The sequence below is a fragment of the Paramisgurnus dabryanus genome, chromosome 14 (genome assembly GCF_030506205.2).
Source record: "Paramisgurnus dabryanus chromosome 14, PD_genome_1.1, whole genome shotgun sequence".
In the NCBI taxonomy this organism is placed as follows: Eukaryota; Metazoa; Chordata; class Actinopteri; order Cypriniformes; family Cobitidae; genus Paramisgurnus; species Paramisgurnus dabryanus.
The window spans coordinates 19,239,817-19,481,137 of NC_133350.1; the positions used below are offsets into that span (position 1 = coordinate 19,239,817).

Sequence of the window (241,321 nt, forward strand, 5' to 3'; positions counted from 1 at the left end):
TAAAATACTTTTTTTCATGATTGCAAAGAATTTATATACTCATTCCCCATATGCAGAGCTTTGCTCATTATGAAGTTTACTTTGTAAAGCTCTTAAAGTCTATCCTCCGGTTTCCCAGACAAGGCTTAAGGCTAGTCCTAGTCTAAAACACATGTTTGAGCTGTCTCAACTGAAAATAACTTGCACTTACAGATGTTCACATATGCCAGTGCCATTGATTTTGTCTCAAGATACACACTAGTAATGTCTTTTTCTAAGGCATGGTTATAAATGATACTTAAACATCTTAATTTAGCTAATCCTTGTCTAAAACCAGACCTATATGACTTGCATTTCCCAGACTAAGCTCTAAAAAATTCTGGGTTATTTCCAACCCATGGTGGGGTCAAAAAGGAGCAAACCCAGCCTGTTGGGTTGTAATTTAACCTTGTTTCAATCCAAAATGGTGGGTTGTCTGAACCTATTATTGGGTCAAATAAAAACAATTTCTTGTTAATTTAACCTAAGGGCTGGGCTTAAATAACCCAGCATTATTTTGAGTGTCCACAATGTTTCATTATAAAGCAGATGATTTGACATATTTAAAAGAACAGCTGAAAACACGAGTTTCCGAAATACATATGATCCAGTTGAAGTAATGCAAAGTATGATAATTTGTTTAGCAAGATGACCACAATCAAAAAATGCTGGGTTATATTCAACCCAGCGTTGGGTCAAAAAGGGACAAACGTCAGCCTGTTGGGTTATACCCAGAAAATGTTTATATATTTCACCCAACAGTAGATTACAATAATCCAGAATTTTGGGATGAAACAACCCATCTTAGGCTAAATTACAACAAAACAGGTTGGGTTTGTCCCTTTTGGACTCACAATGCTGTAAATTAAATTACAGTAATTTGCTTTGTGTGCCTTATATAGAATTACAGTGCAATGCTGTAAATCAAAATACAGTAATTTGCTTTGTATGCTGTGTAATGAGCAGGGTTATTATCGTAAACGAAAACTATCACGAAAACTGAAACTATTAGTGAAAAAACATTTTCGTTAACTGAAATAAAATAAAAACGAAGGGTTCTAAAAAAAACTAAAACTAAACTATAACTATAATGTGGACCTGTAAAACTAACTAAAACTAACTAAAATTTAGGAAAACAAAACTTGCGTTTTCGTTTTTTAAATGTTATTGGATCAGCAGTTGAACACGGAGTCACTCATATTACCGGATCATAAGCAAATGAGCAGACGTTGCTGAATCATTAATGACCAATAGGTGGCAGTCTATTAGAACTCCTGACCTGCACAGCAGCGTCACGTGATGTGTATGACGCTGTCAGGGCACTGGATCCCTGCCCCCGAGCCAACAGTTCGGTTCAGAAAACATCATCTTGTTGCTAACGGCTAGTTTAGTAAGACAATTTGTTTCTGCTGGCAAACCATTACAATGACTGAAAAAGGCTTAATTATCTCTACACGGAAGCATTAAAACGTTAAATATGGCTGAAAACGCTAACACCAACCACTTGCTTGGCAGTGTTAGCTGACGCTTTTTGGTTGCTATGATACAGAATGTCCGCTTAACTAATCTGAAACTATTATATGCCTTTGCGGATAATCAACAAATAATATTATATATTAACATTTAGTCAACAAATAAGCATTTTATGTTAGTACAGCGATCTCTTCTGGCACAGAAATGGACACTCATAGGCAGAACATTAAACTTTGCATTGATTTTCAGTTGTTGTGCACAGACATAAGTTTGTACAAGTAAGATGTGCTGAAATAAATTTACTGTGCTGTAATAAACATATGCATGATTGTTTCAATGCAATGCTGGGTTGTTTTAACTCATGTTTGTGTTAACAACCCAGCATATGATTATTTATAACCAAACATGTATATTTATACATGTATATTATATTTACCCAAATAACACAACAGAATTTAGAGTGTTGGTTGGTGTGGTATTTGTCCCGGGCCGGCCTTTGATTGATAGTACTAAATAAACAAAACTTTTTTTAAATACTCTTATTCTCATCGTATTTTCAACATTTCCAGATTTGGCAAGGTGTATGTACACAACCATGATATTATGCTAAAGACTAAAACTATACTAAAACTAAATAAAAACTAAAATAATGATTTTTGAAAAATAGAAACGAAATCAAAACTATTTATGCACCACTAAAAATAACTAAAACTAAACTGAAATAAAATAACACATTACAAAACGAAATAAAAATAAAAACTAATATTTTTTTAAAAACTATAATAACCCTGGTAATGAGTTACAGTGCAATGCTGCAAATTAAAATACAGTAATTTGCTTTGTGTGCCGTGTATTGCGTTACTGTGCAATGCTGTAAATTAAAATACAGTTAATTGCTTTGTATGCTGTGTATTGCGTTACTGTGCATTGTGTACAATGCTGTAAATTAAAATACAGTCATTTGCTTTGTGTGCCGTGGCTTGAGTTATAGTGCATTGCTGTAAATTGAATTACAGTCATTTGCTTTGTGTGCCGTGTATTGAGTTACAGTGCAATGTTGTAAATTAAAATACAGTTAATTGCTTTGTGTGCTGTGTATTGCGTTACTGTGCAATGCTTTAAATTAAAATACAGTAATTTGCTTTGTGTGCCGTGTTTTAAGTTACAGTGCAATGCTGTAAATTAAAATAAAGTAATTTGCTTTTTGTGCTGTGCATTGCATTACTGTGCATTGTGTACAATGCTGTAAAATAAAATACAGTGATTTGCTTTGTGTGCCGTATATTGAATTACAGTGCATTGCTTTAAATTAAAATACAGTAATTTGCTTTGTGTGCCATGTATTGAGTTGCAGTTCAATGCTACAAAGTAAAATACAGTATTTTGCTTTGTGTGCCATATAATGAATTGCAGTGCATTGCTGTAAATTACAATACAGTAATTTGCTTTGTGTGCCGTATATTGAAATACAGTGCAATGCTGTAAATTAAAATACAGTCATTTGCTTTACAGTGCAATGTTGTAAATCAAAATATAGTTACTTGCTGGAAACCAGTGTGCTGCTAGTACTGTATTGTAACAATACAGGGAAATTGTTAAGTGTGGGTTTAAAAAACAACCCCAGTCACTGATAAGTCACTGTTGTTAAGATCTCATCATAAGCCCATTTACATGGCCAGATATGACACACTTTATCCTCTGAGCCATTTCTGATTAAAGCAGGATGATCATCTGATCATCATCTGATCTCCATCACTTTGAATCTGAAGGCGCTCCCATGAGCCGAACATAATGTGAGATTGCTTTAAACATTAAGCTATTCAATTCGCAGAAAAGATCACAAAAATAATCATGCCCGTTGTTCGCCCGTCCTAATGCAGAGATAAGACGGTTGTGGGTGGGCTTAAAACAACTGTAATGGAAATTTATTCTTTATGCATTTATATTATTTTTGTATTCTTCATTGTATGATTTATGTCAGTCATGACATTTTAATCTGCGTGGGGTGAAGTCTAGGACAGGAAGTCTAGCTCGATAGAGCTCGGGATAGGAAGTATGGCAAGGTGCAAGTGTGGTTTTTGTTTGTGTGATGATGTGCTTAAAGAACCTATGTATCGTCTGCCTGGATACAAGTAGAGTAAATATAACCACCCAGAAGTGTCTAAACTACACCTAATAAGGAGTTGTTTTGATCGAATAGCATGGGGGGGGGTGGTACAAACTCAATGTCAGTATATAATGAAGGAAGGATTTGAGATTCTTCACTTCTTCACATATCGTTTCACTGTCGTTATGTGTTGAGTCCTTGTACAAGTAAATAAATCATCTCTGATGGACAGATCCTGGTATTCGTATTATTTTTCCACGACAATTTGGCGACGAGGATGGCATCCCAATAACCCGAGGAAAGGGTCAACGGTTTGATCAACTCACCATAGATAGGAGAGGTGACCCAAACCCCCAGCTGAAGGGACGTGGGCGTTGACTCTGATCCGAAGGTGACGGGATCCAGACGAACCAGTGGAGATAATACGGTAAATAAAAATACCAATTATTACAGTAAAGTGACGTAAACAGTTTGAGAGCGGGTCTCTCCTGAAATTGAAGAGTGGGTCTCTTCCGAAATTACAGTAAAGTGACGTAAACAGTTTGAGAGCGGGTCTCTCCTGAAATTGAAGAGTGGGTCTCTTCCGAAATTACAGTAAAGTGACGTAAACAGTTTGAGAGCGGGTCTCTCCTGAAATTGAAGAGTGGGTCTCTTCCGAAATTACAGTAAAGTGACGTAAACAGTTTGAGAGCGGGTCTCTCCTGAAATTGAAGAGTGGGTCTCTTCCGAAATTACAGTAAAGTGACGTAAACAGTTTGAGAGTGGGTCTCTCCTGAAATTGAAGAGTGGGTCTCTTCTAAAATTACTTACGGAATTGTATCCGCCTGTAGATAATGGAAAACACGGGAAGTAGCGCTCCCCGTCCGAAATGGAACACGGAAAGTGGATTGTCCGTCGGAGATGAAACCGGTTTAATAAGAACTTATGGGAGAGGATGGATAGAAACCATACCTCTGATACAAAAATATGGGGAAATAAGTTTTAGTGTAACTAAAAATAAAGAGCTCAGAGACAAAATAATACAGAAAGATCATTCTAAGAATAAAGGTAGATTGTTAACAGTAATGGATATGTTCATTAGAGAATCTGAGGAAAGATTGAATAAGCAGTATTTTAAAATAATGCCTTATAGTGACTCTTCTTCTTTTTCCTCCTGTGATGTATGTGACCTGAGTGGACCTGGCAATGTGGGTCGCACTTCCAGTCTCCTGTACACCCAAACCCTCTCCGAAAACAATCAATTACCTCAGAAGCCGACATCACCCCCATACGATGAACATAAAAATGGAGCAGTCGGAGGAGCCCCGTGCTGCCAACTACACCAATACCCCCTGCCTATCTCTATGACCACGCTGTGGCTGCACTGGACTCCTACGTGCAAACAACAAGATGGAGAGACTGTGAGTAATTTCCTGGCAAGATTAGAAAAAGACTTTGAGAGACATTCTGGCATAACTGCAAAAATGCCCAATAATGAACCCCACCCAGCGTACAGTATGCACTTACCAATGTACTTCATGAGAAATCTAGATATTGAACTGTCTGAACCTATCAAAGCTACCCTGGACGGGGAGAAAATGGCCACATTGGAGGAAGTGGTGAGACATGCGGAACACCACGAGAAGAGACTTAAACAAGAACGCCTCAAAAAGAACAGGGAGGCACAAGATATGAATTTCACCATGATGCAATGCACCCTTAACGATCGACAACAACAGGATCGTAACTCCGGTTTTCCAACACTTAACCCGCAGGGGAGAGGCGGCCACAGAGGAAGGGGCAGGGGTAAAGGCAGAGGACGGGGACGAGGGAACGGCCGGTGGAATCAACGCGGATGTTTCAACTGTGATTCAATGGATCATTGGAAAGATCAATGCCCCGAACTAAAAGTTCAAAAACCTCATGCAGACTGAAATGTGCTAAATAGCGGGGAGGGGGCCGGTGGAGAGGAGACTGAAGTAGGTTCTTTTATGCTCTGTCGCAATGAAGAATGCTTGGCCGGGGTAAGAAGTATTTTTCCTACTTTACTCTGTGATACTAAATAATCTTTCGCAAGAAAACCATTTGAAAGTTTACAATATGTTTTATTGTCTATCTCAGGCAAAAAGATTCTTTTTATTGTAGATTCAGGGGCCCCCACTTCAATATTGCTGATTATATGCCCAAATCTGTACAGATGATAAAAAAAAAAATGAAAAATGTTCCCTCAGTGCCGCAGGGCATGTTGTTAAAGAAACTTTTTCTCAACCTTTACAAGGTATATATGAACATAATCAAACTTCTTTTTTTTACCTCTTTTCTAATTAGCAGAACTTGCCCATATAACTTGCTCGGTAGAGACATCATGTGTAAACTGCACATGACGGTATGGTGTGATGAAGTGACTGGGTTGAATGTGACTCTGTGTAAGGAAGTGTGCCTCAGTGTGTTTGTGGGGGAGAGGCCTGAGAGTGATGCTGGTTTGAAAACACACTAATGTACACGCCCATCCTCAGATTTTATGTCACCAGAAGATTTGCACTGCACAGCTCATGTCACCTGGGAAATCGAAGCAGATTACCAAGCGGCGTGGGCACAGCAGTCTGGTGATCAGTTGACCACAAATTGGTTGTACTGGAATGGGGCCTGGGCTGCATTGAGTGTGATGCTTCCTAAATGTGCTTCTATGTTGTATGATGTTGCAAATGCTGGTCCTTACATATCACTGGCCAAAGCTACTGATATGAAAGGGAGTATGTGGGCCCTATAGTAAGTGCATGCACAAATGCCGCAAATTGGCATATGTAAAATGATGACATGTCTTATTTTCCATCCTTAGGTGTGCGGAGAACCGCATACCAGAGCTATTCTCTGCGAAAGCGCAGGGAATAGCAGCGCAGCGACAGTTGGCAGCACACATGGGGTGGATCGGTCCACGATGCCACTCCATCAGTGGGCCACAGATAAGTATAATGTGGGTCTCATTAAATCACGTGCGTCCGTAAAGATCACACCAAAGAGTGATTTTCGCCAGTGAAAACCATAAGATCCTCTCAAAAAAGAAGCAGAGGACTGTATCAAACCTGTTTTTGATTCGTTGTTCGCAAAAGGAATTATTATTCCATGCTCGTAGTAACCGGAAAATACACCAATATTTCCGGTAAAGAAAATTAGAGGAAAAGTTGAGCCCACTTAGGGGAGATTTGTACAAGATCTACAGGCAGTAAATGCGGCTGTAGAAGCAAGGGCTCCGAACGTGCCCAACCCTTATACCATCCTGTTACAAATATCACAGAGCACCGCATTTTACATGACCGTGGACATTTCCAATGTGTTTTATTCAGTGCCAGTACCTCTGGACAGCCAGTTTCGGGTGGCGTTAATGTTCGCCAGCCGCAGATTCATGTTCACTAACCTTTGCCGGGGCTATCGTGAGTACTATAATATACCACTAAGCCCTGGCAAAAAGCCTGTCCACCCTAAACCTCCCAGATGGGTTGACTTTGCTACAATATGTTGGTAAAGGTAAAGCTCAGAACACAATCTGTAAAATCAAAAAGTATACCTTACTATGAAAATGCTGTTTACTTATTTTTAATTAAAATGTTGAGTTTGCTTAAAATAGCTACTTGTTGTTTATAAGTTAAAACGTAAAGTTCACACAACTGAACCAATTTAAGTAAAATGACACAAAATAGCCAAAATGTTCTATTGAGCATGCGCATTCGAGGGCAATTCCCTTCCTCCACACCTGTTTCTATTTTTTTTTATTTCTATGAGTATTTTCCTGGAGGGCGTGGAACTGTATGTAGATCATCCTTTCAATTCCATGTTAAAAAAGTGGTTTGGTAAATGGAGTGTGTAGATTTCATCTGTGTTGTTGTCAATAGGTGTAATGATTGCTATTTCGAATTGGTGTGGATGTTGTTGCATACCATTTATTAAGAGGTCTCATCGAGAAAACAATTGATAAAGGTATGACTAAAATGATGTACCAACGGGTCGAACAGGAGGAAATTGAGAATAAAATTGAGGAGCAAAATGAGGATGATAGTTGTGGGAGGGCTCTGCAAATGAGGAGGTGCTAGTGGAACCTCGCCCCTCACACGACCCTCTACGGCTAAAGATGGGCTGCCTGGGTTGAAGAGGATCTGCATGCTTACACAATTTTACACATACACATATAGGAATGTAATTAACTATGTTTAGCTCACTAGTGATTTGCATAACATACTCACAGTGAGATTGCTCAAATGCTGATTCATGATATAGAAATGTTTACACTGGCCAGCCTGTAAGCTTTGGTGTGTTGATGTTTCATTTTATCTTTAATGTTGTTTTTTAGAAATCTATGTTTTTTTGATGTGTGGTTTGTCACTTGTGTTATTGCATTAATAATGTGTTGAAAACCTAAGGCAAGCTCACAAGGGATGAGTAAATTGCTACTTTAAAAATGTTGTTTTAAAGTGCATTAACAATCTGATAACAACCAAGGTGATCGCTTTTTATGGTAATTATGACTGTAAATTAGAGGAAGAGGATCAAATGGGGAAGGAGGAGTTTGAACTGGTCGAGTTCCTTAAAGTATTACAATCAATGTTTAAACGAAGGGCTTCTGAGGGCAGCGTAAAAGCCTGCAGGGAAGTCTGGATAAAAATGTCATTTGGACATTGGGGTGGAATTGTAATGGAAATTTATTCTTTATGCATTTATATTATTTTTGTATTCTTCATTGTATGATTTATGTCAGTCATGACATTTTAATCTGCGTGGGGTGAAGTCTAGGACAGGAAGTCTAGCTCGATAGAGCTCGGGATAGGAAGTATGGCAAGGTGCAAGTGTGGTTTTTGTTTGTGTGATGATGTGCTTAAAGAACCTATGTATCGTCTGCCTGGATACAAGTAGAGTAAATATAACCACCCAGAAGTGTCTAAACTACACCTAATAAGGAGTTGTTTTGATCGAATAGCATGGGGGGGGGTGGTACAAACTCAATGTCAGTATATAATGAAGGAAGGATTTGAGATTCTTCACTTCTTCACATATCGTTTCACTGTCGTTATGTGTTGAGTCCTTGTACAAGTAAATAAATCATCTCTGATGGACAGATCCTGGTATTCGTATTATTTTTCCACGACACAACCTAAGAGGCTTTAAATTGTCCTTGTTCAAGTGATATGACATCTACCTGTTTACTTAGAGGGTTTACTTGGTGATGCAAGCCGGTATGAAATCCCCCGACACAAGCGGTTACGTCTCCGAGTCTGAGAACAGTCGGCTGTAGTCTGGGTGTGAGTCTTGTCATCACACAATGGCATCTGTTCAGCTAGGCAGGGTGAAACTACGCACGCTGTGGACTGTGAATTGAAACGTTTAAATCTAAAACGACGTTGACACACAAACGTAATATTGTGCCGGTTTCTCCGTGTCTCTGTGTTTGCAATTTCTCTTTTTCATTTGCCCAACACAATCGTTCGGAGGTCACACGCTGTGCTTGAAGTCGGGGCGCGTCTCCAAACTCCTCTCCCACGCAGATACGAGTGTGAACCTAGGGCCAGTTCTTGTTGCGACGGTCAATTGGAGAATCTTTTATTTGGATACACTTATCATTCCTATTTCCTAACCTGATTGAGGCTTAAAAGCCAAAGCAGCTCAGATCGTGCCTGAATAAATCTCCTTGCCTATTAATCTGTCACCGGGTCCTCTCCCTCTCAAAATTGTTGCATTGAAGCAGGATTTATGAGGAAATTAAATGTATGATATCCGAGTCTCCTTGTACGGCACACGGAAACGAAACATTTCTTTCCTTCTCTGTTGATTATGCTGGAATCAGAGCGAGTGTGCCACCTCGGAGAAAGCGTACATTCCCACAATTAGGTCACAGCGGCAGGCCACAGGAACATATTCTAACAGCGGGCTTGTCTCATTTGTCTTTCCCTGCCCTGTGCCCCTGCGACGAGGAACAGACCAAATTGTATCGGTGGGTTTGGATCGGAAAGAGTAAAGAGATGAAAAGGCAATTTCCATCTAGTTAAAGCTTTTCCATTCCTTTCTCTTGCTCTGAGTGCTGCTTTATTGCCCATAGTCAGTGCTCCAGGGGGTTAAATGAAACACTTCACCTTAGTTAAACTTAACAATGTTTCAATGGGCACTACATACAATACAATTCAACAAGATGACTGTGTAGTCATATTACAGAAACATCATCAGTGGGCAACATTTCTTTATGTAATAAATGTAATTTTCAAATGCATAAACAAAATATAAACATTATGCATTATTTAACAATATTGATATCTACGTTAATAATTTCCTTACAACATTAGGTGTAGTGTTCCTTTTTAAAACAGGCATTAAAAACCTTGGTTGTTATCAAGATTTGTTTTTAAGCAAGCTATGATATAGTTATTCCATCTTCATTTAATTTGTCACTGTATTATTATCTAATCCCTTGTATTATATGTATTGTCTGGAAGACCAGACAGATTTGTTTTGAAAATCTTATATGAAAAATGTTAATCTGGTTCAAAAGATCTGCCCTAGGACTGCTCCATGTCATCTTTGGTCAGTCAAATCTCCTTCTGTCCCTGAACACATGCACTGAAGATGAGCTATGACTTAATCCCAAAATGTTAATCTCAGACTTTTCCTTTCCCATTTTTGTTGTTACAGTTAAACATTTGTTTGTTGTTATAAAATACTTTATTTACTGCATTCAAAAATGACCAGTGTTGTGGTGTAAAAACCCTGATCCTAAAATAATTTATTTACCAGTATTGACATTTACCAGGGTATATTTGCCTTGACCATAACCTTGTGACCTATTATTATTATACTTATTAAAGAACAATAAAGATACTGAGTTAAAGTTATTTTATTTTTGTAAGCCTGATTCTCGCATTTCCACTGTGTACATAAGGCAGACGCAATATGAATCCACCAGTTACTTTCCACAAAATCAAAAGCTTTCGGTTAAGACTGCTGACAACTGGGACATGCAGCTACTTTACAGGGGAACAGAAAGCGCAATAAACACAAAACAACAGTGTCAATGATGGAAACTGGAAAGCATTTCAAGAGTATTCAGTTAGAACGATTGGAAAAGTTTTGTTTTAAAAAAAAGACTAAAAATAAGTGTACAAATCAAATACCTTCTCGCTATTTTCTCCCAAATACAGAATAAATAATTTCAAAAATATTTTTAAATTATGAATGGCTTAAAAACATAGAAAACTGTTGACGTCAAAGTATATCATAAATAAGATATCACTGTAAAAAATGTGCAGCATTTTTGTTAAAAAACTTTAACTTATAAAGTCAAGTTAAAATTGTTTAACTTCATTTTTTAAGTTATGTTAACTTTCACAAGCCAAAACTTAAAATAGTAGGTTGAATTGACTTGCAAAACCAAGTTGATTTAACATGCTGCATTTTTTTACAGTGTGGGAATATATTGCATCTCAAAATTACACCTAAAAACATATCACCGTTCCTATAACCCGTTAAAAAAGTGTCTTAAGTCATTTTGGGTGAAAAACACATATTTTAGATTATTGAGTTATTGTGGAAGTTTTATCATTTGAACAGGTTAGTACAACCATGTCAATTGGTTTACACTTGAAACAAGTAATAGGTCTGTTATGTACCAATAATGTATTTACAATACGTTTAAGAAGCGGCAAACAGATTTGCATTAAACAGGGACACAACAAGCTTTTTTCCTTACCATCTCACACGACATCATTTACAAATGATACTCCATATTGCTTAAAAACATTTAAAAATGAATCAAACATGTTTAAGGAACATCAAATAAAATTAATTTGAATTCTTTCAACAAAAATGTAGGTTATTTTTAATACTCATCTTAATTGAGTAGATATATTTGTTTTATAATTGTTCATTCAAGTTGGTCCCTTGTTTGTTAGAAACATGACGTTAACAACATCCAGACATGTACAAGTGATGAACAGAAGTGTACATGCATCAATATAGGCCAAGATAAACATGGCTGACTGAATTGTTCACACCTAACAGTCCTGGGCAGGAGCTAGTCGTCTTCATCGCTATCTTTCATAGATATTCCTTGCATCCCTCCTTCTCGTACAGATGCTGTAGCCTCTTCAAGAATCAGCCGGTTTCTTACTGTATCATACATCTTGCTGTTCAGGGTGGAGTCCAACACGCCTTGTAGTCGGAAATCACGATACTTTTTCTGCAAGAGCAAATGGTAACATTGTAACAGTTATAGAAAGATAAAGTGGACAGTATTTTCTTTCATTACATTGGATTATTATTTTATACACACAAAAAAATGTTGATCAGTGTTGATGTTATTATTAACCCCACTGTAAAGTTATTTTAAGATTTGACCTGTGATAGGTTGACTTAAACTATAAAATGAGTTGAAATTGTTTAACTTAATTTGTTAAGTTTAAGTAACAAAAATATATGTTGATTTGACAAAAATTATGCATTTTTAAAAAGTGCATGCTGGGTAAATATTGGACAGAACAATGTAAAAAAAATGCAGCATGAGAGTAAAACATCTTGATTTTGCAAGTCAATTCTACCTACTATTTTAAGTTTTGATCTGTGATAAGTTGACATAACTTAACAAATTAGGTTAAACAATCTCAACATGTTTGTATAGGTTAAAGTAACATAAAAATATATGTTGATTCAGACTGATCTCACGGAAAGTCGTGTTATAGTCACAAAAAATGTAATTCATTTATTTGTGTCCATGCCACAAAATTCTGCTTTTTTGTACAAATGTCTTTTTTGTGTCAATTACATTTTTTCATGTCATTTTATGTATTGTTTCTCATAGTTTTTTCCTATTTTCTTAACATTGTTGCTTGGGGTTACAATCACTCTGTTACATTTTTCGACATCCTAACCCTAACCCGCAACTCTAACCCCAACTCCAGGTGAGAATAGTTTTAAAAGTTGAAGAAAAACATGTAAAAACCATACATAAAAGTACATCCTAACCCAAACCCCAAATCTAACCCCAAGCGACAATGATTTAAAAATAGGAAGACAAAATGAGAAAACAATAAATAAAATGACACGAAAAATAAATTTTTGTAAGTGACACGAAAAAAATATTCGTGCTCAAGGCATGAACTAAGCTGAATTCAAATTTTTGTGACTATAACACGACTTGAGATCATGTTGGTTGATTTGACCCAATGTTATTTTAAAGCCAGCATGTGTTCTGTCCAATATTTATCCAGCATGGGTTAAAAATACTCAGCCATTTTTAGAGTGCACTTTTTAGAAATACTTTGGTGAACCAACACTTTGCATTACATCAATTAAGGTATTTAGGATTGCAAACTATTAGATTTGTTTAAAATGCTATAATCTAACATAAAACTAACATAAAATGATATTTAGCATAACATTTCATAGTTACACAAAGAAAGTATTACAAGAAACAAAAATGTCAATCAATAATTTTTCTTTAATTTATTGGAAATTAGTTTTCTTAAGTTTAAAGTTTTAACTCAATAGCACAGATCAACATACACTCTAAAAATGGCTAGGGTATTTTTTGACCCATTTTGTGTAAATATTGGACAGAACACACCGCTGGGTTAATTTTGACCCAATGCTGGGTTGTTTTAACCCAACTGTTGTAACTCATATTTGCATAACAACAACCCAACATTGGGTCAATTTTAACCACGCATTGGGTAATTTTTAACCCAGCATGTGTTTTGTCCAATATTTACCCAACAAAAAAATAAAAACCCAGCCATTTTTAGAATGTATGATACTTTTTTGTTAAACTTCCTGAATGCGCAATCAAATGCCTTTTTTAAATCTATACATTTGTTTGAATTTTCATGTTTACTTCTAATGTGTAAAGCATTATTACATGAAACTCTGGAATGCTTGATTCCAGCATCTCAAACGGCCTGTTTTATTGCGTACATAAACCATTTTATAGACTTATATAGTCACTTGCATAAGGATCTGTTAGTCTTAGAAAAAAAACATTGTGACTGCTTATACCTTCTGCCTGGTATCACTAATAAATCATATTTATGCTGGATCCCAAAATAATAAATTCTAGTTCCTGCCTTCAAATTTGTCAAACATAAAAAAACACTCCGTAAGATCCGCATTCACCATATCTGCATACACCATATGAACACCAAAAAAAAAGTGTAATGCATACTACGAAATCCTGTTGATCTTTCTGAAAAACTGAGCAAAGCGGGGGCTGGAGAGGATGACTTTAACCTGACTGCTCTGATCCCTGATTGGTTGGAATGTATGTGCATTTTATAGCTCGTGTTTACATGCAGATTCAGTGCTACAATTTTATGCTCAACATTCGGGTGACGTTGAATCTATAGCAGTCCATCTACTGTAATTGACATTCATTCATCTTTTCATCATCCATCAAGCTTTAGAGTTGATGCTTTAGTTTTTACCTTTACAACTCTGATGAGAATTTTCAGCTGATACACATGCAACTGCAGGTCCATACGGTCTGTTAGCCAGGTGCCCAAGAGATTCATTGTGCTGGTGTACCATTGCTGAAACACAAATAAATTGTTCTCCAGCAAAGACAGACACACATATATATGCTGCAACACACAAAGACTTGTGAACACACAACACAAAGCACATGTGTGTAGGTAGTACTTTTATATCAATTAAGATATCAGATTATTTAAAAAATCTTCAAAATCTCCAGTAACCTGGACTAATACAACTACTACACCAGCTAATACGCAAAAAAATTAATTTATATTTTCCATAGACTTTTGGATTATCGCAAAATAATAAGCTCTGTGTTTAACAAAAGTTTATGACACGTTTTGTCCAACAAATTAAACATCACTGATGAATTCACATATCAGTCCCTCCAGAAAAACGTGATTATGCGATCGCATGAAGTCCGGATATTTATGCGGGGGGCGCTTTTTTTAAATTACGCCGCACTTTCTCAGCATGAATTGAAGATTTTCGTGTGAAAAATATGCGGGGCTTGCATGATGTCATAATCCCCGCATTTTCGTAGGAAAAATTTTAGCAGAAAGTTGAAAAATTTAGCATTTACGTCACACAAGCGCAGCCATGTCCCTGTTGCCATGGGAACATTATGAAGTGACGTTATTATGTGACGTGAACACCATTGAAAAGCTGCAAAAAGTTTCATTGCATAAAATTGCCTAAATATCCCGCATATTCCATCGCATTTTTTAAGAAAACTTGCCGCAAGATCAAGGATTTTTGCCTGCAACAATCACAAAAAAAGTTCGCGTTTTTCTGTAAAGACTGAAATATTATGAATTTTGAAATCTAAAATAGTTTACTAAAAATATAAAAAGCTAAATTTTGACTTCAAAATTCATAAACGTTGTGTTCATCTGTGAAGACTAACATGTTGGACAAAACTTGTAAGTGTCATAAAGTTTTGTTAAATACAGATCTTATTTTTTGCAGTAATAATAAAAAAGTCTATGGGAAAAAAATGGCGTCCCACTAACTTCCTAGGGGCTTGGCCTACAAAAATACGTCATCCCTGCGGGACCCCATATCAAAGAAGAGTCAAGTGTAAGTCTTCCACAATTTTTTGTTTTTAGAGTTTGCTTTTACAAATTTTTGTCTTTTAATTTAGCATTAGGTTCTGATGGGTAAACCAGTCTAGCTTTTAAAGGAATATGATGGCAGAAAAATACTTAGACAAACGGCTATAAGAGCAAAATGGTGACATTTGAATAGGGGCCGTTAATAAGTCTTCCCACATACTTTTGCCTCGGAGGAAGACCTCCTGTCACAGGCTTGATCCTCACCCAAACCTCTCCCTGTCTCCACAGCTCCACCCAGGAACAGCTAATTGACAGTTTCAGATCCCATCAGCTGTCTCCTGTTCTGCTTTTGGACATTGATCATGAGAGATGTTGCCCATGTTATGCCAGCCACAATTCTGCCCTTAGCCTAGGTTCAGCCTTTACTTCGAACCGCTGCACTTTCTGTCACATTGAGAGAGTTACATCCATCATTCCCAGCGGAGACGTTGTCTTTACTACAGTCACAATGAGCTAGCTAATGTAACCGTGGCTTTGGGTCTTTTAGTCGTCTTCTCTTCTCTCTCAGTGTCTACATTTTGTTCTTCATTCCCACTCATTGAACTCAAAGCACCTCCTAAATTGCCAGTGCACTTTGCTTCTGGGCTGCAGATGATGGGCCGTGGGGAGGATCTGGGTTTAAGTCTAATTGATTAGTTATGATTGAGCTGGGCTGATGGTAATCCGAGCTGACTGAGTCTCAGCGGTATAGAAGTTGAGCATATCGAGCCGGAGACGCAGGAGAAACTGCAGAGCACTTGACAGTAACAATATGAGGTCTCATCTATGCAATCATCCAACTAAATATGTGAATATGTTTTCGTAGACAAGAAGTATGTCCTTATGAAAATGATAGATTTAAGTCAACATTGGGGCATTTTGAACCTGTTTTATTTTGAGGGAGCACCAGTAGGGGTCTTGAATAAGTAAACTTGTTTTGCATGAGGACCTAGAATCAAAACCTGCTCTATTGTAGAGTACTGTGCAAAAGTATACATGGACCATATTTATTTTTCAGTTTTTTTAAAGGGGACATTTCACAATACTTTTTTAAGTTGTTTTAATTGTTGCAAAGCAGCTTTACATGAGTAGATGTAGAGGAGAACACAGAAAATCAATAGATAATAAAAAAAGTAGAATATAGCGGCTAAGGTTAAACCGTACAAGCGAGCGTATTAATAATGTAACGTATACAGTAAAGTGCTAAGTTAAGCCAAAGTTGGCTGACTCTCCCTGGGACGAAAAACCCCCTAGGAGAAAACCCGGTGGGAAAAACTCCTAGAAGGACGAAACTACAATGATTGTATGTCTTAAAAGAAATAAATCTTATTTTTCTAATGTATTTTAACATTAATGTGAAAACCTCAATGACGTATGCGGTCGAGCAATGCGACTTCCGAAAAACGCACCCGAAATCCTGGCCGGGACATATCCGGTGAAACTGGCACGAATGGCCACCCTATTTAAGATACAAACAGAAAATACAGGAAATATGTACACAAAATTAAAAAATAATACACATTTCTGGCAAGTCAGTATTTAGTGACCTCTCGTGGCACTAAGCACATTGTGAACTTTTTGGGGGAGACTGAAGTCCTGAAATCAATAGAAATAGGCTTTCATTTCATTTAGGTTTAATAGCAGTTTCCTGGTATTGCTCAAATATAAAAGGGCACTCTCACAAAAGAAGAGCTTATTTTTTTCTGCCTTTTTAATAATAAATTACAAATTTCCTGTATTTCCTGGTTGTGCTTTAATAAAGAGACTGAGAAATCATTAAATATGGTCAGTATACCATTGCAAAAACAACACATCTAAGGGCGTGCTAAAGCCCTGGGTATATACGGTTTCTTCGGAAGCACACCTGTTGTTGCGGTTATGCGCACCGAAGTGAACTTCCAGTCTGTATGTATTTATCGGTCTGGCTAGCGGCTAAACTGATCTCTGAAACAAATACCTTGTCGAAAATAAAATGTTTTGGTTTGCTACAGATAAGGACCTGTAGCTTACTAAATACATAAATTTTACCTATGCCTTCAATATGCTGTAAGCATCAAAATCGCTATTTTAACAACACTAAGAAGGCTCAACACAACATGATATTTTGCTCGAAGTATCGCCTGTGTCTCTACACGTGAACTCGAGCATTGAGAACATTGTTTGTGAACACAGAGTTTACTAAAAAGAAGGTTTTGAACAACTGACTTTGGATGATTTGGCGTCCGCTCGCCGCCTTCTTCCCAGTCAAGATGTATCGATCTCCAATTGCGACATAAGGAGGGAGGAGAGTAAAGATTGATATCTCCTAAAGCATAGTTCCATAAAAATGCACGGATAATTCGTTGTTTTGTCGCAAGTGAAAAACAATATTGACCTTCTAGTTGAAAAAGAAGCCTCATATGAGATTCATTCATTCGCATTCGGAAATCGATTATTTACGTCTGGCAGAGATGACGAGCGGACCCCATAACAGCCAAAGTCAGTTGTACAAAACCTTTACACTCCGTGTACACAAACAATGTTCTCAATGCTGGCGTTCATGTGTAGAGATCCAGGTGATACTTCGAGCAAAGTTTCATGTTGTGTCGCGCCTTCTTATGTTGTAAAATAGTGGTAGTTCGGTTGCAGCGAACAGCGGCTAGAAGAACGCATCAGGGATCGAGTAGGCATCACACCCTAACCAAGATATATTTTTTAAAGTAGCGTTTATTTTCATGACAGTCGAGATGCGACATGTTGTCTTTCGTAGCCCTTAACTGTATCCGTAAGAATCATAGACAGTAAAAGATAAGAAATCCGTAAATCATAGCAAGCTAGCCAATGCTTGTCAATAGCCTACTGGTACTCGGTAGGTCCTCAAGATGGCGGCATGACGTAAAAGGTCACGTGACTGAAATCCATCTATAGTCTGTCCGCGAGCGTACGCACACAGTCGAACGCTCAGCCTTGCAAAGCATAGTATATATAACTAATACATATGCGCTAATGTTCGAAGCATGCGAATTGTGAAAAATTGCAATACCTCTTGTGGCCTATACGTACAATGTATGTGTGGTTTCAAACATTCTATCAGTGTGCTTACGATTCGCACGCACTCTTTTGATGACGAAAATTGCATCCCTCGCGTATGCTCAAAACATGTACTATACTTCAACCTTAAGACATCTTTTTAATGGTCACTGAATTCTCAAAATCTCATTTGTTGCATTTAAAATCTACTTGGCTTGTGTGACTGGGCATGTGGTCAGAGCTGTTTGTGTTCTCTCCCTTGTCAAAAGCCTCAAGTAGTAAACATTACATAACTCACTGAGTCAGTCATACCACAAGGATGTTAAAGTCTGAAGCTCAATCTGTTGAAGTGGTACGCTAATAAATCTACGATGGTAAGGTTCAAACGGTGGCATGGGTTTATCACGCGTTTGATCTGGTAAGTGGTTCACTCTTGGAGTGAATCAGATCTGGGTGATGCTCTGTGAGGGCTGGTGCTCTGTGCCTGTGAAAGATCGGGCAGCCGGGCCGTGATGGACCCCTACAGGGAGGCCAGACCTGGAGCAACTGCTCTCTCTCTCACACTCATGTCCAACATTTGTTCCTATCATCATTTCCTATTTCCTATGAACTTTCATTGACACCCTTGATTATCTAACTCATCAATTCATTAATGCAAAGCTGTGGCTATATATACTGTATGTATATATTTTTTTGTCTTGGCTCCAATGCATCACACTCTTGCTTCCATTAACACAAATATAGACTCATACTGAAGACGAAGAACCACTGAACAACCACTAAGACTATCTGTTTATGTAATGATTGCTTTTAGAAACACTTAACTGGATGATTCTATAAATAAACTTTATAGACCTGAATGTAAGCATGAAATTTTCCAAATCAAATTCTAGAGACTTGTCCACTTGGTCCGTGTCCTGTCTGGTCTTGGTTGTGAAATGAACAGTGCTGGCAGTGGGACATTGTTCTGCTGTCATCTGAGAAACAGAAGATTCGTCCCAGAGCGCATTATGTACCATGGCGCTTTTTGGATATTGAGCAGCGGGAAGCTGGCAATAGCTGCTAGCCAAAACAGGAGTATCGTGACTCTGAATGCATAATGAAAGAAGCGGATATGGCAAAGAAAAAAATATCTGTGATCATCTAACGAGTTCCATCTGATATTGGAAAGCACAAGCGCCGTACATGTCTGCATGTGTGTGTGTGTGTGTGTTGGACGTGTGTTACCATTACCGATAAGACACACATGAACATCTGCAGGGTCTCCACACCTCTAGCGGGGAGCGCTGAAAGGCTGGGCGACCTCCTGCCCCCTGCCACACCACGCGCATGCACACACGCGAAAAAGCCGAGCTCCTAAGCTCGTGTTCACACTCTCGTCTTTGACATGTTACAGGAAGCCATAGCGCCTAGCAGGGGGGCAACAAACAGAATTCAGTGTAAGGTTGCACATCCATCCACCCCCGTCGCAGACGCGCACACTCGCGATTTTCTTTTATCAAATCTTAAAACACCTGAAGGCTAGCGGCTCCTGCGCGAGATCGGGTAGAAAGAACGAGCCGGCGAGGGCCGGGCTCGCAAAAAACACACTCTTACAAAAGGAGGAATGCTGAGGAGGGGCGGGGGTCTCTGTGGGGTGTACGGGGGGATTACAAGCAACCTGTGACTCTGCCTCTTTATGCCCTTGCTGGTGGTAGAGGCTTTATATATGTGTGTGTGTGTGTGTGTGTGTGTGAGCAGGCCCGCTCTCTGAGGCCTAGGCTGATTGAGAAGCGCTCCTGCTGGGACCCAGCTGTGTCTGCAATTAGCAGTAGGGATGGAATGATGATGGCTTCTAGCGCTGATGTTAATGCAAAGCGACAGGCTTGTAGAGATGAAAACAGTAAGAAAGAAAGAAAGAGAAAGAGAGAGAGGGGGGCTGTTGCACTTTAACTTCATTGCTTACAATTTTTCAAAAATCGACTCTGGGTTTCTAAAAGGTTCTTCATTGGGCTGTTTGGTTTCATAAGGAACCTTAATTAAACATACGCAGAATCTATTATACAAAATCCAGTTTTTCAAGGTGTTTGCACATAAATGTGTTGGCAGCAGTGGTGGCCGGTGACTTCTTTTTTCCAGGGTGCACGATGTGAAGTTCGTGTGAAGAACATGTATGTAGCCCGTCATGTGTGTGGTTCGTAATTTCAAAATATGTGTTCAGCGCGTCAAGTTAACCTTGTGAATGTGAATCATGTGTCTTGTCAAAATAAATGCCTGCTGCAGACGCGCCTAAAGGGTTTATTATAAAAGAGACGCTTGCATTTGCCAGATCGCATAATCTCATGTGTAATCAGAGTTTACTGTTAAGGAAGTTTCTTGCTTGTATTTTGTGAACGTGAGCGTCTCTTTTATCATAAACGGTTTTGACGCGTGTGCAGCAGGCACTTATTTTGACAAGACACGTGATGCACATGGTTCACATGATGCAACAAACACATATTTTGAATTTGCGCCCCTCGGAAGAGCCGTCACGAGCCGCCACAGGTTGGAATTTTGTGAATACCACCAATGAAAATGAAATTTCTCTTAACAATGTGATGTCACACTGCTGAAGCCCCGCCCACGGCCGCCAAGTGACAGTGCTGTATTAACTTATTTTCTGTTCTCAGACGTCGTCCGATATTTTCTCTGCACTTTTCCATGACATCATATCGATTTTATCCAAAAGCGCTTACTGTCTTTCGGTTAGAAAGCGGGAACCAGTAGCTAATTTGCATATAAAGGTACACACACATATATATATATATATATACCACATGTGGGAGTGCTGCACACTACACCATCGGCTCTGACCAATCGGATCTGTTTCTTAAGGGGAAAATCATTACTCTCAAAAACTCCTAGCCAAAGTGACAACAACTGAATGTACACATCTAAAAAAACCTAAATAATTAGAAAAAAATCAATAATGAACAAACCATAATACTGGATTACTAAACAATTATCAACCATTATGACCCATCCTTCTCTCTGCTCTCATTCTACTTAGACAAAACACACCAAACAAAAATGACAAAAATCCATGAGCGAGCAAATGAGTAGATCTAGGATCGAACATCCAAACCTTTCTCGCTCTTCTCAAGGCCAGGGCATCTGTTGGTCTTTGTCTGTGGTTAATAGAGCCGTCTGTGGGCTCTCTCTCAGGCCAGCAGGTTGTAGGGCACTCGTCCCTCTCATCGGCCAGGCCGGTGAATCAGGCCCCTTGCCGGGCCAGAGAGGGAGGCCCCGGGGGCCGAGGAGTCTTTAAATCTGACTACAAGACATTATGCACTTAGGACAAAAGCCTGGGGTAATCCTACCTGCTTGCTGTTCACGGCTGCCATTGGCCTGTTATTGTTTGCCTCATCCCTCCTAAGAGGAGGTCCATTGATGACTGAACTCAATTACCATGGTAACTCACACCGGTGACCCCGAGCCTCCCGGCGCTCGCTATCTCTCCGCCACGGGACCCCGCGACCTTGCGGAAAAACTTTATGTAGGAAATACATGACCCAAAACGCGAGCCTTCAACGCGCTGCTGTGTCGGCACTCTCTTTTCGGTCTCTTTATTTCAAGAAATAGGTGTTCTGAATAGCAGGATTGAAAATAAAAGTTTCAGCCTCGGCAAGTGAATAGGCTTCAAACTGGTTGCGATTGTGTTGTGGATACAAAAAGAACCCCGCTCAGGATTTACACGCCTCACTGAAACCTTAAGTGGAACAAGCCCTCACTGTTTCTGTGTAAGCTCTGCTACACTTTAAAGTATCTCTAATGTTTTTTTGCGCCAAACATGGATCTCAAAGCATCATTATGTGTAGCTATTTCGGACAGGGTAAAAACGATCAAATTCCACCGATCCAAATCGGTCAAATGTTAGCTTAATTAAATTCACGCATATTTGAATGGGGCTAAGAATGCATTTCTGCCATTGAAACCAAGTGCTTGTGTGTGTCTGTCAGCTAAACTACCAACAGTGTCCAAACAAGGCCCTTCTTTAGAAAAACACGCAGAAGGAGCTTGTCGAGATGAACTAAACGGCGGGAATTACAGCCTGTGATCGTGTCATTGAGTAAACACACAATGAAGAAAAAGAGGTGAGGGATAAAAAGGAGAGAGAAAGAGAGAGACAGAGCGAGCGAGAGAGAGAGGCAAAAAAGAGTTTGGTCCCAGGGCAAAGTGAGCCATTCTGCTCACAAAGGAACGCTTAGGGGAGGATTGAGCCAAGCGGGAATGAGGAGCATAACACTTGTGGGGTTCGCCCTCAATGGGGGGAACGAAATGGAATAAACCAGCGAGCACTTCAGAGCCCCGCAGTGCACCTGAATGGTTAGGGGGAGGGCGGGGGGCCGCGGGGGGAGCACAGAAGGTGAATGGGCTGCTTTTTGGGACCAATTTGTTTCTTTTCACCCTTTTCCTCTGCCTCTGTGCTGACAGATGTACAAAGGCGGACCCGCGCTGAGCCTCTCGTATACATGAACCCGCTAGCAGATGTCACTTTTGTCAGACAAGTTAATCAAACAAATGCCACCATACCTCACTTGTATGTCACGGAGAGAGCCAGAAAGGGGGAGAGAGCCAATAGAGCGCTAATAGAACCAGTTAAGACCCACAACACTCAAAATACACCTCTACGGCTCAATTTGCTGCACATTTACTTTTCGAAAATCTGTAGCCGTTAGCGTGGGTTTATTCAAATGAGCCCCGGCTCGCTGTTCGACTACGCGAGCGACAAAGAAAGCACCTCGGTCTCCATAATTATAAGAAACCTGAAACTCTAACATCTGCCCTGCATTCTGAAAACCCCTTTAACATTTCTTGAACACTATCTGTGAAAGGACCTGTTGGGTTTCTTTTAGTTAACACTGACCTACTAGTGTTCAGATTATTCATCTAAAGCTCCTTCTATTCAATTGGTTTGCTTCTAAAATAAAAGGATTAACTGGGGAGAAAAACAATAAGCGCGCATCCACCTCCTATAATCGCATATTTAAATGCAATCATAGGTTTGAATAAAATAAATAAATAAAATACACATTTTTGTTTGTTATTGATCTTTTTTTTAGAATTAAGAAACAAACATATTTTCAAAACGATGTTGATGTGATAAAGACATTTAGAGTTAATTGGATAAAAAAATTGTTTACGTCTTTTCCAGCTGTTTGTTTTAAACACACGTTTGTAGGTCACTGTTTTCTTCGTTTAAAAAAACAATGGTGATAAGCAAGAAAAAATATATAAAAATTGACAGAAAAATTAATTACGTCTTTTCCAGCAGTTTGTCTTAAACGCACGTTTGTAGGTCACTGTTTTCTTCATTTAAAAAAACAATGGTAATAAACAAAAAATATATATAAGAATTTAAACAAAAATTTATTACATCTTTTCCAGCTGTTTGTCTTAAACGCACTTTTGTAGGTCACTGTTTTCTTCGTTTCAAAAAACGACGGTAATAAACCAGAAAAAAATATATAAAAATTGAAACAAAAATTTGTTTACGTCTTTTCCAGCTGTTTGTCTTAAACGCATTTTTGTAGGTCACTGTTTTCTTTTTTCAAAAAACAACGGTAATAAACAAGAAATTTTATAAAATCTATAAAAATTGAAACAAAAATTTGTTTACGTCCTTTCCAGCTGTTTGTCTTAAACGCACTTTTGAAGGTTACTGTTTTTTTTTTTCGTTTCAAAAACGATGGTAATAAACAAGAAAAAAATATATAAAAATTGAAACAAAGAATTTGTCTTTTCCAGCTGTTTGTCTTAAACGCACTTTTGTAGGTCACTGTTTTTTCGTTTCAAAAAACAACGGTAATAAACAAGAAAAAATATATAAAAATTGAAACAAAAATTTGTCTTTTCCAGCTGTTTGTCTTAAACGCACTTTTGTAGGTCACTGTTTTTTTCGTTTCAAAAAACAACGGTAATAAACAAGAAAAAAATATATAAAAATTGAAACAAAAATTTGTTTACGTCTTTTACAGCTGTTTGTCTTAAACGCACTTTTGTAGGTCACTGTTTTCTTCATTTCAAAAAACAACGGTAATAAACAATAAAAAAATATAAAAATTGAAACAAAAATTTGTTAACGTCTTTTCCAGGCGTTTGTCTTACACGCACTTTTGTAGGTCACTCTTTTCTTCATTTCAAAAAACAACGGTAATAAACAAGATTTTTTTTAAATCTATAAAATTTTTTTAAAAATTTGTTTACGTCTTTTCCAGATGTTTGTCTTAAATGCACTTTTGTAGGTCACTGTTTTCTTCATTTCAAAAAACGACGGTAATAAACAATAAAAAAATATAAAAATTGAAACAAAAATTTGTCAACGTCTTTTCCAGCCGTTTGTCTTAAACATACTTTTGTAGGTCACTGTTTTCTTCATTTCAAAAAACAACGGTAATAAACAATAAAAAAATATAAAAATTGAAACAAAAATTTGTTAACGTCTTTTCCAGCCGTTTGTCTTAAACATACTTTTGTAGGTCACTGTTTTCTTTTTTCAAAAAACAACGGTAATAAACAAGAAATTTTATAAAATCTATAAAAATTGAAACAAAAATTTGTTTACGTCCTTTCCAGCTGTTTGTCTTAAACGCACTTTTGAAGGTTACTGTTTTTTTTTTCGTTTCAAAAACGATGGTAATAAACAAGAAAAAATATATAAAAATTGAAACAAAGAATTTGTCTTTTCCAGCTGTTTGTCTTAAACGCACTTTTGTAGGTCACTGTTTTTTTCGTTTCAAAAAACAACAGTAATAAACAATAAAAAAATATACAAATTGAAACAAAAATGTGTTAACGTCTTTTCCAGCTGTTTGTCTTACACGCACTTTTGTAGGTCACTATTTTCTGCATTTCAAAAAACAACGGTAATAAACAAGATTTTTTTTAAATCTATAAAAAATTTAAAACATTTGTTTACGTCTTTTCCAGCTGTTTTTCTTAAACGCACTTTTGTAGGTCACTGTTTTCTTCGTTTCAAAAAACAACGGTAATAAAATTTTTTTTTTTTTATCTATAAAAATTGAAAAAAAAAATTGTTTACGTCTTTTCCAGATGTTTGTCTTAAACGCACTTTTGTAGGTCACGGTTTTCTTCGTTTCTAAAAACAACGGTAATAAACAAAAAATACATATAAAAATTGAAACAAAAATGTGTTACGTCTTTTCCAGCTGTTTGTCTTAAACGCACTTTTGTAGGTCACTGTTTTCTTCTTTTCAAAAAACAACAATTATAAACAAGAAAAAAAAATATATAAATTGAAACAAAAATTTGTTTATGTCTTTTCCAGCTGTTTCTCTTAAACGCACGTTTGTAGTTCATTGTTTTTTTTTTTTTTTTTTTAAAACAACTGTAATAAACCTGAAAAATATTCCGATTTGTTTTGGTTTTCTTTTTGTTCGAGTAGCCTAAATGAATCACAAAGTTAGTTTCTGTAAGCTACAGAATGCACAGCATTAACTCTGTGTGCTTGTTCAAGTTGATTAAACTGTTCACTTGGGTCTGCCAAAGTGTCCCAGACAGTGAAGTGGTATTGCAGGTCTGTGAAAAGCAACACAATCTAAACCCGCTTCATTTTCCAGTATCTCTACCCGTCGCTGTGACCAGCAGCGCCGATTAAATCGCATTAGCCGTCGTCATAAAGTGCAATCCCGTCGATCTGATAACTGCCAAGGTCAACAGAAATACTTCAAATCAATCACCGTGGGTAGGCCGCAATCTCCACTAGAAGCAGATTAAGTGTATAATTGACCCGTGTAATCTGCCGAGCGTCGGCATGCATGGACACGCACATGCTGGAGAGCCAGGACAGTATCAGTGAAGCGCTGGATTTGGAGATGGCATTTTTTAATCAATGATCTATGCGCTCCGCCCAAATCTGACAGATGAGCTCTCACGTTAAGCACAGCTGCCTTAATCCCGCTCTCCTCAGCTTTTATTTCAAGAACCGGCAGACTGGCGAGAGAAATAAATTAATTTTCTCCCCCTCCCGTCTTTATCGTCCAACACGCTGAACCCAAACTTGATTCGTTCACTGACATGCAATTTGCCTCTTAGACTTCCTAAAAAGCCAGAAAACTCGATGGGAGGGTTTGAAATTTAGAAGCACAGCATATGCTAATCTCCAAATATTGAGTTTTTTTATAACTTATAATTTATTTGTATAGATCTAGTATTTTCAAATTGGCGCCATTTCCTAATTTTATCAATTGCCGAATAAAAAAAATAGCAACACTTTAAAATGATTATTATATTACACTTCATCTTTTTATACATACATTTTAGATTAAGAATTCATCAGTTGTTCTGTTTTCATTTTTGATATCTTTGCCCATATGGTGAGTATTATGAAACACTGTTATGAAAGCCATATTTTGAATGAGTCAAACAGCAAGTATAATCTTCTTACTCTGGCCAGTGTGTCATCTCTGTTTGTGAGAAACCAGCATCCTTGACCCCAATTAACCCTAGCTTAGCGTGGGCCACATATACTTCAATATGACAACTAGGCAAAAAGCACTAAGCAATTATACTACACCCACCAAACAGATCATTTCAAAGAGGATTACTTAAAACAATCGAAAAATGAAAAGAGTGTAAAAGAGGGAGGAGGCCATCAAGAATGTTCCAATTACTGGAGCCAAAAAAAACTAGAAAACAAGTGAAAATAACATTTTGGCTTATTCAAATACTGGGCAATGAGAGGAATTAGAAACTACAATATAAATAACAGATGAGGAATCAGAACCTTGAGACAAGAGTGTGACAAGCATTATTATATGCCATTAAAAAATAGTCGCATTTATGATTCTCTGTATATGTAACCCTGTCTGTAAAATCCAGGCCAAAGTCTTAATCTAATTTGAAAGAAAAACACCACAGTTTTTCAATATTTTACTATGTTCTTACTTCAACTTAGATGAATTAATACATACCTATCTTTTTTCAATGCGTGCACTTTTAATCTTTGTACAGCGTGTCGTGAATGTGTTAGCATTTAGCCTAGCCCCATTCATTCCTTAGGATCCACACAAGGATGAATTTGGAAACCAAACAAACACTTTTTCTCTTTTTAAAGACTGTCACATGAGTAGTTACACGAGTAAGTATGGTGGCACAAATAAAAACTACAACTATATTGTATGGCGGAAGATCACTTAGTTTGCAGCACTTCGACCTCGGGCACAGTAATATTGAAGGAAGTTTGAGCGAGAGGGCGAGTAGTCAGGACAGGAGTGATGATGTTACTGCAAACTAATGGCACTTTTCCATTGCATAGTACCCCACGGTTTGGTTTAGTTTGGGTCAGCTTACTTTTGGGAGCTTTTCCACTGGGTGCAGTACGTAGTTCTCCATACTTTTTTTGGTACCTGCTCGGTTGGGGTTCCAAGCGACCGAGCTGATACCAAACATGACGTAAAAACACTGTAGATCACTGATTGGTCTGAGAGAATCTCACTACCAGCGTCATTGCTATAATGTAAAAGATTAGCTTTACCTTCATGCTAGCCTGCGCTGTCTTGAGCAAACATGTTGTCATCTGCTCTGCTAGAAGTTTCCAAACTCCCTTTTAGCGATGAAAAAAATCCACAGGTTGTGAATCAGGGACACCATAACAGTTTTTTCCAGACTTCCAGTTTGTGGCGGAACATTCGCGACGAGCACGTCAGCATTATATATGCTTATATGCAACTTCAATGAAGCTCAGAAGAGCGCCGTCGACTGACGCCACGGGTGTTTGAACAGAAACTGTCATGTGAGACAGAGGTAGTGATAAACGCGATGTATAAACATCTATTTGTGGTGGCCAATTTTAATTTTGTGGCGAGCTGAGAAATAAATAAATGTATGGGAATGTACAAGACGTTCTCACTTGTATGATGTCACAGCAGAAGGCAGCGTAAATATAATGACACGCCTATTATCCCTCCCTCTGCGAAGTGTTACTAAACTCGATGGAAAAGCTAACCACGCCAAGTGAGGTGAGCTGACCCGACCCAAACTAAACTAAACCGTGGGGTACTATGCAATGAAAAAGCGTCATAAGTGCTCTTGCGCCATACAATTTAGTTCTCATTTTTTATCCGCTTAAAATATTGCCACATTTTATTTTGTGCCACCATACTTACTTGTGTAACTACTCATGTAAGAGTCTTTAAATAGGGAAAACATGGAAGTGTTTGGTGTCTTCTAAATTCATCCTTGTTTGGATCCTAAGGAATGAATGGGGCTATGCTAAATGCTTACACATTAACAACGCGCTGTACAAAGATTAAGTGCCCAGATTAAAAAAGATAGGTATGTATTAATTCGTCTAAGTTGATGTAAGAACATAGTAAAATATTGAAAAACAGTGGTGTTTTCCTTTAAGATTTGAAGCATCTAAGTCATTGATTTAAAGGGATTGTTCACCCAAACATAAAAAATTATTCCATCATTTTCTAACTGTCATGTTATTACAAACCTGTATAAATGTATCTGTTCTGATGAACTTGAAGAAAGATATTTTGAGGAATGTTTGCCCAATTCACATTCACAAAAGACATGTATAATTTTTATTTTTGCATGAACTATCCCTTTAACATTAATTTCAATCTTTGACATGACCTTCCTCATTCAATATTAAAGATATCAAGGTTATATTTTCACAGAATGTTCTTTACATTATATACGGTAAAATTACATAAAAATGACTTTAGCTGGGTTTTCACAGACAGGGTCACATTTGTATAATATAGTATTTTACTATTTGTGCTATTTTAAATCAAAAGAAATGGATAACGTAAACAAATACTGGGAATAAATGTGAGCTGCTGTTCTTTTAAACCCATTTAATTGCTTTATAATTCATGTTCTGTGTGTCATTTTGATAAGAAAAGGCCAAGTGCCGTTTCAAATAGAGAGAGTATAATGGGTTTAAAACTACAGCACATGGTATTATGGCTCATTGTGAAGCATGTTAAGACATCTTTAACAAGTGAAATGATAAAGTAAGAAGAAAACTTTGAGCAGGTTGCCCCCGATAAAGAGTGCCGCTATTTGAATGGCTGTTTAGCATAACACTAAGGACCAACGTTGAGTGCATGTGTGCGTGTCAGACAGAGAGAGAAAGAAAGAAAGAGAGAGGGCGTGCATGTGTGTATGCATGCACACATGTTGTATTTTTCAACTGCGCTCTACGGAGGCCCGGCCACTTCAGTGGATAGAGTGGGGAGCTGTGTGCCATGCGTGCCCATCTGGGGTTGACGGCGGTGGGGTGGGAGCAGTGAGAGGTTGGGGAGGTGAAGAGCTGGCTGGTTGTGCGGATGGATGTGTGTAAGTGCATGTAGGAGCGAAGTCTCTGAGGACATGGGCCATGCTAGTAGATGTACAGAGGAAGATTATTTGACTGTGAATCACGGCACTTGGCATAATGTGACAAAGAGCAACTTGAGAGGAAGGATAAGTTTCATTTTGGTTCGGGCACGGAGAGAGAGAGAAAGAGGGGCAAGAAAGAAGGTGGAAAGGGAAAATTAAGAAAGGAAAATGGAGAAATGACATGAGAAGGATGAGAAAGACAGGACATGTTATTTTCTCCTGTTTGCATTGAAGTAAACAAAAGCAAATGCACAGAACAGCTAAAAAAGCGTCAGCATCTCATTCCGAGCAAATAAAGGAGGAAAAGGAGAACAGATCTTTTCAGACACCCTCGAAGAGGGGAGAAAGATAGTTAGGCAATGCAAAGTCTAAGGGAAAAAAGCAGAATAAAGCAATATAGTTATAATGTAGCTTTCTATTGGAGAAAAACTCACATACAGGTACCAGAGATCATATGTTTAAAGCATCTCACAGTAAGACAACTGATCCTGTGTCAGCATTTACTCTCTTTAATGGCAAGGTATAAAAGTCAAAACTGAATCAAGATCAGGACTCTTACTTGACTTTACACATATGACACGACGAGCCATATTCAAAAAGCATCTCAGAATAGGAACGCCTTTTTAGATCTGGTTTTCCTGACCGCCGTCGAAACGAACAGACAGGAAACCTGATTCCAGATCAGCACTCCCATTCCGGCTTTCTTTCTGAATATAAACACACAAGTCTTCAGCCACACAATGCAAACAGACCTTTCCCACAACACACACTTAACAAACTTTTCTACAGACGGCACAAAGGATTATAACCAACATGATGGCTCTGGCCATCCCTTAAGACAGTGTTCTCTCTGCTGTGTCCCTCCCCTTCACTGTTTCTTATTCAACCCCTCTTTCTTTCCTTCAGTGTTTTCCTCATTCTTTTCTATAAGCCTTTATTACAATAAGCTCAAGGTTTGGAGGGCTTCTCTCAATTTGGATCTCCTTAGTGGGAGATTTGCTACGGAAATAGGGCAGTTGGGTTTGTAGCGCCCCCGCCCTGACCATCAGCTAAAATGAAAACGGCAATAAACTTCATAATATGTGCTTTAGTATCTCTAATTTCTATTCTACATTTCTTTTGATATTAATAAAATAATATTTTAATAAATTAAAGTTGCTTACTACACATTTATACCAATGGTCCAAAATTAATATTCAGCAAAATTTCACTTTTATTTAGAAAGTAAATAAAAGTTAATTTATGTTAAATTAAATGTTTAAAAATAAATGTACTTTCAAAATTCCATTTCAGGGGCAAAAAGCCGCTTATATTTATACCTAACATACCCGGGTGATTCTCGCGAAATTACACTTTATGAGGTGTCATGAAACATTTTGATAAAAAAGTAAATGCAAATTAAGAGTATCAAAATAAGAAGCATGCAGTTACAAACATCTTTTCATGTACTATTTTGCACATGATATCAAATTAGATCATACAAACCAATTTTGTTGTTTTGTCCCACATTTAAGGTGTGCATGTCTGGATTTGAGTTCTTTGACATGGAATTATTTTTAATTAAAAAATCTAAAAAATAAAAGCTTCAGTGCATGTTACTTAACATTTACAGTAAAGAAACATGTGGTATTTGGTGATCATTGGTAAATGTAAAGACAATAATAAGGAATATAAATGTGTCCAAGACCAATTTTCTCATCCTCCACAACAATTTTAAATCATTGTTTAAGCCCTCAAGGAACTAACATTTTTAAAAAATTATTATTGGAAGGGACATAATTGACTGTGACACTCAAGATGGCTACCAGGTAAGCAGTTCTTATTTATTTTCTCCAGATAAAAGTTTAAATTTTGTTTGTCGTAGTACCTAGACAACATTTTAGTTCTCATTACCAAAACATGAGTTTGTAAATGCAAATATTTAATGTAATATCATGTTGTGGTAATGATACTTTTTGATAATGATACTCTAAAAAATTAAAAAATTCTAGAGGAAATATTTTTTAAATCCTCTAAAAGTTATGCTTATAGTAAGATCAGACATTAATCTTATATGTGCCAAAAAGTATGCTTCAAGGGATTTTAAAAAATTCTGTTGCTGGACACCTTCTAAGTCTGGATTTCGTGAGAATCACCCACCCATGTCTGTTTGGGCATTTGTATATTCTCCTTCCCTAGTCCTTGTATAGTTTACCTTGCATGTGGTTTTAACTGCTTTTAGCTAAGATCTGCATGTCCCTTTGTATGAGAACACATCTTAAGATAATCCTCCTCCTCAATTTTGCATACGCCGTTAGAAATGACAAGCAGGGCAAAGTGGAAATTACAGCCAGAACACTCAGGAACACACATAGCATTGCAAACCAGAGAGGAAAGGGTTAAGCCAGAATAGAAGTGCGAGAGTAATAGAGAGTAAGGGATTAAAAGATCGAGACAAAGAAAGAGGAAAAAGAGAAATTAAATATCCAAGAAAGAGAAAATAAGAAGCAAGTCTCAAAATGTGACTTATCCCTCCTAGCTGACTGTTATGTCACATTTTGGAGGGCCACCCCCTTCACAGAGGGAGAAGACAAACAATTACTTACATCAAATAACCTTTCTATATACATCTCCTCATTGACCTTATCCCTCAAGACATCCTGAGAATGGCGAACGAATGTCACATAGCTGTCTGCAACATCCATCCCAGGTTTCTGCAGATGGAAAGAGAGAGAGAGTATTAGTTATAAAAATATTCTGCAGACAGTATTTCTGTTTCAAAACATTATAAAAATATTATTATGTTTACTATTAGGTTGATACTTTTTGATATATAAAACTAGTAATAAACACTATTGTCACATTATCCATCATTTCATTTTTCAATGCATGTACTGATTTGGGATGTTATTCATCATGATATATACAGTACATAATGCTACCCATTTTACACCACAAGCAAAAGCAGAATAAGAAACCCCTAATGTATTAATAGTACAATGAGGCAGCATGTAGCAGGGGCACAGCAGAAACCGTCTTTTTTATGTTCCTGTATAGCGCAGTGGTAAAGCATTGCATTAGCAGCGCAAAAGGTCATGGGTTTGAACACATGGAACATATTAACTGATAAAATGTATATCTTGCACCGTAAGTCGCTTTGGATAAAAGCATCTGCCAAATGCAAACATTTTACTTAATATATTAGGGTATAAAATTTAATATTTTGGGGTATAATAATTTTGCAATGATGAGATGTAATGGGACATAATTTTTAATTTAAACCACCAGGATTAATTGTAATTTATTACCCTATTCAGGCATTTAGGGAAAATAATGTACCCATTTATGATATAAAACACAGCATACAAAACATTCACAAGTTTTTTCAAAAAGAACTTAAAATACTCAGAGTGTACCAAGGTCAAACGATTGATTTCTATGAAAAGTCGCAAAAGTGATCACAATCTGCTGATTTTTCCCTTTTTAAATCATTGTCGCTTGGGGTTGGGGTACGACTTTGGGTTTGGGTTATGTACTTTTATGTATTGGTTTTTCTTCCACTTTTAAAACTATTCTCGCCTGGAATTGGGGTTTGGGTTAGAATGTCAAAAAATGTAACAGAAAGTGATTCTAACCCCAACCCCAAGTGACAATGGTAAGAAAATAAAAAACAATGAGAAAACAATACATAAAATTACACGCAAAAGAAAGTTGTGCCACGGACATCGAAAACTATTTATAGAAATTTGTGCGAGTGACACGAAAAATACATTGTAATATATTAATAATTAATAAATTAATACTTTTTTTGTGACTATAAAACAACTTTCCGTGAGATGAGTTGTAAATTTCAAATCTAGTGTATTTGTCATGCTTGATACTATGAAATACTCGAAATGATCGTATGGCTTCGATTCTTAAAGTTTGCTAAGTAAATGGTTTGTAATACTTTTATACTGTTGTTTTTTATTCAATTTATGCAATCAATATGTGACTGAACTTTTACTTACGTTACGTTTTATATGGTTGAGAAGTGGTTGGGTTTAGGGTAAGGGTGGGGTTAGATGCTCCAAAATATCTTTAAATCCATAAATGCTTATGAAACTGTTTCTACATTTACATATTCATAAAATAAAATGTGTGTAATCTGAAGTATAAGACAAAAACCTTAAAACGTAACCACAGGTTGCATAAGCTACTGGCGCTAGAGGACACTAATCCCTTAACACGTTACTTTACGCCGTAATAAGGTGTTTGCACAAACAAACTATAAGGTTGTTATTTTTGGAGGACAGTCTCCACACTAAATACTGACTGATGCCTGAAGAAGACATGTAGTTCTAAAAATTGTTTTGTTTTTAATTTTGTATACATATTTCCTGTATTTTCTGTTTGTATTTAATAAAAAGAGTGAAAAATTTATATGGATGGACATTAAAACTTTGCTAAAACAACAAACCTGGTGGTGGTTGTGGCCTAAGACTTTTGCATATGTAAATATAAATTAATTAATTATACAATTTAATAATTATATAAAATTATTAACATAATCTTGTGCATCATCTTAATATTAATAGAATAACAGTGAGGTAAATTACACACATAGTATTTAATAAAAAATGTTTATGAATTGTTATGAATTAACAGATTAATTCATATGCTATTTTAGGATGTAAAATAATTATGACGGCTTCTTTTAAAACAGCTTTAAAATGCTGCCTCTATAGGCAACTGACTAGGTTTTGAAACAGAATTATGTTCTCAAAACACTGTCAAATTAAAAGTATTTATTGTCATACTAATCTAACACTCAGGATAATTGTTTTTCTTTTCACATTTTAAAATAGCAAGCTGCTGTCATATCAATCATCAGCTTTCTAGTATAGTTTAGCAAATGACATTTCACCTGGCACATGTCAAAGCAGACTAAAAGTGTTTCCTTATTTTCTAAGATCAAAATACGAGGTGTGTAAAATGAGCTGTCACTCTTCGGTCTAAAGTGAACAGACATGGGCAGAGGAACAATGCAAAGAAAACAACGAGTAAAACGTGAACCCAGAACCAATCATTTGGGGTGTTTTGCCCCCCTGCTCGGCCTCAATGGAGAATTAAACACATCCTGTGCCAGCGGGCATCTGAGGGTCATCTGAATTGGTAATTGTCAGACACTGTAAATTGAACTTATTTCACACGTCTATGTTTCTTTCAGAGGGTGCAAATGAGCAAGTTTTGCAGACGTAATTTTATTTTGTGTATTAGTCAAACAATAACCATGGAAACACAAAATCTCTGACCCAAGGAGCATAGACAGAGAGAGAGAGAGAAAGCAGGAGAGAGAGAGATGCTTCCGGCATTCATTGACAGAGTTTTAATTTAAAAAGCCTCACGCTGCAACCAAATGTGTTGGCAGTTAAAGGAAACTCTGTGATGCTGAATGCAACATGCAATGAGTTGGACCCTGTGGCATCCTCACAACGTGCTTTTGTTGCACAACACACACATTGCACTGTCTGCTGCGGGGGGAGAGCTTCACAGAGCCCAATACACAGCTCTATCCCACACACATATGAATGGCCACTTTGGGGCTAGCAGATGACCATCTGCACAGCAGGCCACTGCAATTATTAACCTTATCTTAAAACTATGAATATGCAATCAAAACAAAGTGTAAAACACTATTGGTGAATAATTAAACTAATATGCAGTAGAGAATAAAAAATAAACACTGTATACAACATACTGTCACTCTAAACAAACTAATATACTTTATAAAGAGCTCAGATGCAAAAGCTACTAAATGACACCTCCATCCAAAATGAGATCATAATATGAATTGAATTATCTTAGAACGTATTATATTCATCAAATACTTTTGCTTCAAATCTACTTAATTTTGGCCTCAGGCCATTCAGAAATACCCATTTGTTGGCAGAATCCACTAAACGCACACAGATTTTGAAGTCCTCTAAGTGCACCGCAAAAGATTTGGATTAACAATGGCACCCTGTAAAAAATACTTTGCTGCTGTTAAATCAACTCAGATTTACAAGTCATGTCAACTTACTATTATTTATCTTGACAAGAGATGAGTTTCAACTTTTTTCAACTATATTTTATAAATTAAAAGAACTCACCTGTAGTTATAACAACTAATCTCAAGATAAATAATAGAAAGTTAAAATGACTTGTAAATCTAAGTTGATTCAATAAAATTTTTTAAGGCAGTATTTTTTACAGTGCAAGCAAACTTCAAGGTGTAAAAATTGTATTACCTGGTTAAAGGTGGTTTACCGAATATATTAGGATATTGACTGAATTTTGAGCATTTAACTTCATTCAAAAACGACAGTGAAGAGTGATTGATGAAGACTTTTTGTGGAAATTTTGTACTTAGAGGATTTTGCAGTGATTTAAAGTGATATTTGGGAAGATACAGTATTTTTGTTACTGACGAAAAACCTTGCATTGCCATTAAAGTGAAATTATGGAACAAAAATATGAGAACCTGATAAAAAATGTCAGACACACTTAGGCTATGTTTACATTAATGCATTTATCATTTAAAACGCGTTACTTTTGCTACGTTTACGCCTTTCATCTACACTACACCACCGTTTTTGACCCTCATAAACGGATTCGTTCGCAAACGCTGCAGACCCTGTTTTAGTTTGAGAACTCAGACGTTGCTCTGAGTGTAAATGAACGTAGACGGAGTCTTATGTAAACGAACAGCTGATGTTAATGTGACAGCGCATCATTTTCAAAGTAAAAATTATTTTATTCAGGTAAATGGAGGTTTGCAACAGAGGTTTTGCCAAAAATAGTAAACATCTACCAACCAGCTATTATAAACGCTATATCGGATTGTTTTAACATGTATCCTTATAGATAATGTCTGTTTTATATTTATGTTTGAGTATTGTTGAGTTTGAATATTGTTGTAATTTTGTTTATGTTTTGTTTAAATTTAGTTAGCTTATTACGAAAGATAGACTGTAATTTCAAACGCCATAGGGCGTTGTAAAGGCCAATATGAAGGGAGAATTGTAATGGGTCAGACATTATTTTCGAGTTTAATTTAAGTTTTGTTTGCTACTTCAAAATGTATTTCGTTTCATATAATTTGTCTCTTAATTTTAATCGATGTTTTGTTGATAAGTTTTGTGAATATAAATTAATAAAAACAATAAACTCAACGTCATTAATATATAATGCTCGTTTAGCCACTTGTGCTTTTAGCTATTTCTGTGTTGCTAGCGGAGGACGTGCACGGACCTCGCACACTTTTAAAAATTAATGCAATAAGCATTTCTGTAGGCTACAGCTATACTTCACCTCTTATGTTTGATTGAAGTTTGCATTTTCTGAAATGTATTTTTGCTTCAAGTTCGTTTAGTACTGTTCACTTGAATGCTTTCTTTTTAAATCATAAAGACCTTTCAGTTTAGTTATAAAATCAAAATTAACTTATAAATCATATTGTAGGGGGGGAACTAGAACAGTATAAGACTTTCCCAAAGACATTTTTATAGGTTCAAAAATAATGTCTGTTGTAGTTGCCAGCAAAAGACCCAGGTATGATTTTTTGTCAATATCGCACACCCCTAGGCTGCATAAAAGCGCAAAGGTAAGCTATTATTAGAGTAATAAGTTATTTTACACTTTTATGCGCATGCCCAGTTACATGATTGGTCATGTTTCATGGGTTTATGGTGGTGTATAGTGTGGATGAAGATTCTTTTTAAAATGCCAGTATAAACGAGGATCGTTTTCACTTTAAAATGCCGTTTTAAAACGCAAATGCTCTAATGTAAACAGGGCCTTAGAGGGTTTTGCATCTGAGCTCTTCATATAAACTTATAAATGTACTAATAAACAAGTAACTGTTTGATACAAAAAGATAATAGTGCCACTTACAGGTACATCCACATATTTTGAAGCAGCTTTTACCTACAAATAAAATAAATATTTGAAGGCAAAATACAGGTTTAATATCACACTACAATGACAATAAAATTATCCGTATCAAAATACAACTCTCTATTAATTCACTGTAAAAAGAAAGATATTATCGTAAAAAAAATGCAGCATGAAGTTAAAACGACTTGTTGTTGCAAGTCAAATCAACCTACTTTTTAAAGTTTTGACCTGTGATAAGTTGACAAAACTTAATTTCTTAAAAAATGCTGCATTTTTTTTACAGTGTATGTATCTTTACACATGATTATGTGACCTCTTATTTTAACAAAAATGTTAACATTTGCAGTCATCTTGCCATCAAGATAAACTGAGAGCTTCACTGGAAGCTTGACTGTATTTCAGTTATTGTGTGAAACAAAATGAAAGAAGAATTTTTTTCTTACTGTAAATGACAGAAAGGAGGAAAACAGCGTGCCCTCATCGTAACGTGACAATTTGGCCAGAACGCTCTCCAGTATAACAACAAACTGTAAAACACAGCAAACAAACCAATAACCAAACAATAAAAACATTTTACTAAATGCTTGTGAAATAAACGTAACTGCGCAAACAGAAAAGTAGCATGTTTGCCGTGAAGAATGCTTGTATTTATCAATTTCACCACACGAGATGTGAAAACGCATGGAGATTGCAATTACATTACAATTTACATTATTATTTACAAAACCAATGTCTGATTTTACTTTTTGAATACAATTACATGCAGATATAAAGTCGCAAATTAGGAATATGACGTTCTGGACGTGCTACCTTTGCCACAAGTAAAGTAATCATTTCTTTCACCGTCTCCTCGATGAGATTGTCAATTTGCGAGTGATATTGTCTCTGTAAAATAGAAACATAATCAGTAAGAACGACAGCAACGTTTCTCTCATCTGTTTGGGGGTTTTCACCTAGGATAAACTGAAATCTCTTTGTCTCTCCGTTCAGCTCATAAAGGACGCCAGGGTAATTAATTCAGTTCTGATCATTACCTGTCTCAAGATGCTACGGATATGAGATCTCTCACTTCTGGCACATGTATATTCAGGAGCAGCTATCACATATGGTAATATAATCAAAACAATTTAAGTGTCGGAGGACTGAGGAAAACTGCTAGGATTGTTAATTATACCTTTGGGACATGAAGGTGAGAATTCAATTGAATTGTTAGCCACACTTACCCATTCTTTAACAAACTTTCACAAGATTGAGATAAGGGATGAAAAGAAAGATACACCAGAGGTGACAGTAACAATTAGAGAGCAAAAGAGAGAAAAAAAGAAAATGTTTCATTCCAGAACAGAGTCAAGGAAAATTAAAATTCAGAAACAATGGAAAATTGCCATGGCCGTGAATCATACATAATATATTAATGCATATAAAATGGTAAATTTGCAATTATATACAATGTGTATATTATGCTTAAAAATACAGCTTCGTTTATACAAATTGTATATATTTTACATATGATGAATTCATGCATTTTCAAAGATATTACAGAATAATGAATTTCCTAAAAAAACTACAATGTAGTTCAGCAGATATGGAAGTGTTTTTACTGGATATTGCGAAAGAGTTTGTATTTGCATTGATGAGAAAGTGACAGAAGAAAAGTAGTGTGTGAGCGAAATAAAAGATCCAGGTGAGAACAAAAAGAGAAATTTGTTTTTTACCTCTTGGCTAAGCTCCATGGCACATAGTTTGGCAGACTGGGCTTTGGCGTCCACCATGACATTGAACATGGTGCATATAGACTGAGGGACACGGAAGTCTGTGGTACGAGGGCTCTTTTGTAACTTCACTTCAAAAGCTGCTCTTGTCCTGACAAAAACAGGAAGATAAAACTCAGTGTTTCTGTTGGCCAGGACTATTTCACCAATTTTTGTTTTTACGATGATAGAAACTCAGAAATATCAGACAGTACTCATGTAGACACCAGTCAATAAATATATAAATGCAGCCAAAACTAAAAAAGCCAAAAGTTGAATACACAAATTCCTGCGGTTTTCACTATTTCCATTATAAAAACTCTGTGGATTGCAGTGCATTATTTGTTAAGCCAGATCATCTTCTGAATCAGCAAATTACCATGACATTACTTACTACAGTTACTCAAAACACTTAAAATCAAGTCTTGCTACAGCAATCCTCTTCACTCACAGCAAGCACACAAAGACTTTTTCATGCTTCAAGAGCAACCAGAGGAATGATGCTAAGCTACAAGACGTCCTGCTTGACCTTTAAACAGTAGAAGGATTACAGACTGAAAGTCTGCTAGCCCTTTACTTGCAATAAAAATGGAAAGGCCAACAAATATGTCAAAGAAGCCTTTATTGTTTGAATATATACCACATGACTTGTTTTAATGTTTTTTTTTTTTTTGTAGATTTTTATATGAAAATAGCAAACTGATCTCACGACAAGTCGTGTTATAATCACAAAAAATGTAATACATTTATTTGTGTCCATGGCACGAAATTCAGCTTTTTTTCGTGCCTTGAGCATGAATGTCTTTTTTGTGTCAGTCGCACAAATTTCTCTAAATAGTTTTTCGTGTTGGTGGCACGACTTTCTTTTTCATGTCATTTTATGTATTGTTTTTTATGTATTGTATTCTCATACAGTGTTTTCTCATATAGTTTTTTCTCATATAGTTTTTTCCTATTTTCTTACCATTGTCGCTTGGAATTCACTTGGAAGCAGAAGAAAAACATGTAACCAATGCATAAAAGTACAACCCAAACACCAAATCTAACCCAAACCCAAGCGACAATGATTTAAAAACAGGAAAAAAATTAGAAAACATTACATAAATGACACGAAAAGAAAGTCGTGACATGGACACAAAAAATATTTTTATAAATTTGTGCTGAAGGCACAAAAAAAAGCTGAATTTCGTGCCATGGACACAAATTAATAAAATTTTTTGTGACTATAACACAGTGAGATCATCTTCAGGATTTGGATCTCACATCTTCTGTGAGATCATGTTGGAAAATAGAGAAAATGTTAAATGCTTTCCCATTTGTAAGCATCTTTGGATAAAATAATTTTCTAAATGAAGAATCCTATATTTTAGGTACTGGTTAGGTTATAACCAGTGTTTTATTATTCCTAATTCAATGAAAACTTTTATTAAAGCTTTGTCTTGAAGTTTTTCTTTACAAATCATAAAAGCTCACACAACGTGCATTCATTTAGTGCAAGATGTCACACTGCAGAGAGCTTTTAAAGGGACATTCCACTTTTTTTGAAAATAGTATATTACGCACTGCCCGAAGATAGTCCACTGCTATTGAAAGTAACCAAGTAGTCCATACTTTCGGGCAGTGCGTAATATCACTACACCTGCTGCAGCCGTGTTACATCAGCAAAGTCCTTGATTATTACTCAAGAATGAGAGTTTAGTTCCTAGCCATATCTGCCTTGAAATCACAACTTTTAATTTTCTGTCAGTCTTAGTACACAATGTAACTACAGACGAGTCAAGTTTTAAATAGGAAGAATATTGAAACTCTTTGGTTATTTTTTAGTGCGATGCTAATGGTCTAATCAGATTCAATGGATTGTGCTAAGCTATGGTACCGCCAGACCGTGATATCAGCTGAATGGATTTCAAAACGGTAAAAAATCTAATCTTTAACTCTAGGAGAGCAGGAAAAAGTGGAATGTCCCTTTAATATGTAAAAGGGGTTAAAAGTAGTCATTTATATCACTATTTTAAAACTGCTTAAAGTGATGCAAAGTTTCCTAAACAAAGTGCAGTAACAGAAAAAAAACTACCGTGGATGCTTAATTTTCTGGAAAAAAATGCCATTGTGTTTGTTGCAGTTGCCATATGGATGATCAATCCACAGCTCACCTTTTCACACAGGACTCAATCATGTCACTAGACATGAGTTTGAGTCGAGTCTCCAGGTGCTTTGCGAACTCTTCTTCAGGCCAGTGCAGGTCTTTGATAAACGTCTGAAGAGCATCCAGCTTCCAGAACAAATCTTCTGAAGTCCCTGAACCATTACTGCCAACACCACAACACGTGCAGACGAAACAGAGAGAGAGGGATGTACAGTAAGTTATTAAAGTCTATAGAGCACCAGGAGGCGGAGTTCCAGAAGAGGTCAGGAAATAGAAAGGTCAAGAGGTTGGGAAAGGGATGGGAATGTCAAAGGAAACAAAACCTGGTTTAACTTCCACATTCCAGGATGAGGTTTGATTTAGTTATTCTTAAAACTTTTCGAATATTGTTGACTCAGCACAGAGTAGAAGAAAAGCCTTGGTGGCTTTAAACAGACCGTACTGACAATTGATCCTTAAAGGTCACGTTCTTTCTGATCCCATTTTTTAAACACTATTTAGTGTGTAATGTTGCTGTTAGAGCATAAATAATACCTGTAAAATGATTAAGCTCAAAGTTCATTGTTAGGTGATATATTTTCTGTAACAGAATTGACCTTTCAAAGCCTACAGGGAACAGCCGGTTTGGAATACAGCCCTCTACTTCCTGTTGTAATGATGTCAGTAGAACAGTTTTTAACTAAACTCCGCCCACAGGAATACGTCAGTCACCAGCTAAGCTCAAACGGCTCTGCTAAGCTAAGCTGCTTTCGAATCACAACACACTAAACAAACTACACAATCAGAACTCGATACGCATTTCTGAAGGAGGTGAGGGATATTCACACTCCTTTTAAAAGTACCAATAATGTCCATTGAGAACCCTGCATTGGTTTCTACTACTACATATTAGAGCAACACTGGTTATTGAGTCACACTGTAGTTTAGGAAAACATGAAAGGACAAAGTGGGGCTGGGAGGATCTCAGTATTCCCATCTACTGAACTCTATATATAAGACAGGGTACAGAAAGAGTTGCTAGTCTAGGCCCAGCAAATGAAGCACAATGTTTGACTAAACATCTGCATCTTACTCTATTCTAATAAATAAAGGTAAAGGATGAAGATGTTGGAAAGATACAAGACTTTATCAGCTGATAAGGTTTAAATCATGACATGTATATATGATATGAAATCTAATGATAAGATGAGGTTGTGCATAATTTTAATGTTAAATTATACCATTTTTGCAGAACCTATTGGTTGAATGCCAAACTATGCAAAAGACGGCAATCTCAACCAATGGCAATCTGGCAAACTTTCCCTTCAATGAAATTAAAGGGATAGTTCGGCCAAAAATGATATTAAACTCATGATTTACTCACCCCCAAGCTGTCCGAGTTGCATATGTCCATCGTTTTTCAGACAAACACATTTTCGGATATTTTAGAAAATGTTTTAGATCTTTCAGTTGATTAAATGTAATGTTACGGGGTCCACGACCTTCAAGTCCAAAAAAGTGCATCCATCCTTCACAAATTAAATCCAAACGGCTCCAGGATGATAAACAAAGGTCTTCTGAGGGTAATCCACGCGGTGTTGTTGTAGAAATATCCATATTTAAAACTTTATTAACGTAAATAACTACCTTCCGGTAGCACCGCCATCTTAGTCGCGTCCGCATTCAGGATGAGAGCTTACGCAGCCTATGGAGGCTACTCTGCTGCTGCTCTGTGCCCCCGCCCTCCGAATTTGTCATACGTCACTAAGAAAAGAGCGTACACTACGCTAATACTCTCTTCTGAATACAGAGGAGTCTAAGATGGCGGCGCTACCGAAGGTATTTATTTACGTTAATAAAGTTTTAAATATGGATATTTCTACAACAACACCGCGCGGATTACCCTCAGAAGACCTTTGTTTATCATCCTGGAGCCGTTTGGATTTAATTTGTGAAGGATGGACGGACTTTCTTTTGACTTGAAGGTCGTGGACCCCGTAACATTACATTTAATCAACTGAACGATGGACATATGCAACTCGGACAGCTTGGGGGTGAGTAAATCATGGGTTTAATATCATTTTTGGCCAAACTATCCCTTTAAAGCCCATATGCTCATCTATAGCTATAAGTATTTGTATCTTTCAAACCTCCAACATGCTTGGGATTAAAAAAATTAGCATGCTGTGGCCTTAGCAGTGACATACATGAAATGTAATATAAATGTGTGTGAAGAAATCGAGGTCTAGGGATTTGGCAACCTTTGGTGTTTACCTGCCACCTCACACCTTAGACATGAAAAGTCTACACAAAGTGTCACTCAGCATGTGTAATTATGTGTGTGTGCACATGTTTTTTAACACATGCCGTGCTGAAGGTGTCTCTCTATCGCCAGGAGTTGTAATATGCTAAGATTTATAGATACAGTAAATTTTAATTATCAACTAAGCATAAGCCAAAAAATTCCTTGGCTCACCTCTGTCAACTTCTCAAATAACAAATGTTTAATTTATAATTAGTACGTTTTTTATTTTCCACAACTATAAAGTACAGTTGTTCATATGCAACTACGATTGTAATTCGGTGTGCAAACTGCTTCTATACAGACACAGTAAATAAATAAAAGCAGATATAGAAAAATTTGTGAACTACTTATAAAAATTGGCCACTTTTTGTGAAGCATCTGTTTATTTATGGCACACTGTCAAGACATCTGTTTGTGTTTGTTGTCCTTGATATGCATTACGGCACGTGATAACAGATGGGGTTAAACTGTAAATCTGTTTACAAACTGTATGCACTTAATTTGGAATGAATCCGAATTTGGGTAAATGTTAATGTACCACAATATGAACATGCTAAGGCCATTCATGCACAAATTAAAATCCAGCACAGACTCAGTACACACTCTGTATCGGATAAACCCGGGATCCAGTTGGGAGTGGAAAAGCTAAGCATTTGCATTGGTGGCAGATTAACTGACACTGGTAGATTTGGTACTTTAGGCATTTGTAGATTTGGTAGGTTGACACTGGGCAGATTACTTGTTAAACTCCTGTGGAAAGGACAAAAACACAGGAAAGAAAAAAATGATGATGCTCAGAACAAAGCAAAGAGTGATGGATGCAAAAACAGCATTAATGTATGTAAGTATGAGGAATTAATTCAGAGATAATGTTGTTGTAGAGATGCGATCCTTCAGAAAATAAATGTGCAAATGAGAAGAAAACAAATGCAAGCTCTTTATCTGTAGTTCTTAAAGTCACACTTTGTCTTATGTGGCTTGCTTTCATAGGATGTTCAATCAAATGGATTTTGATGGAAGTGAAAATGTTTACAAGAGTTCAACAAGCATGAACAGAGATGAATTTAAAGATAGTTAAGAAAGCAGACCGCAAAAACATATCCAATAGGGATATTAATATATAATGGCAATATTTCCTACAAGTGACTACACAAAATCATGGGGTTGATCATACATACTGATAAAATGTATCGCTTGAATGCACTTCGTATATAACGTCTGCCAAATGCATAAACATAAATCAATTACAACATCCCTTGCACAACCAACATTTGAAATGAAATGAAATGAAATAAACAAGTTTTCTTACTTGACAGGTTCCCAAGACTCTCGTTCAAATCCTCTGTGTATGGACTGAGCTATGGAGGACTCCATAAGGTCCACGTACCTCACTACCAGAGGAGCAAAAAGGTCTTGCAGATGCTTGTGGAATTTCCCATTACATAGATTATCTGCAAAAAGACAACAGTGAATGAATGTCGACGATTCTGTAGTAACAGAAAAAATGTGTGGCTGATGTATGAAAGTGGCCAGAAATAACAGTGTGATGACTAAGCGACGAAATCTCACTCTGGTCTCTGTACTCAAATTCGATCGTAGAGACACTGTAGATTTCATGTTCGTTTGCTTTCCCTGATTGCTCCCTTCCAATTAGCCACTTGAGCGGCAGTGGTTGCACACTTAGCAGTGTCTGTCCGCGAGCGAGTGGCCGGGATGTGGTGGTCTCCCGGGGTCCTCTGTTTTAGACCTCATTAGCAACATGAACGGCTTCTGTTTTAGCGCCTGTCTGGCTATTTCATGCCTAACTCAGCGCTACAGGCACAAGACGATATTGACCTTTCATGTTCAGCGTCCTGTTACACAGATGTAGCGCATGCTTGAGGCTGTAGTTTATTTGTATTTGTTAAGCCGGGGGTGATGGTACATCTATGTGTTGTAGGGAGGAGTAATATGTGTGTGTGTAGTTGTGAAGGCCAAGCTAGTATATCAGTGAGCTTTCTCACTTCAGCACCATGGACAGCGTCCCATTGACTTCAGTTCATTAAAGATGTGACAAGGCCTTAAGCAAACTCTTTACATTCAGTGTGCTGGTTTGACTCCATGCTGTTTTGATCGCTTGACCCCTAAATATTCTATATGGTGTGTTAGGGTCCTGCTTTGTTAAAACATAGGGGAGAGCAGGGCACAACCTAACGCTTTTTGGTTTTGGCTCAATCATTTAAAAAAAAATATTTGAGTTTGATTAATTATATTTTTACACAAGCAACACACATCTGTGCTACGAATGAACATTTGAAGTTTGTTTCTATTACCATTCTTGGACAATTACACCGAACATGACAGAAGTGCAAATGTTACAACTTACCCCATAGGTGGGGTTAATTGTAACAGGCAGGGGGTTAGTTGTAACAATTAATTAAGTTTGCAGGCAAATATTTTAATACTATTTTGTATATATAGTTGAAGTGGATATTGTTTATATATCTGTCTATAATAGACAGGTATCCACACTGTATTCATTCATACAGCCCTTTTTTAACAATAGTTTAAATATAAATGGATACAAATGTCTAAATATGTAAGAAAAAGCAGCACAATTATGACAACATTTTTTTTATATGTGACCCAGTCTGTAATAACCATACTACAGTTACAAAATTAAATTAGATAATGAGCATCAAAGTCTGATTTTAGATATTTATTTCATTATGATTTCAATCTTTGACGTGACCTTATTCAATCATTATTAAAGATATGAACAAAAATACATTTATTTTGTTGGCAGCCAGCAATCATTCATGTGTAGCCTATTTAAAACAACAGCAAGAATTACGCTAACGTTAGCGGTTTTCATATCGTAAGTGCTGAGGGGTTAGTTGTAACACAGCGTTACAATTAACCCCGCAGGGTAAAAATATTTTCAAGCCCACTAAAAAAGTTGCTAAGAGCTGCAGACATATTTGAAAACAATGCTATGTTTTAGTCAACAAGACACTGATTAATATGACATAGCATTGGATTTGGTATCTTACACACCCAACTAAGAAACCGAAAAAAACATATGATGAAAAAATGTACTTACAAGCCACCAAAACACTCGTTCATCAATAACTCTCTGGAAAAACATTATACATTTCCAATAATTTGCGGGAGATCGTTTTTTGGCAGCGTGAAAAAATACCGGAAAACCAAAACGCTCAACTTTGTGCAACAATGTAAGCAGTCTGTGTTACAACTAACCCCTACAGTATTGCATAATTGCGTAATGGTTATGGGTTCACACACATACTGACAAAATGTATAGCTTGTAATGCACTGTATGTCACTTAAAATAAGGTTGACTAAATCAAGATATGTAGTATGAATCGCAATTACCAGGTGTTGGTGCTGATGATTGTAATATTAACAATATTAAAAGTCAAAAATATATACAGTATCTATATCTAGATTTTGCTTCACTTTAGTATCCTTCACATGTTGCTCATATAGAGCGTAAAATATAAAACAACATAAGCAGTTCAAAACAGACAAGATAACTGTAAAATACTCACAGTCTGTGCGCAGATAGTCATTGAGGAGTTGAAAGAGCGGGAAGCTGTCCCAGCTGTCTGGAGGTTGGACCTCTAGTGCTGCATCCATGTCCACAGCATAGAGGGAGAGGAACGTCTCGGCATGTTCAACCATCAGATCTGACCACCATGCAAATGCCTGATCCAGAAATAGAAAATATCAAAAGCTGAATTAGTCATTTGATAAAAAATATGCTTTGAGGGTTAGCATTTGTAGTATTTCATGACATGGCAGTCCACAGATCTATTAAAGGCTTCTGTGTTGGTTTGTAAAAGTTAGCACCTTATTAACATCACACTGTGGTCTCTGTGGACCCTGAACAGCTTTAAGATCTGTAAATCAGCGCATAAAAGTCACTTTTTTATAAGTACTGTATCTGTGGAGTGTCATGAGTTGATTTCATGCAGTGAAACTCCCATGCCACTAACTCTTAAAGCAAATAGATTTAATTAAAAACATACTGTACACGCAGAACACATTCTTTTATATACAGTATGTGTATTTTTATTTCAATTCCCAGATGTGAATGTTTCCGTAAGTCCATGCAGAGGAATCAAAACAATTCCCAGCATGCAGCAGCAGCATTGAATAGCAGCACAAGCTTTTTAATGACCAAATTATGATAAATACTCAAACTTTGTATGAATACTGCTGATCCAACTGCTCTGCTGTGTGTGTAGCACATCTGGCATATGATCCAGCAAAACATGTTGGACGAATGAAAAGTAAATGTAGATCATGGATTCCTCTCCCTAAAAGGCATGCTGTTGTCACCAGTTTTACTACCTCGAAATAGCTTTCCCAAAGCACAGAGAAGTGCAATTGTAAAAAGGTTTAACTATATAGTTAAAGTTGGTTAGTGAAGCTAGCAGACCCAACCAAGCTGAAGGACATAGGAGAGTTTAGAGTTTTTGGAGTTGTGCAAGGTTGAAAATGAGACCAGTCTCATTTTCAGTGAGGTTTGTGGGGTCCTCCTTGTGCTTGTGAAAACACAAGCTACTTGCTCAACGCTCCATCGGGATAGCTGACCAGGGGAAGGATGGGGGGTCCAGGCAGAGATGGGTCGACGGGGAGAGAAACTGGGAGGAAGGAATGGAAATCCCTTTATCCATAGTGCAGGGGCTTTGTGACATGCACATGGAGGGGGGCTCTAGTGTCTACATACCTCTTTACCCTGTCCAACGTTTTTCCAGTCGTCAAACAAGTAGTAAAAAACAGTGATAGTTATTACATCTGTATTTTATATAATATCATTAACATGATGGCTTCACAATTGAACTTATTTATAGGCAACTGGACACAAGAATACAGTCATGAGTATAAACAAAAATGACTGACAGTGAATCTTGATCAAAACGATGAAAATAAATAAATGATCCAGATAATTTGTATCAATTTCAGCTTTCAAACTCTGTGAAATTGCCCCTGATCATGGGATCAAAAATAACACATCCATTTATAACCTATGGCCAGGTTTAGTTTATGCATGTACATCTTGTACATGTTTACATTTTTTAACATGCAATTTCAGAGATGATCCATGGATGGACTTTGCAAATATCTCACAAACTGCCTCGTGCATATCAATCTGGGTCAATGGTTTTGCATGTGCTGAATGCTTTAGTAAACCTGGCCATAGGAGTGTAAATAAATATATAAAAAAATAGGATTTTCCAAGAATACCTAATTCTGTCAATTGACTATAAAGGCTAAAAAACTGGAACATACTCATGCTGTATGATAATCATTTCAGTTTAGCCAATTCTGAAGTTAAATAGTCAAAATCCATTCTTCCCCACAAACAAACATCCCAGCCGAATTTCAGAGCTGAATTTCAGAACATCCTTCAAATTCAATTTAACTTCAGAACGAACCAAAGTGAAACTGAATCCTCAAACCCTGCAGGTGCCTGACTCTTATGCCCATGTAACGGCTCTTCCAGAGCAGGCCAGATCATAAAACTGGCATGCAAGAGCAGGGTAAGGCACTGATGAAGGATAAATAGTGCAAATACTGTACCGCCTGACCTCCTGTTCTTGGCCCTGTAGCCTGTGAAGAACACGATTTAAAAACACAGAACACATATTCTACTGTGGTGTGTATAGTAAAAGGATGAGAGCTTTCATTGTGTGTTCTGGTACAGCCTGACGCTAGTAACATCATGGGTTTGAATCACAGGGAACAGATTAACTAATCTAATAAATCTTGTAATGCACTAAATAAAAATACCTGCTATATGCATGATGGCAAACTAATAAAATAGCACCAACTGGCCAACTACCAGTAATGTAAATCATCATAAAATTGCAATTATATCATGCATTCTATACACTCTATTTTCTTTTTTGGTGTTTTTCCTTACGTCTTTTTTTGTTTTAAAACAAAAAAGCATTTAATGTGAAGCTGCTTTGCAACAATGCAAATTGTAAAAAAGCACTATAGAAATAAACTTGAACTGAGATTTTGCTTGTTTTAAAGAATATGTGTACATCACATTAATGGTGGTCTAAGGCCACCACCACCACCAGACTTCTTGTTTCAGAAGTTTTAATGTCTATCCATATTTATTTTTCAAAGAAATTACAGTAAATATGTACAAAAAATGACATTTCCAGGACTACATGACTACTTTAGGCATCGTCTGTGTTTAGTGTGACCTCTCTTGGCACTAAACACATCTTGAGAGTTTTTAAGCAGAATGAAGTAAAAATACTAATTTCTTTAAAATTAGAAATTAAGATTTAATTTTATTTAGGTTTAAGAGATCCTGCAGTTTCCTGTTATTGCTCAAGTGGAAGGGCAGTTAATCCTAAAAACTTGACACATCAGTTTAAATTTTTAAACAGTTTTAAATACTATATACTGTACACATTTCGGTAGCACTTTATTTTACAGTACGTGTACTTACCGTGTACATATATGGTAAATAAGTTGTAGTAACTGACAAATGTGTGGTTATTACTTCTAGGTATCTAAATGGTAATTCATTGGTATCATTACTGTACTTACCAGTGGTACACATTTGGTAGTTATTATGTAACTCTAGATAAGTACTGGGTAATAACAGATCCATACTGGATCTATCTGCAGCTTTTGACACGGTCAATCACCGCATCCTCCTGTCGACTCTCATGTCTATGGGTGTCACTGACACAGCGCTTCTATGGTTCAAGTCGTACCTCTCTGATATGTCATTTCGGGTATCCTGGAGAGGTGGCGTCTCCGAACCCCAACGTCTTGATACCGGGGTCCCTCAAGGCTCTGTGCTTGGACCGCTGCTCTTTTCGATATACATGACATCCCTGGGCTCTGTCATTCGGAAACATGGCTTTTCCTACCACTGCTATGCAGACGACACTCAACTCCACTTGTCGTTCCACCCTGATGATTCTACGGTTTCTGCCCGCATCTCGGCATGCCTGAGGGACATCTCACTCTGGATGAAGGATCACCATCTCCAGCTTAACCTTGCGAAGACAGAACTGCTTGTCATATCATCTGAACCAAAGATTCAGCACAACTTTTCCATTCAGCTAGGTTCCTCGACCATCACGCCTTCCAAGACGGCCAAAAACCTGGGAGTGGTCATTGATGATCGGCTTAGCTTCACGGAGCATGTTGCCAGCACCGCTCGCTCTTGTAGATTCATCCTCTACAATATTAGGAAAATTAGACCTTTCCTAGATGAGCATGCTACGCAGGTCCTGGTCCAAGCTCTTGTCCTGTCCAGGCTGGACTACTGCAATGCGCTACTGGCAGGACTTCCAGCCTGCACGACCAAACCCCTACAGATGATTCAGAACGCAGCGGCAAGAGTGGTCTTCAATGAGCCAAAGAGGGCGCACGTCACTCCTCTCTTTGTCAAGTTACACTGGCTTCCTATAGCAGCCCGCATCAAATTTAAGGCTCTGCTCCTGGCCTTTAAAACCATCACTGGGTCAGCACCCCCTTACCTTCGCTTGCTTATAGAGCCTTATGTACCCTCTCGATCACTGCGCTCTGCCACCGAGCGAAGACTTGTGGTACCATCTCAAAAAGGGAAGAAAACACTAACGCGTACCTTCTCAGGAACTGTCCCACAACTGTGGAATGATCTGCCGGTCGTGACACGATCAGCTGACACTGTAGCTGTCTTTAAGACTCGGCTAAAAACCCATCTCTTCCATCATTACCTAACTTCCTAATTACAGATTTACTATCTTTATTTAGTTACCTTCTCTTTATCTCTTTCTCTATTTACCTTCCTCTTTATCTAAAAAAAAAAAAAAAAAATAGTAACATACCCTTGGCTATGTATATTGTGTTGGACTTGATGAGACTATTTCCAGTGCACTTATGTATTGCTGTTCTTATGTTGCCATAATTGCTTCTATTGTTTACCTCACTTGTAAGTCGCTTTGGACAAAAGCGTCTGCTAAATGACTAAATGTAAATGTAAATGTACTTATAGTGTAGGTATACTGTAACTAATGAGAAACATTACAGTACTTACAAATAAATGTACAATATAAGTATTTAGTATTTACAGGCAATTTGTAAGTACAGTAATGTTTGATATTAGTTATCATATATGTACACTATAAATACTTGTCATTGACCCTAACTTGCCTGTAAATACCAAATACTTTTATTGTACATTTATTTGTAAGTACAGTAATGTTTGATATTAGTTATCATATATGTACACTATAAATACTTGTCATTAACCCTAACTTGCCTGTAAATACCAAATACTTATATTGTACATTTATTTGTAAGTACAGTAGTGTTTGATATTAGTTATCATATATGTACACTATAACTACCTGTCATTAACCCTAACTTGCCTGTAAATACTAAATACTTATATTGTACATTTATTTGTAAGTACATTAATGTTTGATATTAGTTATCATATATGTACACTATAACTACCTGTCATTAACCCTAACTTGCCTGTAAATACTAAATACTTATATTGTACATTTATTTGTAAGTACATTAATGTTTGATATTAGTTATCATATATGTACACTATAAATACCTGTCATTAACCCTAACTTGCCTGTAAATACTAAATAGTTTTTTTTTTATTTATTTGTAAGTACAGTAATGTTTCTCATTAGTTACAGTATACCTACATTATAAGTATGTATCTGTTATTACCCAGTCCTTATCTAGAGTTACATAATAACTACCAATAATGTACCACTGGTAAGTACAGTAATGATACCAGTTAATAACCATATAGATACCTAAAAGTAAGTACCACACATTTGTCGGTAAGTACAACTTATTTACCATATATGTTCAAGGTAAGTACACGTACCGTAAAATAAAGTGCTACCCACATTTCCTGTGTTTCCTGGATGTTTTCTATTAAAGGGACTGAGAAACAATTATATATGATCACTATAACATTGCAAAAACAACAAATCTAATTCTGACATGGTGGCCTAAGACTTGTGCACCGTACAATACAGTATAAATAGCCATATTGATTGTTTTTCAGATAATAAAATTAATAACATTTAAGGTCTTTCATTTTATACTGTGCATATGTGTTTAGCACTTATATCTGGCACACTCACCTCTGCGTGATGTTCTTCATTCTGCTGGAGAACCTCTATGACCAGCTCAGCCAGCCGCAGTGTATCCTCCAGCTTTTTGGCAGGTGTGACCATGCGGCCTACATTTTCTAATGCACAAAGATGAAACTATTAATATGGACATATAGAAAAGCATTGCATTAAGACATGGTTTTTTATGTAATTCTATACCGCATCTGATTTTTTTAACTTAACATCCATCTCTGATTTAATGCTATTCGTAATGCTATTTCTAATTAGAAGCTAAATTTGCTTTATAAATACTTTTCTAGAGAATATAACTTCAATCACATATCTGGTATAAAAGCTTAATATTTTAGATAAAAAAAAAATTATTACAGAGCTGGTAAGGGATGGGTAAAGTTAAAGGACTGATTTCTAAATCTTATTAAATTTTAATTTCATAAATGTAATCCCTGGCTAAAAAAAATGACTTAATGAACCAGAAATCAGCTTCTGCATATATCAACTCTCCTGTCGTTGTTAACAACTTAATGAGAATTAACATAGTCTTCACACTCTGTCAACACTTGCTTCTGTAGACAAGAACCATAATGAGTCAATAAAGAGCAATGCAAATATGAGTCAAACCAACTGAGGATAAGAGAGGATTAAAAAACAACAACAACAACAGCAACAAAGATGTTACAGTCATCATGCATAATGTTCAGCACATGCAGGAATCTGTTTAATATCCTTTCCTATTTCACTCAATCGCTACGTAAACATGTCATGCATAAACATTGTCTTCTTCGTGTATAAGATTTAATCTCTTTATATTAGACAAGAAGCATCACCTTCGTAAATTATGAAGAGCATGACAGGAAGGACCTCTATAAAACAATCTATTAAGTATACACTGTTGTGGAAAATGGAGATGTGTTCTCTTATTTTAGTGTGATGTAATGTACACATGTGAGTTGAATGGTTAATGGTTCTTACTGTTGGCTGCAGATTTGCGATATTCAGAAAATTGCTTGGTTGCAGTTAACCAAACAGCTGTCAAAGAATAGTTGGCACACTACCAGTGTAGTCTTCCAGCCATTGTTTGGCCGTGGTAAATGTGGCACTTTGATGCTTTGTGATGAATGTCAAAACAATTAACATCCTTGTAAAGACTAGCACCCTCCCCTTCAGTCAACAGTGCTTCCATCACTATTTACAAAAACACACTGGCCCTTATGCGTAACCTTTTCTCTAATTGTATCTTAATCATCTTCTGTGTGTTGGTACAAAACAGCCTTTTAAAGGGTTACTGTCGTGTCCATGCAGGGTTTTTAAAAGCAAGGGACAACATCTACTGTTGAGCAAATGTCAGGAAGTGCAATATCAGGTACTTCAATATCACTGGACTGAATGATTTACCATGGAGCATTCCCTACTGAAAAGACCAGTTAAACTAGGATAAGCTGGTCTCCCAACATTTTGAAAGTGGAAGTGTTGGGAAGACCAGCTGACACACCAGCTTAAACCAGTTTGGCTATGCTGGTTGGCTGGTCTTAGCTGGTTTAAGATGTAAGTAGTTGGTTTAAATTTGTCGTCGCAGCCTGGTAAAGCTGTTTAAGGTGGTCAAGCTGGTATTTCAGCCTGGTCAAGCTGGTGGGTCAGCTGGTTTCAGCTAAAAGGTCTCTAGCTAAAAAAGTGGCAAAACCCCTCTTAAAGCAGCATTCTACACCAGCTAAAACCAAGCTGGTCTTTTCAGTAGGGTTTTGACTTTTGGGTGCTTTATGCCCAAAAGATTCTTTTATATGTACTTTTTGAAATACCTGATTTGACTGATTTATGACATTTAATGCTTAAAGAAATGCAAGGTTTCCAAACCTTTTTGCCAGAAATCTACACGTTATCATTTGCTGTATATACTGATATTGTCGTCAAGGTTTCAGAAACCATCGCATTATGATCATCATGACTACCATGTATTTTGTTAGGAGGACCGAACATTGATAGTCATGTGATCATACTTTACTAATAGTGTAAAATCAGCAATATGATGCAAAACTTAAGAAACTTATAAACATTGCATCATTATTGCTGTTGAACACATTAGAGATTTTTTCAGAGAGAGTATCAGAGAGAGTATCACTTTAAACAGAAAGAATAAAATCAAATACATTTGAAGTTAATGTTAATGTTTAAAAGAAGTAAAGTAATACTCGCTCTTCATGTTCCATAGACCGGTAAGTCTTACCAGATCATGGAAAATCTTTATTTGGAAGCAATGAAAAGATACGCATAACATTCCCAATGCATCTTTATTAACTGTGCCATGGTAATGTTAGGCTATGAGTTAGTTACGTTTGGCTTAGTTAGATAGTTAGTTAGGGAGGGGCTGTTTTAATAAGTCAGACAAAAGATCACCTGGATCCTTCCGAACCTTCTGAGCTTTCTCTACTAAAAAGGAAGAAGGAAGAGGGAAAGAAAAGAGGTAGAGAGAGAAGAGACATGGAAGAAAGGTTCAGCTTTCAATGTGTCTCAAAGGTAAAAGGGAAATAAAGAAAGAGTAAAGAAATGTGTATTAACCAGACCTGACGCCTCAAGTAATCCCATAAGAATGTGAAAATGGGGGTGGTGCAATACAATCAATTAGAAATTTTGGCCAATTAGACCCACGTGAGCTTACAATCGCAACACACCACTTTAAAGGAATATTCAATTTTCTTAAAAGAAAAATCCAGATAATTTACTCACCACCATGTCATCCAAAATGCATGATGTCTTCCTTTGTTCAGTCTAGGAGAAATTATGTTTTTTGAGGAAAACATTGCAGGATTTTTCTAATTTTAACAGACTTTAATAGAGCCCAACATTTATTACTTAACTCAACACTTAACAGTTTTTTCAACAGAGTTTCAAAGGACTCTAAACGATCCCAAACGAGGATAAGGGTCTTAGTGAAACGATTGCCATTTTTGACAAGAAAAAAAAATATATGCACTTTTAAACCACAACTTCTTGTCTAGGTCCTTTCCTGCGTGACATAATGTAAATGCGTAGTGACGTAGAGAGGTCACGTGTTACATATATGAAACGCACATTTGGGGACCATTGTAAACAATAAACTGACACAAAGACATTAATTAGTATCATTCCACATACAACAACGTAGGAACGGTCCTCTTTCAACACACTTGTAAACACTGGGGCGTAGTTTCGCGTTCGTCCTCTGTGACCTCTTGACATCATGACGTATTGCGTGGGGTATCACGACCGGATCTAGACGAGAAGTTGTGGTTTAAAAGTGCATATTTTTTATTTTTCTTGTCAAAAATGACAATCGTTTCGCTAGATGAGACCCTTATGCCTCGTTTGGGATAGTTTATAGTGTTTTGAACCTCGGTTGAAAAAAAACTGTTAAGTGTTGAGTTAAGTATTAAATGTTGGGCTCTATTAAAGTCCATTAAAATGAGAAAAATTCTGCAATGTTTTCCTCAAAAAACATAATTTCTTCTCGACTGAACAAAGAAAGACATCAACATTTTGGATGACATGGTGGTGAGTAAATTATCTGGATTTTTCTTTTAAGAAAATGGAATATACCTTTAAGTGTCACCAGCCGGCAGGATTTAAATTGGGCCAGGGCCCTCCCAATCCCAATTTAACCCCTGCTAGTCGGTATACTTTTAATAGCTACTATCAGACATTTGAAATATCTGATTCTTAACTTCGAAATGAAATCAGTTTTTCTTCGTGTGTGCATGAGGAAAGGGATTTAGTCCAATGGGTTCTCAATGCAGACGTGACGCATACAAAATGACTCCTGTTTATATTGCGTCTGGTTAGGACACTGAAGAAAAGAGAAAGTAAGAATGCAAGAGAGGCATTTCTGCACAGTAAAATGTCTTATCTGACACTGAAGACCTGCAAGTTGTTTACGGTTGAAAAACAGCAGACCTTTTACAATCTTATGTGAAACCCTTACGCTTATGCAAATTTGACCCAATCGACACATCAAGTCATAGACTAAAACACTGAAATAAACGAACAGTGAAACGTTGTTGAAGTGGACGATGGACAAAAATGTACTTCACTTGTGGTTGAAGACATAGCACAATGACTCAAAATACACACTCTTTGAAAGCTGTGATAGAGACCCGGTTTGAGGTTTTGATCATTGCTTCACTATTTTATCTTATTTTTTATTTAAAATGCGCACTGCATCTGACCAGTACTGTAAACTTGGGGCACATTGATATAAAGACAAAGGTGGGGAGAGGTGACTAACACAAAAACAAAGTAAAAATGCATTCAAGTTAAAAGCATAAAAAAATCAGGAAACCAAAAGCACATATTTTTTAGCTCAATCAAAACTCACAGAAAAACTGAATGAATCACTCAACCTGAAATCCAACACATTTAAAGTAAAAGGCAAGCAGGCGGAGAGGATGGTGTTGGTTACTGTTAGGGTGTGAAGAAGGAACAAGCATTTGTAAATATGCTTGAGATGGCGAAAAGTGATGGAGCGGCTCCGTATGAGGAGGGTACTCACGAATGGTTAAATCCATCACTTGTGACGCCAAACAGAAGACAGGATGTTCATACATTTCTCTCTTTTTGCCTATAAAAGAGGATTGGGGCATGCAAGAGCACGAGTCAGAGGTGAAAGAGAGAGAAAAGCACAACAGCTGCATGTGCACTAAGAGGCTTTTTTAGGAGTCCCCAGACTAAATTTGGTGCTAAATAAGAGACTGATCTACAATCCGCCTTTTATGTCATATGTGACTCTTATCTGTGAAATCCAGGCTAAAGTTTGTAATATAGATATGAGATTAGGAGCATCAAAGTTTGATTTCTTTCATTGATTTCATATTGATTTTCAAATAGTCAATATTAAATTAAAGATGTCAAGGTGATGTTACAACAAAAATGTTTACGTTTATGTAAAAAACAGTAAATCATAAAAAATTACTTTAGCTGAGTTTTCACAGATTGAGTCACATATACTATACAGAAGTGGTCTCAACATGGTGCCCACGGGCACCAGGATGCCCGCACAAAATCTGTGAGTTGCCCGCCAAAGCGTGTTCTATTGATAGCCTCTATTTTAATATTTATTTATTACATTCTTTATGTTAGCTTGGCTTTTTATGTATGTTAACATTTTAAATAGTGATAAAACATATCAACAAATAAAATAAAATAAAATAAAATAGAAAACCAAAAAACTTTCGAGTAGACTATCAAAAAAGTAGCCCTCCAGATTGTTTTATCCATTGTGGTAGCCCTTGCTCATAAAAAGGTTGGAGACCCATGGTATAAAGTATATAAAAGTATTAACACTTAGTATTATAACTATAAAGATCTGGTGTTTTGAAAGAGTTTAGACAGTGTGTTAGTTACTGTAGCTATTGGTTAGTTTGGGTTCAACACAGATTTTATTTGAAATAAAATACATAAGAGCTTTTCCTTTAGTACAGTATCTGCAGTGCCCAGCAATATTTCCTCATAGACATGGACTGGAAAATATGGAGGAAAGATGAAAATATAAATTCTAAATAAAAATAAACATTTGTTGGGAAAATTGTTGCGGGTCATTAATTGACATCAAATCAAATATTTATTCAGACTATCCATATATGAGCCATAGCTTTGCTGTCCATGTCTATGAAAGAAACTGTCTCACTTGCAATTTACCAATGTGTGTTGCTCTAGTGGGCAATCCCAGCTTTGCATTGTACATTGACTTCTAGAACTGACTTAACCAGAGAGGCTCCAAATAAAAAGCAAAGCCAATAAACAAAAAGAGGAAAGCACAGAGATAAAAAAGAGAAACAAAGAGAGAGAAAAACACAAAAGCTAAAAAAGTTGTGAATCTGCAAACTTAAAAAGAGTAAGCAGGATTGCTGAAAAGGAAAAGCATATTTGTTGCTGTACAGTAGTTCTAGACCTAAAAGCTTTAGCACAGGATAAAGGAACAGATTTATAGAGGACAGCATGAGCCCATTGAGCCGAGCAGTGTGGCACTGAGGTCAGGGACTGAGAGGTATTGAATGCATTTTTACTTAAACACTTTTAGAGACAGATTTTCAATTGAAACCAAACCTATACCAAAGACTATTTAAAAACTAGGTGGTGGTTTTAAGGCTAGGATGGCATAATATAAACATCTCTTTATTATAAGAGGAATTAGCCAGTGATGTATGAAGCTCATATTAGTATATAATATTGATCAAAAATAATAATTTTCCATTAATCTAATACTTGAGGGACTATAAAATGTTAATACTTTACCACTATTTGTTTCAAATTTCCAAATGAAAAAAAAAACATTAACACACTGATTCATTAAGCGTTTCAAACATTTAAAACAACCCCAAAATATTTCATCAACAATGCCTTTGTGCACTGCATCTTAAACCGAAGCATAGTTAGCTGAGCATCAGTGTTGTTAAGCACTGTCTCCATGAGAGAAACATGTCAAGTACCGTATTAGCATTGCTTTTGAGAAGACACAAGAATGTGTGCTCCCTACCTTCCACCTTGGCATATTCTGATAGACGCTGGTAATTCACTAAAGCTGCCTGCTCCAGACATTTAGAAATCACTGCCTTCACCTCCTCCTGAGGTACTGGTGTCACAATGTCTTTCATCAGTACCTGCAAATGTAAAATAGGCATTTATAAATATATTATTATTGTTTTTAAACATAAATCATATAATTGTGTACAATACACTAGTGTAATGGAAATGAATTATAATCTTGCAACTGTATCGCAAATACAGATGTGAATACTACAATATCCCACTGTTTATGTGGTACTGAATTGAACTAAAAATAAAAATGGCACCACACCCTTTCAAGCAGTGACAACGTGGCTTTCAAGGCTCCTTCTGGGCGTCCAAATGGAAAACAATACCTTTAAATAGAATTAATATACAGAGTGTTTAAAAGTATTTTTTGATAGAAACATATGTGAAATAAAGACATTAGAGAAAGACTTCTGTTTTAAAATAATAAAATAAGAGTTTTATGTAAACAAAATAAGATCACTCTTAAAAATAAAGGTGCTAAACGGGTTCTTTTCTGCATAGAAGAACCATATTTGGTTCTCCAAACAGCCTTTTAAGTTAAGGTACCTAAAATAACCATTTATTCCTTAGCTTTTCAAAAGGGCTGTCAAAAGATTAATTTTGATAAATCGCATACAAAATAAAAGTTTGCTTGCACATATTTGTGTGTTTATTTTATGTAATTATCATCTATATATAAAAACACACATACATGTATACATTTAAGAAAATTTTTATTTATGTATTTTTTATTATATACACAATTAAAAGTATATTAAAATCTAAATAAATATTTTAAGTAAGGAATAATTGACAAAGGGCCATTGAATTATAAGAAAATATAATGCACACCCAAGGTGCAATGCGCCTATTTTTTAAAACATTTGACAAGTTAGGTATGCGGTTATTAAAGTTAATGCATACCCACAGAACAATTCTTAGCCAATCAGAATACAGCATTCAACAGACCCGTGGTATAATATAAATTAAATTTGAATATAAATTAATTATTAATAAAAAGTAAATTATATTACTCCATCTACCCCCGTAAAACTGATCCCGTCCGAACAGGGCTTAAAATGGCGGTGTTACCGCAAGCTAGTTCTTTGTTTGTAAAGTTTTACAAGGATGGATGCACAATATTTGGACTTGAAGGAGCGAGACCCTATATTCAACTGTTATAAAGACTGGAAGAGCAAGAACATTTTTTTAATATCTAAATATGTGTTCAAATGAAAAAGAATGGACATATGTAACTTGAACGGCTTGAGGGTGATCAAGGGGTAATTTTCATTTTTGGCCGAACTATCGCTTTAAAGGTTATTTGTGAAACCATACAGCCCGATGAAGAACCTGTCAGGAAGCTTTATATTGAAGAGTGTACATGCAATACATTTCAATGTCATCTCTATGCATTATCTCAGTGTTATCTCAGATGTTTTGTAGCCTGACAGTGATGTACCTGAAGTGTGTGATTTGATTTTCGAGCAGCACTCGCAGTCGTTCTTTGATTTCCTCAAACCGTTCTTTCTCTTCAACTGTGACGGTACCGATTCCATCAGGCCTGAGACAATACACACATTAGGGTATTCATTAGGGTAAAAAAGGCACAAACACAGAGACTCCAGAAGATACCACCAACAGGCCAGACACTTACACATAATACTAGCACTATTAATCATTTTTAATTTATGGCTGCTGTGTTTCAATATGTTGTTGAGACAAATAACGTGTGAGTTAATGAGAAATGCAGAAAAGTGCTCTCTTCAATTTATCACATAGGTTATCACTATAAAAAAGTGCCCCAGTTCCTTGTTTGGATGTATTTACATATGCATAATTGTTTGAATGTAGAAGAGATCTTGGCACCAGTTATTCATCAAATATGTGGGCAGATATGTGGGTGCACAGAGAGCTTTCTGGGGATAAAATGCAGTGCTGGAGCAACGCAGTGTGGTCCTGTTAAGCATGCATTAAACCAAGCATGATTGGTGCAGATTGGATTTACAAAAAATGTTTGGGGAAATACAGTTTAAAAAAAAAAGGAAATACACAATTTTTGTGAATTCCCTCTCTGTGTGTATGTTGAGATGTAGTGCGATCACATCCTCAGGCAAGGCTTTTTGGAAGAATCTGATTCAGACCCCCCTGTCCACAGTCATATAAAGAGTCCTTCACGATACAAAGACCCTGGTAAGGATTACCACAGCCCCCTGCTTTCAGCACACAGGGGGTTCAACCTCTCCCCACATAAACACACACACGCAAGTTTCATGTTGTGACTTCATAGACGAGTGTGAGAAACTGTGGAAAACAGATCTAGTGCCGCTCATAAGCTTTTTATGGAGTCAAATTATCATGTCGTGTTTATCACTTCCTGTTTGCTTGGTTCCTTTTGTGACAAGGTAACAGAAAGATGTGTGTTGTGTATTTTAAAATTCAAACTCTATTTTCAAACCAACAACGTCCCATCTCATAACAAATGCAGATGTGAAAACACGATACACAAACATCCATGCAGCTGATTCTCTTATGGTAACCTGTCAAAGTCAATTGGTTTGACTATTAGCTATACCTCATGCTGTCTCTGTATGTCTTGCACCGTCTCTCGCTTGCCATGTCTACAACAGCTGTACTTTAAGGGCATCTTTACAAACAAGAAGGGGTTGCCCTGCCAACAACACCCCACCCAATTGCGCAGCGGACCCCTTGTCTGGCGTGACAGCCGTTTCCCCCTCAAAATCCCTGCCCCCTGCTTTTGGTTTTCCCGCTGTCCTTCAGCATGCGCTGAGCTGACACAAGGAGAGGCCTGGCGAGGAGCGTGTCACGTCTCCTGCTCCTCAAACCGCTGTCACGGCCACCCGCGCCTCCACTGTCACATACACTCTGCTCACAGTTCTCCTTCCGTCTACCATGTCACAAATGATAAAGATTCGGGCCCTTAAGTCACATTCTGCACAGGCGGTATGTGTGCGTTTGTGTATTAAACTGCGTGCAGGTGACATACGTCGGCTGTGAGTGTGTTGCTGTTCTATCTGTGTGTCACGACAACACTGATGGATAAAAGACAGAAGTAGCAGGAAAAATATCCCTCTTTGTGTGATCTTTTGCTCTAAGTGAAGAAACCACTTATGGTTTTGTTTAATTCACGTTGGACTACCAAATTAAAACTTGTAGATAAATTATGCTATAAGCAGAGGCGGACACTACTTGAGTACTTTAAGTAAATTTTCCAAGCATCTGTGCTTTATCAGAGTGTTTGTCTTGGGAAAAAATTTACTTTACTTAAAAATGTTCACTACATTCTAAAACATAAAATCATACTGTGTATTCCTTTTATATTGCATATTAAAATTAATTTAATACCTAATTACATAAAAATGGTGTACGTTTACTTTTCTTGAGTAAAAAGACAAAAGTACTTTTTACTTAAGTAAAAGTAAAAAAATAGATGTTTAATGTACTTAAATATTAAATATAAACCAAAAACTTAAAATTATGAAATGTAGTGGAGTAAAAATTATAATAATATGCTTTGGAATGTATGTTTTCCAAAGAAAAACACTGATAAAATACAGATACAGATAGAAAGTAAAAATACTTAAGTAGTGTCCGCCTCTGGCTATAGGATAAATCATCTAATACTGTGGAAAAGTTGGAAAGCAGAAATGTACTGTGGTGTGCCATGCTATACATCTTAAACCATTCAAAAACCACTAGTAATTAAATATTAATATTTTTTCTATGAGAGCCAGCATTGTCCAAAACTCCAAAAATCACATACATCCACAATTAAAAATAATAATAATTTGCAGCCACATAATTTCATAATACTATTATTTTTTATTTGAGCTTTAAAAAATAAGTTGAAATTGTTTAACCTCTTTTGATTAAACATTTTAAATAGTAAGTTGAATTGACTTATAAAGCCAATTTAATTGTATTTAAAATGTAAAAATATTTTAATTCAGTAGATGAATAAATATCTTCTGAAGCGAAACCATACTTTCATAAGAAAAAATGTATACTTTAAGCTTACATATGGCGCTTTTCCATTGCATAGTACCCCACGGTTTAGTTTAGTTTGGGTCGGGTCAGCTCACCTCACTTTGGCGTGGTTAGCTTTTCCATCGAGTTTAGTATCACTTCAGAGTGGGAGGGATTATAGGCGTGTCGTTATATTTACGCTGCCTACTGCTGTGACATTATACACGTGAGAGCGTTGTTGTACATTCCCATACATTCATTTATTTCTCAGTCTGCCACAAAATTAAAATTGACCACCACAAATAGATGTTTGCACATCGCGTTTATAACTACCTCTGTCTCACATGACAGTTTCTGTTCAAACACCCGACCCGTGGCGTCAGTCGACGGCGCTCCGCTGAGCCTCATTCAGTTGCATTTAAGCATATATAATGCGGACGTGCACGTCGCGAATGTGCCGCCACAAACTGCAAGTCTGGAAAAAACTGTTATGTGTCCCGGATTCTCAACCTGCGGATGTTTTTCATCGCTAAAAGTGTGTTTGGAAACTTATAGCAGAACACAGATAACAACATGTTTGCTTGAGACAGCGCAAGCTAGCAGTAAGCTAAAGCTAATATTTACATTTTAGCGATGACGTGACGATTCTCTCAGACCAATCAGTGATCTAGAGTGTTTTCGCGTCACGTTTGGTATCAGCTCGGGTCGCTTGGAACCCCAACCGAGGTGGTACGAAAAAAAGTATTGGGTACTACGTACTGCACCCAATGGAAAAGCTCCCAAAAGTAAGCTGACCCGACCCAAACTAAACTAAACCGTGGGGTACTATGCAATGGAAAAGCGCCATTAGTGATAAATATGTTGCACATCCTTTGAAATTAGTGCGGTAAAGTCAAATATGGTGGCACGTCATTATGCTGTAAAAAAGTAAAAAAAAGTAAGAAAATTTGAGTTGACCAAACTTTTTTTTAAATGTTACCAATCGAAGTAATTTCTTTAAGTGAAAATTTTAAGGTAATTTTTTTATTAAATTTTTCACTTTAAGTGAGGACATTTTAGTTGAATAAACATTTTTAGGTGTTACTAATTGAAGTAACTTTCTAAGTTATTCTAACTTACACTTTTTACAGTCTCAGTTTTTACATTTCATTGTTTCTTGCATGTCTTTTGACAAAACACGCATAATCATAACTTGATCGATGGATGTGCTTTTTGAAGCTTGATAACATGACAGCATTTTAATATATAATTCACGAGTTCACACTTACAAATAAGTTAAAAGAATTAAATTAGTAAACGTATTTGGCGTGCTGTCCGGGGAGAGGGCTCTGAGCAGGGAATGAGCCTGAAACACAGAGTATCCCCCCCCCTCGTAAGGAAATAACTTGATAAGTGAGAGGAGACGGGGTGGAGGAGGGATTCTGAAAGATGCGAAGGATTTTCAGTGAGTTCAACTGTGATTTATATATGGCTTGCTTTCGAGCTGATTGGGTGTATTGTTGATTACCGATTGAAAGCGGCTGGTGCCATTGACTACTGATTGAAAACAGCTGAAGTCACTTAGGTATTTTATTTGACATGTTCCTCCCGAACTTTGTTAATAAAACATCATTTCACGAGTTCACACTTACAAATAAGTTAAAAGAATTAAATTAGTAAACGTATTTGGCGTGCTGTCCGGGGAGAGGGCTCTGAGCAGGGAATGAGCCTGAAACACAGAGTATCCCCCCAAAAGGCAAAATAGATTATTCGGACAGCAGCCGGGAGCTGTGCCCCCCAAACGTAGAAATGATGAGGCTGATGTTTGCGGAGAAGACGTCTGAAATCGGGAGTTTTGAGTCTGTTTCCGATGGAAGATTAATATATGCTGCGCTGTAGGATGGGTGAGCCTGCCACCTCCGATGAGCTGGACGATTTTGGAGGGGCTTTGCGGCATCCGAACGGGAGTTCAATACTCGCTGCGATCGGACGTGTATAAGCCCTGCTGGCGGTCGGATGGGTAATTTGATTAAATTATGTAAGGAGGCTTTTGTGGTGTCCGACGGGAGTTCAATACTCACTGCGATCGGACGGGTAAGCCCCCACGTTGATGGTGGGCAATTTAATAATTTATATAAGAATGCTTTCTAATAGTGCCCGACGGGAGTTCAATACTCACTGCGATCGGACGGGTAAGCACCATTGATGGTGCGCAATTGATAATTTATATGAGTATGCTTTCTAATGGTGCCCGACGGGAGTTCAATACTCACTGCGATCGGACGGGTAAGCACCATTGATGGTGCGCAATTGATAATTTATATTAGTATGCTTTCTAATGGTGCCCGACGGGAGTTCAATACTCACTGCGATCAGACAGATAAGCCCCGTTGATGGAGGGAAATTTAAATATTTATATTAGGAGGCTTTCTAATGGAGCCCGACGGGAGTTCAATACTCGCTGCGACCAGGCGGTAAGCCCTCGCTGATGGTTTGTTTCATGTTTTGAATTTGGGAGGCTTCTGCGGCGTCAGACGGGAGTTCAATACTCGCTGCGATCGGACGTGTAGCCCCCCACTGGTAATGGGGAATTCGCTCATTTAGGAGGCTTAGTGTTGCCCGACGGGAGTTCAATACTCGCTGCGATCGGACGTGTAGCCCCCCACTGGTAATGGGGAATTCGCTCATTTAGGAGGCTTAGTGGTGCCCGACGGGAGTTCAATACTCGCTGCGATCGGACAGATAGCCTCGCTGGCGATTAGATAGGCTATTTGATTATTTATATTATGAGGCTTTCTTAGTGGTGCCCGACGGGAGTTCAATACTCGCTGCGATCGGACAGGTAGCCTCGCTGGCGATGAGATGGGCAATGATAATTTATATTAGGAGGCTTTCTAGTGGTGCCCGACGGGAGTTCAATACTCACTGCGATCAGACAGGTAGCCTCGGTAGGGATGAGATGGGCCATGATAATTTAAATTAGAAGGCTTTCTAGTGGTGCCCGACGGGAGTTCAATACTCGCTGCGATCGGACAGGTAGCCTCGCTGGCAATGCGATGGGCAATGATAATTTATATTAGGAGGCTTCTAGTGGTGCCCGACGGGAGTTCAATACTCGCTGCGATCGGACAGGTAGCCTCGCTGGCGATGAGATGGGCAATGATAATTTATATTAGGAGGCTTTCTAGTGGTGCCCGACGGGAGTTCAATACTCGCTGCGATCGGACAGGTAGCCTCGCTGGCAATGCGATGGGCAATGATAATTTATATTAGGAGGCTTCTAGTGGTGCCCGACGGGAGTTCAATACTCGCTGCGATCGGACAGGTAGCCTCGCTGGCGATGAGATGGGCAATGATAATTTATTTTAGGAGGCTTTCTAGTGGTGCCCGACGGGAGTTCAATGCTCGCTGCGATCGGACAGGTAGCCTTGCTGGCGATGAAATGGGCAATGATAATTTATATTAGGAGGCTTTCTAGTGGTGCCCGACGGGAGTTCAATACTCACTGCGATCAGACAGGTAAGCCATGCTGGCAAAGGGTGAGGAAATTTAATCATTTATATTAGAAGGCTTTCTGTTTGTTTCATATTGGGAGGGTTTTGCGAAATTTTACAGGAGTTCAATACTCGCTGCAATCGGATGGTTAGCCCCCCTTTTGTGATTGGAGTTAATTTAACTGATAAGGGTTTGGTGCGCTTTTTTAATGTGGAAGCGGTTAGATCTGATATAGCTTTTGAAAGCTTCAGATGACCAACGACCAAGAGCTTGGATCTGCTGCCGCGAGAATCCTTTTTGGGCGGCTGTGATTGCAGCACCTATACAGAATGAGTGACCTGAAAGGAGTTCTGCTGGGATGCCCGATTGGATTAGGACTAATTTTTTTAAATGTTTTGAAACCAGAAGCGTGTGATTGGATGTTTTGCGTCGTTTATAAATTGGGTCTGAGGGGTCCTTACTTGTTAATTTCCTGAATTGAAGGTAGGATTTGAGAGTTTGGTAAGGTTGGATAGGTGAATGGAGGTTGAAAATATAAATGAAATGGCCTTTTTTGAATTTGTCTGTCTTCCTCTGTTTAATAAAGTAGGAGATAGTTTCATCGTCTACTAGGGATAGATCTGAAATTGTGGGATGAATCTTTGGGTTAAAATTTTAGGTCTTGGTGAGTTCCGAGGACCTGAGAAACCCGAAAAAGCAAAAATAAACATAGCATCCAATGTGCGAGCTGTATTGATGGAATAGCCTAGACACAGGGTATGGATACATTTAGTAAGTAGGTCTAGTGTTAAAGGTTGTCTAGCATCTGGGCGGGTGGGTGGCTTTAATAAGCAGTTTGTGAATTTGTTAGGGGAGGGAGAGCCGAAAATTAATTTATGGAAAAGTTGGATTCCGCTTAGATGGCCTTTAATGGAACTGATTTGTAGGTTTTTTGGTGTAGTAGAGGTAGGAGATAGACAATGTAATTGTGAGCAGTGAGAAATCTGGGAATGGAAGATTAAAAATTAAATGAAAGGTTTTAAAACATCCCCAGGTTGTTAGATATGATTGGAGAGTTCTGGTGAAAAAGGCTTGGAAAATTGAATTGAGAGAAGCGTCGAGAAATGTTCTCAAGGAATGGTTTACAGGAAGATTAATTCCGAATAGTGAGGTACTGGCTAGGGCGGGGATTTTGATTCGAATTTCAAGAATCGATTAGATTCCGATTCTCCAGATATTGAATCGATTATCATTATTCGATCTGATCCGATCTTTGAGATCTAGATACGTGTTTTTGAAAAAGCATGAAATGGTGCCAGATAGGGGTGGGCGGAATGACCAAAATCTATTCCACGGAATGATTCAGTTTTACCAGTTTTTAAATATGGACAATTTAAAGTTAATAATATTAAAGTGAAAATGCCCAGATGCTAACAACAGATTAAGTCTTGATAGACAGAGTCTTGAGTTATTAATTTTATAGACTATTGAAGCTATAGTATGCATTGTATTTTGTATTTATGCATACATTACAAAAATAGGCAATATGTAAAATGAACAGGTATAAGTTTAACACGAACAGACAGGATAAATACCTGTATATGAGAGACGGATCTCTAGATATAGATATTATAAATATGACAGGTGCTATGATGTGATGAAGTCTATTTTAAGGTCTTAACGCTCTTTACTTTCTATTAGACCTTAACATTTGCGTTTCTTTCTCGTCTTTCTGATCAAAGATATTTGTACTATAAGCAAATCAGGCCTCAAACTACATCGCTCAATCGGCGCACGTGTCACTGATATAAACGAGAGTTTTGTCTTAAAGTTCAGAAACTTACAACTATTAGCATTATGTGCGAGAAGAACTCTTTATTTGGGGACCTGTTGCGCGCGCTTCAAGAAACCTCTGCCCGTCAGAGACCGGCTGCATGAGCACAGAGGGGGAGAGAGAGAGAGATTCGCTGCCAGACCCGCGGTGCATTCACTGGCGCTTATTATAAAAATAACACGAATAACTCGTTCATTTGTTATGAGTGGATTATTTTACATGTAGATCGCAGCTTTCAGCGTTTCTGGAGTTTTCAAAACAACCACTTTTGTGGAATACAGTTCAGTGTAGAAAAAATGAGGTGGTCTTGTGCTCGCTGCTGCTGATGGAGTTTGGGAAGCGAACGGGAAGGCGAGAGAGAGTGTTGAGGTGGAAAGTAGATGGGCTGGGCTTGCGCCTCTAGTGGAGGCATCATCGCGCTACCACTTGCCGTAGGCCCTGGCTGAGGAAAAGTGTTAGGGTTAGCTTCGTGAGAAGGACCGGCTAAAACTGCCCGGGCTCGCGGCTCTGGCGGAGGCAGCCTCACGTCAGGAGCCGCGGGCCATGAACAGTGGATATTGGCAGCAGGTTGCGTCTGCTCCGCCAACGGAGGCAGCCTCACGCTGACGGGGAGACGGTCGCTGCTGGTGGCCGGTATATCCGGAGTGCAAGCCTGTGGTGGAGAATAATCCGGAAAAGTTTTCCGGGGTCGCGGCTCTGGCGGAGGCAGCCTCACGTCAGGAGCCGCGGACCGCAGCTGTTTAGTGGCAACAGTTCGCGCCTGCCCCGCCAGCGGAGGCAACCTCACGCTAGCGGAGCGACGGTTACTGTTGGTGGCTGGTAAATCCGGGCGAGGAGTGCTGGAAGCCCCCGCTGAATGACGTGGAGCAGCAGGTTGCTGTGTAGCAGGGGATCGACCCAGGCTTGCTGGGGCTCGTACTCTTACCTGGAGGTCGACTGAGTTTTGGTTTTACTATTCTGAAAGATGCCATTCTGAAAAAGCCATTCTGAAAGATGCGAAGGATTTTCAGTGAGTTCAACTGTGATTTATATATGGCTTGCTTTCGAGCTGATTGGGTGTATTGTTGATTACCGATTGAAAGCGGCTGGTGCCATTGACTACTGATTGAAAACAGCTGAAGTCACTTAGGTATTTTATTTGACATGTTCCTCCCGAACTTTGTTAATAAAACATCATTTATTAGATTGTTTTCAACTGAAGAAATTAAGTCATATACAGCACTGTACATCTGGAATGGCATGAGGGTCAGTTGGCCAAATTCCGAGTGAATTTTCAAATTTGGGTCAACTACTCCATTTAAAATTAGTGGCGTTAAAGAAAGAAGTGCTTACAAATTGGGAAACACTTGGAATGATCTAAAAGGTGCATGTTACATTATACATGCATATTTTTAGTTTACTGTAATAACACTACCTGGCATCACACAGATTTATAATTATGAGTGTGGTAATCCAGATATGATAATGATACAGTGGTATCATGTCAAACAACATCAGTGATACACAGTCACCATCTGTAACACTTGTAGATTATTTGGCTAAATAATATTGAAAGTTGACCATAATGCCGCAAGGTGCAGACTGAGGGCCGTGTCAGTTATAAAGAGAGTGTTATTGGCTGGACGTGAGGTTTTGGCACAAGTGTACAGGCTGGAGAGCGGCCCTAGATGCCTAGTTTGGGAGACGACAAGAAAGAGAGATGACCTGTCAACCTGTCAACCCTTGACCTCCAGCTACATGCACACTCTCTTTATCCTGCATGTTTCTCACTGCTTCAACAGATGTCTATCATACTGTTTTTGATTTCATACACACACATACATAAAAACTTTACATTTATTTTACTATCTGAGACATGTACTTGAAGTGGCGTTTTTACATTTACAAATAAACAAGAAATATAAATGAAATCACAAACCAATCATATACAAAGGGGAAGTTATAATGCATTTGTTCTCTTGCCTCAGTTTGTTTCCCAGTTTCAGGCTTGGTTAAGGGTGGGGTTTAACGCAAAACCACACCCAAAAGAGTCGGTCGCTTTCACATTCTCACCTTCTGGGGCCTGCGACCACCTGCGACTTAGACTCCTTTTTTCTCCAGACATCCATGATTTTGTTCTCTTTCTTAGAGGGGGTCAAGGGCTCAGGGGGGGAGGGAAACAGAGCACTAAGGAGCTCACTCTCTGACACGGGCCATTTTAGTAGCCCGCTTACTCTTCATATTCCACACATCATAAGCACATTCACAAAGGTTGTTAGGAGACAGCATGAAGGTGAAAAATAAGTGAAAGATAGAGAAAAAAACAATAATTTGAGTTGTGCAATCAACAATGAAAAAAAGAAAAAAGAATCATCAACAAAAGATACAAATAAGCAGACTGAGAAGAAGAAGATGGAATACAGAAATAACAAATGTCAAGGCAGGCATGTGGTTAGACATGCAGGGAGAGACAGAGATGAAAAGCCTACTGCTTAGTGTCAAAAACCATTCACACAAGAAACCCAGTAACTTAGTTTAGGTAAACCATTCTCTACAAGTATGTGAAAAAATAGCTTATTGAAATTTGGCTCCCCTTGTGATGTCAGAAGGGGATAATACAGTCCCTTAATCTGCACTATCCAACCACAGCACTGCTATTTAGTGCAGAGATCAGCTCATTTGCATGTTAAAGGACACACCCAAAAACGGCACTTTGTGTTTACTCTGGGGACACCAAAGATTTATCTTTAAAAAGTCTTGTGAAATGTCCCCTTTAACCAAAGAATCAAAACTTGCTTAAAGGCTTGTTGAAGACTTTAACAGTCGCATAATTGACATCAAGCTTTCAGATTGGTGCTCAGGCACGGTTAGCACTCACACTTCTACCCCGCCCCCAAACCAAACCTTTGCAAGTGTACCAAGAAGGTACGGTTAAGCATAACGCATGGAGTGATCACACTAGTCAAACCAGACTTTGTGGGTCAAATGTACTCGGGTATGGTTCAGTATGCCCCCTAAACCATGAGTTGTACAGTAGTTTGGCCCTGTAAATGCACTCTTTATGTCTCCATTATCTAGACTAATGAGCTGATGATGTAAATCTAGTGTGTATAATAGGGGAAACATCCCAAATATGCAGTGCTGTGGATCTCAAAGACTGAAATTGAGAACCAGTGCTTGAATGAGGGAGCTTGGGTTCCTAGTAGGGCGATGAGGAATTACAGCGGGATTCAGGGAGAAAGGCATCATTACCTGTGACCAGTCATTAAGCTCCAAGAGAAAGAGGATGGAAATTTCTACAAAACATTGAGGACAACAAGCTTTGGACAGCCATAAAGACGCTTTGTCTTACTTTACCTCTGTTTCTGCCCATGTGTGGACAGTGGGTGTATAGACAGATAAAAAGGGAGAACCGAGAAGAGGTATGGAGTGATTTTAGGTAGAGGATAACATGAAGAACTTCAGAGAAAGGGTGAACGATAGAGAGAGAAAATTAAACGTGAATAAATGTGATGAATGAATTAGATGGTAAGAAAGAGTGAGTTAAAGGGTCAAAAAGGGTAAATTTGTACCTGTTGCCATGGACGTGAGAGGCGCAGAAGGCAAAGCTGTAGTGCAGCAGGGTGGGGTCGATCATGGACCCTTTTTCAGCTCTCTCCAACAAGTCATTCAGGTAGCAAAGGTGTCTGTGACAACCCCGCACACCGTATCTGGCACAGTATTCGTCTAATACAAACACCTGGCCTGGACTGAACCAACCCTGAGACAACAGTGGACATGTTTCATCAATTAAATGATAATATTATATCATTAAAGAGCATTTGTATTCTATATGGAATGGAATAGAAATAAAAGCTCATTTACCAGGCAGGAGTACGAATCATTGAGTCTGTGGTCTAGTGTCAACCGCTGAACCATCTCAAACATTGAACCGTGGTTAAAATTGCAGGGGTTTGCAGAGATGAACTCATCCATTCCATGTTTCTGCGCTCGGTCTGCATCTGTGTATGTGTGTGGGTGAATGTATGGAGAGAGAAAGAGGCTTTAAAAACATACACATGTCAAAGTTAAAGGAGTCCACACTGAGCCAGATTCACCTGTGCACAGGAGCACTGAAACGTATTTGCGTCATTGTCAACTTGCATAACAGCTAAGTCTCGTCAATTCAAGGTGCATTAGAGAAACCCAATGGAACCCAATGCGTACCACATCCAGCATTTCATTTTATATAGATTGTATTTGGGATGCATTATAAAAGCATGGCAATGGGTTTCTTCATTTGCGTTTTTATTAATTCAGCTGCAAATTATGTAGTGAAAGTGAAACACGGTGTTATTAGGATCCATTTTTAAATTTTGCATTGAATGCATGTATAAAAAAAGGAGCAATGGTAAGACCTTATAATTTAAAATTTTGTAAGGATTATCAAGATATTACTTGTTCTTGTAGCTCAATGTGTAAAACATTGAATTATCAATGCAAAAGTCATGGGTTTGAGTCATTGTATCACACGTACTCATAAAAAACAATGTATATTTAATGCACTGTATGTCGCTTTGGATTAAAGCACCTGCAAAATGCATAAATCTGTATGTATTATATAATGTCTTACACATTAAGTTAATGTACAGTCAAATAGTTTATGTATGAAACTATAATGTTATGATTTTTTTTTTTGTGTTGGGCAAAGATTAATCGCGATTAATCGCATACAAAATAAAAGTGATTTTAAGCATACTATACATGTGTGTGCTGTGTGTAATTATTATGTATATATAAATACACACACACATTCATATGTTTACATGTGTATATACTGTATATTTATTATTATTTATTTTTATATATTCTATATAAATAAATAGAAAAAATTATATAAATCAATTTTCTGAAATGTATATATGTATGTGTGAGTGTTTAAATATACATAATAATTAAACACAGCACACACACATATTTTATGCAAAAATTAACTTTTATTTTGTATGCGATTAATCGCGATTAATCTTTGCCTAGCACTAATTATTATGCAAGTCATTAAGCAAACGTGCGACATAGACTATATCAGTCTCAATTTAAGTGTATAGGGAACACAATAATGTTGTTTGCTTGTATATTTCATTACATGTTAAATTTTATTATTGTATTAGACTGAATAGATTTATTTGGCTTGGTAATCCTGCAGGACCTGTCTGAGCCAGAGTCTCGGTCTGACCCTGCTAATCAAACAACAACCCCACGTTCACGCTTTTTCCTCCCTCTCCATTCATTGCTCTGTCCACAGGCCTCTGCCCCCCCTCAGGGCAACCCTAATTAAAGAAACCCACTGCCTATAAACCCCGGACTGGGAGAGAACCGGCCGTGGAGCCCCCCTACCCCTGCCAACCATTGTCCATTAAAGGGACTAAATAAATTCAACAACACATTTTCACTTTCCTCTGCTGTCAGTAAGCTTGGGTATTACATCTGGCCCTGCACAAATAAGCAGGGCTGTTTCTTAATCCTGCCTAGTCAGGGGCTATTCTTATTCTAATGCCCCATTTCAGCCAGGGGCTTTACAGCTATACTCTATGATTGAGTCATTCAACAGACACCTCCAACAGAGCGTCTGCCGTTTTACATGTTTACATGTTACTTTAATTGTTTATCTGTGTAATGGAAGACAAAGGTTTTTTATTGTACAGTATCAATAAGTGACTCTTTTTATAGGCTCAAATTCTTAATTATAAGATTATATATACATTTAATATAATAAACTGCAAAAATGAAAACATTAATAAGATTTTATAATAATATTAACTTATATTTATACATGAGTTAATGTATTGTAAAATAGTTACACATGCAGTGGCGGAACTAGAATTTTTTTAATGGGGTGGCCAAAGCTACTTTAGGGGGTCCATAGTCCATAAAAGAAAATGACATGTAACCATGTATCAAGAAAGCATAAATGAATCTTTTGATCGCATTAGATGTAAACATAATAAGGGTGAATTTTAAATCTTTCTACTTTATCTGATTTATTGTCTGTTAAAGGGATTCACCCAAAAATTAAAATTCTGTCATCATTTACTCACCCTTATGTTGTTCTAAACCTGTATTTTATTTTAATAAACACAAAAGAAGATATTTTGATAAATGATGGTAAGCACACAATTAATGGTATATCCATTGAATTCCATTATGTTGTTTTTATTCCTACTATGGAAGTCAATGGTTAACAGCTGGGTGCATACCATCATTTATCAAAATATCTTCTTTTGTGTTCATCAGAAAAAAAGAAATTCGTACAGGTTTAGAACAACATAAGGATGTAAAAATGATGACAGAATTTTCATTTTGTGAACTATCCCTTTAATGAAGCAAAAGATCAGGAAATCTAAACTCCATGATAAACCTTAAACTTATTTCAAATAGCAGAGTTCAACACAAAGGATGTTTCGATCAATCTTTATTTACAAAGATACAGAAGATGCAAAAGTTTTCTTTTTTCTTTTGATATTTAATTAACTTTAATGACAGAGAGACTTCAACAGGTTAGGCTAAGACCGAATGCAATAACATGTTTATTCGTTTAAGACGTACAGTAACCAAATGTTAAGTATGAAAATCACCAAGACAGCTATTTTGACATATGAGCATTTTAAGCAAAAAAGACGAGAATATGAAGTCGTTTAAGATCCGATATGCGCGTCGCGCTTTCAAGTTCAATGTGGCAATCCAGTCGAATTAACAATCATACAGTAGCCTATAAAGATCACATCAAAAATGAAAACATGGTGCTGGGTTTTGTTGTAAAAAGAAATGGCAATCGTAGATTCAGTCCACAATTACCACACCTCCAGCATACGGTGAAAATAAATCATGTAGTATTAGCAAAATGTACGACTTCACTTACATCATTTTAAAGATTCCAAGCATTATGTAGACATGACATTTATCTTCTGATGATATGAAAAGTATCCGTTAAGTTACAGTAATTTTTCTGACGCGTTTTTGAAAAGACGTCACTGATGGAGAGATAACAGAACGCGCATTATGTATATTTTCTTAATTTTGTGAAAAGCACAACATTCAGTTTTATAGACACACAAAAAATGACACTTGAACGTTTTAAATGATGTATAAATCATATCTGTATGTCCAAAATCAGCAGAGTAATCCAAGTCTCTTTGCGCAGTGATTGAAAAAGAAAGAGTGTGCGCCGCGACCGCAGGATGTTTGTTTTTAACAATGTGCTGCGCTGCCGCACATCGAAAATAAACATAGCGATTAAGTGAAAGTAGCGCATTAAATTTGGGGTGGCACACGGGGTGGCCAGTGACATGTCAAGGGTGTCCAGTGCCACCCTGGACACCCCTCTGGCTCCGCCACTGTACACATGGTACGAAACTTTGGTTAATATATTTTCATATATTGGGGTCTAAAAGTCTAAGACCAGGCATAATAATAATGAATATAAACAAAGAAATTACTTTAAAAAAAAATTCCATAATTTCTAGGTGACCATGACAATGTCCATTTTCAGTCCATGTTAATCTAAGCGCACAATATCATTCAAAAATAATTGTTTAAATTATTTTAAGTTTTTTTATTATTAATTTTGTACTAAAATTGTAATGCTGATTATAGAATTTGTAATTAATGTATACATTAGAAAATGCAAAATATAAGCTATTTCACTAATGGTCTAACACTTTTAAACTCTTCTGTATTTATATTTGAATGTTCATGAAGCACTTATTGTAAAATAATGATTGTGAAAATTATCTGTTTTATTAAGTGCTAAAATGTTTTCATGACAATTATATGCAATATTTACTGCTATTTCAAAAACGTTTCTCTATCAGTGTGTTCTTTTAATGGCATTAACCAAAATAAACCCCAAATAAATCCAAAAACATAAGTAAAAGGGGACTGATCCATAGAAATTAGCCACAAGTCAAAAAGGTGACACCGTGTCCCTCTCCTCTGTCTCAATATGAGCTTGTCATGTCTTTTTGACACTAGAATAGAGAAGATCACTGGACAATAACACACAATGACATTAGTCTGCCCTGTCCGAGCAGGATAGAGGAGAAATGACACTGATTGATGGCTTCTCTTCATTTATAGATATTGAGGAGTCCAAAGCACGGAGTATTCGGGGCTATTTAGGAGTAGTTTTTTGTGTGCATCTGCACAAGCGGACGTATGGGGGTGTCTGAGATTCGGCCCTGGGCCGACAAGAGCCGAGGGGCCCATGTGACAGGACGGGCATTTCTTTATGAGTGAGGGATGGACAGACAGAGGGAGGTCAAGAATAAGAGATGAATGAAGGAGTGACAGCAGAGGCATACTTTATTAAGTGCTTTCTAATTTAATCTGCGCTTGAATTTTGTTTCCAACAGTATGGCTGCCCTTATCAGGCCTGCAGACGTGAGACACTTTTAGAGCTTCATCTGTATTTCAGTTCGTATCACATTGGATTAGAAAAGCCATGACATTGAAGATCTGTCACTGTTTTCTTTTTTTCTTTGTTTAAGAATTAGCAGTAAACAAGATTAAACTAATTTATACTTATAATTCTTTTTAGTATTTTATATCTGGTCTTTTTACTTTTTCTATTAGAGACAGTCAACCACCAAATTTCTATATTTAATCATTTACTTATAAAGACTGAATAACTAAATCAAGGAAAATTGCTTTACACCATTATGTCATTAAAACTGATCTGCAAGTTGACAAGACCTCAAAAAGTGATTTCAAAAGATCAATGATTTAGTAAGCATCCCTCTACATCTAGAATGTACCTGTGCAAGAACATGGCTTTAAAGGGATAGTTCACCCAAAAATAAAAATATTGTCATTAATGACTCACCCTCATGTCGTTCCAAACTCGTATGACCACCGTTCATCTTCGGAACACAGTTTAAGATGTTTTAGATTTAGTCCGAGAGCTTGTTGACCCTTCATTGACAATCTACGTACGGTGTACTGTTCATGTCCAGAAATGTAATAAAAACATCACCAAAGTAGTCATGTGACATCAGTGGGTCAGTTATAGGGCCCTATCTTGCACCCAGCGCAATTGACTTTGTTAGTAACGCATGTATCATTCGTATTTGCACCGGCGCACAGCGGGTTTTTCCCTCCACAGACGCATGTCGGCAAACTAGGGAATGAACTTGCGCTCCCTGGGCGGTTCAGCGCAAAAAAGGAGGCGTGTTCCGGCGCAAACCATCCCTGATGCTATTTTGCAGTTTCAAAAAACAATTGCGCCACTGACCAGAAAAAACTAGTCTAAAGTCAGTGGCGCGTTGTGTGTTGTTCATTATGCTATTTTAAGGGTGCATGCTTGACCATAATGTATAGCGTGCACAACGCGCACACACTTTGCTTATCTAATCTACACAGATGCAACAGTTATTTTTGCAAATCATAAATTGTTACGATAAAAAATATTAACACATGAGATAAGGGAAATCATTGTGGTGAGCATTGTGGTGATAGTTTTTATTTATTTTGTGTGGCTGCATTTAAAAATTATCATGCAAATAATGATTAAAATATTTACATAAGTTTGTTGTGTGGCTGTATTACGTTTATTTTATGTAAATAATAATTAAAATGTTTTCATAAGAAACCTTAATGTATGTGAACTTGATTTGTAAGTGTACTTGGACTGCTTGCGTTTCTTGGCTTTCAGCGGTGAGGGTGGACACAGCGATGTCCTCAGCTGGCGTCTGTGTAGAGGCAGATCCACCTCTCGTTACACGGCGTGGCCGATTTATGCTGGCAAGCTTGGGATTCCCCCGTCTCCTGACATCATTGTAGCGCTTGCAGCGCAACGTCCTGGGGATGCCAGTTGATGAGACAATTGTGGCTATTTCCTCCCACGCCTGTTTAACCGACGCTGATTTGGGCAGTTTTCTCCCATCCCCATACAAAACAACTTCTCTGTCTTTTACTGCTCTTACAAGAACGTCGTTCTCCTCGGCTGTGAACCGCTCCTGGTTTGCGCCTGGTAAATCCATCATAATAATAGCAACCCGCCATGGAACTTGCGCACTTGCGTTTAAAGGGAATGTTGGATGACGTTCTGATTGGTTTATTTGACGTTACACCCAAACCACACCTATGAATAATGAACCTACTTCAGACCAACCCCTTATTGATTTGCGCCTGGCGCAAGAGTTATTTCTCCCGCCGGGAAAATAGCAACAGCGCCCAAGATCCGCCCACAAAGTCACTTGCTCTTTGCGCTTCGCACTTGCGTTTCAGATCGTTAAAATAGGGCCCATAATGTGTTGAAGCATCAAAAATACATTTTGGTAACAAAATAACAAAAATTATTCAGACATTATTCAGCATTGTCTACTCTTCCACGTCTGCTGTGAAGCGCATGCGTGAGACTAAAGTCACGTGACTGCGACGCGGCTGACGTGTTATCTGGTGCGCCCCAGCTGTTTTTCGCTTTTTTCTGTGCCCGGGCTTCATTTACAGTCTGAGGGAGACCCACGCTGTAAGTTTGTAAAAAAAACTTCGCAAACATGTCTGCGTATAACCCCGGACTTCCACCGACTGCGGAGCGGCTGCAGATCAGCTCCGCTGCGTTACGGCTCCGCACTTCGCTGTCCGTCAATACCCACCGGTTCCGTATTTGTTGCAGAGCGGCTGCGTGCTGAAGTGACGAGGACCCATGAGGTCTCGCAAATTCACGTGATGATCGCGCGATACCTAGTTCTGTCTCTGCCCATTATGCCGTTGAATTATAACGTTTTTACAAACCAGCCCAGATCACAACACGAGATCTCGCGTAGACAGAGCAGTACATCAAATCCATCCAAAATTCAAAAAATAAGAAGGCTGCTAAAACATTTATTTATGCTCTATCTTTAATGTATTTATTTGAAACTGCCCCTGGCTCTGTTCTTGTCTATTATTTGTTGTTTCTGTATTAATGACTTTATTAAAACACGAGTTCTCGCGTATTCAGGTATGTTCACGCGATAAAGTCATGGCTTCGCCCTGCGGAGCTGTCCGGCATCCGTCAAAAAATAGAAGCTCTGTGTTTTTGTGCCGGAGGGCTGCGGATGGCCGGAGCTGTGACGGATTCGGAGCGCAGTCAGTGGAAATACACACATTGACTTGAATGGAAACCGATTGACTCCGCCGCTGTTCCGCAGCGGATCCGCAGCCGTTCCACAGTCGGTGGAAATCCGGGGTTACACATCATCCACGTCAGGCACGTGCAGAGGGGGGGGGCGGCGGGTGCCCAAGCACCTGCCCCTTTACCCCTGGATGACCAAAGTGCCCTTTTTGTCGAGGCATTTTTTTGTAATTAAATGCCCTTTTGTGAAGGCCTGCCCAATCTAACTATTAGTAAAATTTAAAAAAAATCATTTAGCCGCAAATAAAATTAGTCACATGATGACGTATTGACCTTTTATTGGACAATCTCTTTAGGGAAAGCTCACAGCGCTAGCAGCGCCCACACGTGCACGACACGATGCGCAGTACAGGGAGGATCCCCCTCGAGCCGGCATTGAACCGTAGTGGTATGCTTGTTATATTATTATTATTTTACAAGAACAACGTGAGGAGAGCATGCACAGCTTTTGTTTATTGCTGTCTGTGTGTATTAACATCTCTAGAACGTTAGATGCAAACAGGGCTCTCAAGTCTCACGCATTTCAGCCTTCACACGCCACACCTTGTATTTCTCACGCTGAAAATAAAACATTCTTCCCATATAAAAACAATGGATGAGGCAAAGGCAGGGACGTTCTCTGCCGGAAGTTCATACAGGTAGCTGTCTCGAGTTTTTAGGTGTGCTCAACTTCACGCAGCAATGCAAGAACCGAATCGCACATGACATCAAAGTACCGCGAGAAATATTCGGGAAATCATACGGAGGAGTTTGATTTCAAATCGCTCTCGCGCTGTTCTAATATCATCCACTTGTCACGCGGAGTTTGTTGGAAGAGCAAGATCCGATGAATACGGTAAAAAAACTCTTAATTTTTGTATCACATTGAATTTACGATTCCTGGACTCGCCTTTGATAAAAGACAATGTGAGCTGATGTTGGGTAATATAGCCATACTCGTGCAAAATTATTAACTCAGTCAAAAACTCTCCAGCTTTGCAACCAGTTTTAGTTTACCTGAAAATCACGTGACTTTAGTCTCTCGCATGCGCTTTACAACAGACGCAGAAGAGAAGACAATGCTGAATAAAGTCATTATTTTTGTTATTTTTGGACCAAAATGTCTTTTCAATGCTATAACACATTCTAACTGACCCACTGTTGTCACATGGACTACTTTGATGATGTTTTTATTACCTTTCTGGACCTGGACAGTATACCGTGCATAGAATGTCAATGAAGGGTCAACAAGCTCTTGGACTAAATCTAAAACATCTTAAACTGTGTTCCGAAGATGAACGGAGGTCTTACAAGTTTGGAACGACATGAGGGGGAGTCATTAATGACATTATTTTCATTTTTGTATGTACTATCCCTTTAAAAAACAGAAGACAAGAAACTTTAGCATCCGAAAGGTATCAAAAGTGAGGAAAACCTGTTAGTCTAAACTGTTAGTAACTCTATAGGAAAACACGAAAGAAATACCACAAAGACATTGTGTGTGAAACTCTTAAACCACCATACCATCATTAGGTTTTTTGTTTGTGCAAGTGTACATGACCATATATAATTATTTCTTAATCTCTTTGTTAGAATACAACCGGAAAATACAGAATAAATTTATAATCTAAAGTGTCAAGTATTTAGTGTGATCTCCGCTTAACAGGAACCTGCAGGCTTTCTGAAACCTAAATGAAAGCCTAATATCTCATTCTAATCTAAGGACTTCTGTCTCTCCAAAAGAGTTTGAGGTGTGTTTAGTGCCAAGAGAGGTCACACTAAATACTGACTTTTGCCTGAAGACGCCTGCACAGTTTTCTGTACATACTAAATGGCCTGTATTTTCTGCTTGTATCTAAACAGAGAGAAAAATTATTTTGATAAAACATCAAAAATTGTGGTGGCGGTCTAAGACTTTTGCACAGTACTACTGTATATATGTGTGGCAGAAGGGTTTAACTAGGATAACAGTAGATGACTGTGATATCAATTTATGTACACTCTCAGAAATAAAGGTACAAAAGCTGTCACTGAGGTGCTACCCTTTCAAAAGGATTCATATTAGTGCCCCAATTGGTACTTTTATACATATGTGTAAATAAATGGTACATAATAGGACCTTTTAAAGAGTACCATCCCAGAGACAACTTCTGTACCGGTATTTTTGACAGTGTACTGTATGTTTGTAAATAAACTGTACAGTGTAATAAATAACTGCATAACATCATCTGCTGATGTGTCCTATATTCCAGCTACATATTTGCCAACTCTCATCTGCAAAAACATCAAAAAGAGGAAAAAGGTCTGCTTGTATTCACACAGCTAAGTATTTTCATGACTGCTTTAGTAATGAGTAATATTGGGTCCACTGCACAACAACAAAAAAACTAACTAACACAGAAAACACTCACAAACAGCCAATGTTGTCAGATTGCATCCTAGCCAGCACATTTAAAACTGCAACCACAACAATTTAATTTGACGCTGTGGTAAGGTTAAAAAACAACAAAAACAGTGGTGACACGACCGTCTACGCATGAGAGAAGCTGGTGTGAACTAGCAAGTAGTTATTTGGTAACATTCCACTGATAGCTTCCAGAAATAATCAGGGTGCCGATACACTGTTTTATTCAAAGCACGCCACCCTTAACATTGTAATTACCAGCTGCTGAGGGGTGACGAACACGCCAGTGGTTTCGCAGAATTCATTTAGCGCAATAAATCAACAACTACTATTGAGAAAATCACTATAATTATATCATTTACCATATTCTCCATTTGCTCTGAAACCTTTATTGTTAAATTAGGGCAACTGCTGTGGATTTCATTCAACCTCGAAGGAAACAGATGGATGGGATTTTTCTCCGCGCGTGTAAAAATGTGCAGCGGCGTCCGACCCGATGAAGTGAAGTGCCCGCTTTGAGAGGGCAAGTATGCAACTGGACATAAATAAAACTTCACATGCAACCTAAAAGTGGATTTCAAACCCAAAAACAAAAAAACAAAAGAGGAGGCTGAGAAGTGTTGCAGTAATGTGATTTTTTTTTTTATGGGATAGCAAACAGCACATTGCTTGTGTCAGATAATCCGGAGCGGCTTATCTGATCTGTGCCTGCTACAGGGTAGCACTTACCCTTCAGTCCGGCTACAAGAAAGCAGGGTGAGAGGGAACAAACCAGAGACATATAGACTCGCGTGGAGCAGAAGAAAGCAAAGAATGAGAGAGAGAGAAAGTGAGAAAGACTATTGCCTACTACACAGGGTATAGTAAGCAAAGCTTGTGCAAAGCAAGATTGAAAATCTTTTTTATGCAGATGGAAACAATAATGGCAAGGGAGAAAAGCGTGGGATGTGAAGGGATGAGGAAAAGGGAGATAGAGAGAGAGACAGAAAGAGAGAGATGTATAGTTAAAATACCCAACAGGCAGTACAACAGGGACAAAAAGGGAAAACACTTAAGGGACACGAGATGGAAGATTTCTGAGAGAATCAAGCAGATTAAAATGTGTTATTTTGAGTGCAAACATTTTATAGCAAGATGCCACATAATACTCTTTAGTTAACAGACGTGTTATTATTAATGCAGCTTTGGCCTGTGTGTTTGACTTTTATCAGCATGAGTTAATCTGTTGACTTTAACTATTCCACACTTACAGAACTGAGAGATGGGAGCGTCGAGCTGTGGTGCCGTCCCTCCTTTCGCATTGAGTTTCTGCACCTGGGTCGGAGGGATGGGTTTGTGGGACTGGCCCGTGGCACGATACATCGCCTGAACCCAAAGGATTCTGTCTTGTTCGTCGTCACTGGCGAATATCACAGTGTCTCCCTCCTTAACAGCATTGAAGAATGTTCGACCACCATCCAGACCTGCGTATTATAACGTATTATTTATCATTTAAACTTTAAATTGAACAAACACTAAACTACTACAAGGTTAAGGTGCTATTGGTACGTCCTCTGATCCTTAAAAACGACCAAAATTTGGTAACAAGTAACATTGTGACCCTGGACCACAAAACCAGTTTTAAGTAGCATGGGTATATTTGTAACAAAAGTCAAAAATATTTTGTAAAGATTTTTCTATTCTATGTCAAACACCATTAGGATAGTATGTAAAGATCATGATCCTTTTTGTAGATTTTCTAACGCAAATATATCAAAACATTTATTTTGTAAGTGGATGCAGTGCTTACGACTTCATTTGCACATCTTTAAAAGGGATTTTCTCAATATTTTGATTTCTTTTCCACCCTCAACATATAGATTTTTAAATAGTTGTACCTCAGCCAAATATTGTCATATACTAACAAACCATACATCAATGGAAAGCTTATTTATTCAAATGTCAGATAATGTATACGTCTCAATTACAAAAAATTTGACTGTTTTTGTGATGCAGGTTCACATTGGCTACTGTGCAAAAGTCTTAGGCCCCCACCACCAGACTTGTTGTTTTAGAAGTTTTAATGTTCATCCTTTTATTTCGATCTATTTTATTAAGATACTTACAAACAGAAAAAACAGGAAATATGTACAAAAAAATAAAATGGCTAAATGTCTTCTTTAGGCATCGTCTGTGTTAAGCGTGACCTCTCTTGGCACTAAACACATCTTGAGCGTTTTTGAGCAGAATTAAGTAAAAAGGCTAATTTTTTTAATGTTAGAAATTAGGATTTAATTTTATTTAGGTTTAAGACATCCTGCAGTTTCCTGCTATTGCTCAAGTGGAAGGGGAGTTTACCCTAAAAACTTGACACATCAGTTTACATTTGCTTTTTATACTACACACACATTTCCTGTATTTTCTGATTGTATTCTATTAACGAGACTGAGAAACAATTATATATGATCACTATAACATTGCAAAAACAACAAATCTAATTCTGGCATGGTGGCCTAAGACTTTTGCATGTATATGATGGTACTGTCAGGACCCGTCTGAATCATGTGTTAAATCAGATCTAGTCTTTGTGTTCGGGGTCCTGGCAGTACCATGTTTTATGTGGGAGATGCGTGGTTTTAGTATTGAATTATTCTGACCACGCATTTCCCGGGTCTCGTCACTTTTTACCCGCTCCCTTACTACTGTTTTTTGTGCAATAGATTCCTATTTTTGTTACGTCTGCATTTGGGCTCTTTTCCTTGTTAAATCCTTTACAGGTACTGTATACATTAATATAACTTACTGTATGGCTATTGTTAAAGGGACAGTTCACCCAAAAATGAAAATTCTGTCATAATTTTCTCACTTTCATGTTGTTACAAACCTGCATACATTTCTTTGTTCTGATGAACACAAAGGAAGATATTTCAAGTAATGTTTGTAACCAAAGCATTCATGGACCCCGTTCACTTCCATAGTATTCTTTTTCCTACTATGAAAGTGAATGGGGTCCACGAACGGTTTGACTACAAACATTTCTCAAAATATCTTCCTTTGTGTTCATCAGAACAAAGAAATGTATGCAGGTTTGTAACAACATGAAAGTGAGAAAATTATGACAGAATTTTCATTTTTGGGTGAACTATCCCTCTAATAAATTAATTTAACTTTTTAAACTGTAACTAACTTTTGTTGGCATGACCTAGCTAGGTAATTCAATGGTAAAATAATGTATTGGACTGGACTGGAAGTACTTTTGAAATGAAATACTTTTCACATGTGTAATGTTATTATAATATTGAGTGGATCTCTATTATTGTGTGACAATCCTTATAATTATTTGTGTGAGATGACATATTGACTTGCATTTATGTAACATTTAAAGGGGCAATGGCATGAAAATCTGACTTTTTCAATGTTTAAGTGCTATGATTGGTTCCCAAGTGCTTCTATCAACCTAGAAAATGTAAAAAAAAGATCAACCCAGTAACTTAGTTTTGGTAAACCATTCACGACAAGCACATAAAAAATAGGTAGTTGAAATTTGGCTCTCCTTATGATGTCATAAGGAGCTCTTATAATAATACCGCCGCTTAATCTGCACTATCCAACCACAGCACTGCCATTTAGTGCAGAGTAAAAGAGAGAGAAAATAATTCACAGCACAATTGAGTTTCAATTTCAACAAACCACCATCATTGTGATCAGTGTTTGCATTTCATCCGCTCATTTGCATTTTAAAGGACACACCCAAAACAGCACATTTTTGCACACCGCTACAAAATGCTATAATAAATTATTGATATGGTATTTTGAGCTAAAACGTCACATATGTGCTCTAGGGATCCCAAAGATTTATTTGACATCTTAAAAAAAGTCTTGTGAAATGGCCCCTTTAAGATACTGTAAATGCAAACACAAACACACTTAAGCATCATGAAACACTTTTCACCCCGTTTAATTTCTCTGATGCTGCATTGTAGTTTTTCAATAACCAGTGCATGTTTTATGCAAGATTCAGATGATTTAATTTAAAGATAATTGGCCTTAACTAGTTAATATTAATGAAATGTGTCACCTTTCCCCTGCACTGAAACTGGTTTAAAGAATAGAAACACATGCCACCTGCTGGTCTAACAACTACCTGTGTGCAGGTCAGCAGGATTAAATGTGCTGGTAGATTTCAATATAAGCAAAATTAGAAAGTATTGTGATGTCATTGCTTGTAACATTCTGATTGGCTGCAGATACCTGGTTGAGGGTCGGTGTAATCCACAGTGTATCCGTCCAGTTGGAGAAGTTCAACAGGTTCTGCTTTCTTCTCTCTGTAGCTACACATGGCAAAGGTATACTGGCTCACCTAGAGATAAAATTGAGATACAGTAAATACTCAGGCTCTTATGCATATGTTGGGGATGTTATATTTATTCCTTTTTTATACTAATAATATTTTTCATACCTATATCCCTCCATAAACCAAACCTATCCCTCACAAAAACACGCAATCATAGATCGCAAACCATCTTGATATGCTTTATATATCCCGCAGCCCTATTATTTATAAATATTATTTAATATTATGTCATCTCAACAAAGTAGCCAAACCTGACCCACAAACACTCAAATACACATAAATCATTTCATTTCTTTAAACTGTGCTTCATCAGGAAATGTAAGGAAGAAATCCAAACTGAAAAGTCCACATAAGATCAAATTTAAGGATGCTCAGAAGGAGACTGTCTTGATCAGTGGCTGGGTGCGTTTGGGTTTTGTCCTGTCAATCAAACATTACAGTCTGAGGAGTGGAACGACAGACTGTCAGCCTGGATGTGAGTCGTACAGCTAGGTGCCAGTCATACGCACATAATACACACACAGACATAAAGGCATCCACGCTCTCACACATCACACACACATAGACACACTGCTGTCAACCCTTTCTCCGTCATAGCGAGGCTCCGTCCTCAGCATTACACCAATCCAGTGCCTCCATCACATCTGCTGAAAGTGGCAGCCCTCTTTCACTCTGCGGAGAGATGCATCTTCGAGTGACATGATAAATTCAATGTCATGTGTGTGACGGGCACTCGGGCTTGCTCCGGGGCCCCGTTCTGGCTTGGTGGCACCCAGGTGCCTTCGGGACTCCACTGGGGCCCACACCCCCCCATACACACACACACACTCGTCCATCAACCCGCTTTCTAACACACTCGTGCGCGAAAGTTTGGCCCTGTCAAAAGCTAGAGAAGCATTATGATAAATCACTCGCTCACCGTGTAGCTGGTGGGGCCATTGACCCGCTGTCAAACCGACAGTTAAAGGATTTTAAATGACTTTTCTTTTCTGATTACCCCTGCGTGCTTTTGCTCTTTTAAATAACCTTGTTATTGTTGATGCTCTGCAAATCACACCGAGAGAGACATGCTGGTGCAAATCGATGAGGGCTGGATGCAAATATAAAGCAAAATGCCAGATAGTCGCGCCGCACACCGCCCCAGCCCCTCCAGGTCACTTCAACGCATTACCATATTCAGATGCGTAAGACCGCATGCTTGAGCCAGAGTAGCGGAGACGAGACGAAGAAAGCACAGAACGTCTGCCCGCTGTTTTGTCACATTGCCTACCAACCGTAAAATAATTAGACTTCACTTTGAATCATAATGCTGGGCCTTATGCTTGCAATTTAAAGAGAGAGAAGGAATGGGCGAGCTCAGAGGCACAAAACACAAGATTTGGTGGTTTATATGGTAGATGCATAGAGGATATATCTGTACTGTGCTATTTTTACAAGAGTTAAATACTAAAGAGATGGAAATGACCAATTATTTCCTCTATCAAACTAAATGGTGTTCACGGTGTGATAATTAACCATGAATATAGCACTGCTGAACTCACATTCACTCTGTAACACAAACCTCACATTAAACGCAGTGCCATTTATATAGAAATAAGTGTCAATCAAACGTCTGTCACTTGATATAAATAAAACTGCACAAATAGAGAAATAATTAATTCACATTAATTATAGTAGTATAATAATGATATTGTGGTAACACTTTACATTAGTTAACATGAACTAATAAATGAACTGCACTTATACAGCATTTATTATTCTTTGTTAATGTTCATTTCAACAATTACTAATACTTTTATTAAAATCTTGTTAAAGTTAATGCACAGCTTTATTTCTATTAACTAACATTAACAAAGATTAATAAATACTGTAACAAATGTATTGCTCATGTTTTTTTCATGTTATTTAATACATCAACTAATGTTAAGGTGTTACCGATATTGTCAATACATATAATGTCCTTTTTTGATAATAGCAAGGAAATTGCAGTAACAATTTACAATAGGGTTACATTTGTTAACATTAGTAAATGCATTAGCTAACATGAACTAACAAAAAACAATAAAGTATTTATTAAAGAAGTAGAGCAATTTCATGCAAATGTCAACATTGCCATAAAAACATTTTTAAGCAAATATTTTAAAGCATATTGATATCTCAGATGTCAATATTTGGTGTTGTAAAAACGAATGCGAAGTTTACGTTTTTATGTAAATTATTTGAACAGAAAATTATTTCAGAATAACAGAAAAATGTCACATCCATAACAATGTTTTTTTTTCTCATAAATGCACACATGAAAATTATTTTAAATGAATTATTATGTTATTATTTATTATTATTGCTTTTGATTTTGTGCGTTTTATTCACAGAATTCCTCCAAAGCATGCTGTCTCCCAAAAACTCCATAACTCATAATTTCTGGACTCTATCATTAGAGGCTAATGAAAACATAAGCAGATGGTAATGTTTCAATATATTGGTATAATAAATACATTATCTGAGAAATTATATTTTAAATTTTGACTGAAAATGAAACCCATAACACTGAAATGGCTCAGTGAATTAATAAAGTCATTTTTTTTACATTAACTAATGCACAATGAACTAACATGAATAATTGTATTGGCATTAACTAATAGTATTACAGATTAAATAAAGTTGAAAAATTATATTACTCATTGTTAGTTCAAGCAGGGACGGCCTATCCTACAGGCGATACGGGCTGTCGCCTGGGGCCCCTCCTAATCAGGGGGTCCACATGAGTCCGCAACACATCGTAAGTACTTGTCTTACAGTATACTCATGGAGTCAGAAGCAACAAGGCTTACTACGCGCACAGATACCTAATTATTTAACAAAAAATACCAGAAACCAGCGTGAACAAAGCGCATGACAGTTTGGAGAACTGTCACTCTTTAACCCTTGCTAATTTAATGCAAAGGAAGCCACTGCACAATGCATGCTGCAATTTATTGTATATAAACCTTTTTAATCTGCTCCAAACCATTCAGGAGCCCCATTCACTTCTATAGTATTCTTTTTATTACTATTGAAGTCAATGGGGCTCATGATCGGTTTGGTTACAAACATTCCTCAAAATATCTTCCGTTGTGTTCGTCAGAACAAAGTAATTTATACAGAAAATAAAATAATTTTTGACAGAAAATTTTATTTTTGATGAACTACCCCTTAGGTTATATTGACGATTACAAAACCAGGATAGAAACTGATGGAAGCATAAACACAACATAAAACAACTAAAACACAAAAAGCGCATTCTGGCATATTTTCTTGCCCAGACTGACATTGTAAACACAAACAGGGCATGGTGAAATGTTTTTCGCTCGCATGCACATGGACCCACGCTGACACACGAGCAGATGAACACTAAGGTAAATAAATAATGTCAGTGTATTGACTTTTGTTTGTCACTTGCTGTAGCTGTAGCTGCGAGCGACTGGTGGGTGTGTGATGTGGGCTCTTTTAGCTGCGAGTGCCGGTCCTTTACTAAGTCAGGCGGCCTGTCAACTTTTTGCTCTCAGACATGTTACAATCCACCATAGACAAGCTGACTGAAGCTCACACAAAGGGGACAGAAATAAAAAAGGCTCCATCAAAGTACCTGACACACCGCTGTAGTGCTCGATCAGAATGTGTACTGACTTAGACACGCAGAACGGAAATGAAAATGCACAGCACTTGTGATCAAAAATCTGAATCGGTAGGGGAGGACATAGTGACACTGAGGTGACAAAGCGCATACCTGCACCAAGACGAAAAATCTCTTCTTCCATCTTTTCCACAGGTTTTTTCCGATTGCCCAAAGGTATCTGTGAACAGACGCAGAGCAGGTGTTGCATCCTAGTGTCAAGATATAGTATGTTGGATGTGTTTATCCTAATTTGAGTGATAAAGGGCAACTATTGTCTTTCCTTCTGATTTTCACTCACAGTATGATGCATATAGGGGAAATTATATCCGATATATTACAGTTCACTTTAATTATTTAAATACATAATTTAACAATGTATGACATTTACATGCGCTCTTGCAAGATATGTGTATATTATATATTTACAAAAAGTGTATAAAACAAAAAAATGAATACTTTATAAAAGCTAAGACAGGTACTGTTGTTAAATTATTTAGGGAGGAAACATATAATCTATTCAGAAGGTACAAAAAAACTAAATAATAATTGTAGGAAAAGCCAACAGGAACACTGTTTTCTTGACTTAGACTAAATAAATAAATAAACCTTGATGACCTGCTACTAAATCTATAATACAAATATGGAGAAATATGAGTTTTTCATCAGCAAGAAAGCAAGTCTGAAGACAACCAAATGGAAATGTATTTTTTTAAATGCAGGCATACTGCCACCTAATGGTAAAAATATTAAACACATGAATTGAGCAGTAAACTGGTCCTGTGTGTGATGCACAGTGGGAGAACTTGCACAGTCAGAGACTATCATGTCTGCTGAGTAACAAACATTAAAACGTACAATATTAGTATGTTTTATCAGTTTTATTTTAACTTATTTAACTAATTTTTACCTCATTTAGCCCACCTAGTTTTTTTATTATTATTATTTAATAACAATTTCCCAAATTAACCAAAGAGAAACTATTGCCAATGGAGTTACAAAAACTAATTCAAAAACGTATTGTTTTATCAGTTTTATTTTAACTTAACTAATTTTTACCTCATTTAGCCCACCTAGTTTTTTATAATTATTATTTAATAACAATTTCTCAAATTAACCACATAGAAACTATTGCCAATGGAGTTACAAAAACTAATTCAAAAACTTATTTATAAATGTTCGTATTTCTTCTGTTTAATTAATTGGAATTCTGCTAGACAAAATAAATTTTACCTTTAGCAAATATGTGACACTGGACCCCAAAACCTGTCATACATCATCCGAAAGCTAAGTTAAAAAGCTTTCCATTGATCTATGGTTTGTTAGGATAAGGCAATATTTGGCCGAGACACAACTATTTGAAAATCTGGAATCTGAGGGTGCAAACATTTTTTTTTCCAATTAAGGTCCTAGTGACACTCATGATAAATACATTTCTGATATATTTACAGTAGTAAATTTACAAATTATCTTCATGCAACATGATCTTTACTTATTATCCTATTGTTTTTTGGCATAATTCTATCATTTTGACCCATATAATGTATTGTTGGTTATTGCTAAAAATATACATATGTGACTTATGAATGGTTTTTTGGTCCAGGGTCACATACTGTATGTGTAAGATGTTTCTTCCTTACACATTCATACACAAATGTCTGTCTAAAGCATAAAACTATTACATTTATCTTCACATAGTTTTAAAGAGACATTGAATGGCAACAGTATGTTATAGGTTTTGTATTATTGTTAAAACCATACTAGTTTACTTGCAAAAGAAGCTAAAAAAATCACATTGGCATTAAGGTATTAAAATATACACATGCACTGTAATTTGTAAAGTAGTTTCAAAAACTTCACTGTATGCCTGCAGTTAAATGCATTACTTTGTCCACTAGATGGACCCATAGGATCAGAAGTATTTAGGCTAGATCAGAAATGAAAACACAGATTTTGCTTACCCACAGTGCTTCATGTTCTGTGGTTTGTCCATACGAACAGCCAGTTTAATCTTCAAGTCATCTGGGCATCCTTTAGCAACAGTCATCTTATGGAGCTCACACTGTTTGGGACTGTTTGGTGTGGGGTGTAATACAACCTGGAATCACATCGGCACAGATAACAGAAAACTATTATATTTCCAATATTGTTGTTAGTAATAAATGCAGCATTGTGCTACATTTGAAATACAACATACATTACATGTGTATAAACACACACAAACATCTGAGATGACATTAAGGGGTGGTTTTCCAGACAGGGCTTAGTCCAAGTCCAAGACTAAAATGCATAGTTGAGCCTCCTTAAATTTTTTTTATTGTACTGACATTTCTTAACATCAGTGCCATTGTTTTGTTTCAAGATGTACACCGGTTCTGTTTTTTATGTTTGTTTGTAAAAACTACTCTAAAGTATAACCTAATCTAAAATCGGTCCAGGAACTAAAAAGTCCTAAAAGCCTTATTTAAAATGGGAACTTTGTTTAAAAAAACAATGTTAAAAAAAAAAAGGTAAAAAAATATAAAGTCTTTAAAAAGTATTTAAAGACTATGCTATTAAACAACTAATCATATTTGTGACATTGGCAATGTTAACTATGTAAGACCAGATCCATTACAATGCACAGGATGTAGTGTGCAGTACATAATGCCATTAAAGCGAAAGGGGGACATGCCAAAAACTGATGTAAATTGATGTAAATTTGTTTAACTACACTGTAAAAAGTAAAAGCTGGATCAACAAAACAAAAAAAATACTTCAATTGGTAATGCGTAAAATACAGATTTTTTTTCAACTCAAATTTTCTCACTTAAGTACAAAAAAAATAAGTTGATAAAGCTTTTAAGGTGTTACCAACTGAAGTAATTTTTTAATTGTTTTCAACTTAAAATTTTCACTTAAAGTGAGAAAATTTAAGTTGATAAAACTTTTTTTAAGTTTACCAATTGAAGTAATTATTTAAGTAGATCCAACTTAAGTAGATCCTTAATAATATACCTGACATCAGCACCCTATAAGTGCCCAAATGTATGTTTTTAAAACAGGCATGTTTGTTAGAAAGATATTAAAATGTGTGTGTGCGTGCAAAAAAATGATTCATTGGATTAACTCAATAAAATTGTGGGCAGGATTTGCATCCAATATGGATGTGTACCCCTAACTCATAAATATAAAACTGTTTTACACCATAAAAATATATTGAGTTAGTTCAACTCAATTTAAAGTAAATAGCAATACTCAATTAGTCGCCTCAACTCAATTTAGTGTAGTCTGAATGACTCGATTTAGCGTAGTTTGAATAACACAATGTAGTGTAGTCTGAATAACTCAATTCTGTTATTTTATATAAAAAAAATTATATCATACTAATTAGCATAAGCACATGTTAACATGCTAATAATAATAACATATGATACTTTGGATGAGCATGTGAGAAGAGACTGATCTCCAAACAGGCATTAACACAATTAGTGCTCATTGAGAGACATGTTACATCCACAACCTAATCACAAGTGCCACTCTTCTGCACAATGGTAACCAAACAATTTGAAAAAATATAACACAAACGCTTCCAAATCAATAAGATAAACGGACATTAAACACTATTAAGTCTTTCTCTTTACCTAAAAATGCATAAAATAACAATTAATTAAACAAATTACTCTCCAAAAGCAGTTGCATGCAAAGCATGCTGGGAAATTCTTTTTCCAGAACCCAAACTCAAACTAATTGTGTTAACGCAATTAAAAAGAAATCAATACATTATAATACATATTCATTTTGTGTTAGATTAATTAAATATATATATACTTATTGCTCTTAATGAGGTATTTTAAATTATTGAACACAATTTTAATGTGTCATTTCTAAGAAGGGCTTGAATCATTTTTTTGAGTGGAGAGAGATAGCAGATATATGCCTCATTGACTCAGCAGTGGATCAAATCCATTATAACAGCTGCGCACATGGGGGGCTGCTCAATTTGCAAAATCATATTAGTGCTGATCACCTCCCGATGGCAGAACAGAGCTCTGCTGGGTGAGTTTGGGTTAGTATGAGCTATGATGGACTGTCACTTACACGTCCCAGCTCTTTGTCCTCCAGTGCCAGGACTCCTGTACTCTCGGTGAAAAGTTTCACTTTCACTCCTGGAAGAGGGTGAGTGGTGGTGAAGTCTCCTTGAGTTCCCCAACTAAAAAGACAGAGAGAGTTTAAAAGCATTTTCTTGACAGTCTGCTGACAAATCAAAAACATTTTATGTCGTTTACCTTCACAAGTAGACCACATTAGCAATGCAGAAGTTCATACAGTAGGTTCCAACCCAGGGAACACATTTACTGATAAAAATGTATACATTGTAATGCACTGTACTGCAAGTCACTTTGGATAAAAGCATCTGCCAAATGCATTATTGAATTGAACTTTAAATTATATTACGCATCAGTATGTGTGTTCTCTGAGATCAAACCCATGACATTTTCATTGTTAACGCAATTATCTACTAACTAAGCTTCCGAAACATATTCAAATTTGTCTATATTGCAAAAAAATCTCTTTTTGAGCCATGTCTTTAGGTAGCCATACACATGCTATACATACATTAAGCTGTAGTGCACATGCAAGAGATTAAGGTTCGGGTCTGGCTTGCAACCACACCGCTATTCTTGCATCCTATTTTCCTTCTCTGTCTTCTGTTTACTTTCCCATTAAAATAAACACAAAGTGACATAAATAAAATCTAAATGGATCACCCACTGTTTTTGTGCAGAATGTCTGAACCGACAGGCATATTTGTTATTTTTAGATTTGTTGCTGTGCTTGAGTGACAATAGAGTGTGTGTGTTTGAGCTTGTGTGTTGACCTATGCGTTTTGATGTATGTGTGCACATGAAAGTACATGTGATGCACGTGTGTGTGTGCTGGTGTGTTGTGATCCCTTGAGATGAGGGGGGCAATCATCTGGCCACAGTGCACTGGGGGAACGGAGCGCAGTAAACGGGTCTCCATGGCAACCCCCTCTGAGCCTGAATCCCTTTAGAATGCCTGGGGTGAGGCTGAGGGTACATGGACTGTGTCTGCATGTATGTTTGTATGTTCAAACTGTTTGTTCACATCAGCATCTCGGGGGAGATGTCTGATGCATATTTGGCTAGCAGCATTGTAATGTGCTCTTTTGAAGTATAGAAGCACTTTTAGCAAGTGTGCTTTTAATAATCATAAAAAATCATTTTATGGGGACTTGCTGTGCGCTTACAGGCTCCAGGCACAGCACACATGCGAACTCTAGTTTAGTATCAGCAGCAGCTTATGTGAGATGATATATTTTTCAAACTCAATGGCATTGGTAACGCTGACCTTAGTTTTACGCTCACAAAACTATGGCTGGTTTAGTCAGAACTTGCTAAAAATAAAGTAAACAATGCATTTATGTGCTTGTGCATGTGAGTCTTTGGCTCTCTTACACAAACACACATGGGTAATTTCTCATTTATCCAATGAGTCATCGCTTTAAGACCATTTGAAAGCATTCATTTGAGGAAGAAGACATTCAGAGGCTCTGTGACGTTTAAGGAAATCAGTATCTAATTTTTGTCCCCTTTTTAATTCTAAAAAGAAAAACATGAGCAGTTCTGTCAAATAGACAGTTATTATTGAATAAAGAGATATTATACTCTCGTGCCCTCTTTTTATGCAACATGAACATTATAAATTAAGCATGTGTCAAATAAAACCATCATAAATCATATGCTTTTGTTACGTTCAGAAAGTGGCAGTCGCCATATCAATGTGTGTTGCCACAGATTGAGCAATACAGTATGTTTGTATTTATTTGCATATAAATGTATTTCTGTCTGGAAGGGTGCATCATACTAGTGCTCAAATGGCCTGTAGGTGGCAGTAGAGGAACTTACATTACTACATTCGAAGTACATTTACACATCTGGCAGACGCTTTCATCCAAAGCCACTTACAGAGCATTCAAGGTATAAAATTATCCCAGGACATAAATATTTTATGATGCCTAATGAGAAAATTATAACAGTCCTTCTAAACCTGAACATGCTCAAATGTGAAATACTCGCTTTGATCTTAATACAATTAATAAAACAACATTTGCCTCTATATAGTAGCGCCATTCCAAGCAAATGTAAACCTTATTATGAAAAGTTACGTTTTTATCCACACTGAAGTCTTAGATATTAATATTTGGTGGTTTAAATACCCATGCAGGGTTTTTTGTTTGTTTGTTTTTAAGCATTATTTTATAATTCTGCATAGTTAAGTGTACATTTCAGAACTGTCAGGTCCATAATGGAGAATGTCACATCCAGAACCCTTAAACTTATTTATATTAAAACACTATACACCACTTCAGTATAGTATGTGAGTTATGTAATCCAAAGTGCCTACAGCAACACTATTTTATACAACAGAGCAGAACCAGGATGGGTCACATATACAGTGAAGACCACTGCCATCTTTTCCAAAGACGTATATGATGCTGATAGTTTATCTTTAATACTTTATCGTGGCATTGAAAGCACATTAACTGGCTAAAGATTTTAAAGGGGGTCAACGGTATTTTGTGCATTTTAACTTATCACAATACAAAGTGTCAAAAAAGCAGTTGGACGTGTTACAAAGTAACCAGGATCACCAGGGTTCGTACAAGTTTCCGAAAGGTTTTTTCTGAAAACGGGTCCAGCTGACGCTTCAGGGGTAAGACATATTTATCATTTCTTTTTATGGGCACTACCCCCGGAAAAACATTCCGACACGTCAATCAGCGGGCAGGCATCACTTTGCACAACTGCTTTGTTTTTTATCAATACTCAACAAAAGCACGAAAGAAGAAGTGTGTTTTTGGATGTAAGGAGAAGAAAGCCAGCCTTATGGAAACAGTGGATATAGTTTGTTTATTTGAGGCATGGGCTGGGACAAAAAATCAGCCCTGTTATTTTGGACCAGACCAGCCCCTTATTCGATAACGCACACATTTTTGGTCTTTTTGGTCTCTTGAATGTGTATATCAACCATGACATAAAACAAGATTAACCTGAGGCTTTGACTCTCTGTTCTGTTTGTCAGATCTGAGGTTGAAGATCTTTCACCAAGTTTTATAAATCATTATTAATTTACTGGAAGCTACCAGAAATGATAAAATGTAACCAAAGGTGTGTAAAGACTTTGTTAATATGAGAAGGAAACACAGGTCTATTTATGGATACACTGTCACAAAATCTCTTTCTTGAAAAAAACCCCCATAAAAAAATCACACTAAAAAACGTTAGTAGCTTTAATAAGATTTTTAAAATCGTATTAACACAAACTTAACGTAGCCCTACATGTCATTTCATTACTTGTGATGACAGTTCTGCCTTCTCGTGAATTCTTCTATTCTAATTTAATCCACAACTTACAACACATATTCATACTTTATCTTATACTACATTTTTGTTTCTATTTGCTTGACTGACAGTCACTGCAGCAAGTGTTACATGGCAAATAATCTAAATGTCACTTTTAAATTAAAACGGCAAAATTGGCCTAAAGTTAAGTAGTTTGCATCTCTGGATTTGCTATCCATCTGTATTTAGTAAGAATGCATTTCTGTAATGCAGCTCTGAAACACTATGCAATCATGTGTTAAGCACCATACAAACGCTAGACTCCCGCCTTCTTTCATTTAATTGGTTGGAATTCTGCTTAGCTCTGTAATTTGATTGGCTAGAATTCACATTTGTCCTAACAAAAACTCAATTTCATTCATTTGATTGGTTAAAAATCTTGCTCGGTAGTGTAATTCAACTGGTTGGAAGTCGTTTCATTTTGATTTGTCAACATTTTAACACTGTAACTACGTCAGTGAAGAAAATAGCCTATGGGCAGCAGAGCGTGGGCTCTATTTTAACGATCTGAAACGCAAGTGCGAAGCGCAACGCGCAAGTGAGTTTGTGGGCGGATCTTGGGCGCTGTTGCTATTTTCCCGGCGTGAGAAATAACTCTTGCGCCGGGCGCAAATCAATAAGGGGTTGGTCTGAAGTAGGTTCATTATTCATAGGTGTGGTTTGGGCGTAACGTCAAATAAACCAATCAGAACGCTAGCCAACATTCCCTTTAAACGCAAGGGCGCAAGTTCCATGGCGGGTTGCTATTATTATGACGGATTTACCAGGCGCACGCCAGGAGCGGTTCACAGCCGAGGAGACCGACGTCCTTGTACGGGGGAATCCCACGCTTGCCAGCATAAATCGGGCACGCCGTGTAACGGGAGGTGGATCTGCCTCAGAACTTGACGCCAGCAGAGGACATCGCTGCGTCCACCCTCACCGCTGAAAGGGTTTGGGGGCTTTGAAATCGGACCCAAGAAACGCAAGCAAGGTCCAACCCCAAAGTACTCTTACAAATCAAGTTCATATACATTAAGGTTTCTTATGAAAACATTTTAACTATTATTTACATAAAATAAACGTAATACAGCCACACAACAAAGTTATGAAAATATTTTAATCGTTATTTGCATGAGAATAAATAAAAACTATCACCACAATGCTCACCACTATGATTCCCCTTATCTCGTGTATTAATATTTTTAAGTGTAACAATTTATGATTTGCAAAAATAACTGTTGCATCTGTGTAGATTAGATAAGCAAAGTGTATGCACGTTGTGCACGCTATACATTATGGTCAAGAATGCGCCCTTAAAATAGCATAATGAACCACGCGCAACGCGCCACTGACTTTAGACTAGTTTTTTTTGGTTAGTAGCGCAATTGTTTTTTGAAACTGCAAAATAGCATAAGAGATGGTTTGCGCCGCAACACGCCTCCTTTTTGCGCTGAACCGCCCAGGGAGCGCAAGTTCATTCCCTAGTTTGCTGACGTGCATCTGTGGAGGGAAAAACCCCGCTGTGCGCCGGCGCAAAATACGAATGATACATGCGTCACTGACAAAGTCAATTGCGCTGGGTGCAAGATACACTCTAAAAAAACAAACGGTGCTATATAGCACCAAAACAATTGCTTTGGATCGTAACGATAGAAGAACCATTTTAGTGCCATATAGCACCGGTGAAGAACCAGTGAAGCACCAGTGAAGCACCAGTGAAGCACCAGTGTAGAACCATATAGGGGCCATATAGCACCACATATGGTTCTACATAGCACTATATGGTTCTACACAGGTGCTTCACTGGTGCTTCACTGGTTCTTCACCGGTGCTATATGGCACTAAAAATGGTTCTTCTATCGTTACGATCCAAAGCAACTCTTGGGCTATGCATTACACCGGCAGGACCAAAGTAAAGGGGTTGATGCTTAACAATGTGATTGGGCCAGCCCAATGTCAATCGGGCCGCTGATCAACTGTCTATATTTATGCACTCTAAAAACAAACAGTGCTATATAGCACCAAAAGTGGTTCTTTGCTCGTAATCATAGAAGAACCGTTTTTAGTGCCATATAGCACCGGTGAAGCACCTGTGTAGAACCATATAGTGCTATGTAGAACCAAATGTGGTGCTATATGGCCCCTATATGGTTCTACACAGGTGCTTCACCGGTTCTTCATCGGTGCTATATGGCACTAAAAACGGTTCTTCTATGGTTACGATTCAAATCAACAGTTTTGGTGCTATATAGCACCGTTTGTTTTTTTAGAGTGTGGGCCGGTCAGAAACAATAATATATAGATTAAAAAAGTGTCGGATTTGGGACTGTCGGCCTAAATAGCTCTGCGGCCCACTGGGAAAATGCCCAGTATGCCAAATGGCCAGTCCACCCATGATCCGGGGTAGCAGCAGAGTTTGCTTGTTTGTTTGTTTAACTTGGTAAGTTAGATTTTTGTGTTCTGTTGTGTTATGCGTAAGTGCATATTATATAAACGACACATGTAGTGAATCATATCACTGTAAAAAATGCAGCTGGTTGCCAACTTACTGTAGAAGATACAGACTGAAAATGTTTCATGTTCATTTAAATGTGAACAAATTGTTGCCAGTAAATAACATAAATGTAAAATCTACAGTAAGTTACTGGCAGATAGTTGCCAGTAATACCCAGTAATACTGTAATTTCTACAGAAATGTATAACAAGATAAGTAATATTGTGTTGTATGTGCCGCATGACTCATGACTCGCTCCTCCCGCAGCTCGTAACTCCTCCTTCTGAATGTTTTCATACGTTATCAGAAAGAATCGGTTAAGCTAATCTGTCTTTTACAAATCTGTTAAACTAAAGACTCTTTGGAGATATAAGGAACTTAATACTACTCTATACAGTAGGTACTCAAGATTGATATCATATATGCAGAAACAGCTTTTGTTATGGGAGCTTACATTTTTTATTTAACATGTCATATCAGCAAGGCCGCGTTATCCTAATGGGCAACATGGGCTGTAGCCCAGGGCCCCGAACACTAGGGGGCCTCCGAGACAATTCTATTTTGAGTTTTTAAAAACATTTTGATTGACGTAATTATGCGTAAGTGCTACCTAGAGCAGAGGCCCCCAACAGGTCGCAAGAATGTTCTGAAAAAAATTGTATAATAGCTACGTAATAGCTTATGGGATATTTTGTCCTTTAAGAGCCGACAAATAACATCGATCATTTCCACTCTTGTACAAGGCCGCGGTCTCTCTGGGACCTTCAGCCCACCAGGAAAAATTATAAATGGAGTACTAGATTAAAACCTTGGATACTGTACATAATCTATGCAGACAGCATCCAAGACATAATCTATTAAAGACTTCTCCCTGTATTAATTTCGTGTAAGAAGGCTGTCTTTATTTCTTGTTTGTGTATGGATCGACTTTTTTCTTAGTTTAACTGTTGGATGGATGCATGAATAGCCATCTTCTGTGGTAAGTCCTTACATTAAAAAAATGTATATGCAAAAGCAAAGTTGTAAGATAAGGCAACATGCATGTTTATTCTGTTTCATGTTTATTTCGTTTCGTTTTGTATAGCCCTTTTCATTTTTTTATTTCTGCACCCGTTGCAACTGCAAGCAGCAGAGCAACCTGCCTTCGCTTTTTAAAAATAGTATGTGTTGATAATAAACGTTTAAACTAACATTGTAATATGCTGAAAATATTTATTTAAATAGTTGTTATTATAGGCAAGTGTTGATTTGAGAGATACATGTCGTCAACTTGCTGTCGGCCGCTAACCACTAGTTATCATAAAAACTTTAACAAACAAAAACTGCTCTAAAATGTAAATAAAAAAAGAAATATAACTATTTTGCAGTTTAAAACAAAACTGAACTGCTTTAATTGCTGCAAGAGTACAGCTGTACAAGCTGTGTAAGCAGTTATTTTTTGCTATTTCTGCGGATTTCTTTTGCAAAATCTATGCGGAATTTTGCAGAATGATTTAAAATGTTTTAAAACGATCCGAGAGAATGTGTGCTGTGAATTTTACAAAAATAAAATATTTTATAACATGTTATACATTTTATTAAAGGATTACGCTGAATTAAACTAGACCAACATGAACCAACAGATAATGGATAATGTGATTTCACGTCCATAGAGTTTTATATAATATACATATATTACTGTCTACAGTGTAACAGTAAAAAGAAAAGGCTTCTCATAATAAATATAGCGTATATAGCAAGATAATTTCATCAGTTTAACAACACAATGTATATATATTTATCTTGTAAACGGATTTGAAATAATAAATAATTGTCGCGTCACGTAGCAAGAGAGACGATAGAGATCTCATTAACTTCTCCGCAGTAAGTTTTATTTTTAAATTTAAGTTTTACATATTAAATAGACTATTAAAAAGTTTGTGCTGCTCTCATAAAAACCTCACTACAGACAGCACAGACTTCTACTCACAAACATACGCGATGCAGTAACTATAGGCCTATCTGCAGAAACAGATTCCTAATGGGGAGAATTAAAAAGTTCGGACTCGGGTCGGACTCGGGCTAAGAATTCTGGGCTCTACTACTTTTGCGTCAACTTGATTTTAATAATTTAAATGAGGAATTATATTTAAAGAAGAACAGACAGAAGCACTTTTAGTTGTGAGTTGCATTTAATAAATGTTATTGTCTGGGCTGTTTCTGATTGTAAAATTATTACTTGATAATATTGTTTAATTTTTTTAAATAATTTCAGCCTACTTTTGCGTCAACTTGATTTTAATGATTTAATTGAAGAATTCTCTTTAAAGAAGAGCAGAAAGAAGCACTTTTTGTTGTAAGTTTTATTAAATAAATGTTATTTTCTGGGCTATTTCTGATTGTAAAATTATTTGATAATATTGTTTAATTTATTTAAATAATTTTAGCCATTTAATGTTGCACATACGCTGTAAAAAACACTGGATTTACTACAAAATATAGACAGTGCATCGTTTTTGCATCCTCCTTTTTTAGTAAGTTTTACTAAAAAAAATTTCGCAATGGGGCACTTAGTAAATCCAGCCTTTATTTTTTTCAGTGTATATTGGGGGGGGGGGGGGGCTCAAACCAGCGTTAGCCCAGGGCCTCACAAAGGCTTAACCCGGCACTGCATATCAGTGACCTACAATCCTACAAACTAAAGCTATCCATTTTGCAATCGAAAGGCAGACTTCACTCTTTTAATGTTTTGCTTATTGCATTAGATAGAAAATTTGCTCATGGTAGTTCAAGTCCCCTGAATTATTTTCCATTTCGTTGCGCTCTTGTCTCTCTGTTTCTGAACACAGAACTTATGTGACCAATTGAAGGCTCATATTTTGTACTGTCTGTTTAAGCTTAATTCTTATTAAAGGGCCTGATTGAATGCATTGCAATAATTATGCTCAATTAACACATTCAATTCACCCCATTAAAGTTAACCAAACCAAAAGGTTTTCATTTTTGAATAGTTAGTCATACAACTTGATCTTTTTGACTTGAGCTGAAGTTCTTTTTCGCTTTCAACAAATGTAGAGCTTGATAAATGACCCACTGACAACAACCCTGTAATTTTCCTTTTTATAGTCTGGCTAAACGGGCAGGCACAGAAGTCCCGACGTCATCCTATCAGTCACTGTAACGCTTCTAAAACCTGCTGCCTGGAAAGCACATCCTCCAATATGGATCCAAAAACAGCACTAACCTGACTTTATCAGCCCACATGACGAAAGCCTATCAGCTTCCTCTAAACCCTACAGCAGGTGTACAACACAAGCCTTTCTTCTCATGCCTTTTTACTGTCACCTTGTTTCTCGCTCTCACACATATACCACATGTGCTTTGATTAAGGAGCTGTGTCAGGATCAGTGCTGACAGTCTTAAGGTGTCTGATCAAACAGGTACAGCCCAGCATGTCCACTAGCAGTTTCCCATCACTTCCGAGTGTTTCTTATGCATCCTCCTCACACAGCTCTACTCAGCCGGCCCAGCAGGCTTTTAGCAATACAGCAAGCCCAGGAGAAATGTGTGCCAAGCGTGTAAGTGTACATGTCAGTGTGAGAGCTAACTGATCCGGGCAATTGAGTATATATTCAGTGGGTAGGGAGTTTTTTATGTGTGTAAAGCTGAGTGACTGCATACCGTGCATTTACAATGTGGCATGAATTATATGACCTCTGCATTCTGCAAGTATGATGTTAAACATGACATCAAACGTCATGTTTATCAACTTATTTCAGTCCTCGGTCATGATTGTCAGGCGTTTCACATCATACATTTGTCATTGTCACGTTCTGACGTCCATATTTACACTCAAAATGTAAATAGCACAGCACAAACCCAAGCAAGCCCTCGTGTTGATGTTGCCGATGTTTTAGCCGGAGGACAAAATTAAAGTCTGGAGTGCCAGTTGCTAATGGGCAAAAGAGACACTGCTAATTTATCAGAATGAACTCATAAAGCCCCGTTCAGATCGCTAGCGACTAGCAGTAGCAGAGCGACATATTCATTTCAATGGAAGCTTGGCAATTTCCAGCATCACGAGCAACAGTGACAGTTGGCGACAGGAAGTGGACGTGTCAAGGGACGTGACAAAGTTGAGAAAAGTTTTACTTAATGCAAAAATAACCGACTTTCGAGAGCGACTACATATGACGGCGAAACAGCGGAGTTCACGTCATACGTCTATGCTAGCTACTGGAGTGGTTGGAACTCATTTGTACTAACATACAATTAACAGGGTTCCCACACCTTAGTTAACTTCAAATTCAAGGACCTTTCAAGGACTTTCCAGGTCCAATACCCTCAAATTCAAGGACTAAATGCGGGGACACATTTCAAGTGAGAGCAAGGTTACATCGTGTTACTTTTTAAGATACATTGTTACAGTTCCCTTTAGAGGTAACTCGCGCTGCGTCACTGTGGTGTCACTTTGGGGACGCCTCCAGGGGTAAGTGCATCTGAATGTGTATATCAAATTCAACCAATGGTAAGGCTTAATGACAAAGACAGGGTGACACGGGAGCCAGAAAGTATATCGCTATCTGAAATATTGCAAAAGACGGCGTTACAGGGATGCAGGAAGTATGGCAAGGAAGATGCAGCGTCTCGTTCCCTTTTCAGGGAACAACAGTTACATACGTAACCCGAGACGTTTTATGTGTCAAACACAACTATGCAAAAAAGCATTTTGGTATGAATCAACATTAGCATAAAGAATATATAAGATTTAAAGTTAACAGTTTATCATGTGTGCTTAAAAAGTCTAGAATTTTTCTGATATTATCCTACACTACACAGGAAATAATATTGATTTTTTTTCCACAAAACTTCTTGCATAAAATAGACTCAAGCACTTTCAATGGCCTGTATCTATGTATGCATATTTTCAAAAACTTCCCAGGGCCTTGAATTTTTTTCCCCCAGATTGACAAACTTTCAAGGATTTCAAGGACCCATGGGAACCCTGATTTAAGTGACTGCTAAATAATGAGATTTATGTTGTTTGTAACATAGGCAAACTAGTATTCCTATCGTATTACAATACTACTATGTAAACCGACAGTAATGGAATTTCATTAACAACTATCATAAGTCAATACTTCATCTGACACTTGTCTGCAAAGGCAAATGCTATCACACTATTTTGTTGAATAACGCAATCAGGTTTTGTAACCTTTGCTTACATGCTCAGAATTGTTACCTTATCATTAGGAATTACATCTCAGCACAAACAAAATGAGCTTACTGTCTACACACTAATACGATTTCTTGATCATGTAATGAGCTAAACAACACACAAAGCTTCAGCAAACAACATTTTCTTTTGAGCTCTGAATAATATTGAATGGTACTGTGGGAATGTGCTCTTAAGCAACCAAAAAACAATCAATCCACAACATATTAGTGTATAACACTGATGTCATTGGTGTGTGAGATAAATGATTTACTCCAGACACAAGCATTCAGCATTGAAAACATAATACCTGTGGTATAAAGAACTCTGCAAAGTGCAAAGCCTGATTGTGTTGGGTGTTGACATCGGCTAATATATGTGCATGCAAACAAAAAGTTTCATTATACTACTTGTGACCTACGTGGGCTTGGAGGCCTCTGCTTGGTCAGTTTGAAGTTTCTGCCCTCCCTCCACCTCCATGGTGCAGTAAACAATCCGGTTTGGTGCTAAGGACTTTAGACCCTGCACCTCCATAATCACCACCTGCGTGAAAACCAGAGAGAAATCTTTAGAAAATGTTAAATAACAAAACATGGTAGTAAGGTAAAACGCAGTACAATAAACATGTCCATGAATCTCAATCACAACAAAGTGCAAGGTTTATATTTTGGGGACAGGGGGAGGGGCGTTGTGTGAAGTACGAAAAAAGACCTTTTAAATTACTTTCATACATTTTGGCTGTTTGTTTACATAACAGTGGTGTTTTGGGGTCCTGAAAATACTCATTGAAAATGAGTTGCAGCGGCTCTGTTTACACAACAACGATTATACTGAAAACTTAAAAGATTTTCTTTGCGTTTGTGAAAAATTTCAAGTGTTCAAGCCAAAGTTGTCAAAACGATCCGCTTTTACATGGAAAAGCAGGTGGTGATGTAATTTACACTACCTAAAGCCCTTAAGGGAGGGCACAAAGGACTAGCCTATGGAAAGAAGCCTTCAAACAAACAACATGGCGACCTCAATTGGCAGTTTTGTATGGACGGATAATGAGGCTGGTTTGTTACAGTACTTCAACTTTTTAGCAACACAAACAGATTTGCGTTTTTGTCTTTTACATTCCTACTAAAAAAACCAATAGACACTATCACACAAATTCTATTGGTTTTATTGGGAATTTTATTGGTTCTAATGGAATATGGCCCAAAACACACTACAGTATAGTGGTTTTAATGGGAAAAATCCTATTGGTATTTTAATGGAAACCATTAGAACTTCTGTAATGGTTTTATTGTTTTTTTTCAGCAGGGATGGAAAGGATAAAGACTGTGTTTTCAAAAATTAGCACTTCCCTTACGAAAATTAACCATGGTTTTATTGTGGTAAAAGTGTAGTAACCATGTTTTTTTGGTGTATTGATTACAATCAGCAAAACCATGGTTTTACTACACTAACTATGTGTTCGGAGCGTCACGTGTGTTGCCCGTGTTTTCAAAATGTGTGTTTGTGGCGTCATGTGAACCATGTGCATCACGTGTTTCGTCAAAATAAGTGCCTGCTGCACACGCGACAAAACCGATTATGATAAAAAAGAGACGCTCATGTAAAAAAAAACACGCAAGACACTCCCTTAACAGTGAACTCTGATTACGCATGAAATTATACAAGTATCTGCAAACACGAGCGTCTCTTTTATCATAAACCCTTTAGACGCGTCTGCAGCAGGCACTTATTTTGACAAGACACGTGATGCACATAGACACTCGATGCGCCGAACACAAATTTTGAAATTACGAACCACACACATGATGGACTACATACATGTGAAATTGAACTTTGCATCGCCTACTTTTGGTCAAACACACATAGGGCTCTATTTTAACGATCTAAGCGCATTGTCTAAAGCGCACAGCGCAACGTCTAAATGGGCGTGTCCGATTCCACTTTTGCAAATTTAATGACGGGAAAAATGGTTTGTGCGCCGAGCGCATGGTCGAAAAGGGTTGGTCCTTTTTTTTAATGAGTAATGGGAGTATTTTGGGCGTAATGTGCAATAAACCAATGAGAGTCACAGCTCTCATCCCCTTTAAAAGCAAGTTGCGCTGGCGCTATGTCTAATCCCTATTTAGATGACAGACTTTGTAAACCGAAAAACTAAGCGGACGAAGAAGATCCCCAGTTTAGGATTAATGTTAAATAATTGTGTTGTTTTCACGTGCATTGAAATTGTTATTTTTTATTAAAACCTTTAAAACCCGTTTTCTTTTAGTCATGAAAGTAAAAAGCAGGCTTTTAATTGCTGTAAATGTATGGCTATCCAATATCATCAAAAAATAATTTACAAGTATGTAAGAAAAGGTTTGTACTCTAAAAATACTTTATTTGTAACAAACAGGAGATAAAGAATTTACAAACGGCTCTCTGCACATTTCAGCACTTGGACAGTGTCGGGTTTTTTAAGCATTACTTAAAAATGTTTCTCATCTCACCATATCCACAGAGTCATCATATACAATAAATCCGTGAGGTAGCATTTAAAAAAAAAAACATTTAAAAACAGATGCATTTGTTTAAAGCAAAGCATTTATTTACTTACCAGGCTTCAGGTGAAGCAGCTCTTTGCGCCGTCTAACATCTCATAATTAGTCCTCATTTATGTCAAAGAGACTCAATAATAATCTTTTACATTCAATCCTTTAATCTTTCATATTTAAAAGCATTTTTTGCGCTGCTGCCATTCATGTATGTTATAAGCAAACCCGCGTTGTCGTCCCGTTTATAGGCGTATATTACTAATGCGCTCTTTAAATAACATAAAACACATTGTGCCATTGACTTCGACTTTAGAGCAGGTTTTTGTTGGTCAATGGAGTAGTCTATTTTAGTTGCCTCAAAATAGCAACACGCCAACAATGCGCCTGAACACACCTTGTTTTCTGACCAGAACGCCCATATGCGCAAAAGGGGGCGCAAATGCATTTGCTATTTAAACAACGTGGCGCTAAACGTGAAAATGATAATTGCGCAGGGTGGAAACTAGCAAAAGACACTTGCGTCGCGCATTGCGCTGCATTGCGCCGGGTGTAAGATAGAGCCCTTAATGTCAAACAGGGAAAGTTTTTTTTCGGTTTATACAGTAGTACAATCATTGTTTAGTAAACATGCTCTGAAAATACAACAGGATGCTGATTCCAAGGTGAGAAATTGGGACGTATTGATCTATCTCCAGCAGACACATATGGGGCGTATGGTGTCAGATAAAACCATCATCACAAAGGTATCAATAAAAGGGAAACAGGCTGTTAACACATGACATACATCACACCGGATTATTGCTGTCTTCTGCAGTGAATATCACCTCTCGGATATTGTCAATTGATTAAAGTTTTCACATTGGGATTTCTACTGTATGAGGTTTACTCAGTAAAGGTTCACTTCACACAAACAGAGAATCACAGACTGACTCCCCCATACCCTTTATAACTTAAACCTAGTAAACAGAGGATGAGATTTTATTGTGGTCAGCAAAACACTATTTTTGGGCCAATGCACCAAAATGCTTTGTCATTTGTAATGATTGATGACATGTTGTAATGACTTTGAGGTTTTCAGAGGAACAGCTGTGAAGATTACATTATCACCTGATAAAAGAAAACACTGAAATCCTACGTCAAGCTGATGATAAATGTCAAGGTGAACAATGATTCAATTATTTCATCAGGGGAACTGTTTGGAAATGAAGATCAAATCAATTTCAATAGGCTTTATGCCCAGCTGCCCTACTTCCTGAACTTCAGCCAGCTCCTTGTTTCCTGTCTGTCATTATTGGACAAACTGATTAATCCAGGTGTGTCTGATTATTGTTGTTGTGACTACTGAGGTCAGGCACACCTGGATTAATCAATTTGTTTGTGACTACTGAGGTCAGGTACACCTGGATTAATCAGTTTGTCCAATAATGGAAGACAGGAAACAAGGAGCTGGCTGAAGTTCAGGAAGTAGTGCAGCTGGGCATAAAGCCTATTGCTATTTCCAAACGATTCATTGGAAGATGGCTAAGCGCCACTGAACTTGCAATTTACAGTTTTTTTAAAGCGTGGGCAATGAGATGAGGTATCCAGAAATGAATCTGAATAGTGCTTTAGAGTGTCCAGAGAGGTCATCCTTAGACCCCATGCTATTCACAGATTGCAATAATCAATCTGGACCAACAGTTCTTTTGCACCAAAACCTATTTAAAACAAATACCTCCAGAGTAAATGAGAGAACCACATCAGATTTGGAGAGCTGATTCTCATCTTCTTGGCCCATGTCAATGATGGAGGTGTTATGGCCTCTCTTGAGCTTTTGCAGTTTAAACTCTCCTCCTTTAGACACCGGCATGCTTTCAAGGTTGGCCATGAGAAGGTTCACTGATGACTTCAGCTCCTCAATGTACATGGCCTCCATGTCCCTGGACACAAACTTAGGAAACCTACCGGCCTGTTCAGAGATCACAGATGAAGAAAAAGATGAGAGCAACTCAAGGGAATGATGCAACTATAATATGTGGCAGTCCCTTGCTTGATTTTCAGTTACACCGAAGTTTAGGAAAGTTTATATGCTGTGAGTGACATCCTATACTGTATCTCCTCGTCTAATTGATTGAGATGGTGGCTAACACTTACTTTGGTGAATTGGTCAGCCATTTGCAGTCGTCCGTCCAGCTCTCTTCTGATCTGTGCGGCTTGTTCATCTAGATTATCCAGCTGTAGGACACAAAATTTTACAGTGAAATTCAAAGCGCCTTTTCCCCAGCTATTAGATCAGCTAAAGAAATCCATTTCTGACCTTCACCGCTACAATAAAAGGCACAAAAATTTCTCACTTAAGCTGAAAAGGTCAGCATCAACCAATACTCACATTTATTGTGTAAATGTGAAGAACTGTGTATTAAATGTTCATAAAAGGGCAATATAGATCAGAACCAGACGAAGCTCTGACTTCAAAGGTCCACCTGTTTGATAAAAAACACCCACTGCCACCAGTAGATCATCAATGATGACCTCACATGACTAAAACATATTAATGCTTATTCAACACTGGCTGACCACATACTGTTTATGAATATTTGTGAAATCAATGCAGAAAAGGAATGATGTGTGTGTGGTATAATTGCTAACTGCTGGAGATCCATCTTCAGTATTTACAGCAATCATGAGTGATTATTAACCATGAACAATATTGATTTGGCAATATTGCAATATTGAATTGCAGCTGCTGATACAATTCACACATGGAATAAGGTTACAGGCATATTTTAATGCAGATTTTTCATGCTAAAATATAATTGTCTTTTTTAATAATAAATAAATAAATAAACCTCATCCAAAGTGTGCTTGATGTTTAATGCCTGCATGTGGTTTTCTGTGAGCTTCCATCTCGTACATGCACAGCCCCATCCATCTGAAAGCCTTCATTAGCTCTAACAGGCCTGATATTAGATTAAAGGCCAAAGCCCATCAGCCATTTGTCATCATGTCACTGTGGAAAGGCAACTTCCGAAACAAAACCGAAGCATGCTTGTTCTGACTAGTAAAACAAGATTAATGTATGTTTACTGTTTAACATAATTTGTGGCAAAATATGCATGCATACAGCTGTGTACATATTTATGGACATCTAGATTACTGCTGTTCGCTCATTAAGCCATTTGACACAAAAATGCAAAGTACTATTTAAAAAAGTAAACATTGAATTATGCACACTTATTATGTTTTAAAATGAGGCATATTTTAGATGAAGATTCTCTTTATTAACTATGGTTTGATTGAAAAACTGGTATTTTAACTGTAGACTTTTAACTAAAGTGTACATTTAGATCCATTTCAAGATTAAATTAAAAAAAACAAATTTGTGGTCTAACTGTAAATATTTGGTTAATAATAATGGTTGATTTAAAGAGGTGTTGAATTTAAAAATCAAGTTCATAAACAATACTTAAAACTTTCTTCTTTGTCCAAAATCAGCTTTTATTAAAACACTTCATGCCAGATTTTCTCAGTATGACATCTTAACACAACGAAAGAAGTATCAGCATCTACTTTAAAGAGTAACTAAACCCCAAACCAATTTTTTTTAGTTAATGATCTGTAAGAATGATGCTTTATTAGTGCTGTTCATTGATTTTAGTAAGTTTTTTGACATTTGGATATAAAGTGTTTCAATACTACAATATATGGTGTAAAAACGTCTGAGTGCTGCCCTCTTGAGGTTGAACGGTGGCTACTGCAGTTGAATTTTCCTATTGGATGTTGGGTCCAAGAAATGACTCGTGACGTAAGCAGGTTCAAGATCACCACGCCCTTGTTACGATCTCACCACACACTTAGTTCGTCCCCTCTATCTCCGTTGGGATCTGCCCACTTTTCTTGCATTTTTCAAATATTGCAGTGGGTGGAGTCAGGCTCTGACCAGGGGTTTAGTTACGCTTTAACATCACAGTCTCTTTATCCCCAACCATAGATATATACTGATTAGTGATGCGCGGGTCGTCTCGTAAGGGTTGGGGCGGGTAAAGAAATTGTAACTTTAATGCGGGGCGGGTCATTAAAAACAAAATTAAAAACCATATATGTTGCGTCTAATTCCCTTATATATAAAATATTTGGGAATGTATATTTTTATATTTTATTACGTTCTTTGATGAGGTTAAATTATGTTGGCCTACGTGGCAACGTAACTTCCGCAACGTAACTTCCGCAACGTAACTTGATATCCCCAAACCTTTGGCGTCACGTCAAGTAGCTCCTGCTGCCAGCCACAACAACAAAACAAACGGAGAAAGAAAAGATGAAAGACGATCTGCGGGAGAAATTAAGGTAGGGAATTTGTGAACAGATAATACAAACGTTGCTTTGTAAATGTTGAAAATGTTTATCATTATCCTATCTCTATATTAATAAAGTTACAATTTCTTTACCCGCCCCAACCTGAGCCTTAAAGTACATCTTTAAAGTAAAAAAAATAATTTAAAATGATTTCTACTTGTTCGCATGCAAATAATTAAAGGTGTCTATGTTTGACACATAAGCCAAACAAATAAAAGTACCCTGCGGGCCAAAAAAGACAGATTCACTAAACAGGACTAAACAAGACACAGTTTGATGCTGATAGACTGTAAATAAACTAAAATATAGTAGAGACACTGGATCTGACAATAACAATATCTTTACCATTTTTACTTCATCCATAACAGAGCGTTTGAAAATGTAATGAGTATTTAGATGCTTTTAACCAAAATGACCCATAATGTTTTCAGAGTATATCACAACAGCTTTTGAATATGTAAAACTGTTAGCCAATCAGCAGTGGGTGTAATGTGACACGCCACATCACAACAGCATCTTTTAGAGATGGTCAAGACCAGAGGGGTATTGCACAAAAGCAAGATAAGGGATTAAGCTGGGCCTTTTCTGTTATCCTGGCTTTCTTAATTCTACTTTTGTGCAATACCCCCCTGGAGAAAAGATTATGATGTATTTGATGTAAAAACTAACCTACCATTATAAGTAAAAAAATGCAGTTAATGACACCTTTAAATGTACAGCAGCAATGATTAAACCAGGGGTGGGGAACCCTGGTCCTGGAGGGCCACTGTCCTGCAGAGTTTAGTTCCAACCCTAATTAAACACACCTGAAAAATCAAATTCAAGTCTTCAGGATTACTTGGAAATGAAATTCAGGTGTGTTTGGTTAGGGTTGGAACTAAACTCTGCAGGACAGTGGCCCTCCAGGACCCAAGGTTCCCCACTCCTGGATTAAACTAACACTAAGCCAGGCGTGCCCAAACTCTGTCCTGGAGTGCCAGTGTCCTGCAGAGTTTAGCTCCAACTTGCCTCAGCACACCTGCCTGGAAGTTTCTAGTATACTTAGTAAGACCTAAATTAGCTTCAGGTGGGTTTGATTAGGGTTGGAGCTAAACTCAGCAGGACACCGGCTCTCCAGGAACGAGTTTGGCTCACCAGCTAGAGAGAATAAAATCTTTAATGCTAAAAATAGAGCAGACCACAGTGTGCTTAAATAAGTCTTTTATATTGCCATCAACATTATCCAAGTCTAGACTTTTAGATAGATCCCTGTGGCTTAAACCCTGCAGCCAGTCTTTCAACTTATTCATTTAATTTTTTCTTCAAAATTGGTCATTACTTTTCGTAAACGGTTACATAAAAAAGTGGATTGGTAAAATTTGAATCTGAAAAGTAAGCTATGATGCAAATGGCCACTTTTACTAATACTGTTACTATTGATAGCATCATCAGTTAACACAAGATACAGTATACAACAATACAAGAACCCTTCATCATGTGTGTGTGGGTGTGTGCGTGCGTGCGTGCGTGTGTACCTGGTAATTATCACATTGTGTGGACCAATTGTGGGACATTTTGAGGTCCCCATGAGGAAACAAGCTTATAAATCAGACAGAATGATGTTTCTTAAAAATGTGAAGTAGGAGAAAGTTTTCTGTGATGGTTGGGGTTTGGGAATGAGCTAGGTAAGGGGAATAGAATATACAGATTGTACAGTATAAAATGCATTACGTCTATGGAATGTCCCCACAAAACACGGAAACCAGAATGTGTGTGTGTGTGTCATAATGAAGGGTTCTGGTGAGTTCAGAGCCTGACAGGTGAAGAATTGGCCAGTCAGTTACGTGTTTGGGTGGAGGGCCATCTGGACCAGCTGTGGTCATAGCATCCCTTCCAGACTTCAACTGGGATAAATTCAAACTACAAACATTTACAGAGGAGGTTTCCCACACAGATAAATGCCTAAATAAACAAATGCACTTAAATGCAGGGAAATAAGCACATTTAAACCAACACAATAAAAACAAGAATGAATAAACACATGCTCACCCACACGTAAAATATACACTGTCAGAAATAAAGGTACAAAACTGCACCTTTTGTGTCACTGGGGCTGTACCCTTTCAAAAAGTACAGCTTTGCACCTAAGAATTTCATTTTAGTATCTTAGAAGTACATTCTGGGACCAAAAAGAGCTTATTAGTACCTCAAAAATACATATTAGTATCTCAGAGGTACATATTGGTACTAAATGTTTACATATCTGTACCTAATGGTCCATACAATTACCTTTTGAAAGGGTGCTGCCCCACTGACAGCTAGGGTACATATTTTGACGTTTTCCTAACAATGTAGGTCCTTAAGGTACGGTAATCTACAAAAAAATGTCATTCTGTTTTGTATTTCTGTAAAGGTATCAAACGGATACTTAGGGTACAGCCCCAGTGACAGAAAAGGTACAGTTTTGTACCTTTATTTCTGACAGTGTATGTAGACACATTCACATGTCTTGTGGGCCAGTGCAAGCTGTATGTGGGCATTTTATAATGAAATACTTAATGATATTGCAGAATAACACCAAGACACAAGGCAAAATGAGAACCAGTACAACACCAAGTCTAATACAGGTGAGTATACCTACACAAAAACAATATAAAACTTGGTGAACAGGTGTGGATGAAAATTATAAGCAAATAGAAAACATCAAATTAGCCAATGGGTATTACAATTAGGTGACACAGTATTGTGTGGTATGTTCTAGTAGTATGTATTGACACATCTGGCAGCAAATCTTGTTTTAAGTGTCACATGCACCTGTTAAAGCAACACTATGTAGATTCCATGTAAAAATGAATTACAGCTCCCCCATGTGGTTGAAAAGCGCAACAGTGCCTGGTATCAGACACTTAGGCAGGGGGAGGGGCAGGGCTGTGTGCTCTACCCTCCACCGCCACTTTCAGAGTGTGCTTGTAGCAGCTAGGAGGCTGCTCAGGTTGCAGCAACTGTACAATTTGTCCAGTTAAAAGTTGTTCTATCACTGAAATAATTTTAGAGACATTATTTAAAGGTAAAAAAACTACATAGTGTTGCTTTAAGACCAGCATGTCCTGTTGATATTGACTTTGACTTTATTGTGATGATCCCTCAACAGACATTCCAAGACTACTTTTCAACTAAATGTCAACTTATTTTTCATGTCCTGTTTTGGGACACACATCAATATCAACAGGACATGAAAAATAAGTTGACATTTAGTTGAAAAGTAGTCTTGGAATATCTGTTGAGGGAACATCACAATGAAGTGTTAGCAGATATTAAGCAGATGATCAACAAATACTCTAATGCGGCCATTCCCAAACTGTGGTCCGCGGACCACTAGTGGTCCGTGAGGGTACTGCAGGTGGTCCGTGAAAAGGCAAAATAAGAATATGTATATTTTAATATACAAACTCGTTCATATTTTGGGCGAACGTGTACTGCTGCCTAATAAACGTTACTGTGAACTCATTCATTCTGGTGCCTGTGAACGACAAGCTCTCTCAGTTTAACGTCGTTCAATAGGGTGCCAGATTTGTATATTCTTCCAGGCGAAAACCTGACTAAACCACACTGTAAACAGGCCTTAATGTGTAGCGGCAAAAAACACCCAATCTGGCAACACCGCTCGGTGTTCACCAGTCACGCAGCATGCGTCATCACAACAACAACACAGACGCTGCTGAAATTCCTGCCGCGCAATTCAAATAGTTTAACATTAAATAACATCATATTTGTCCTAAATCGTTAAGGATTAACATAGGCTGCTAACGCATATTCCGGATCTTGAAATAGACTTTGACTAAGCTCACGCTATTTAACGTGGACGTGTGGTGTGCAATACCTGCGAGTTGTCATACACGCAATGCCTCGCAACGCTTCTCGCCCGGGGTGCGACCCCCACCCAGCTAGCCTTTCAAGGTATGTTTAAGCAAATACAAAAATTAAAAGACAGTCAATGCTAATGTAAACCCTGGTTGGATAAGGATTTATAGTTGGACATGAAGATGAAATCTGACGCATTTAGCTTCAGTGTTAAAACTGATCAAATAATTGCTGTCTGTGGTGGTTCTATATGGGCTATAATGGCAATCATTTAAAAAAAATAATATGGGAAAAAATAACTATAAATTAGTTCATTTTTGTAACTGTGACCTAGTTTAACATTTTCAAATATGAACTATAAACTGAACTATAGTAGTCAACATTTGAAGTGGATCAAAAACATTCATCAAACTTGTCCTAAGACAAGAACGGGTACTGGGTATTGGTTTTAAGACAACTTTTAGGAAAGGTTTTGATCCACTTCAAATGTTGACTAGTGTAGTTCATTTTAAAATTTGTGAACTGTGAACTAAACTAGTAAATGTAGAAAGTGAACTTTCCCAACACTAAGAATATGTATATAAATAATTATGATATAAGGTTAAGAACCCTGTTGTACTGATGTGATGACCAGTTATAGTTTTAGTGCTAGTAAGACTATGTGCAGATTAATTCAGGACTTGTGTAGACATATTTTATAATAAGTATTATGAGGTGGTCCGCGAAAATTCTTGATTACAAATAGTGGTCCACACACACAAAAAGTTTGAAAACCCCTGCTCTAATGGTAGTTGACAAGCAGTTGCAAACTTACTTAGTCTAATGTTGACTACTGTTACCTAATATAATATAAATATGTTGACTTCCTAAGTATGATTCTTAAAGTTTGGCAACAAACTTTTTAAAGGCCAAAGTTTGTGGTGGCTATACAAGAACATAATATATCTAAAAAAACAACACTGTCTTTGATCGTTTGCAGCATGCAAAAAATGGCTATGGTTGTGCTACTGCTGTGCTACTGTCATCTTTGAAGCTCAGTTAAAAATTTGCAAATAGTCCAACAGCTATTTGAAGGTTGGTTGTGCAATGAAAAAGCACTGCTAAACACCAATGCTCTCACAAGAGTGCATTTAATTTGTGTAGGTAAAGGTGTAGTTACAGTGGTGGTCTTACAAAATTTATTTTGAACACAAGTTAAACAACGAAATCAAATGTTCCCTTTCAGTCGGTCACTACGACGTCACGTCGTGACCGACGAATTGGGAACCGCTTCGCGGGTGACCTATCTGCTTCGAGAAACCTTTAAAACGCCAATGAACTTGGCATGCAGATAATTGCATCTGCCGGCGCCGCCCCGCCGCACAGGTATTTAATGAGCGGCAGGTGCAGTTATCAAATCAGCTTTTTAGCTTCGAAAGCTGGCAGACAAACACTGCTCACGAGAAGCTGCTCTTACCTCTCTGGATAGATCTCTGCGTGCTTAGTTGGTTGGGCGAGGGCACCACAGCGAGGTTCGCGGAGTGTTCCACCTTCTTCACTCTCTTTTATTTGAGTGTGTGCGTTCTCCTCCCTGTGTGCTTCATCAACTACACAGCTAAAAGAGTGATTTCCCCTAAAAGAGCTGCAGTTGAACTTGTGTCTTTTTAAAGACAGCCGTTCACTGCTCACGGGCGTTAAAGCGTCTTTTTAAAGATGTCTTTTCGTCCGTGTTCGACTTCTGGATGCGGCAAATACATGGGTCCTCGCGATGGACACGATCGCTGTCTCTCATGTCTGGGTCTCCAGCATGCTGAGGCTGCTTTCGTGGGAGGGACATGCTCCGCGTGCGAGAGCCTGACTCTTGCGGATCTGCGGGGTCGTGTGGCGTTTCTCCGGGAACGCCGCCCTCCGTTGCTGATCACCGCTAAGAAGGCGGCTGTGAAGCTACGGAGAGACGACCTCCGCCTCACGGTGCTGAATCGGCAAGCTGGTTCGTCCAGCGGCTCTCAGCCACCGGATCCGCAACCATCTGAGGTTCCGATGGAGACGGAGATCGCGCGTTCTGCGTCGCTTTCTGCCTCTGTCGGACCTCCCGAGGATTCGGTATCGGTCGTAACATCGGAGGGGGGGCCGTCATTTTCGGACGTGGATCCGGATCCTCTCCCTCCTTCGGGAAGGGCTGCGGTTCCCGATCTCGACCCGGAGATGACGGCCATGCTCGCTCGGGCTGCGGAGGCGGTCGGGTTGGAGTGGAGAGCTCCTCCCCCTCCCGTACCGTCCCGCCTAGACGATTGGTACTTTGGGGCTGCACGGGCTTCACGGTCTTCCCCACCAGTGCCTTTCTTTCCCGAGGTGCATGATGAGCTGACTCGGACGTGGAAAACCCCGTTTTCCTCCCGGAACCGTCCGCATCAGCCATCACCCCTCACCTCCCTCGATGGGGGGGCCGCTAAAGGGTATGCCGGTATCCCGACAGTGGAGCGTTCGGTAGCGATGCAGTTGTGTCCTGCCGGCGTCTCCTACTGGAAGGACCGTCCTACCCTTCCCTCACAGGCCTGCAGGCATTCGTCAGCTCTGACGGAGTCTGCATACCGGGCTTGTGGGGAGGCGGCCTCAGCCATACATGCCATGGCTTTGTTGCAGGTCCATCAGGCTAAGGCTCTGAAGGACCTGCACGAGGGAGGTCACGATTCGGCGGTCTTTAAAGACCTACGTGCGGCTACGGATCTGGCGCTACGTGCGACCAAGACCACCGCACAAGCCGTCGGTCGTGCTATGTCCACCTTGGTGGTCCAGGAGCGCCACCTCTGGCTGTGCCTTGCGGACATGCGGGATGCCGATAAAACCCGGCTTTTAAATGCCCCGGTGTCCCAGGCCGGCCTGTTCGGCGAGGCGGTGGAAGACTTCGCACAACAGGTCTCCGCCACCCAGAAGCAGACTGAGGCCCTTGCCAACATCATGCCACGTCGAAAGAAACCAACACCTGCCCCGTCGACGTCGGCACCTCAGTCTGCCCCTCGCCGAGGGCGTCCTGCGGCGACGGCCGCCTCCGTTCCTCATCAGGGCCGTCCTAGGAAGCGAGGAACCGGCCGTCAGCAGCCCGCCCCGCCCGCTCAGCCCGCTAAGCCTGGTGGAAAGCATAAATCTAAGCGGCCCTGAGACGGGCGACCTGGAGGTGGAGGGGATCGCTCTTCGGGAGATGGTGAACGCACCACTCCCCCCCCGGAGGAGGACCGGGTGGGGAATCCTTGGTTTTCTTTAATTTCCGTTCCGCCGGCTTTTCAGCCGGCACCCACAGAACCACAAAAAGAGCGAATTCCTTTTCCTCCTCCAGGTCTTCAGAGGCAGCCGGGTGTGACGGATGGGCTCATAACCCTACGTCCTCCCTCTCCTCTCTCGCCAGCGGATGTGTCGAGCGCACCGAGACATCTTCATCAGAGTCTTCCCCGCGCAGCCATCCGTCAGCGGACTCAGGTGAGTGCTCATTCACACAATACACATGTCAACGCAGCCCAAGAGAGCGCGTCATCGAGCACCGCTGTTCCGCTCGCCGCGGGTACTACGATTGTGCCGTTAGTTCCCCTCGCTCGGTATCTGGAAGCTTGGCAGCAACTTCCCAGTCCGTCGCGTTGGCTTTTACGCACGATCCGTCTCGGCTATGCGATACAATTCGCCCGGCGACCTCCCAAATTTACGAGCATTCGTTTCACTGTAGTGAAACCCGCAGATGCGCACGTATTACGTGCAGAGATTGCTGTCTTATTGGCGAAAGACGCGATCGAGCCGGTTCCTCCAGCCGAGATGAGGGCAGGTTTTTACAGCCCTTACTTTATTGTACCCAAGAAAAGCGGCGGGTTGCGACCGATCCTGGATCTGCGCGTTCTGAATCGAGCACTTCACAAGATGCCGTTCAAAATGCTTACGCAGAAGAGTATATTTCAATGCATTCGCCCACAGGATTGGTTTGCAGCCATCGACCTGAAGGACGCGTACTTTCATGTCTCAATACTTCCCCGACACAGGCCGTTTCTCCGCTTTGCTTTCGAGGGTCGAGCATATCAGTACAAAGTCTTACCGTTCGGGCTCTCTCTCTCTCCCCGCGTCTTCACGAAAGTCGCAGAGGGGGCTTTGAAGCCCCTCAGAGAGAGCGGTGTTCGCATTTTGGCATATCTCGACGATTGGCTCATTATAGCACAGTCGCGTCAAATGCTTTGCACTCATCTAGATCGGGTGCTCAAACACCTCGTCCGTCTCGGTCTTCAGGTCAACCGAGAAAAGAGCAAACTGTGCCCTACACAGAAGATTTCTTTTCTCGGCATGGAATTGGATTCGGTCAATCTTACAGCACGTCTCACGGAGGCGCGCGTCCAGTCGATTCTGGCTTGCTTGAATACGTTCTCGGGCAAGACTGCGGTCCCTCTGAAACAATTTCAGAAATTACTGGGGCATATGGCAGCAGCCGCGGCTGTAACACCGCTCGGTTTGCTACATATGAGACCGCTTCAGCATTGGCTTCACAACCGAGTCCCGAGGAGAGCGTGGCTCACCGGCTTTCACCGTGTCACGATCACACCGAAATGCCGTCTCACTTTCTCCCCGTGGTCAGACCCAACTTTTCTCAGGGCGGGGGTGCCACTGAGACAGGTCTCCAGACATGCAATAGTATGCACAGATGCCTCCAACACGGGGTGGGGAGCCACGTACGGCGAGCTTGCAGCTTCAGGAGTGTGGACATCACCCCAGCTGCACTGGCACATAAATTGCCGAGAACTGTGGGCTGTATATCTTGCGCTCGTCCGCTTCAGCAGCGAGTTGAGAGGCAAAGATGTGTTAGTTCGCACAGACAACATTGCGACTGTTGCGTATATCAATCGCCAAGGCGGAGTGCGCTCTCGTCACATGTCGCATCTCGCCCGCCATCTCCTCTTTTGGAGTCAGAAGAATCTGAGGTCTCTTCGTGCCATTCACATTCCGGGGTCGCTCAACGCAGCGGCAGACGCGCTTTCTCGAGCAGCGCGCCCCGGCGAGTGGCGACTCCACCCTCAGTCGGTCCAGCTGATTTGGAGACGTTTCGGCAGAGCGCAGATAGATCTGTTTGCATCTCCAGAAACAACCCACTGTCGCCTATTCTATTCACTGAACGAGGGAACACTCGGCGTGGATGCATTGGCACACAGCTGGCCGAGAGGTCTTCGCAAATACGCATTTCCCCCAGTGAGCCTCATTGCGCAAACATTGTGCAAAGTCAGGGAGGACGAGGAGAAAATTATTTTAGTTGCTCCATATTGGGCCACCAGGAGTTGGTTTCCAGAGCTCACTCTCCTCGCGACAGCCCCTCCCTGGAGGATTCCCCTGAAGAGGGACCTTCTGTCTCAAGAAGGGGGCACATTATGGCACCCCCGTCCCGATCTGTGGAACCTCCATGTGTGGTCTCTGGACGGGGCGCGGAGGTTCTAGGTGATTTACCCCAGGCGGTATCTAACACCATAGCTGCAGCGCGAGCGCCGTCTACGAGACAGGCGTATATGCTGAAATGGAACCTGTTTGTTGTGTGGTGTACCTCTCAACGAGAGGACCCCCGAGAATGCTCGATCAGTATTGTGCTTTCATATCTCCAGCACCGCTTGGAGAAGAGGCTGTCACCATCTACTATTAAAGTAGATATCGCGGCAATATCCGCGCATCACGCACCCATAGACGGTAGATCTGTAGGTCAGCACGATCTGGTCATTAGGTTTTTAAGAGGTGCGCGGAGGCTGAATCCTTCGCGCCCTCCCTCTATTCCTCCGTGGGACTTGTCCATGGTGCTGAAAGCCCTTCAGCACTGCCCTTTCGAGCCTCTGCTGACGGTGAGCGTCAAGTTTCTCACTATGAAAACTTTGACGCTCCTCGCACTGGCTTCTATTAAAAGGGTAGGGGATCTTCATGCATTTTCGGTCAACGATTCGTGCCTTCAGTTCGGGCCGGCTGAATCCAGCGTTACACTGAGACCCCGGCCGGGCTACGTGCCTAAAATTCCCACCACTCCCTTTAGAGATCAGGTGGTGAATTTACAAGCGCTGCCTTCGCAGGCAGACCCAGCCATGGCTTTGTTATGTCCTGTTCGTGCACTACGTGTGTATGTGGATCGTACTCAAAGCTTTCGGACCTCAGAACAGCTCTTTGTCTGCTATGGTGGTCAGCAGAAAGGGAAAGCTGTCACTAAACAGAGGATGTCTCATTGGATTGTAGACACAATCGCCCTGGCGTATGAGAAACAGGGCATTTCTTGCCCTTTTAGTTTGAGAGCCCATTCAACCAGAAGCGTGGCTTCATCTTGGGCTTTGGCTCGTGGTTCCTCACTTTCAGATATTTGTAGAGCTGCTGGCTGGGCGACACCTAATACGTTCACTAGATTTTACAGTGTTCGTGTTGAGCCGGTATCCTCTAGAGTTCTCTCGTCAGATCAGTGAGAACATCGAGGAACGGCTCCTGTGTCGGCTTGGTGCCTTTCTTTTTGGTGCTGCGCAAAAACCGCACCATTATGGAAGGCCATCAAGGCAAAAACGTTACAAAAAATGTTTTTTGTCTTCTCCACCGCTTGGTGGCCGATGTTGCGGAGCATCGGCTGCCAGCCTCTCACTAGATGTATCCTTGACTATCTGGGTGAGGCTAGCGCCCACATTGCGCCCCCTAGTGGTTTCTTTGTGAAGTATTTCCGTGGAAAGTTTCTGATTTACCATGTTTCCCTTAGTGGAGTTCGTCCCGCGCCTCTCTAGTCTTGCTAAGAGGGTGTATTTTTTATAGACCTCGTGTCTTTTTGTCCATCACCTTAGTGGTAGACCCCTAGAGGGTTTTCTTTCCGCAGCGATCTTAGTCCCGCCTGACGAGTTCGCTTCCCAGTTCGCCTAGTCACTATCGTGGGTTAAGGAACAAGTAGTGACCGGCCTCTGCTTCAACCCCTTTTCCGTTCCCTTAAAGAGGAGAGTCGGAGGGTTTACGCAGGCACTGGAAGGGTCAGCTTCAGTGGCGCTTTGGTAGGGATTCCCAATTCGTCGGTCACGACGTGACGTCGTAGTGACCGACTGAAAGGGAACGTCTCGGTTACATATGTAACCCTCGTTCCCTGAAGGAAGGGAACGGAGACGTCACGTCCCGTCGCCACAGTTTGCTGTTCCACTGCTGATATCGGCCGGACATTTTTCCTTCTGGCCAGCTTTCTCAGCAAAAAATAGCTGATTTGATAACTGCACCTGCCGCTCATTAAATACCTGTGCGGCGGGGCGGCGCCGGCAGATGCAATTATCTGCATGCCAAGTTCATTGGCGTTTTAAAGGTTTCTCGAAGCAGATAGGTCACCCGCGAAGCGGTTCCCAATTCGTCGGTCACGACGTGACGTCTCCGTTCCCTTCCTTCAGGGAACGAGGGTTACATATGTAACCGAGACGTTTTTTAGAAATAAGGTGAATTTAAATGTTTGATGTTATGCCTTCAAATGTGGTGGATTAAAGGTTTCTCGTCACAAGGACCACCATTAAAGATGTATTAAAGATGTTCAACATCATTACAGTAATTTAATTTACATAATATTTTTTTTATTAAACCCGTTTGGTAGCACCAGTGCAAGTTCACAGTCTAAATAAAGTAATAACAACTAATTTATTCACAAATCAAATTCAAATTAGACCTTTTACAAAAGTAAAGTCTTTTCCAGGGCTTAATGGAATTTAATGAGCATTTAAGCTCAACAATATAAAATGCCATCTATGCACTAAAAAACTTGAACACATTCAAATTCAACAAACTGAAAAAATATTTAGTTTTTAGCAAATTTAACATGTGAAATTAAATTACTTTGATGGCAAAAAAGAGATTTGTGTTTAAAATGATATTAAACCCATGATTTACTCACCCCCAAGCTGTCCGAGTTGCATATGTCCATCGTTTTTCAGACAAACACATTTTCGGATATTTTAGAAAATGTTTTAGATCTTTCAGTTGATTAAATGTAATGTTACGGGGTCCACCCATAGTCCACGACCTTCAAGTCTAAATAAAGTGCGTCCATCCTTCACAAAATAAATCCAAACAGCTCCAGGATGATAAACAAAGGTCTTCTGAGGGTAATCCGCGCGGTGTTGTTGTAGAAATATCCATATTTAAAACTTTATTAACGTAAATAAATACCTTCCGGTAGCACCGCCTTCTTAGACTCCTCTGTATTCAGGAGAGAGTATTAGCGTAGTGTACGCACTTTTCTTGGTGACGTATGACAAATTCGGAGGGCGGGGGCACAGAGCAGCAGCAGAGTAGCCTCCGTAGGCTGCGTAAGCTGTCATCCTGAATCCGGACGCGACTAAGATGGCGGCGCTACCGGAAGGTAGTTATTTACGTTAATAAAGTTTTAAATATGGATATTTCTACAACAACACCGCACGGATTACCCTCAGAAGACCTTTGTTTATCATCCTGGAGCCGTTTGGATTTATTTTGTGGACGCACTTTTTTTGGACATGAAGGTCGTGGACCCCGTAACATTACATTTAATCAACTGAAAGATCTAAAACATTTTCTAAAACATCCGAAAATGTGTTTGTCTGAAAAACGATGGACATATGCAACTCGGACAGCTTGGGGGTGAGTAAATCATGGGTTTAATATCATTTTTGGCCGAGTTATCCCTTTAAAGTCTATCCGTAGTCAACAACTTTATCATTTAAAAGGCAACTTTGAGGATCATAATAGCATATATAAACGTTTTACCTGTCGCAGCAATTTGTTCATGCTTTAAAACTGCTTGAATGTAACTCTACACCCTTGCCTCATTTAGTATTTGCGGATCTATGAATATGCGAATGAGTCCCCGCCTCTACTCAATTGCACAGCTGGGACCATAGATATGAATAGTCCTAGGTAAACCACCTGGGACCATAGATATATCAACCTGATCTCACAAATATCCGTTAAATAGTCATGCATTATTTTGCTCAGTTTTGCGTGACATTGTCACGTATTTCCACCATTTCCAAGCATGTGGTGCAACCGTTTCAGCGGCAAGTCTATGCGACATACATACATAATGGCTGTTTCTCAATTCTAAGAACGCAAAGAACGGACTTGCGTTCTCATGGAGATTGGTCTTGCCAGGCGACCTTGGAAGAACGAACTCAGAAGGTCACGAGAACACAGAACGCACTTGTGAGAATTGAGATGTGTGCGATTTTTCTGTTGGTCACGTGACCTCCCCAGATTTCAGCGAACAAGTCTGCACTCGATGCATCCTCAATATCAAGAACACATCCGGGAATTTTCATGCGTCCTCTGTACTTGTGTTCTTGAGAATTGGAATTGAACTATGATGGTAAATGATGACGTAAAGCAAGAACACAAGGATGCAAGATCGCTGAAGAACGCATATTGAGAAACAGCCACTATCTATAACTCGAACTACTGATCTACGTGTTTAATTGTATTGATATGATAGGTGGTTACATGTATGTGATGTTGGAAACCAAGATGAATTCAAACCACAGGAATGAGACTGTCTCCAATTTTATGGAGATCATAGCTACTCAGTGATGGTGTTGAAGAATGAATTTGCATATGGCTTGTCTTAAAACATATTCAAAAATAGCATATAAACAACAATAAAAACCTGGTTTTCCCAACCCATCCTCATGCCCGTGGCGTCAATATTTGACGCACTTGACCATGCGTCAATATGTTACGCGGAGGGTATACCTTTCGCGTCATTTTTTGACGAACTGGGGACTTCAATACTATTACGTCCGTTGCATTCTCTTTCCTATTTTCTTACAATTTACGCGTCGGTTTAGGGTTAGATTTACATAATGACATCCCTACCCAAACCTAACTCTAACCCCAACGCCAGGTGACAACTGTGTCTAACCCCAACGCCAGGATACAACTGTTTAAACTGTTTAATTTCGCGTACACTGTTTAATATGCGTAATCTAACCCTAAACCGACGCGAAAATGGTAAGAAAATAGGAAAGAGAATGCAACGGACGTAATAGTATTGAAGTCCCCAGTTCGTCAAAAAATGACGCGAAAGGTATACCCTCCGCGTAACATATTGACGCATGGTCAAGTGCGTCAAATATTGACGCCACGGGCATGAGGATGTGTAGCGTTTTCCCCACAGGGAGACTTTTTGGAATGATAGCATGTTCCCTAAATGGCATTCTTAGTCCACTTGCAAGCAAGCCTAATAACAGGGCTGTTAACTTTTCAAACTGAGACTAAGCAGCACAGCATGGCTCTCTGCATGTTGCTCTGATAGACTGAGCCAGTCAAAGCTAAAGATGAATCAGACTTTCTCAAACAGACTTCAGCTGCCTCTCTCTTTCCACTATGACAATTCTGCTAACATGGAAGAAACTGCCACTGTGCTCATTTAAATGCTCAGTTAGGCTTTTGATTTAGGCCCAGGGACATTAAGTTCATAAATAATATAACTAAGATGTATGACATCATTGTAAGCAAATAAACCCTTCTTTAAGGGATTCATATTGTAATCTGTGGTTCACAAATACAGTGACTCATTTGATGCCCTCAGAGGCCTATTGTCAAGTCAGTGGGGCTTGATGAAATGTAAAAAGTGAGTTTTCTGGGAAAGAGTGAAAGCACCAGATGGAAAATAAACAAACCAAGAGTGCCATGACACATTACAACTTTGTTCATGTTTTCATGCACCAGCAAAGGAGCAATCTGTAATGACGTTGTCTGATGATAATCAGATTTCATGTACACAAGACATGTGTAATTAAATTAATGTGCGTAAACTATGCCAGTCAAGGCCGAGAGATTGCTGTGTGTATGTTTGTGCCACTGACTAGGAAGAAAAACCAGTAAAGAGATAAAATATGTTTTACAGGAAAACTATTTTGAACCTTTTGAACCATTAAAGAGCACCAATTATACGATTCACAATTTTACATTTCCTTTGGTGTGCAAGTGTGTATTAGTACATGTTAACGATATGCAAAAGGTACAAACCTCAAAATAAATGATGATACGAGTTATCGTTTCCAACGTAAATCTCTTTTCTTGGACTAAAACAAACACACAGATTGTAGGCAACAGTTTACTTCCTGGGATTGGTGATGTAGGAAAGACCGACATTATCATAATTCCTCCTGCTACGGATTTACAGCCTGTAAATTAACTCCTGTTAGCCTTGCTTTGTGACCGAATCTTTCAAACATGGTAAGGAGCGTCTCATTTCCGGCTGGCATCAGAGGTATTCAGGCCAATCACAACATACAGATTAGCTGGCCAATCTGGGAGTTTTGTACATGAATCAGTGCATTTCAGGAAGAAAGTGAAATAATGTGTTTTTAACCATAAACCGTTCGAACACATTGTATTATACCAAATACACAAAATAATGTTGTTTTTAGCAATGACATGGGGCCCTTTAAGATGGATAAAAGATGGCCCCATCCTTTCAACCACACAAACTTGCTGGTACAAAAATGCTGGATTGTTAAATACCATGGTTATATCATGGTTTTCTTTTACATAGCTTGGCTTAAAGTATTATAAAAATATCAAATACATCCCTCTAATATTCTGCTTGGTTATTTTTAGTCCAATGCTGGGTAAATATTAGACAAAGCACATGTTGGGTTATAAATAAACATGTGTTTATGTTCAATTGCATTGAAACAACCCAGCATAGGTTTATTTATAAACCCAACATGTCCAATATTTACCCAGGATTGGGTTAAAAATAACCCAACAGAATTTAAAGTGAAGTATATTGTCCTCAAATACCATGATATATGAAAGTACAATTAATATACCATCATTGTGTTGTACCAGTATGCCCGTAGGCCATAGTATTTTGTGAGACAACTGGGTTGGTAGAGCATTGCTTTAGCAGAGCAAAGATTGTGTGTTCGATTCCCAGAGAACATACAGTGCATTCAAGGTATAGATTTGTCTATACAAATCTATACGATCAGTATGTAAGTCGCATTTGAATAAAAAGCATCTGCCAATGTAAATGAAAAACTCAGATGCAAAACCCCCAAATGGCGTCTGCAATGTTTTCTTGTAAATTAGCATTTGTTTTATTAAACTCTTAATGGATTTTGCCAACAAACCTGTATTTTTGAATGGCCTGAGGCCGGGATTAAGCGGGTTTAAAGCGAATGTATTTGATGAACATATAATACGTGCCAAGAGTATTAAAGTTCTCATTTTTTGACGGAGGTGGCGTTTAGCAGGTTTTGCATTTGAACTTCTTAAATGTAAAATCCAACATGCAGCAAACTGACATCATAGGCCCTCCCTCCAGAGGATAAATCTAAAATGACATTCTACTGTATGTACTCAAAATGATTGAAAGTGCTTTATAAACAGTGGAATTTAAATATTGAGTCTGGTGAAGTTACTTCTAGGGGTGGAGGCAGCTCAGTGAAGCAGTGATTGGCGTAGGTGTAGCAGTGGTTAGCGTCCAACACTGCATGATGGAGGCGTACAAAACTAGCAGGGGGTGAACTTTAATGCTAGACATCTGATTTCATATTCTTCTTGTTTCACAATGTTACATTGCCATCACACCCACAAGAGTTCTGTAAAATTAAAGGCAGTTTCAATTAAAGCAAAATTGTATGTTATTTTATATAAACATCTCTCTATTTGAAATTTTTCATGAATTAATAACTGTTTCTTGTTAGGTTTAATGGCTTGAGGCATGCATAGGCAGTATAGATCCCAGCACAATGTTGTAAGTTTCATATAAAACGCTGACCGAATAGCTACAAATCAATGGAAAATGTTATAAAAATTTGTTTTGAATCAATACAGTAATTTCTGCCTACTTTTTCTTGGGAGGAGTATTGTGTCGGTTATAGGTTTAATCAGAAGTACAGACTGAAAAAACCGCAAGAGGAACAAGCCTGAGAAAAGATCACTATCGAGATCTGTCAAGACAAAGCAAATTATTCTAGCTATTGGAAAAAACATTGGTCTGATTGCCCAGGGCTCTGCTCCGGATCAATAATGAGAAGAAGGGTAATAATAGGTCATCCATGCTTGTATTGAGCAAGGCAGAACTGAAATAAAACTTGACTTGCACATGTGATGAATTTGTGTATGAAGACAATTATTTAAGCATAAGGTAACCAAAAGAAAGCATGTGTGGAGACAGACAGGATCAGACAGAGAGAGAGAGAGACAGACAGACAGACAGACAGAGACAAACGTAGACAGACAGAGATAGACAAACAAACAGACAGAGGCAGGCAGGCAGACAGACAGACAGACGGCTGTTCTTTGAGGACCCAAAAATGAAACTTTTTACATTAAGCAGATAGATAGACAGACAGACAGACAGACAGACAGACAGACAGACAGACAGACAGACAGAGAGAGAGAGAGAGAGACAGACACAAACAGACAGACAGACACAGACAGGTAGACAGAATGAACCAAAATTAAACCTTTTACAATAACAGATAGACAGACAGACAGACAGAGAGACAGACAGACAGACAACCATGCAGGCAAGCACAGACAGAGAGACAGACACAGACAGACAGAGACAGACAGACGGCTGTTCTGTAAAGACCCAAAAATGGAACCTGTTATAGTAAGCAGACAGACAGACAGGCAGGCACAGACAGACAGACAGACAGACAGACAGACAGGCAGACAGACAGACAGACAGGCAGGCAGACAGACAGCTGTTTTTGAGGACCCAAAAATTAAACCTTTTACAATAAGCAGATAGACAGACAGACAGGGAGACAGACAACCAGACAGACAACCAGTCAGGCAGGCAGGCAGGCACAGACAGACAGACACAGACAGGTAGACAGACCGACAGGCAGACAGACAGATAGGCAGACAGACAGACAGACAAACAGCTTTTTTTGATGACCCAAAAATGAAACCTTTTACAATAAGCAGATAGACAGACAAACAGACAGACAACCAGACAGGCCGGCACAGACAGACAGACAGACAGACAGGCAGGCAGGCACAGACAGACAGACACAGACAGGTAGACAGACGGACGGACGGGCAGACAGACAGGCAGGCAGACAGACAGCTGTTTTTTGAGGACCTAAAAATTAAACCTTTTACAATAAGCAGATAGACAGACCGACAAACAGACAGAGAAACAGACAACCAGTCAGGCAGGAAGGCAGGCACAGACAGACAGACAGACAGACATAGACAGACAGGCAGGCAGGCACAGACAGACTGACACAGAGAGGTAGACAGAAGGACAGGCAGACAGACATACAGGCAGGCAGGCACAGACAGACAGACACAGACAGGTAGACAGATCGACAGACAGACAGACAGACAGACAACCAGGCAGGCAGGCACAGACAGACAGACAGGCAGGCAGGCAGGCACAGACAAACAGGCAGACAGACAGGCAGGCAGGCAGGCAGACAGACAGACAGACGGCTGTTCTTTGAGGACCCAAAAATTAAACCTTTTACAGTAAGCAGACAGACAGACAGAGAGACAGACAACCAGGCAGGCAGGCACAGACAGACAGACAGACAGACAGAGAGACAGACAGCCAGACAGGCAGGCAGACAGCTGTTTTTTGAGGACCTAAAAATTAAACCTTTTACAATAAGCAGATAGACAGACCGACAAACAGAGACAGACAACCAGGAAGGCAGGCACAGACAGACAGACAGAGAGACAGACAGCCAGACAGGCAGGCAGACAGCTGTTTTTTGAGGACCTAAAAATTAAACCTTTTACAATAAGCAGATAGACAGACCGACAAACAGAGACAGACAACCAGGAAGGCAGGCACAGACAGACAGACAGCCAGGCAGGCAGGCACAGACAGACTGACACAGACAGGTAGACAGAAGGACAGGCAGACTGACAGACAGGCAGGCACAGACAGACAGACACAGACAGGTAGAAAGACAGTTAGACAGACAGACGGCTGTTCTTTGAGGACCCAAAAATTAAACCTTTTACAGTAAGCAGACAGACAGACAGAGAGACAGACAACCAGACAGACAACCATTCAGGCAGGCACAGACAGACAGACAGAGAGACAGACAGCCAGACAGGCAGGCAGGCAGGCACAGACAAACAGACAGAAAGACAGACCCATATAGACAGACACAGACACAGACAGACAGACAGACAGACGGCTGTTCTTTGAAGACCCAATAATGGAACCTTTTACAGTAAGCAGACAGACATAGACAGACAGACAGACAGATGCTCTGAAGGAACAATAGTGACAAGCTTCCAGCTGTTGTGTTTTTTACAGTTACACAACTTGTAAAACAAATCCACACATAATTCCTAGTGGCCACACAGTCTACCTGCCACTGTTTTAATATTGTAAGTATTTACTGTAGCTCGGCTATGATGGCAATCCAATTCAATCCCATTATTCTGGACAGAGATTTCAGCTGGTGAGAGATAACAAAAGGGAGGAAAAGGGCTTTGTACAATCTCTATCTATCTCCTTAGTTAATTACTCTTTACCTCTGCAATCAGCACAGGAGTGTCAGATCATTAGGAGACAGACAGAGAGACAGAGATCAGACAGACCTGTCTTTATGCAAATGAGAGAGAATCTACAGACATGGGTGGAGAAACCAGATGGGTGAACACATGCACACTTACACATACTTTCAGTGCGCCCATCGGACTAACTAATTCACCAGACCTGTAAATAATTTCTTTTTATGAGCTATGGGACCCATAAGGATTTTGTTTATAAATTAATGAAATCATTATACACTCAGATAAATCCACAATCCAGCCTGAAGCCAAAATGTACTTACAGGTCGATATAGACCAACAAATATGTCAGAGCGCAAGAAACCAGTTGAACCGCTATAATATTTTTATTGCGTCATTACAGTCCTTATTCTCTAATAAACCCTTGTTTCCTCCAGCTACAGCAAATGATTTTCATAGTCAACAAGGGCCTTTCTTAAAATGGGCTTACCACATATTTAATGTTTTTTCTTCTCAGCTTCACTGCAGGTTAGCCCTTGGGTGGGCATTGAATATACAATAATTCAACCATACAGAATCTATATTCTGATTACTACGAGAACAATACTTGAAGTTACCCTTATAATTTTTATTTATGATACAGCCATATGGACATAAACCTTTGCAAATGTGCTGATTTGATCCATTTATGTCCTGACCACCAGGCTAGAGATTTCCACAATACTACTAGTCTATCAAATAGTTTCCGCTTGATGGATCTGACCGCATTTGTACTGCAACAAATAGGCATTCGGCGGCTTTTTGCATCAAAGGCCGACAGGCTATGCCATTTGGTGAGGGGCCGCTTACTGATCCCCCTATATTTTTAAAAATCCTGGACACAGTTGGACCTGCCGAAACAGGTTGAGCACTTTTATATACTGTGTTGAACAAAGAGGCTGCACATAGACTTAGAAGGTGTCCAGCATTAGATTTTTTAAAAAGCCCTTAAAGCCAATTTTTTTTGCACATACAGTATAAGATTAAGGTCTGAACTCACTATACCATTATTTTTAGAGGATTTAAAATTTTTTAGATCATTATCAAAAATTATCTTTACCGCAACATGATATAACATTAAAGGACAAGTTCGGTATTTTAGACTTAAAGCCCTGTTTTCAGATTGTTTATGATGAAATAGAATATTTTTGACTGAAATTTTGACATATGCGGCTGCCCCGAGAATTTTTGGGTGTTTGTGTTTCACCTTCCACCTTTACAATGGGTTTAATGGTGCACTGGAACAATCCTTCCTAAAATGCATTAAACTTTCGTTTACAAAGACGTGAAACTCACCGAGTGGTCAGGGGTGTTCACTGATATGCTCACACAAAAATCGCTGCAAAAGATGCTTTCCAACAGCTGTTTTAGCATTCGTTGTGAACTTGTGGACCTTTTTTCCAAACGCCTCACACCCGTACATTCTTCCGCTGAGAGCTTGAATAATGGTGGCGCTAATCCGCCATTGCCAATTGCAAGAATAGAAACAAAGTTCCCGGCACGGTGTAATACCGTACCTCACAGCACATCTAATACATGTCAATGGAGTTGGCAAAAACTATGATAAAACCTGTTGGAATGCGTATTTTGCAGCGGTTTTTGTGTGAGAATATCAGTGAACACCCCTGACCACTCGGTGAGTTTCACGTCTTTGTAAACAAAAGTCTAATGCATTTTAGGAACTTAAATGTTTCTTTACTGTAAATGTTTATAGTATAACATGCACTGAAGCTTGCTTTTTATTTTTTAGATTTTCTAATTATAAATATTTCCATGTCAAAGAACCCAAATCGAGTCATGGACACGTTGCGGTAATTAAAATTTTCCACTTAAATGTGGAAAAAACAACAAAATTGGTTTTGTATGATGTCATTTGAAATCATGGGCAAATACATGAAAAGATGTTTGTAACTGTATGCTTCTTATTTTGATACTCTTACTTTGCATTTTCTTTTTTTATAAGTCTAATTTCGCGAGAATCATCCAGCTGTATTTTTTTAAGTTGTAAAGGCTTAAATAAAAACAAACCAACTTGATTGATGTTAATTGGAATGCACATTAAAAACCAAGATTTAAAAAAATATTATTTATTTATTTATTATCGAGTTATTTCGTTTTGGAACCAAACTCTTCAATTTAACATGTTATTTCAATGCATTCTTTGGCACCTTTAACCTCCAAAGACCTGGATTTCCACATACATGGACATTACGGTTTTTTGTTGTTTGCACCATAATACTTAATTCTGTGTAACTTGAACCTGTTGTACACAAACATGGACAATTACACTGCTTCATGTTCAAAGTATGTTCAAATATTTGGTAATTATATTTATTGGTTCTTCCTAACCCCAAAATAGATGGAAGAAATCTGAAGAAAAAAAAAGACAAACCAAAACTCGGGTCTTGGGAGGTTAAAGGTACAACAAGGTACACATTGGTACACATTTGTACATATATGTGTACTGCCCAGTGACAGCATTTGTACCTTTATTTAATGGTGTATTTGCATTACCAAACATTAACAAAGATGAATTGATGCTGAAAAACGATATTGCTCATTGTTAGTTTATTTTAGCTAATGTGTTTTACTACTGTTAACAAATGTAACACCTTATTGTAAAGTGTTGCCGTATATTCTTCCCCGTCTGAGGTATTTCTAATCTAACTCATGATAGTCGCTAATGAAGGACCTAAAGATATGCTGTTTGTTTATAGAGGCTATTGTCTGTATAATCCTCAACAGGGATTTATTTAGAGTGACAGAACAGGTGTTTGACAAGAAAGAGAAAAGGGGAAGGACAGAGTTAAAGAAAAGGAGGTAATAATAAGGTTACTGTCTGTAATGTATTCATGGGAGGAACAGCTGATGGGCAATAGCGTGTTTAAAAGCCCTGCATGTTTACTGTCTCCATGACAACTGCCTCAGGTCATACAAAGGATGCTGAGGTGCCTTCTGTCAGACAAGATGCGGCATTACACATACAGACCCTCAGCCAAACATGTCCAGACTGCAAACACATGGCATAAAAGATACATTATCTTTGTTGTTACCGTATTTAATCTAAAACTACTAAAACAAGGTAAGGGAAATTCCTATATTCTCTCTAACAGGTCTTATGATTATGTGTTCCTGTAGCTCAACTGGTAAAGCATTGTCTTAGCAAATGTCTTGGGTTCGATTCCCAAGGGAACACACATGCATACAATCTCAGAAATAAATGTACAAATCTAGGATGGTAACCTTCATGAAGTACACCTTTGTGTTTAAAGAGTGCATATTAGTACCTGAAAGGTCCAATATATGCTGTCACCCACCTTTATTTCTGACAGTGTATACCATGCATACATGGTTAGTCTCTTTGGATAAAAGCATCTGCATAATGCATGAATGTAAATGTACTGTAATCTTCTCTGGTAAATTCATAAAAAATATTTTTTTGCCTTGTACACGCATCATATGTGCAGAAGGATTTTGCAAAGAGAAACGTAACCGCACACGTGGTATTCCTACAGCTCTCAAATCCCATTGTGTTATCTGCATTTCAGAGAATACAGATGACACAATGAGCTTTGATGAGCATTAAATGAGTGGCAACAGCTGTCCTCGCGGCACCAGGCAGCCAGCGTCTGCTCATTTCAGCGGCTTCTATAGAAAAGCATTTGAAAAGGCTTTGTAGTTGTTTTGCCATTTCAGTGTTGACTTTTCGGTGATACATAGAGAGTCTCTGTCATAAATGCATTCAAGTAGAAATGGCGTTTGTTAAAGTGCATGTGCTCAATGTGTAGAGCCATCAGTGATTTGTATAGTTTATATTCACTATAGCAATCATTCAGAAAGCACACATCCAGGTCATGTCACCTTGCCGCAGCTCTTGTACTTGCTGTTCACGTTAATTGCATCAGATTGGGCTTTCATTAACCAAAGCCGAGGCCGGGATGACAAATCTCATTCAACACAATAAGCTTCCCACATAGGAACGCCCACAGTGAGATGCATATCCCGAGCAAATGGCTGAAATCCAATTAGTTCCAGTTATAATCATAAATTCAAGGTAAAACACATTCGTTAATTATCATGTATATTTGTTAGAACAACGAATAGGACGAGATGAATGAAAGAAAGACAACAGCGGTTGAAGTCATCATGGCACACAGGTCATGACTAACAAAGAACTGAGTAGGTTTCCTGCTGTGTTATGTGCAGAGATGTATAGTAACGAAGTAGAACTACTTCACTACTGTACTTAAGTACTAAAAGGCAGTATCTGTACTCTACTGAAGTATTATTTTTTTCTCCTACTTCCACTTTTACTTCAGTACATTTTTTCTTTGAGTTTAATACTTTTACTCCAATACATTTTTTATGTGCTGCATAGTTACTCGTTACTCTCAAATGTTACGAATCATGGTCACATGGTGGTCTGAACCAATTGGAGATAGTAAAGGGCGACCCCTCCCAACCTCTCACTCACAAATATGAGCCAGGGTTGTTGACAAATGTGAAGCGAAGAGAGAACCAAAGTGCGCGAGAAAGACAGAGAGAGAGAGAATGCGCAAGAAAGGGCGAGTGTGCGCGAAAGAAGGAAACCTAAATTCAATGAAACACCTTGTACCTTTACCTATTACCATTTTATCGACTAATATTTCATTAATTCTGAATTCTCTATCGCCATATCAGTTAAATTAATCTGAATTATCTGAACATTCATGTCCTTGTACTCCTGCTACAGCCAAAGGAATTGTAAGTGTCCTTTAGCTTAAACATTTGAAATAATATAAACAATATTATATTCAAACTTTTGACTGTTTTCTTTAATAACTACATTACACAATACTTGTACTTTTACTTTCAGTACTTGAGTAGTATATTTAAAAATAAACTACTTGCAATACTTAAGTACAAAGCATGTTTAATACTTTAGTACTTCCACTTAAGTGCTGTGCTTAAAGAGCACTTCAACTTCTACTCAAGTCACTTTTTTGATAGAGCACTTGTACTTTTACTCAAGTCTGGGTCGCTAGTACTTTATACATCTCTGGTTATGTGAGGTGGATATATCACCCATGACTGCCCCCCACCACCAGGGGATGTCAGTAATGGGTTTGATCCAGTGTTGTGTGTGGTACGAAACTGAGATACCTTCATCAGACTTCACACATAGAGCAAACACAGATCATTCACATTCTATAAAGGAACAGTTCACCTAAATCACATTCTGTTATTATGTTGTTGCAAACACGTATGTTGATTTTATTTAAGAGCTAGATCTCCACACACACATTTCCAATACAATAAAAAGTTCAATAAAGACGGTCAAGAAACACGGCAACTTTTTGGGACTTTAGCTTATTAGCTATATTCACCAGAGTTAGATAATACACACCTTTATTATCTCCATGCGTACCGTAACTCTGTCTGACTCACACACCGGTAGCCTAGCTTAGCACAAAGACTGGAAGTAAATGGCTCGCAGCACCTGAGAAGCCTGTGGTGAGAAGCAGAGAGTTTTTGCAAGTGTTGCGCTAATCACTCCGCCCAAGTAGCAGTGCTTCGCCTTCTGAGAATATAGTTCCCAGTAAGTATACGGATAAAAGATGCTGTTACTATACAAATCCTAACATATAAATAGGAAAATGTTGGCATTATTTTGTCACCTATTGGGAGCAGTATGCTAGCTGGAGCCATTTACTTCCAGGCTTTGTGCTAAGCTAGGCTAGCGGGGGCTGCGTCAGACAGAGTTACGGGACGCACAGAGAGCATAAAGGTATGTATGGACTTATCTAACTCTGGGGGATACGGTTTATAAGCTAAAGTCCCAAAAAGTTGGCGTGTTCCTTTAAGAGTGACAACAAAAATAACTAATCGATTCACATGATTTACATGCTACACTGTAAAAAAAAGTTTAAACCTTAACAATTTTCCTTTAATTCTACTATCCAGGTTATGGAATAAACACATTTCTTACATTTTATACAAAAGCTGTCACTGGGATGGTATATTTTAAAAGGTCAGAATAAGTACCATTTAGGTACAGATATGTATACGTTTGGTACCAATATGTGATCCAATGTCTTCAAATCGGAATGCGCACAGTTTAATTTTGAGCTACAGGCAAAAGAATGTGTAAATGTCAATTTTGGTCGAAATTGAGGTTTTCATAAAAATAAGTACATTAAGCTCTCGTCTAACAACCTCAATGGCCTAAATAGTCATTAAACATCTAAAATGATCTTTATTTGTACGTTTTCTGAGAGGTGTACCATCCTAAATGCTTACAAATATGTGTTCCCATCCACATGCACGTCTGACATTTTGTTTTTTTGTTTAAACCATGCAGGAATTAGAAAATAAAGTGCAAGACCTGTTTAATGTTAAAATTATTATTAAGAGATATACAGTAAAGTTGGGGACCTGACTGATGTTTAAAGAGTTATTTTTAGCTGTAAGCCATGAAAACATTCTTCCTCAAGCTGACTAACACATCCAAACCAAGCACACAGAAGCGCGAGCACACAGTTTAGTCAGAAATTGGACCTAAACGGCTTCTCAAGACGCATTTTCCACTGAGTTTTAGAGTTGGGCGTGCCATAAACTTTATAGCAATCTCTCTTCTCACCGCCATGTTTAGTGAGCGATATTTTTATTAGACATAGTTTTTCTTCACAACAGCTTAATTGCCTTTTCTTGTCATTAAAGTCTTGCTTATTTACATATATGATAAATAATTTGATGCATATTGTATGTTTTATACACAGCTAAATAGTATGCATTTGATAGAATTATGAAACTATACAGTAGAGCATATGATGTAGGGGTGCGCGTGGCAAAAACTAACGCAGGGTTAGTTGTAACATGGACTGTTTACATTGTTGCACAAGGTTGAGGGTTTTGTTTTTCCATTTTTTTTTCACGCTGCCAAAAGACCGCAAATCTCCCGCAAATTATTGAAAATGTATAATGTTTTTCCAGAGCGTTATTGATGAATGAGTGTTTTGGAGGCATGTACATTTTTTCATCATTTATTTTTTTCGGTTTCTAAGTTGAGTGGTAAGATAGCAAATCCAATGCTATGTAATGTTAGTCAGCCTCTTGTTGACTAAAACATAGCATTGTTTTGAAATATGTCTGCAGCTCTTAACAACTTTTTTGGTGGGCTTGAAAATATTTTGACCCAGTGGGGTTAATTTGTAATGCTGCGTTACAACTAACCCCTCAGCACTTATGATATGCTAACGTTAGCATATTTCCTGCCGTTGTTTTAAATAGGCAACACACGAATGATTACTGGCTGCCAACAAAAAACTTTGATGCTCATTATCTCAGAATTTGATTTTGAAACTATAGTATGGTTATTACAGACTGGGTCACATATAAAAAATGTTTTGTCATAATTGTGCTGCTTTTTCTCACATATTTAGACATTTGTATCCATTTATAATTGAACTATTGTTAGAAAAGAGCTGGATGGATGAATACAGTGTGGATCTATTATAGACAGATATATAAACAATATCCAATATATAGGTATATAGACAAAATAGTATTGAAGTATTGCCGGCAAACTTCATTTTTAGCAAGTGTAACAACTAACCCCCTGCCTGTTACAATTAATCCCACCTATGGGGTAAGTTGTAAAGTTTGCACTTCTGTCACGTTTGGTGTAATTGTCCAAAAATGGCAAGTACAAGAAACAAACTTCAAATGTTGATTTGTAGCAGAGATGTGTGTGTTGCTTGTGTAAAAATATAATTAATCAAACTCAAATATTTTTTTAATGATTGAGCCAAAACCAAAAAGCATTAGGTTGTGCCCCGCTCTCCCCTACACTTGTCAGGTGGCAAGATGTTACACTTTAGTAAATCCTCCATGATTCATCAGTCTTTACGTCAAGAAGGTTTGAACATGACTAACTCATAATCAAAAGCAGCATATGATACAATTTCTTCAATTCATTTTTTTAAGAATGGCCCATCTCATCCTCAAGCTATCTCTGGCACAGTTTTGGACAGAGGGGGTGGCTATTCAGTGACTAAGTCTGACGGAAGTTAGACAAACAGCTAACTTCGCGTACAGCACCTTGAATTAACCACCTGGATCTTTTCACTGTGTATTGCAACCACACACATATCTATATTGAGGCAAATATAATTATATCTAATTGTCCTGATAAGCAACAGATGCTCGAGACTTTCAAAAGATACAGAGCCAAAATGTATCACAGGTCAGATAAAGAGTGATGTTTGTCCTGGCACTATATATCTCTGTTTTAATTGGCTGTCAGTCACTTGCCATCCACAACCGGTCTCCTGAAATGCCCTCAGGAAATAGTCGATAGATTGGATTAAACTCCCGCTACCCAAGAGACAGCCAATGCACTGATACTGAATGCTGTTAAACACATAGACGCACATACACACTGTCAACACGCAGCTGTTTAACACAGACTCTGCCTATCAACAAGATTTAATTTTAAAGTAGGAAGGAGCTTTGCAGGACTCAGTGGAAAAACAGAAATAATGACCTGCTGTGAAGAATAAATGATTTAAGCGCCCCAGTATAAACCAGTCGTAAGAATGAAAGAAAGGCAAAGGCACAGGAAGAGACAAACGCACTAGCGTTTGCACCACGGGACCGCTGCGCTGTTGGGTTTGGTTTGAGGTAGAAACCGGCCGCCATGTCCACCGTTGCTACGGTAACTTGGTTATCATCATCTCCACATACAAAGTAGGATTCCTGATGCTAATAAAAAAAGATAATAAGAATGGCACGCGCTCGAATCAGCCCGCTTGGCTGGCAGGGGTGCCGATGAATAGTGAACTCCTACATTCACACCTCCTCCGGATCCCATGCTTTCGTCTTCCCACTCGTCCAAATCCCACTATTCTCCGATGTCTTTATAAAGTATTTATGAAATTCTCTGTAAGTGTGTGTCCCATTCAGAGTTCTCAGAAGAACCTTTTTTACTACAAATAACCTTTTGTTTGTACCTTCAACATCCACAAAAAGTAGTGGAAAAAACTTCTACAGACTATAAAAGGAAGAACATAGATGTCCACTGCTTACCTGACATGCATTGTAAAGCAGCTGGTGTTCGAACTTCTTAATGCCAAGAATCTGTTGGAACATCTCATACAGTTGATCCTTGCTGAGAATGAGTTCGGATGCAGCGCTAGCTGTCATGCGCTGCTGTTGCTTGCGTGGGTCTTCCTCTCCCCTGTAAATGGTGTCAAACTTGGCCATCCACGAGCTGAGGACCGTCTCTTTGCTCAAGCCATCAATCTCTGGTAGGCTGCGGACACGTTTCTCGATGTGCTTCTTAAAGACCTCGCGGGAATCACTAGCTGAGCAACCACCACTTTGGACCATGCGGGACACGCGGTCGCTTTTGAGGAATATCTGTGATTAAAAAAATGCGCTGTCAGTACTGTGTGTTACAATCTTTCACAATGCCTGACCATAGACGGTTTCAGCAGTAACAACATAAACAAGTGGCTTTTCGTGGAAAATATCTTAACTTTCGGTAAACTCCGCTAAGAATAACTAACAACAAAGTCCTTTTAAAGTAGTTTATTTATATAACAAGCAAAATAATTACCTAGGACAGAAAAACCTTTGTTATTTTCGATGAGGTATTTGTTCAAGAGTACAGTTTAGCAACTAGTCAGACCATTGAACAAACAGAAACCAAAAGTTAAGTTCCGACCAGACACTTAACTGTGACAACGCACGTGCGTCCGATGAAACCGTCTATACAGACTAGACCCCTTTGTAAATACAAAAGTTAGATGCTCACAAACACAGTGGCGGCCGGAGATTTTTTTTTCGTGTGTGTGGTTCCTTTTTTCAAAATAATGTGTTGTGCGCGTCGAGAGATCCTGTGTGCATCACGTGTCTTGTCAAAATAAGTGCCTGCTGCAGATGCGTCTAAAGGGTTTATGATAAAAGAAACGCTCGCGTTTGCCAGATACTCTCATAATCTCATGCATAATCAGAGTTTACTGTTACGGGGTCTTGCGTGTATCTTGTGAACGTGAGCGTATCTTTTACCATAAACGGTTTTGACACGTGTGCAGCAGGCACTTATTTTGACAAAACACGTGATGCACATGGTTCACATGACGCAACAAAGACATATTTTGAAAACGCAAGCAACACACATGACACTCCCAACACTTATTTTGAATTAGCGCCCCTCGGATGAGCAGTCACAAGCCGCCACTGCACAAACAGATAAACCTGCAAGTGTTTTATAATAAATTATACTTTTTTAATTGAAAGACCAAACCAGACAGCAGACAATTCTGGGCTGGCTCCGCACCAGATCCTTGATGAAGTCAGCAGCTCAAAGTCGTCTGCTGTCTGAGAATATTATGCCCATTTTTTACATGGAATATAAGTCTCGGATGTGCCAAGAATGTGTCTGTTCAGCTCGAAATACCTGACAGATAATTTGTTAAAGCATGTCCAAAATGCCAGACAGGATTTTGGGTGGCAGCAAAAAAGTGCTGTTTTTATGTGTGTATCTTTAAATGCAAATGAGATACTGCTATTGGTTAAACATAGATTTGACGCCTGTGAATACAGTCTGGACAAAAGAATATTTAGCCGTATTAGTGCTACAATGTGCTAACAAACATATTTAGAAAATTTGTTTGTGTTGCATCACATAAACAAGAGAATCAAAATAGCACCTTTGCCACAAAGACCCACTGGAAATAAAATTTCTAACAGTGGCTTTTAAAAACTGATTTAAAATGAGAGTATCCTGCTTTGGCATTTCACACTGTAAACACATTAGTTTCTTTCTGTACTATATACTTTTGTGAATGTGGACTTTTAGCACTTACCACAGTTACTGTGTGTATGAAAAAATGACACATATTCTCTTTGGCACAACTAAACATTGCAAAATTAAGTCACTTCATGCACACTTATCATAGATGAGTATTTAATTTAAACTTACTGTACATTTTTTTGAAAAATTACCTATTTTACATAAAGGCCATAAGTATTGGTCCATTTTTATGTGTACGCAAGGGGTTGAAGTACAATATCTGTGATGCAATTTTCATTATCAGAAGAGTGCACGCCTACCGTACGCGCACCGCTGGATTTTTAAAATCCTACATACATTGTACGCGTAGGTCACAATGTAGTATGTAGCCCATGAAATGCATTGCATTTTGTCACAATGCACATGCGACGAAGGTTTGCGTACACGTACAAGTCAAATAAACTATGCTTTGTAAGGCTGTGCGTAAGTTCGCGTACCCATAAAAAACAGACCATACTCTGGTGCCAATTTGAGTAAAAATAAATGTGTTGCATGGTTTTAATATTAAACTGTGACCTTGCCTGTGAATTTTTTATCGTTTGGAGGGGTAGGCCATTGTATGAAAATTTTAAGTAACTGTATTCATGGATGTTTCTATCAATTCAAATTTATTTTTAAAATCATATGTATTGGATTCTGGACAATAAAAACCTGATAAAACAGTGACAGAGACAGTTTGTAAAAAATACATTTAAACCCTGCAAGATTTTCCTTGAATGCATCAAGTTCTGATTTATGACTCAAAACTGGAATAATACATCTGGCAGTGTGACTTGGCTGAGAAACTACAGAAGGGTTTAAGGTTTTATCTTTATTTAATATTCTATTTTCTTGTGCTTTTAAATATATCTGTGCTCTCTTACAGTCCACCTTTCATATTGCATATTGCCCTACCTCACATGGACACAATTCCCTTGACATGCCTGGATAAGCAGTGGAGATGAGTTGACAGAAAGGGAACATCCAGCATAAATTCAGTAAGAGTATCAAAGTTAAATTGAATTGAAAAAGCTGGCTTTAGATGTGACGGAATACAAAGCATTTTGCTCATTAGTTTCACCTCATTAAATTACCATCCGTATTGAGTCCAAGCTCCTCTTCACCCAATAATCCAGCTTTTTCTGTCATTTATTTTCAAATCACTTTTTCTTTAAAATACCCTTACTATTGTGTATATTTATTATTACTCAGTTATCATGCAAAGTTTTATAAATCATGTGGAAAAACGTTGCAAAGAAATAAAATCTCTATTTCAAGATTGAGTTACTTAGAAAATTGCTTTGCAATTGTTTGCCTATATGTTTTTATATGTACAGACTCATCAAGTACAGCATAAGAAGAACAGCTTAACTTTTCGAAGAATTTGTTAGAATTGCACTATAAAGTAAAATCGAGGTGCCTAACTAAGCCCAACAGCACCATCATTCAAAAACAATTTTACCTCCATAAATGTAGTTTAAAGATGTCTATTCTGCATGTATGATACTTATTTGTAAGTTGCTTTGGATAAGATACTGGATATAATAAGATTGACCATATTATGACTATTATTATGAATAGAGTCCCGCCTTCCAGTTAAAAGAACCAATCATCAATCGATAAAGACTGACAATTCTCTGCCGGGAGGGGCTCTGTAAAAAGTCCCAAGACATGCCAACCTGTGCGCCAGGGCATATACGAGTTTCGGAAAGTTTTTTCGAACATGAAAGATTCATACATGACAACCTTTCATTTTTTTCTTTTATGGGCAATTTCAGTGCAGTAACTACAGCGGAAGTCCTTATATGGGCACTTTAACCAGAATAGTGCACGCAAACACCAATCAAGAACTGACACAAAATTAGAGTCATCACGAATTTCTGTATTATAGTGACGGAATATTTAGCTTATTTATATGTGTCATTTTCACGGATCTCCAAATTTTTCTTTGTCCGTACCACTGACTTTCTTTTCCGTGTCAGTTTCATGTATTGGTTACTCAATTGTTCTTCCTATTTTCTTACCATTGTCGCTTGGGTTACATAAAATGACATCCTTGATCTGTAAGAATGACACGAATAAATTAGCAAAATATTCTGTGACTATACAATGGAAATTTGTGAGATCAGGTTGTTTTTAGGGAAATTTAAGCTTGTTCAGCTTCCCAAAAAACCCAGCATTATGAAAACAATGGATATGGATTTGTTGAAATGGGGCGGTCCCAACCGAGTCATGAGTCGCAGGCGCTAAGTAAAATTGCATCAAATGTCAGTTTTTTGTTGGCAATTGGCACATAAGTGCATAATGTTAATGACATGCACATGTAGTCAGGGGCGTCAGTTTGTGTTGAAAAGTGGTGAGGACAAAAGATTAGATGAAGAAACATTACGGCAGGAAGGAAAAAATATTGAATAACGGCACATCAAAAATGGGCATAGTGTAGGCCAGTCAACAACACAAAAATACTCAGCATAAAACCCTCAACAATGTCGACTGCACATGTAACAGTCCCTACAACACCAGCTCAACCGAACAGTGCCAAAGCACCATACGGTAGAAAACAGCAGCACTTTAAGTCAATGATTACAATGAAATTCATTACATATGTCAAAGAAAACACACTATAAGCACACAACGCAACATATGTGACCCTGGACCACAAAACAGTCGTTCACTGCAAAAAAATTATTTTCAAGAAAAAATGTTCTTAGTACTTTTGTCTTGTTTTCAATAAAAAATTATCTAAAAATTCTTAAATTAAGTTGCTTTTTCTTGATGAGCAAAATGACCTAAGTAAATAAGTCTAGTTTTTAGACCAAAAATACCAAATGTAAGTGATTTTGTGCATAAAACAAGCTAAAAAATCTGCCACTGGGGTAAGCAAAAAAATCTTGAAAATTTTTCTTAAACACTTAAGAAAAAATTCAAGAAAAAAATGCTTATCCCATTGGCAGATTTTCTTGCTTGTTTTATGCACAAAATCACTTACATTTTATAATTTTGGTCTAAAAACTCGATTTTTGCTCATCAAGCAAAAGCATCTTAATTTAAGAATTGTTTTGATATTTTTACCGAAAACCAGACAAAAATACCAAAAAAAAAATTTCTTAAAAATCTGACTTTCTTACTTAGATTTTTTGTCTTGTATTCAGTAGAAATATCTAAAGATTCTTAAATCAAGATGTATTTTCTTGATGAACAAAATGACGTAAAAAAATAAGTCTAGTTATTAAACAAAAACTAAACAATTTAAGTGAATTTATGCTTTAAACAAGCAAAAATATCTGCCAATGGGGTGAGAAAATTTTTCTTGAATTTTTCTTTTTTTTTCAAGAAAAATGCTTACCCCATTGGCAGATTTTTTTGCTTGTTTTATGCACAAAATCACTTAAATTTGATATTTTTGGTCTAAAAACTAGTCTAAAAACTAGACTTATTTTCTTGGGTCGTTTTGCGCATCTTAATTTAAGAATTTGTACATATTTTTACAAAATATTTTGACAAAAATACTAAGTTTTTTTTTTTTATCATTGCATGTATTGCTTGATTTTTCAGAACATTTTAACCAAATGCTTTCAAAAAGTGGTGGGGACAAAATCAGCCATTTCAAAAAGTGGTGGGGACATGTCCCCAGCGTCCCCAGTGTAAATGACACCTATGCATGTAGTGAATTAAAAGTTATCCAGAAATAGTAGGATAATGTTTTGTGTGTGTTGCTTGCAAGTGACTCACACCGTCCACGGTACACCTCCAGGAGCTCGGATTTATTCGAAAAGATTCAGTACAACTGTTCTGTCTTTTTATAAACTTTAATTAATTAATATGAGATAAGCAGAAACAGTGTGTGTTATGTGAGCTTTAAGAAACAAAAGTTATATTATAGTTGATACAGTCAGGTTTAATTTAATTGTGAGTTTAGCATGCAATTTAAGAGATATCTGTATTTCTCCATTTAATTACTTTAGTCTTACATAACTGAAATTACATGCAAACATGGACGCCTACTGGTGTGATTTCCCTAAAGGGACTTTGATAAAAGCAAAATAAATGTGCTAAATAAAAAAAGTATTTTATTATTTTAGGGAATGTTTTTTGTTTGTTTGTTAACTCCCACAATTGGAGGAACTGGAGGCATGTTTGTCACCAAGGATTTATTAATTCAGCTGGTCACATCCCAGCAAGAAATTTTGGCTAAAACAAGGCAAAATTTGGGCTGTCAGTGAAAGTTTAATAGACGTCTAACCCCAGCCCAAAAATACGCTTAGAACATGTTAAGTTATTTAGACAAAAACTGGTTACATGCCATGTAATTCAAGGTTATTTAGGGTAGAAGTGGTACTCATAGCTGGACTATATTGGGTCTATAGTTAGGTTTTTGCTTACTGGTATGTGATCTCAACGTGGCAGCTACCAGGAGAGAAGACCACCCTTAATGGTTTTGCAGGATAGTGCTATGATATGTCAGGTGAGTGCACTTTAAAAACTACACTAACAAAACCTGTATTTTATGATGCTTTCAAATCATCTATAGATCCTATTTCAGCTCGATGTCTTATCATCTGTCTGTCTGCAACTGCACTTTTTCTTCAGAGCAAAGTTGGTTTCTAGCCTATGAAACAGCTATGAATGTTGATCTAAGTGTCAGCATACGCATTCCTAATTCAGAGAGATCTGATACATCTGTAGCCTGTGTACCCAAAGGATTTAGGGCTAACTTCTAGTGACACTTGATGTTTACCTTGTGTATTTACAGTGATTTCTCATGCAAATTGAGATCCATTAGGAACGTAAACCCAGAATGTTGATGGTATAAATAATGCTAACCTCATAGTAGCTTTGGACAGCATTGATGAAGGCTTCATCTGCTACAATCTGAGTCTCTCCATTTAGGAAAGCCTGGAAACGATCTTTCACTGTTTGAAGCTGTTGCTTGCTGATCTATAAAAGAGAAGAGATGGGAAGAAAAATACAATTTATTTTCTAAACAACAGTTACACAGTTCTCAGAAGCATAAAATAAAATGTAAATAAGGAAACATCAGAAAGACTTCTATTGAAATATGTACTTTTAAATTAATTTGATTTTAAAGTTAAAATTGTGGCAGCAACGCATCACAGATATCCAGATGTTATCAGCATCTGTAAGTGTGAGCCAGAAACATTTTTATTCAAGGAAAGGGAAAGCAATGATTGCAATATGGCAGTCAGTATTACTGATAGCAATAATCTGTTTAAGTCATCCAGTAGGAGTTAGCAGAAGTTTTATTCTTTTACTTTGACTTTTAGTCTGTAGAGGAATATGTGGCTCTTGATCCGTTAGAGCGAACACTATTCATAATATAATCTTAAAGGATAAAACCACAGTTTTTCAATATTTTACTATGTTCTTACCTCAACTTAGATTAATTTATACATACCTATCTGTTTTCTATGTGTGCACTTCTTTGTACAGCGGTTCGTGAATGTGTTAGCATTTAGCCTAGCCCCATTCATTTCTATGGCTCCAAACAAAAGTTTTATTTTGTGCCACCATACTTACTCGTGTAACTACTCATGTAACGGTCTTTAAATAGGGAAAACATGGAAGTGTTTGGTGGCTTCTAAATTCATCCCTGTTTGGATCCTAAGGAATGAATGGAGCTAGGCTAAATGCTAACACATTTATGAGGCATGAAGTGCACGTATTGAAAAAAGATAGGTGTGTATTAATTAGTCTAAGTTGAGATAAGACCATAGTAAAATATTGAAAAACGGTGGTGTTTTCCTTTAACTTTTTGTCAATTTTACATTGCAGAAACAGACTCAATGTCAGGCAAGAGACCACCACCCCTTTAAAACCTTTGAAACACGCATCAGTAGCTTACACATCACAGCATGATTTTCCACAGAGCTCTGCAGACAAATGTGTTCACCTGCTATATTGCTTTACTGTACTGGTTTATACTTGTTTTTTTACGGTTAAACCATGTCTTACTTTTATCCTAATGTTTGCAAGCTCCTTCAATGTTTCCTTCAACATTGATACATTCAAAACACAAAAATTATTAAAAGGCTGACAGCATGTTTAATCACTCTTCTTATAACTGAATCAGTAACTGATAATTATAGAGCTTATTCTGCGTTTATTTCCTCCCTGTAGTTTTTCTTAGCTATGAGAATTGTAAAATGTGACCCTCTCTTTGAATAATTTAATTATGAGATTAGGAGCATCAAAGTTTGATTTCATTCATTGATTACTTATAAAGATATCAAAGTTATTTTTCACAGAATGTGCTTAACATTATGTAGGATGATTTTATGTAGAAAACAATAAATCACAAAAACATGTGCTTTTTAGTTTTGAATTCGAGCTTTACGACTAAAGGAGGGGAAGAACTAATGCTATAAAAGAAACTGACAGTGTTTTACAGCAAATGCAAAATTATTGTGTGCATAAGTGCGAGACGTTTTTCCTTTTCCAACCCGCATGGTGATTGAATCAATGTTGAAAGCTAAACAAAAATATGACAATGGCCTTAAGTGGCTTATAGCCTTGGTGTACTATCTATGGTACACATTGTAAGCTACAATGCTGGTCAGTTTACCTTGCCATAAGTGGTACAGAAAATTTAAATTATTAATGTAGTTCAGTAGTTGAATTAAGCCTCATTGATACACATTGAAGCATTTACAACAATATGCAGCATTTAAAGTCTCTGTCTATTGCTGTAAAGCATTATGGGTAATTTAACATTTAAAGAGACAGCAATGTTACTTAATATTTTGCTGGCATTTTATATTTTGTCTCTTTCGCATACAAACACACATACACATAATAATCAAGGATCAATGCAAACACAATTTCTATTTTATTCCCCCACTGATTTAACTCAATGAGATGCTGCTGCATATATTAATTTTCTTTTGTTTGTCACACCTGACCACCCTTTGATATGTTAGTATATCCACCTCCACCTGGACCACCACTAACCAAATGGTCAGTCGTTTCTGCTTGGAGATCCGTGTGTCTAGGTGAATGCCAAACATCCTTTGAAAATCCCAGGTGTTTCTCTTCATTGACTATGTTACCATGGTCACTGAGTACACATGATCACACCCCTTGCTTACCCCATTATCCCCTCTCAGGTTATCAAGCAGTATGACCTCATAACTATAAGAGGCAGATGCATTAGATCAATTACTCCCATGGTAACTGCAGTAGTGATTATAGTGGATAGGCCATTGATGTAGAGCAATTAAAGTGTATCCGCAAAACACTCTCATTGAAATGTTTACCCTACGTCACCATGACAATGCACTTCTGGATTGAGGCTTTGAGTCTTGCATTGCTGACATCCGGAGCTGTTTGACATGAGAACTAAAGTTAAGCCTAAAAATTCGGCTTTCAACATTTTTGAAGATTTGAGCTTTTGTTGATTGTATACGTGATTGTTAGTGATTTTTAACACACTTAAATTTGACTGAATTTAGAACTCTGGTTAACCTAAATTAACCTATGCTTGGTTGTTTCAACACATGGTTGGGTCAAATACTGACATTTTCTATAGTTTAATCCAACAGTTGGGGTTATCCATTTTTTACTCAACCATGGGTTAAAACAACCCAGCATATTAGAATTAACCCAACTGTTGGGGTTAAATTAACCTATGCTTGATTGTTTCAACACGGTTGGGACAAATATTGACATTTTCTAGGTTAGTTTAAACCAGCAGTTGGGTTTGTCCATTTTGTACTCAACCATGGGTTAAAACAACCCAGCAGTTTTCAACACATGGTTGGGTCAAATATTGACATTTTCTAGGTTAGTTTAAACCAGCAGGTGGGTTTGTCCATTTTATACTCAACCATGGGTTAAAACAACCCAGCATTTTAAGAGTGAACCCAACTGTTGGGTTTAAATTAACCTATGCTTGGTTGTTTCAACACATGGTTGGGTCAAATATTCACATTTTCTATAGTTTAATCCAACAGTTGGGGTTATCCATTTTTTTTACTCAACCATGGGTTAAAACAACCCAGCATTTTAGAACGAACCCAACTGTTGGGGTTAAATTAACCTATGCTTGGTTGTTTCAACACATGGTTGGGACAAATATTGACATTTTCTAGGTTAGTTTAAACCAGTAGTTGGGTTTGTCCATTTTGTACTCAACCATGGGTTAAAACAACCCAGCAGTTTTCAACACATGGTTGGGTCAAATATTGACATTTTCTAGGTTAGTTTAAACCAGCAGGTGCATGGGTTTGTCCATTTTATACTCAACCATGGGTTGAAAAACTGCATTTAAGAGTGAACCCAACCCTTGGGTTTAAATTAACCTATGCTTGGTTGTTTCAACACATGGTTGGGTCAAATATTGACATTTTCTAAGTTAGTTTAAACCAGCGGTTAGGTTTGTCCATATTTTACCCAACCATGGGTTAAAACAATCCAGCATTTTAGACTGAACCCAACCAATTAACATATGATTGGTTGTTTCAACGCATGATTGTTGTAAATATTGACATTTTCTAGATACGTTTAAAGGCGGAGTGCCTACTGTTTGAAAGCTAATGTTGATATTTGAAATCACCTAACCAAACACGCCCCTACCCTAATACAATCTGGACCTTCTTTTGATAGACCCGCCCCACACATAAGCAACCCAGGCAAAGATGTCGGTTAGAAGACACGCCCCTTACTGCTGATTGGCTACAAGTGTGTATTGGTAATCGGTGTGACTCCCTTTTCCAAAGCGTTTTTTAGAAATTGTGCACTCCGCCTTTAAACCAGCAGTTAGTTTTGTCCATATTTTAGCCAACCATGGGTTAAAACAACGCAGCATTTTTAGAGTGAACAAGAGTGTATAATAAGACCCAACTGCCTGCAAGTAGTCTCAGGCAAGCTATGCAAAAGGTTATGTCATATAATTAGATATCGTAAATGACTATACATTTTATGTGTTGAAGGGTTTGGAATGCAAGTAATGAATAGGCAACCAGGAATGAATAATAATGGAACAATAATTGGGCAGAATTTAACTGTTAATCTTTAATGAATCATTCACATTTTCCTTTTTTTAATCAGTCTTCTCATCTTCTTTAAACTTTGAAAATTACTACATTTTCATCCATAAACTGAAAGTTAAAATGTTGTAAAGTGCAGGGTATGTTTTTTTTACTGCTGTTGGCACACGCTGGTGCAAATAGAGCATCCGAGGTGCAATAAATGAGTCTCTCTCTATTCAGATGTCTTCTTTCCCTTCTTCCCCATTAATCACACCTATGTTTGTAAACTATTGTTTTCAAATCTATGATTCACTAAAGTTCCATTCTTCGAAAGTCCAGTTTTATTTCCCAGGCTCTTTATGTGCTAACAGTAAATTCGGTACAGGCTACACATATACAACCTTACATTCACCTCACACCTGCCTATTGCTGGTTACTATAGAAACTGACAAAATGCAGACGCTTGTCATCAGAATCCATGGGTAGTAATTCACTGACGCGCGTACGCACACATTTACTAGAATACTACACTTAACAGGGGCAATAACTGAGTCAGATCAAACTGCTAAAATCTTGATAGCCTCCAGACTGTTTTCCATCACATGAGTGGGGGTGGGGACAAATAGGGGGAAGGGAAGCTTATAGGCCAATTTCTGAGGGTGCACACTGCACTAGAGGTTTAGATTAACTCTCTAGGTTTGCCAGGTTTGCAGAACAAAACTAGCCCAACGGCCAATCAAAACTAGCCCAAAACTAGCCCATTGACCCTAGGTCAAACACCAAAACTCAAAATATGCCACTCCCATACCGAATGCCGCTTTTCCGTTGCATAGTACTGCCCGGTAAGGCTCGGTACAGCTCATTTTGGGGGGTTTTCCACTGTGTACAGTACCAAGTACCCGATACATTTCAAGTACCACCAGAGAATCGTCTGTCCAAGAGTGGATTTTGAAACCCTGCTTGACCCTACGAATTATAATGCGACTCACGTAGATCTAGGCTTAACCTATACTTTCATAGTCATTTGAGTCATTTTCTATATAAAAAATTGTTCTCAATAAATTGTTCATCAATAAATCGTATGATGTTTGAAACTCTGTACTTCCACACTCTCCACAAATAACTATACTAGTGATTTAACATATACATACATCCAGTCATGCTCAATTGTTTTAGTATTGTTCATATCATGGACAGTCAACATCCCATGTCTACAGCTTTATTTTATTATTTTTTACCAGTGAGAGAGGTAAAGAAAATGAAAATGAAAAAGAGAACCAGAGCTTGAGGGATAGAAAAGGGCTTTCCAAATGTCACTCAGTCTAAAAGCAAGACTGTATTCACTGATTCAAAAGCTTTAGCGTACAATGAGAGATTACAACACTGTGGTTATAGAAATGATGCAATTTTCAGTATTTACAGCTATTCATACATCACAATACCTAACAAATACACAGTACTAAAAATATACTTCATAAAGATCAGGCAGAGATGTGAATCAGCCGTTTCAGATTTTTAATGCCCACTGCTTACAAATGTACTGGCAACCGTTTCACACAAAATTAAAGTAAATAGGGATCTGGGCTGTTAAATAATATCTAATAATGTATTAATAAATGTAGTGAAATAATATCTATTAATGTGTGACAAATGTCTAGCTCATGAAATACATTAATTTTGATTTTAAGAAATACATTTGTCAATAAAGATTGGTTATATCACAGTGATGTCAAATCTGTTAAAGTCCTGCTAAAAACCTGCAAGATGCAGACATAAAAATGTATAGTGAATGATTATGGAATATAAAACATGATTCATATTGACTACTTTCAGGGTTTTTTTTAGGTTTTGCAGACCCTCTTTAACATGGAAAAGGTTGTCAATGTGTTCAACATTTTCTCTTTGTTATATTAAGGAAAGTTATCTGGATTTGGAAAGGAACTATTCCTTCACCTCTCTTTAAATGTGTAATGTAGTGGTTTTATCTAGCTGTAAGATTGTGAATTGCAAACAACCTAAATTTTGAAAGCACAATGGCTATGTTTACATGCACAAAATTTTGTCAATCCGACTGAATTTAATCCAATTGAAGGTTACGATAATACAGTTTACATGCACCCTAAACATTGCAATATGATTAAAATGTTCGTTTACATGTACATTCTATATGTATAATCCGAACCTAATGTCTGCGCAAGCGCAACGGCAGGGTTGCCAGATTCGCTTATCAAAACCATCCCTATGGACATTCAAAACTAGCCCAAAAGCATCCCAATGACTATTCACAGCCCAAATACCAATAACTAATCAACGAAATCTGGCAATGTAAATATTAAAACACAATTTTTCGAAAGGCACAATGCTATTTTAATGCTTTATGTAGCCTAATGTTATGAAAGAACACATAAGCACTACAGAATGTACAGAGCGTGACCCCATTACCTTAATTTTGCCATTGCATTGCTATTGTGTGTTTCTGTGACAAGAAATATGTGATACTAAAAGGGGTAGCTCGGCCAAAAATGATATTAAATCCATGATTTACTCACCCCCAAGCTGTCCGAATTGCATATGTCCATCGTTTTTCAGACAAACACATTTTCGGATGTTTTAGAAAATGTTTTAGATCTTTCAGTTGATTAAATGTAATGTTACGGGGTCCACCCATAGTCTACGACCTTCAAGTCCAAAAAAGTGCGTCCATCCTTCACAAATTAAATCCAAACGGCTCCAGGATAATAAACAAAGGTCTTCTGAGGGTAATCCGCGCGGTGTTGTTGTAGAAATATCCATATTTAAAACTTTATTAACGAAAATAAATACCTTCCGGTAGCGCCACCATCTTAGACTCCTCTGTATTCAGGAGAGAGTATTAGCGTAGTGTACGCACTTTTCTTAGTGACGTATGACAAATTCGGAGGGCGGGGGCACAGAGCAGCAGCAGAGTAGCCTCCGTAGGCTGCGTAAGCTCTCATCCTGAATGCGGACGCGACTAAGATGGCGGCGCTACCGGAAGGTAGTTATTTTCGTTAATAAAGTTTTAAATATGGATATCTCTAAAACAACACCACGCGGATTACCCTCAAAAGACCTTTGTTTATCATCCTGGAGCCGTTTGGATTTAATTTGTGAAGGATGGACGCACTTTTTTTGGACTTGAAGGTTGTGGACTATGGGTGGACCCCGTAACATTACATTTAATCAACTGAAAGATCTAAAACATTTTCTAAAATATCAGAAAATGTGTTTGTCTGAAAAACGATGGACATATGCAACTCGGACAGCTTGGGGGTGAGTAAATCATGGGTTTAATATCATTTTTTGCCGAACTATCCCTTTAAATTAGAGCTAAGTTATTTTGCGCATGTGCAAAATTTATTTTTCCATCCGATTGAGAAAATAGTATGATTCACGAGTTTACATGCATACTTTTCTCCTGCTAATCGTATCACAGATTGGACTACACCACCCTTTTCGAAACGATCGAAATTTGCATCCGATCAACCTCAATCATATTGATTAAAGTGTTTACATGAAGGCTTTTCAATACGATTGAGCCATCAAGACGATTACAAACAGATTATTTGGTTTGCATGTAAACTGAAAAGCTACGGTAGCTGCCACAGGACAAACATGCCATTGTCTGAGACAACATAGGGATGAAACGCACTGTGTAGAACAGTTTGGCCATTTACTGTAGGGCTACTGTAGAAACATGACAGTGACTTCCATGTAAAGAGACCCAAGGTGTATGTAGATACGGTAATAAAAAGGTAATTAAAACAATACAGTTCATTATGTAAGATCTTAATACACCACTGATAATATAGTTATGTTCATTATATTGCATTTCTGTCAAGAGATCCAATATAATTACACATTGCACCTTTAAGTACATATGTATTACATCAATCCATAATGATTTATTGAATCACCATTGACTGCTTTTTTATACCTCATATTCATTGTCTGTCAATATGCTCACATAACTCATATTTTGTGTGTCAGGTGCTATGTTTAATCCAAGTTGTTTGAAATGAGATCTCTTAAAGCGTCGTGTCTTATAGCTTGTGGAACGAAAAACAATTTCCAAGATAGCATAAATCTTTTTATATTAAGCTTGTTACAGCACTAATAGAGTGTATTAGCCAAAATATACTCCAGCTAAAGATGTGCGCTTGCATGTGTGTCATTTCATTACGCTTCTGTGCACCTATGAAACTGCCTGTTATTGTTAGCGCAACCCTTTTCACTTCATGATGGAATGTGCTTATTTGTGCATGTGTGCGTGTTTGTGTGTGTTGTGTTCCCCAGGTGCCTACTGGGCTCATGTTGATTGCGTGGGAATGGTGGGCTGGGGTTTCTCTCTGAGAACAGATTCCCATTAGTAATCAGTCAGCCTGGGGTAGAGACACATTGCTTTCATGTCCCTTGAGTTCTTTCTCTCTGTCTCCGCCTGTCTCTCTCTCTTCTTTTCATGTCTTTTAGATGTTGTATCGTTTATGAGCAATGCCGTCTGCAACGCTGTGATTGCAGGAAAGCAAGAACTACAATCTAAATGTATAATTTTGCATAGTCATTAAAGCACACTGTATGTGTGAAGACAATACTTAGCGTTATTTTATTTCTTCGGCAGAGTTGTTATCAACATGTTGCTTTGAATATAAATGATGTATGTGAACTAGAATATTTTTTATTATTGAAGATGTTTTTATTTATCATTAAAGAGCGACAATCTTTTGTTTTGTTCATGATGTTAATTTTTCATACTTTCATTCTCTATCTCTCTCTCAAACACCTGGACACACTGCTGTCCACCGCACATGTGTAAACATACAACTACTCCTTTCCTTTCACATACACACAGTAAACTCTAATGCATATACAGAATGTTACATAACAGATCAGAGAGGGCAAATGGATGTGTAATCCCAGATTACAAACAGCCAACAAAGAGTACATAGAGGTTTCATCCACCCACTGCTTTATTCATGCACAGCACCATATACTTTGGATGCAATTTGCTCATTAGTGTTGCTGTAACACTAAAAATCTTTGAGAAATCACATGCAAGTGTGTATAAATATTGCAATTTGGGTAAAAAAAAAATTGAAAAATACACTCAAATCACCTTGGAAAATGAATTCGCAGAAATAAATAGATATTTAATCAGCAAAAACCTTTTTCACAACCTAACAAATCATGATTGGCATTTACTTATACTTAAACCTATTATTCATAGCTGACCGAACATAAAAATTCCTCTGTGTGGATTTTCAATAACAACCCTCTTACTCTAAACTGACCCAAGATCAGCCTATAGTGTTTGATTCTGAATCCACCATGGCTATCACAATACCAATCTCAACTGCCTGCACATCAAGGTCCTCAACCAGCTGACCTCAGATCAGGCCAATTCAGCAAGTAGGGCTCTTAAAGCCATTTTTGGCGCATCCGTTCCCATCTCATCCGTCTACTACACATTAGCCGTGAGAGGCACCTCAGCCGACCATTCACGTCAGAAAGCTCTTATCTATGTTGTTGTTTGTCTCTCACCTAAATGGTCTTTTTTATTTTTGGCCTGCCGAACTCAAGATGGGCAGTGAACATTGTTTTTGCTCAGAAAAGGATTGGATTTGTGGAAAGATATATCAATACGTTCTTAAATAATTTCCGCTTTGCTTAAAATAAGTAAATGGAATAAAGTAGATATCTATTATAACAACACACGATTCGGGAGAAAGAAAATGATGTAGTCATCTTTTCAAAGGAAGGCTGTAATTAACTCTATCTACGTACGACATCCCAAGAATAGGCCCTGTAATTTAAATTGAGCAAATAATTGTATCTGAACATCACGACATGGCAGACACAACCGATTGGAGGAGTTTGATCAATCCCCTATGAAAAAGCTGCGATGTGGTATCATGATGCTATTATTCTTACTGCAAAGTAGATTGTGGTAAATTATGTCAAACAATAACTCGATTATCATTCTCGTAGTTGTATCAAATTACACATGCCATGTCTCTGAGGATTGTCTGAGAACTTTACCAAATGCATGTTTGCTGTAGATCTCTGCGATTCTTGTAAAATGCAATAATGTCTCTGAATCTTCAGAGATTCAAGTCACACTCTTAAAAATAAACGTGTTTCACGATGTTATATAAGAACCATTTTTGGCTGAATGGTTCCATTAAAACCTTGATCTGAAGAACCTTTCTGTGACACAAAAAAGTTATTTGTGGTTAAAAAAGGTTCAGATTATAAAAAGGTAGGATAGACATGGATATTTATAGAACTTTTAACCGAATGTTTGTTTTTTTGTGGAACGAAAATGGTCCTTATATGGTATTGCTGAAGAACCTTTTAAGCACAATTATTTTAAAGAGTGCATGGTAAGGTAACAATTAGAGATACGCCAATATATCTGCCAAAAATCTGTATTCAGATTATTGGTCGATAAAAGCAACTTTTTACACTATGGGCTATCGGCTGATAGTTTAAAAAAGCAGATAGTCACAGCAGATATCCTGTCAATCAAAAGAGAACAGGAAAATGCAGTGAATTTGAATTCTGTGTATAGAAAATGTAAAGAAACTTCACTAGTTTAATGTTCAATATTAAAGGGATAGTTCACCCAAAAATTTAAATAATGTCATTAATGACTCACCCTCATGTCGTTCCAAACTCGTAGGACCTCCATTCATCTTTGGAAACACAGTTTAAGATGTTTTAGATTTAGTCCGAGAGCTTTCTGACCTTCCATTGAAAATCTATGTACGGTATACTATGGAAGGTTTTTTTGGTCTTTTTTAAATTAATTAATTAAATTATAAAATAATTAATTTAATTAAAAAAATTAAAAATAAAATCGCAAAAAATGTCCCAAATTTGAAAATTAAATGCTAAAATAAAAATTAAAACATTATATTAAATTATTTCATTTTCATTTTTAATGTTATGAAGCATCATTCCGGCCAAATTAAAAAAGAAAATTAAATTGATGATTTGACATTTCATTTTCAATATAATCTTGAGTCAAGACTGACAATATTAAAATAAAAAGTCAAGCTTGAAAAGGAATCTGTAAAAACATTTTTAAAAGGGTTTTTATTCATACCCAAGCAATAATTGGGACAAAATTAAAATGTAAAGTTCAGTTTTAATTTTATGTTCTTTTTAAATTATTTGTTTTCATTTTCATTTTCTTTTTCGTTTTCATTTTCATTTTCAACTTGTATGCAAATTTAATGTTAATCAGTGGGTGGCGTTTATTTACTTGCTCAAAAAAGGGGATTGGCTAACGCTGCGTTGCCAACTCAGCGACTGTGTTGCTAAAATAGGGACTTTATTGCTACATCTAGCGACTTTTAGGCCCATTTAGACAAACTTAGCGAATGTTTGGAGGAATCTTAGCTTCACATCTGTACAGATAGGGTACTGTGTCGCTTGTACTGGCCCACGAGTGCCGGGTGTTGCTGTCCCGGTGAAATGTGCGTCTGGTGTCTCTGTGCATGAAGCTGGGCAGTGTAGGAGCTGACGCGTGGATGAGATTCGCGTTCATTGTTTACATTTGAAAGGAGGAACAAACAATAAAAAGTGGCTGGTCCGCTGTTATATATGTACGTATTTTCACACATCTGATCCGGTGAGGCGTCAGCCATTCTCATCAAATGCATACACATAGCACAGTGTGATTATCGTGCAATACATAATTATGCCAAAATCCGTTAAGGACTGGAGTATCATATGCTCGCAAAATTGGCGTATATATAGCACTATAATCACACTGCGTGTTATTTGTATGCATTTCATGAAAATGGACATGAGTGACCAGTCACTTACTTTTGCAGCGGGCACACTGGCAGAGCAGACCTTCAGCCTTTGTGGCATATTTGTAAGTGGTCCTCATTTGTAACGCTGATTTGTGAGTAGGGCTGTGACCGTACGGGATTTTATTTTACCGTGGTGAAGAAGCAACAGAATCACGCGGTTAGACTGTTAGCACAACAACCCACCCCATATTATTAAAACAACAAATTATATTAGCAATAACAATGTGAAATAATATGTATTTCTATATGTTAACTTTTGTTTTTTATATCTTTTGAATATACTATGATTTATAGACCTTTTATGTCATCGTTTATAACCCATTTTATACAATACATTTCATAGAATAACAACCTGAAAACCTGCAGAAAGAACATGCAGAGTTTAAGATTGTTTCTGATGAGTTGTGCAAAACCTGATTCCTATTTCTTTAGACATTCATTTTCGGTAAACTCTCCGTGAATAGAAACACACTTCTCCAAACATGTTGCAACTTTTAATAATTTATTGTAAAAAAAAATGGGTTACAAACAATGACAAAAACTGTTCCATAATTGATATTAAACTCAAAAGATATAGAAAATAAATATTATTTAATGTTATTATTGTTAGTATGTTTAATTAGATTTTCTCAAAGTGGATACAAAACGAAATCGACAATTGCATCATTACGTAAATAACTGCGCAAAACTTATGGATACTCCAATCATTGCTTTCAGAAATTCGCTTACAGTAGCTCCAGATATAAGCACAGCATTCAACCAAATAACGAGTTGTGCTGTCAGTATACGCGCTCCTGCCTTCATAACGATAGTTGTCATGTTTGCCCATTATAGTTTTAAAATATTATTATGCTGTCATTATCATCACCAGCACAGTGCTTCTCCTTGAATGAGAAAGCTTAATATGCGCGTGGCTCGGACTCCTTGTACATGAAATTTCATGGGCATGGCTCTGACATTTTCTTGCAGAGATGTTGTTATTCGCGCAGGGGTTTAAAACCAGGGAGGGAGTTGGTACAGTTCAAGAAATCAGAGCACTTGGGCATGACGCGCTTTATAAGGTTGCGGCCGTGACATCACCGCAGCTGGCATCTTATTACAGCAGTGATGCAGTATTACTGTGATATCGTCACAGCCCTTATGTGCGTAGCTCGTCTTCCACGCTTCAGCTATGGTCAGAAGAACTGTATGTTGTGTCCAGTGCAGTGTACACAGAAGACTCCGAGAGACTCGCATTTCACAGAGGACGCAAGTTCTGATGCTTGTACAGACAACACATAGGCTAAATAAACAGATAATGTTCATTTAAAAGTAAGTGACTGGTCGGTGTATCCGCTCGTTAAACTGACGCCTCACCGGACCAGATGTGTGAAAATACGCACATATAACAGCGGACCAGCCACTTTTTATTGTTTGTTCCTCCTTTGAAATGTAGACAATGTACGCGAATCCCATCCACGCGTCAGCTCCTACACTGCCCAGCTCCATGCACAGAGACACCAGACGCACATTTCACCGGGACAGCGCCACCCGGCACTCGTGGGCCAGTACAAGCGACACAGTAGCCTATCTGTACAGATGTGAAGCTAAGATTCATCCAAACATTCGCTAAGTTTGTCTAAATGGGCCTAAAAGTCGCTAGATGTAGCAATAAAGTCGCTATTTTAGCAACACAGTCGCTGAGTTGGCAACGCTGCTTCAGCCAATCCCCTTTTTTTAAGCAAGTAAACGCCACCCATTGATTAACATTGAATTTGCATACAAGTTGAAAATGAAAATGAAAATGAAAACGAAAAAGAAAAAGAAAATGAAAACAAATAATTTTAACAGAACATAAAATTAAAACTGAACTTTACATTTTAATTTTGTCCCTATTATTGCTTGGGCATGAATAAAAAGCCCTTTAAAAAAAATATTTACAGATTCCTTTTCAAGCTTGCCTTTTTATTTTAATATTGTCAGTCTTGACTCAAGATTATATTGAAAATGAAATGTCAAATCATCAATTTAATTTAATTTTTCAATTTGGCCGGAATGATGCTTCATCACGTTAAAAATTAAAATTAAATAATTTAATATAATGTTTAAATTTTTATTTTAGCATTTCATTTTCAAATTTGGGACATATTTTGCGATTTTATTTTTTATTTTATAATTTAATTAATTATTTTATAATTTAATTAATTATTTTATAATTTAATTAATTAATTTAAAAAAGACCAAAAAAACCTTCCATAGTATACTGCCCATGTCCAGAGAGATAATAAAAACATCATCAAAGTAGTCCATGTGACAATGGTTCAGTTAGAATTTGTTAAAGCATAGAATGAATACATTTTGGTCCAAAAATAATAAAATTGATGACTTTATTCAGCATTGTCTTCTTTTGTGAACAATGCTGATGTACGACGCTGCTGACGTGTTATCTGGTGCGCCCCAGCTTTTTTTGCCCCCGAGCTTCGTTTACAGTTGGAGGGAGACACACGCTGTACAGTAAGTTTGAAAAATAAATCTTCGCAAACATGTCTGAGGATAACACGTCAGCAGCGTCACTGTGCACTTGCATTCACGAATTTCACACAGACTCGGGAGAGAAGACAATGCTGAATAAAGTTGTAATTTTGTTATTCTTGGACCAAAATGTATTTTCGATGCCTCAACAAATTCTAACTGCCCCACTGATGTCACATGGACTACTTTTATGATGTTTTTAATACCTTTTTTGGACATGGACAGTATACCGAACGTACATAGATTTTCAATGGAGGGTCAGAAAGCTCTAAGACGTAATCTAAAATATCCTATACTGTGTTTCCAAAGATGAATGGAGGTCTTACAGGTTTGGAACGACATGGGAGTGAGTCATTAATGACATTATTTTCATTTTTGGGTGAACTATCCCTTTAATGGTCATAAATTAATAACATTCAGAAATTTTAATCTTCAGAATTTAGTTAGTGCAAGTTAATATAACCAGTGAACTATCAGTATCGGTATCTGCAGATATCAGTTTGAATAATCGCATATCCGTATCAATTGAAAACAATTATATTGATGCATCTAGTAAGCAACTAAAGATAAAGTTATTAATGTTGTTAGTCATAAATGGTAGGGATTCGGAAAAGCTCTTTATTTTGTACTGTACTTTTTCCCACAGTTTGTACTGTAGTTGCATGCAAAACCATTTAACATCTGGCGTTTTTTTGTTTTGTTTTGTTTAATTTCATGCAAAAGTCATTAGACATTAGACATCTTGGGCCCTATCTTGCACGCAGCGCAATTGACTTTGTCAGTGACGCATGTATCATTCGTATTTTGCACCGGCGCACAGCTGGTTTTTCCCTCCACAAACGCACGTCGGCAAACTAGGGAATGAACTTGCGCTCCCTGGGCGGTTCAGCGCAAAAAAAGAGGCGTGTTCCGGCGCAAACCATCCCTGATGCTATTTTGCAGTTTCAAAAAACAATTGCGCCACTGACCAGAAAAAAAAAGTTTAAAGTCAGTGGCGCGTTGCGCGTGGTTCATTATGCTATTTTAAGGGCGCATGCTTGACCATAATGTATAGCGTGCACAACGCTCACACACTTTGCTTATCTAATCTACACAGATGCAACAGTTATTTTTGCAAATCATAAATTGTTACACAAAAAAATATTAATACACGAGATAAGGGGAATCATAGTGGTGAGCATTGTGGTGATAGTTTTTATTTATTGTGTGGCTGCGTTAAAAAATTATCATGCAAATAACGATTAAAATACGTTTTCATACGTTTGTTGTGTGGCTGTATTACGTTTATTTTATGTAAATAATAATTAAAATGTTTTCACAAGAAGCCTTAATGTATGTGAACTTGATTTGTAAGAGTACTTTGGGGTTGGACCTTGCTTGCGTTTCTTGGGTCCGATTTCAAAGCCCCCAAACCCTTTCAGCGGTGAGGGTGGACGCAGCGATGTCCTCTGCTGGCGTCAGGTCCTGAGGCAGATCCACCTCCCGTTACACGGCGTGCCCGATTTATGCTGGCAAGCTTGGTATTCCCCCGTCTCCTGACATCATTGTAGCGCTTGGCGCAACGATATGCCAGCTGATGAGACTGTGGCTATTTTCTCTCACGCCTGTTTAACCTACGCTGATTTGGGCGGGTTTCTCCCATCCCCATACAAAATAACTTCTCTGTCTTTGACTGCTCTTACAAAAACGTGGGTCTCCTCGGCTGTGAACCGCTCCTGGCGTGCGCCTGGTAAATCCGTCATAATAATAGCAACCCGCCATGGAACTTGCGCCCTTGCGTTTAAAGGGAATGTTGGATAGCATTCTGATTGGTTTATTTGACGTTACGCCCAAACCACACCTATGAAAATAATGAACCTACTTCAGCCAACCCCTTATTGATTTGCGCCCGGCGCAAGAGTTATTTCTCACGCCGGGAAAATAGCAACAGCGCCCAAGATCCGCCCACAAACTCACTTGCGCGTTGCGCTTCGCACTTGCGTTTCAGATCGTTAAAATAGGGCCCCTTGACTTTGCTTTAGATGTGCCTGTGTGCTCACTGTAACTACCTTCCCTGATTAGTCTTTCTCTTTTGATTGCAGGGCTTGTGTCTAAATGTGTGTGTATCTTGTTTATCTGTTTGTGTGTGTTTGTCCAATGAGGAAAAGACAGGCCAAAAACAGAATAATACAAAAAACAATATTATAGGAAATATTGTTAAAACTTTTAATTAGGCTCTGCATTCTGTGGGTTGGTGGGTGGGTGTGTATTGAAGACAGCAGAAGCAGTGTATGATATGTGATATCTGGTCTTACTGATCATTAAATATATGATAATGTGCACGTTGTCATCAGGACTAATTAATAGACTAAACAACCATTTTTAAGTAGACTGGAACAAGCATCAAAAGGAGTTTCCACATACCGTGTAGTTGTCACATTTGCAAGTGCCACATGAATTAAAATAGCTAGTTATAATCGTAAGACAGGGTGAATTAGCGTGTCCCTGCATGGTAATTAAAGCACAGACCAAAACAAAATAGAGGGAGAAGTTGTAAACAAACACTAATGTTAATTTGATATATCCACAGAACTTAATAACGACAACAAACACAATATAATATGGTAATGGATAATCAAAGATGCAGATGTTTGTTATAATAATAATAATATTTTTTTTCTCTCTCTCTTTCTCTGAGGGATGAGATCACTATCTGGAAATTTAGAACAGATGGCAGCTGTGAATATTCTCACCTGGCTTCAGGCTATATTGTACCAGTAATGGAGAACAGCATGCAACTGGATAAAAGACACTGGCAAAATTTACAAACACTCTCTTCAAGGGAAATGGACAAAAATATATTGATGACACGTCCCGCACTACAGAGATTTTTGTCCAATCAAATTCCTTGTGCTATAACAATGTCCCTTCACCAATATCAGCTGCCACGTGACAACAGACAAACGGCTTTTTGTCAAGATCTTAGGAAAAGTATACACACAGTATATGATATAACTGGCCAAAACTACTTTAAATCAGAAAACCTTAACGTCAATAACCCAAAAATAAATGAACAGGTATAGTTCTCAACTGTCAGTGTTCAATTAAAATAATAACAACTATCGGTCAAAAACAAATCAAAAACACTATATCCAAGATGGATCATGATGACAACAGAACACCACACCATGAGTATAACTGCCCACAGAGACTTGTGTCCCATGTCACCTTCTCCTAAGACTGTATACCAGCGAGTAAACAAGCCCCTGGAGACTTACAGACTGTAGGAAAATACAAATGAGCTAAATTAAAATGATACATAATGTATTGGTCCTTGAATATCCACAAGTAGGATTATAAATTCTCCAAATAATGTATGATAAGCGTTTTCTAAGAAGGTGCTTATTAATATGATGAATAATCATAAACTATTTAATACCATAACATAAAAGATAACTTCTTGCTTTCAGAGCAGCCTTTGATTTTCAGCCAGGAGAAATGTTAAAAACCAAGTCTCCATCTGATGCATTATGCTAATGTGGCAGGGTTGTCTCTTTGTTAGTTTTGGGGACTAAAGATGTTAATGTGGCTAGGGCAGTCTCTTTGTCAGTTTTTAGGAGTAAATAGTTTAGCAGCTTACTAGAAATCATCTTATACAGTTTTTAATGCAGGTTAGTTAAAGGGATAGTTCACCCAAAAATGAAAATAATGTCATTAATGACTCACCTCATGTCGTTCCAAACTCGTAAGACCTCCATTCATCTTCGGAGCAAAGTTTAAGATGTTTTATATTTAGTCCGAGAGCTTGTTGACCCTTCATTGAAAATCTACATATGGTATACTGTTCATCAGTGGGTCAGTTAGAATGTGTTGAGGCATCGAAAATAATTTTTTTTCCAAAAATAACAAAAATTACAACTTTATTCAGCATTGTCTTCTCTAAATGCGCGAGACTAAATGTCACGTGACTGCAGTAACGCGGACGACACGGCTGACGTGTTATCTGGTGCACCCCAGTTGTTGTTTTTTTGTGGGCCCGGGATTCGTTTACAGTCTGAGGGAGACGCACGCTGTAAGTTTGAAAAAAAAATGTGCAAACATGTCTGAGGATAAGACGTCATCCGCGTCACTGCAGTCACGTGACTTTAGTCTCGCGCATGCGCTTTCACAACAGACTCAGAAGAGAAGACAATGCTGAATAAAGGCGTAATATTTTTTATTTTTGGACCAAAATGTATTTTCGATGCTTCAACACATTCTAACTGATGCACTGATGTCACATGGACTACTTTGATGATGTTTTATTACCTTTTCAATGAAGGGTCAACAAGCTCTCGGACTAAATATAAAATATCTTAAACTGTGTTTCCAAAGATGAACGGAGGTCTTACGAGTTTGAAACAACAAGAGGGTGAGTTATTAATCACATTATTTTCATTTTTGGGTGAACTATCCCTTTAACTCTACACTGTCATGGAGTGTTAACCAACTAGTTAAGGGGATTTCATCATTCCTGAATAACAATCTAGTATTTTTCTCCATAGGATTTGAAAGAATACCTGGTGGAATTGTTATTTTCACATGGGAGTCATTAAATGTTGGTAAAGACACCTGAAAGCAGTAAATAATATTTCAGGTATGTTGCATCAATAAAATATTTTTTGTCTTTGACATTTTGGCCTAAAACAAGGTTTTTAGATGTGGGCGTCGCTGGATACATACATTGGTTTTAATGATATACATAACATTATGTTTGTAAAACCAAACTGGCAGTACTAAACAAATTTGCATTGAACTTACAAAAATCTAGGCAGGCTTTTGCATCTAAACTACACATAATACAAACAAACAACAAATATTAAAGAAATATTGAAGATTTCAACAGAATTCAAGTATGGATATGTGTAAGAGACACTCCACCCTATAGTAGGTTATCTGGGTGCTAATCTGTTTTGGGCAAACTAACTCAAGCGCCATCTAACGGGCACCAGTTCACGGATGGGGAGAGAAGTCTGCCAGGTGATGCCTACATTTCAATAACAGTGCACCCAAACAAAACAACTTAAAACAATAGATATGCGTTCCTGTAGCTCATTGGTAAAACTTTGTATTTGCAACGCAAAGGTCATAAGTTCGATCCCCAGGAGACTAAAATACCGATAAAAATTATAACACGAATGCATTGCAAGTCCGTCAAGCGTTGTCAGATGCAGATAACATCAAAGCAGAAAAAGAGCTTGCGAGTTATGAATGAAGACGTTAACATTGGTAAATGACATTAAAAGTATGGTAATGCACTGGAGCAACTGGTAGTTGTGTCGTGTTTTTAAAGACATTGGGATAACTTTTAAGGCTTTTAGCACAAATTTCTGTCTTTGCATTGACACTCTGTATGACCGTGTTTAAGATTTTTAGGTTGAATCAATCTACTATATTGGTTTTGTGCAGCTAGAAGCTTGTTGATCACCAATTTTCCTTTACAGCAGCAATCTGTTGCATGTGCGTTTTGCTTTTCGAGCTCTTACCTTTTGCTGTCGTCTCGCCATGTCAGTCGGCTGCTTCGCATTAAACGGATAGGCAATGCAGCGCATTACAAAGACGTAAAGCTGAAGCCGTTTCTTTCTCTCTTCTTCCTCCCTCTGCATTTTTTCCAAGTCATCCTTTTCCTTCTCGATCGCGACCGAGGGGCTCGGGCTCGTTGGACGGACATTGGTGCTTCGGCTTGGCTGTAACCCACCAGAGCTTTCGCTGGTCCTGCTTGGAGACACCCGAGGACCACCAGCCTTGGGCGCCGCCACCACTTTGCGCTCTTCTTCCACAACCTCATCCGCCTCCTCCTCGCTCGACGATGGATCCAACATTTTCAACTAAGTTCTTGGTTGTCTGAAATTGGAAAAGCAATCGTTGAACCCACCCATAAGAAGGGAGAAATCCTGAGTAACAAAGAGCATGTGTAACTCGCGTCAGGGGGAGAAAAAGTGGAAGACGCATACACAACGGGTTGTATTTCTCTCTCTCTCTTTAATATTACAGTCTATAATCCAAAAATAGAAATCAAAGTGACACTTACCCTCAGCGAGAGTGGGAAACCGGTTTCAACAGCCAGCAGTCTTCCGCCGAAATAAATTGTTGCTGCTTACGTTTTTTCTTCGATTAACTCCCCGTTAACCATAACGAATTTTCTGAAGATAAAACTAAGGATAAGTAAGGGCCGTAGCTGCCGTTTCTTCAGGTTCTTCGAACAGTCTTTTAATTTTAATACCAAATGCTACTGACAATGGCCACTTCCTGCGAGCGCGCGCTAAGAGCTGACCATGGTTCTGAACTGAGGCGAATCATATCGCTCGCTTGAGGGGGAGGGGGTTCATTGACGTGCTTTACGCGACTGCCACTATCGCTGTTTCACACCAACGAGATTCAACACGTTTAATTGACCGTTATTAACAACTATACTAATGCATCATTAATTTGACAGTCAACTTTAAATCTTGATTAATAAAGTATCATGAAGCATCCACTATGCGTCTTTTATTAATTCCAGCTGCGCCGTTGTGCATGGATGTATCAAGCTGGATCTGAAACCAATGGGTGTCTAAATATGAAGTCTTTTGAAAATATAAAGGACTTAATAAAACGCGTTGGGTTTTATGGTAGACATGTGTCAATGGGTGTTTAAATAATTAATTATAGCAGAATCGTTATCATAAATATATTTGAGGTTGTGTCTGTGTCAAAATATATATTTACGATTTACTTCATCTAATACTTTTTCTGGACTAATATTAAAATGTAGTTTTTAGCTTTTGTGATTTCCAAAAATGTGATTATTATTATTAGCCTACTTTCTATCTGATCTGACTACGCAGAATTTACCTTAAGGGGGACTTCTTTAAGATGTAAAATAAATCTTTGGTGTCCCCAGAGTACGTAGCCTGTGTGAAGTTCCAGCTCTAAATACCATAGGCTAGATATATATTTATTTATTATAATTTATTATAACATGTTAAAATTGCCACTTTGTAGGTGTGAGCAAAAATGTGCAGTTTTGGGTGTGTCATTTTAAATGCAAATGAACTGCTCTCTGCACTAAATGGCAATGCCATGGTTGGATAGTGCAGATTAAGGGGCAGTATTATCCCCTTCTGACATCACAAGGGGAGACAAATTTCAATATCCTATTTTTAATATGCTTGCAGAAAATGGTTTAACAAAACTAAGTTACCTGGGTTGTTCTTTTTCACATTTTCTAGGTTGACAGAAGCACTGGGGGACCCAATTCTAGCACTAGCACTTAATATGTCTCTTTTAAGTCTATCCCTTAAACAGGTGTACACAGGATTAGTAAGTATATACAGTGGGTACAGAAAGTTTTAAGACTTTAAATTGTTTACTCTTTGTTTCATAGGAGCCAAATGCCAAAATCACAATGTACACTCAGCACCCCATCTTGACAGAAAAAAAGACATGTAGAAATTTTTGCAAGTTATTAAAAAAGAAAAACTGAAATATCACATGGTCATAAGTCTTCAGACCCTTAGCTGTGACACTCATATTTAACTCACATATTTCTCTGAACCTCCTCGAGATGGTTCTACTCCTTCATTGGAGTGTTTAATTAAACTGGTTGGACTTGATTAGGAAAGGCACACATCCGTGTATATTAGACCTTACAACTTACAGTGCATGTCAGAGCAAATGAGAATCATGAGGTCGAAGGAACTGCCCAAGGAGTTTAGATACCAAAAAAACTTGTGTGTGCAGACCCTAAAGTATTTCAGGCTGATCCTGAAAGATAAATTATATAGACCCCTTCACGGTTCATGTCACAGGCAGTTTCAACTGCGCATGTCAAAAACAAAAAAATACAACATCTGCGTCTGCAAGCAATTAACGTGCAGATTGGGACAATGCAAATATCAAAGAGGCTTCTGTTTATAGTGCTCACTTCCTTTGAGGTAAGTCATCATTTTTCAGCCGTGTTAGATTGAAGTATAAAGCCTAGAATTACAGATAAAACACTTATAAAGACTGTTAAACTGTGGACTTCGTACACATCAGGGCAGTTTCCCAGACCGGGCTTATGACTAAGCCTTAGTTATATTAGGGGGTGGTTTCCCTGACATGGATTAGTTTAAGCCAGGACCAGGTCTTAGTTTAATTAGAAAATATAACTAGTTTTAACAAACGTGCCTTACTAAAAACATTACTTGTGTGCATTTTGGGGCAAAACAAAGGCCACTGATGTATTTTAAGATATGTCAGTTCCAGTTGTTTTCAGTTTGGACAGCTCTTACATTTATTTTAGTCTAGGACTAGTCTAATCCCTGTGCCGGAAACCGCCCCTAGGACATTAAAAGTGATAGTTCACCCAGAAATGAAAAATCTGTCATTGTTTACTTACCCTTAAGTTGTAACAAACATGTATCAATTTCTTTGTTTTGCTGAACACAAAGGAATATATTTGTAATTAAGCAGGAAACAGAACACCATTGACTTCTTTAGTAGGGAAGAAAAATACTATGGTAGTCAATGGTGCTCAAAAACGATTTGGTTACAAACATTGCTGAAAATATCTTCCTGTGTGTTCAGCAAAACAAAGAAATTTATACAGGTTTGAAACAACAGGATGGTGACTAAATGATGACAGAATTTTCATTTTTGGGTGAACTATCACTTTAAGTAGTGTTTTTTTTTTTACAAACAAGCCTTACAAAAACCAATACTGGTGTGCATCTTGAGACAAAACAATGATCATTTACATTAAGGCATAATATAGGACTATAAGCCCTGTCAGGGAAACCGCCCCTGCTAGTTTTGCTTTCATCTTATCTTAGAAACAAAACTAAAAGTATATGTAAATAATCTTAAAGTCAATAGTTTAAAACGCTTTACGAGAAAACGAAACTTCGGCCCTTGAACGCAACAGGCTGCCTATCCTCGCTTTCCAGAGAAAGGAGACGCTTTCTAATGTTTAAGACTCCACCCATATATGCGTCACCTAACGTGAACCGGCGTATCTTTCATACGTCCACACTGACTCCACCCCCGAACGCCCCGTTGTTTCTGATACCGTACGATGCGAGCTATACGTGCGCAGACTCGCTTACACAAGATATTGATGAGATCGTATTTCAATACATTTTATCCGGGCATACCCGAAAGGTATTGAAAATAGTTTTTTTTAGTGAGCGTTCCCAGCCCAGCTGTCACGTGGCTCGGATCACCTAAATACAAGAGCGGGGCGACAGGCTTTCGCTTTTACTTTGTCCTTGATGATGGCAGCACAGGATTTCAACCTCTTACTTGCGACGGACTCATATAAGGTACGATTCACCTGTTTACATGTGTTCTACAACAGAAACACACAAGACCTATAAAGGGCTTGTTGTATCATGACAGTCGCTGTTGTGGTTTAGTCGTGACATGAATGTGCAGATTAAAGCAGCTTCCATCTCGTGAATTAAAGGTAGTTAAATGAAACCTGTTCGTGCTTACCTGTATATATTAGAATCGTAGTCACAGCAGTTTCTTACCCTTTATAGAGGGCATTGGTGTGGGCTCAGGGTCGTTTTAAATGCCCCACTCATTGAACACGGATACATGGGGGAGGTGCTTGTGCGGAATGAAAACTGAAGCTAGCTTCGCGCGTTCGAATTTATGCGACGCTGGGCAGACAGGTCGGCATATGAAGTCATAATACCGCGAGAGCTCTTGGAAGCCCAGCTTTCTAATCAGCCTCGCGGTATTGTGATCTCATACACAATTTAATCTGCGCAGCTCATGCATGTATCAAACGTGCTGTAGTTGTTATTTCACAACGCAATCTAGAAATCGAAGCTTATTTGTTATTTTCAGATTCTCTCTTTATCTAGTTGATACACAGTTAAACATACATGGCTAAATACACAAAAACAGCAAACTATTATTCTAGAAGTATAGCGAACGTAAATAAAGTGCTTTTTCATTACTTTTAAATTGTAAGTGTTTTTCATAAATGATTGTTTGATATAAATTTTTATTGCGTACAGAAATAAAACTATGAAATACCTTTATTTTAATATGGTTATATAGTTCTAAAAGAGAACCAAAGTTGGGAGATTGTTAAATTAACCAGGTGTTCTTTAATCTTTACAACAGAGTCAGACACGCAAATAATTTACTATGGTAAATCTCCATCTTGAAAATACCATTGTGATCATCAACATTTCTAGGTTGCGTAATGATGTTTGTTTTTCACTGGTCTTTGACCCTTGACATTACATCCACCCCCAAATTCCTTCTGGATCCAAGCTAACCCAACCCTATAGAATTGGATATTAAAGGTATTGGGGGAATATATACGAAAGAAAACCTCTACTCTTGAAATTTTAGGGAAATTCTTCTCACCAACATGATTTTTTTTATTTTACAGTACATTAATTGTTAAAAGTTTTTCCCCTGATTATGTTTAACACAGGTAATTCTTCTTAGTTCCCACACATCAACCTCAATACATTAACTTTCCTCTAGTGGCATATACTATAGAAACGCTATATAAATCCTGTTTAAGAGGTTACACCAGATGTTCATCTAGTAGGTGAATTTGGTTTTGTATTGGGTTTGTAATTAAAGATCCTCAAGTTTGGCTATGCATGACACATTTTCCTCAAAACATTGTCTATCCATTTCTAATAAACTATATGGAAATTTCAGTTTCTACATAAACAAAAAATTATAAAATAGATTTTTAGGATTGACCTTAGGGTATATGCTGACCAGCCAAACTAGTGGAATGGCACATTGGCCTTTGTGACCCTTGAGTAGATTACTTTTCTTTGTTTTGATGATCAAAGCCACATGTTGTTTTAGCAGACTTTGCTGATGTGTACCAAATTTGTTTCCAATTAAATATAATGGCAGATTTGTGCCTGTAAAGCAAGACAATGTGTTGCCCAAACCCAGCTTTAGCCTGATAGTATCAGTGTACTTGGCAAGATTTTAAAATACCCAAAGATTCATACATCCATTGAATATGACAGATTTTGTGGAAGTTGCGCATTTGTACACTTTTAGAACGAATGTGTTAAAAACAACACATTAGTGTTGATTCTGGAACAACACACTAAATGGGTTGTCCCATCTCAGTGTTATTATTGAAACAACACATTTTGTGTTACTTTTAACATAAAATCAACACAAAATGACACATAATGTGTTAAAATTACACATAACGTGTTAAAAACGCACAAAGATGTGGAACAAATTAACACATGCTTTCTAAGAGTGTACATTCTACATACCTGTACAATTAATTCTATTACATAACATCATGGACGGGTTTAAAATCATTCAGTACTGCAGTGAATGTAAGTGTGTATTTAATCCTTCCAATGACATTTTTTGTTCCAGATTACTCACTACAAGCAATATCCTCCAGGTATCAGTAAGGTTTATTCCTACTTTGAGTGCCGACGCAAAAAAGGGGGGCAGTTCAATGAGGTGGTGTTTTTTGGCTTGCAGTATCTTCTCAAGAAATACCTAGCAGGTAACTTCCAATGCTCTTATGCTTGTATAGACCATTTCAAAAAACGTAAACAACACTGGTCCAGAAGCACTTCCTGTTTCAGTTTTTTAACACTAGATAAACATTGGGATGAAATACTTCCAACAGAACACATAGAACTGAATCAAAAAGTAAAACAAACATCTTAAAGATAATGATATATCTGAAATGAATGAAAACAGTCACAAACTGAAACAGGAAGTGTTTCTGGACCAGTATTGTTTACATCTTTTGAAATGGTCCATAAAGTCTTACATGGCCCACGTGTGTGTGCTGTGCATGTTTGTTTTGGTGTTTGTGATTAGATCAGCATGAACATGATGTTCATGAACATTAACACAATGTCACTAATCTGATTGGCTAATAGGAAACCTTTCCTGTAAAAAATAACTAGTATACCAAATGTTAGGAGTTTAAAAGTTTTAACATGTTTTTTCATGCAAGTTTAAATCTCATGTAATTTTGACACGAACACAGGTTAGCCCTTGTGAGGAGATTTCATTATAAGAAAGTACATTTTGTTATTGTCCCGGAGGCAAATAAGCATTACTGTTACGCGAGGCTAATTTCCCCTTAAGCTATCCGTTTGTTTCCCATATGACAGAGGAAAATGATTTCGTGGAAAAGTTTGGTTTTAAGAATGTGCTAATAGCATCATTGCCATGGGATGTTATGTCCCTTTTTCTCAATAGGGCCGTGCGATATTGAAGCAAAATGCAATATGTGATAATCTTGCTTAAAAATGTTCTATTCTAGTGGTTCTCAAACCTTTTTGCGTGCACACCTTTGTGCCCCCCCAGAGAAAATTTAGGACATAAAAATTCCAAAACATAAAATTTAAAATAAACAAAACATATTAAAGTGTACAATGTAGTACTGTTGGTTAGTAGCCTTATTTTTCTGAGGTTTAATTACACAGAATTTATAATAAGTTTATTTATTTTATAAAATGTGATTAAACTGGGGCCCCCTGGCACCATCTCAGGGTCCCCCAGGGGACCACGGCCCCCAGTTTGAGGACCACTGATCTATATGATATGCAAAATGGAAATGTGTAATAATGTTTACGTTTGTAAAATTAAAATATTTTATTTTAAAAAATAAAAAATAATAATAAACATATGTTTTCACATTCTTTCCGGGAAAAAGAAAGCATCACTGTCTTTATCGCTCTGCTATATGCATCTACATAAAACTTTCACTATACATAACTTTTTGAAGTATTAAATCATTCAGTTTTTACTAACCTTTGCAAAATGCATTTTACTTTTTACACATTTGCACTCTTTTACCAATTTTGATATATTTTGCAGCCCTAGTCTTCAATAATGTAAAAATGATCTTGCAGGTCAAGTTGTCACAGAGGAGAAGATCCAAGAGGCTAAAGTCCTTTATCAGATGCACTTTAAACAGACCGTGTTCAATGAAGAAGGATGGCGGAAAGTTTTAGAGGTACAGAAATAAGTTTTTACTTGAGCAAAAGATTAATGTTTGACTTTAAAATCTGCATTGTTTTGGAGATGAATGCACAGAGTATTAACCACCTGTGTTTTTCCTTTCCTTAATTGTATTGTTAGAAATATGATGGCCGTCTTCCAATCCGTATCAAAGCAGTTCCCGAGGGGAAGATCATTCCTAGAGGAAACGTTCTCTTTACTGTGGAGAATACCGATCCAGATTTCTTCTGGCTTACCAATTATATTGAGGTATTTCTTGTCCCATTTCATCTTTCTTTTTTACAGACATCCAATGTGCATAATTCACAAAAAAATGAAACTTACGCAATGATTTCAAGTAATAAATGATCGATGGGAAATTTTTAACTGCAATATCTAAACTGCATAGCTAGGTCATTTCTAATCGGCTTCACAAATATTATTTACATTTGTGGATGCTTTTATCCAAATTGGTAAAGCATGACACCAGCAGTGACAAGGCTTTGGATGTGATTGCTTTGGATAAAATTTCTGCTAAATCCATGAAAGACCTCTCATGAATAAACCTGATGGTGTGGCACATTACTTTATATCAGATGATTTGGCCACAGTGTTGTTCAGGAGGACAGCAGGCTTTAATTTCCAGCACACTCCTGGAAGCTGAAGCAGGTCACAGAATAACACAGGGCGATTTGGACAATGTGTTTGGGGTGAATGAGGATATGAGGTCATTAGGTACTGACCTGGCCTTTCTACCCTGCAGACTGAGCAACAATAATAAATGTTATTATTGTCATTATGTAGACACTCATTATGAACCTAATTAAATGTGTAATTTAAACATCTTGTTTAGGTTTTTTTTAGTTGAGGTGCATATATATCGGCCTGTAATCAGTATTGGCAGATAAAATAATTTTTCCCACAAATCGGCCGATTGTTTAAAAATAGTTAATGATTAGGAAAGACCATATACTGGCAATCAAAAGGGGTGGAAAACACATCAGAACTCATACTGTGGGATTATTTTGACAACAATGACAACAAAATTTCAGTTTGTACGATGTGCACGTCTAGGATTTTATGACATAATTTGAAACAAGAAGTTAAAGCAAGTTATATTTATTTTAATATTTTCAATTTATTAATTATTGTGTTTAATACAATTTTTATTTTGCCATTAATAAAATATTTAGCGTATCGCAAAAAACTTTCACATTTTTATTTTAATTATTTTCTTTTTATATCTGTAAATGTGGATATGTGTATATGTTTCATGTGCCGCATATTTTATATAGTTTATTTTTTAAAGGTGGCATGTGTACGTTTTAGCAGCATCTAGTGGGAAGATTGCTAATTGCAACCAACAGCTCACCCCTCAATTTCAAACCGCATATGGTAGCCGCCACAGGACAAACATGTAATCATCTGAGGCAACGTAGAGAAGAAAAGTGCTTTGTAGAAAAGTTTGTCTGTTTAGGGATACTGTAGAAACATGGCGTTGACTTCCATGTAAGGAGATATAAAACGGGAAATTCTAATAAAAGGTAATAAAAACAATACAGTTAATTATGTAAGGTTTTTATACACCAGTGATAATATAGGTTTGTATATTATATTGCATTTCTGTCAAGAGACTCTTCTAAAAGTTACACAATGCACCTTTAATACAGAAAATAGTTCATATAGGTCATCTTATCTTATGCATCTGATTAGCAATTTCATATATTGTATTGTCAAGAAATGGCTGTTTGTGAGTCTGGCCTTTTTTTAACTTAATGTTGACTGTTAGGTTTAAGCTTAATAAGCCAAGAATATGTAAATGTTTAAAACGTTTTGTTTAATAGGGGAAAGGTCATAAACTATTCAGGCAAAACCTCTTTGCTACACCTAGATATTTTGTTGTCAGCTTCGTTTTATTTTACATAAAATAACTTATTATTGGCATTCTGTCAGCTTTCATAATTAAAACACGTCTGTTTGCATTTTGATGCTTTGACTGGAGAAAACCCAGCCCTTTTAAAAAAGTGTTACCTTTGTTATTTTATAGTGATTTGTGCACGGTTGTGCATGTAAACATTTCCAATATCCTATGTCAGTTGAATGGGCAACTTAAAATTCCATGTTATATGTAAAACAGTGCGCTCTCTGACGTGCATGTGGCTTTGTGTACACACTCCACAGACTATGCTGGTTCAAATGTGGTACCCCATCACCGTGGCAACAATCTCCAGGGAGTTCAAAAAGATTCTGGCCAAGCACCTGAAGGCCACATCAGGGAGCTTGGAGGGTCTGGACATCATGCTGCATGATTTTGGCTACAGAGGCGTGTCTTCACAAGAGGTATGACATGGTTGACCAATTATTCCTGCTTCCATTTGGAGTGTTGTTGCATAAGCATTTTCATATAAATGCTATGATATATACATCTATATATACTTATTACACTGCACTCTAAAATACTTGATTCTAATTGGCCAGTAGTGACATTCCAAGTTATGTTATTCCGAGATAACAACCGCCTGAAACTAATAACATGCTGCTGCAAATCATTTTGACAAGTACAGTTTAATATTACACAAAAACCAAACGTAAACAGGTAAAAATAAACCCCTTTAGTGTGATACAAGACGCTTTGTGTCGGGTCCTGATCACACTGTTGGGGCTTATTTCTGCGATAACAGCCGGCTGCCTATACATTATCCCTTACATAACAGAATCATATATAAAAGTACCTTGGTTTTACCATCTGATTTTTCATTATTGTACCACCACGGTCAGTTATAATTAATTTAATCCTAAAAGATGTTAAGTCTTATATTTTTGTTTGTCACAAAACATAATCTTATACAAAATTTCAAAAGGACTGATATAGATTATATAACACTGTAATGTCCTGAAGCTGTTGTTCCTTTAGATTTTGTTTACGGCATTTCTCCAAAGGACTGAAATATCTTTGAAGTATGACAGAAAGTGCATCTGGTGATATTTCAGTCTCTACCGCCTTTCTTTTTTTAACATTGGACATTGAAATCAAAGCTCAAGACAACTGTACTTTTATTTTCTACTCAGTGCTTGTCAAGTACACGGTCATCTGGGGCCAATAGAATCAGACATTATTTGGTGAAAGCAGAAAATCGATTCGTTATGAGACAAGGCCGATCCATTTCATCAAAAAGACTTGACCTTTTAAAAGTCATGAATACAGACTGGCAATGACAATTTCTCCATTAACATATACAGTGCATTCAGAAAGTATTCAGACCCCCCTTCACTTTTTTCTATTTTGTCATATTGCAGCCTGATGCTACCATTGTTTAAATTCATATTTTAACTCCGTATCCCATAATGACAAAGTAAAAGCAGAATTTGAGAAATGTCTGACAGGAAAAACTTTGCATTTGACAATGCATATTGTTGCAAGTTTTGGGGAATGCTACAAAAAATCCTGATACACTAAAGTTCCCAAGAGCAACAATTGGCACAACCAGGACTCTCCCAAAAGCTGCAACATAACAAACTGAAAAAGTAATGGTGGTCTGAATGTATTTTAAAAAATGTTTTATATATGGCTTCAGTTAAAGAATGAGTGATGTTGACTGATAGGGCTTTGATGATCGGGTGCTGCTATTTAAAGAATTGAGTAAGAAAAGATGACTGTTTACCTCTTGAATCAGTCTGACCACTAAGTAAAGGTCAACACTGCCAGGCTTTATCTATATCACACAGTGGCAGTTCAGGTGTTGTGATAAATCTGTTTGTGTCTGCCTGGGCCAGCTGAGTGCAGACCTTTGTGAGTGTTTGTGTGTAATGAGACCACTGGATTCTGAGGAGGTGTGACATAACCCTTTCTGGTGATGAGTGTGTCACAATCCAAAACTGTTAGTTGACGCAACTTTCAAAAGTCATCTAAAACAGTGGTTGTCAAACTGGGGGCCGCGAGATGGTGCCAGGGGGGCTCCAGTTTTTTGAGATTTTATAAAATACATACATTTTTCATAAATTCTGTGTAATTAAACCTAAAAAAAATAAGGCTACTAACCAACAGCACTACTTTGTATACTTTAAAATGTTTTGTCTAATTAAAATGTTATGTTTTAGAACAAAATTGTCATAAATTTTCTTTGGGGGGGGCCGCGAAGGAATGCACCGTACACAAGGGGGGCCGCATGCTGATAAAGTTTGAGAACCACTGATCTAAAATGACTTACCGATTAGTAATATTTTTAAATAAAATGTAATAAATATATGCTTATGTTATAGTCTGGTTAAACATCTGTCTATTTTGTGCCCATGATAGTCGGGTGAAGCTACAGTAGACCTGACTTGAGCTCTGGGAGCTGTTATGCTATGAATCTTTTCTTATAGCATTGAATATTTTAGAAGGCACAAGCGTGCAGAAAGGCAATCAGTTTTTCTTGATTATTCTCAATTATTCATAAGTCATTAATAAGGCCTTTTCACACAGAAATTAGTGGATAATGCATCCAGGAGTTGTCTGCCATCGTTTGATTTTGGTTCATTCATACTGCCAATGATTTTCTAAAATCTGTGCGTGCATTCACACACATGCCGTAAAGATCCCATAAAGACATATAATGTATTTAAAAGTTCCGCACTTTAGGTTTTTTATCCCGCAGCGTCTGAAGTTCGCTAATAAGCTGTGTTTTCTCTTGAAAACCATGCGTATGCATTTTTGTTTATGATAAGATCAAGAGGAGCGTGTGATGTGGTGTTTTGTTATGCTGGTGAATAATTTCAGCTTCAGCGTGGACCATAAGGAGCTCGGTTTCAGACCAATTTACAGATATTTCTCATCATGAATGTTTATCAACATCATGTCAAAGAGCTGAACGATCGCCCCAGATGTCCTCACTTCAGCATGCCCCTTACGGCATTGTTTCTGCCATTTGTTCACGCAGAAAGCTTTCTGTAAATGTTAAGGCAATGTTACAAGGTCCCCTTTACGGGGGCAATCCCAAAACATTTACAGAACCTATTTGTGTACACACAGAAGGGTCTCTGCCAATTTTACAGAAATTTTTTGGGACCAAAGTGCTGTGTGAAAAAGGCTATACAGTAGCAAGTTGACAGTAGACACCTCAAAAGTGCAAAAATAGTTTGAAATGTCTATTACTGTGCTAGACAGTCGTCAAAAAGAGTCAGTGGCGTATCCTGGCATGGGCAATAAAAATGACAGTGCTCCTTCTCCATCTTTCTTATATGACGGTGTCAAATGAGGGATTGCATCTGCTTTCACTATAAATAAATTGTGACCTTGCAGCACAATTGAGTAATATATTATGTTAGCATTGCACAGCATGGGTTAGTTTAAGTATCATCTATACTGTAATGTATATTTTTTCTAGCTTTTTATCAGATGCATTAATTTTAAATTTAAAGTTGTTATTTTAAACTTATAAAATCTTTAATATTTATATAATAACATTTTATTATAAAATGTTTAAGTGTTATTAAGTGATATCTGGTGATAGTGATGCCGATATTGCAAGTTTGGTCATTATATTAACTAAATTCGGAAGATTACATTGTTATTGAATGAATGTTATTAATCCACATAATGACCATTAATTAAGCAATATCGCTCGAGTAGGAGTGTGATATAGCTCTATATCATCATGGTTGTGATCACAGCCGTGATGATATAGAGCTATATCACACGACTCCGAGAGCGATATTGCTTTTATACAACAGTTCGACGGCACACGTTTGAAAAAAGAAAACTAGAAAACAACAACGGAGTTATTTTAAGTCAAGTATTTTAAGTCATAATAAGTCAATGGACGGAAAAGCCGTTTCTTTATATTAACATTTCTTGGTCACAAAATGTAGTTTTAAGATTAATTTAGTCGAGAATATATATGTATTATATTTAAATCTGCAGTCGATAAGTAAAGATAGCGCCTGTTTGAACGTTTGCTTAGTGAGATTCGGTATGTATGAGAACCAGAGCATGAGCGGACATCAGTGTTCACTCGCCCCGCTGACCACCGCCCTCTCTGGGCTACATCTCTGACAGGGATTCCCTGGCTCTCATGTTGGCCTTGCCTGTGTCAAAATGGTAAAAAAATGAGATCAAATCAGCAGTATTTGGTGTCATGATGAAACTATTACTTGTTTTCTTATTCATATTTAGTGCCTTTTGTGTTGTTATTGTTTTGGCGCGAGGTAAAAGTTAATAAAACTACACTTATATAATGTTACTATTGCTTTCCCATTTATTCTTAACGCGATACGAGCACCTGATTATTATTAGACTTTGTTCTGGTCAGTACTATATAAAACTGTTTTTTATTAGTGTCAGAGAGATGTTTTTTGCATGCTGCTTATAAATATATCAGTGGCGATATCTCATAACATGTTTTAATAGTCACGTCACGATTAAATAAATGATCAATGTCCACATTTAAAAGCTGCTGTGCTTTCGCAGATATCGCTCCAGAAAAAAATATTTTTTACATTCCTCTTTCCAAGTGTTAATCGTCCACACGATGTGACAAGACATTACTCCCATTAAGTTTAACGTAACATCAAAGAGCGCTGATCTTTGACGTAATAGTCGCTTCTGATTGGGATTCACAGACTGATTTACGAGCTAGTGAAATGAGACACACGGAGAGTGTTTAAAAACAGCGCGTCTGTGTTTGTCCGTGTGTGCGTGCAGTTTTTCCATTCAGAGATGAGCCTGTTTAAAGGACCTCCATTCACTAGGTGGCGGAATGATACGAAAGGTGAAGCGGTTACTGTGCCGTTATCAGTAGAATATCGCTCTCATAGCTCTTAGCCAATCAGATTCGAGAACCAGAAAGAACTGTTGTATAATATTGAACATTAAACTATTGATGTTTTTTCACATTTTCTATACTCATATTCATTGCATTTTCCTGTTCTTTCTTGATTGAGAGGATATATCGGATATATCAGCTGTTTTTAAACTATCGTCCGATAGCCGGTAATGAAAAACATTGGGTCTCAATCACTAAGCATGCATTCACACAGATTTGTGCACAAGATGTACGTACGGATGTTTTCACAAACAAATCGCGATTCAACAAAAACTTTCGTATCAAAATGTTTTCACAATGTACGCAAAAATTCAAGAAAACCTAAAACCACTCGTACGCAATAATCATGTACACTATAATCAAACACTAGGCTATAATTATAATGTGTATGATAATGTTGATATAAAATGTACATGATTATATTTTATCAGGGTTCCCGCGGGGTCTTAAAAAGTCTTAAAAAGTCTAAAATTCTGAAAGTTAAATTTAAGGCCATAAAAAGTCTTAAAAACGGCCAGATTTTCATCCTAGGTCTTAAATTTAATTAACCCAAGTCTTAAATTTCTTACCTCTGTTTATTCCCGAAAAACGTTGTCCGCAAAAAATAAAATAGTAATTTAAAATGCTGAAGAACTAATCAGTGACGGATGAAGAAAGTGTTTGATGGGCGGGCTTCTAAAAGAAAAAGTTCTGCACTTTGCGCGTCACTAAATCGCACTTTAATCCAGTTTTTAATCATTATTTTTTAAAGAGGATATAAATGTAGGCTATTATAATCCACGCAATTCATGCCATAAGCTATATTTCAGGTGTTGTGATCTGACTGTATACTGTTAGATTTGGCGAGGAAAAAACCTTAAATGCAGTTTTATAAAAGCAAAAATCTTTTCTGTGTTAAATTTAACCAACTAGCCCGTGGCTTACCTGAGCATTTGCCAGGTTCTGAAACAGAGGACCCAGAAGCGAAAAAATCAACACTGCTTTATTGAAAATCAACTTAAACAGTCAGTCCGTCGAGTCCCGAGCCACCAACGACGAGTCAACTTTAGTGTTGCACAGTTTTCACTTAGGAAGCTTTTGTTTACCTCACTGCTCCATGCGCGTTTACTCCCTTGACTTTAATCTGCTAATCTTGATGACATATGTAGCCTACAAATGCGACCTCTGGAGGCTACAGCCTTCGGATTTAGAAACGGTCTTGTTAGCAACACACAACAAACCACGAACAGCCTTTTAATGTTAAATTTCATTTTCATTTAATTATTGTGTAATTAGAGAGGCGAATAAATGCGATGGCGGTATAGTGAATATTTTTGCATGTAATGTATGGGTGAAAAAAATGGAAAACATGTTAACAAGGCACATATCAGCAGCTGACCATACTGATCTTCCCATATTAGTGGATTTTATTTGTCAAAAAAATGATGTTTTGAGAATTTCTGAGATCATTGTGTCGAGTTGGTCTTAAATTTCACTCATAATGGTCTTAAAAAGGTCTTTAAAAGTCTTAAATTTGACTTGGTGAAACCTGCAGCAACCCTGTTTATATTATCATATTTTCTTTATTATATATTATTATACATTATCTATATTATTATTATTATTAATATTATTATATACATTATTATAGCCTACTTATTTTTTCTACACATATAAAGAAAATGCTCGTAATGACAAATCTTCACGCTTTCCCTCTTCACTTTTTTAAATCTCGCTATGAAATCGTCTGCTTAATGCCTAATCCAAACGTCATGTAAATGTAATGAGAAGTTCAAAGGTCAATCACTTGATCTCCTGTCTGTTTTATTTTAGATACAGATGCGCGTCTCTGTCATATTAATTAAATGTCATATCCAATACTTATTTAATGGTACTCCGGTCAGTGGACAGCACTGGCTTCCTCCACAGACAGCAAAACCTCCCAAATAAAAAATGCAAAGCAAAACTTATAAATATGGTCATGGATTTCTTTTCGAGCTTTTTTGTTTTCATTTTCGCTTTTTTGTTTTTCGTGAGAAGTTCAAGTGTACCAATTATTATTGAATGAGACCCAATGCTTTTACTGACGATACTGATTATTCACCTTTATATTGGTGCATCTCTACTTTTTATTTTACATTTCTAGCTGAACTTTTTTATAGCAGCTTTAACTGCCTAACTAAAAATCTAAAGATCACCCTGCCGATCTTTAACTGGATAAACATTACCATCTCATGATGTGAAAGGACATCTGGTCGTCGTATTCAGAGCTCACTTTATATCTGGGTTTATGGGATATTTCTCAGCCAATTGTCAGTGTTAATACAAATTGCTATTGTGTGTGTGTTTAAGCCTGCCTGATCGCTGGAGTTCATATAAGATGTTATGTTTCTGTATATCTTTATAGTGACAACGAGCGCAATAACGTTTGAGAAATGCTGTTTGAAAAAAGCAATATGAATTAGAGGAAAACATCAGTATGGGATTTTAGAAAGCCTAAAGTGCTGCTCCCCGAGTAGAGAACAGACTGAATCATGCGGTGTGAAGCTAGCAAGTCTTCACTAGGGACAGTGGGATATTGATAGTGTATTTTCTAGGTTATGGCTGACTGGATTAATGATGGCTTTAGGAGGAGATTAATGATGCCAAGCAGAGTTTAATGCTTCTGACTCTTGCGGTTTCCGTCATAGCTCTCTCCTGATCTGGACCAGAGCGGTGATGAATTTTAATGCTTTTATAGAGATGTTTCACTGGAAATTATAAACCTGTATGACTTTTAATCCTGTTTTAAGGTCTTGCTTGTGAGTTACTGTCTAGTGTTTGTCTGTTTATGGCCTGGATATGTCGAGTGAGTGGCTTCGTTTTAATTTGTGGACTTTATGGTGATGTAATCCCTTGGAAGCAACATATGGGACGGCTTCCCGGACAGGGCTTAAGTACAGTCCAATAATAAAATGCTGGTTCGAGCTGTCCTAACTAAAAACAGCTCACACTGACATTTAAAATATATCAGTAATGTTTTGTAAGGTGTGTTTTTCATCCACCAATCCAGTGCCTATGTCATAAATGAGTAAACTATTGTCCTGCCTCTGATACTATCATGTATCAGCGATCCCACAGGCTGATGATCTCACTATGGGGCACATCGCGCAACACCAGTACTGTAGTGTTATGGTTAGTCTGTATTATTATTTAAGTCTAACAACAAGCTGCCATATACACTGTTGTGCCCTTTCTAATGTAGTTACAATTACAAGAAATCCCTAGACCATTGCTGCAGTCAGTCACAGCGACAAACTAAAGCCTCATTGCATAAAACAACAGGGGTTTAATACAGATTTAATTTCTTTTGGATAATATCAAGTCCAGTTCTTCAATTAAAAGACTTCGCATAATCCATCTATATACACTTCATAATATTGCAAGAAATATTGGCAGACCTTTTCCATCTCCTCAGGGGGCTAAAAAGATTTCACATCTGCTTTTCAGAGCATTCCTAGAACTTACACACAGTTAATAAGTTAAGCATTTAATTAGCACAATATATGAAATGTGTTATTGGACTTGAATGGGCACACAATTGACTCAACATGGTACTTTATGGTTTTCTTAAAAGCTACTTACCTTACCAACATAATGAGGAGTGACTAGTTTTAATGATTGACTTAAAGGTGCAGTGTGTACATTTTAGTGGCATCTAGTGGTGAGGTTGCGAATTGCAACCAATGGCTCAGTTAACTGCTCACCCATCGCATTTAAAACGCATAGAGAAGCTACAGTAGCCACCACCAGACAAACATGTCATCTTAGGAGACAGCGTCGTAAAAGAAGTTTGTCCATTAAGGGTTTCTGTGGAAACATGGCGGCACAAAATGGCGACTTCCATGTTAGGGGACCCTCGGTATGTAGATAAAAATGTCTCATTCTAAGGTAATAAAAACATAAGGATTCATTACAAAAGATCTTTATACACACCTGATATTATAGTTTTTGTATATTATTTTGCATTTCTGTCAAGAGATCCTTCTTAAAATTACACACTGCACCTTTAAGGAAACCACAACATTGCTATACACGTAAACTAACAGGTTTAGAAACCATTCAACGTGTTCAGTGGCTCATAACTTAAATAATTATCTAATTGGGCTTTGTTTTTTCTGTTTGTCTTTATTAAACTAGTCAGCAGCGCTAGGTGGAGCTGCTCATCTGGTGAATTTCTGCAGCACAGATACAGTAGCAGGTCTACTGATGGCACAGCGATACTATGGATGCCCTATGGCTGGATTCTCAATACCTGCAGCAGAGCACAGGTAAAACGCATACATATGTGACCCTACCTGTGAAAACCACAGACTGTAAAAAATATTGACGTGTTGTACGTGACTTCACACATAGGTTTGTGAATAAATTTTTTCGAGCCAATAGTTAGGCAGTGTCTGCTATCGCCATCGCGGCTGCACATCACCGCGAAACACCGCACGGATAACCGAAAATGGGTAAAGAGGTGGGATGTGGGTGAAGTTGAGGTGACTGATTGCTGAAACCATGCCCACCTAGCTCGACTGTACTGACAGCAGTGGCAGTCCACCCGTCACTTAAAGTGGCCACACCCTTAATTATGCAGAACTTTAAGGGTTAATATAATTTAAAATGACCACAAAACTTAAGTCCAATGGGTATATTTGTAGCAATAGCAAACAATATTGTATGGGTCAAAATTATCGATTTTTCTTTTATGCCAAAAATCATTAGGAGATCATGTTCCAAGAATGTTCTACTGTAAACAGGGTTTAAATTGGGCCGGGGCTAAGCCCCGGCACATAGGCTGAAGGTCGCGCTCTGCTCTTGCCAGTGTACCCGCTGCGCTTGTGCGTGTGTACTCGCTGCGCTGGTGCGTGTGCACTGACGCGAAGGGAATAATGGGTTTTCATTCATTATGGGACATACTCACCAACGCAAGTTCAACGATTTGCGCGAGCAGATTACATACAAAGTCAATGCAAAGACGCAACCAGGCGCGTCCTCACACGGGGCGATGAAAATGACGCGAATTGGGCGCCGCAATTGCCGCGAAAACATGCGCTTTTCCCTTTAAATGCGTCTTTGCGCAAGTTATGCAACTCAAGCGAAAAAACTCAGAACTTCAAGAACGCGCTCTCACGCAGGATCATTTGACGAGAGAGAGAGACAGAGAGAGATAGGTAAGAATGGTGCCCACGTCGAGAAAACTTCATAGAAACGTGTAAAAGATTAAAGTATGTATGTCACTCATCTAATTACATTATGTTAAGGATAACACTGGATATAACTATTGTATATTTTAATAAAATAATGTATTTTGATTACACAAATCAAACCTAACTATATGATTGTTTTAGCTGCTGACCAGCATAGGGAATCTCTGTGGCTAATTTATAAGACATATTAATGATACAGTACTGTATATTGTACCTTTTCTTGTTAATTGAGTCTTTTGGGGTAGCCTATCTTATGCCTAGAATTATTCAAGGAGGTTGTATTCTTTTTACTTCATTTAAAATTTGATCAGTTGTGCATAATGACTAGGGGTGGCACGGTTCACAAAACCCTCGGTTCGGTTCGTATCACGGTTCTATGGTCACGGTTCTCGGTTCAGTACAGTTCTTGTTGTTATGTTTTCTTTACATTTTTAACACTCCAGAAATGTATTATCTTATTAATGTATTAATTATCCATAATTTAGGATACAGTATTAAAAAAAAGTTATATCATGTAATCATGCACAAACTGAATTTGACTTTAAGCACATTATTGGGACCATCCCTGAGGAAAGCCAGGTGAGATTTTGAAACAGCAAGAGGGAAGACATTGATGATTTCAACATGCTTTTCATTTATTTGGCAAAAAAGAGAATGTGTATTGCCATCTACATGAACTTTATGTGCATTTTTAGCACACAAAGATAACTTGCATTTATTAAAATGCCAACTTCAGTGTAGCTCTTAGGTTTATCACTGAGAGGCTGCTTAAATACTGAGAGTTTATGTGGACGAGAGAGAAACATAACCTTTACAACTGTAATATTTAAATCCGTCTCTTTTGTCCACTTTTGACCACTTCTGTCCTGATTATTTTGAGGGGAAGTTTATGAAATAAGATCGCGCAACTTTCACACGCTAGCAAAATGAAACTACGCAGAAATCAGCCGCTTTAATTTTATCAATGAAAGGCTAAAAATAGCGCTAAAGACGTAAAACAGTACCTCAGATTAGATAAATGGTCGGAGAGAAGGCGATCTCCTGTGGCTGTTCGAGCACATTCAACCCATAGACTGCAGTTCAATCTACTGTTTTATTTCCGCTGTCATCATAGGTAACATGAAATAAAAAAAATTTTCCACACACCAAACTTACGACGCTGGCGCATCCTCCAACTGCGGGCAGACTTCCTTTTCTCTCCCACTTGCCATTTCTATACGTAACATAACCTGCAGTTACTTATACTCCAAACCAGTCACCTCTTCTTTCGCGCGAAAGGGAAACACGCTATCTGAGGTCACATACAGGGCATGAGACTACATTGCGCATGCCATGAACCGTTGAACCGTGCGATACACACGCGCTCCGAACCGAGACAAGCGAACCGAACGGTTCGGATTTTTTTCATGGACCGTGCCACCCCTAATAATGACATGTGCAACAAATGGACATAGGGTGTCAAACTCATAGATTTGCATCATTTAAAATTCAGAAGCTCTTTTTAAAATATTTTGGGTCAACCTCTGGCACAGCTTTAAAGCTGAAACTTATCAAATCCTATCAGCGGTCCAGAATGTCATTGAAACACACCAGTGGCTTTGCTATCTATCATCAGTTTTAAACATGTTACCCCTTGAAGTACCCCTCCCTGCAGAGCCCCCCCACATAACAAATCCCAATTTAACCCCTGACTGTAAATATATCATAACTTTATTGTTGTGAGTGAATGCAGTTGCTAAAGACTTGCTTAGGACAACTTTAAAGGAAATTTTCTCAATATTTAGATTTTTTGCTCCCTCATATTCCAGATTTTCAAATGGGATAGAACAATATTTGGGATACAACTAACAAACCACACATCAATGGAAAGCATATTTATTCAACTTTTATATATGGGCTGCATGATAAATCGTATTTTTATCATGATAACGATATGTGTGCCCACGATTAATTAATGAAAATCCTTGCAGTTAATGTTTAACTCTTTCACCGCCAGTGTTTTTTAAAAAAGTTGCCAGCCAGCGCCAGCGTTTTTCATGATTTTCACCACAGTTTAATGCCTCCCAGAAAATGTTCTTCTTTAAATATATAAACATACAATATAACAAATGAAAGAACAGACCCTCTGCTTTTCAAAAAAAAAAAAAACGTTTCATCCTACCTTCAGTGGTTCTTTTGTAATCAGCTTTTGAATATGGGTAGGTTTCTGCAAAAACACCACATTTTGAGCAAATAGCAGAGATAATTCCATTTTTGTGACGGACTTTTCATAGAGATCCCATTCAGAGCGATCTTTAAAACAGACACGGACATGCAGCCGCTTGCCATAGGGCAATACTTCCGGGTTTAAAAAGTTGCGGAAGGGTATTGCGGAAAGACGGAAAATCTCGTCATTGGCGGGGAAGCGTTTTCTCTTAATTGACGAGATATCTCGTCAATGGCGGTGAAAGTGTTAAAGACTAAGCACAAAACAGAAGGTCTAGAATCAAGCAATGTGATGGTTTGTTGTTATGGGCGGAGTCAGAGTTATACAGAATGGATGACCGACAGCGTCTGACGTGACAGCGTCTAAATTGCAAGCGCAGTCTGTGCTATGGTAGAAGTACGTTGGCATCACAAGATGTACACTCCTTTATCTTGAACAAACATAATATCAGAGCAACAAGAAGAAAGTGCAGAAATAAATACTTTAGTTCTGAAAAAGGGGTCATACTCCATTGTTTGGATATTTTGGATTCGAGGAAAGTGATGTTGATCAGGTAAGTTACAAGAGTTGTGCAAACTGTGCTTCTGTTCCATCCAAACGTGCAAAATCAAGAGTTTTAAAAGCTGAAAACATAAGCCGCAACCACCAAAAATCACTGACCATCCACGACACAGACAACAATAATGGGTACATTGTTAAACGAAATCTCATATTCGCCTTGCTTGCAAAGACACAAGGAAATAACGAAGGCAATCGTGTATCATGTAAGTTAGCCTAGGATATGTGTCCAATAAGCACCGTGTGCAGCAAGGTGATAAAAAATGATTGCCACGTTAAGGCATATCATAGGCTAGCAAAAAATAAATGAATCTAAATTTTTATTCCAATTTGAGATATACATGGCTGTAAAGTTTAATAAAAATACTGAAGTGAATAGAAGTTCTACACTAAAAGAATTACCACGATTTTAATCGCGATAAAAAGTTTGAGCAAAATAATCGTGATCATCATTTTCCCTGTTACTGTGCAGCCCTACTTTCATATGATGTATAAATCTCAATTTAAAAAAATATGCTATATGCTATTGTGTCATCTTTTGTATTTTTGTCATTTAAAGGGGCCATGGGATGACTTTTTCCATGTTTAAGCGCTATAATTGGGTCCCCAGTGCTTCTATCAACCTAGAAAATTTGAAAAAGATCAACCCAGTAACTTAGTTTTAGTAAACCATTCTCTGCAAGCATGTGAAAAATAAGTAATTGAAATTTGTCTCTCCTTATGATGTCATAAGGAGCTCTTATTATAATAATACCGCCCCTTAATCTGCACTATCCAACCACAGCACTGCCATTTAGTGCAGAGTAAAAGAGAGAGAGAAAATAATTCACAGCACAATTTAGATTCAATTGCAATAAACCACCATCATTGTGATCAGGGTTTGCATTTTATCCGCTCATTTGCATTTTAAAGGACACACCCAAAACGGCACATTTTTGCTCACACCTAGAAATTGGCAATTTTAACATGCTATAATAAATTATTTATATGGTATTTTAAGCTATAACTTCACATATGTGCTCTGGGGACACCAAAGATTTATTTGACATCTTAAAGTCTTGTGCCATGGCCCCTTTAAAAGTTATGACCAAAAATTTGGCTGGTTTTATCAAATATTGGTGTAACGAGGAGACAATTGTTAATGAACATGAATTATTTGACATAAATGTGTGAAGATGTTTTGCAAATTATAATACAAACGCTGCTGAATGTTATCATTTAAAAGTTAAAGAATAAATAAAAAGCTAACTTTTAAAATAATTTTAACAAGAAAAATGAAAATGAAGGAAACCATGTTTAAAATAATTTGGACCACAGAAACAAACTTCTTGAACACAATAAATAATATAAGAGGCTGTGGTATTTAGTACAAATAAAACTCAGACGAGAAAGTCCTGAAAATCCATGTTGAGGCTGAACACCTGTTAATTTGCATTTGTTCTATTGAGTCTAATTAATTCTATTAGTAGCTGTGCGTGAAAACAACTCGCAGCTGCGGCGTCTTTTGTCTTTCCAGTCGCTTTTCTCAAAATAGCTCTACGCTCATTGTTTAAAATCACACGACTGCTTCTGTGATGTCATTTCACCCTTTCAAAGTTCAGTTTTAGTTTTGCAACCATTGCAACATTCCCAATTTCAATCAACCGGAACTTTCTATGAATCACTTAGCTGCTGATGACTCACTTGCAGCGATATCTCCTTTTAACTCTTGTTTACTGATGTGAAATCAGTACATCATTGTTGTACACCTGGAACCTGAATTAAACAAGAGTGGGTGAGACGTCTGGGTCACTGATTGTTTCTTAGATGATTCTTGCTCAGAAGAAAGATAGTTACACTTTGTTTTCTGTGTTAATGTAGCACTATCATCTCCTGGGGCAAGAACCGAGAGAAGGAGGCATTCGAGTGTCTGTTGGACCAGTTTCCCTCTGGACCTGTAGCTGTGGTTAGCGACAGCTATGACATTTTTAAGGCTTGCAAGCACATCTGGGGCGATAAGCTGAAGGAGAAAGTGATGGAGAGGAGTGAAGATTCTGCCCTCATTATACGCCCGGACTCTGGGGACCCCGCTGAGACCCTCATAGAGGTGGGTGTTTATTACATAGCAAATAACATTTATTAATAGCAGATCACTAGGTAAAGTTGCTACAGACGGTAAGGCAGGTTTTTTTAAATATTAAGTCTGTCTTGACTTGACTTAAGTTATGGTTCCCTGCCCTGTTCCTGGAGGATCTCTTTTTGGCACACCCAATTCAGATTTTGTAGTAGTCTACTAACATGCTGATTTTTAAATCGGGTGTGTTTGAAACACACACAGGTGTGTACTGTCAGGGGTCTTCCAGGAACAGGTTTGCGTACCTACTCTATAAGTTTTTCCAGCATTACAGTATCTGGTTCAGCTGCTTTGTGTATAACAGAGCTTGTAGTATATCAAATAAGATCCATTTATTTATTTGATTCCCATATGAACGCAGCACACCAAAATATTTTTCTTTTTATACTTAGCTTTTAGATTAGTTTGTTGCTATAAGATTATCAGATGAAAACATGAAGGGAATTCATATTAATAACATTTAATACTTTTATTTGCCTTTTAATTTTCCGCTCTATTTGCTTTTAGGTGATGAAGATTTTGGAAGAGTGCTTTGGTAGTTCTCTGAACTCTATGGGCTACAAGGTGCTCCCGTCATATTTGCGCCTTATCCAGGGTGATGGGATTGATCTGAACTCGATTGATGAGGTAAGCTTCAGATCAATTGATTGACATTTAAAGCAAAAATATTGTGTACTGTTGCATTAAATATTTGATCAAGTGGAGTGACATTGAATATCTAGGATATGAAATTCATTTTGAGCTTGAAGGGATACAAGTAATATTTAAAGGCACACTTTGTAGATTTTAGTGCCATCTAGCATTAAATTTGCGAATTTGACTCTGTCCACTGTTCCCCCTTCCTTTCAAAGCATATAGAGGCCCTGTCCCAAATAGCGCACTTCATGTGAACTTTCGGTTTCGTGGCCTTAAATTGCGCATGCTCGCTTAGTCCCAATGGTCCTTGCAAAAGAGCAATCTGACAAAATCGGACGAAGGATGGGAGGAGTTCACTCTGATTGGCAACTTATCTTCCTATTTCCGATGTGACATCGGGTGAAATAAGGTCTGCAGTACATAATGTTATCAAAGTGTGGACTCTGAGGAAGTCCACAAGTCCGCAGTGTGCCATTTGGGACAGGGCCAGAGAAGCTACGGTAGCCTACCACAGGACAAATATGTATTCTGAGACAACATATGTGACGAAACGCACTCTGTAGAGCAGTATGTCCATTTATGGCTACTATAGAAGCATGCAGATGCAAAATGGCGACTTTTATATAAGAGGACCAGCGGTGTATATAGATAAAAACGGCTCATTCTAAGGTAATAAAAACATAATGGTTCATTATGTTTTTAGGGTGTATAAAGACCAGTTATGTGTAGTACTGTGCAAAAGTCTTAGGCCACCATGCTACCATTAGATTTGTTGTTTTTGCAAATGTATAGTGATCATATATAATTATTTCTCAGTCTCTTTATACAACCAGAAAATACAGGAAATGTGTATTTAGTATAGCAAACAGTACAAAAGTATAAGCTGAAGAGTGTTTGGGGTAAACTCACCTTCCATTTGAGCAATAGCAGGCAGCTGCAGGATCTCTTAAACCTAAATGAAATGAAATTCTTCTTTCTAATTCTAATGGAATGACTTCAGGACTTCAGTCTCCTCAAAAAAGCTCAAGATGTGTTTCGTGCCAAGAGAGGTCAAACTAAATACTGACCGATGTCTGAAGAAGACATTTAGTTCTGAAAATAGTTTTGTTTTTAATTTTGTGCACATATTTCCTGTATTATCTTTTTGTATCTTAATAAAAAGAGTGAGAAATAAATATGGATGGACATTAAAACTTTGCTAAAACAACAAAGCTGGTGATGGTGGCCTAAAACTTTTGCACAGTACTGTATATTATATTGCATTTCTGTCAATAGATCCTCCTAAAATGTACACATTGCACCTTTAAAGGGAAATTCCACTTTTTTTATACGCTAATTTTCCAGCTCCCCTAGAGTTAAACATTTTATTCTTACCGTTTTGGAATCCATTCAGCTGATCTTCAGGTTTGGCGGTACCACTTTTAGCATAGCTTAGCACAATCCATTGAATCTGATTAGACCATTAGCATCAGGCAAACCAATAATAATAACCAAACGGTTTCAATAATTTTCTTATTTAAAACTTGACTCTTCTGTAGTAACATCGTGTACTAAGACTGACAGAAAATTAAAAGTTGAGATTTTTCTAGGCAGATATAACTAGGAACTATACTCTCATTCTGGTGTAATAATCAAGGACTTATTTATTACAGGTAAACAGTGAGATTGTACACTGATCAGTATTACTGTTTGTTTTTCTGGTGCAGATTCTGGAGAAACTAAGCGATGAAGGCTGGAGTGCGGAGAATGTCTTTTATGGTTGTGGAAGCTCTCTGATGCAGAAGATAAACAGAGACACGCTTAACTGTGCTTTCAAATGTAGCTATGTAGAGACTGATGGCAAGGGCGTGAGTTGTTGTTTTTCATCCTCAATGTTTCTAGTTTAATACACTTAAATGACATCATAAAGGTTTGTTTGTGTAAACCTACAGCATGTATTTTTATTTATATTTACTGTGTTTGTGTTTGTATAGATGGATGTCTATAAACAACCAGTCACAGATCCATCTAAAGGATCCAAGCGAGGTCGACTCTGTCTAAGAAGAAATTCAGATGGCTTCATAGAGACAGTGGAAAGAGGAGTAGGCAAACCAGATGAGGTCAGATTAAATGTGGTCTTTAAGCTTTCTGAACAAAATAGCTAAAATTTTTTTTAATTTTCACGTTTTATATGAAGGTGAAGTATGTGGTGATCATCATTACAATTATCTTATCTTCTAGGACATGTTGGTTACTGTGTTTGAAAACGGGACCATACTACAGGAATACACTCTGGATGAGGTCCGGAAAGCTGCTCAGCTTTGGGAAGAGGATGTGAGCCCTGCCCACCACAATAAAGATGATGGAACTACTCTGGATATCCACCAGAAACGGATAATGAATGGTGTGCATTAAGTTACGTATTGAATGCACTCTGTTATCAACACTGCCACCTACAGACCAACCACTGACCTAATACACACAACACTCACAGTAGACTTTTAGTCATTTGTAGATCACGTTGTCACCAGCTGATCTGACTTTTAGACTTTTAAGGCAAAATGTTGAATTCGGTTGCTCAGGTTTTTTTTTTATTTTTGATCTAGTAAAATTATGTCTTTATTTGAAAAAAATCTAGTAACATGCCAAATATCTTTCGTGGTGCTTCATTTCTACAAGGATGTGTTTTGGGAGTAGGCTGACAACAGGGTTTGGTAGAGTTTTTGTCCGTTAAACCATCACCCTGACAATAAATTGAACTTAATTTGAGGTGATCCAACGTCTAACTTTAGGCTTCTGTAAAGTCAAGCACATGATACTGACATTTAATCCTTTATCCATATGAAGCACACTGAGACATGGCTATGCATGCATACAGGGATTATTTAATTTAAAAACCACTTTCAGTCTCCCTTTCGAAGGTTTTGGGGTTTAATGGATTGTCTTGCAATACTTTTACTTGTTTTTGAAGGACCTATCACTTGTTTTGAATTTCATCACATTACTATAATACCAATGCAAACATACTATTTAAGTATTTTGTCCTGCACAAAATTATTTTTTTAGCTACGTCTATTTATACAAAATGTTAGCACCTGTGTCTTGATGTTACATAATTCGTTTTAAAGTTGCTTGTGGACTGTTCGTAACACTATGTTTATTGGTAGTAAAGACAATTCTTCTTTGCAGATCTTGTAATTAACCTACTAAAGTACACTCTAAAAATACTTGTTTTGTTGGGTAATATACAAACATGTCCTTGGTTAATTAACCTCAACGACTTGGTTTGTTCGTTTTCAACAACAAAAAATTAATAGTGGTTCCAGGAGAATTGAACATAGTGTTATTTTCATCTAGTTGGTATTAGACTTCCACCAGCAATGCACAGAATACACAGCGGAGACTTTCCAATATTGTGTCTTTTTACAGCTGCTGATGGTGCCTTAAACCACTCAGACCTCAGTGCTGGTCTCTCTTCATTTTTTACATTTAATATTGTCTCTAACTATCAGTTCACTGTTCATATTTTATGTGACTCACACTAATGATTGTTCAATGTTTTGCTTTTTTGCTGTTTGTCGTTATTTTTTTTCTGTCAAGCTTCTATGATGTTTGACATCTGTATTCCTGATGCTGAGGAAGATCTGCAGTGGGTTTAATTACAGTGTACATTGATTATTGTGTCACCGTCTTGTCGTGATATCATGGAAAAACTACACATTTCTTGTTTGACCCTAAAAACATCTAAGTAGAAGCAGTTGAGCCTACCTCTTAATAATACTGTGTAATAATGAAGTAATGATCATCTCGCTTTGAGTAAATAGCATACTGTTGTGTAAATATTCTTATTGGTAGTTTGAATGCTTGAGATTTTAGCCTTGTTGCTTTTTTATTTTACAAAATTGATATTTTGAATAAAAGACGAGCAAGCAGAAAAAAATATGATAATAAATTTAGCTTTCTTAACTTAACTGGTACGCTGTCATCCTTTCAAGAATATGTTTTGGCTATTTTCAGACAAATGACAAAAAGTGGTAGTTTCGTAAATGAGGATAAGAACTGGGTTTTCTCGATTGATCCCATGTAGCATATTTGTATTATCCAATTATGTCACATACAAATGTAGTTACAAGGCGTAATTTCTTTGTTAAAGACCCTGCCTTTTACATTAAACAAAAAAGCTACGACAGTATTTAAAAAAAGCATTTAACCAGAACTGTGTGCCATATTTTTGCAGAAGCTTTAATTCAGTTTTATTCTATTAGCAATCTCATCTTCATTTTTGTAATTGACAGAAGCTTTTATGACGTAGATCTTGTAATGAAAGTGCGCCCTCTATTGAAAATATTTAACAGTGCATCTCCAAAAGTATTTCTCTGAAACATGATTAATAGATCAATCTTGGAGGTGAATAATGGCACAATAAGAGAAGAAATACTCAGGTAGGCTACTCCTTTGACGTCAGATATTTCTTGAATCAGAAACTGGATTTATTTAAACGCATTATGTACCAAAAATGTAAATTTAATCAAATATGCTATTTTTTTAAAGCCATTACAATATAACCAAAGCAATATTGTTAGATAATATAATAATTATGTGAAATAAATTGATTATATATACTTATATATTGTTATATACTTTATGGGTAGGCTATATACACTGTATTTTTGATATGTATATTTTGTTGCAATTATGTTGTTAATGTTATTATGCCATTTTATAAATGTCAAGCTTTCCAATGAGCTGTTTCGTAAGCACAGAATTAATTCAGCAAAGCATTGTTTTAATAGAAGTTATGCATGCTACTTACTACAACCAAATGATGTACTTCCAAATGCAAGCTCTTTAAAAAACGTCACTATGGTGCAAGGCTTGATTTTTACCTTTAATGTCAGTCAGGAATATTTAAAATCGAATCAAAGAGCAAATACCATTTAATAAAGCATCTTCAAAGGATTTGCTAATTGGCTAATATCGTCGCTGCTGATAGGCCGCCCCGTGCTCATTGGATTAGTTGCTAAGCAACCCATTTGCAAAGCGTGTTGTCATGGATTCAAATGTTCCGGATGCCCTCCAAAATGGTCTGCTGACCACTGATAACAGGGTGAGGGTTAAGGTAACACTCATCTCTGAATGTTTGCGGATGATTGTGTCACATCTTTATGGTATTGTTTAAATGTCAACGTGTGCGTGTTTTTCTTTAGATATTGTATCAAGATAGCATTATGTAGACGTGCACTGACAAACAAATGTTAATTTCACTGACTGCAATAAATTGTATGCGAGTCTGCTTCTGTGTTACTGTGTCTGCATAATCGTATTGTACTTTTTTGTATTTTCATATAAGCATGGTGAAATCATATTAAACTTAGACAGTACATAGCACCAGCACCATTTATATAGCCATAGATGGATGTAAAAAAAAACTGAAATTCAAGATCATTTAACCCTGAACTGTTGCACCAGGTTTATCTTAAGCTCTGTCTCTCTCTTACTCCATTTAAAAATAAAACTAATAGTATTGATTCAGATCTATTATTGTTTTGCTGTAAAGTCTTAGATCTCACAAACTTGTTTGAGTTTTTTTCATTTTCTAATTAAATTGTTTGATCTGCAAATATAGATGTGGTGCCTAATTACAGAGTTTGATTTAACACACAATAGTTATATTAAACTGAATGTAATCTCACGTGTTAAGTGGCAAATAATATATAATATTGTGACATTTATTTCTTATTGTTTGTGTATTTGCATCCATACATTCATTAAATCAGCACAGCAAAATAAACAAACTGTGCCCTTACAGGACAGGAAAACAAAATCCATATAACATTTTCAAAAACACCCTCGGGCGCATTTAGTCTGCATGCATACTGAACCAGTTTTAGAGAGGATGTTTCAAGCTTATTTGACATGGCAACTGCTGGCATAACTGAAAGATGGAGATCCGGTCATTTTGTAATTGTTTTGAGAGCTGTGCGTTGTCTTTCACATTCTCAGTGCAGGTTAAATGACTGTCTCTTGGCCGCTGCTCTAATCCGTTGGCAAGCATGCAACAGTGTAAGGCAGAATGATGTTGATTGTTCCTCAGGTCGCTCCATCAGGCATGTGGATTCTTGAGGCTTGCGTTTGTGCCATTGTGAAAAGAAATAAAACTATATCAACTGGAGTTGATATAAATACATTTTCAGGGTCCCCCTTTTAGGAGCGTGATGGAAACAATCATCTTCTGTCCACCTCATGCTCAGGAAATTCATTAGCTGAGTTTGTGGGACCTTATTATACTAATATTCCAAAAATGTCTATTAAACAATATTGGGTTTTCCATTTAAATAGTTATTAAGTCCTTTGTGATATTGTAGAAATGCTTTTTGCTTTATTTTGTTGAATTGGTGATATGTGTTTCTGGTAATATGTTAAAAACTTCCCAGTGAATAAAACCCATTGCATATTAGTAGCAATAGGCTTTATGCCCAGCTGCACTATACTTCCTGAACTTCAGCCAGCTCCTTGTTTCCTGTCTGCCATTATTGGTCAAACTGATTAATCCAGGTGTGCCTGACCTCAGTAGTCACAAACAAACTGATTAATCCAGGTGTGCATGACCTCAGTAGTCACAACAACAATAATCAGACACACCTGGATTTATCAGTTTGTCCAATAATGGCAGACAGGAAACAAGGAGCTGGCTGAAGTTCAGGAAGTAGCGCAGCTGGGCATAAAGCCTATTAGTAGCAAATTTCACAAGCATCCTCAGTGATTTGTGTATAACAGATCTGCCAGGCAATCACTGGATTTAGCCAGCAGAATACTTGAAATATAATGGGAATAACAAACCATCTCTTTGTTGATCCCTGACTATAAGCTTGACATTTTGTTGTGTTTAAAATTACATCTTATTCATATTCACATTTATGTTAAAATTGTCACTTTGTAGGTGTATGCAAAAATTTGTTGTTTTGGGTGTCCTTTAAAATGCAAATGAGTTGATCTCTGCACTAAATGGCAATGTGCAGATTAAGGGGTGGTATTATCCCCTTCTGACATCACCGGGGGGGGGGCAAATTTCAATTATCTATTTTTTTACATGCTTGTAGAGAATGGTTTACCAAAACTAATGAACTGGGTTGATCTTTATCACATTTTCTAGGTTGATAAAAAGGCACTGGGGACCCCATTATAGCACTTAAACATGGAAAAAGTTTGATTTTCATGGTATGTCCCTTTTAATCTAAAGCGAATTACAATGCATTAAACTGTTTAGTTTTTAATCCCTGATTAAACCCATGACCTTTTGCATTATACTAGATACTTCATATTCACACATTTTAATAAATGTGAAGTTGATCATAAATACATAAAACATAGCCAGATTTTGTAGTAAGACAGTAGCGGAATTAATAACGTCTGTTCACATCTCCAGGCATAGAAAAAAAGATTTGCGAGTGGCACGATGCCACCACACATTCAGATTTCATTCTGCTGAACCTGAGGCAGTATGGCAGTGTGATAAAGTGGTATTGCATAATGCAATCTACATTTCATTGTATCCCACAAGTGCTTTCTAGTAAATTAAAAGTTCACATCAACAGTATCCACAGCAACTACATTTCATTCAAAGTATACATTTGGTTTGTTTGTATGTTCCCTGGGAATACAGTTAATAAGCTTGGCATTGTCAGTGTCATGTTCTACCAGCCAACTGAGCTACAGGAGCACTGAAATCAACATCCATTAAATGCACAATTAGAGAGAATTGAAATACTGCTGGAGATTACTATCCATTATTATCCATACTGAGCAACCACATGTGAGAAATGAGGTTCAATTATGAGGGTTTTTTTTGGGTCCCAGTGCATGGTTTATGTGACAAGCTGCAACTGCCATCTAGTGTTAGCATATACTGAAACTGACTGTGAATTAGTTGTGCAATCTAAACTGCATCTATAGAAAGTAAAACATTTTTAAATATTTTAAATGTTTTGAATAGATATCTTAGCTATCATTTTTTGCTAAAGCTAACACAAAATGTCATACACACTGTATATACAAGATTTTATATTCTTTAAAATTTCTCTGTTTGTCCAGAGAACACACACACACACACACACACCTCTGCTATGGTGGTCAGTTTATATAAAATATTTTAAACTACAAATGCAGCATAAGCCTAAAGTTTTTGAAATATGTGTTACATATTTATGCATATTTCACTTTATTACCTCAATTCTTTCGCCACCCTGACCCTACTGAAAAATCCAGCTAGGACGAGAAGCTGGTGAGTTGGTCTTAGCTGGTGTAGCAAGTTGGTCTAGCTATGTTTTGGTCACTTTTTAAGGTGGTCAAGCTGGAATAAGCTGGTTAGGCTCAAAGACCAACTGACCCACCAGCTTCTCCAGATTTTCCAGGCTGGGAGATCCAGCTTAAACCAGCAAAGAAATCTGTAAAAAACAGTAAAATTTTACAAAAAACGTAAAATAACAGGCACAATAAATTACAGAAAATTTACGTAATACAAAATACAGTTTCTGTAATTTTACATTGACACTGTAAAAAACAGTTAAAAAACAGTTAAATTACGGCAGCTGGGGTGCCGGAAAAATAGCGTAAATTAACGGGCACAATAAATTACAGAAATTATCTGTAAACACAAATACAGTTTTTTTTCTGTAATTTTACATTATACCATGCTGGTCTTAGCTGTTTTTTCAGTGGGGCAGTGGTTGCATTGAAGAATATGCTTATGTAAAAGCTGAGTCAGAATCTGTTTTGTTTCCACAGGTTTACTGTAGCTCTAGCAAAATGTCACTGGACAAATAAACGCATGGTGAGCTGAAAAACACTAGGTAAACATTATGCATAATGCGTAAACATAATGGCTTTGTTGGTTTGTCAACATGAACAGCTTACATACTGAATTTTAAAGTAATGCGTTTTTTTATCTTCACAGCTTTAGGCTACTGTAAAATAAAAGTGAAGTATTCAGTCATTGTTTGTCAGTCAGCAAACTATATGGATCTTTCTAATGTCAAAAGCAAAAGGAAAATTATAGTCCAAATAAACTTTGATAACAATGTCTTTCAACAACAACAAAAAAATATTGCCAGATGTTTTTTTTTTTCAAACCCCATCCCTGTCTGTCTCAATAAAGCTCCAAGCGTCTCATAATTCCGAACATCCTCGGTTCCTTCCGTATGAACGAGCGATTCATGCCGAAGGCTACGGCTGTGTCGATTCATTACGAAGACACTCGGGTCTTTCCGTACAGATGTGCGATCGCAGACGATTCCCGCGCCAGCAGCAGCAAATCACTCATTTAGCGTTGTTTTGGTCTTGACCTATCCTAGTTACCATCGCATTCCCCTCAAAAATGGAAAACGCTAACCAGGTAGGAAATAGTGGCAATGATTTGTCCAATTTCCAGCGTCTAACGTAATTGATGAGAATGTTAAAATGCACAGAACTTAAATTGAATAGCGTTATTCGTGTTTGTTGTTTTAGATTGTGTCACTCGGGACCTTTCAAGTGCTTAAATTACCGCTGGGATTTATCCGTGTTTTGGAATGGGTAAGTTTATCCTCTCAGCTTTCTCTGACTCTCTTTTCTTTACTTTTCCTAATTGCCTCAATAGACTTGGTCCAGTTATGTGTGGAGAAGACTGTGGTCTTCGTAATCTCTCGTGCGTTTTGAATAAATATGTGACAGTGCGATATTTAGAAAAGGACACTTAATGTGCGCATTTATATATAAAAGCACGTTGAGTGAATAGCTTGCAAATTTAAGATTTGTTTGTTATTCATATTAATTACTTGTGTCATATTGGATGTGTTGATTTTATGATCAAGCACATATCTCATACAGTCTCCCAGGAGCTCGTTTATATAATGCACCAGTAGTGACTTTCAGGGGTTTTGGTCTGACTGACATTATATGCTACTGTTATAAACACGTGTGTTAATTGTAAGATGAATAAATTTGACGTCTGGACTATGTAGTTTATTATTCGATACAGAACCCTTGTAGTACAGTATGATCATATTTATGCTTTTAGCAGATAATATTTATGCCTCTACTTCATGTTGGTGTAAAAGACTAAGATTTGGAATAGAGCTATTCTGCTGTTTAAAATGGGATAAACATAAAATTGGTTGGATATTTGTTTCTTTCGCTTGTATGTAAGTAGCCTACTTCTCACATTGGTGCAGTATAAGCAATATAACGGACTATGCATGCTTGCATAACATGTGTCATGACTTTTTTGTAAATGTGGGTCATATACATATGTTCAACATTTTGGTTGTTATACTTGCAAGTATCAATATTAGTATCATCAATATATGTACAGTACCCCAGAATCTCCAATGATCAAATCAAATCTATGCCCATGCTGTGAAATGGAAAGAATACAGTATAATGCCTAAAATGTAACATCATAACAATAGTAACCAGAAATTACTACCATTACACTAATTATAGCCTTTAGTATCAAAGGGCCAGCTGTCTTTTCCAGTGGCTTGTTTGATGGGTTGTGGAGCGTCTGTTTGACTTACTTGATGTCACATTTTTAGCACTTTGACATAATCTTATTGATGAGTCTCAAGACAAATAGTATAATATCTTTGAAGAAAAGTCTTGTTTCTGTGTATGTGTGGCCATCTGTAAGTCTGATTTGTCAGCATGTGGCTTTACTACCCTATACCTTAAAGATTCAATCAAGAATCATCTCTGTTTTTCTTTCTACTACTAAACTACTACTAAATAAACATGCATTTATCAGGCACTTTAGAGGCATTGCATGGCACGATTCCTTAGAGAGCAAAGCTTTCAAGATTACATCTTTTGAAGATGCTGTCATAGGGAAATGTAAAGACATCTGTCTAGAGTTCTGTGGTCCTTTCTAGCACATACAATGGTAATGTTACTGCATTTTGGCTATGTACAGCCTGGCTTACTGATTAAACTGTAACCCGCTCCTTTGTTATAAATGTAAATAAAACAAAAAAGAAGTTTGCTAGTAAGAATTTATGAAATTACTTAAAAACAATATTTTTAAGCTTTTCCAGTAGATCTTATTATTATTTATTATTTTAGTAGTAGTAGTAGTATCAATTTAATCTTCGTCATGGGTACCCATTGCTTTAGCTTCCCAAAAGACATCTATCTCTTTATCGGTGTAAGAAGTAAATGCACAAGGTCAAAAGGTAAAGTGCTCTTCAAAACACCTTTTCCATTTTTTTGTATATAAGCAGGTAGAAAATTAATTGTTTTAAACAAAAACCTTAAATGGCTGTAAGCTATGCAAATGTGAGGCAGGCATAAGTGGCAGCGCCATTTTGGATAATTATTGCAATTGAATGCTGAGGGATTGGAGAACACATCTTCTCCTGAGGAAATTCATCTCTTCGCTCTCCATTTGAAGTGTCCTCTGCAAAAACGAAAAGCTTATCACCGGGGAAACATGCAGTCTTAATCACTTTTGGTCACACAGTGCCCTCTCTCTCTTTATCTCTCTCTTCCCCTGTAGTTTTTTCTCTGCTCTCTTTGATTCTTCTACAGCCCACCTCTTTTTTCTAGATGTTTGCTTTTTCTTTTTCTCTCTCTTCTTTTTTTTTCTCTGAAGAACCATTATTTGTGATAATTAACCAATTATTGGGCTCTTGACTAGATGACTCAGATCACCGAGATCAGTGGCATTTAAAAATGCAACATTTACATTTATATACATTACTGTTTAACCCTTGTGCATCCTTGAGGACATTTTTGTCCTTTTCAGTTTTGTTTTTTTGATAACTTTGCCTGCGTTAATGCTAACTGCATAAAATTTGCCACAGGTGTGCATTTTTATTGGAATTTTAATATTTCACCTTCATTTCCTTTAAAAAATCAATTTTCTACTAGGTACACAAAATACTTCCTCTCAGGACCTTTTGGACAAAAATGTCCCCATTGAAACCCATTAAAACTGCAATTTTTAATCCCGGTGCCATTCAACTATAAAATTATGCAATCTTTGTTAACAGGCTTTCATTCTGTTGGCAAGGCTTCAAAATTTAAATTTTTACTATTTTTTACCAGATGGTGCCATTTTTTTAGGTTTGGCATATAAAGCAAATTATCGCTTTATTGTTGTTTTCTGCTTATGCATATTATAGAGCCTATTAGATATATTACGAAGCTATAATTGTGTGGGTGTGTTGGTATGGATGTCAGAGTGGGGTTTGTATGTGTGTACTGAAAATTTTATGTGTATGTGTGTGTGTACCTGGTAATTATCACGTTGTGGTGACCAATTGTCCCCACAAAGATAGGAGTACCAGTATTTTTCTGACCTTGTGGGGACATTTTGAGGTCCCCATGAGAAAACAAGCTTATAAATCAAACAGAATGATGTTTCTTGAAAATGTGAAGTAGTAGAAGGGTTTCTGTGATGGTTGGGGTTAGAGAATGGGGTAGGTAAGGGGAATCGAATATACAGTTTGTATGGTATAAAATGCATTACGTCTATGAAATGTCCCCACAAAACATGGAAACCAGAATGTGCGTGTGTGTTTGCATGTGTGTGTGCGTGTGTGTGTGAGCGTGTGTGTGTGCGTGTGTGTGAGCGTGTGTGTGTGCATGTGTGAACAGTTTGAATGAAAAAAAATATATTGTACTGGATATCACAAGACTACAACCGCTGCAAAGGAGGTGTCGTTTTTGTTCACAAAGTATTCAATTCAATTCAATTCAATTCAATTCAATTCAATTTTATTTATATAGCGCTTTTCATAAAAGTCAATTGTTTCAAAGCAGCTTTACATAAATAGAAGCAGTGAAAAGCACAGAAAACGACAGATAGCACAACAAAATACATGAAAGCATGAGCAGTTAAATTTGCTGCGGCTATGACTCAATATTATAATTGCACGTATTACTAAAGCAACGTATAGAAGAGGAAGCTAGGTAAAGCCCAAAAAGGCTGCCTCCCCGGGGTGAAAAACCCCCTAGGAGAAAAAAAACCCCCGTGCTTTTATCCGAGGAAAAATAAGTCCTAGGAGGGAAAAACCCTTGGGAGAACGGAAATGGAGATTTAGCGGAGATTAAGCGGTTCTGCCGGTGATCGTTGGTCAGGTATCAGCTGAGCATAACGTTGAAGGACAGCCAGTAGATCAGAGGTGTGCCGACTTTCACATCTACCGGGACTGGGTCTGTTTGTCTCGTCCTCGGGTCGTGGACGAGACAGGGAGAGAAAAACAAAATCGTATTAGCGTAGCGGCCGTTCATATGTATTGAAGTGTCACACAGTGATGTGGTTTAACTCAGCTTAGTTCCAGACAGACTAAATATTGCGGCATAATTATGTTATCCACAGTTGAGGATTTAGCAAATTGGGGGCCCAATGCGAGGGTATATATGGTAAATAAGGGTCACCTTCCGATCTTTAAGAGAAAATGAAACCTGACGACCCGTTTGACTAATGCCTAAAGCCCCACTGTCGTCGTTAATACAGGTTGAACAACAGTGGCATTGTGTAAACAAACCAGCATTTGAAGGGTTTAAATTCTGAAAATTAATGAATGTTTGGTCATTGTGATTAGAGCTGTTGCTGGTTAAAAAAATGGCATCAGTGAAAGTGGAAAAAAATATTAATCTATAATATTTTTATGACACTTTTTTGACATGGACCTGAGAGGTAACTTTTTTGTTTAATCTGATACTGCATAAAAAAATATGAATGCATAAAAATTAATGTTGTTGTTAATCATTGACATATCCAAGGCTGTAATACTCAAAGAAAAAAAAATCTGCTTAGCATTTAGTAAATTGAAAATAATAAAAAAAATTCTTTTTTTTCATAAAAAACAGCAATGGCATTGTGTAAACAAACCAGCATTTAAAGGGTTAAAATTCTGAAAATTAATGAATGTTTGGTCATTGTGATTAGAGCTGATGCTGGTTAAAAAAATGGCATCAGTGAAAGTGGAAAAAAATATAAATCTATAATATTTTTATGACACTTTTTGGACATGGACATTTTTGTCCCCTGTGAACCTATGTGTAACTTTTTTAAATTGATGCACAAGGGTTAAAAGTCCTAGGCCACCACCACCAGCTTTGTTGTTTTAGCATTTTTAAGGCTCACACTCAATAATAGCGAAAGACAATTCAAATCAGTTTAACCCCAACCATAACATACACGCTAAATGTACACATATTACACATTATAAATACTCAATGCACATTACAGCTTCAACACGTTTTGACATCATCCCGACATTGTGTTTTGTCATCAACCTGACGTTGAGATATGATGTCAAACCACAGCTGTGAATTGACGTCAGTCCGATGTTGTTTTTTTGACATCAGTCCGACTTTGTGTTTTTACGCCAGTTAGATGTTGTGTTTTGACGTCAGATCGACGTTGTGTTTTGACGTCACTTCGACGTTGTGTTTTGATGTCAGTCCGACGTTGTGTTTTAACGTCAACCAGACGTTGTGTTTTGACACCAGTCCAACACTGGGTTTTCAATTTTTGTTGTCAAGTCGACATTGGCTTTTGACGTCAGGCCAACATTGTGTTTTGATGTCTGTCCGACGTTGGGTTTTGACGTCAGTCCGATGTTGTATTTTAACGTCAGTCCGACGTTGTGTTTTGACGTCAGTCCGACGTTGTGTTTTGACGTCAGTCTGAAATTGTGTTTTGACATTAGTCCAATACTGGGTTTTCACTTTTTGTTGTCAAGTCGACATTGGCTTTTGATGTCAGGCCCTAGTTGTGATTTGATGTCTGTCCGACGTTGGGTTTTGACATCCGTCCAATGTTGGGTTTTGACGTCAGTCCGATGTTGTGTTTTGACATCCGTCCAATGTTGGGTTTTGACGTCAGTCCGATGTTGTGTTTTGACATCATCCCTTGAAACAAAGACATTTCTGGTCATCCACATCAACCTGATCTCACAAATTTCCGTGGCATAGTCACGGAATTTTTTGCTAATTTTTCCGTGGCATTCTCACGGATTGGTTACTCAACTGTTTTGTCCTATTTTCTTACCATTGTCGCTTCGGTTTAGGGTTAGATTTACATAAAATGACATCCCTACTCAAACCCAACTCTAACCCCAACGCCAGGCGACAATTGATTTAAAGGAGTAGTCCACTTTAAAGATGGGGCCCATTGACTTACCATAGTATTTTTTATTCCTACTATGAAAAGTCAATGGACCCCATTTTTAAAGTGGACTACTCCTTTAAGTTTAGAAAATATAAAAGAATACATCAAAAAAATAGTATAAACCAATACTTAAAGTGACATACTAACGCAAACACCAAATCTAACCCTAAACCAGTAACCAATCCGTGAGAATGCCACGGAAAAATTAGCAAAAAATTCTGTGACTATCCCACGGAACTTCGTGAGATCATGTTGTCCACATTCTTTACGCGCTGAAATACAAAGATTTAATATTCGAATAAGATCAGAGTAATCCAAAATCATTTTAATGCATGAATAAATGCTGAAATGTAAATGAACTAAGATTAATAAATGCTGTAGAAGTATTGTTCATTGTTAGTACATGACATGTTAGCTAATGCTCATTGTAAAGTGTTACTAAACTTTTTATGTGTGTGTGTGTGTGTGTGTGTGTGTGTGTGTGTGTGTGTGTGTGTGTGTGTGTGTGTGTGTGTGTGTGTGTGTGTGTGTGTGTGTGTGTGTGTGTGTGTGTGTGTGTGTGTGTGTGTGTGTGTGTGTGTGTGTGTGTGTGTTTCTGGCATTTGACCCTTAGTAGTTTCAGGAACCTAATATTATTTACAAGAAACTTTGAGCAAGATACATGCATTTCAATTTACCTCTTTACTTATTTCTCACTAAGCTTGTTAAACTTATTTCGAATTCAGTAAATTGAACTAAAGAATGGTTGTCACACATGTTAAAGATGGCCAATTGGGAATACATATTTACAGATTTGCAGAGAAAATGTTTGTTGACTACAAAGAGATGTCTGTCAATTCACAAAGGAAAGGCTGACTGACTGAAGGTAGATGTGCTTTGGCTGTCTGTGCGCAGATGTGCAGAAATTCATCTGGGAGAGGTTGGCTGTCTCTCCATATTTTTCACTTTCCCATGCCTGTGCACACGGTTTCATGACCCATCTTTTTGTTACATGAATAAGTGACAACATGGTCAAGACTGGAAAGCTAAATTAAATCACATCACATTTGCACCACTGTCTTTTGACTGTATTAAGGTAAAAGAAAGAAATAATGGAAAACTGTAGAATACAAGTACATATACATATATTAATGCATGGATGTTTTATAGCACTAGAATCTGTTGCATGTCATTTTTGTGTCAATTCTAACATTTTTGCGTGTGTCTCAATTGTTGAATTACCTGCTCTTTAATTTTTTTTAGGCAGTTTTAAATTAGACTAACAAATGCATACAGCACCAGTGTTACTACATAAGGCCCAACCTACATATAAACACACACAAGTACACATGCTCAAATATACAGTCGAAGCGCATCCCGATCGGGTGGCCGAGTCTGACTAACCGCTGTGACAGTTACCTTAGGGCAGGGGGTGGGGCTTTGTAAAGTCATGTGACTAAGTAGCCATGGAAACTCCATAGGGAGACAGCAACTGAAGAAAAGAAGGGGGGACAGTGTTTTAAAAATAAAATGAGATTTTATGCCTACTTATGATCAGTGAAGCATGCAAAGAGTGCCTCAATGCACACTGGTTGTTACAGGCCTGAGCACACTGTACAGGAAGATAATGAGCTTCAGGACCATCCAACTGTGGCATACTATGTTGCCTTCATTTTACATAGATTTACCCATAAAACAGTAGTTTACAAGAGCAACTGGGAGCGGTTAAACAAATGGACTAGCAGAATATTCATGGAAGCCAAAATTAGTGGTTATGGAGGAAAAGTTAACTAGTTTTTATGTTTAAAACAAACTTATTTAGAACCCCCAAACATATTCTCCTATCATCAGTTAAAGTCACTGTTGTTACCCCAGACTGAAATCTCATGGAGATGGCATCGTGCAAGTTACTGATAGTTCAGTGCAAGAACATGAGATATTTTTATACTCCCCACATACTGGGAGTCATTTAAATGAAGCGTTGCATGAATTAAGTGGATAAGGGAGGGAAAGGTTGAGGGTGCAAAACATTTAATAGATAGTTCTGCATGTATATTTGCATTTGACAGTTTAGTTCCAGACATACTCAGGAAGTCTTACACACTGACAGAGAGAGAATCTGAAGTGTTCAATACAGACTGAAAGCATAGAGGTAAAGAGATGCAACTCTTAAGGGTCCTTAATAGCGATCTTGTATGTGACGCAGGTGCATTCTGATCTGCGTCATCTGACAAGATCACAAAACGCTTAGGTTACTCACGTAACCCCGGTTCCCTGAAATAACGGGAACGAAGCATTGCGTCAGTTAGCTGACGCTATGGGGGGAAACTCCTGTTTACTCCGTGACTGAAGCCTATTGGTTAACGTCTGTACAAAGTACAGACCAATGACGTTTGAACCCGCGCGCGGGAGGAACGCGTCCTTATATAAGCGCGGTTCAATCGTCAGGAGCTCATTATATTCGACTGAAGCGCGCAGCCGAATAACACTCGCTGCGTAGACGTTTGTAGCACGGCAAGAGACGCAATGCTTCGTTCCCGTTATTTCAGGGAACCGGGGTTACGTGAGTAACCTAAGCGTTCCCTTTCAATACGGTTCACTTCGCATTGCGTCAGTTAGCTGACGCTATGGGGGAACGTAATCCCATCACGCCGTGCATACACAACGTACTGAAGTGCCTTACCGGAGAGACACTGCGTGTGGCCCTATACCCGGCATATTCACAGCTTAAAAAGCAAATGTGTAAGCACCATATAATTGTTGACGCGCACACGGTGGGGTTTTAAACGCACCGGGGGCACATAACATAGCACAAGACGGCGAGGTACCGAGCGCGCCGCGGCTGTGCGAGATAAGTAAATTCAGAGTCACGTTGGTGAGCTCGCTGAGCGCACCGTGGTGTACACATAAAACGCATGAGCGTGCATGATTGAGCCGAGAGAACCTGCGCTCGTAGGGCAGGGACGTCTAAGCTGTACAATCTGACAACGTAGACGGCGAAGACCAGCCGGCCGCGTAGCAGATATCAAATATAGATATAGATACCCCTGTAGACCAAGTTCATGAAGAAGCCAAACTCGCAGAGAGTGGGCTCTATATAGGACATAGCTCATAGAGGGGCGTGAGCCAGTGCGATGGTTTCAACGATCCATCTAAATAACCACTGTTAGCAACAGACATACGTAGTGAGTGATCTGCGAAGCTCACGAACGGCCGATCTGACTATAATATGCGGCAGAACGGTTCGTAGCGTGGGATTATACAGATACCACAATAGTGTGAACCCAGGTGCACCCTCGAGCGCATCGGGATGCATATAGGTAGTATTATAGTGCACAGATCGGTGAGCTTTCCAAGCGCGCCGTAAATGTGTATTGACTATAAATTGCACGGGCACAGGTGAACACTTGAATACATCGTGAATGCATATAGATGAATCAGAGTGTTATAATGCACAGGCCGGCAAGATTCTCGAGCGCGCCGTCATGTGTTCTGATAATAAATTGTGCGCACACGGGTGAACTCTTCAGTGCACCGTGAATGCGTATAGATAAATCAGTGCACAGAACGCGCCGTGAATGTGTACAAATATGATTGATGAACGTAACGGTGGGCACCCAACGCACCGTGAACGTACACAGATGAACAACAATGTATGTGTCACAAATCATAACACAGCTGTGTATACAGGTGAGCTTTCCCAAGCGCATCTTATTGTATACCAAAATGTTATAGCGTGTACATGTGAGCTTCTCTAAGCGCACGGTGGACGCATATAATTAAAAACCATATCGTGCATACAGGTGAGCTAATGGGCGCACCTTTAATGCAACAAACCTCAGAAGTGCGAAGCAGGGATGTCGAAGCTGTAAACTGACAACGTGGACGGCGGGGACCAGCCGGCCGTGTCACAATTGTCAAATGAGAAACCTCTAAGACCATGCCCATGCTCTAAGACAAGTGAGCATAATTGTCACGGGAGGTGATAACGTCAACGATCCATAAATAGCCTGTATTGACAGGTGCTCTAGTGAGTGATCTGTGACGCAGATGAACAGCTGATCGTCTGATGTACGTCAGACGTATGTGTCATCCAGGACCTTGGACAGTTCCAGAGCGCTGTGCCTCGGGCACCGTCCGCATCTGAGAAATGACAGGCTTATGAATAAAGTGAATGGCCAGCCGTAAAAGCATGGTTCGCTGTTACCGCCGCCGTCCGCATCTGAGAGATGACAGGCTTGTGAATTAAATGAATGGTCGGTCTTAAAAGCGTGGTTCGCTGTTATCACGGCCACATAGATATAGGTAGGGGAGAGAGCCGCCGTGCCTCTGTAGTGAGGAGAAAAGTGTTCCACCCACGATTCGCGGGGGGTATTGACTTTCAAATGTCACTAGACAGAATGGATCAGACTTTGCATAAGGACGCCTCGTGAAAGGGGTCCTAGCAGCTTGTGTCAATGTGTCATAAGGCACGTAATGTAGGTCGTGTCCCACGGATGCCATCTCCCCACGCCCATCGTAATGGGTTAATATTGGTAGTTTTAGCATGAGATGCGTATCACTCTGATTGAACATAGCTTATAAAGCGATGCAATGAGTTTATAAAGGAGATGACTCGTCAGCTTGTTCAGGGGGCGAGATCTCAGTCTGGTTCGGTAAATAATGAAACCACCGTAGATTGCCCGACCGCATTATCACAATAACACGGTCGAGAGTGCTGCAGTGCTAAATCATCCTCTCAATGTACCGTATTCACAGTACAAGGTGATTTATATGAGACAAACGGCGTTCCACGCGCCGAAGGCTGATTGCCGTCGTAAAGCGTGTTCAACCCACAGCAAATGCTGGGCTAGCTCGTAATGACAGCACTCCATGCAGCAGTGTGTAACTTAAGCAAGCTTCCCGGCCGTCAGCTCGGGGCGGGACCTTTGCTTAGTCAAACTGAAGTGGACTTATGAACAATGCCACGATATTCAGCTTTCTGAGGCTCGTTAGAGGGGTACGTGCGCCCGTCTTAAACGAGATGCCGCGCGCGTCTGACTGTGCGCGCGCTTTAAGCTTTGAAACTTATTGTGGCGGGTAGCAAGCTCACTTGAGGTTGATATTACCCTTAATATCTCCGAGTATTGGAGCGGAGGTGTGAGCGTCTTCGGATCCGCTAATATAAATCAGCTATATGGCCGAAAAACGTCATAAACCGCTTGGCTGTAAAGGGTTTGAGTGGCCGTCCGGAGAGGGCGCGATTCAAACGCTTGGAGCCATGCAAAAGTCTGAGGCTGTCCTTCCTCTAGGAAGAGAGAATAACAGCCGTAAGACCGTGCTCGTTTGCGCCATCAGCATCGTAGCGGAGAAACTGAGGTGGGCTGCGAGCGAATTTGGCAGAAAGGTGTTAGAGACACCGTACAGTCGTGGGGTGTCAATACACAGTATATGGCCAAACCGGGGTTTTTTCGGCTAGCGTCGATAGAATTATGGACAGCGGGCCGTGTGTGCGTATTACTGATTGCTTGTCAGTAAGGCGATAAAGTGTTTAGAGACACCGTACAACCGTGGGTGTCAATACACAGTATAGTAAGCACGGAAATTACTCTTTTTAGAGGAATTAAATACCGTTCGCCACTATAGTGAGGTCGCATAGCCGATAGTATTACACAGTATGTTTGGATAAACAGCACACAGAAAACATTTCAGGGCAGTCCAGCCGAGGCGCGACATAACCCCTTTTTCCCAGACAGTTTCGTTCTCTGTTGATGCAGCTATGCTGCGGAGACCAGAGCTCAGCCGTTCAGGTGCACAAGCCTCAGTAGTGACGGTGACCGAACGGCTCACGGAGCAGGGTAGTATGTCTAGGTAGTTTAATGTCAGACTGAACCCATCGCAGAGAGGAAGTCTGCCGCGAGGCCCGCGGTTTTGCCGTTTATTAAAAGGGCAGAAAAACCGGGTATATATATATAAGAATGTACCAATATTCAGCGCACTGATATAGGACGGGACTGAATAAAGGGAGGTATTCGGGCCTCAGTATATTATAAACAAATTCGTTCTGCCTCTGATTCCGTCTTAACCAGAGAGAAATTACCAGGCAGACGAAAAATGAGCTATCTGAAGTGAGATCGGCTCAGGCCAGTAAAGCTCTATAATAAGTGTTTTAGCGCTCCAATAGAGGCGTGTCCGCCTTATCGAGCAGACGAATGAGATCGTGCCGCTCCAGGAGGGGAGGGGCATGAAGCTCTCTTAAAATGAGTGTTCTTGGTGCTCCAATAGCGGCGAATCGGCCTATCGAGCAGACGAATGAGATCGTGCCGCTCCAGGAGGGGAGGGGCATGAAGCTCTGTAATCGTTGAACACTGGACAGCTGCATTTAGAGGCAGCGAGCCGTAATACCGCGTGCTAGCTAAGCCGTTAAGAGACCTCACCACTGTGGGGAAAGGAGCGAGGGACTCCGCGAGCGTGGAGCACGAGTGGCTGTGCTATGACAGAGACAGGGGCAGACCGCCCGTGTTTGCTTGTCGTATGCATCTATCCAGGTCTACGGTTCCCCGCTTGTTCATCTCAACAAGAGAGGAACGGCAGAGGGGAGCAGCAACAGACAGAACAGCCATGCGTCGTGACGGTATCACCCGATGCACTCGGGGGATTAATATATGTGCCAGAGATCTCGCCACTGAATTTGAGAGGAGCGAAGGGACTCTGTAAGCATGAACGGTTGCGGTGTGACAGAACACAGGGGGGGTTAGTCCGTGTGTGCTTGTCTATGCATCCATCTAGTCTCATGGCTCGCCGTGTGTTCATCCCGGCGAGAGAGGAACAGCAGGGGGAGCACGAAACATGGATAAGACAACCAAAGCATAAGCGCGGTCCCGGCGTGGGAGGTGCCAGACCGGTAACGCGCTCGGAGGAAATTCATAGCAGAGAGGCTCACCGAGCCGCTGTGCTGGACGCTATTACAACAGCGCCTGCTCTTTTAGCTTATAGCTTTATATTAAAAATATTGATCTTACCGGGCGGCCGCAGGGGAGACCTCTCAGGTGTGTGTCCGCTGCACAGGGCTCGAACCACGGCAAGCGAAGGCTATCTTCGGTTCTCGGCCGGAAAGCGGCAGGGGAAGACGCTAGACCTGGACTCTGCTATCTTCGGTTCTCAGCCGGAAAACGGCAGGGGAAGACGCTAGGCCTGGACTCCGCTGCAGGGCTTTTGTCAACGGCGAGGTAAGGCTTCTTCTTTTTCTTCGGAGCAGCGAGAGGTTCGCGCTGAAGGAGAAAATAATGAGCTCCTGACGATTGAACCGCGCTTATATAAGGACGCGTTCCTCCCGCGCGCGGGTTCAAACGTCATTGGTCTGTACTTTGTACAGACGTTAACCAATAGGCTTCAGTCACGGAGTAAACAGGAGTTTCCCCCCATAGCGTCAGCTAACTGACGCAATGCGAAGTGAACCGTATTGAAAGGGAACCAAAAAGAACATATAAAGAGCAGATGCAAAGTGTGGATGACATGTTTTTTTTGTAAATCAGCATTCATTTTGGTATAACTTTACTTGAAGGGGTGTTTACGGCACCTTCATAATCCTGACATGACACATGTCATGAACATAAAGAGATTTTATGACAACTGCCATTGAGTGTCATTCGTTCAATTACGTCACTTTTAATGCAAAGATGATATTGTTTAAGATGACTTGTTAAGACAACTTGACATAAACCAATACATTATAACTTGTCATGACAACTTGACATTACCAAGAACACATGACTTAACATAAATCTTTTAGGCATCATAATTGAGCCGCTGCCACTGAAAATGAAAAAATTGTATACCTAATTGAGCCGCTGCCTCTGAAAATGAAAAAATGAAAAAATTGTATGCCTAAACTAGATCGTGAAACACCGATAAGCATCTGATTCGGCGAACTCAAGGATCTAGAGTATGGATGTAGTCAATAAGTGTTAATACTAATTGTTAATAAACAGACACCTTCAAATATTATATTTAACCTTATGTATGTGCACAATACATAAAAAATGACAACTAACAAAACTTGTTCTTCCTCACACAGAGGGTTCAAAATATAACAAAAATATAATTATTTAATTTAATTAACAATAAATTAACGAAATGGACAAAACTAATTTCTGCAGTGATATGGACTTAAAACACTGCATGACTTTAATTTAAGGTTAAACATTCTCCAAATGCAATAAAATATAATTTTATCAATTTTAATTAGTAGCCTATTATTATTATTATTATTATTATTATTATTATTGGATGATTGATTTTATTTCTTTACAGTTTTTTACAATCACTTTGCTACTATTTTCAGAACCTTGATGTCATTTTTCACAACTCTAGATACAAAACTCAAAACGGTAATCACTCAGGCTGTCTAGTGTTCAAAACATTGCATTGTGCATTCACATCTTTAAAGACATCTTGCACTTGCACAATCATTGTTTCAAAACACAAATTTACTGTGAAATACCATGGAAACATAACTATAGATCACCCACACACAAGCAACTGATAGTTTCACTAAGTCATTGTTTGTACAATCATTAAGTATTGTAGAACAAAATTGGTGATACAGATTTCATTATGGTACATGTAGAGCAAATACATATCTGTAAAAGTTCTGCAGTAGTAGAGAGAATACGACAGACACATTGGAATCATTGAACAAAGTTTGTAATGTATTGATGAAAACACTACAGTACAATCACAACATAGGTCACATCATTTCACAATCTGCACTCAATCATCAGTAACAAGTTGGCAGAATTGGACAAGCAATTACAAGGGCCTGCATCTATACAGTACAGTGATAATTGGTTCATGCTCCATGCTTATTGGTTACAATGAACCTCATTATCTTGAAACTTTCATGATTTTCAGTAAACATGGAAGATTCTTTGTCTGTTTCCATACAACTATTACGAATAATGCAACAGTTACTTATCATTTTGGGCAGTTGTATTGATTGATAGTTAGATCATTGTAAGAAAATGAATAGACACTTATTTGAAATGTGATGTGTGAATAGCCTTTTGAAACAGTAGTACTTTGATGTTAAGTTGTGTCATATTGAACATGTGATTTTGGTTGAATGAACAAATGATCCAAGTTTTATGTGTATTGTATCCAAGCAATTGAGAAAAGAGTTAAGAGTTTTGAAAAATGTGCATTTTGATCTTTGGTTGTGAGTTTTGTGTCTAGAGTTGTGAAAAATGACATCAAGGTTCTGAAAATAGTAGCAAAGTGATTGTAAAAAACTGTAACACATGGAGGAAACAGAAAAAAAAACATTATGAACCGAAGAATATTCATGATATTGTTATAAAACTATTTTAAGGAGTATTAAAGGAATAGTCTACTCATTTTCAATATTAAACTATGTTATTACCTTAACTAAGAAGAGTTGAATCATCCCTCTATCATCTGTGTGCGTGCACGTAAGCGCTGGAGCGCGCTGCAACACTTCGATAGCATTTAGCTTAGCCCCATTCATTCAATGGTACCACTCCGAGATAAAGTTAGAAGTGATCAAACACATCAACGTTTTTCCTATTTAAGACGAGTAGTTATACGAGCAAGTTTGGTGGTACAAAATAAAACGTAGCGCTTTTCTAAGCGGATTTAAAAGAGGAACTATATTGTATGGCGTAATAGCACTTATGGGAGTACTTCGACTCGGCGCAGAAACACCCTCCCTCTCCCATTATGAGAGGGAGAAGGGGAGCGGACTTTTCAGGCGAGGCGAAGTACTCCCAAAAGTCTTCTTTTAAATCCGCTTAGAAAAGCGTTACGTTTTATTTTGTACCACCAAACTTGCTCGTATAACTACTCGTCTTAAATAGGAAAAACGTTGATGTGTTTGGTCACTTCTAACTTTATCTCGGAGTGGTACCATTGAATGAATGGGGCTAAGCTAAATGCTATCGAAGTGTCGCAACGCGCTCCAGCGCTTACGTGCATGCACACAGATGATAGAGGGATGTATCAACAATTCTTAGTTAAGGTAATAACATAGTTTAATATTGAAAATGAGTTGACTACTCCTTTAACACTAAATGATAAATTATTTTGTACCACTGTAGTTGAGGTCAAGAAAAATATTAATGAAGCTGTTATAAAACTATTTGACAGATTATTAACACTTAATGCCATTTTAATGACAAATTATATTTGTACCATTGTAGCTGAGGTCAAGAAAAATATTTGTGAAGCTGTTATAAAACTATTTGAAAGAGTATTAACACTTGACATTTTAATGACAAGTTCAATTTGTATCACTGGTAAAACCGTAAAAAGTGGTCAGACACAATTATAATAGCCAAATGACAGCCAATGTCAGAACCAACCACATGACAGTTTAATGTGATACCCATAAATCTAGGTAGTTTCTTGATAATTTATCTGCTATGTCATGTTTATGACAGATATATGACAAGTTATGTTGTCTTGGTACTGTCAAGTTGTCATGAGAAGTTATGATGTATTGGTTTATGTCAAGTTGTCATAACAAAGACATCTCAAAAAATTGTCATCTTTGCATTAAAAATGACATAATTGAGCAAACGACACTCAATGACAGTTTTCATAAACATGCATAAAATCTCCTTCATGTTCATGAAACCTGTCATGTCATGTTCATCTTATGAACACCCCTTCAAGTAAACTGTTCCCTTTATTTTTATCAGGCTCTTATGTTTAGGTTCAGTAATATTATATCACTTTTAATAAAAAGTTTATTAGTCACGATTTGAAATGCTTTATTTCCGCAAATGGCACTTTAGACAACATTCAATTTTACTTTCTTCAAATCTCCAATTCAAAGAAAAGTCTTCAGTCAATCTTTAATGTCCTTTCTAAATACAGGTAAAATTCCATCTCTCTCTCTCTCTCTCTCTCTCTCTCTCTCTCTCTCTCTCTCTCTCTCTCTCTCTCTCTCTCTCTCTCTCTCTCTCTCTCTGTGAGTGTGAATGTGAGACAGTGGCTCTGTTTGGGTGTTTTGGTGTAATCTTCTCTCTGCGCTCTCATTTTTGCCCTGCAGAACACAGCTGGGAAAGATTGATAAACAAGTGGCGGCATCATAACACTCACCCGCTCATAGCCGCACCAGTGTGCGTATTTGTGTGAGGGATTGGGGGGCTGAAGAAGAGCACTCCGCTGTAATGGGTGATTGGAGAGGGGGTTGGTCTCCAAAGCCTCTCACAATGCTTGAAGCGATGATGTTGGGGTTTTGTGCTCGTGTTTGTTTGTTTGTTTGGGCAAGCATGTGGTTATTCATGTGTGTATCTAGTGCATTGATGCACACCGCTTGGTTTGAGCTCCACTGGCTCGCACTTTTATTTGAGGCACACACCAAAAACAAGCCACATTATAATGAGCACCTCTCTTTTAAGTACTGAAGATAAGTGAACAAGTGGAAGTGGCTCGACCGAATACAGATAAGAGCATCATTGTAGTGACACACCTGCACCCTCTGGCTCTTGACTTGCATTTTTACAGTTTTTATTGGAGGTGTTATACTGAGATAGATATGAATCATACTTTTTTAACATGTCTGCCCCATGAGGTCACCTGCTCCATGTAAAACATAGACTACTGGTATGACTGACATCCTTAGGCAAATGAGTATGTGTTTAATAATAGCACATTCAATGTGTATTTTCACACAATTTATGCTCATCTTCATGTTGTCACTAGATGGCGCTTATTATATAATTTCCATAGCATTTTTAACACATCAGCTATTACATTACATAACCATCATAGTACACATTAATATACAGTCCACTTTAAATGTCAAAAAGACCAAAAGGGCAAACTGCACACAGTAGCAGCACTGCTTTTGGTTGGTTATGAAACATGTTAACCTGTAGTAAAATGTTTATTGTATTATGTTTCCCTCTTCTGATAGTTACCAGTGATATATTATTTAAAACCTGTAGAGCAAATAGTACTTTCCTATAAAAAATCTTCCTCTTTAAAATTCACACCATGTTTTTATTTATTAGACTGAACATTATGTGCATGTCTAGTAATGTTTGGTAAATACTGTAATTCCTAATGGATACAGTGGAGGGCAGCAGAGAGTTTCATTTAAGGTGATCTTGAGTCTCAAAATCTAATTATAAGATTAGGAGCAAAAAAGTTCCATTAATTTCATTATATATGATTTCAATCTTTGACATGACCTTACTCAGTCAATAAAAAGATAGCCAGAAAAAAAGAAGGAACGATTCTCTGGGTCAAAAAAATATAAATAATGTACAAATAATCCAGGGTGCTCTTCAAAAAAGGGCCTATAATAGCAATAAGAAAATAGAAAAATTTTATAAATATAAAAAAAACTTTTAATCAAAAAATGGCTATCGAGTACCGATTCACATAAATGAGAAATTGGATTCCCAGAGTTTCTCAGGCTAAGACCACTGGGTTTTTTCTAGCAAGGCTCCAGTGGGCTTTTCCTGTATCTGATACAGTTAAAGGGACACTTCACCCATTTGCATAAAGCTTTGTATAGTTAGAACCCCAGTCATGTTTTTGAATGGTCATACATAATTTTCTCAGTTGCTGCTGAAACCGGAGAAATACAGATTTCAGTGTTGGACTTCCTTCTTTCAATGATGTAAAATGATGATTTTTACATCATTGAAAGAAGGAAGTGCAACACTATCTTTGTTGAGGGGGTGAGACTACAAACACACCTTTTCTCGGTCAAATAGGCACCAAATTCTAAATGTATGTTACATTTCGACTACAAATATGACACACTTTCAATAAAGGATGCTCCTATAACTGTGAAATATGACTGCTGTATAATCAAAGGTCTTCAGTAGCACTTACAAAAAGGTTTAAGGGGGTATTATGACCTGCAGGCTGTGTTTTAAACAAATCATTTGTCTTAACATGCAATGTACTTGTAATTTAACTTATATACAGCACCCCATATACAGCGGCTATTAGTAAGCAGCTTTTATTCTCTGTAACCTGAATATAGGAACATAAATCTATACAACTATTGCATTAATTATAGCAAATTACAGATTAAAATTAAAATAAAACTTAACTCAATATAAGTGTAAAGGATGACGGTTATTTGTATCGCAACCTCAACATAGTCTATGATGTCAATAATAAACAAAATAAACGTGATAAAATTGAACAGATTTTTCAGTAAACTGTAAAAAAAAATTACTTATGAAGAGTCTATGGCTGCGTCCGAAAACTCTAAGGGAGGAAGGCATCAAGGCATGTCCGAATCCAATGTTAGGTTTACTTCCAACAGTCTTGTCTTATGCTGCGTTCCAGGTAGGTTTTTGAGCCCGTGAATAACGACTTCGAAACCACAACTCTATGCGTTACAGGCAGCCTGTAACCCGTGTTTTTACAACCTTCTACCTGTGAAAGTGCACTGGAACGGCAGTCAAACCCGTGACTTCCCACCCGTGAACTCATACTATCGATGTACTCCCAGTTCAGAGTCGTGAGTCATGGTTTTGAAGTCGTGATATACTTGTTACAGGTTGCCTTGAACGCAGCATTAGTTTATTAGTTTTTTCTCATTCTTCATCTAGTTTTTATTGCACCTGTTGTGTTAATCATCATCACCATCATTGTCTTCACCTGTGTCTTGTATATACCCCTGGCTTGTTTCCAGTGTTGGTCCAAGGCCGCAGGCCTAATCATAGTTGTGATGATATAAAGCTAGCTATATCACACTCCTATTCGGGCGATATTGCTTAAATATATATATATATATATATATATATATATATATATATATATATATATACAGTGGCAAGAAAAAGTATGTGAACCCCTAGGAATGAACTGGTTTTCTACTGTGATTTGCCATAGAATGTTATCTGATCCTCATCTAGGTCACAACAATAGACAAACACAATGTGCATAAGCTCACAAAAGATAAATAATTCCAGTTTCTTGTGTCTTTTTTGGAAACACCCATTAAACATTCACAGTGCTGGAGGAAAATGTAAGTGAGCCCATGGACTAATTACTTTATTGAAAGCTTTTTGAAAGCTGGCAAACTGGAGTTAATAAAATGAGTTTAAATGTGTGGTTTAGTGCAACTTTGATTGATATTAAGACACTCACACATTTTAAGATTGCTGTCCTTAAGAAGCATCAGCTCTTCTGAACCATGCTCTTATAAAGATATCTGATCAAGAGATGTTGCACTCCATAAGGCTGAAAAGTGATACAAACCAATCTCAAAATGTTTAGACCTCCATCAGTCTATACTTAGACAAATTGTCTATAAATGGAGACAGTTAAATACTGTAGCTACCCTTCCTAGAAGTGGGCACACAGTCGAGATGACTCCTAAGACACCATGCAGAATACTCAATGAAGTAAAGAAGAACCCACGAGTAACAGCTAAAGGCTTGAAGACATCATTGGAACGGGCACACAGCTCTGTTCCTGAGTCTACCATACGCAAGTCTTTGGACAGGCACGGTGTCTATAACAGTACACCACGGAGGAAGCCGCTGCTCTCCCGAAAAACATTGCTGTGAGCCTTAAGTTTGCAAAAGAGCACCTTGGCAAACCCCAGTGCTACTGGGAAAATATTTTATTGATTGATGGAACAAAAGTTGAATTTTTTGGGAAAAATGTTATGGCGCAAAATGGGCTTACCAACATCAAAACATCATCCCAACAGTGAAGTATGGTGGAGGGAACATCATGATTTGGGCTTGCTTTGCTGCCTCATGGCCTGGACCACTTGCAATTATTAAGTTTAAAAAAAAAATACAGAATAATGTCAGGGTGGCTGTCCACCAGTTGAAGCTCAGTAGAAGTTAATTAATGAGACAGGACAATGACCTTAAGCATTGTAGTAAATCCACTACAGACTGGCTTAAGAAAAACAAAATGCGCCATTTGGAGTGGCCTAGTCAAAGCCCAGACCTTAACCTGTGGAATGACCTCAAGAGAGATGTTCACACCAGACATCCTACAAATGTGTCTGAGTTAAAGTGGTTTTGTAAAGGGGAATGAGCAAAAATTGCTTCTCAACGATGCGCAGGTCTGATTCAGAACTGAAAGCGCTTGCTTGAAGTATTTGCTGCCAAATGAGGCTCAACAAGCTGTTAAATCCAAGGGTTCACTTACATTTTCCTCCAGCACTATGAATGTTTAATGGGGGTTCTCAAAAAAGACACAAGAAACTAGAATTATTTGTGTGTTGTCACCTTATGCACATTGTGTTTGTCTATTGTTGTGACCTAGATGAGGTCATTTTATGGCAAATCACAGTAGAAAACCAGTTTATTCGGGTTCACATACTTTTTCTTGCCACTGTATATATATAAAATTCCAGGCTATATTTAATGAAGTAATTCAACAGTCTGTTAATGCCATAAAGCACTTTACTGAACTATGTGCCTGATGGCTAATTAAACATCACTGTAACATAGATCTGTCATAAAATATTTGTATCTCACATCACATGAGCCAGCAGGCAGCTTTCTTATTCAAAGAGTTTTATAGCTAAATTAACACTATTGACTTAACATACATAGAAGTATAGCGCATGTCTCTTATTAGGAAGAAATGCAGTATATATTTTATACCGCAGCCGTAATGATATGGATCATTCAGTTTAGTGTTTCTCTTGTTCTGTTGCTTTCTAAGAACGGTGTGATTGAGGATATCTTTGACCTACATGTTTGAGTTTCAGGAACTGTATGAAGTTGTTAAGCAGCCCTGGTTGTTGCTCAGCTCAAGTTTCAGGAAGGCTGAATGATGGACACATCAATCGGGATTGTGGGAGCAGCGTAGGTGACTTTGAAAATGCACATATATTTTGTTATCATTTGTTAGCCTACACTTTGCTCAGACACACAAAACACTGTAAGCCTGATCTAAGATCAGTTATGTGCATTTAAATGTCTAAGTACGCAACACAAGGCAATTTTTTTCCTATTATATAAACAATTATAAAATATGACTATTATTTTTAGTTAAAAGATTGTTGTAATATGCTTATGACTTGCAAATGTAATGCTCAGTTAAAGGGGACATTTCACAAGACATTTTTAAGACGTAAAATAAATCTCTGGCGTCTCCAAAGTACGTATGTGAAGTTTTAACTCAAAATACCGTATAGATAATTTATTATAGCATTTTAAAGTTGCCACTTTATAGGTGTGAGAAAAAAATTGCCATTTTTATAAAATGTATGTAGAATAAAAAAATTCTGCACAGTAAAAATTCTGGATTTGGGTAAATGTAATTTGAAATGTTTAAGTGCATATTGAAATCTTTAATAATGTAGACTTTTGTCGAGATCTATTCTGAAACTCATGGAGACATTTGTAAGAAGCTTACATTTAATATCTGATTTTCTCAACAACAAAAACATCTGAAGTGAGGGCTTCCCCAAACCCAAGCTTTCCCTCCACTGTATATAACATGACATGACAGTTTCTTCGTCGGATACTGTTTAAAGTTGACTCATCATTCTGTTGGCTAGAGACTGCGGAGACTGAAAATATTTTGGTAGGGAAAGACCTATCAGACCTTTCCTCATTACCCACCCAACAGGTGCCATGCACATATGGGTCTCTGAGAGAGATTCATCCTTCCCACTCACTGTTGAGATTTCACACACTCCTCACCTGTTGTCCCATGGGTTTCTCACACCTGTCCATTAGATTCGGCTAATGCCGACTGTGATTCCACCGCTGTCAGACCCACTTTCATTTGATTGCGTCAACTCAAGAGTGCCTGCCTGGGCATCCTGTAGTGAATGGATGGTCTTAATAGAAACTCTTTGGGACTAGATGTATTGTAAAGTCTAATAATCACAATGGGGAATCCTTTCAAACTGAATTATAGTTGAACTCTTAAATAGATAAGTTCATGGGGAATCCATTTTTTGCTTCACTGTTAGAAAAATATGTATCCCAGCTGTAACTGTGGTGGTACCCCTTTATAAAGTACAACTTTGCACATATGGGTTCATATTAGTATCTCAAAGCCACATATTTGTACTAAATGTATGCATATGCAGGGATCAACGCAAATATTTTTTTATACTGGCCCGGTCGGGCCAATGGTTCAGGTTTTCACTTGCCCTGCCAAAATGTACACTGGCCCCAATAAAAAATGTCAGTGTCACATATTTAAAAATAATAATTCAGAAATCAAATATTATTGTATACATATACAACAGACATGTTCCAATGTAAAAAGGCTCCCAACTTTTCTGCTTTACCTGTAAACTGACAGCAAATTGTGCAAAATTGCATTGTTTCTTTGGTCGTGTTTTAACCAAGTAAATGTCTACTTCCAAGATGTTAAATAATTGATGCATTGATGAAAATATATTTTAGTGACTGAGGGTGAAGCACTGGCCCAGTCGGGCAAGTGACAATACTTTTTACTGACACGAACGTCTCTCACGCATGCCCCGGGCCACAGGGCAGTCCTTTATGTTGAACCCTGATATGTTAACCTAATGGTACATATTAGGACCTTTTAAAAGGGCACTTTCCCAGTGACAGCTCGGGTACATATTTTGACAATTTTTTCAAACAATGTAGTATGATGTTTATCTTATTTTGAGGTCAAATGCTAGGAGTGACAATCTTTTGCATGCGTTAAATTTAGCCTTAATTTTGGTAAGTTGAGGTTTTAAAATGCACATCATGAGACCTTAAATTCTATTTTTTTATAGAGACCTGACACAACCTTCATTGTTAAGCATTAGCTTTCCAAGTTTCTCTGGCATGAAATTTATACAGGCATTTTGTGGTCAGCCTTGTGAAAGCATCATTGTTTTAACCACATGCTGTCTTATATTAAAGGGGTCATATAGTATAGATTTTTTTAAAGATGTAAAATAAGTCTTTGGTGTTCCCAGAGTCTGTAAGTGAAGTTTTATCTCAAAATACCCCACTGATAATTTATTATAACATGTTAAAATTGCCACTTTGTAGGCCTGAGCAAATGTCCTTTAAATGCAAATGAGCGGATGAAATGCATTGTTGAAATTGAAACTCATTTGTGCTGTCAATTATTTTTTCTGTCTCTCTTTCTCTCTGCATTAAATGGCAGTGCCATGGTTGGATAGTGCACATTAAGGAGCGGTATTATTGTAATTGGCCTTGCTACCTATATCACAAAACAGGAGAAATCTGAACTAGCAAATTTTTCACATGCTTGCACAGAATGGTTTACCAAAACTAAGTTACTGGGTTGTTTGTTTTCACATTTTCTAGGTTGATAGAATCACTGGGGACCCAATTATATTACTTAAACATGTAAAATGTCAGATTTTCACGCTATGACCCCTTTAACTCTTTCGCCGCCATTGACGAGATATCTCGTCAATTAAGAGAAAACGCTTCCCCGCCAATGACGAGATTTTCCGTCTTTCCGCAATACCGTTATTATCCACCAGGTTCCGCAACTTATACAACCCTGATGTAGCGCCTCACGTGAAAGAGAAAGAACTCTGTGTATGTTTTAAAGATCGCTCTGCATCTGATCTCTATCAAAAGTCCTTCGCAAAAATGGAATTATCTCAGCTTTTTGCTCAAAATTGGGTGTTTTTGAAGAAACCTACCCATGTTTGAGAGGTGATTACAAGAGAACTAATGAAGGTAGGATGAAACGTTTTTTTTTTGTTTGAAAGCAGAGGGTCTGTTCTTTCATCTGATATATTGTTTGTTTATTTATTTAAAGAAAAAAATTTTCTGGAAGACATTAAACTTTTGTGAAAATCATGAAAAATGCTGGCGCTGGCTGGCAACTTTTTTTAAAAAAACGCTGGCGGGGAAAGAGTTAAGAGATTAGAGCTCAGATGCAAAAGTTGCCAAATGGCGCCACCTCCGTCAAAAATGAAATAATGATATTGACCGAATACCTTCATCAAATACTTTCACTTCAAATCTGCTTAATCCCAGCCTTAGGCCATTCAAAAATACAGCTTTGTTGGTAGAATCCAATTAAGACGACTTTTTAATAAGTCCTTTAAATATGTCATTAATAATTTATTTTAACAATGTCTCAATTAATCTCACAGTTTAATAACACAGACAAAATTTTACTACTTTCAACAAAAGTCAGAAATGTTTGCCTAGCATATAGTGTTAGATCCAAATGATACTTAAGGATCAGACATCGTCTTAGACCATACCACACCTGCCTGAGTATTGACCAATTCCTTTTTTTGGCATGAGTCAGTTCCTGTGTGCCATATAACTTAATCTGATACTGGATTTCAGCCATAAAGAGTAGAGTATATCTTTTTTTAATTTATTGTTAATTGATTGCTGGATCTTTTATAAATACATAATGAGATTTCCATTTTCCACTTTGAATGCTGTAAATCAATGTGACTCAATGCTAGTGAAAAAAAAGAAAAGCATGTTTTATTAAACATTGGTACTGTTATATTGCCATTATCAGTGGTAAAAGACAAAATGCGCAACCAGTCGTTGCTTATTATGGCTTATAACCTTTTTTAACATACTAGACATAATACCACACAGACACTGGAATATTTAGATATCTACATGTACATGATTTATCATATGATTCATAAAATAGTCTTTTTGTGTAGTTACAATATATTGCATGACATGTAACTTCACTATGACTACTTCGTGGTTCCTGTAGTAGAGAGTCCCTGTATTTACTTGTGACTCCAGAGCAGAGCACAGGGTTATGCTTAGAGACCCGCATTGAAGTGCCAGCCCTCTCCTATCTCACTCTTCTGAGCTCATATTCCCTCCTTCTCCATCCTGACGAATAGCTAGATACAGAGATACAACAGAAGCTACTTGTTGGAAGACCATCTTATGTTTTGAAGCTGGATATCTCTTGATTTTAAATGTGTATGGTCATTTTTGCACCGGTAAGTCCTAGCTTTGGAATCCTTAATTTTGTAGCAGCCTTCAGGTGCTATGTACTGTAGTTGTTGCACAGTTGACTTAGGGCTGGGGGTATATTGAGTTTTAGTAATATATCTGTATTTTTCCTGATGAGACAATGCCATCTATATGGGTATAGTCTGATGTGACCCTCAATCTTTACAACAGAAGCTCTGGCAGAAATGTACTCGGAGGTCAGACGTAAGCTTTCCAACCTGCTTGCATGTTGTGCAACTGTATACATTTTTTTTAAACATCATGAAAAAACCCTGTCTTTGGGTTTTAATTTCTTTATACACTGTTTAAACAAGGTGATTGTGGCATCTCACACGAGGCTTTGACTTGCTAACATGTATTCAGTTTTGATGAAAATATTGAGATATGCATTGCATTTTTATCACATTCATCCCAAATTTACCGAGATATGAATTTGAGTCAATATCGCCCAGCGCAGTTTGACTTTAACTTTATTTGATATTCGGAAGATGTTTTGAGCTATAAGATGCTGAAAATCTGTGCTTTGTCTTCAAAAGAGAACATGCTTTGTTTCTCCAACTTAAACATCCAGCGATACTAAATTAGTTACTGATGTATTGAATACTAAATCACCTGATTAGCTTTCTTAATACAGACTATAAACACTATAAATAACAGGCATGCATTTCCAGTGCAATTGTAAAACGGAAATAATCCTCGTAATTTTGCATTAATTGGAATCCAGACTTTTTTCTCTCAGTAACCGAAATGGTGTCACATATGTGTGGATGTAATCGAAAGGGCTGAATTCACCAATTTGTTACATATAAATAGCAACTTCTATGCCAAAACAGAATCATGTACCTCTCCTACTCGTAAAAAAATAGTATTCAATTATTCGTCCAAGTGCCAGAGACCTTTTAGCTGCTAGCACTGTTCTCATATTGAATTATTTGTGATTCTGAATGGGTGAGATGCCTATTTTTGTTAGCTTATGAATGAATCATTATTCACGATCAAAAAGGGGATTTGGCTTCCAGTGTATCTCACAAAGTATCTAAGAGTAGATGTTCAGAGATCTGATTCCCTAAACCCACACAGATCGATGCCATTGTGAGCTTTTGGAGGTTTCAGAAGCTAAGACATTTTTACATTGTTACATATCTGTCTTTATGTTGCCATGGTGATGTCCTGGTGATTAATCATTCCAGGTATCTTGTTTGGAATGCTTACCTGTATTCCCAAATAGAGTAGACCTCAGAGTAATATATTAGGCTGTAAAGCCATTAACAAATAAGACTGAATACTACATGAATAAAGTCATAAGTAGTCCAGGGCCAAGCTTTGTCTGAGCAAGGTTTTTTGGGCAAACTGCATACTGCCTTGCACTGGTTTATCTTTTTTGTCTGTCCGTGCTGAATGTCATTATCATCCTTTGTTTTGTTCAGTCCTTTAATTGAAGTTTTACAAAAAATGTCTTGGCATGTTTCAGCAGTGCTTCTGGGCCTGGCACCTATCCCCTAAAATGTTTATATGGTTACCAAACAAAATATATATGCTGATCATGTGTAAGAAACAAGTTTTGGTTTTATCCACTCATGGGCGTCGGAAGCAAATGAAAAGTGGGTGGGTCCCCACATAACACCCCCCCCCCCCCGAAAAATACATTTACTGCAATAGATGACATTTTCATGTTTCCTTTTAATTAGCCTGAACATTTGCGTTTATTAAATTAAAGACAGTAGCCTATTACTTCGAAATTCTGGTAATAGCCCTTTAAATATTTAGCAAATAATGACAGATGTCATGTTTCATTTATCTTTCTCTGTGTCATTTTTTTTCTCTACTCTGCTGACAGTAGGCTACAATGTTTATTTTTTATTTTGAGGAAATAAAAGGTAAGAAAAACGAATGAAGGTAAACTGATACAACTTTTGTATACCTTTTTTATTTGTTATACCCAATTTCTCTTTCTCTCTCTTGGAGAAATATAAATGTGAGATTCTGGAAATGAGATCACTTTATTTTATGGTATCCGTCGGGAAACAATGCTGTCATAAGAGTTTGAGCATGTGTACTTCTAAAACACAATCGATTAAACAGAGGTATGACTTTATTAATTCTGCAAATGTACCTCGCAAATAATAACAATAGCCTACGCGAGGACGTTCATGTCGCAAATTGAAAGTAATTGCAGGCTTCTGTAAAAAAAAAACTTGAAAATTATCCAGCGATCGTGGGACCATAATCAAAATAAACTATTTTACAGCAGTAATAATATTTTAACGATTAGCCTACACTTTTAACGTTTGAAAGGAACCACATTTAGTGCTGTGTTAATTATCATTAAAAGCAAAACGGGATCCCTGTGCCTCCGCGACAGACGCAATTCTACTGGCATCTCTCCTCATCATCTCCTCTTTTTTTCTTCTGTGTCTTGAACTTGGGGCTCGAGTCCGACCTAAGGTTCGAGCTGCCTTTAATTATTAAGACTAAATGGGCAGGCAAACTCGTGAAACAATGAAAGTAAAATAATCCGCTATAATATGGTTTTACACGTCTATAGAAAATATACTATAAATAAAGCAGTTATTAATTTTCCTAATGCATGGTTGTTTGACATTTACTTCTGTTTAAAACATTTGGCAAAGGAGGTTTTTCAGCACTATGTTCGAACAGCAACTCAGCATCCACTCACCCCCGCGAATTATGTTTAAAAGCTGAAACGGGTCCGCGGTGTAAAAAAAGCAAAGGTTAGGGATCCCTGCTCTAGTGGAATGGATTTGGACTAACAGCGCTTTGATAAGTGAACAGACAAATGCGCTAAATTAGAGAAAAAGTGGGTGGGTCCATTATCATTGGTCTTAAAAAGTGGGTGGGTCCTGTCCCACCCACGTATAATGGTTCCGACGCCCATGTATCCACTGGTAATTGACTGGACTGTATAATGTGATGTCTGTGTGACAAATAATTGAGGGACGTTGATGAAAGATTAACATGCACATGAACCATTCACAAAAAGACCAGAAGCATGTATTAAGAAGTATACCAAGTTGACCAATTGGGTTGTAATTTAACCTATTCAGGGCTGTTTTAACCCAGAATGCTGGGTTGTTTAAACCCATTGTTGGGTAAAAAATAAACATTTTCTAGGTTAATTTAACCCAATGGATGAGTTTGTCCCTTTTTGAACCAATGCTGGGTTGCAACTTTTTTATAATCTATACCATGTCACCCATTCTGAAATTACTTTTAGTAATTTTACTTAATTCTTTCTTTTAATCTTTGTGATCAATGTGAGGATTCAACATTATCTCTAACCATATACTATAAATAACTATTTTACGAGGTGTTCATTCATATGACCCACTCGTACATTTTTGTATGATTTGCTTTCGCTATAGTGACATCAGGGTTATGGTCAGTGTTAGGTGTGAAGTTTCATCATTTATATATTTTTATGATTATTGTAAATTTTTTGTATGATTCACTATGAATTATCCAACTTACAAAATACGTAGGAACTTCCATAAGTTTAAGCTGGCTCAACACCTAGAGCATTTGGTCTCTATGGCTAAAACAAAGCAGTTTTGCTTTTAAAGGTCCTGTTTTTCCTGTTTTTGAAGCTTTGATTGTGTTTATGGTGTGCAATTAAACATTTGTTAATGTTTTGTGTGTAAAAAACCCAACCTGATCTTACAAATTTCTGTGAAATAGTCACGCATTATTTTGCTTAGTTTTGCGTGGCATTGTCACGTATTTCCACCATTTTACGCATTTATTTTCTGTGTCAGTTTGGGGTTCGTGTTTAGGATGTCACTTTAAGTATTGGTTTATACTATTTTTTCGTATGCTTTTTAAACCATTGTCGCCTGACGTTAGGGTTAGAGTTGGGTTTGGGTAAGGATGTCATTTTATGTAACAGAAAGTTGTTCTAACCCCAAAACGAAGCAACAATTTTAAGAAAATAGGAAAAACAGTTGAGTAACCAATACGTGCAACTGACACGGAAAGGAAATGCGTGGCACGGGCACGTAAAATGGTGGAAATACGTGACAATGCCACGAAAAACTTTGCAAAATAATGTGTGACTATTTCACGTAGTTTGTGAGATCAGGCTGAAAAAAACAGTGAACAGTATATTTCACACAATTTACTTATCTCTATTAGGGATGCACCGAATCCAGATTTTTTGGGTTCGGCCAAATACCTAATCCACTGTTTAAGATTCGGCCGAAACCAAATACCGAATCCTACTCGCATTCTTATTCCATTACAGGGCTCGCAAAATTTCAAAATCCCTGGTAGCCCTTCGGGCAGGAACTCTTCAGTTTTTGGTAGCCCGAAATTTTGCCAATACAAAGCCAATAGGGCCTCTCACCACAACGTGTAATCTGCTATTCTTGTTGTTGTTTAGATGCTGTTGTTTTTTTAACAAAAAAAAAAAAAGGATTTCCATGTAAACCAACTGTTCCTGCTCATCCCCACACCAGATATACCCACCATTTAAAAGTGGTTCAGTGGGTCACTAAACTCACAGTTTGGATCATCCAGATTGGATCATTTTTTCGATCAGAAAAACAGGGGCTACTGTCGCTTTAAGAGCGATTCTGCACAAGTCACTCTCTTCACTGCCCGTACAATCTATATCACTTTAAAGCTTGCTGCGAGAGATTTAATTTTCTTACGTGAGGATAGTAATGACTGACAGGGCGAAGTTGGAGGATTTGCACAAAAATCCATGACAAATCAGTATGGATTGCTTCCTGTACTGCGGCTTCGCCCGATCGCGAAAGTGAAAGTAAAACTCGAGCGCGCGCTGAAACGCAATTTAAATACCCAATGCCTGAATTTCATGCACCACAATTACCCATCCAAATCTGTGAGAGAATACATAAGCATTTTTTCCTTCCTATAAGTCAAGATAGCCCGACGGGCAGGGCGGGGATGCATTTTGATAGCCCGACTGCAAAGCACAATGAAAGCGATGCGGTGCGATGAGCTAGTTTTTCCAGGTGCGTCCACGAAATGTGAAACGCCCCTAAGGCTCACCGGAAAAAAAAACACTTATCTCCACGTCAGCACCTGATGTGTGGAATCAACGGCCGCGTGACGTCGACCAGCGTAGCGCAAGCTTAGGGTTCGGTTCGGTGGAAAAAAATTTAAGATTCGGCCGAACCCGAACCCCGTCAAAAAGCCCAGTATTCGGCCGAATCCGAATCCTGGATTCGGTGCATCCCTAATCTCTATACCGCTGTTTTCACTGTCCTAAAAACGGGCTGATGTCTTCCTTGTTCTTTGAAGTCCTTCCTTATGTAAAGAAATACTTAAGGAGTTCTGATTGTGTAGTTTGTTTAGTGTGTTGTGATTCGACAGCAGCTTAGCTTAGCAGAGCCGTTTGAGCTTAGCTGGTGACTGACGTATTCCTCTGGGTGGAGTTTAGTCAAAAACTCTTATATTGATGTCATTCAACCAGGAAGTAGACGGCTGTTTGTTAAAGTAGAGGGCTGTTCACTGTAGGCTTTGTAAGGGGAATTCTGTTAAAGAAAATATATCGCCTGACATTGAACTTTGAGCTTTATCATTTTGCAGGTATTATTGATGTTCTTATCAAACTAAAGTTTGAAAAATGGGATCAGGAAAAACGGGACCTTTAAAATAACACAGATGAGTTGTAATTCTGATGTGTTCTGTATCTCTGCAGCTTTTTGCCATCTTTGCATTTGCAACATGTGGAGGTTACTCTGGGCAACTGAGGGTTAGCGTGGACTGCATCAATAAGACCGACAGCAACCTCAGTATCGGCATCAACTTTGCCTATCCATTCAGGTAAGGCTAGTTTAAAGTTCCTAGTGTGAATGTGTTGTGATTATAGAGATATGTGAAGCCATACGTAGTCAATATAAGTACAAGACAATAGAGTATTAATTTAAATCAGGACTATCATTCTTTGTTTAAAATAATTGATAAGATTTATTTCTAATATGTGGAATGTTATTGTTTTTAACAGACAGAAGATCCTTTGTAGACATAATAAAAAAACTTAATGTCTTGTAAGTTGCAGTAACAGGCTGTTTTGATGGCTTTATGCCCTGAAAGGTCAAGCACACACAAGATGTCCACATCAGTGTGATGCTTTGAAGAAGCCCTCAGGTCTCCCACTGTATTCACTAGAGATGAGCTTCAAGTACAGAGATATCAAAGGAGGACAAGGCAGAAATAGACGTAACTGTATGACAGGATCCTTATATGTTGCAGTTATATCTGATTTAATATCATTTGACGGCAGCATAAAACAGAGTCGAATTGTTTGCCACTGTTTTGTGCTGTGTCTTATCATAGCTTTGAGCCATCTCTGCTAACTTTGGGACACAATGTTAAAAATATATATTATTCTGAAATAAATTCATTGAATAGAAAAATAACTGTCAGGTATTTTTTAATTTTGCATTTCACTGAAAAAAGAATATTATGCAAGTTGGGAACGATAATGATGAAAGGATTTCATTTGATTTTTGTATGGCTTTAATCTCAGTTTGACCTCATGCTGGGCTGAATCTGTATAAAATGAAACTGTATAAAAGGCATGACATTTTTGTGCAATAAACGTATTGTAACAGGTTGAATCGAGTGGAATTTGATGTACCGATGTGTGAGGGAAGGAGACAAGAGCGGCTGTACCTGATCGGAGATTTCTCCTCATCAGCTGAGTTCTTTGTCACCATTGCTGTCTTCGCCTTCCTCTACTCGCTTCTGGCCACTGTGGTCTACATCTTTTATCAGAACAAGTATCGTGAGAACAACCGTGGACCTCTCATTGTGAGACCTGATGTTATTTTATAACCTAAAGTGTAAAAATCCAAGATAAAATCTAATTCTGCACTGTTAATAAAAAGTTTGTTCAACTTAACAAAGTAAGTTACCTGGTTTTCTTAAATTTTTGAGGTAAATTAAAATGTTAGTTGTTAATATGTTGAATAAGCTTAAGATTTTAAGTAAGCAAGTAACTTACTTCATTAAAGGAATAGTCTACTCATTTTCAATATTAAAATATGTTATTACCTTAACTAAGAAGAGTTGATACATCCCTCTATCATCTTAGTGCGTGCACGTAAGCGCTGGGGCGCGCTGCGACACTTCGATAGCATTTAGCTTAGCCCCATTCATTCAATGGTACCACTCAGAGATAAAGTTAGAAGTGACCAAACACATCAACGTTTTTCCTATTTAAAGCAACACTATGTAGTTTTTTTATCTTTAAATAATGTCTCTAAAATTATTTCAGTGATAGAACAACTTTTAACTGGACAAATTGTACTGTTGCTGCAACCTGAGCAACCTCCTAGCTGCTACAAGTACACTCTGAAAGTGGCGGTGGAGGGTAGAGCACACAGCCCCGCCCCTCCCCCTGCCTGCAGAAGAGTGTCTGATACCAGGCACTGTTGCGTTTTTCAACCACATGGGGGAGCTGTAAGTCATTTTTACATGGAAACTACATAGTGTTGCTTTAAGACGTATATTTTATGGCGTAATAGCACTTTTGGGAGTACTTCGACTCGCCTGAAAAATCCGCTCCCCTTCTCCCTCTCATAATGGGAGAGGGAGAGTGTTACTGCGCCGAGTCAAAGTACTCCCAAAAGTGCTGTTCCGCCATACAATATAGTTCCTCTTTTAAATCCGCTTAGAAAAGCGCTACATTTTATTTTGTACCACCAAACTTGCTCGTATAACTACTCGTCTTAAATAGGAAAAACGTTGATGTGTTTGGTCACTTCTAACTTTATCTCTGAGTGGTACCATTGAATGAATGGGGCTAAGCTAAATGCTATCAAAGTGTAGCAGCGCGCTCCAGCGCTTACGTGCACGCACACAGATGATAGAGGGATGTATCAACTCTTCTTAGTTAAGGTAATAACATATTTTAATATTGAAAATGAGTAGACTATTCCTTTAAGTTAAACCAACAAATCTTTTTTACAAAGTGAGATTAGGTTTGAGTTTGATATTTACTCATTGATTTAACATTGATTTCAATTTTTACATGACTGACTTAGTCAATATTAAAGGGACACTCCACTTTTTTTTTTTTGAAAATATGCTCATTTTCCAACTCCCCTAGAGTTAAATTTTTTTTACCAGTTTGGAACCCATTCAGCCGATCTCCGGCTCTGGCAGTACCTCTTTTAGCATAGCTTAGCATAAACCATTGAATCTGATTAGACCATTAGCATCGCGCTCAAAATGACCAAAGAGTTATTTTTCCTATTTAAAACTTGACTGTTCTGTAGTTACCTCGTGTACTTACAGTAGACCGATGGAAAATTAAAAGTTGTGATTTTCTAGGACTATATTGCTAGGAACTATACTCTCATTTTGGGGTAATAATCAAAGATTTGCTGCCGTAACATGGCTGCAAGAGGCTCAATGATATTGCGCAGTGCCTGAAAATAGTCCCCTTGGTAACTTTCAATAGCAGTGGACTATTTCCGGGTAATTTCAGAATAACATTTCCTAGAATGTTTTTCACATTATGTTGGATTTTATTTAGAAAACAGTAATTGGCTTTAAATTACTTTAGCTGGGGTTTTACAGGCAGGGCCACAAATGCTCAGATATTTGTGGACCGTGTCCAAGTTCTGCTTTTAGGGAAGGCCAACCAATAAACAAGCTTATATTTATAATAAAACACCAAATGTTATAAATTTGTTAGAGATGACAGTTATGTGTCATACTTAACATTTAGGGGCGGTTTCACAGACTAGTCCTAGACTAAAATAAATGTAAGAGCTGTCCAAACTGAAAACCACTTGCACTGACACATCTTAAAATACATCAGTGTCCTTTGTTTTGCCTCAAAATGCACAGAAGTAATGGTTTAAGTAAGGCATGTTTGTTACAACTAGTTGGCTTAAGCTAATCACCCCTGAGGGGCGGTTTCCCGGACAGGTTTTAGATTATATTAGACTAGGCTTTAGTTATATTAGGACATTTAAGTAGTTTTTTTTTCAAAAATACCTTACAAAAAACATTGTGCATCTTGAGAAAAAACAATGGCAGTGATATATGTTAAGATATATATGTGCAGCTAAAACATGCATTTTAGTCTGGGATGATAAGCCCTGTTCGGGAAACTGGCCCATTATGATTTATGATTGCATAAAATTCACCTTTATTGAATTTAAAGCTGACATGTATATTTTGTGTGTTCGTTTTGTGGTTACAATCATGCTTGCCAGGACATATTGGCACAGCAACATCCATTAACGGATGTTTCAGTTTTTGCAATTCAATGAGGCCAGTCATCGATTCCATGAGTCACCTAACTGAGAAATCACAGGTTTTACTTGAAATGCTGAAAATATTTGTAACACGCTCTCCTCGTGCTTCCTAGGACTTCGTTGTGACGGTGGTGTTTTCATTCATGTGGCTAGTGAGCTCTTCAGCCTGGGCCAAAGGTCTGTCAGATGTGAAAGCAGCCACTGATCCAGATGAGGTGGTTCTGCTCATGTCGGCTTGTAAGGTGCAGGCCAACAAGTGCAGCTCAGTGTACGGTCCCAGGTGGTCTGGCCTGAACACGTCTGTGGTAAGACAGGAGCTCCTACTTTAACCACGGATGTCAGTTGTCTGTGTAGTCGTTCTTTTACATTTTTCACTTGTTCTTTTTTCCCAGGTGTTCGGTTATTTGAACTTCGTGCTGTGGGCTGGAAACATCTGGTTTGTATTTAAAGAGACGGGATGGCACAAGGGAGGCTCAGCACGGTATCCCGTTTCATCCTCAGAAAAACAAGCCACTGCCTTCAACCAACAGGTCTACAGTCAGGGAACCTTTGATCAATCAGGAGGTGCTTTTACTGGAACAGGTGACTTTGCACAATCAGAATATAGCCAGGTGGGAAATTATGCTTCAAGTGGGCCCATCTCCTACACCAATCAGTAAACCCCTCCCCCTCATCCCTAAAAACAGGGAACCAAATTCTAAGGGCAAAGTTTAACAATGAGCACAAGTGAAAGATGGAGATTAATTTAAATGATATATTTAAAAGCATATTTTATTTCCTATTAAACAATATTAATAAAGCCTATTTTTTGTCCTAAATATCGTTTGTAAGAATGAGAGAGATTTTTGTCTGTACCTGTTTGTAAATGTTACTAACAAATTTTGGCATTTACCACTGAAATATCATTGGTTGTTACAATGCATGTGAAGTTAGGATGTCAACATGAAGGTTTGCTTTCATTTTATTACTGTTGATGTTTTGGGATGTTAACTGATTACTGTTTGTGAGGTTTTCCAGAATTCAAATCCCTAAAATAATGTCATGCCGGTGGTTGTTGTATTTTACTGTAAAAAAAAAAATCTGTGGTCCATGTTTATATGACTCGCTGATGTTTGAACTGCATGAAGTTGTGCCACATTACGTTAAGTTTATCTTAGTTCGGGAGGAGCATGGTCATGTAATCCAACCAATCAGCCATTCCTCATCTCTGTCCCGTGACAGTTTTTGAAGCATCCCTCCTCCACCCCATCCCCTCACTCTCAGATATTACATCTATCCCAGTTAAAGGGAGGGGGGGTACACTGGGTTCAGGCTACAATTCTATGCTTGGAGCAGCACAGTACGCCAAATATGCTTTATCTCATTCCCTATTGATTACATGTTAATGTGAATTTGTGAAATGTGTACATCATTTAATTGCTTGAAGTCCAAACAGGGTCGTATTGTCTATTCTGTGACTTGAATTATGATCACAAGGTGATTTAATTGAAAGGAGTTGATCGTTGATTTCCCTGCTCTTATTTTTTCTCATATATGTTTCTTTTATAATGCATGTTGTATTGATCACAACGGAGAAGAAAAAAACATTGTTATTCTGATTGCTGTCGCGTTTTAATGTAAACTGGTTTTCTGTCTTGATATATTTGCATTTTCAGCTTTGGGTGTGAATGCTTTAATGCATTTTGTGCAAGGACAATAAAATATTGTGCATTCCTTTACACTAAAGTAATTGGGCTGTTTCATGATCAGTAATTCAGTGTGTTTCTAAATGTTTTCTCTAGCCTAATAGAAGCAGAAGGCATGGATTAAAGTGAAAAAATTCTTCTGACTGAAATTTTTTTCAGGCCAAGTCATATTCCTTTAACTTAATGTAGGCCAGACTAATGGCATTTTAAGGGGAGATTTTTTGCCATTAATTCCATATTAAAGTCTCCTGTAGCTGTAGTTTGCCTGGCATTTAAGATGAAGGCAAAACAGCTAAATAACTCACTAAGAAAACATGAATATCACCACCTTTAATTAATCTTTTATTAATTATTTATGAATTCTAAATTTATTTATTTTAGCATTTACTAATAGTTTTTTTTATCAAAGTTGAAACTGTTAACATTAGTAAATGCACCATGAACTACTGTCAATTACTGTAATGACATAAACAAGAATTAATTAATGCTTATATACTCTATATTTTTCATTGTTTGTTCATGTTTTATAATGCATTTATAAATGTGAACAAATACAACTTTTTCATATCATATTATTCCGTACACATAAACGAATAATCCAGGGTCTGTTCTGTTCACACAACAGCTTACAGTCACAGCTATAATACAGTAACGTTATGTATATAAACCCTGAACGACCAACTCAAGTTAAACTCGTGTACAATTCGCATAGGATGTCTGTAACCATAGTGACAGCTGTAAATTGAATGACTGTACCTTTATCAACAAATTATTATGTTACAATAGAGGCAGCGCTGATGTGCTATTTTATGCGCAATGTTTCTGCTGTTTACTTTCTCCTAAGACCTAAATGGTTGTGTTTATATGAGGAGCAAAGACAGGATTTGTGACGCATATTTGTATCTAAGGCCAATAAAGTAGCAAAAATACTCACAAGCTCAATGAGAAGCGAATGCGCAACTTGCATACTCCTCTGCATACTAAACAGCGAACGCATTTACTGTTGTTTGTGTTTGAATGGCTTAAAATCACTTGTTTTTAAACTCCGGTGCTTAAATATATGTACAAATCTTACGTTATTGTGACCACACGCAAATGCAACTGCAAGAACCGACAGGTGGATGACATCAAAGTGCCGCGAGAGCATTTCGGAAGCAGTCTCCTCTAATGATTCCTCGAATCGCTCTCACGGCGATGTTATCTGCCTCCTGGTTTTTGTGGCGCCACATGAAGTTTACCCACGAGTTTAACAAACCTGTTGTATCAGCCACTGGCTAGATGAGCATAGAAATCAAAAACGTGACGCGGATGATCACGTACGGGAGAAATAATTTACCCCCAAAATACAGGACCACTAATCATATAATCAATACTGTGCAAAGACACGTAAGTTACCTGGATGTATTGGTTGTTTTAGCCCACGAACTGAAAGGCTTGCACTGGTCTTTTACACTTTTATCAATCTTCAAAACATCGTAGCCTTTCTGCATTATAAGTTTGTCCATGCTGGCTGAAATAAAGTTTTACCTCAGCTTAACGTGACACAGCCAGAAAACCCGGAGTGGATCCGGTGCGTAGTGATTACAGAACACTTACAGTGGAGAGAGGAACGTGATTTGGATCCACTCCAGGCTTTGATCACATCCAACTTAAAAAAAGGTGAATACACGTCGTCTTTATGAAAAGTGAATTTAATAATTTCGCAATTGACGGAAATCCGTCTAGCGACGGAAAACTTTAATCCATGAGAAGGACTTTGAAGGGTACAGAGAATGAAAAACCATTTTTACCTTGTCTTTGTTGAATAATGGTAGTCTACCCGCATTCACGAACATAAAAAAAGTGCTAGACATGCTTAACATCCCAGTCTCATAGAAATTCCTCTTTTAGAAATGTCAGCCAGAAAACGGCCCAATCTGAAAAACTGATGCTTATGACATCACAGGCATTTCACTGCCCCTCCACTTTAAAATAATTGGCTAAATTTTTTGAGTGGCAGCAAAGTCAGCCAATCAGTAATGAGATTGCAAGTTAAGCCAGTAGGGGGAGCCAAATAGGTGCAAAACCACTTGTTTAAAATCCCCCACCCTAATAGAGCTATCTGAGAAAGGTTTTTAGGAAGCTTCAAAGGCATTACAGACCCAAACCAAAAAAATTTTGTCAACATGTCACATCACAGAACATGGATAAATACCCCGTTCAATCATTCTATGTCACCTTTAATTACCATGTTTCAAACACTGATATGTTTTAGACCCATGTTGGGTCAAAAAGGGACGAACCCAGTCTGTTGGCTTGTTTTTTTAACTTATGCTTAAGTTATTTAAACCCAAAATTCTGGGTTTTAACCCATTGTTGGGTCAAATATAAAAAAAATCTGGGTTACTCGGCTGGGTTTGTGCCTTTGTGTGCACATATTTTGTATCTGTAAGGTTTCCATCACAGAAAACATCATTGTCTTCTGTTCTAGGACAATAATGCTGGCCACAGTCATCTGTCCACAACAACCAATCAGCTGTTTGAGTAACAATAAGGTGCTATACTGTGGAATGTGATGACTTGCGCACTATAATTAAGGTAATAGGTCAGTAATTAGATGTTTATTATTTATCATTGCTCTGAGAATGCAGTTTATCAGGATATGTCTAGACTCTCCTCTCTTGGGCTGCCGATCCTATGTACTTATAGAAGTTATGGGATGATAGTGTTGCCGCGTTTCACATAGAAAATATCCCAGACATGTGATTTATTGAGTTTCTATTGAAGACTGAAACTTTCATTTTGGACCGCAAACCAAGCCGGTCTACACTTGTAATTCCATCATATTCATTATATAAGCACAGAAACTATTAACATTATATACAATGACCTTCAGTGGTATGTTGACACATTTTTTTTTTACTTCTAGCCAAACGATCACAAGGCCATATTATAGGCTGTATGTGACCCTGGACCACAAAACCAGTCATAAGTCGCATGGATATTTTTGAAGCAATAGCGAACAATACTGTATGGGTCAAAATAATAATTTTTATGCCAAAAATCATTAGGATATTAAGAAAATATTGTATTCCATGACCATATTTTGTACATTTACTACCGTGAATATATTAAAATGTATTATCATTAGTAATATGTGTTGCTAAGGACTTCATTTGGACATCTTTAAAGGCATAAAATGAATAACTGTATTAAAAAAATATATTGTTTTTTTAATCAAAATTTGAGTTAAAATAACATAAAAAGTTGAATAATTTGAAAAAAGAAAACTTTATTGAGTAAATTCAGCTTCATTTTATCATGTATAATCCACTTAAATTTGTAAGAAGGAAATTAACTTAATAATTTTGTGTTGAAACTACATGAATGATTTT

General features: G+C 37.9%; 3 protein-coding genes and 1 long non-coding RNA gene across 18 annotated transcripts; 3 read left to right on the forward strand and 1 right to left on the reverse strand.

The window, feature by feature from the left end:
- Positions 1-3,405: 3,405 nt before the first annotated feature.
- LOC135718997 (uncharacterized) lies at positions 3,406-8,684 on the forward strand. The gene is made up of 2 exons (XR_010520981.1): positions 3,406-4,025; positions 4,849-8,684. It is a non-coding gene; the product is annotated as an uncharacterized lncRNA (long non-coding RNA).
- Positions 8,685-10,436: 1,752 nt separating this feature from the next.
- On the reverse strand, positions 10,437-168,266 carry cadpsa (Ca2+-dependent activator protein for secretion a). 14 transcript variants are annotated; one of them, XM_073811878.1, is made up of 32 exons: positions 167,547-168,256; positions 167,002-167,359; positions 146,986-147,099; positions 140,412-140,744; positions 109,818-109,898; positions 109,399-109,632; positions 105,575-105,696; positions 94,155-94,266; positions 92,036-92,172; positions 90,189-90,255; positions 86,320-86,428; positions 83,340-83,552; positions 72,419-72,555; positions 72,127-72,314; positions 60,764-60,865; positions 59,585-59,648; positions 59,264-59,387; positions 57,281-57,349; positions 52,774-52,880; positions 49,223-49,252; positions 47,185-47,341; positions 44,943-45,084; positions 44,237-44,383; positions 41,357-41,512; positions 39,168-39,315; positions 38,676-38,690; positions 38,263-38,337; positions 37,896-37,979; positions 37,450-37,482; positions 32,139-32,246; positions 14,029-14,133; positions 10,437-11,792 (listed from the first exon to the last, which is right to left on the reverse strand). In XM_073811878.1, exons 2-32 carry the CDS (start codon positions 167,335-167,337, stop codon positions 11,628-11,630), a joined length of 4,014 nt encoding a protein of 1,337 aa, XP_073667979.1. In that variant the 5' UTR covers positions 167,338-167,359; positions 167,547-168,256; the 3' UTR covers positions 10,437-11,627. The 14 variants fall into 14 exon arrangements, with proteins under 14 accessions (XP_073667979.1, XP_065097516.1, XP_065097520.1 ...); XM_065241444.2 differs by lacking the exon at positions 49,223-49,252 and adding an exon at positions 55,153-55,185 and having other exon boundaries at positions 167,547-168,255; XM_065241448.2 differs by lacking the exons at positions 49,223-49,252; positions 57,281-57,349 and adding an exon at positions 55,153-55,185 and having other exon boundaries at positions 167,547-168,255.
- A 2,252-nt stretch (positions 168,267-170,518) lies between these two features.
- On the forward strand, positions 170,519-196,186 carry nampt2 (nicotinamide phosphoribosyltransferase 2). The gene is made up of 12 exons (XM_065241458.2): positions 170,519-170,799; positions 172,865-173,000; positions 174,367-174,470; positions 174,596-174,724; positions 176,636-176,794; positions 185,416-185,546; positions 191,098-191,323; positions 191,858-191,977; positions 193,693-193,833; positions 193,960-194,085; positions 194,207-194,369; positions 195,566-196,186. Exons 1-12 carry the CDS (start codon positions 170,749-170,751, stop codon positions 195,622-195,624), a joined length of 1,545 nt encoding a protein of 514 aa, XP_065097530.1. The 5' UTR covers positions 170,519-170,748; the 3' UTR covers positions 195,625-196,186.
- Positions 196,187-201,225: 5,039 nt separating this feature from the next.
- synpra (synaptoporin a) lies at positions 201,226-238,007 on the forward strand. 2 transcript variants are annotated; one of them, XM_065241459.2, is made up of 6 exons: positions 201,226-201,356; positions 201,470-201,535; positions 232,689-232,813; positions 233,605-233,803; positions 236,376-236,567; positions 236,655-238,007. In XM_065241459.2, the coding sequence occupies exons 1-6, from the start codon at positions 201,339-201,341 to the stop codon at positions 236,919-236,921; spliced, it is 867 nt and encodes a 288-aa protein (XP_065097531.1). In that variant the 5' UTR covers positions 201,226-201,338; the 3' UTR covers positions 236,922-238,007. The 2 variants fall into 2 exon arrangements, with proteins under 2 accessions (XP_065097531.1, XP_065097532.1); XM_065241460.2 differs by lacking the exons at positions 201,226-201,356; positions 201,470-201,535 and adding an exon at positions 226,757-226,992.
- Positions 238,008-241,321: the final 3,314 nt, after the last annotated feature.

What these genes read in the sequence shown, in the direction of transcription:
- synpra (XM_065241459.2), top strand. An exon ending in AACTTTGCCTATCCATTCAG is followed by an intron (nt 232,814 to 233,604) that starts GTAAGGCTAGTT and finishes GTATTGTAACAG; the next exon opens with GTTGAATCGAGTGGAATTTG. An exon ending in ACAACCGTGGACCTCTCATT is followed by an intron (nt 233,804 to 236,375) that starts GTGAGACCTGAT and finishes CGTGCTTCCTAG; the next exon opens with GACTTCGTTGTGACGGTGGT.
- nampt2 (XM_065241458.2), top strand. Translation starts at nt 170,749, where the DNA reads ATGATGGCAGCACAGGATTTCAACCTCTTACTTGCGACGGACTCATAT. An exon ending in GAGGCGTGTCTTCACAAGAG is followed by an intron (nt 176,795 to 185,415) that starts GTATGACATGGT and finishes TTATTAAACTAG; the next exon opens with TCAGCAGCGCTAGGTGGAGC. An exon ending in ATCTGAACTCGATTGATGAG is followed by an intron (nt 191,978 to 193,692) that starts GTAAGCTTCAGA and finishes TTTCTGGTGCAG; the next exon opens with ATTCTGGAGAAACTAAGCGA.
- cadpsa (XM_065241444.2), bottom strand. Translation starts at nt 167,337, where the DNA reads ATGTTGGATCCATCGTCGAGCGAGGAGGAGGCGGATGAGGTTGTGGAA. An exon ending in CTGTCCAAAGCTACTATGAG is followed by an intron (nt 140,745 to 146,985) that starts GTTAGCATTATT and finishes TTTTAATCACAG; the next exon opens with ATATTCCTCAAAAGCGACCG. An exon ending in CGCTCCCATCTCTCAGTTCT is followed by an intron (nt 72,556 to 83,339) that starts GTAAGTGTGGAA and finishes ACACATACACAG; the next exon opens with ATGCAGACCGAGCGCAGAAA.